The 261,558-nt window shown below is 41.2% G+C and overlaps 2 protein-coding genes and 1 long non-coding RNA gene across 6 annotated transcripts; 2 read left to right on the top strand and 1 right to left on the bottom strand.

Moving 5' to 3' along the window:
• Positions 1-7,181: 7,181 nt before the first annotated feature.
• Positions 7,182-10,184, top strand: TLR10 (toll like receptor 10; the record flags this gene model as incomplete). Its single annotated transcript, XM_081149514.1, has 1 exon — positions 7,182-10,184. The coding sequence occupies one exon, from the start codon at positions 7,182-7,184 to the stop codon at positions 9,612-9,614; it is 2,433 nt and encodes an 810-aa protein (XP_081005640.1). The 3' UTR covers positions 9,615-10,184.
• A 34,300-nt stretch (positions 10,185-44,484) lies between these two features.
• Positions 44,485-79,091, bottom strand: KLF3 (KLF transcription factor 3). 4 transcript variants are annotated; one of them, XM_081158029.1, is made up of 6 exons: positions 78,604-79,091; positions 64,255-64,350; positions 56,187-56,673; positions 55,345-55,495; positions 50,347-50,507; positions 44,485-48,332 (listed from the first exon to the last, which is right to left on the bottom strand). In XM_081158029.1, the coding sequence occupies exons 2-6, from the start codon at positions 64,309-64,311 to the stop codon at positions 48,151-48,153; spliced, it is 1,038 nt and encodes a 345-aa protein (XP_081014155.1). In that variant the 5' UTR covers positions 64,312-64,350; positions 78,604-79,091; the 3' UTR covers positions 44,485-48,150. The 4 variants fall into 4 exon arrangements, with proteins under 4 accessions (XP_081014155.1, XP_081014154.1, XP_081014157.1 ...); XM_081158028.1 differs by lacking the exon at positions 78,604-79,091 and adding an exon at positions 77,619-78,069; XM_081158031.1 differs by lacking the exon at positions 78,604-79,091 and adding an exon at positions 76,427-77,569.
• Positions 78,844-258,511, top strand: LOC308566976. Its single transcript, XR_014000250.1, has 4 exons — positions 78,844-78,911; positions 102,918-103,023; positions 256,851-256,906; positions 258,415-258,511. It is a non-coding gene; the product is annotated as an uncharacterized lncRNA (long non-coding RNA).
• Positions 258,512-261,558: the final 3,047 nt, after the last annotated feature.

Genomic DNA, 261,558 nt, shown 5'->3' with positions numbered 1-261,558 from the left:
GTAAATGAATGATAAACTGCTTGAATTTCCTAACCACGTGAGAATTTTGTTACCTTTGAACAAAAGTCAAAGGCGAGACCTAAAACAGGCCAGCAGACTGTCAGGTAGCCATGGGGCCTGTGCCCAACAGAGATGCTGCATTCTGGATGGTGAGACAGGGACCCAATCCGCTTTCTTATCTTGGGGGAGATGCCCTCCGGAGGCGGCTCTGCCCTGCCCATGAGCCATGAGACCCTGAGAGTAGAAAGAGCAGCAGATGGCGGGAGGGGAAGAGTCGAAGAGAAGTCGAGTCATACCCAGAATAGAGAATAGCCTTTGCTCACTTTGGGGACACAGTAAGATGGCCTTTGGGATCATCACTGTCCCAGGCGCCATGAGGCCTGGCAGTGAGCTGCTGTGCTGCCCCCTGACTTCCCGTAGGATCTTTAAAATGAGTCTTCATCGAGGGAACCCAAGGCTCTCTGTTCATTGCAACGTACATCTGACGGAAGAAATGTGGCAGGCAGAGTTCAGAAATCAGGGCAAGGCCTACGGGGGGACGGGGTGTGTGTGCGTGAGAGAAGGGGGGCGGCCACATGGTAGATATCTCTAAAGCTCAGAGCAAGAAGAGAGGAAGAAAAAAAAAAGGAACAGAAAAAGGGGAAGGAGCAAAGATTTTTGAAGGGAATAAAAAAGATTACATCTCAAAAATATCCACACAGATGGTTCTGAGCTTGCTGTTCTTATTGTTAATTGCAAATAAGGATTTAAAATTTTAGAAATTGCACATGAAGACAGAGGGAATAATAGTATGTAAGCTCTTGGGCACCCAGGATAGTGAAAACACTGTGGGCTTTGGAACCAGACAGACTAGGTTTGAACCTAACTCCACCTCTTACTGATGACCTTGGGCAAGTTTCTTGTTCCCTCTGAACTAGTTTCACTATCTGTCAAACCGGAGTTAGGTGTGACTTCTGTGTAGTCTGTGGTGAGGATTAGCCAATGCCTTGTTTGTCAGGCTCCCTGTACTTAAGAAGGAAGTGAATGCAAAAAAAAAAAAAAAAGCAAGCTATGGTGCGATGATATTAATAATAGAATACTACTTTCTAACTTGGTCAAGGGGTTTTTGGCAAATAAATTTAAAAAGAGGTAAAGAAAATGTTTCCACTCACTGACAGTGTAAAGTGGTTAAAATGCTGGGCTCTGGGAAAAGGAAGATTAGTTTCTGGACACCAAAAACCCCCAAGTGATTTTTTTTCTTGAGAGGGCAATATTGAATGTGAGTGTGCTGATCGTATTTGTTTGAGAATTTCTGAGATGAAAGAGATTTTAGAGCTTCGTTCATCCAACAAGCTAGGATTACCCTTTCCAGCCTTCCTGATGGGTGTGCATCCAGCTCCTGTTTTAATGTTTATGTAGACATGTTTATATGTGATTAGGTGGGCAGTAGACTGTTTTAGTTATTGTTTTTCTTTAAATAGTTATTTATGACATGGTTTTCCCCTAAAATATATGTAGAAATACACACATCACATTTTTACTTAAAAATATTATTGTAGCCTGGCCGGGCATGGCTCAGTGGTTGAGCATCGAACTAGGATCCAGGCGATCAGGGTTTGGTTCCCGGTCAGGGCACATGCCCAGGTTGTGGGCTCGATCAATGACTCTCTCATCATTGATGTTTCTATCTCTCTCTCTCCCTCTCCTTTCCTCTCTCTAAAATCAATAAAGATATAAAAAAAAATTATATAAAAAAATATTATTGTAAAAAAATTATTGTTTTAAGAATGCAACTCCTCCCCAGTTTTGCATTTACATAAACCAATTTTATCATTCATTTAAAAATTGACCATTCCTCCTACAGACACATTTGGAAATTTTCATTTTTATTAGTAACTTCCAGTAGTGTCACCCAAATCTCAAGTAAAGTATAAATAAAACCTCAAGAAGTGTTGCTTTGAAAAAATTGATCTGTACTCTGCAATCTACATAAATAATGCCATGCTTGTTTTACCACTTTAAGACAAGGCCTCTATCTAATAACCCCTTCCCACTCTCTTCCAGCCACATTTCTAAAATTAAGGAGCCACCATTCCCATTTTTTCTCAGCACCAAGTGGTCATCCCACCCAATTTGATGGGCAGGATAACTGATCTGAACCTTAAAGTAAGACACCATCAAAATACTCTAAGATGCTCTGGGAAACATATGGCAGGTCTGAAAAAAATTAAACATAGAATTGCTATGTGACCCAGCAATTCCACTTGTAAGTATATACCCAAAAGAATTGAAAGCAGAAACTTGAACAGATATTCATATGCCCATGTTCACAGCGGCATTATTCACAACAGCCAAAAAGTAAAAACAATCCAGATGTCCATTGATGGATGGGTGAGTGGATAAACAACAGGAGGTCTATACACACAACGGAATATTACTCCGCCTTAAAAAGGAAGAAAATCCTGATTTCCTTCATGCTATGACGTGGAAGAACCTTAAAAACATTATGCTAAATAACACAAGCCAGTTAAGAAAGGACACATATTGTATGTTTCTGCTTATATGAGATAGCTAGAGATGTCAAATTTATAGAGACAGAAAGTAGAATATTGCTCACCAGGGGCTGAGAGGAGGGGTAAATGGGGAGTTCTTGTTTAATGGGCATGGAGTCCCAGTTTGGGGTGGTGAAAACGATCTGGAGAAGGATGGTGGTGGTGGTCACACAACAATGTAACGTACTTGATGGCACTACACTTAAACATGGTTAAAATGCTAAGTTTTATGTATCTGTAATTTACTGCAATTTTTAAAAAAGTGCTTGAAGAGCTGCAGCCGGTTTGGCTCAGTGGTTAGAGTGTCAGCCCTCTGACTGAAGGGTCTGGGGTTCGATTCCAGCCAAGGGCACGTACCTTGGTAGCAGGCTCCATCCGGGGTCCCCAGTCCCTGTCGGGCACATGTGGGAGGCAACCAATCAATGTGTCTCTCTCACATCGATGTTCCTCCCTCCTTCCCTCCCTCCCTCCCTCCCTCCCTCCCTCCCTCCCTCTCCCCCCTCCTCTCTCCCCCTTTCACTCTCTCTGAAAAAGCAATGGAAAAAATATCCTCCGTGAGGATTAAAAAAAAAAAAGTGCTCGAAGATTATAAGGAATTTATACAACATGTAATACCATGAGCACGCGGTAGAGGGCAAAGGAGCTTCAGCTTCCCAGAAGAGCTTGATTCAGTCACTCCTCCAGCCAGCTCAGGCCCTGCCGGTGATGGATCCACACCTGCAGCTCCGAGGGAGCCCCTGCAAGCCTGGGGGTAAGAGCTGCTGGCTTTGTTTGTTGGAACACCCATGAAAAGGAAATGAGGGTTGCATGGGTCTTTCCTAAAGAAGATTTCATTTGAACTCATGTACACGGGAGAAAAGCAGCCTTGTTCAGATTTTTAGTATTTCTTATTTTGTCTACATTAATCTGAATATTAATGATTAGTGAATGACCTTGGGGCCATTGATCTAAGGAATTTTCTTGAAGATGCTTGGGGGTTTGAGTTTCCTTTCAGTGGTTGCTGATTAAACCTGTTCAGCCCTTCTACCTAGAGTGGATGGTCCCAGGCGTTGTGGTGAGTTTTCTCCAGCTTTAATTTTCCTGTAATGCTTGTTAATGACATCTGCTCGTTGGCTATTTAAAGCGTATTTGTTGCTCCTTTACAGTTCTGCATTTGTGTTATACGTATTAAAGTAGGGGCACAACTGATGGGCTTTGAACAACGTAGATCTCGCCCAGGTTCCTTCAGAAGTCCACCGTGCCTGGAGATGGCCCTGTGGCTGCTGCAGAGGACAATTATAACATCTGGGCATTTGATTTCTAGGAGAGCTCTCTCGCATCCCACCTACACTAAGCCACGCGTGAGGGTTCTGTGCACTTTCTGATTTTTAATTCTTGTGAATTTATAATGCTTAATGCATGTAGCCAAAGTCTTTTAATGTGGTAACAGTCAGCAGACTATCCCATAGCAGCTGCCTCCCACTTTTGAGAGAGGCACGTGGGCTGGGAAGGGGGGAGGAGCCCCCCGGGAGCAGGCCTTGCCGATGCCGGCAACCTTGGCAATCACATCCCAAATGACTTCGTTTCAGGCTTCAAAATGCCTTCAGCTTGGGTTCTGCAGGGGACTAGACAGGTGTGGGTTCGAATCCGAGCTCTATCACTTATTCACTGGGCCACGGTGGGCAAGTTACTTGACCTCTGGGCTTTAGCTACTTCATTTGTAAAATAGGGATAAAAATAGCCACCATTCTGTTGGGTTGTTGAGAGGACTGCACAAGATACTGCATGGAAACAGTTAGCGCCATGCCAGACAGATAAGAAACACTCTACAAATGTCAGTCATTCTTACTCTTATGTTGCAAAGATCATTCAACATTCAATGAGTTTTTAATCTGATCTCCAATTTTTGGTGCACCATTGGGAATAGAGAAATTAGATGATGAAGTTTTCTTTGGCAAACCACCAGTAGTCATTTCATGGTGTCTTTTGACTTGGATTTTTAAATCATAAACTATTAAGAAAAGTCATTCTGTTTCTCACCTGCTTTCAGCACAGTGGTAATAGTGGCAGGCACATGATAATAATAAATAATACTTATTGGATGTATATTTCATGAAAAGTTTACGTCCTACTTTTTCAAATATTTTAATGAAATGCCATAATGCATATACATTGCCTACAATAGGACCTTTTTATGTTATTAAGAGAAGTTGAAAAACAATTAATTCCTCTCCCTCCTTTGGAATAAGTTCTAGATGCAGTTGTGGTATTGGGAAGGGAGAAGAGGTGGGTAAAAGACGGGAACTATGACATCTCAACTCAGGGGATTCCAGAGAAAGCAACTGGGTTAGGTTCTGCTGCACTTTTTAAGGCCATAGCTCCTCGACCTAGGGGCTTAAAGTAAGGTACCGCAGATTGAAGTATTCTGTGAGATGATAAGGTTAAAAACACCTTGGTCAGCTTAATGACTATAGCTATCAGTGTCTTGCCATGCCTGAGACCAAAGGAAAATCAGTAATATGGATTCTCTATGAAAAATTTTGATATTTTGTTCATCATGAATTTCTGCATTAATTTTAATTTTAAAAAAGATTTCATGAAAACATGATTTATCTTGATTAATGAGTTTGTCCCTTAAAATTTATGCCCAAAATCACCCTAGTCTTGGGCCTGATAACTGCTGTCCAACTCAGGCTAGCCGTTCCTCACATTTTCCAAGCATTCTCCCACGCCAGGTCTTTGAACTTGTACTTGCTGTTTTCTCTCTGCAAAATATCCTTTCCCCAGACTACGAGTGGCCTGCACCTCACTCCCTTTAGCTCTCTGCAGGCGGGCACCACATCAGAGGGACTTTTTTCGCCTGCCCGATACAAAATATCACTCCCCAGTGGCTCTCCATCCCTCTTATCTTAAAGTTATTTTTCTTATCACCACCTCAGATATCAATTTATTGCTTTGTTTATAGTTTCTCTTTTCTTACCCCTTTCTAGAATTTAAGTCGTGTAGGAACATAAATTCTATCTGTTCTATTCACTGCTATATCCCCAGTGTCTGGAAAAGTTTCTGGCAGAGTAGGTACCTAATAAATATTTTGAATAATGAATACTATGAAAATCTTAGTTCTCCAACCACCTCTGCTCTGTGTCTAATCAAAAACCTTGAAGCCTGACTCTTCTCAAAGTCCTCAGAACTCTGCATCCATGAGTTTCTTCTTCTGTAAAATGCAAGAAATAGTACTTCCCTCATAGAGTTTTGTGGTGAGATAATATATATGAAGGGTTCAGTATATCCTAGCACATAGAAAGTCTCTAAGAAATGGAAAATTTTTTTTTCATTATTATTATTGTTTGGCAGTGATCCAGATTGCTTTTGCACCAACCTGAAGACATACAGAGGCATAAGGACAGGAACCATTCTGTTTATTTCTATGCTTTGGACTTTCCATGTATATTGGTAAGTGTTGTTGAAAGTCAGATATTAGCTCCAGGGACTATCTATGTCCACACATACAAAAATTGAGGAACACCTCATAACATTAATTCAGAGGCCCACAGTATTGGGTGATAAAATATTACTTCCATAGAGAATTTATGTCCACACAAAAACCTGCACACGGATGTTTATAGCAGCTTTATTCATAAGTGCCATAACTTTGAAGCAATCAAGATGTTCTTTAGTAGGTGAATGAATAAATAAACTGTTACATCCTGACAATGGAATACTAGTTAGCACTAAAAAGAAATGAGCTATCAAGCCATGCAAAGACATGGAGGAGACTTAAATGCATGTAACTAAGTGAAAGAAGCCAATCTGAAAAAGATACATGCTATATGATTCCAACTATATGATATTCTGAAAACAGCAAAACTGTGGAGACAATAAAAACATCAGTGGTTGTCAGGGGTGTGTGTATGTGTAGATAAAATGACATAGCACAGAGAACTTTTCGGGTGGTAAAAATACCCTTTATCATACTATGACGATGGATACATGTCATTATACATTTGTCTAAACACATAGAATGTACAAAACCAAGAATGAATCATAATGTCATCTCTGGACTTTGACTGATTGTGATGTGTCACTGTAGGTCTATCTATTGTAATAAATGTATCACTCTGATGGAGGATGTAGACCATGGGGGAGGTTATGCATGTGTTGGGTAGGGGGATATGGGGAAAAAAATCTCTGTACCTTCCCCTCAATTTTGCTGTGACTCTTAAGCTGCTCTAAAAAAAGAAAGCCTTTAAAAAATTACTTTCAATTTTTGTAAAGCCTTCAGGTTATCAAAAGGGAATGTGAGAGAGGGTGTTGAGAATGTCCTGGCAGTAAAGTTCATGAGCTGAACTAAGAGAGAGGCACTTCTGCCAGCTATTATATTTCTTCCTTTTAGGAATCCTGATTTGCCTCAGTGAAGGAGATATGGCACAATATGGCTTGGAAATCTCTGAGCCAAGCTCTGAGATCAAGTTCAAATACTCAGTATACATGTTGGGACCATAGTCCACACTCTTAGCTAATATAGTCATGTGCTGGAATTTTAAAAAAATCCTGCAGTATTTAACAAACCACATAACCACTTAACATTATTTGCTGTCTTTCTAGGATTTTGAACTTATCTTCATTCATCACTCATGTGAGGGAACCAGTGATAAAATCCTTGAAATTACAATGAAACATATAAGACATATTTATGTACTTTGTAGTATTGTCATGTCAGTGCATGGCTGGGCTCCAGAGCTTCCAGAAGAAAGGGAATTCACTACCAACTGCTCCAACATGTTTCTAAGAAAGGTTCCTAAAGACTTGGCCCCAACCACAACCACACTGGACTTGTCCCACAACCTCCTTTTTCAACTCCAGAGTTCAGATTTTCATTCTGTCTCTAAACTGAACGTTTTGATTCTGTGCCATAACAGAATCCAAGAGCTGGATATCAAGGCCTTTGAATTTAACAAGGAGTTAAAATATTTAGATTTGTCTTACAACAGACTGAAGACTGTAACGTGGTATTCTCTGGCAGCTCTCAGACATTTAGATCTTTCTTTCAATGACTTCGACACCATGCCTGTCTGTGAGGAGACTGGCAAAATGTCTCACCTGGAAAGCCTAGGTTTGAGTGGGGCAAAAATACAAAAATCAGATTTCCAGAAAATCGCTTATTTGCACCTAAATACTGTTTTTTTAGGACTGAGGACTCTTTCTTATTACGAAGAAGGCAGCCTGCCCATCTTAAATACAACAAAGCTTCACATAGTTTTACCAATGGACACAAATTTCTGGGTTCTTTTGTGTGATGGAATCAAGACTTCAAAAATATTAGAAATGACAAACATAGGCATCAAAAGCCAATTTGCAAATTATGAAACTAAAAAAAATCTTACTTTAGAGAACTCCAAGACATCTATTCTGTTACTTAATAAAGTTGATTTACTCTGGGATGACCTTCTCCTCATCTTCCAATTTGTTTGGCATACATCTGTAGAGTATTTCCAAATTCAACATGTGACTTTTGGAGGTACAGTTTCTCTTAACCACAATTCATTTGACTACTCAAATACTGTAATGAGAACTATAAAGTTGGAGCATGTACATTTTAGAATTAATTATATTCCACAGGAGAGCATCTACTTGCTTTTTACCAAAATGGATATAGAAAACCTGACAATATCAGATGCACAAATGCCACACATGCTATTCCCTATTTATCCTACAAGATTCCAATATTTAAATTTTGCTAATAATATCTTAACAGACGAACTATTTAAAACACCTATCCAGTTGCCTCATTTGAAAACTCTCATTTTAAAGGGCAATAAATTGGAGACACTTTCCTTAGTGAGCTACTTTGCTAACACCACATCCTTACAGCTTTTAGATCTAAGTCAAAATCTGTTGGAACACGAAAATGATGAAAATTGCCTTTGGCCAGAAACTTTGATCACCATGAACCTGTCATCCAATAAATTTGCTGATTCTGTTTTCAGGTGCTTGCCCACAAGTATTCAAATACTTGACCTGAATAATAACAGAATTCAAACTGTCCCTAAAGAAATTGCTCATCTGAAGTCTTTGCAAAAGCTAAACCTTGCATTTAATTTCCTAACTGATCTTCCTGGGTGCAGTCATTTCCCAAAACTCTCACTTCTGAACACTGAAATGAACTTAATTCTCAGCCCATCTCTGGATTTTTTTCAGAGCTGCCAGGAAGTTAAGACTCTAAATGCAGGAAGAAATCCATTCCGGTGTACTTGTGAATTAAGAGATTTCATTCAGCTTGAAAAACATTCAAAGGGCATGATGGTTGGATGGTCAGACTCATACCTCTGTGAATACCCTTTGAATCTAAAGGGGACTCCGTTAAAGGATGTTTACCTTTCTGAATTATCCTGCAACACCGCTCTTTTGATTGTCACTCTTGTGGTTATCATGCTAGTTCTGGGGATGGCCGTGGCCTTCTGCTGCCGCCACTTTGATCTGCCCTGGTACCTCAGGGTGCTGGGTCAGTGGACGCAGACGTGGCGCAGGGTTAGGAAGACAACCCAGCCACGCAAGAGAAATGTCCAGTTCCGTCTGTTTATTTCATACAGTGAACATGACTCTGCCTGGGTGAAGCATGAATTGATCCCCAACCTAGAGAAAGCAGATGGTTCCGACTTCATTTGCCTTCATGAGAACAACTTTGACCCTGGCAAGACAGTTACTGAAAATATCCAAAACTGCCTTGAGAAAAGCCATAAGTCCATCTTTGTTTTGTCCCCCAACTTTGTCCAGAGTGAGTGGTGCCACTACGAACCCTGCTTTGCCCATCACCGTCTCTTCCATGAGACTTCTCATCACGTAATTCTTATCTTACTGGAACCCATTCCACTCTACTGCGTTCCTACTAAGTATCCAAAGCTGAAAGCTCTCCTGGAAAAGAAAGCATACTTGGAATGGCCCAAGGACAGGCGAAAATGTGGACTCTTCTGGGCAAATCTTCAAGCTGCTATTAATGTTAATTTATTAGAAACCAGAGACATGTGTGAACTGCAGACATTCACAGAGTTGAATAAAGAGTCTCAAGGTTCTGAAATCTCCCTGATAAGAACAGACTGCCTATAAAATGCCACCCCCCCTTAGGGAAATTAGGGCCCGCATATGCTGTTGGGATATAAGTCGATACAACCTTTATGATGGCAATTTGGCAATATCTAATAAAATGAAAAATAATCATTTCTTCATGTCAATTCCTTAAGGGTTTTCTAAGAATGTATCATACAGAAACACAGGTTTGCCAAGGTTTATGTAAAAAGGTGTTTGCCCCAGCCCTATTTATAATCATGAAAAATAGAAAACAGCTCAAATGTCCACAATATCAGGATTGATTCCATAAATTATAGTACATTAATGCAATAGAATATTACACAGCCATTAAAACAAATGAAGTAGCTCTATATTTACTGGAATGGTGAAAACTATATTAATATGTTGGCTTATACATTGAAATAAAAGTCCAAAGGAATCTGTACCAGTACTTTAATATATAACAGTGGATTGGGTCTGGGAGGTTGGATCACAGGGAGCATTTGGTTTTTATATTGTATATTTCTATAATGTTGGAGTTGCTTAGAATGACTCTGTATTTCTTTTATCAGTAGCAAAAAACAATAAAGATCATTTTTAAGGCCTACACATCCTACTTGTTTTGCTTAATTCTTCCCTTCTAGTCTCACAGATCATCGAAGGAAAACAAGCTTTCTTAAAGTTTGCAGAATTATATTTCAAAACATGTTACTTCCCTGGTTAGAAAAATTTCTATGGCTCACCCACATGATAAAGGAAGAAAATGCCGTGCTCCTTGAAGATCTAACGCCAATCTCCTTACCTCCTTGCATCCTGTCATTGAGCCCTTTCAAGGATGAACCTTGAGAGCATTTTGCTAAGTGAAACAAGTCAAAGACAAACCCATATGATCTTACTTATATGTAGAATCTAAAACAAAAACAAAAACAACCCTCAAAACCAAGCTCATAGGTACCGAGAACAGATTGGTGGTTGCCAAAGGTGGGGACTGAGTGTGTGTGTGTGTCAAGTGGGTAAAGGGGGTCAAAAGATACAAACTTCCAGTTATAAACTAAGTCAGTCCTGGGAGTGTAATGTACAGCAGGGTGACTATAATTAATAATACTGTATGGTATATTTGAAAGTTGTTAAGAGTAGAACTTCAAAGTTCTCATCACAAGAAAAATTTTTTGTAACTGTGTATGGTTGTTAAGTAGACTTATTGTGGATGTTAAGTAGACTTATTGTGATCATTTTGCTAGATATACAAATGTTGAGTCATTATGTTGTACATCTGAAACTAATATAATGTTATGTCAATTATGCCTCAATAAAAAAAAATTGGGCCTAGCCGGGTGTGGCTCAGCAGTTGAGCATCGACCTAGGATCCAGGCGATCAGGGTTTGATTCCCGGTCAGGGCACATGCCCGGGTTGCGGGCTCGATCAATGACTCTCTCATCATTGATGTTTCTATCTCTCTTTCTCCCTCTCCTTTCCTCTCTCTGAAATCAATAAAAATATATTAAAAAAAAAAATTGGGGGAAGTAAGACAATCCTACCAGTGCTTGGAGATTATTTTAAAATGACTAATAATTTGAAATCTAATGTCATATTAGGAAATAGAGAAATAAACCTTCAAAAACAAAACTGGAAATTATTATTTCATTGGATGCACATAAATATATATTATAAATGGCCAAATCTATAAAATATTGACCAATTAACTTTTTAAATAAAAAGTGACTGTGAGTATATACACGATCTTAGAAACCTTCATCATTAGAGGCACCAAGTAAAGCATGAAAACACTGCATATTCATTTTAATAAAAATAGTACCACAAGTGTGCATAATCTACCTAACAAGCTGGTGAAAGTTTTCTATAACTTATAACATGAAAATTAAAAATTTTGTTCATTTTAAAAACATTGTCCAAGATTGATTTAGGCTCTTTTCTATAATATCTTGTCTGAAAAGTAAAAGTGAAGAAAATCACTAAATCTTGTGATGCTTAACAATAAATTTCTGAGGATGAAATTGTGAACAATTAGCCAATTGGGCAAAACTAAATTTTGGTCGTTTGCTGTTTCCTTTTCCAGTGTTTCACAGTGTTGTTCCAGGATTCATAATTATGCAAAGACCATAAAGTTATGTCATATTTCTTAGCCTTTACAATTTATACAGTAAATTTCAATTAAAATTTCAAAACATTGTAGTCTTTAAAAAGTTCAGAAAATCAGCTCCCCCAAGCCAAGTATACGGTTTATATAATCAAAACAAATAGTTGAACCATATGTGTTATGTAAGATTTAAAACAAACAAACAAAACAACTAACCCTTCTCCTCAAAACGGGGTGTCAACATCTCAGCATTCTAAAACTGCAAGCAACATTGGGACCCAAACTGCACTTCAAGGGAGCTCTAAACCAGTCCTGGGGGCAAGGATAGGAAACAGCTCCTCGTCCCTCCCATTGTTCTCATTCCTTCCCACCTCTTTTTGTAGCCCTGAAAGTCCTTCCCTCCTCTCCTCCCTAAGAAAATCAATTTATGCATCTAAATGGAGGGGAGAGAACTTCACCCAAACAGTGAAGCTTTTATTCCAAGCTTGGGTTCAGCTAGGATGCCCTGCTCCACATTTTATGCAAATTCGATGGGGAGGTTTGCCCCCTAAGGGGGCCCAGGAGAAGACGGAGGTGGGAAATTAACTCCACTGCAAGACCTTAGAGTCAATACCTTCTTACCCTTACCAAGCAGGGAGCTGGGTAACCTTTACATTGAACTGATATAATAGATAAAAACTGAGTAGATATAATTTTGTTGTTAATTTAAAAATCTTTCTGACCTAAACGTAGCTTCAGGCCCAAGAATAAAAAGAACAAAAGTGATACATGGAGATCATTAAAAAGGAAAACACCAAACTGAACAGAAAAAAAAGAGAAAGAAAATAAAGGACCGAGAGAAAAGCAGCACAGTGGGAGCCACCTGCACCGAAAGTTCTCATTTTGCATAATGCGTCCCACCTGAAAGCCAGGGCCCTGCACCAGTCAAATGCCCAGCAAAGGGGTTAGAAGCAGTTTCGTTTCATTGGCGTGTCGTCCCCCCCCCCCCCCCCCCCCCCCCCCCCCGGCCCTTCTGGCTGTGGAAAGCAGAAGTGCATGGTATTAAAATAGATGCCATTGTGCATGCACGAGTAATGCCACCAGCAAAGTGCCTCTTCCTGTTAGCCCACTTCTTCAATTCTCAGGGTGGCTCTCTGCGACCCATTTGTACGGACTCTCTCGGAAACACTGACTTGGCTTCTGGGGGAAGCTATGGAGCGTTTGCTGAAGCATTTGGTCACTTAGTATCTTGTAAATTCTGCAATAAATTCCTTAACGAATCCTTATGTCAGAGAAAGGAGGTACAGGGAGGAACCATCTGACCTTCCTCCTCCAGGGCTCACCTTGACCAGGGACACCCGCTACATCCCAGTCATTCCGAGGGCGGAACTGCCAGGGGCTCCTGGGACTGCAGTGCTAAGAGAAAGCTGCCCTGCTTTGTACTTTGTTGTTTCTCATTTTCCTTCTCTTTGCTCTTCACTAGCTCCAGAAGGTATAGGACGAGACCACTTTTTGGGTCTACTTAATTCTTACTTCTGCCCCAAATCAGGAACATTTGGAAAATACAGTTGGAAATGATGGGAAAATTGCTGGAAGCTAGAACCTTGCTGCAGCATAGGTACCACCTGAGAGTTTGTTAGAAATGCAGAATTTAGGCTCCATCCCAGATCTACCCAATTAGAATCTGCATTCTAATAAGACCCCCAGCTGATTTGTATGCACAGTAAAGTTTGAGAAGCACTGGGAAAGAACACGTTAAAAATAAACTGAGGCTAGCCTTAGGGAGTTTTGCTCAGTGGTGGGAGTGGCAGCCCATGGACTGAAGGGTCCCGGGTTTGATTCCAGCCAAGGGCATGTGCCTCGGTTGCAGGCTTGATCCCTGTGGGGGGAGGCAACCAACCTATGTGTCTCTTTCACACTGATGTTTCTCTCTCTCTTCAAAAATAAATAAATAAACTGAGGATGAAAAAGCTGTGGTACTTTTACACAGTGGAATACTATTTGGCCACGAAAAAGAAGGAACTCTTACATTTTAGGACAACATGGATGGATGGACTCAGAGAGCATTATGCTAAGTGAAATAAGCCAGTCAGAGAAAGACAAATGCCATATGATTTCACTTATATGTGGAATCTAATGAACAAAATAAACTAATAAACAAAATAGAATAGACTCATAGACACAGAGAACAGACTGACAGCAGTCGGGGGAAGGAGGGATAAAGATCTGGGTGAAAAAGGTGAAGGGATTAAGCCAAAAACAAACAAACAAACAAACAAACAAAACCCCCTCATAGACACAGACAACAGTGAGGTAATTATCAGAGGGAAAAGAGGGGGGTGGTGAAGAGGGTAAAGGGGGGATAAATGGTGACAGAAGGAGATTTGACTTTGGGTGGTGTAAACACAAAACAGTACACAGATGATGTATTATAGAATTATACACTTGAAACCTATATAATTTTATTAACCAATGTAACCCAAATGAATTCAATAATAAAATAAAATAAATAAAAATGAACTGAGGCCTAAAAAAAAATGAACTGAGAGGTCTTGTCCCCAGGGAGAAGGCCCTGGTGTGAAATTTTGGGTCGCAGCGACACCCTGTGGTAACTTTAGCAGTTGCTGTTGAGCTTTCCCTCCGGCAAGCTGAGTCAGGCTGCAGTTAGTTCATTCATCACTGAAGGAAACAGATGACCCCTGTATTAGTGCCCAGAGGTCTCTGAGTTCAGCTTTTCCCCACCATGCTGTCAATTGAGGAGATATGGGCCCTCTTCCAAGGACGCCTTCCACCCAAGCTTAGGACAGTTACTAGGCTGAGTCATTGTCTGCATTAGAAACAACAGGATCATCAGATCTCAAAGAATTTCTTTCCCCTTCACAAGATTTTTCTAAAAATCATAAGACCATTAAAACTTAGAGGCACAAGGATGATTTTAGAGATCATCTAGATGAGTGGTCCCCACCTTTCAAGGATGGGGGTCGTCTTATAATAATGGTTGATATTTATTGAACATTTACTTTGCTTTAAGCACTGTTTTAAGCACCTGTATGCATTTAGTCACTAAAACCTCACAACTATTCAGTGATACAGGTGTAATATTATCTCTATTTTGTAGACCCCCACCTGAGAGTATTTCATCTGTAGTATTTGTTGGTTGAGAAAAATTTATACTAACAAGAAACTATTATTTTCATGAATCAAGTAACCCTTGAAAAGAAATTAATGAAACCCAATCACTTCTGTAGATACTTAGGGAAGAGTAGTGCAGGTATATAAGATACATTATCTACCCCAGCCTCAGACTGTGGTTGGGGCAGATATAGACTTGGGGCTGCTTGCAACAGCTCCTAGGCTCTCCAAAGGATTCATAGTCCACAGTCTGGAAACTCCCCATGTAGAAGCACACCCCAAATGCTTTACTGATGCCATACTGTACAATTCTGAACACCCCTGATTTCATCTGGTCTCTGATGTTTAGCAGGAGCAGGCCTGTCTTGGCCTCGGATGGGGAGGAAACTTTGGGAGAATAAGAAACGGGCTTTAAAGAAGTTACCCATGGTTATACTTCTAGCTTGAAAAGCTATACTATAAAAACAAACAGACTTCATGGCCAACCAACCTATACACCCTAGGAAGAGTAATCTTCCTAAAACAGTTCTGTTTGGGTTATCCCCCAACCCCAAATCACCTCCAACTATGTCCAGCTGCCTATGTGAGATAAAGCCTATTCTGATTACCTAGGTTTTTCAAAGCAAAATCTGACACTGATCAAGCTGTTCGTTGCTACTCCATTCATGTTACCTGTGCTGTGTAGACTATTCCTCTTGTCCTCTGTGTTGCCAGTGGAGAATGATGGTCTCAGTGGCTAAGGTGACCCTCCCTGGGAAGGATTCCATTGGTTAAGTCACTTGGAATACAGAGTTGGTCCTACAGAGACACAGGAAAACAGTTCTGGCAAGCAACAGATGGCCTTCTCTCAAGACCAAACACAAGCTTACTGTGAAAAATATAATTAATGAGTTGGCCAAATAAATGCACATGCTGGTGGGTAGTAACTTCTATAGGTCCTCGTTGGAAGAACATAATCAGAAGTTTGCTTGGTCAGCATGAGTCTCAGCCATTTTTTTGTTTCTGTGTGCCCACCATCGATCTCCTCTTCCTAAAAGTGTATCATTTCCTTTTGAGACACTCTTTCTTCCCTCTGGATGTAGTCTGGGAGACAAGACTCCAGCACCTGCTAGTTAGTAGAGCGGTAGCTCAGGCTCCTAGAACAGCAGGCGGTTGCATGCTCTCTTCCTGGTATTTGAATCTTGACCAGAGGATCAAAGAAATAGAAAACAATTCTATTTTGTCCCAGAAGCGGTGCCCTAGTCTTTGACAGCCTACTTTTAGACTTCTTGGTGGTCTTTGAATCCTATCCTCCAGAAATAGTCTAGTTCCTGCCTGTTCCCAAGCCATGTTCACCTCTTATTGATTTTGTGAGCCCCCATATCCTTCAAAAAAACAACCTTTTTGCTAGAATATGCTGTATAAAAAAACAACCCTCAAAATCTCAGTGGTTAATACCAATAAAATTTTATTTTTCCTAACTCACGGGCCTGTTGCTCAGCTGGGCGGTTCTGTTTTAGACTACAGGTGTGGGTAGGTCTGCTCTAGGTACCGCTCATTGGAAGACAGCAGCAGCTATTCAGTGCATGCTCTTCTCACGATAGATGGTAGAGGGCAACGTAAATCACAAAAGCACATTTAAAATCTCTGGTTGAGTATCATGTATGTTATTCTGTTGGCCAAAGCAAGTCCCCCAGTCAAGCTCAAATTCAGTTGTATGGAGATACGTATTCTATCTACTCTACAAGCAGGCATTCAAAGTCACCATAGGAGGGCATTGCTGTGAGAATCAGGAATCCAATTTTGAGGTTTTGCTAATGGCTGACCAATTACCCCAGCATTTTTGTTTGTTTGTTTTTCGTATTGTTTTTGCATAATTCATCCTATTTCTGCTGATCTGTAATGCCACCTTTGTCATATATCAAGTTTCCATAAATGCAGAAGTGTCCTTCTGGACTCTCTAGTCTCATGAATACAGATTATTCCACTCATCAACTTTTGTGCTGGTACTGCACTTTGCAATTATTTGCTCTTTAATCTTCCTTTAGATTATCTTCAACTTGTCAACTTCCACATACACACACTAAAAATATCAATCAATATTTTGTTTGGCATTTCTTTGGATTAAAAATTAATATGGGGGAAAAATTAATATGGGGGGGAAAAAGTCAAGATAATGAATCTTCCTCTCCATGAACATGAAATATCTCTCCATCTATTTAGGTCATCTTTTATTACAGTCAATAAAAAATTTATGATTTTCTGCCCAGCCGGGCATGGCTCAGTGGTTGAGCGTTGACCTAGGATCCAGGCGATCAGGGTTCGATTCCCGGTCAGGGCACATGCCCCGGTTGCAGGCTGCAGCCGATCAATGACTCTCTCATCATTGATGTTTCTATCTCTCTCTCTCCCTCTCCTTTCCTCTCTCTGAAATGAAGATACATTTTTTTTAAAAAAATTATGATTTTCTTCTTAAAGGTTATATCATTTATTAGATTTATTCCTAGATACTTTATTTTATGCTGTTATAAATGTGATCTTTAAAAAAAATTCCATCTTTTAACTATTTTTGGCAGTGTATAAAATATAATCAATTGTTGTATATTGATCTCAAAACCAGAAACCTGTATGTATTACAAATAGTTAACATTTATATAATCCTCACCATGTGCCAGGCATTGTTCTAAGCATTTTATAGGAATGGAATGCATTCAATCTCACAATGACTCTATGAAGGAGGTACCTTTGTTATAACTATTTATAGATGAGGGAACTGAAGTCCAGAGTTCTGAGAGGTTAAGTAAATTGTCTAAGAGCATAAGTGGTGGAGCCAAGATCCAAACTCATTGTCTAATATCCAGGGCTATCACCACAACACTATATTGCCTCTTAACCTTTGTTAACCTCTTGCATGAATTCTAACGGTTTGCCTGTTTCTGCTCTTAGGTTTCCCATGAAAACAATGAAAATAATAAATACTTTAAAAATCAACTAGCAAACACATGGTTAAGCTCCTATTATAGCAGGGCAAAGCGTGTGTGTGTGTGTGTGTGTGTGTGTGTGTGTGTGTGTGTGTGTGTGTTGGAAACTTTATGAAGAGCAACTTTCTTAAAGCAGATGGAGTTCACAAACCCTTGGGATTGCTGGTATACTTCCCTAGGAGCAAGGAATTTCAGGCATTGCTGCACTAGCCAAGTCAGGGCATCCTCAGAGAGGCCCACAGGCTCCAGGGAGGCCTGAATAGGGAAAGAGGCCCAGGCTGAAGCCCAACAGAGAGTGTCAAATGACAGGCCTGCCCCTTCCCCACCCTCCACCCCCAGAGTTGAGCTGAATCAAAGGGCCATTGAGGCCCCTCCCTTTCACAGACTAAGGCCACTGGGACCATCCCCTGAGGCTGAAACGCCACAATCCCACAGGCTTCTGCTCCAAAACAGGCTTGTGTTTGAAACCACAATATACTTGGCTCTGGTTTTACACACATTACTTTCCTGGCGCTGGGGGGGGGGGGGGGGGGGGGGGGTTAGAAGAATGAAAGTGAGGGGTCTTGAGGGATGGGAATTCTTTTTCCAATCTAGTGAATGAGGTTACTAAGTGGAAAAATAAAACTACTCTCCGTGAAGGGTCTTTAGAAGGGTTACCAGGCCTAAATAATTAAAAGCGAATTAAAAGGCTATATAGTTCATTCAGCCTCAGTCGCCTCTCTCAGCCCTGACAGAACTGAGTACACTTCAGGGCAGCAGGGAAGGGGGGGGCTGTGTCTCCCGGTCCTGGGGTGGTAATGATTAAGAAGGAAGGGTACCTACCTGTGTTTCTCTCTGTGGCATCCCAAATGCTAATGAATGAATTAGGGAATTGATTTAGGGATAATATTCCAAAACCTCACTACAAATTGGACATTTGTTGACACATTTCAAAGGAATGTTTCCTAGTATTTTACGTAGTATAAAAACCAAACCAAACCAAAAAAAACAACAGCAACAACAAACCAACCTTGGGTTTGGGTCATCTTGAGTAAGTCCCTTAAATCTCTCTGGCTTTTTGTTTTCTGTGTAAAATGAAGGTGCAACCTAGATCGTTTTTTCCCCCCCCCAATACTTCCCTCCCGAGTCCTCTCTGAAGCCTGGAACAGTTAGAAGACAAAGAAATGGAAATATTTATGGAGAAATTTGGCTCCTCTCTGCTTCTGTCATCTTTGACCTCAGACCATTTTCAACACAACCTGGTTGAGCAGTTAATTTTAAGGAGCCTGTTTCTGGGACACGCTAACTCTGTCAACAATCCCAGTTGACTCCAGAGGTCAGAGCCACGGCCTCTGCACTGGTTTGGTCCATACCGTCACCTTGCAGCAGGTGTGAAAGGTGAAAGGTTCTTGCTAGCCTCATGTCTTTCTCAAGGAGCCCGAGGAAGACTTGTGATCACCCTCGGAGGACCCCCCGGTTCTGTGCTCAAGACTCAGGAGGGAGCCCTGCAGCCCGTGTTGCAGGGGGATCCCTCAGGCCCACACCTCTATTTTCACAAATGCAGGTGAGGTTTTGCATAAAATTCTGCAACAGTTTCCCTGTGAGTATTTCTTGAGCGCCCAAGTTCGGTGGTGATGCCATGGCTACCTCTTCCGAAGCGCCGTGGCGATTCACCACCGTGGAAGGAACCATGGGGAGCGCCGCCGCCGGCTCGCCCGGCCTTCGTGCACCTTCTCTCCTTGCGAGGTCAGAAACCAGGCTTCCCCTCCAGAATCCCCCAGGACCCGGCAAAGGCCCTGCCACACAAAGGTGACTGTATTTTCCAAAAGCGGCGACAGCAGTACTTCACTTTCCAGGGTTCTTCCACAAACTGTCCAGGCTCCATCACGAGGCCCCACCTGTTTCCCCGCGATCCAGGGTGGGGGCTGGGCAGGCGTCGTGACCGCTCCGATCAATACAGCGCTGGACTTCCGAGGCTAGATTGTAAAAAGCAACGAGGCTTCTGCCTGATGAGGGACCGTTGACCTTAAACAAACGGAGAGCCAGCTATTATTCCAGCAAAATAGGTTTATTCAGAAACAACGAATAATTTCAATTCGGGACAGAAAGTCTAAAGTCGCCGTTAGACTTTCACAGGAACGAGGGCCTGCTCTTTTATGGACGTGGGCGGGGCTACGGTAAAGAAAGAGCCCATTGGAGGACACTGGAAGCGGCAAGTAGTATAGTGACTTTTCATTGGCTGAGCTGTGGCAACCTCCCACTGGCTGAGCTGTTACTGGGCCAGGGGGCGAATCCTTCCTTCCTCCCTGTGCGGTCAAGTAGCGTCTCTTCCTGCGGCGAGGCGAGGGACACTCCTTCCTGTGGGGTCCGTAGCGGGCTGGGGGACCTCTGCGGCAGTTCAGCCGGCTCCGTCCCGAGTCCATTTTAAATGAGGCTTCCGTTTGTTGATTTCCGCTGGACGTTCACCCTCGACGTCAGCCACCAGGTTGGGAGGAAGCCTAAACTAAAGCGCGGAGAGCAAATGCGGCTGCGGCTGACGGCCGCCCCAGCCGCCGGGTGAGTGACGGCGCCTCCAGGCAATTCCTTCCTCCGGCCTTCGCGGCTAGCCCCCGAGGCCTCGGCCCTCGTAGGTGGAGACAAGGTACCCCAGACTCTGGGCCCACGGAATCTATGCAGGTTAAATAAATGTTCGTGCCGCACCGCCAAGTATTGGGGTTCTTTATGTCTCTACGCAGACGTCGCAGTTGGGACGGTGGTCAGGGATAGACACCAAATACGTTAGTGAACAGTCGGCCCTGGCTCGCTTCTCTCAGGTCCCTGGTCCCTCTGGAATATGGAAAAGAGAAGGGCTGGCTGCTCTAGGAAATGAGTAGAAGTGCGTTGCATTTCTCTAGAGTTTTAAAGTATAAAGATCTACCCTGCTATAGTGGATACGCTAAGACTCTTACAAAATCAGGTTTCTATCAAGCCATGAAAAGACATGGGAGAAACTTGTATGCGTATTACTAAATGAAAGCAGCCCATCTGAAAAGCTGACGGATTGTGTGATTACAGCTAAGAATGACGTTCTGGAAAAGGGGAAACTCTAGAGACAGTAAAATACAGCATATGTTGCCAGGGGGTGGGGGAGGGGATGAGTAGGCAGAGCCCAGGGGATTTTGAGGACACAGGCTATTCGATATGATGCTGTAATGGTGGGTACATGGTATCATACATTCGTCCAAATCCGTAGAATGTACGGCACTGAGACAGAAAGAGAATGTAAACTGCAGGCTTAGTGGGTGGTTGTCACGTTCCTACCACTCTGGTAATGATGGGGGGGAACCTGTGCTTGTGTGGGCACAGGGGCTATGTGGGAAATCTCTGTACTTTCTATTCAATTATTTTTCCTTTCCACTCAAATTTGCTGTGAACCCAAAACTGCTCTAAAAACTAAAGGCTATAAAACAAGGGTTCATCTAAATATGGTCGTATTTGTTTAGGAGCCCAGGGACGACTCCTTCCCTCTCCGCGACCTCCTCAGGAATCAACCCTGGGTGCGATGTTTAGTGTCTGCGTCTCTGCAGTGGGGCTTGAGGGTAAAGTTCCACCATGTGCATCAGGGGTTAATTTACCCCAGGAGCATTCTTTCCTTCCTTCCTTCCTTTGGTGGAAGCACGTTATCTGGGAGCTGATCTGTTTATAACATAATTTAAGGAATCTTCTGTTTTGCCTTGAGTGACAGTGAAAAAAAACCCCTCAGCCTTAAAAGGCAGAGAACTGAAAGAATGGTTTAGGATGAGATTAAAACAAGGACTCCAGGGCAGTTTGAATAATGAATTAAGCATTCATTATTCTTTGTTTCTCTCTCTAGCATTTATTAATTAGCACCTGTTTCCCATAAAAATATCAGTAGGATCATCATCCTTAGAACTGACCAAGATAAATGTGATGTTTAATTTTGTGTCTTAATTAAAACTAGATGTTGTAACTGGGTTTATTGTTATGTCTATTTGTTTAATAGATTTCTCCTTAGAAAATATAGCAGGAGACCACATAGTTCCTGGGGTGATTATTTGGATGGAAAGTGATTGCACAAGGCTTTCATCATTTTAAAAACAATTGTAATGATGATTATTGATGTTTTTGGTTTAAGTTGTCTTTAATCTGATTTATATGCCTGTGGGTGTTTGCGCACACTTGCTAAGCATCTTGGAAGAAGAGTGGCTGTCAGTCTATGCCACAGAACCCTCCAGCTTCCATGAAAGGGGGATTTGATGGCAGTTTTGTTGGGCTGGGAATATGCAGGGCAGGGAGATGTATTGCCAGAAGCCTAGGCTGGCAAGAGGAAAGTGTGAGTTTTTCCACATTGAAATGATTGTAACGGGTAGGTTCTCTTTATGAATTAAAATAATTTATGATGAATATGTATTTGTTAATTGTTTATTTTTAGTTTCATCAGCGTTCAGCATGTACAAAGGTTAACAAGTCAAACGGTTTTATAAGGTTTCTATGGAAATCCAGCAGTCTCCTACTCACCTTTTTCATTCCTGATTTCCTCCTCATAGGGGCAGTTACTTCTCTTTCTTAAAGCTGTTTCTTACGGAGTTTGTCTCCATGTTTCTAAATTATATACTTATATTGCTATTTTTCATATCCTTATCTGTAAAGTGAATTAAAAACCTCAAAGTTTGGTATGAACATTAAAGGAAATTAATTCAGAAAAAGCACTTTTAACAGTGCCTAGCATGGTTGTTGTTATATTAAGTGAAAGGTTAAGGTCTGTGGTGTGAGGTCAGGCTAAATAGCCATCTCAGATGGTGAATAAAGAAAAACTGATCCCTAGCCGGTTTTGCTCAGTGGTTTAGAGAATCTTGTTGGCCCACGGACTGAAGGGTCCCAGGTTTGATTCCAGCCAAGGGCACGTACCTTGGTTGCAGGCACAGCCCCAGTAGGGGCAAGTGTGGGAGGCAACCAATTGATGTGTCTCTCTCACATCGATGTCTCTCTTCCTCTCTCTCTCTCAATCTTTTCCACTCTCTTTGAAAAGCAATGGAAAAAATATCCTCAGGTGAGAATTAAAAAAAAAAAAAGAAAAAGAAAAAGAAAAATTGAATTTATTTAAGGAAAAGGGGGTGGGGGATGGGGATATCCAAATGGGAGGGCTACAATATCACCCAATCAAAGGGTATTGGGTCCAGGATGGCAGCAAAAATATACTTAGGACGGTGAAACAAGGAAGGTGCATAGAAGAAGCAACAGGAGAGCCTAGGCTGGGCTGCTTTGGCTCACTGGGAAGTCAGAGAAAAGGGGGCCTTGGAGACAGGTTTAGGGGGTAAGCCCGGGACGAGCTGCTGCTGCCCATTGCTCCCCTGGTAGCAAGTCTCATGGAGCCCCCTTGGAGGGAAGAAGGGGGAAGGAGAAGGCACTGGCCTTCTTACCTGCTGGGGAGCATATGCTGGGTCCTTTGTCCTGAGCATCTTTACCTCTTTCTTGCACATGGAAATCTCAGGGGAGGTCTCAGGGGAGGGTGTCAGTAGAATATTCATCAGTTTTCCATATGTGCTCTTTCAGGATCATGGTCTCCACTGATTGGTTAGTGCTAGGGCAAGGGGTCCTTAGTCAATGTACCTGAGGTAGCCACAGAGCCACTTGTATGGTTTTGCTGCTTTTCTGGGCCTGGAGCTGGAATACAACTGAGGCCTAGATGTTATCTTTAGAGAGTAAACACTCAGGGGTTCTAATCCGCGTGACCAGTGATATGCTAGGGGAGGATAGGTTACCCTGGGGATAAGGTTCTTGTTTTCACAGTTTTGCTCCTTGCTAGGCATCCGGGGCTTTCTGCCCTGGTGAGTTTCTGTACCTGGACCATTGTCCTTGCTCTGTTCATATCTGTCTAACATTAACTTTTCAGTTTTAGTTATTATCTTTTAGTTATTCTCTATAGTCCTTAGTTATAATCTATAGTCTTCCTACTGTAAAAAATTATGTTACAATACCTCCTTTACACACACTGGTACTCACAGTTTCCCCTCCTGTCTGACCAATATTTTTCTGTCATAAATTTTTAAGGTCAAAATTTAGTGTTTACATTATTTTAACCTTGAAAACCTATAGCTGAGCCATATGAAATATTATGATTACATTTCTTCCTCACTGGAGTTCACCATTATCTCCTTTTTTCCCCTTCTTTGTTTGCTTAGTATGATTCTGACCATTTCTAATGTGTGTGTTTTTTCTGACACCACCAAGCAATTCTCTGGCACCAGCTGACTATCTTACAATTCAACTCTATTCTGATACTGTCTACCTGGAGGTAGCATCAGATTACACAGGGTTTGGTCCCACAATACTGTTTCCTACCCACCCCACTTCTGACACCAGTTACAAGCCCAGGTTGTCACCTGTTCTTTTGAATGACGGGCTATAAATCAGAGGTTCCCATGACCCCTTCCTTGGGTTAAATTAACTTGCTAGCGCAGCTCATAGAACTCAGAAGCATTTTACTTACTAGATTGCCAGTTTATTATAAAATGATATAACTCAGGAACAGCCAGATGGAAGAGAATGTTTTAGGACAAGGTATAGGGAAGGTATAGTTTCCGTGCTCTATTGAGTGGCCATTCTCCCTAGATCTCCATGTGTCAACCAATCTGGAAGCTCTCTGGACCCTGTCTTTTTGTTTTGTGTGGAGGCTTCATTACATAGTCATAATTCATTAAATCACTGACAATTGGCAGTTAATTCAACCTCTAGCCCCTCTCCCTTCCTCAGAGGTTGGGGTGGTACTGGAAGTTCCAACCCCTTAATGACGAGGTTGGTTCCTGGCAACCAGCCTCAATCCTTAAGTGGCTTAGAGGCTTCCCAGAAGTAACCTCATTAACATAACAAAAGACATCTTTGTCACTCTCATCACTTAGGAAATTCCAAGGAATGGGGATAAAGACCACATATAGTATATGTCTTATTATAAATCACAATATCGTACGTAGCTTTCTATGTACCCCGCTACTTAAATCATTCCCAAATTCTCCACCACAAATGTAAATTTCCTCTTAATATGTTTTAAGTGTAAACTTTTTGGGAGAAGCTATCCTTGCTGGAGCTCTCTCTCTTCCTGCTGCAATCTGGACTGGTGGTTCTGCTGCACAGCTGTCAATCTATAATTTCCTTTTACTATCAGTCTCAGAATTCCTTAATGTTCTCTTCTACATTGAATCATTTTTTTCTCCCACAAAATCCTCTTTCTTGCTTTCCATTTTCATTTTGAGTGAGTTAATCCTTCAGTAGCTTCCAGATCATGAATGTCTAAAAAATTATTTCACTTTTATACATGATTGGTAGTTGGGCTAGGTATAGAATTCTAAGTTAAATATATTTTTCTCTTAGAAATTTGAAGGTATTGCCCGGCCGGACGTGGCTCAGCGGTTGAGCGTTGACCTGGGATCCAGGCGATCGGGGTTCGATTCCTGGTCAGGGCACATGCCCGGGTTGCGGGCTCGATCAAGGACTCTCTCATCATTGATGTTTCTATCTCTCTCTCTCCCTCTCCTTTCCTCTCTCTGAAATCAATAAAGATATATTAAAAAAAAAAAAATAAGAAATTTGAAGGTATTGCTCTTCTAGCTTCCAGGGTAGTTATTGAGAAGTCTGCTATTTTATCTTTTGAAGGCTTATTTTTTTTTCTGGATGTGTTTAGAATCTTCTCTTTGTCCTTGGAATGCCAAAATTTTATGATGATGTGTCTTGGCGTGAGATATTTTAAACCCATTATGCAGGGGACTCAGTGAAACCTCGCAGTACGAAAACTCATCTCCTTCAGTTCTGAGGAATTCATATTCTCTGTTCCCTTTTTCTGGAACTCTTATTTTATTTGAACATTATAATTGTTGGTCTGGTCTCCAAAATTTCTTACCTTTTTTCTATTTTTCATCTTTGATATTTCTTCTGCTTTCCAACCTTTCTATTGTATTTTGCATGTCTGCTGTCATAGCTTTAATTTCCAAGAGCTCAGGTTTTGGTCTTTCAGTGAGCTTTTATATAATTTCCTAAATTCCTTCTCCTTTTTCCTCTAAGCATATTAATTATAGCTTTTTGAAGTTTTCTTCTGCTCCTTATTTATCTTTTTTATCAAACTCTTTTAAAAAGTATCGTTTTGATCTCAATTTTTTGTTTTTGTTTAATTAAAATTTATTTTTAGATGTTTGGTCTTCCTTTGCAACCATCTTATATTTAAGAGTGAAGCATTAAAAAATGAATTGGAAGCTGTGGTGTATGTGAATGCACATACCAGACTGTGGATTCTTCATTAGAATGGGCTGCCTAAGCTGTTTCTTAACCAAAGTAATACATATATTACTCTGTATATATGGAAGTATTTAGAAGTCAGTTGTAGACATTGAAACAACCATCTCTGCCACATTCTAATTAATGACCTGAAAAAATTATTCAACACATGGATTGTTGGGTAAATAAAATGAAATAATGTATATAAAGTACTTAAGATTGTGGCTTACATACCAAAAGCAACTAATAAATGGAAGCTACTATTATAAGCTAAATACTGTATGCCACTGTACATCTTTCATTTGCCTCTCAGAAAGCTCTGGCGCTCTGTCCACACTGTGGTAAAAATGGAGAGATGGAATTGAGATCTATCTGGGTATACTGGATGCTGTCACATAACAGGGACTCCATTGCCACAGTAAAATGGTAGGCCCTCAGCTTACAAACAAGGAAAATGATTTTTCTCAGTATATCTAGAGGTGACTTATGATAATCAAGCTCAGTAAAGACTGATGTATTAATCAAACCTTCAATGATAAATCATAATGAAAATTATAGCTACCAAGTACACTGGATATTTAACTTCCTGGGAACAAGAGATGATTTCTTTAGTGTGGGTTAATTTTTTGCACTGGATGCATTCCTGAAGACTTTTCATTATTCAAGACTCAAGAAATTCAAAGCAAATTTTCCCACATTAATAAATTTCATGTATGATGGAGTATGTTCCCAGAGCACATAAATCTATACCCGTTGGCTTGTAACTTCCTTTTAATGAAGCTTTTCATTTCCTCGGCATGGTCTCTGATATTTTGCAGAAATGAATCTGCTAAACTTCAAGCATATTATATCATAATGGCCATTATGATATCATAATGAACCTTTTTAATGACACTTAAAGTCTGGAATAAATGCATTGCTTTTGGTGCTTTTCTGTACTACCACATTATCAGTGCTCAGATGACATGGTCACCAGACACTTAAAAAAGAATTTTGAATGATAATAACTGCAATTGTCACCAGAATCACTTGATGAAGTTCTGAGCCACATGGATAGCAGCATAGTTCATGAGATACTGACACAAAAAAAAAGAATTTGTTTTAGTTTTTCTTTCTTTTTATCCTCACCTGAAGATATATTTTAATTGGCTTTTTACAGCGAGAGAGGAGGGGGAGAGAGAGAAACATTGATATGATAGAGAAATATTAATCGGTTGCCTCCTGTATGCGTCCTGACTGGGGATTGAACCCACATCCTAGGTATGTGCCCTGACTGGGAATCAAACCTGCCACCTTTTGGTGTGTGGGACGATGCTACAACCAACTGAGCTACCCAGCTAGGGCAGAATTTCTGTTTTAGAACCAAAGTGATACAGTTTGCAGTTTACTTGTCTGATCAGTTTTGGAATTGAGCAATTCTTGATTTTTTTTAATTTTGGGAGACTTGCATGATTTCTCATTTTGAGCACAAAATGAGAGCTTGTGAACATTTTGTATTGCACACTTGAACTAGATTAAGCAAAGAATGTTTTGGTTTATATAAACAAGCTACTGAAATGGCAGGGAAGGAATAGCCTTAAGAATCCAGGGACTTCTAAAGCTGTCAAATCTCTTTCTCTTCCTCTGCTTTTTTCTGCATGCTGTCTTCATTCTTCTGGCTGTTTCCATGAGGCTGCAGGCATGATGTTAGACCATGCTTTCATGCTTACAGCCGTGCAACTGGAGAAGAACCTTCTTAGTTGGTTAGAGAAGGATGCTAATAGGATCTTCCTGGATCACATGACCTTCCCATACCCAACCCCTGAGTCTGAGGAGAGGAGGAAATATGATTTGACCCACCTGGGGCCTGTGCCCATGTCTAGCCAGTGGGTCTGGGGGTATTGGGACGGACAAGGCTGAAATTGAAGAGGAGCAGTTCCCCAAAGAAGGGGACAGAACAACCAAGGCTTATCACAGAGGGCTTTGGGCATGTTTGCAGCTTGAGGTGCAGCTGAAAGTTTGGCTTCCTACAAGCACACCTGGAGGCTAATGTCCCCAGTGGAGGTATGACATGAGCTTTTTATCTATCCTGGAATCTCATGTTCCTAGTTGTTGAAAATGGTTTGTGGGAGGGACTATCCAGCTCTACCAAACTCATTTCCTTTTTTTCCTGAGCATAGAGCTAAACTACATTTTGCAGCTTCCCTTGCAGTATTGATGAAGCAACTGAGCTCTAGCCAAAGGAATGTGATTGGAAGGGATATGTGCCACTTCCAAGCCTGACCCACAAGACCTCCCATCCTCCATGCTCTTTCCCTTACTGCCAGCTTGATGCAGATGGGCATGGCAGCTGGAGGTTAATCACTGAAGGTGGTGGAACCACAAGATGGAAGGAACATAGGCTCCTAAATCCCTGCTTGGAGGACGGCCATCTGTTCATCAGGAAATCCATTTTAAACTTTACATGAGGGAGAAATGAACTTCTGTTGTTAGGGTGATGATCAATTTCAGAATTTGTTACAGCAATGAGTGCTACCCTAGCCAACAAATAGACTCCTTCACTTTCTTCATCTCCATCATTCCTATTTTCCCAAATAGCTGCAGGTGAATACTGGAACCAACGGTGCTGGGGTTGAGTCCTGGGTCAGCTACTTACCAGCAATGCCACTTCAGGCAGGTCACCCAACCTCTTTGAGGTGCAATTTTCTTATCTGTAGAATAATCATGCCTACTTTACAAGGCTCATGTGAAGTTTCAACTATACAGAATATCTAAAAATGCTCTAACTGCAGATTCTAGGTGTTAGTATTGTTTTTTTCCAAACTTCCACAAGGTAGCTTCATCCAAAATGACTTCCCACCTGGTTCTGGGTGCTTTGGAAAATATCTTGTCAGCTAGAAGATTCTTCAGTCTCAGAAAAAAGCTTTCCTGACCCAGAACACAAAATTATGTCCTTTGGTTGTGGCAAACCGCTGTTGCCATTGATCTGTCTTTCTATCAGGGGGCAAACGCCGGCAGATATTAGACCCCAGGCGCTCACTTTGTCTCTCTGGAACTCTTCAGGTAGGAATAATTCTCAGTTCCAGGCCCACAACCCTCTGTTCTCTTATTCACACACTCACTCACTCACTCACTCACTCATTCATTCATTCATTCATTCATTCATCTATTGATACATGTGTCCACCTGCTTATCCACTCATCCATACAACAGATATGTATTGCATGCCAACTCTGTGCTGGAGTTACAGAAGTGAAAAGGAAAGGCATACCCTTGCTTCCATGAAGCTCCCATTCTAAGGAGAGGTCAGAGAAGGGAGTGACAAATGCAGGGGCCAGTACAGGGTGCTGTGGAGGCTTGGGAAAGGCATTCCCCAAGTAGTGATATCAAGCACAAGTTTTTCCAGGCAAAAAGATGACAAAGCTCTTTTTACCACAACCAACAGCTACTGAAATCAAGCTGTTAGGGTCTTCCACTCGTTGACTGCATCATTTAGGTACATCATCACTAGCACCACCACCACCAGCACCTCCCTGTCTGAGACCCTCCCTGTTCAACTTCCAAACTTCTGTTAACCCCAAAGCTATCAAAACCTCTTTCATGCCTAGCTCCCTCCCCCTACAACCACCAATGTTGCACTCAAAGGGTATAAACATCTTTAAGGCATTCTGGACACATGTATTATGTATGGTTTTAAAAATGTTCAGTGTGTATATGCAAATACCTTAAAATGTAATATATAAGCATATATGTTTGCATACCTACATACACAAGGCATATATAGATATACATGTGTATAATTTCCAAATTTCCAAGAAATTTAATCATTCAGTTGGTGGCTACCTTTTGCTACTTCAGAAACCAAACTTTATTAAAACTTCCCACAAACAGAAATAAAAGGCAGCCTATAGCTGCTTACTTTGCTATCATAGAAAACCAACAGACCCAGCAAACTTTGGAGGTGCCTGGCTCATACAAAATTATTCCACCTTTTTCCTTTGAGAAAGCTTTATTATTGAAATACTGTTAATGATTTCCTTCTTTCCTTTGGTGCCTAGAATAATGTGTCCTTGTGATACATGCCAATGACTGACAGTAACTGAATATTTACTGAAGGGTGGGATGGAGGATATATTTTTTATACATCATTATTTTCACCCTACCACCTCCTGGTGGTATCTGCCCATTAATGACTCCAAATTGTTAGGATTTTTGATGGCCATGAGTGACCCTTAAAGTTGAGAGGGAGGAAGGAAGCTGTTTCTTAGAAATTATTAATAATACAAATGAGAATAATGATGCTGGCATTAATAATAGCAGTAATCAACACCCATATAATTATGTAATATATAATTAACAATTATAATACTTATTTGGACATACTCATTTATGTCTCAGTGCTTGACATATTGCCTCATTTATGTCTCATAACTGCTTTATGAGATAGGTTCTAATATTATCATTCTGATATTACAGATGAGAAAGGTGATGCACAGAGAGGTTTAATGACTTATCTAAAGTCACACAGATGTAGCAGCGACAGAATTTGAACCCAGGCAGTCTGGCTCTAGAGTTTACCTTCTTTACCACTAAGCTATGTTGCTTTGAACTACTATTATGCGACTCATTCCTGGAAGAGCCAACTAAGAGGAACAGGAGATGTTCTAAGGACCCTCAAAAGACCCCTGGGTCTGAACTCAGGGCCCCAAGTTTCTGGGTCCCTCTCTCAGCAGGGGGCGCCCATAGTCCATATTTTCTGGGCTCCCTCTTAACCACAGATGTCTTCTGATACTTAGATCCAGAATGCCCTACCTTCGTTAGGAAAAGCCCTGATCTTAAAACTTTAGCTATCATTCTTTTTTTAAAAAAATATTTTATTGTTGATAGTATTACAGGTGTCCCCCATTTCCCTTTCTTTGTCCCACTCCATCATTCTCGAAGTATTTATAGTGTACTAATCAAAGGATTTACCCAATACATGGAAATAATCAAGGGAATGATCCAGTACATTTCTTGGATCTGCAATCGGTATTGATAACCATGAGCCCAATAAACTTGCACAGGCCCCACGCTTATTAGCAGCGCTTCCTGACTCCAGATAAACCACAAAGACATCAGATGCAGGGAATTTTCTTACCGCACTCAGAAAATATGCTATTCAGACTAGCCCCAGCTTTGAGGCAGCCTGGAACACATTAGTCCTCCCACCTGGCTTACAAGGTTACGGGGCCTGTGCTGCCTGTACTCACTGCGTTGCCCCTTTGGAACTTGTGCTGAGGTGTTTTCTCTCTAGAGACCTTTGTCACATTCTTTGCAGAAAATTAACTTAGAGGAGCAATCTAGAAGGCCAAACTTCAACCTTCACCATAGACAGAAATATAGGAAACCAAGGAGAGTTTGTACCTTTCGCAGTGGTGGGAGGAGGGGAACAACTCCATGAGGGGTCTCCAGGTCCTCCCTCCACACTTGTAATACTCTGCAATAAAGATTGGGTGAAGGGCCTAACTTTTTATGGGGCCTCTTACACTGGGAGCAGCAACAGAGTTGACTGCCCTCGCAGTGCAAGTTTCTCCGACATACTGTCCATTCCCCAGCTGCCCTGCAGGCTCAGGGCAACCTCATTAGCCTATCCCAGTGATCCCCTTTCTTACTACAAGAAATGTGATTCAAAATTAAATGAGAGGGAAACAGACAGGGAGGGACTAAAGAAGATTGTCTGAGTTCAGATTCTAGTCCTGCCTCATGTGGGCTGAGCAGCACCCAGAGCATGTTCTCATGTGTAACAGAAGGTAGTAAAACCCACCTCATAAATTTAAGCAGCGCAGCTAGTGACTTAACTTAGTAAAGCTTTCAGCACAGCACTTGGCACTCAGGGAGCCCTCAGTGAATCTTGGCCATTGTGATTAAACTTATTCATGCAGGCCAGCATGTGGAGAGGGAATCCTTCACTCTCTCACTATTGCAATCTTTATTGGTACCACGGCAGATGATTCCGCTCTGGATGACGCTGGTCAACTTCTGTCTTCCCCTGGAGAACAGGATGCCCCTCTCAACTCACCCATACAAACAAAAACTCCCTCCTTCAAGTAGTTAACTAGATGCCATGCAGAAGTTTCCTCTCCTGGCAACAGGTCCCTGGGCATTTATCCTCGTGACGAACTGGCTTGGAGTTGAGGTCAGTGGGAGTTCAAGAGTGCCTCAGTTCTGACTTTTGCTGTTCATTGATTTGTGGCATTTATAAGCCAAAGCACTTGGCCTCCAGGGCCAAGACCGCAGGCCCAACAATGCGGCCCTTCTCCGGTGGCCCTGTTTACCTTCCGGGAGCAGGCAGGGTGTGGCCAGAACTTCTGGGTGGCAGGAGCACCAGGGTGTGATGGGAACACTGGGTGTGGCTGCCCAGGACAGGCCTTGGAGAAGGCAGCTGAGAAAGAAGCCACGGTGGCCTCAGTCTGCATGCTGAGGCCACCTATGGTTCTTGCTCTGTTGTGGAGCAGCTGTGGGAACTCAGGTTCTCTGCTCCTCAAACACGATTATAACAGCAATAATAATAGCCTGCCTTTACTGGGTACTTACTAGCCACATGTGGCTCTCCACAGCTCTCCCTTAATCGTCAAGACCTCAGGCTGTGTGTGTCCTGCACCACCACTCACAAGCTGTGTGAACTCTGAGACTTGACTTATCTCTCTATTCTTCAACATCATCTGTAAGTGGGTGGTTAAAAGCACCTTATTAAAGGAAGGGCTGGAGGTACCCACTTGACCCAACAGCAGGCAAAGGTAGAAATAGATTATGTGATGTCGGAGTAGAGAGATTTATCTTGGTGACTTTAGGATGCTGGTTTTGTGTAGGTATAAGTATGCAAAGCTAAGAATCTGGGAAAGAATTACTAGATAAGGAATTAAAAATAAGATTTTATGTGAAAGTACCCACCTTGATCCTGAAAGAAAAGAAGCCAATTGGCAACAGCAGTAATTGAGCAGTCTTGAGCACAGAAAACCCAAATATGACTCATTGAAGTCAAAGTAAACAAAGCCAAGATCAGCTACGCAAAACATTTTATCTACCAGGGCTTTCAATCAAGTAAATAAAATATGGTATGTGTGAGTTGCAAAACAAACAAACAGAAACCCAAAAAAGAAAACACACCTTCCTCTTCAGGTTGTGAGAAAGCCCCAGAATACTTTCTGGTCCAAGGTAATGCTGAGTATATTAGCAGTTTCTAATGCAGACTTCACATACAGGACTTCATGCCATTCTTATAATAATCCTGTGAAGTGGGTCCTCTGCAGAGGAGAGGCTTCGGGCATGCTGAAAGAAGAAAGCAAAGCTGGGATTTGACTCAGGATTATCTGATTCTGAATTCCAAATTCTGGGCCGCAGGTCCTTGTGCCTGCTGCCTTTCATTTCCCAACTCACTTGAAGAGACATTGATTGAGCACCTTTCTATGAGTGAAACTTTATTTAATTCATTGGAAGTTCTGATTTAACTCAATTCATAAGCAATTTAGAGCTCCTCCAACTGGGCACTGGGCTGGGTCCTGGATCAGTGGAGTAGGATGATGTTGGTCTTGCCCACAAGGAGCTCAAAGGCTCACAGGCCAATGTGCCAACAAAGAAAAGCTCCTGTGCTGGGATTGAGCACCTTTACAAGTCTAATGATTCTGCTTACGACTCCACTGGGACAATTTCTTGAGCTTCATCACCTTTTTTGAGGGGTTTACCCCATTTTGCTTGAAATTTTCATTTCTAGATTGAGGCTTAAAGTAGACTATTAAATAAAAAGAAAAGAAGGAAGAGACTTTTATCAGTAATCAGTTTACCCTTGAAAAACTAGAAGGATTTGATAAAGGTTTGAGGATAGGAAAGACCCTCCCCCTAGGGTATGCACCCCTCTAGGCAAGGGCCTTCTCTAAGTAGTGGGCTTTGGAAAAATTGGTTCCAGATTCTAGAAAGAGGTCGGGAAAATATCAGTCACTGAGAAACTAGGAAGAAAGTAGTTGATGAGATGGGGTATCTGCAGATGTAACCCACCCCCAAAATGTGCTGTAGATTGTTGTCCAGGGAAACTTGGAACACCAAAATGAAACCCATGCATTTATGAAACATATTTATGGAATACCCTATAGGCACTATGCTAAACAGTGGGGATTTAAGATAAAACAAACCCCAGCCCCTGCCCCCCCAGGTGCCTCAGGGTATAACAAAGAAAAGTGTTTCCTAATCAATTGAATTAATCTGGGTGTTCAAAGCCTTGATATGACAATAGAAGTGTGTGGCCAACATGGAGTCCTGGAAAGGGGGCAGTGGAGCCCACTCATTGGAGGAACCAGTTCCAATCAGAAGTGTGAGCTGTCTGGGCCAGAGAAAGTTTTTTTGAACTCACTGTACCTGGGAATTTTGTCACTTTAGTACTCATAGAGAAGCTTCCTCTATGCCCAAGGTTGTTCTAAGCACTTGACATCTGACGGCCCATTTAATCCTCACAATAAACCCATGGCATAGTGTACTGTCCCCACAACTTCAAAATTTGAGGCCTTGAGAGGTTAAGTCATTTATTCAAGGTCAGTATCTCATACAGCTAGTTAGGTGGCAGAGAAGGATGATCTGGAGCCTGGCCCCTGCCCTTACCACACAGCACTAGTTCTTCTACAGGCACCAAATAGCCTTCTCATGAGTGGTTTGGGTTCCTTGGTTGCTTGATCCTGGGTGGGTAGGACCCAATTCAGACAATCCTCTCATTGCAACTTAACTATGTAGCATCGCGTTTACACCCTAGTCTCATATAAGTGTGGGCCTCATGTTTCGGTTTCTGTGAGCCTGACAGCCTCAGGGTGCTTGAGGGAAATAAAATTCCCTACTAGGAACCTCAAAGGACCCAACCGTCCAGTGAGTCAGGGTCCAATCAGAAAACAGAGGGTCCAAGATCACACAGCAGCAGGACTGGGACTAGAACTCAGTTACTTTGACTTCAGTAATGGTTCTTTATACTTGGAAAGGAAAAGAAAGGGGGACTTAAAATGCACAAGAATAAAGTTTTGAGAATATCAAGCCTCATGTACAAACGTATTTCTACTTTTTTGGCCATTTAATCATTTTTTATTTTTCAATTACAGTTGACATACAATATTATATTAGTTTCAGGTGTACAACATAGTGATTAGACATTATATAACTTACTAAGTGATCATCCCAATAAATCTTGTACCCATCTGACACCATACATGGTTATTGAATGTTACTGACTATATTTCCTATGCTGTGCTTTACATCCCCTTGACTATTCTGTGACAACCAATTTGTACTTCTTAATCCTTTCACCTTTTTCACCCATACCCTTAACCCCCCTCCCATCTGGCAACCATCAAAATGTTCTCTGTATCTATGAGTCTTTCTGTTCTGCTTATTAGTTAATAGTTTTTAGATTTGATTGTTGATAGATATGTATTTATTGCCATTTAATTGTTCATATTTTTTATCTTCTTTTCTTCTTCTTCTTCTTAAAGGAGACCCTTTAACATTTTATGTAATACTGGTTTGGTGATAATGAATTCCATTAGCTTTTTCTTGTCTGGGAAGCTTTTTATCTGTCCTTGGATTCTAAATGATAGCTTTGCTGGGTAGAGTAATCTTGGTTGTAGGTCCTTGCTTCTCATCACTTTGAATATTTCTTGCCACTCCCTTCTGGTCTACAGAGTTTCTGTTGAGAAATCAGCTGACAATCTTATGGGACCTCCTTTGTAGGTAACTAACTGCTTTTCTCTTCCAGCTTTTAAGATTCTCTTTTTGTCTTCAACTTTTGGCAATTTAATTATGATATGTCTTGGTGCAGGCCTTTTTGGGTTCTTCTTATTTGGGACTCTCTGGGCTTCCTGGACTTGTATGTCTATTTCCTTCACTAGGTTAGAGAAGTTTTCTGTCATTTTTTTCAAACAGGTTTTCAAACATATTTCTAAAGTACCTTAAAATTGAGGACTTATATAGGTATCATAGTTTCTTTCTTTCACTTGTGAGTCATAGGCTTCCTCAGAGTGGGGACTTTTTGGAACCCCTAGATGAGATGGAAGCCCAGGGCCCAGTGAGACTGGGGGAGGTAGAGCCCAGAGACCAGGCAATGGGACAAGTCTCGTTTTAGAATTTTGAGGTAGGCAGGTGGACTTGAGGAGCCTACAGGGCTTTGGAGAGATTGTGAAATGGGTTGAGCTAAACAGAAACTGGGTGCCTGACAGAGTCTCAGAGTAGGAATTCCTAGACTTTTTTTCGTTAGAGCCTCAGGATTTTCTGTGGTTAGGAAGAGAAGCCTAGGGATGTTGGCTTGGGTGTGGCCTGAGAGTTTAGGGGGTTGAAGATAAGGCTCCCAACCCCACCCACTTCTAAGTCCTAGAGGTAGTAGAGCCTGATTCAGAGAATGGAGCTTGGCTTTCATGCTATTGAGAAAGTCTTATGGAAACAGCCTGGAGGGGAGGTGAGTGGAAGGTGCCTCTGGAATCCAGGAAGTCTGAAAGAGCCAGAAAGCAGTCATTGTTTCAATTCAATTCAATTCAATTTAACTCAACAAATTCAACTCAACACTACTTTGTACCAGGCATAGTGATGGAAGTCAAGAATACAGCAATGAAGAAGTTAAACTCTTCCTGCCTGCAAAAAGTTTATAATCTAAAGGTAGAGACAGGTAAAAAACACAATTAAACCAACATTTAATTACAGGTTGAGTGCATGCCATGAGACAGTGTGACAGAGAATAAAGGAGGAGGAGAGCTACTTTAGATAGGGTCCTCCAGGGAAGTGACTGTTCCTCTGCAGCTTGCAGGATAAGGACCCCCACCTTCCCCCAGGAGGAAAGTGTCCACCAATGAGCAGCTGAACTCTCTGCATTTCTCCCTTTTCCAGATTCAGGTCCCTTCTAACTCCATTGCTTCATTGAGCCCTCTGAAGCCTTTTTAAAAATTTAAAAAATTATTGTATCTTCTGCTATAAACTCTTCCATGGTACATAGAAGTGGAACTCACATGACTTACTCCATGCATTTTTTTCCTTTCTTTTATAACTATGTAACGTGCACAAATACAGTATCTTTATAAAAATTAATTTAAAACACTGGGCCCAGATAGCTAGGACTTGATTAATAACTGACAACTTCCATAATTTTGTTCCCACTTCCAGCTTAGGACCAACTAGTTTTGAAGTCCAACCTAGGTCCAACTTAGGACTAAGCCAAATATGCACCCCTAACCAATCATACAGGATGCCCTGCATCTAGTTAGCCTACTTATAGCTTCGCCATGCCAACAGACTTCAATCAGGGCATACTTGAAGCTTTTCCTTTTTTTCCACTAGAAAGTTTTCCCTCTCTGCCTGCTGTTGAGTCTCTACCAGAACTCAAGTGATGGTGGCTGATTGTCTTGCTCTAGGAGGCTCTGAATAAATAAATAGCCTTTGCCTGTTCACATTTAGTTGGTCTTTATTTTTTTCCACACAGTGTGGGGAGCTAGTGAAATCTCGCTCAGGCAATTATAAGCTCATTTCACTTATTGTTATAGATACAAAATCCTAAATACAACATCAGCTACACAAATTTTATATTTCTTTTTTCTTTTTAATCCTCACCTGAGGCTATTTTTCCATTGCTTTTCAGAAAGAGTGGGGAGAGAGAGAGAGAGAAACATTGATGTGAGAGAGACACATCGATTGGCTGCCTCCTGCACATGCCCCCAACCCGGGCAGGGGATTGAGCCTGCAACTGAAGTATGTGCTGTTGGCTGGAATTGAACCTGGGACCCTTTAGTCCGTGGGCCAACACTCTAACCACTGAACCAAACTGTCTAGGGCTACATTTCATTAATATATACATAATTATATATCCCTGCACAAGCAGACTCTATATAAGAGATGGTTCCACATTTTAAAGATCTATCATTATAATTTATCATATTAATGGTCTAAGGAAGAAAAACTGTAAGAGTATCTGAATAGATAAAGGTTTGTTAAGACTTAACACCTGGCCCGGCCGGGTATGGCTCAGTGGTTGAGCATTGACCCAGGATCCAGGCAATCAGGGTTCAATTCCCAGTCAGGGCACATGCCCGGATTGTGGGCTCGATCTCCAGTAGCGGGCGTGCAGGAGGCAGCCGATCAATGACTCTCTCATCATTGATGTTTCTATCTCTCTCTCTCCCTCTCCTCTCCTCTATATGAAATAAAGGTATATTTAAAAAAAAAAAAAAAAAGACTTAACACCTATTTACAATAACAACACTCAGGAACTAGAAAAAGAAAGGAATCTCTTTTACCAAAAAAAAAAAAAAAAAAAAAAAGGCTATTTACCAAAAATTCTATAACAGGAATCATACTTATTAAATAAATTTTGGATACATTTCCAGAAGATCCTAATAAGGCAAGGATGCCCCTAATGCTTAACATGATACTATAGAATTTAGCCATCCTATAAACAGGAGAAAAGCTTAAGAGACATGAAGATTGAAGGGAAAAATAAAATAGTTATTATTGCAGGAATTATAATTATCCTCATTAAAAAATACACACACAACTCAATAGCATCATCAGGCAAAATAATAGAACCTAATTAAAGGAGTTCAACCTGTTTGCCAGGTACAAGATCATCTTACAAAACCAATAGTGTTCCTGTATCACAGAGACTATAATGGAAATAAAGAGGGAAGAGCAGGCAGCAGGCCCACTCCAAACATTTGTGGCACCAGGAGCAAGAATACAAATGAAGACCATCTCATATATTTAAATATCTATAATTAAAAATCAAAGCTACTTACATTAAGGTATAAAATGAGAGTACATTTACAATATCTTCCAGCAAGCTCACCACTTGCTGGTCTCACCATACCACCATCTGAGAGGACACAGAGGGCCAATGCTGCTTTTTGCCATTACGCCAGTTGGCACAGGTCTAGGTCAGGCTCCTTGGGAATACACTCCAAGACAGAGTCGCATGCAGGCGGTTTAAGGGGGAACACCACCTGTAACATAGAAGGAGTCCTACGTGAGCGAGAGAAACAGGATTGTGCAGAAGGAGAAGCTGAGGTTTTAATTTTTGGAGATATTAAATGTTTTTGTAAAATATGAAATATCTAAAATTAATATTATGTAATATTATGTAAAATATAAAACATCATTAAATGTTTTCATAAAAATAAAACCATTTACAATTCTAATAGTTAATATCCATAGAATTGCCAATGTAAAAAACTCCGAATCATGCTTCATGTACGTTATGTCTAACCCTACATTTTTTTCTTTGTCTTTCATTTTTAGCAGTTTGATTATGATGTGTCTGGGTGGGGATTTCTTTCAGTTTATCATTTTGGGATTCAGTTACTTGAATCTGTAGGGTTTTTTTGTTTGTTTGTTTTGTTTTTCAACAAATTAGGTGTGTTTTCAGATACTATTTATTCAAATATTTCTTAAGACCTGCACCTTTTTCTCTTTTTTAGGACTTAAGTGACCTGAGTGTTAGATCTTTAATTTTTCTCACAAGGCCCTGAGGCTGTGTTCATTTTTTCGATCTATTTTCTTTCTCTTGCTCAGATGGGATAATTTGTACTGATCTATCTTCAAGTTTACTGACTCTTTCCTCTGCAATCTCTACTTATTGACTCATTCAGTGAGTATATTTTGAATATTGTATTTTTCAGTTCTAAATATCCATTTGATTCCTTTTTTAATATCTTTTATTTCTTTGCTGAGATATTCTAGTTTCCCATTTGTTTCAAGAATGTTCATAATTGCTTTTAGAATTTTTATGATAGTTCCTTTAAAATCTTTGTCAGATAGTTCCAACACTTCTGTCTTTGGATATTAATATCTGTTGCTTTATTTTCTCATGCAAGATGAGATTTTTCCTGGTTCTTGCTATGCCAAGTAATTTTGGATTATATCTTAGAAATTCTGTGTGGTATGTTATGAGACTTTGGTTCCTCTTTAAGTCTTCTATTTTAGCAGGCAGTCAACCCATTTAGATTTAGAACACACATCCTGGCCCACTTTTGTGGGCTGTGGTTTGAATGTTAATTTACCTTCTGAACTGTTGCAGTGCTGGCCTGGACTGCCCTACCGTGCACGTCCAAGAGGCCAGTCTGAAACCTGGGTGGTATTCCACACTGCAGCTCAGTTCTCAAAGCTTGTGCTGTGTTGATTCTGGTCAGTTTTAATGCTTGGTTCCACTCAGAGATGAGCCCGGGACTTCATACTTAGATATAAAAGTCTCTTTCTTCTCCCTCGTCTTCATAATCCTCTCCCAACTCTGTTTGGAAGGGCGAGAGGATGCTGCCTCTTTGCGGTTAGTGCTGGGCCAGCACCGAATGCAGGGCTCCACCCCACACTCTCTCGCCACTGTGCTTGGTGGTGAGAAGGAGAAGCAATGCCTTTGCTTACATTTATTTTACGTGGAAAAGGGACAGACAGCAAGTCTAAATATAAAACCTAAAACTATAAAACTTCTAGAAGAAGAAATAGGAGAAAATCTGGTGATCTTGGGTTAGGTAAAGATTTTTTAACTAGAACACAAAAAGCACGATCCATTAAAAAAGTTGATAAATTGAACTTCATCAAAATTAAAAATATCTCTCATTCAAAAGATACTGTTAAGAGAATGAAAAGACAAGCCACAGTGTTTGGGGAGAAAATATTAGCAAAACAGGGCCTACATCTAGAATATATACAGATTTCTCTAAACTCTATATATGAAAACAATAATATGAAAACAAACAACCTAATAAAAAATGGGCAAAAGACTTGACCAGACACTCCACCAGAGATGTATGGATAGCAAATAAGCACATGAAAAGATGTTCATCATAAGTCCTGAGGGAAATACAAATGAAACCATAGTGAGATACTGCTCCACTTATTAGTATGAGTAAAACAAAACAAAACACTCGACAGTACCAGGTGCTGGTTAGGTTGTGGAGTACCTTGGATTGCTCACACATCGCTGCTGGTGGAAATGCAGAATGGTACAGGCACTCTGAAAAACAGCTTGGCAGTTTGTTATAGCACTAACATTCACTTACCACACAATCCAGCACCCACTTTCTCAAGCCGTTGTCCAAAAGAAATGAAAATTTGTGTTAACATGAAAACGTGTGTGTGAATATTTGTAGCAGCTTTATTCATAGTGGTCTCAAACTGGAAGCAATCCACATATTCTTCAACTGGAGAATGTATAAGCGCATTGGGGCACATCTGTATTAAATAATTAAGAGGAACAAGCTACTGATACATATAAACAACATGGATAAATACATAATGCCAAGTGATAGAAGCCATACTCAGAAGGCTACATCTGTTCCAAAAAAGGCTGAAGCACAGGGAGATAAAACAGGCCTGGATGTGGGGGTTGACCACCAAGAGGCGCGAGGGAACTTTAGGGGGAATCAAATTGTCCCAGGTCTTGATGCGGCAGCTAGCTACATGAGTGTATGTGTTTTTAAAACTCATTGGAAAGTACACTAAAAAGTTATTTTACCTTATGTAAAGTATACCTCAATATACCTGACATACCTGACATTTAAAAAATCCATTGAGCTTCATTTATGGAAATCAGCACATTTTCCACTCCCTCACCCCTTGGAGAGTTCTGGCCGTGCAATTATTGAAGAATTAGTAGTAGTTTTCTAGCTAAGGAATGGTTGAGGGGGGCCTGGGATAGTGGGAAGGGCATCTCAGAAGACGGCCCCTTATGAGCAAAGGCAAGCACATGTGGGCTGAATTTTGAGAGAAGGCACCAAAATAACCTGGAGGTCACTCAGACCAGAAATCTGTTTAATAGTTAAGAGAGCAGGCTCTGGAGTTACACAGCCTGAATTTGAACCTTCTACTTCTTATCTTTGTGACTGTCAACATAAGAAACATTCAAACCTGTAGATAATTTTTGTGAGTTTATTTGAGCCAAACTGATGACAACTGTCAGGAAGTAAAACCTCAACTCATTGAGAAAATGTTCTGGAAAAATGGCAGTTTGTACCTTTATTTTATACATTGCAATCAAAAGAGAAGACAGAAAGTTGTTACATGAAATCCATTGGTGATAGATTAGGGAGTCCAGAGAAAACAAACTGGGGAAATTTCTGAGATTGGATAAAAAGCAAACCAGATAGACACATCTTCTTTTACATAGGTGAGTACAGGATAGTTAAGGGTAAAAAATTAAGATGATAACCATAACAATGAGGGGATCTGTGGTCTTTGCTCTGGTGCAGTGCTTGTGCTTTGAAGAGTCCAGAAAAAGGGAAATTAATTTGACAATTCTGTTATCGGAGATGCAAAATGGCAATAAACAGGCTAAATTAAGGTAAAGATTGACTTTCGTCAGGGAATATTCTGGCCTAGGACATGACTACCTGTCATAAACTGCTTTTTGTTAAAAAGTTTTAATTTCAGATCATCCTATGTGGTTACTTTAGATCTCTGAGTTTGTAAGGCTGCCCACAGGTCTGCCCTGAGCTTGTCAGGGTTAGTGTGTGGCCCTTTTTTATCCACATGACCTTGAGCAAGTTACTTAACCTGTCTGTGCCTCAATTTCCATCTGCATAAAGAGAATGATAATAGTTACATGTCTTAAAGTGTTGAGAATTAAACTAATTAATACCCTCAAGTGCTTAGAATAGTGCTGAACATACCGTAAATCCTGAATTAATAACATGAGATAAGGCTTTAGTAGGGCAGGGCTGAATTAAGAACCAGTTCAGGTGCCAGTGAGCTCCATGGAAGGATTTGAAAAGTGGGGCAGCAACATGATGAGATCTTTTTTGGAAGGATGGAGGCTGCCTGCTGTGTTGGAGGATGAATGGAGTAAGATAGTGAGGGGACTTCTGTGATAGTCGTCCCAGAGGCCTGAGCTGGGGCAGGGGATATTGGCTCTGGGTCTCTGGTCGTGTTTTCTGGGTCCCTGGAGAATGCTAATACGCTGAGTCTTGAGAGAAGGAAGAAATGTGTTCAGTGTGAAAGAGATACGATCCAGGAGCCGAGCCTGAAGGTCCAGCTTCTGTCTCCTGTCCTTAACCCAGGCCATTCAGGATGCTGATAGGAAATGCAAAAGCAGGGACATAATGAGCAGTAGCGCTCAAAGCAGTCAACATGTCTATCTAGACTTGGTGAGAACTGCCTCCCACCAAGTAATAAGTTTAAAAATATCGCTCTGATTTGGGAGTCACTCTCTATATATACTGCACCATTACTAGCCACCTCAGATAACAGGAAATGGTGACAGATTCAGTTTACACATGAAATGAATGTACCCTTGAAGGGCGATTCATTGCTGAGTTTTGTGCACACACACAGGCCACTCTAGTCTTTAATAGTTTAACTTATACATCTATGTTTTTACTGTCATCTCAGTCTGTTCTCCCCTGAACTTCTTTCCTTTAATGTACGCTAGAATAGAGAACTTGCCCCCAGCAAGGCTCCCAATCCCTTTTTCTTCAACCCAACAGCATTTAAAATATTGGGCAATGATTATGAATGTGTGTGTGTGTGCACTGAACGCACCCTTATTTTGTTTGACCATTCCTCAAAGAATTTAGTTTCTCACAAAATCTACATTTGTCACCATCCTCATCACTCACCCGAGCAGAATCCAGCTTTAACACACTATCTTGGAGGTCGGGTCTCATTTTGAACTCAGCCAGTGTCATCTCACGCATATGTGAAGTATAATGGGAGCATACCAGCCAATATTCCATTAGGATGTAAGTTACATACAATGCCTTTTTGAGCTTGCAGTCATGTGTCTCAGTATAAAAGCAGTTTCCTGGAGAAGGCTGAATTCAACCTTCTCCTAACCTCCTTCCACTCTCCACAGTCTGTGAAGGTGAATCATGTGATAAGTGCCAGCCAGGCATTATTTCATGTTTTCTAAGATGAAGTTGGGCTGGAGGAAGCTGCTTGAGATCTAACAAGCCAGCATCTTAGTTTCAACTGCGTTTAGGGGAGTGTGGGGATATGGGGAAGGTAATTACATTTTGCTTTAAATAAAAGAACTCTAAATCCTCATCAAAACTGCTTGTTGTTCCTCTGATGCTGTGGACACGGCTTACTAAAAAATATTTATCCAGAATTATTTGCTTTAATGCACTTACTGTCTCATGCCTGATTCCCCAACTCATCAAGTTATGAATCCTGATCTTTATCCTATTTAAAGCATAAAGTATTTACATGCCTTTTAACATACACATGCCTTTTAATACAAGGCACTGCAATTTATTTGGAAGCAGGTAAGGGTCATAAACAACTGACTGTTCCAGGAATGCATTAGGTGAGTTTGTAGATTAATGCTGGGTTGTTTGCATAGAGTTTCTGTTGGCCATTATCAGAAAATCAGGGACATGGCTTTAGGGCTGAGTTAATTTTTTTAGTGCATCTTTCAGTTAGATCCGTTTTTCTTTCCCTCCATCAACGATTACCTATCAGAGTGATTTACTTGGAAATTTTCATTGCTAAGTTCTGTTCTTTGTGATCGCTGCATATATAGTAATCACATGATCACACTTAATATTCTGATGGTTTTATTAACAAGTATATAATACATATATTGCATACTGTATATAGTATATGAGGACTGTACAGTACAAATTTATGTTCACAGTTTGACATGACAAAATGTCATTACTGAATTCCCATTGGACTACAGAGTAGAAACAGAGAAGGTACATTAAACATTCACATCTTTAGTAAGAAAGATTACCAAAATGTTTCAGTATTTGCAAGTATACTAATGCATGCTAAAAACCTTTACCCATTCAGTCTTATTAGCTTATAAAATATATTACACTTTATTAAAAATTTCTGCATAGTTTATACAAGTATTAAAGTATTGTAAATGTAATAATCCTGCTATACTTGCAGGTATGGTTTAAGAGATGCTAAGCAGAAAGATTATTTTGACCCTCTAACACTAAGTATATAACAGCAAAAAAAAAAGTGCTAGTATTTGTAAAACATAACATTGTAGCCCTCGTTTAATGCATGGAAAATGGCTTTGTAAATGTATTATTTCTTAAGTGAATTTGCAATCATCTAGAAATTGTTAACCTTGACCAAGAAGAGAATAAATATCACTCTGAGCAACTTCATGTATGACAGCAATTCCTTCAAGATGACTGTATTTTCAAACCAATTGATTTATTTTAAAACTTGAGATCTTCGAGATTGTCTTTAAAACAATCTTACCAGGAATGATGTGCAGATATACAGTATCAGCAATATAGTCTTTCAAATTCCACATTAGTGCAACACTGATAGTGCAGATGGGTGTTTAATAAAATATACATATACATATATAGCTCCCCTATAAATCTGTTCCAAGGCTCTTAAAACTTCTGCACATTTAGCATTTCCTTAGATGTACATAACTATGCTGCTAACATATTCTCCAAACCAGGCAATTCAGAATGTTAATGCCCATTTACATTGTAGCTTCACATTTTAAAACTCTAAAATATGATGGATTTAGATTTAATTTTTCTGACACTTGGATAATAACGGAAGAAATTCTATAACAACTTATACAACACTAGCTCCATGTCTACAAATCACTCTCATCAACTTGAATATTGCAATTAAAATCACCATTGATAGTAACATGGCACATCATTAAAACCACACACTCAAGGGAATCTTATTGTTTGAGGTCTCCCACAGTAATAGCTAAAAATGACTAAGACTAAATTTCTCAACTATCATAGTAAGATACAAATATATATAAAAAAGGAAAATTTGTAAAGAGCCAATTGGTAACTAAAGTAATATAGACCAGCATGGGAACAGAGAATGGCTTCTCTGGGTGGTTCTTTCAGAGTTAAAATGGAACTTTGTTGACGAATTGTTAACATAATCGAAGCAAGCTACATGTACTGTAGTCGTCTCTGCAGGGTCTTGCTTGCACTTTCCAACAGAATTTTGACATCCATAGCAAACATTAAATTCATTAGAACCCATGAAGCTTTCTATTCATTGGACTCAGACTCAAAGCTAATTATATAAAGATCAACTCTACCCTTTCTTACCCCCCTTTCCATCTTTTATTGTTGGAACACATATAAACTGGCTTTCTCTATCAAAACAAAAAAGTTCCTTGCATTCAAACTTAATTCTTCGGTGTGTTGTGGAACAACCATTTCAAGAAATAAACACTTTGGCATGAATGTGACTAAGTATTTACAACACAGACAATACCTACTTTTCCCAGAGCCATTTTTATCCCTCAATTCATACCTTAGTTGCAAACAAACGACAACAAAAAGAAAAAGCCCAATTAGGATGTTTTAATATTCTAAACAAATTTTGCAGTGCTTAAAAAAACAAAATAAAAACCAAGTGCCAGATAACAAATTATTTTCTATTTCTCTACATTTCCTTTCAGTCGGTTCAGAGAGCTGTTGAGTGGGATCTGTTAGGTGTGCAGTCCTTACAGCTAACTTTTATTAACATAGCTCCAAAGTAAGCTCCCCACACAATTCGCAGGCCTCCAGAATCACTTATTCACCGATGCTTTAAAAACAGTGTATTCCTCCCAGTTAAGGTTGTGTTGGATCCTGAGCTGTGGCTGGGATGAATCTCCAGGATTCCATTCTTCCCTCTCCTCCATCCTTTATGAGGGGCATGTGGTTATACGCGCCCACTTTCGACCACCGGTGCCACTTCCTTCAAATTTAGGACCAGTGACATTTCTACACATGAATTATTTTTATTGGCAGTTAGACTATAGTGCTCAAAAGCCTACTTCTGAAAAACTTCCCCCATATAATGGTGTAATTCAACATAAACACGAGTCACTTTCAGTTTATTCTTCTGACAGGATACTTGATAGTGAGAGTGCCAGCTCCAACAGTGAATGTCTGGGAATTGTTGAGCTACATATATGAATCCCTGAACTGTGACTTTCTCTATTTCTTCAGAAATCTGTCCCCCAAATAAAGGTTTGTGTGCTTCACAACTATTTACAAATAGTGTCACTCAGGTCTTAATGAATCTACTAAAGCATTAGCAGATGCTTATTTATGATATGTGTCATGAACACAAATGACAGCCAATTTGGCACCTTATAGCTCACATGGAAGAGTTTCTGTATGAAAGCCATATGAATAATTTGATATGGGAATATAATTGCCACTCAATGCTTCCGTTTGCAGAAAACGTCTCAATAGGTTGGGTAAAAGGTCATTCAGACCCTTATCCAAATGATTTTTTACCATTACTGGGCAAATATTTTTGTGGCATCCCTACTATCAATGCTTGATGATCTATATTAAGGACATTGTAGGAACGGAGATCGGTGCATGGGTAACCCCATCAGTATTTGGCTTTGCTGGAAGGTTCTGCACAGCTGAATATGCATAGAGACCGAAGCTCTAAGAATGCACTGCACAGCTAACCAAATGATGAAATCTCACTGAAAACCCCTGGCTGGCTTCCTCCTTTGCCTCCTTACTCAATGCCCCTTTGCTCCAATGCCATGTGATGCAAATACAGCATCCATTCCTTGAACCTGACAGACATCACCTACCTAAGTCAACAGCTCTAGCCCATCTTCCAATGGTGGCAAAGACCTCCTTATTAGCTGCAGGCACAAAGGAGGGTAAAGGACTTAATTTAGATGAAGTGATAAACCCAAGTTGACAAGCAAGATTGGTGAAGGACAATGGAAGAGCTGACTGTTCTAGCCTGGAATCTTGCTGCCCTTCTAGCTGACCTGTGAAGGGGTCCACCCGTCTTTTCGCTGTGCAGCACAAAATGCGATCACAGGGCTCAGAGGTATGAATGTCTCTGGCAAGGACTAGCAGGCTGGATACTGTATTTCTAATACATTTACTTTGATATTCTTTTGAGGAATACATGGACAAACCGACAATTGGTTCTGTTAGTTTACATGTTCCCTTGTTGTCATTACATTAAACTTATCTGTAAGAAGGGTTTGCTTAGCATCCCCGGAAAAAAAAGTGTTCACATTCTTTAGGTCTGACCCGTGGTAAGGAGAGGGAGGATTAGAGAATATTTACTACTGACCATATGGAAGTTTGAATGATATAAATTCTGAGATTCAGACCAGCTGAATCAAAATTAAAATGTACATGTAAAAAATGAGTTAGACGATGGGAGGGAGGACAGAGAGCTGGGCGAGTGGGGAGCCGCGTGCTGAGGCGGAGATGGAGACATTCAAACTAGCATGTGGCGTTTCCTATGTAGGGCAAGGTGGTCAGAACGAGAGAAGCTGCGGTCACAGTCTGGACACTGGAAAGGTTTGATTCCAGTATGTTTTCGGAAATGTCTTGTTAGTTCATCAGACCGAGCAAACTTCCATGTGCATCCTTCCCATGTACATTTGTAGGGTTTTTCTCCTGCAAAAAGAAACAGGGAAAAGAGCTTATTTTTTCTGATAGCAAAAGGCTATTATTAATTAGTATACAGTAAAGTAAAATTTTTGACATATATTATTTCCAAGGTATGTTTATTCATTTGTCCCCCAATAACAGTATCTTATAAACCATTACAAGACAAGCAAGAAAAATTAATTCTCTTTAATATTTAACTGGTTTGCTGCCCCTACCCCCCAAAAGTGGGGAGATAATTTTAAGAGTTCTTAACATGAAGGCATTGAAATCCATTCTGAAGGGCTAAACAGTTTTGGTTTTGTCCTCAGTACTAGGGATTAATAACTTAAGCACCTGGTGATCTGTATTTGTATATCATCAAGTCTTAAACCTACTTAGGAGCTTAGTTATATGCAGTGCTTGCTATCCCTTCAATAAGTCCAAATTGAGAATTTGTGGGATTTTCATATTCTTTCTGATTATTTTCAAGCAATCTGAAGTCTCTATCAACCAAAATATCTGTGGGGATTTTAATATCTTTTGTTTCATTAATAATAACTATACCTAAGTATAATGCTTTAATTAGGAAGTACTAAAACTATAATGATTCCCCCCCGCCCTGTCAGAAGCCAGGCTTCTCCATCTCCTCCTTTGGGATAATGGTAACCTGCAGGTGAGGACAGATGACCCTGTGGGAAAATGCTAGGGAGAACCATTATGAAGGCCCTTACAAATAATAAGGCTGTTAATGGCTACTTTACATGTTTAAATTAGTAAAAATCGGTAATGGGCATCACAAATTAATTCCCATCTCTTGTTCTCTAGAAACTTGGTAGGACTGCCATTCCTTGGCATTTCAATGAGATATTCAAAATTTGTATTATTTGCTCTGCAGCACAGAATATAAATGCTAAGAGGTATTTTTCCGACATCTGAATTGTTATGCAAATATTCAATTTGGTCTTTTTAATCTTAGGCTGGAATTTAGTAGCATCCACCTCTCGGGTCCGTCCTAGGGATGCTTTCATGAATCTATTTGACACAGTTTGGGTGATTGGGTGTTCCTCTAAATGCAAGGCTATCACCCTCAGCTCTCCCCATGGACAAAGAATAGTTGTAGGTAGGTTAATTTCCCCTGGCTTCCTCTCCACAGAATTCACTGAGAAACTCCACTTCCACTCTGCCGGACACTTTCCCCCCCTTTTCTCTTCCAAATCCCAGATTCTTCTCTTTTTAAATAATCCTAATAAGAGTAACTCGTAAGAATAAAAAAAAAATCTACATTCTGAGTTAAGAACAATGTACACAGAGGGAAATCTCTATTACACTAGAATTCCACACTAGAGTCTGAGGTCAGGTCAGATGAGGCCTACAGTAAACAATCACCAATACTCACTGCAACTGATCAAACTGTTTAAAACATTTTTATACAAATTTCTTTTGCTACAAAACGTTTAAGGGCCCATAGAACAATTTTGTCTTCTTCACCTACACAATGGTTTTCCTAAGATCTGGCTCTACATGCTATATCCAAGACTGGGTAAGATGGAAAATATTCTAGAACAAATATAGCAGGCAATCACATAGAGGAAGATTTACCCAAATTCCATTTCTATGAACTGCTGCATTTGTTCTGCATAAAGAGCTAATTTTTGCTATTGTGAATTTGATCACATACACTTACTAAATGACAGCCCATATGAAAACCACATCCTGATGAAATAGATGCATTGTTAATAGCACCTTCCCCTCTGGTACAATGGAGGTTCCATCCCTCTCTCTCTCCTTCACTGCAGAATATACAGAACTACAAGTGATTGACCTTGCTTCAGAGATAACCTTGAATCCATTCTACTTATTACAAAAGTAAACCATTACAAAAACTTCATTTTTCATGACAGAGACATCTGTAAATGACTTTGGTAACTTTCAGATGCCTGAAAAAACTTCATCATAATAACCTCTGAAAGTCGGAACATTTGACTTAACATTTTATTCTAATTCTTAAGAAGAAAGCTTGTCTTATATTTCTGATACCTACCTGTGTGTGTTCTTCTGTGTGCTTTCAAGTGAGAGCTCTTAGTGTACACTTTGTTGCATCCGTCATAATCACATCTGTGTATCCTTCGCTTCCTTTGGGTGTCTGGAGATTCCACAGGTAAAGGTCTCTTCCCGGGCTGTACTATGACTGAAGGGTGATTCCTGTGAAAGCCAATGTTAAATGCAAAATGTTAAGTGAAAGGCTCTTCCCTTCCTTCAGTCTACCAAAAGCATTAACAACACTGGGCAAAAACAAACAAACAAAAAACCCAACAAATAAACAAAAAGAAATTAGCTGATCAACCCAAGAAGCACTGCTATATATTCATTCAACAAACATTGAGTGAGCACCTACCATAAGCCAGGCACTGTGCTTGGCACCGGGACACAAAGATGAATAAAAACAGGGTTCCTGCCCTCGAGGAGCTCACACTCTAGGGGGAGACAGACATGTAGATAAGTAATGACAGTAAGAAGGGTTAGGCACTATGCTGCAGGGAGGTGCAAAGTGATAGGAGTCTCTTTGCCTCAATAAAAATTGCCTGTTTATAGAATTTTGTGGCACTAGGTAATGCTGGATACTCTACCATGTTTTCATAGGCCATCCTTATTTTCATTTATTGTTCTTTAGTGAAAGATCAAATACCTAAGTCTCAGGCAAACACACTATAGGATGTATCTACACTTTATCTTTTACATAACTGGCATTTAGTCAGAGTCTTTTAAAAATCGACAATTCATATTTGATTTTCAAATGCTGGCTGTTCCAAAAAACAACAAAAAAAATGTTGGTACTGCTGTTTTCAGAAATTCAGATCTTTCCTGTTCCTATGATTCCTGTTAGAGGGAGAACTTCAGGGCAGTGCTAGCAGTCAGGTGAGGAAGCCCCTTGCCCATGACATTGTGGCACAGCCAGCTCCCTCGGGAACCCCTGACATTCTCCCTACCTCCCTGATTGCTCTCACCCAGACTCTCATTCCTGCATCTGCACAAATCAAACTGTATCAAACATCATTACTATGGACCTTTTCTTTTTTCAGAAAGGTAGTTGGAGAGAAAAGGCAGATGGAGAAGAGCTGGGAAAGGTCTATAGTTTTCCCAGACTTCCTCTGCCGATTGTAATAATTAAAATTCCTAATCCATCCATTAATTCCAGTCCGTTAATTTGCTTTCCTAATGACTAATTACTTGATACATTACATGCTTATGTAGTTGGCCTCCAACTATAACAAAAGACTTTTCTTTTAAATTTGAACTTAAAGTTTTAAGATGTTCCAAATAACATATGAATGTTTTATACAAGTGTGTGAAGGGAGAAAAAAGATTGGTGAGAAGGAAAAAGAGAATGAGATAAAAAAAAGGATAATAAATTTAGTCATAAAAATCAAAAGAGAGTCCCTGAAATGAAACTTGATTTTTTTTTAATGTTGGTAAAAATTTAAATACATGTTCTTTATCAGTAACTTTTTCAGGCATGCTAGGAAGTGTCTAAAAGAATAAAAGGTGTGTTTAAGTGACGTCACTTATTTCTCACTTTTATTATTAGCAAAGAAAACTGTTAGCTTTGCCCTAGCTTTGAGTGTCACTTTACCTTCCTACCCCTGTGATTGAGGGGCGATACAGAAAAATAAAATGGCCCAGTTTAGATACATGGAAAAGTGACAATGAACTAGTGAGGGGGAAAAAGACAAGAACATAACTCTTATAAATGTACAAACAGAGAAAACAGGGAAGTGAGAAGTTTATGTACAGATACAGGTTTTATTAAGCTAAATTATCAATTAAAAATTCTTCAATTAAAAAAGTTATCAGTTTATTTTTAACTTTCAGCTTCAGTGCCACTGATTGAAAATGTTTCATCTTCATTAGGAGAACTTCAGGAAATAAAATGCTGAGGGACAAAATGATTAAATGTATCTCATGTGCTCTGGGATACTGAGAGTATTCCAGATGACTTTAGAAGTCTCTCCCAATTATTAGATTTTATGGGTTGGGAATCAGCCTAATAGTTTCTGTGCAGTAGTTAACTGTTTTCCAGTTGCTGATCTTGTATATAAAGGTATGCTAAGAAGCTGTGTGCTCTAGCTTTAAATTGCAGCTCTGATGGTCCCTGTGACCCTGGGGGCAAGGTGTTTATCCTCTCAGTGAAATGGGGATGATATGATCTCAGAAGGTGGTTTTGAGTAATGTACACAAAGCATTTAAGAACAGTACCTGGCCTGGCGAGAATGGCTCAGTTGTCCTGTGCACTGAAAGACTGCCGGTTCAATCCCCTGTTGGGGCACCTACAGAAGGCAACTGACTGATGTTTCTCTCTCTCTCTCTTTAATTTGAGGTTCTAAAATCTATTTGCAAACTTTTCCCCTACATTAATTTCATGAGTCATTTTTTTGTAACGTCCCCACACCATATCAGGAAATCTCTGTATCAGCTAACATCTACCTCAAAAAACAACATCATTCTGAGAGTGGTTAGCAGCCCTATCTCTAAAGAGCCAGATGTTAGTATAGGCTGAGGCTAGAGATCTGGATCTTGGGATCTTACCCTTCTCGGTCTCCTTACTGCTCATTATTGGAGAGGTTGTTTGGGATCATTACAACCAAGAAGTTAGAATAGCTATTAAATATTATAGACCGGGTCATTGTTTTGAGTTAAGCTCACCTCTCTTAAATTTGCTACTATTCATATACACAATTAAATGGGGCAATCTGATCCTTAAGCTATTTGTTATAAATACATTTTCACACATGCAAATATATATAGCAAAAGCAATTCGATATACATTTGAGTGATTTTACAAATAATTCTAGAGCAGTAGCTGCATGATCAAGCAAATGGATTTCAAAGCTGTATTTTGAAGTCTGCCTCTAAAAGAAGGGTTTTTAAGGCAAATATTGGGGCTGCCTCATTGTTACTAGGCGCTTGGTTTTAAATGATTCTTTCCTGGCTAGCTAGTTTCCTATGTGGGCTGCTACTGGTCACACTCCAAGACATTACTCAATTGCATCTGTGAGAAAATTACTTTAAGAGTACATGTCCCGGTTGTGGCTAATCTGTTGAATTTTTTGAGACACAAAATGCATTCTTAGGTCTACATTAGACTAAGCATATTGCTCATTAATCATTAAAAGCCATCCAGCTTGAGATCATCATAAGAACATTATTCAAAATGAGAAAGAAAAAAGTATTTTCTCTTCAGCAGCAGCAGAGCACAGCATATTGCCTTCAAATATTCTTCTTCCCAGTTTTACATTGTAATTAATAAATAACCTAGACTTTGGAATAACCCCATTCAGTCAATGGAACCCTCCCTGTGTGGGCAGTTGGCTTTATAGCATCTTTTCCATCACCTGTACAGGAACAATTACAAGTCCAAGTCATGTTGCCAGTTACCTTGCCAGAGACACCCGTCATCATAAAAAAAAAAAAAAAAGAGGTAATACAGCCTACATGATGGTGTCCACTTTGGATAGTCTTTCTATTTTTCCTTTCACTTGAGTGCATGAGCAGATGCAGTAGGCTAGATATAGGTTAAAAACAGCAGGAAGTGCCCTCATCTGGAAGCAGGAGATCAAGCCCAGGCCCCCTCTGCTGTTAACAGTGTGATTGCAGGAGAGTTATCTGATGTCTTGGCTCCTAAGTTCCCTGTTTGCTCTGACTCCCACATAATGGTTATGGGACAATAAAATAACTCCTTTGAGAACCCTTGGAAAAGTTTCTTTGGGGGCTGAAAGGGATGCTATGCAGTAATGTACAAGTCCATCAGACACCCTACTGCTGATGTGGCTAAGAAAATTCATTCTCCATTTATCAGCGAGTATACGACAACAGCAAAAATTGACTATGATTTGGTACAATGGGCAGTTAATATGTGAGCTACTACGAAGGCACCTACTTGAGTTGAATGTGGATACAACCAGAATACTTGGGAGTTCCAGAAAATAGCTGTTCTAAAACCAAAGAATTCATATTCTGTTGCAAAATTAACTGTTTAAGGGAGAGGGGTTGAGAAGATAAAGTAGAAAGATGGGCAGAACATTTGTTTAATTGTTGTCTCAGTAGTAGGAGGCTTGCCACTAAATCCAATGTTGAAAGCACCATAACACAAGACAATTACAACAAGAAAAATAATTACAACCAATAATGAAAATAAAGAGGAAACAGAGGCAGCAAGATTAAATGATTAGCCCAAGGTCACACATATGGAAGAGAGCAGAGCTGGGATCCAAGATGTCAGACTTTCTTAACTACTTCAAACACAGCTTCCAGTGTAATCACCAGTAAACTTCAAGGTTATCTACAGTGGCAAATACCATTAATGGTTATTTAACCTGTGTGTGGCACTGTCATATTAAAGCAAGTTAGACCTAAAATAAACCACCATTCAGATGTTTGAATGCTGACCAAAGAGTTCTTTCATTGCTGAGCTTCTCTGAGCTACATGGTCAATTTCTGTTGCCACCACTTATTTATAGGACTTGTTTTGGAGTGTCTTTCTTGGACTTACGGTTGGCCTGAAGATTTTAGTTAAAGACATTCCTCATCATAGAGACAGTATACTCTATTAGAAGTGACAACTAGAAGTACAACATGGGTTCATGAAATTTTCATGATCCAACCTTGTGGAATATTTATAACATCAAATTCAATCCATGGTAGGATTAAGATTATTCCATGGTAGGATTAAGATTGTAAAAAAACTATGTGTGCATAGTCTGGAAGAGTGAAGAAAAAAAAAAAAAGATAAAAACAATGTATGTGGTAAGGTGGCAAAATCATTGGTGACCAACTCACTGGTAACTTGAGGTCACTGTCATAATGCTGTCCGTGTAACAGAGCATTGTTTTTGGAGAAATTCTCTCATCTTGCCCCGTGGCTGCCACATGCTACAAGGCGTTCCTGGCAATCCACATATCACATGTTGGAAGCTTGTGCTTCCATTCCAGGTCCCAAGATGCATGCTGCTACACAAATGTTGGGTAGACCTAAATATACTTACTCTTGCAACAATGCTTGCGGGGGGGACACTGAGTTCATTAAAGGGGGTGACATTTCTTCAGGATAATAATCTGTCCTCTGTGGTTCGATCCCAGGTTCTATTTTAATTTTTTTCTGTAATATAGGCTTCTCATATGATTCAATTACAGGTACTAAAAAATAAAAATAGAAAAGTCACTCTATGTACAATTTACCAATTTCAGCTTTTAAAAGCTTATTGCACAGGCCCTATCTATAACACTGATGTGTGACTATTTATCTGCCTTTGGCAAAATTATAGCAGCAATGAATCTGTGGGGGATTCTTGTTTCCTTGTTTCTCTGGACCATTATTTTGCCAGTAAGCAGTGTACAAAGGAAACTGGACTTGTAAGACATCAGCCCCCAAATGATTCTCCCTTATAATTTTTGATTGTCTTCTTTTAACCCCAGCCTTCTGCCCAGTAAATAAACAAGGCGCTTTTAATAGCCATTAGTAATCACCATCATCTGAAGGGATTTAGTAAATGCCTCTTTGCACCTAGAACTACTTTGGCATTCCATGAAGCAAAACATAAAGTCCAGATTCTTACAATCCCAAAGTTGACAATTATATAGTGAAAGTAATCATTTCAAAGCTTTAAACAGACAGCCTGACTCTTGGGAGCTCTTCCAGTATCAACACTTTTAAGAAAACAAAAACAAACAAAAAACACACACAAAAGGAAATGCCTTAGGCAGACTCCGAGTGGAATATTCCCTTTGAAGAGCTCTGGCTCTGCTTCCTTCGATCTCTCACCAGGCTGTCTGGTGAAGACGCTGAGACACTAGTGGGAGCAGCAGCGTGGATCAGCGGTGGATTTACCTTGCATGCTACTGTTTGAGTTTTCCATCTCCTCAGACAAGGACACCATGAGCGGCTGCTGGAGGTGACTGGTGTACATGAAGGGGACAGGCTGCACCACGACTGGCTGGATGACCGGCAGTATCCCCGGGCTCCGAATGCCGTGCCGGGACAGGGCAGCGGCCATCACCGGAGGCATGGACAGAGGCACGCTGAAGGGCTGCACGCCCGGGGGAGGGGGCGAGTACTTCTTCATGGGCGGGCTGGGAGACGGCATGCTCAGCCCGGGCGAGGCTCTCCTGTGCGAGGCCTGGAACTTCAGCGAGGAGGGAGAATTCCCTGCCGAGGGCGGGGAGCTCCGCTTGTTCACGGTGAGGTCCACTGGCTCCATCTGCATCCCGTGCGACAGGACCTCTGGGGTCTGGAAGAACTTATCGGATAATGGTGTGGAGTAGATGACTCCATACTTGCTGGGCTTTATGGACTCCATGTAATTAGACGGGTATGACTATTGGAAAGGAAAAACAGAAGTGGAAACAGCCAAATAAGTACATTTGCTTTAAACACGAATTAAGATGAAAACATACAACAAGGCACTTTTGATTACATGGGCTTTAATAAGTGGTTTGGATTCAGATATATGCTCAATGCTAAAAAAATGCTATTAGAGAGCTGGTCTAATAAACATAAGAACTAAGGTTAATGTGGTAACCACATCACAAGAAAAAGCTCAAATTTAATTCTAAGATGACACCCATGTGAAATGTTAAGGTTAAGGTTGCTACCTGGCAAAATTCTAAAACAGGTTATGGGCTTTTATCATTAGCAGTCAGTATTGGGGTTCACCAAGAAGCAGCCAAACCAAGTAACTTCATTGCTTTTCTGATGGGGTTTCTTAATTGGCAGGAAATGCTCGCTCTGGCTTTAGTGTTTTACCTCAGCGGCAGGGCACTGAACATTTCTCATGATATACTTTGTAAAATATGAAGAAACAGAGCTGCATGGTAGTACCTTTGGGTGGGCTTGAGCCGCTGACGAACCCATCCTAGGATGTCCAACAGTCCTGATTTGCTCAGGACCATCTTAGCTTTAGCACTAAAAGTCCTACAACCTAGGAAATGCCACGGTCTCAGGCAAACCAGGATGGTCAGTCACCCTACATGCCTATACACTGAAGGCCACCCACAGTAGGGTAATTATGTCCTTGGACCCAACTTGTTCAATGGTCTTATTCACAGTTTGAATGAAGCTGTAGAAGATGACTTGATTTCCACATTTGTGGATGAGACAGAACTGTAAGAAAAAGCTAATATAATATGACTCAAATCAGGCCACCTGATGCTTGAAATGACTTGCACACAAGCTGAAGCCCAGTGTTCTCTCCTCTACATCTTGCTATCCCACCCTCCCAAAAGCTAAGCTAAGAAGATATAGGAAGAGAGAGAAAATGGTTTGTTTCCTCCTAAATCTAAGATCCGTTCTACAGCTGACTTAATTTATCTTCAAATACCCTTCTCTCTTCTAATATATCAGGATAACCTAACTCTCATCTGCCAGCTTTAAATATAAATCAATCATAATAATTGCACATTCTAGTTAATGTTCCTGGCCATGAATTCACTAAAATTATTCTATTCCTTAACTATAATTTTAAACAAATCCTTGTTGTAATGCTTTTAAAAAAATTAAACGAGGGGGACATCTGTAATACTTTCAACAACAGTAAAGATAAATTTAAAAAAAAATTAAACATAAGCTGTTTTCTTTACCTGTTTTAGGGAAATTTTTAGTGATAACATGTCAAGTCCTCCTGTAGAAAACTACTCATATTTGAATGTTTTACAGTGAAAGTGATAAGCAACATACTGTGCCTCTCTTCCAGCTCTTAAATTTTTTTTTTTTTAATTTATTTATTGAGCTTTAGAGAGAGAGAGGAAGGGAAGAAGGGAAAGTGGGGAGAGAGAGACATCGATTTTTGATGTTCACTTATTTATGCATTTATTGGCCAATTCTTATATGTGCCCTGACCCGAGACTGAACCTGCAGTCTTGTGTATCAGGTCTTCCAGCTCTTAAATCCCTGTGTGTTTATGATTCTGAGGCAATAGTAGCTCATGATGCAATTGAGAAAACCCACCAACAGGACCTTGTAATTAAATTACTTAAATGCACTTAATTTCTGAGCCTCCCCGGACCCTTCAGAGGCCACTATTATAAGTTATAAATCATTGTGGGGTAGTAGTGGTTTTGACTGGGCTTACAACTGAGATCACACCCTTTCCTCTCTGGGCCTTGCTTGGTGACTCTCCACCCGCCTATGCATCAGAATAACTTGTACTGTTTTTAAAATTCAGATGCCTGGCCTCTGCTGCAGGCCTGCTGAGCATCAGGGTATCAGGGAACAGGGAGACAGGTGGTATTTATGTTCATCTGTCCTTTCTTTATCCATATCATCACAATCTGTATGGTTTCCTAGAACAGTGAGGCCTTTAGTCTGGTGCACACCTCTCTGGGGTACTGAAGATACTTATAGATGGCACATGGTGAACATACAGCACTTTAAAATAGATGTTTATTTAAACGGGTAAGAAAAAACTATTTTTTTCAGTAGTGATATAATATTACCTATTCAAATAAAAGAGGGCAAAAAAATTACTAAATATTAGAAGTACTGGTGCCTTTAGGATATGGCAAAGCTCTTCCTAGAAGGCTGTGAAGTTAAAATTAAAATTGGATTCAATACGGTAACCTGTGCAATGAGCTTAATACACACTGTGGTGCTAGGACTCCCTTCTCTTCTCACACACGAGGTGTGCACTGTAACGGGCTTTGAGCCTCCTGTTGGGGCTCCTTAGCAGCACTGCGTGTGAATTCACCTGGGGAGCTCGCTAAACTAGATTCTCAATGACGGGGTGGGCTGGGGGTGGCCCACGGTGCACAGACCACCCTTTGAATGGCACAGCTCTCAAGGACAGAGATGTAGAATAAAAATACTCATTTTTATATTAAAATCTGGTAAACCACTTAAATACAATTTAAAGGGGGGGGGATTTTCATTAATAATACTGCTTAAAAACAAGGACACGAAGGATATATCAGGAAATATAAAATACATAAATTGTTGCTTTAAAAACAGCTTTGAGTTATGTATGGAGAATTAAATGAAGACTATTTCTAACTTTCTTTAGAACCAGGCACACACAGGTACATCACAAGGTGTGAGGGCCCCAAACATACAGCAATATTAATATTCAATATATTTAAATTGAAATGTTAAAAGAGGCAGAAGGCTCACTAACCAAAAAAATTATAAATCATGTACAATGAGGGTTTAAGGAAGTAATTAAATACAGAGGAAAAAATTTCCCCTGGTTCTCAAGTTTAACCTGCTTTATATATAATTCTCTAAAGTGCAAAAGTTCTGATACTAGAAACAAAACTCCAGGAAATGGGAGGCAGTATTAGTTGTCTCTACTCACCGACATGTAGCTTCTCCCTTATTTTCAGCCCTATTCTTCAAAGAGCTCCCTATGACCTAGATTTAATGCCAAGTTATTGGCAGCTCAATAGGAAGCAAAATGAGGATATACTTTTATTGCTGTCATTGCTGGATTTTTCTATCTGTGGGTGAGTTTGAGGAAAATAGGAATTTAGAACCTGGGAGATTTGCAAATTTAGTAACATTCCAGGTTTCTCAAGCCATAAAGGAAGAGACAGCCACACAGAAAGCCAAGTTTTCTAACCATTATGCACAGTTTTGCTGACAGTTTGCTCTCCAGTGAATGACCCCTGTGCCCTAGACTGACAGTGGTGTTTGTAAGGCTACAGGGCTAAAAGTAAGGAAACACCTTTGGGCACAGCTGAGTACACAATTAACTATTTCTAGTCGACTGCCTAACAAAAGGGTGAAGAAATGTGGTTCCTCAAACTGTCTCACTAGCAGATTTCCTAGCAATGTTTATCAGAACCTTCTATAAGACACGTTTAATTATTTGGGTGGAGCACACAAGCTACTGCATTCAGCTTGCAACAATCTCGTTCCCCACAGTGTAAGGACTGATACAGGGTTTCCTCCTGGTGTGTGCCTGGGGTGGGTACAGCCTGGTAAATAGTTGCTTCCTTTCTGTTCCATACCATTCCTATCTTCTAACTAAGCAATGCAAATAAGCATGGCCACACTGGCTCCTAATCCAAATCAGAGGCAAGTACCAAATGTTAATGAAGCTGAGGAAGTGCCTCTGGCCACTGATGGACATCCCAATGCCACTGCCCCTTCCGAGGAGGCTGTGTGTGCTAGAGCAGAGCAGCCTGAAGATAAGGTTCAAGCAAGGGCCCCCCAACCCCCCAGCTAGGGGTGGTACTGGATTTACTTTTCAAAAAGATTTGGTTTGGATAATTTTCCAAAGCTATCATTTATACTCAAGTGAGAATTTCAATAGTTTCTTATTTTATTGGGAATATTTTTGGTGAGTTTTCCATTACAAGACAGTTTAAGTGGATAAAGACTCTATTTCACTATTCATTAATATGGAAAAAAAGTGAACATCCGTGACAGGGCGATGGCAAGTCAAAAGAATCTTCACACTAAGGGTGGGGTTCCCAATGCAGGAAGGTGTGGTACATTTATAAACAAGCACTCTGGAAACAGCAAATGTCATGCTTCTCTATGCAAACAAAAGTAGAAAGCTCTCTTTCTACCAGGCTCATTAGAGTTCTGAAAAGTGTCTGCTGGAACCAAGCAGAGGAACTGTTAAGTGCTTCTCAATCTGTCAGGTTTCTGTTAGATAATAATTTTCATTAAAAAAAAAAAAAAAAAAAAGGAATGTGCTTTCTTCAAGAGTAATCTTCCTATAGGAATAGAATAAGAAAGAATACTTTTTAAAAATCTGTTTTCTTTTTCACTTCCTGAGTTAAATTCTTCAACTTTCTTTGGAAATGTATGGGTAAAGATAATTCCTTTACGTGTACATTTTATATTCACATGATGTCTATGGTTTACAAATTATAATCTCCAATTTTACAAATTAAAAAATGATAAAAAGGAAGGCTCACGGAGCTGCTGGTGGTTTTGCCAACACTGCACTGAGAATATATAGCAGAGATCCAGGCATAGACCTGAGCAGGCAGGGTCTCCTCTGCTCCCTAATTCTTGCAAATTCTAACTTTAAAGGTGATATAAAGCCTTACCATTTGCCTCAAAGCACAGGATGGTATGAAGGCTTATATCTGGGTAAGTGAGAAATGACATTTCCTCACTTTCTCTAAAGTATAGCAAAATACCAAATAGGCAGATTGTTTCTGCTGTGCTCTCATTTTAAGAAAAAGGGGGGTGGGAAGGGAAGATAAGTCATGTGTGGAATTAAAACAAAAATCCTCTTACAAATTATTCTTACTGCCTTAATGTTTAAAACGTAGACTTAAATAACCAAAGACTTCAACCTTCAGATCAAATATGGAATTAAGAAGAAAAAGGAATAAAAAAAATAAGAAATTAGGTTTAATACACTCCATCTATGAAGGCAGGAAAGATGAAATTCAAAAAAGATTTAAGAGTGAAAACAGAAGCTTACTTAATTTTGTTGAGAAAATAATCACAACACCCTACTCTCCAAACTTTTCAGTTAACTGAGATTTCACTGAATTAAAAAGGAACTTCATTATATGGAATGACACTAAATTTGGTGAAACAATCTAAATTTCTGTGTTAGGTGAAGTTGCACACTCAAGCATGAAGGAGAAAAAGGCCATTAATTGCAAAAGTACTTCTATATATTCTAAGTTCATATATTAATATAAGTTACAGCATTACAAGCATAACTGCTATTTCAAATGCATTTTATTTCCTTGTTTTCAGCTAAGTGTGTTTCCTTGCATTCAATTATATCATAACTAACTTAGCAACGTGAATCTTCATTTTCAGCTTTAGAATAGGCTCTTGAGCCCTCCTATTTCCATGCTCGATGAAAAGCCCTGGAAGTATACTGAATAGTAAAGTGCGTCATTGATGGTTCTGCTTCATTTATAAAACTAATCACACTCTCTGGTACTGAAAACCTATTCATATTTCAAGGATATAATTAACAGAGAAATTTTTACACCTTATTTTCCTGCAACGTGAACACACAGTAGCTGGGGGAAGGGTGAGGAATACCATGATAGTGCTGAATAACATTAGTAGTCAATTCACTGTTTTGACTAATAAAATTCTTATTGCTCAGTTATATTCAGACACTCAGTTATCCGTTCTATGCTGAAATGTAAATGCTATTTCCTTAAAGCCACTCTGACTTAACTTTTCATTGCACACAGTGATAAACACTTCACTGGGTTAGTAATATCCATGGCAACTCAGTTCCAAGGGCCTCTGAGTGACCCCCGTGTTGTATAAACATTTTTGGCAGGAACCTCCACAGCCAATGCATAAAGATGATCTAATTTTGCAAGCGTGTCATTATCAACCTTCTCATATACATCTCAGGCCAAGTTTTCCCCCTTGTGAATATTTTCCAAGCCCTTGGAAGGAAAGAGCAAGACAGAGTGCGAGTGTTGCCTTGTTATTTCCTATTCACTAACCCAGATCCCCTTAAGTCTGAACTACTCCCTGCTCTGAAGTGGAGACACCTTTCTGTTGTCACCCATGTCCCACCTCCACAGCACTAGTGCTGGATCTATAGAAACACCTGGACTAATTACCAGTCTCCTGGTGGCTGAGGAGCATCTGGAGGGGCCTGGCTCACAGAGGGGCCAGTTTAGCACTAGGTGTTGAAAAAGACAATGAACATAATTCCCACCCACCCAGACTCTTCCAAGTGAAGTGAAAATTCCTCCTCACTGCCAAGTTCGTTCTTTCACTAGCTTCTCCTCAGTCATCTCTCATACAGTCGTAGCTCTATACAGCTGTTGTCATTATTTCTTAAGCAAATTATTTTATTCTTAATATATTTATTTTTACATGTAAAAGGACTGAAGAGTTGTTATATATATATATTTTTGGGTTTCATCTTTTTAATCAGCTCCGTGAAACACATCCTAAACACTATATGAGATTTTAATGGAATATCTTTTTCTTCCAGTATTTTTTTTAAAAAAAAGGGCAACTTCATTTTTGAGAAACTCTTCTATATAGTCAGGGAGGTGAGCTTGAATAAACAAAACACTTCTAAGTCACCTGTATCATGTTTTTAATACAGATTTCTTATAGATACATTCAGATACTGCTTCCTAACCATGATAAACACTGCCCACAGGTTTTTAAAAAAATGTCCCTGAGCAGGGGTGTGGGTGGTGCTGGCCCTGGAGGGAGGCCATGACTTGACTGTCATCTGTGATGCTTTTTAGGCCTGTGCCTCAGCTCTGCACAGCCCTTGGACGAGAGAGTCTTACAGCAAAAGCCCAACATTGACTCAGCGGCCACACTAGAGAAAGTCATTGAGATCCAGAGCAAACACTGGAGTTGTGTGCAGAGGTTTGCCGATGGTCTGGATCAGTCTCTGCAGGAGGCCCAGGTGAGAGGGAGGAGGCCCTGGCTGCTGCAGCCAGGGAGCACAGCCCCAGGCCGGCAGAGGAGCCTAAGAAGCAGGATGCACTGTGACAACCCCACCTCCATCCATCTGGGCTTCATCATTATAATTTTGTTCATTTTTTCTATTAAAAACAAAAAGTCACACATTCAAAAAAATTAATTAAAAAAATGTCCCTGGATGCACATTAATGTTTAAAAACAATCAGTTTAGCCAAATGTTTTTTTTTGCCAAGACCAATAATCTTGAGAGCTCCAACTAAAAAACTGGAAACTGAGGAGTTTTTTTTTTAACCTACTTTTGTGGTGAGAAGATTTGCCTGTGGCCCAAGTTCTGTGCTGATAGTATTTTGAGGGGTGTGGGGCACAGGCCTGAAGGAAGCATGGATCCCATTTATTAGAGGATGCATAGTTGCTAGTAGGGTATTAACTTCGATTACTGGGGTCTTTGAAAAATATACCTGCCAAATGCCTGTTAAGTAATGGAGTAATTTTAAGGAATTACACAACACATGATGATGGCATTACTACTTGGAATAAATAAGAAGATGTTCAATTTTGGATAACTTACCACTGAGACAGGGTCCATGGCCTCTTGCTTGACAGGAACTGGGTCAAACATGAGCATTCTTTTAGTGAAGCTTTCTAGGGTGTTCTGGTGTTTGGCCTAGAAAACAAAACAAGGTGTCCATCTAAATCCCAAGGTTACTTTAAATATAAACTAGTAAAAATAAAATATAATATTCCTCACCCCCCCTTCTCTGCTCCTTCCTCTCCCCTGCCCCCGGAATGGCTGGAATTTGTTTCCCTTACCTATGAAAGATGCCATTTTGTATAATTAAAACCAGGCTCCATGGTCATAACCAGTTGAGCGCCAACTGGCATTCCTAACTCAAATACATAAACCCGGACATTTCTGGAACAATATGTACAGCCTCTTCCAAGCAGCAAAGCTTCCTTAAGACTGTGGTGTAACTTAGTGGAAGTTCACATTATACACAAGTGTTACATACTTTTCCTTTTCCTTACAGAAAAATCAGGAAGAAAAGAAGACAAGCATAAAGAAAACTAGAACTAACCATAATTAACACCTTTGTTTTTGTCCATCCAAATTTTTGCAACGAGTACCTTCATACTTACATCCTCCTGTATATCCTTAATTCTTAAAATAAGTTTTAGCCTTGGTGACAAACATGTACATTTTCCAAAGCATCTGATGTATCATCCAGCAAAGATGCTCTATTATTTCCATCAATAAAACAGAACCTGTTTCCCAACATTTCTACCAGCACTGTTTATCATCACTTAAAAAACCCCCCAAACTTTGCCTATTTGTTAGTATCAAAATGGAAAATTATTTTTATTCTAAATTGATTTAATTACAGAATTAAAATTTTGACCTCTATTTGTCATTTACATTTCTTTTTTTAAGAAATGCCTATTCAGGTCTTGAGTTCCCCCCACCCCCACCTTTTCTAAGCACTTTTTATATATGAAGAATATTAGCTTGTATTCACTCCCATTCTTGCAAATTTCTCATTAGGAAATCAGCCAATCTTTAGCTGGATGCATCTTGATCTTGTCAGTCTTTCTTTTCTCTGCTTCTATTGTTCTGTTCATGTTCTCCATGTATTTTCTTCTTTGTTCTATACTGGTCCACTTCTAGCACTAGTCTACATAAAGCCAACTGCTTCCTCACGGGACAAAACATTCAGTCTGCTCAATATTCAACTGCATTTCACAGGTGATGGAATTACGGCCCAGATACTACTCAGATATTCAACAACCTCTTTAGGGTACTTACTATCCAAATTTGGTTTACCTGTTCAGGACTTTGGTTAGAGGTAAAGTCTTTGATTTGGGTGGAAAAGCGAGTAAGTTCTAGATTGAGTTCTACCTGAAATAGCTGTACAAGTCCCTGGTTCTAGATTACTTCCTATATTTCAGTATTAAAACACCCATCCCCACACCACCTCCATGATAGTAATCCTGTAGCTTGTTGTGTCCATGCTCTATGGGTTATACTAAGATATCTTCACATACAATTATAAAAGTAGTACTGTATAGTTCTTGTGTTTTGTTGCTTCATTGAAGAAAGCCTGTTCTGGGTCTCATGACAACATATGAATACCATTATTAACTCAACATAAGGCCCTGACTTCAAAATTCCATTTTCCTACATCACAGGATGTACTATAATCTGGGAACACAATCTGATACCAGGGTGCGCAAATCAGTGGTGCTACCACCCTCTTATGTCTTCCAGCAAGAACAAACCCCACCAACCAGTGAAAAATGGATGATTTCATAATGAAGGATGAAAACCTCTTTTGTGCCTTGACATCTATTATTAACCATTTTCCAGCCTAGCAGCTGTACTGATGGATATGGTTCTAAAAATTGTCCAGTGCCCCATACTGGACCATAAACAAAAGATGTGGCAGCCGTGATCCAGTTGGCCAACCCTCCCCCAGCCTTTTAAATAGAATTAACCCTTATAGATCCACCCACTCCACTGGCAGTATCTTGATGCAATTCCTTCTAAATAAAAGCACTCATATTCTAAGGTGTGTAAGGGAAGAGCCCAGCTCTGGAGACTCATGAATTGCATCCTGGCCCTCCTCCTTTCACATGTAAAATAAACACCCACAAAGTTTTAGGAAGAGAAAATTAGAATTAAAACACAAAATAAAAAAGCTCTTTTGCCCTCTAAATAGTTTATATCAACAGATATGTTCTCAATTTTAAGATATACATCCTGTATACACAACACTAAATTTGTTGGTTCTAACTTCTGGAGCAATAGCAGGTATTTGCCTCTTTGCTAACATACTAAGCCTTAGAGGTCAGCCCTTCCACCCTAAGAAAAACTCCTTCAGATTAAAAGTTCATTTAAGAGTTAATAGCTGCCTATGTCCTCTCTGAGATCTCATAGGGCCTGATCACTTTACAACGGTACCACCAAAAGCTGCCCAGCATCTCCACACCTCACCAGTGAGAGCAGCACAGTGGAATTAAGATGATGGGCTCTGGAGTTCATTTTGGTTCAAATGCTAACTCCACCATTTAGCCCATAAAGCCTTCTATCTATTTTCATAATGACCACTGAATCCATTTAGGAATGAATTACACATTAACCTGCTATTTCTTGTATCATTTTAAGACATTATTTAAGTTACTTTCATTCTTTAATTATGTTTATCTAAATTTAAGGAAATTAGTGCTCTGTAAGACTTGTAATCCTAAAATAAAAAGGTCTACTATAAAGCATCTGTTTAACTAAACCTGATTTAATTTTACTTTTTAAAAAAGTTGTAAATGTATGTTTACATTTGTTTAGACTGTACCTCAGAGTAACTCAGTAGTGATGAAAGAATATTTCTCGTTAGAGAAGTATTTCAGCTAATAAATGAAGGAATGACAGGATTAGAATACCTCATTTTGAAACTCCTAAATAATGCATCACTGGACAATAAAAAAAGTCTGTGCAAAAGTCAAATATCACTATGAACAGAATCAAATTAACACGTCTAACAGCATACTGTTCCCAGCTCGGTAGCTTCTAAAATGACTGGTTGTACTTTTAGTGACAGCCACAGGATATGGAACAAGATAAAGGACATGTGAAGAAAATGATGTACCCTAATCTGTTAACAAGGGCTTCTTGGAAGTGGGGGTAGGAATGGGAAAGCTCTATACACACCTGTGTGCTAATTTTTAAATGAATTCTACAATGAAAACTTTCAATAAAAACATGAGAGGGAAGCTAAGCTAAAGGAACAAAATTTAGGAAGATAATCAGACATATTATCACAAATCAGGATTTTGTTTATTTGCAAAAAGCTTGTATACTCTGTCCTTGCTGTGCTTATCTCTGAATAGACCACTTTGCCACTGGTATGGACTATCTTTGGGTCAGAGAAGAGTGACTTCAATGTCTCCAAAGTGCCTTTCATATAACTGAGAAGAAACTGAAGCACTGGAAGAACTGGAGTCTCTTAACTTAGTGCCTTTAGTTCCCCACAAGCAACTCAGTGCTCTGGGGATGTTACCATCATTTTTAAAGAATGCTAAAAACTACAAATGCTGTAGAAAATCTGTTACACAACACTGACAGCAATCTTAACTACAACCAGTAGGTGGCGCGCTAAAACAGGTATTATAGACTAGGACTGGAAGTAAATTGAGTTTGCCAACATCAGGGACTTTAAACCTAGTGGGTTTTAAGCAGGCTCAGGAATTCTGTTAACCATTTTATGTAGGTATCACAGACAGGAGGAGGCCCCAAATGTGGTTCTGTTTTTTCTTACAACTATTTCCCAATCATAAACACATTTACATCTTAGTTGTATTTAGCCTAACAGAGATAAATTCTAAACTAAGCAATCCCAAGATAACAAAACTGCTTTAAAAGAGACAAAAAGGGCAAAACTGGTTTTAAAACACTGAGATATCAAGGTGCTTAAAAGCGAAAATAGAGAAACATCATCACCAAAATAATCTTCCACAACTGGATCAAATGTCATCTTTCCCAACTATGTTCTTCTGCTGGGAAGGGCCAAGACAGCTGAATTTTCCTCCAAAAGGGAGAAACACATTTCCCTTCACACTCTCTCCACTTTTACTCTGACTTTTCAGATGTTGAAATAAGGGTCAGATTTTTGCCAAAATGGAAAACTGCATGATTATGGATTAAGAAGCTTCAGTGAATCATTTACATGAAGTTTCAGAAGTAATACAGTTGCATGTCACCGTCCTTTCAGTCCTCTATGTCTTATCGGGTGCAAATGTCCTACAGAGCTGCAAAATACAGCCCTAACGTAAGGAGGTTATGATTTACCAAATCTCCTTTGAAAGTTGCTTGTCAGGAAGCTAGAGCACATTTATTACAAAAATAACTTTATAAATGACTGCCCCTTCCTTAGAAGCATGGGGGAGGGGGGAGAAGGAGATAATATGGAGAATATGTGAACAGAATGTGTATCTGAAGCAAAGTTTCTTGGTGACACAGCAGAATTTGCCTCTGACACTCTCTCTTCTCATCTCCTTTTTAATGCTGTTTCTTCCAAATCTTTCTTTCTTTATATCCTCGAAGGGCCCCTGTATTATCCTTCCCCAACCCAGCCTGACCTGACCCTAAGGCTCCAAATTACCTGCCTCCCTCAGAGCAAGTCTGTTTCCTAGCTGACCTCAGCCAGGTGTAAGGAGAAAAACAGTAGAACCAAACCAACACACCATCTGTAAGTGTCCCCTACCCTGCTCCATAGCTTTTAACACTCCCAAGCTTAAAGGAGGAAGCATGTTCCCCCCCCACCACCCCTTTATTCCCCAAAGGAACTTCAGGGAAAAAAGAAAAAAAACAGAAAAGAAACCCAACAAAGTGAGTGAGTGAGTGAGTGAGTGTGTGTGTGTGTGTGTGTGTGTGTGTGAGATTCTTGGCCAGGAAGAGGACCAGGGTAGGCAGGCAACATCCCTGTAGCTAAACTTCCTTTCCAAAGAAACTTTTCTTTCTTCACTTCTGTACCCAAACTCTTTATGTTCCCAAGAAGTTGAATATTTAATGGCAGTTGCTCTGGCCAGAAATACAAGGGGCCAGGCAAGAGATGTAAGCAGGCATTTTGAAGTTGGAGGCTCTTTTCAGAATAGCCAAAGGCTGGCACCTACCTGGAAATGCGTCCCGTTTTCATATCACTTGATGATTTCCACCTACCTCAGTCTTCTCTAGTTGATTTGAAAGAAAAAAAAAACACACCCATGGAGTATTTCTAAATCTTTGCCCCTCATAAATTAGTTATTTTGCATCAAAATGTTTTGTAAATGGGAAAGAAGTTAATTATTTAGTTTCAGATTAAATATAATGATCCAGTGAGCAAACAATCCGCCCTCTCTCCTCTCTCGGCTAACAAGCCACCCAATTTTACTTTCCTGCCTCCACCCATCTGCTCCACCCTATGGAGAGTTGCCAAGGCGAGTCCAACTTGTCCAAACAGGACATGGCTTCAGATAAGATTCTGCCCACACCCTGTACTTCGGAAAGACCAAGTGAAGCAATTGATTTTGCATGTAAATAAGGACAGGTGCAAAGGTAACAACCAAGCAAAATCCCTACACTTTGGCAGAAGGAGGCCCAGAAAAGCAGGGGTGGGGGTGGAAACCCAACCCATACCCTGTAGGTAAACTCTCAAGTTCACAGCCACCTGGTTAGTAGCATTCCACACCTTTCTTAAAGAAATTAGCAAACCCTAACATTTTCCCTACTAAGGTTACACACTTGTTTTCCTTCTTTAGGCTGACAATTTTGTATTTTAAAAGCAAGATCAATTCAAAAATTCCCATGATGCATAATCCTGCTGTGTACATATCTCATAAGGTCCGCCTAAGCCCTTGCAGTTCTCTTCTGTGGAGTGTTATATAATCAAATCCAGAAGGGCTGTGTGAGGCCAGGCTGCCTCTCTGCTGGTGCCCTATCACTGGAGACCCACCCCACTCCACCCTAAGGGGCCTCCACCCATGGGGCCCCACCCTGGAGGGAGTGGGAGGCTGGGAGGGACCAATTGGCTCCAGCCAGCAGCTAGTTCCTGGAAACTCTAGCCTCAACAGTGATGGCTGGAACCTTAAAAATAACCAGAACCGTCAGGATGGTGGTAACTCCCTGGGCTCCTGAGGATTTTCCATTAAAAGTATATCTCATAGCACCCCAGAACCTTTGGACATGAACCATGAGCTAATACTGCCCTCTCCCTTCAAAAGTAAACAAAGAAGAAACAAAAGCATTTGAACCACTGCTATGTAAGAGAATTAATTCAATATGTCCCAAATCCAAATCCTCTTCCTTGCTCCTGCCTCAAAAGGCTGCCAGGCTGCCCCCCCCCCCCATCTTCTGGTCATTCAGCATGGAAGCCTTTTAAGCCTTCTTCATCAACCTTTCTCTGCTTTCCTGCTGTTGCCTTTGAAGGCCAGGCCCTCAGTGCCTCAGGACTCTGCTACTGGGGTTTTCCTCCACTGGCCTTCCACCCTCCAATCCATCCCAGTCCCCTAGCCACCTGCATTTCTCAAAGCTCTCATCTCTTCTTTCCTAAGCTCACAAACCTCCCTCCCTCCAACAGGATTCCCAGGGCTTGGGGAGTGGGTCCAAGCACCAATGCTAACCAGCTGCCCCCAGCTCCAACTAGTGCCCTTCACGCTGGCTGCCCTGCCCCCCACCGCCTTTGTTCATTTTTGGCCCTGATGCTGGGCAACCACAGTGGAATGCCCGTCCCCTTCCGGCCAATCTAAAGCCTCCTAATTCTTCAAAGACCAGCTCAAGGCCCTCCGCACTCTGCGAAGCCTGCTGACTGCACCCGGTAGATCTGAAGCTGCCTTCTTACCTACGTAGGCTGGGCCTTTTAACTTGCCAAAGGCATGTCTCCCACCAGCACTGAGCACCTAAGGGACAGGAGTGCGTTATACTTCCTTAGAGGGCTCCCTCCCCACTCCCCACAGGCGATCAGGCTTGTTCACGAAATGACATTTTTTTGGCCAGGCATAAGGAGCCAATGTAATAGAACTTAGCCCGGGGTAGGAGTTCCAGTCATTTCCTCTTCCCTTTGAATGCACTTAAAATCTCCCTTATATAATTAGATAATGGGGATGAGGGGCACCTAACCCTAAAAGAAACCAAACTTCTTAAAAAAAAAAAAAAAAAGCTTTTGCTCTTAACCTTAACCTTGCCTGTTAGGAGTCCTCCAGAAACCTCATCAGTTTCACCCTCACAGAATTTTTTATTATTCACCCAGAGAAATCTTCTAAAAAGCCTAGCGTCAAGGTCTCTACTGTTTTAGAGCCTAAAATAGGAGAAGGGGGGGGGGGGGAGAGAGAAAGAGAGAGGGGAAGAAGAGGCAATTGCCTGAGGAGGAAGGGAGTATAATAATAAACACTAGGTTGTTGTTGTTTTTGAAAAGATACTTCCCTTGACCAAGGAAAGCCAGGAGTTTCCTGTTGATTCTTACCACTTTTATGATTGTCAATTTCCAGGTGCTGTTCTTTACATAGACTGTGTTCATTTAAAGTCCATGAGGTTGGTATTACCTTCCCATTTTACTGATGAGAACACCAGAACAGAGAGGCAAAGTAATCTGTCCAAGATCACACAGCTGCTAAATTGTAGAGCTGGGATTTGAACCCAAAGTAGTCTGACTTCAAGGCTGGTGGACTTGGCACCCCACCTCTACTACCTCCTGGGGCAGAGGACAACATCACACCAGAAAAGCATATGGCATTCAGGGACAGTGTATTTACAGTAGCTGCGATTTCAGCCCCTCCCAACCGGTCCCTGATGCCTGCCCTCTCTCGTAGAGTGCATGCTTGGACACAAGATCAAAAGACACATTCTGAAGGCCCCAAATTAGGCTATTTGTCTCCCTAGCCAACGCACCTGCAACTGGTCCATAAAACTGCTGAGAAAAATTGGCAGCTTTACTCAAGTAAATACGGAAATCTTTATAACAACTGTACAAAGGTGGAAGGGTCAGGTCCTCATCCCCATTTTAGAAATGAGGAAATGGAGGAACAGAGGTGAAATGACTTGCCCAAATTCGCAGAGCTGGTTGGAGCTGCAGCCAAGAACTAAAGTGTGTCTGCTTGCAGACCAGGACTCTTTCTGTTCTGCTCCATTCTGTGCTGTGGGGCCGACTTCTAAGTAAAACCATCTCACAGTAGGGTCACTCCCTGGCACGGAGGGTGTGGGACGCGTGCAGTGCCACACAGGCCCATGCTAGGCAGGGCAATGGGGAGGTTCCAGAGGGCAATTAAGATTTCAAAACGCCTTTCTGGTTAGAGCACTCTAGATCGACTCCATCCTATGGCATAACTAAGAAGAATGACTGCACATAATTTGAGATTAGCTGTAATGAGTAGGTGTTCAATGAATACCTGTGAGATGAAAAAATGAATGGATGTCAATCTACACTCCTCACATGCTAGGATAAAATGAAGGACAAGGGCCTCAGAATGACCTTCTACCAGGTTCCACACACACAGAATTTGCCCAAAGGGGTGAGGGGGGGCTGTGTGTGCAGTGAAACTAGCCTGAAAAATCATCTTCTAAAACCTAAAACACAATGTAAATGTGAAAACTTCTGGAGGCTCACGAGAGAAAAACCCCCTTGTTTGGAGAACTAAGTGGAACAGGAACTTGAACTGACTAATGAAAGTAGTTTCGGGGAGCAGTGCTTTGGAAGGTGTCAGGTGTAAAGTGCAGGAACAGATAAAGGAGTGATTTCAGTGATTAGACTCAAAGAACAGTAGTTAGTAGAAAGAAGAGCATATAGGCCAAAGGAGAAAAAACCCACACCTGATTCACAGGTCGCTCTCCAGGGTAGATGCACTGACCTCCATGTCCACTTGATCGTGTCTGTCTGGATTTGGCCACACTCCACTGATCTAGGTTGAGACTAGCTCCAGGCCATCCCTGGAGATCCTCAAGCCTGCCAGAGATTGGTAACCATCTCTAGCATGTCCCAAACTAATGTGGGCTCTTCAGGGTCCTCCTGGAAGGGAGTTGCCGCAGGAAACACCCCCTTCATGGAAATCAGGGTAAGAGCCAGACCCAGGGTTACAAGGAATGCAAGGGCTGAAGGGTCACTTAACTTGCTACATTCTGTCTCCCCTAATAGATGGGGAAAATAATGTATCTGGCCTACCAACACAATGGAGTGAGTTTCAAAAAGCTCCAGGAACCTGTTTTGCTAGAGAAAGAACTTTACTATTAAACACTGACAGAGGAATACAAAATATACTGATAATTTTTAAAAATGTTCCGTTGAACTATGGTGGCATTCCAGAAAAAGCCCACAGCCAGTTTAGAGGATTTTTTTTTTTTTTAATTTGGGAGAAAACAGTCCTAGTTCTGGCTTAGAAACTGTGCCTCTAGCATTGTGTCTCTTTTATTATTGCTAAATTTCAAGGAAGGAGGCGGGGTTTTGGGGGTGGGGGTAGGGGGAAGCAAGGCTACCTCCTTTGGACAATGCTCTCCCCTATCAGGGTAGACTGCTGTCTGGTTTCCTGTCTCTAGCTCTGCTTCAGATGAAAAACTGGGTCTAAGAAAGGGATAGATTCAGCTGGAAAATGAGAATGCTAAAAACCATCATAATCCTTTCCTTCCACCTCACTCCAAGATGAATTCTGACTAGAGTATTACATATTAACAAAGCAGGTAATTATTTTATGACACTAGGGATTTTTTTTTTTTTTAAAGCTAGAACCAATGATAAATGAAGCACTTTAGAAAGAAACCCAGTTTCTAGAATAATGTAATTCCTAGTATTCAAAGGTTGAGGTTGTTTATATTTATTTATTTTTCCTTAAACACAACTGAGTGTGAAAACAAAGAGTAAGAAATACCACCTAAGAATGCTGTTCATTTTACAGCAAAAATGTTGACTTGGAATATTAGGATGGCAAATATCTAAAGGGGCAGTGGAGATAAAATGGAATTGAATTAGGAATGACAACTTACATGGTCAAGAGATAGAACTATTGCCCCCCCCCTTTTTTAAATAATTATAGTAACTTTCAGACTGTTATCATTTCCCCCTATTGTTTCGCTTAGCATTAAGAAGCTTGCAGAATTTTTTTCTGATAGAATATATTAGATCCTAATCATCTCTATTAACCACCTCTCTCCCCCCACAAATGAGAAGGAAGAATGATTTGGGGTAAGCCAAATAAAAAAACTCATTCTACCAAACCTATTTGGATTGTTGTTAACTTTGGAACTAAAATAAAACAAAAAACTTGCTTCAATTTGGGTTACTTATGAATTTTAGTTTAAAGGTCTCTTGTCCTACAAGTCAGCTAGTATTTCAAGTTCACTTACTTCTTCCAAAGAAGGAAAAAAATCTTATTGAAACTTTCCAAAACTCCCATCTTTTTTCAAGGAAGGTCATCAGTAGTCTACTATTTGATCCTAGTAGTTTTCTTAATATCATCTTGTATATTTATCCGTAAGGGAAAAATGTGGTGGAACAAGACATTAAAACCAAAATACTATTATCATCAGTTTTTGGAAGGATAGGGCCTGACTTGCTGCCTCAGCAACTCTTTCAATTAATTCCATTAAAGAACATGGTAATAATTCTTTTAGATTTTAAAGAAAATCCAAAAGTAAAAACTTCAAAAAAGAAACTTGCCAAGTTTTCTTTTCCAACCATTTCTTTAAAACTTAGTATCTGGAGAGCCAAGAGAAAAATAATTTGTTAAAGTAGGTTTAAAATAGTTAACACAGAAATTTATTAACCTACAACTGACAGGATATACCAAATAAACAAACGAATAAATAAATAAATAAAATGGGGTTATAAAAGTTATTGTAAAACAGTAAGAGTATTCCCGTTTTCAAAATATAAGATTAAAATTTTCTGAACTGCTATTAAATGAATTTTTATTTCCAGTTCTCCTTTTCTTTGACCTTTTTATTCTTAGAATAGTTTGGAAATCAGATGTAGAAGACAGTCAAATCTTTGTCCTTAAAAAAATTATCATAGTACTCAAGTGTCTGTCTTTAAAAAGACATGAACCTGGGATTTTCCCCCAATATATCTTGCTTTGCTTTAATACTTTTTCTAAAGATTTCTTCCTTAACATAGCAAGACTCAGGTCAGCCCAGGCTGCCAAGACTGCTAAATTCTCCATCCAATGAAGCTTCTGATGCCTTGAGCGTCCCTTGTTAAATGCAAGGATGGGCCACATCTTTCAGATAAGGACGTCTTCTAAACTGTAAAGTGGTAATCCGGATCCAAAATTGACAGCTTCAGGGCAAAATGCCTATCTCAAAACAAACACCCTACGCACCTCAAAACAAGAATAGAAACCAACCAACCAAACAAAAACAGCCTCCTTCAGACTTCTAGCCAATATGCACACACATTTCTCAAATCACAATCGGCAATAATAAAGTTAAAAAGGTAAAAGTCTTTATTCACCCAACTAACACACTGGAGGCAAAGGGTGTATGTAAAAAGGTTAACTGACTTCTCATTATGACATAACACGGGCATCTTAAGCAATAGCAAGTGTGTAGAGACATGATAACTCCCTGGGTGGGGACAGGGAGTTTAGGGGCAGGGACCAAGGCCTGGTCTGGGCTACTGATCTACCAGAAAACAGCCTGAAACAGGAAAGAGCACACATATGCCACTTGGAATGTATGACGCAAACCCCAGCCTTGAAACAAAGAACAGGAAACAGCTCTGCTGGCTGTGCTGGAGAGAAAGCACAGAGAAACATTTAGCCGGCCCTCCCTGACCCTATATTCATGAGCAGCTGGAGTTTTTAAAGACAACAACAGGGGGGTGGAGGTGTTTGTTCTATGGGTGTGAATAATAACACCAGCTTTATACAAGGGACCTGCCCTATTTACAAATAGGAGCTTCCACATACAGTAAACATCATACATGAACGTGGGATTTTATCATATTCAAGCAGCAGAGACCTTCCTAATTAACACCAGCCTCCCTACCAATTTCTTTTGTCTCTACATCCCCCATCCCAATGGCTGGTCTCTAGCCATGATCTGATTCTGGATTAGGGTAATAATTATTGTTCAGCCTCAGAGTATCAGTGGGAAAATGAAGATAAAACACTGCTGTTAAGAATTCAGATTACAATTGGGTTATCCCACACCACTGAAAATTGGACCATTTTTAAGCGTCCCTTAGCCACAGAACTAAATTCTAAGACACAAACTGAGGAACAGCTAGAGTCACCTCAAATTTTCACTGTCCTTTTCAACTGCATAATTATAAACATATTTGCACACAGCTGCACATCTGTACACACATCTTCAGAAATTCGCCTTTTAAGAATATGATTCTGTTCCAGACATTTCACTTAATCCAAAATTGTTACACAATCTGTAGAAGAGTATCGATTTTTGTAAGATAGGCTAAAATATTTCCGTTAGGTATTTTTAAGGTAGTAAAATCCATTCATATTCCTTTTTCCATTATTTCTTTGTCAGCACTGTTTAACTTAGGTTTCCATTATCAGAGATTTAAGAATCTGTGTGTAGACAACTCCAGGTTAAAAAATAAATAAAAAGAAATAAAAAGAAAAAGGCATCACTGTCCTTATAGCATCTAGAAGGTTTGGTTTTTAGAAATTTTGCAGTGAAAAAAACACACCCTTTCTCCAAAGCTATGTTGCTGTGTTTTATATCTGACAAGGTTCTGTGGTCTAAGCAGCAACTTTTCTTTTTTATTATCAAATTAGAATTTTTATACTTGCATTCTCCTTCATGCAAGCCAAATGTTCCTTACAGTGTATCTTCATTGAACTTACTAATAGTACATTAGGTTTCTTCCTTCTAATAGTTATGCAGCAAACTCCACTGAATGTAGAAATTGAGATGTTTCTCAAGGGAGTTTAAATTAATCAAACATCTCATTTTAGGTTTCTGTTAACAGCCTAAGGTCAACTAACATACTCCACATTTCAAGCCAGAAGAAACTTATTCCTCCACTCTTTCTTTAAAAAATAGTCACAAAATTTTGGAGATGGTTAATGCTATCAGACTGTTTTTTCCCTGAAGTCTTCCCTCCGGTTAGGCAGATTATCATCGAGATGTATTTCTCTTATAAATAAAATGCCCCTCAGATTCATACATAAAGCACTCAAAACAGAGCATCACAAAATTGCTGTGGAAAAACCTATAATGAACAACCGCCCTATGCCTCACTTGATTTTGCTTATAATTACAGGTACTAAAGCTAAATAAATAATTACAGACTCTTTTCCCCATGTACCAGACTCTTGTGAGAATGTAATCAATATATCTCTAAAGTGTCTTGGTGATCTTAGAGAAAAAATACATTCTGAGTTAGTAAAAAATTCAGTGCCAAATATTTATTTTAGTAAAATACAAATAGGTGAGCAATTTCCAATTTCCGTTTAACCTGCCTTATTAAAAATAAGTCCCATTCGCATGTTTTTCTCCTATGCTGCTGTAAAATGTAAAGCGAAAAAGATTCTCCCTGTTATCTGCCAAAGAAGTGGCTATGACAATTCCAGGTATTATCTGCCATCTCCAGGAAAGCCACTCGGGAACAATCCTTAGGTCGCCGGCTCTGGTCCCTAACTGCAGGCAGCTGCCTAAGGCGGTCGCCGCCTCCAGCCACGCTGCAATCTTTGCTCCAGGCACTGCGGCAGGTTCTCTCCATGCCCCGGAGCAGGACGCTCCAAACGCGGCCAGCCCCCGGGGATCCAGATGCCCGGGCAGCTCCTGGGCTCCGGGAACGGGAACGGGAACGGGAACGGGATGCTGCCTCCAGTCCCAATTGCCCCAAGTTTCTTCTCAGAGGGACCGGGAGGCTGTTCCAAGTTTGCTCCGGCGGGCGAGCCGCCGCGCGCCCGGTGCGAGAAGGGGGGCGGCGGGGTGCGCGGGCGGAGGGCGGGGAGGGGGAGGGCAAGCGAGGGGGGGGGTGGGGGACCCGGAGGGGGAGGAGCAGGAGCGCGGCCTCAGCGCTACCTTTCTCCAAACAACGTTGCCACACGCGGAGTGCACTGAGATTTGGGGGGCTTTGGAGGGAATCGCGAACGAGCGGGCGGGTGGCGGCCGGGGGACCACACAGGTGAGCCCCCGCCCTCGCCCTCGCCGGGGCCGCGGTGGGCGCTGCTGGCCTCGCTCACCCGCACCCCCGGATCCTCACGGTGGCTCCCCCCAATCCCACACTTTCTACCACTGGACCAGAGGGCTTCCTCTCCCTTAGCCTCCCTCTCCACCCCGACCCCTGGCTGTGAGGAGCTGTTGCACTTTCCCAAGACCATAGCCGCCTGCACCCCCAACCCATTCACTGAGCACCCCCATGAAGAAAAAAAAGAAACCGGGCGAGCAAAAAAGGGGGGCAGCCGGAGGCGGGCGAAAAGGAAAGGTGAGGGGACTTACTTTTCGAGGCGCTGTGCTGAGCGCTGCAGACAAGAAATAAAGGCCCGGCTCAGGGCTGCCTTGAACCCCACGAATGCAGTAATGTCAGCGCCCTAGTCCAGGCGGCGGCTGCAGCGGTCGCAGGGGACGGCGACTGGCGCGCGTGCGGCGGGCGCTGCTCTGCTCGGCGGGCGCTCGCGCTGCGCTCAGGCTCGGGCCCCGGCTCCGCGCGGCTCCGCTCCTGGCTCCCCTCTGGCTCCTGGCACCGACTCCGGGCAGTCACATGACGCCGGCGCCGCTCGCTCTGCGAGCCTCCCGGGGCTGGCGGGGTAAGTAGAGGCTGGGACCCGGGGTGGGAGGGTCAGGGAGGGGAGAGGGAGCCGCCACGGCCGCCCGGGCTGGGCGGGTCCCCACCCACTTGGGTGGAGGCAGCCGCCGGAGGGGTCGACCGAGTCACTCGCGCAAACACGCACCCCGCCCTGCGCCCTTCCCCCGCCACCCCCGCCTCCCGCGCCGCCTCCGCCCCGCCCCGCCCAGTCACCCGGGGACGGCCTGACAGACACTCATTATTCCCCGGAGCCGGGCGCCGCCCCGCCGGCCGAACCTGTCCCGCGAGGCGCGGCGCGGCCGTGGGGCTGGGCGTGCTCGGCGCGGCCCCCGCCCTCCGGCCCCCGCCCGGTCCGGCGCGCCCGGCCCCGCGCCCCCTCCCTGCTGCCTCCGCCCCGGAGCCCGGGCCCCGCCCGCCCTGGACCCGCCGCGCCACCGCCCCAGCCCGGGGGGAAGGAAGGGCGGCGCTGCCCGCTCCGGGCGTCACTGGGCTGCAGCCCGCTGCGCTGCTTCCAAAACACACAGCCCGGCTCGCGGGCGAGCCGAGGCGGGGGACCCCGGCCGGCCGGGGCCATCAATCAGCCGGCACCGGCGGGAAGGGCGGCCCCCGGGCGCGGCGGGAAGGGTTGGGCCCCCGCGGCCGGCGCGGCCCCTCCTGGGCCGAGTGCATACAAGTCTCTTAAAGAAAAAGCAGAAAAAGGCACCGGTGTTGAAGGAGCGGGCGGACCGGGGCGGGTTCGGGAGAGGAGTGGCTGGGAGAGGGGGGCGGTTGGAGTCACTGAAACCCTAAAGTGGTCCTCGAGTTTCCAAGGTCATTCCGCATTCTGTTAGCGCGCTCTTTCTTTGTGCCCGGGGCGCCGGGTCCCCCTCGTCGCCCACCCCACAGAGGGAGGGCCCGGGTGGCGCACCCCGCCTCCCAGGACTTTTCTCTGAAGGCCCGGAGACCCCCGAAGCGAACTTCCCACGGGCCTGGCCTGGCACTGGAGAGAAAAGGCGACCGGTAGCAGCGGCATTTGCTCAGCAGGGCCTGTCTGAAAACTTGGCAAACTTTGGTCCGGAGCCGCCCTCCGGGAGGGGGAACTCGGGCCGGCGGAGGGCCCTGCCCCGCAGCCTTGCGCTTCCCGTCGCCTCCCGGCCCCGAGCGCGAGCGTGCTCGCGGCCTGCGCAGCGCTGGAGCCGCCGGGCGCCGCGCGCGCTCCGCCGAGCCAGGCCCCTCGGAGGACTTTGTATGGTGGTACCCGAGTTCAGTGCTTTTGGAGTTTCTTTTTAAACAGTATTAATGTAATAAAGAATGCAATAAAAAAGAACAAAGGACAAATTGGTTCAATTGTTTTAGTCCTGTGTAATGTTTAAAAACGCCCCTGCTTCAGTCAATGGCTTGTTATTGCTTCAAGATGTTTTAAAGGCCCTTTAAGCTCCCCATTCTCACTTTGATGCTTCATCCAGGCACGGTTCCACTTAAAACGTGGAGATAGAGTATACTCCGAGCCTCATCATTTCGCGATACAGTAATATAAAATTAGTACTGGGAACCTCAAGTAGTAAAATTACATATTGTAAAAAATGCACGTAAAAGACCACATGGACAACACCCAGAGCTGACACTGGTCCATGTGCCATCAGGCTGTCTCACAAGATTAATCTCTAAAGTGTAAAGAGATGAGGATTTTTTTTAATGAGTAAAAGACAAATGCAAGAAAGAAAAGTTGAATTTGTGTCAATTACTAATTGCGATTTACTGATCACTGACATCATGAAATGTCTGATTGGTTGCCTTAGATTTGTATTAGCTGAAAAACTTTATTAGTGATGACCGATGGAATTGTTTTGTATTTTGGTGCCTGGCTCATGGTAGGGGCTCAAAAAATAGAGGCTTCGCTCAAGGTACAAAGTGATGAAAGCCCAAAGCGCAAAAATCATGTTTTTTACATTGTTCATGTGGGCGTGGGCCCAAAGGAGAAGTGTGAAATAGGTCTATCTGAGAAAAGTGGGACTGGCTTTGACATGATGGGGGAGGAAGGAGAAAGGTCATCAAAAGGGTTAATTAATGAACACATTATGTGCAGTGCCCTGTGGGAGGCAGCTCAAACTTGTACAAAAAAGAATCCATCCCGGGAAGGACACCGCCATCCATCCCCCAGGTGCCCAAACCAGAACTGTGATCCTTGACTCCTCCCCTCCCAGCCAGTCACTGCCCTGTCATTCACCTAAGCCTGGGCCTCCACAACCACTACCCACTCCTTGGCTACTATCCTGGTCCAGCCTATTGCCACAGTGTCTTGTCGGTCATCCTGTTTGTACTGTGGCTGAAGCGTGGGAGAGGGAGCAAAGGAATAAGGATGCCTTTTCCAGAATACAAACCTAAAAACGTCGATCCCTTTAATGACTTTCCTCCAGATAAAGCCCAAGAGGTTACCACTGTGCTGACCTGGCCGCCGCCACCTGTCGTCACAGGCCCATCTCCCCCTGCTCTCTCCCCTCCCACTCTTCTTCAGCAACACCGGGCTTTCCTTTCCTTTTACCAACTCCTCCCTTTGCACGTGCTCGTTTTTCTAGGCGGGGAGACTCCTTACCTTCTCCCCCAACTCCTGGCCTCCACGCCCATTTCCCTTTAAATAGTCTTCCTTCGAATATTGTCTTAAATGACATTTTTAACAAAATGTATCTTCTCTCACTTCCATCCCTCACCCCACCTTCGGAAGAGTAGAGGCTTTCCTTGGTGCTCTGATAGCTCCCATGCCTCAACACTCGTAATATTTTTTATTCTTTCTTGCAATTGGCTATAACTCTCTTATGACACTGAAATAGATACTCTGTGAGGACATGGGCCTTGTCTTTTTAGCAAAATTGTATTCCCATGGCCTAGATGTTTAACGAATATTTGTAAAATAAATAAATATGAGCTATGAATTGAGAAGAAGTCATTCACAGCTAAAAAGAGGAGAGGCTTCAGGGTAGCAAGTGACCATGAACTGTACTCTTGAATCGGTGAAGAAAAGAAGAAGGAGTTCCCCTTGCTGAATGTTTTTAAGGGGTAGAATGCTATGGTGAAAGTGGTACCGAGGTCTTTTGATCCCTGACACTAGCACAGTACCTGACACATGCATAGGTGTTCAGTAAATCCTGGATAAATGAAATATCTCAAGCTTGGTCCTTGTAACTGCTTTATTCCTGTTCTTTGAGGACAGGAGGCCAGTCTGGTGTAGGTTTGGGGCAGCACATGCTCAAGGAAGGCACGGTGCCCCTTGCGGGCCCCAGCATCACTGTCGCCAGCCAATCACTGCAATCCCAGTCTCTGCCGTGACTGGGTGGGAAGTAGATATGTGACCTAGTTCTGGCCAGGGGGACACGAAGGGAGGTGTGCTGGGACTTATGGGAAATGTTTTTCTTCCTGATAGAAGGAAACTCTTAGCAAGGGTAAACCCCCAGACCTGCTTTAGAAGTAATGTTAGGATGTGAGGCTTGAAGCTATGGCAGCCATCTTTTTTTTTTTTTTTTTTTTTTTAAGATTTTTTTTTATTGATTTTTAGATAGAGAGGAAGGGGGAGAGAGAGAGAAAGAGAGAGGGAAATATCAATGTGAGAGGAAACATCAATCGATCAGCTGCTTTCTGCACGCTGCCTACCGGAGATAGAGTCAGAAACCCGAGCATGTGCCCTGACTGGGAATTGAACCAACAACCTTTCAGGGCACCGGACGACACCCAACCAACTGAGCCACACCAGCAGCCGTCTTGCAACCACGAGAGGAAAGCAAGGTTTCAAATTTTCATATGGGTAGCTCTTTTTTCATTAGTTTTCAGCTGAACTATTACCTCTTCAGGGATGACTTCCTTGAGCACCCAATCTGAAATATCCCTCCTCATGCAGCACCCCCAGTGGTCCCCCAGATCTGTCTCACTTCAACAGTGTTTAGGCAGAACAGACCCAGGGACCTGCCTTCTTCCAGCCTCCGACCACCTTCCAACCTCTTTCCCAGTCACCACCTTCAGAGCCATCTCAGCCATCCTCAGCCTCCAAGACCAGCCAGCACCATTTTTGAGCTTAACTCGTTATTGCTGAGCAACCGTGAGCTCCCAAATTCATCAGAATTATTCCTTTAAGGTGGAAGCCACTGTCAACTGCCTGGTTAGCCTACAGCTGAGGGGCTCCTACACCTACCACTCTCTGGGCTTCTATTTACTCCATGATAGTGTGGCCATGGAGGGTGTGGGCCACTTCTTTCTCGAGCTGGCCAAGGAGAAGTTCGAGGGCATTGAGCCTCTCTCTCCATCCATCCATCATCCACCCATCTATCCATCCATCCAGTTTAGGATTGCCAGGTAATATTAAGGCTGAGTTAGGTGACCAAGAGTTATAATAAAGGTCAAACTGGTTGTATGATCACCTCCCCACCTCCCCCACCCATGAGGAGTTCTTAGCATTTCTAGTGCAGATGAACAATTGTAATTGTCCTGGATTATGTCTGACAGAACAGTGCAGTTTAAGGACAGTAGCACAAAAATAGTTGAAATGTTGGATCTTGGAATTTGAGTTGAAGAATGGAAATAGGAAACTCTAGAGATCTAGCCAGGAACAGTGAACTGGACATTTCAAATAGGTAGAAGAGCTGGCATGTTGGGAATATATAATGTAGTAAATGACCTGGAAGTTTAGGAGGTGAGCAGTTAGAGAGTGGGGACATGTGAGTTTAACCTTTAAAGGTGATGAAGTCCTGAGGATAGCATGGTTCAGGGTGTGCCTATGGGAGTGTGAAACTAGAGGGGCGTGGAGAAGATCCTTGAAGACAAGGAGATGAAGGAAAAGAAGGACTTAGAGCATTGGACGTGTTTCCGTGTGGATCCTGAAATTACTCAGAACCATGGCCAGACTTGGGATCAAGAATGAGATCTAAGCCCTCAGGCCACATCTCCATTTCATGAGAGAAAGTCTCCAAGAAAAAGGTGAATGATAGCAACCAGGAGAGAATCATTAGACCTACCCTCCTTTTTCTATAGTTAAATCTGCTTGAATCATGATTATTCAAGGTAAAAATAATCACTTGTATTTGGTGGTTTATTGGTTACTTCACTAAGAAAATATGTCAGTTGTTTTGTTTTCTACTTTTTATTGCAAATATACTATTTCTGCTTTATTGAGAGTTCAGATTAGCTTTTGGAGACTTCTCAGGGATCTTAAACATTATTTATAATATTATTTCAAAGGGAAATGAATTGTAATTTTTAAATCAATGACCTATACACATAAAGATGTAGAATGCAACTTATTTTTAAGTTAAGGATGACCTAGATTTCTCCTCTGCTGGGAGGCAGAGTAGAGAATGGGAAACCCACAAAGTAAGATGAACTACTTCCCATTTTTCAGTTTGTTTTAGAATGAGGCTGACTCTTTATTATTCCAGCCCTCTCCTCTGTGTTATGGAAATATTATTGGCACTTAAATCCTGGATTTAAGTTAGTTCAGTAAGTATTGATTAAACATTTACCATAGGTCTGGGGTAGGTGTAGGAGTGCAAGAAATATGTATTATATGATCCTTGTATTCAAAGAATTTGAGACAATATATACTATATTATAATTGCTTAATTAATTGCACAATGCAGAATATAATGAGTAAAATTTAGAAAAGGACCATGATATAGGAGTTAAAGGGATTAAAAAGGTAAGTTGAGTCATTCAAAAACTATGGGTATTCTTGTGCAGCTTGGTCCTGGTCTTCAAGGAGCTTACTGTCTTGTAAAAGAAATCACATCGGGTCAGGAAATACCCCAAAATCTTCATGGAGGAGGTGATATCAGTGCTAGAACTTCACTCTTAGAGGGAGAGGGAGCTCTATACCACATCTTGGGGTCTGGAAAGAGCACGGAACAAAGGGCCTGGCGGGGGCATGAACTTTTCAGGAGTGGTGTGAGGTGAGGAAGGAAAGGTCGGCTGAGGCTGTGCTGTGGAGTTGCTGATGCGTTGCAAATTTTTTCAGCAGACGTTGGGAAACCATGGAAGGTTTCTGAACAAGTAAGTTGCATGGCAGCATATGAAATGACATTCATTATCATTCTAATGTAAAGTTTCAGCAGTACAGTACAGGAGGAGGTAACTGTGGTACATGTAAAGACATATATAGATGTATACATACATAGACCAGCTCTCACTCTGTACACACACACACACACACACACACACACGCACACACACACGCACTTCCATGCTTCACCTACTCCCTCTCAGTGACTGAGCCAGCAAAGAGATAGTGTGTGACTTAGGCCCTAGGGAAGTGGCCTTGCCCCCTTCCCTTTTCTGCTCATTCCAAGTGTGTCTCATGCCTGCAACCCAAACCCTGAAGTTTGAAGAGCCTCCCTCCGTGTCAAAGCGCAGTTCCATAGGTTTCCCTGGTCCTTGCCTGAGAAGAGAACTTCAATCTTTCAGTCCTTAGCTCCCCAACCTGTCAAGCCAGTCCACACTCACAAACGCTTTAGAATTTTTGCTAATATGTCATAGAAAATAAAAAAGCATATGGTTGGATCACATGAACAGTACAGAGTTCTTTATCACTCTTGTCTTTGGAAAAGATTTGCTAACAGCAGACAATATTAAAATCACAGTAATGGTATCAAAGAGAGGAGCGAAGGTGATATTTTTTCTTTGCCTTTCAATATGCTTCTGTTTTGTATTACTTTTGTAATAAGAAGGAAGCTTGCTTTTAAAAAACAGCTAAGAAAGAAATGTACACATTGTGTATAATTAAATAGGGGACCTCAAGCACAATTTTGCAAGGTGGCCCTTTTTGAAAGCACCCTGGACTTAGAGGCTTAGTTCTCTGCTTGTGAGGTTTGAAGGGGGGGGATGGGCGGGGCTCTGGGAGGTGGGGGGGGAAGGGGGAACATCCTTCTACACTGACTCTTTGGCTTCCCAACTGCTGCTTTAGTAGCTGGACCTGTGCGGGTTCTTGGAACTGGAATTCTCCCTCAAAATAATATATATTTGCTTTACTTTAAAAACCACTTCAAGGGGAGAAAGGTTAAAAAACACACACAACACAATAAAAAAACAACAGCAAACTGGACTGACTAGAGCCGAAGTTCCTATTTCTCAAGAGATAGAAATATACTTCCTGGAGCACAAGGTCCACTCACCCTCTCCCCATGATCTTTTGCCAGGATCTGTTGATTTGATGGGAAACAGAAACGTCAGCACTTGTACTGGACACGACTATACTGGGAGATTACCTTCTGCCTCCTGAAAGCACCACTAATACAGGCGGGACCCAACGTCTCAGCTAGTGGGGTTCCAGCTTCTCTCACGTTTCTTTCTAAGCTACATTTGTTTGTCTGTTATTGTTCTTAAAGTTTTCTGGGTTACTATAAGCAACAGACCTTGTTAGTTCCTCTTGAGATTGCCCACTACTCCCCACCCTTATTTCTCACCTCCCAGCATCCTGTTTGTCTCCCTGACTCTGGCCCCCACCCCATCTCCACCCCATCCCCACCCCCACTCAGCTACCAGTTTTTTTAGCCATGTTTTTCTTCCCTCAGTTGGTTGATTTTAAATTTCTATTTTTTATGTGTTCTCACACCAAAGGAGGCGTGCCGCATAGTCAGTATTTTATGCAATGACTTATGCTTTCTTCTATTGTAAATACTTCCAAATTATGTCTCCGTATATATTCCAATGTTTGCCCCCACCTCCCCTTTCTTTTTCTTTCTTTCTTTTCTATTTATTGATTTTTAGAGAGAGAGAAGAAGGCAAGGAAAGGGGAAGAGAGAGTGAGAGAGTGAGAGAGGTTGATTCTTGTATGTGCCCTGACTGGGGACTGAACCCACAACCGTGGCCTATTGGGTAGGCGCTCTAACTAACTGAGCTACCCAGCCAGGATTGCCCCTTCCCTTTTCTTAAAGACACTGTATTTCCAGGAGCTGGTAAAAGAAAATGTGGGAAACTTTGGTCTATGTACAGGACTTTTTTGGTGATTTTTGCCTGTCTAACATTTCTCTGTTATGATAGGAACAAAATCTACAGTGTATACTGTTTATGCTCACATCAGTATAATCTTTAGTTTATTAAATTTTAAAGAATATTTTAACCCGTCAATAATTCTATATGAACTATTTCGGCTTACAGTTCAATTTTGTTCATTATTGTTGCAAATGAATCTACTGGTTATTAAGCACTATGGAATCTCTTTAAGTTTAAGAGATTTTTTACCTCTTAAGTTTTGCAGGTTTATGAGAAATATTTTTTAAAACTTTGGAACACCATAATAAAAGAAACCATTATACCGCTGAATACGTAATTCTGCCTAGTAGTCACAGTATCTTCACAGGAGAGAAAATTTATTTTCTAAAAGAAGGTGGGAAACACTTTCAAAATGCATTGAACATATTCATTCATCTAATTAGTTTCCTTTTCTGTGCTGAAGATAGGAAAAATGAAATTCAAAAGAAGCAGAATCCTAAACTCATTTCTCTTACTAATTCGTGTAGGTCTAAAAAGTGGAAGTTCCTCTCCTTTACCAGCTGATAGCTCAATTGATGTTTCTTTCTTTTCAGATTTAACCCATTGGAATTAATAATTATTCAAAGTGTGTATACATTTTTGGGGGACACCCTGTATAAGCTTTACTCAAAATAGTGTTATTAGAGCCTAATTTCCCAAGGGAAATAGTATAATTAAATATTGTATTTAAAATATTATAATTAAAGTTTCCATTCAAAATGTCCTCTTACATATATAAAAATAAAAAGCTAGACTGGGGATTAAATGAGGAATTCTTACTAAAATAGTCAAAGATGGGGACATCCACGCTTATGTGTGAAGTTAGAACCCTCCCTCTCTAATTACCTTTATCCTTATTGAAAGCAACTTGAGGAATATCACACTTATTTTTCCTAAAGGTTTTGCATTAAAACAAGAGAAAGGACTTTTCCTTACACTGGCTCATAGTTCATATCAAGGGAATCAGAAAAATCACCGACAATTAAAAAAGTAATTAATTATGTACAGTATTGTTTTTTTTTTTTAAAACCTACGATTGCATAAACACACTCAGCTGTTTGCCAAGGCCCAAGGAGGTGGAGATCAAATATATTTCCGCATCTTGCTGCTGATATGGTTGAGATAAATGGCTACTGGATCAAAAAACAGCCAGAATAAAGAATAGTAAGAATTATTGAAAGTAAGCTCCCAGGATTAATCAAATAGGCATTATTAAAATAGGGCATGAGAGAGATTCCAAATAGTGGCAGACTGAGTGGAAGCCACACTGACACTCTCCCAGGACCAAACTGAAATTACAACTAAAATATAGAAAAACCATCCTGAGTAATCAACTGAAGACTAGCTGAAGAGCACCCTCATAATCAAGGAGGAGAAGTGGAGACCACATAGAGACTGATAGGAAGTGTGGAGGCGAGAGGGCTGGCTGGGCTCCCACAGGCAGCAGCTGAAATTCTGTGGAGGCATATCTCAGCTGTGGGGGCTTCCCACTGAGAACTCTGGAGCCTAAACCCCAAGCTGGGCTCCCCAGCCCAGAGCACCAGAACTGAGAAAAGTGCCCACATATCATCTGGCTGTGAAAAGCAGCGGGGTTCCTGTCTTCCAGGGAGAGATGGCTGGAAATGCAGGCACCCTCTTAAAGGGCCAATACACAAAGTTCTGTGGGCTCCAGACTAGAGTTGTATGGGGAGAATCCACTGGTGCTGGCTTGGGGGATGTAACTCAAAGGACAGCTATCTGGATTCCTGTGCTGAGTCATTCCCCCATATGGCAGAGGACATCTTTCTTGTGCAGACATTTACAGTTCAAGCAGCTTTTCCCTGAGGTGGAAGCAATTGCCCCACCCATCGAAAACCTCTCACCCACCCTGTGGAGTTTCTACAGCCTGAGGCTTATTAAGAGACTGAATAACCCATCAGACTTTGGGTGCTTTGAGTCTTTGACTGATTTGCTTCTGGACCCAGGACTTGGAAAAGCAGACCTTGGTGGGCGTCTTGGTCCTTTCCAAATGCACCCAACCCCAGCAGAGGGAACCACAAGATGTGGAGTGGGGAAAGCTTCAAACCAGGGTACTAAAGGCCAGTAACAAACAGCATCTGACATTGGCCTGCACCAGAGACCATCCAAAAGACTAAGAGTCCTAGCAGATCTACATAATAAATAGGAACAAATCCAAACAGACAGCCAAAATGGGGAGACACATAAACAAGCCCCAAGTGAAATAACAAAATAATTCTCCAGAAGAAGAGCTAAATGAAATGGAGATAAGCAATCTATCAGATATAGAGTTCAGAATACTGATTGTAAGGGTGCTCAACAGCATGATAAAAGATATGGAAACTATGAAGGAAACTAAGAATGACATAGTAGAAATAAAAAATACATTGGAATGAATAATCAGCAGATTAGAGGAAGCTGAGAGTCAGGTAAGTGAATTAGAAGACAGAGTAGAAAAAAATCACTCAATCAGAGAACCAAAAGAAAATACAATTAAAAAACAGGACAGTTTAAGGGAGCTGTGGGACAACATGAAATGTAACAATATTCACATCATAGAAATGCCAGAAGAGGTCAAAAGTAAGCAAGGGCTAGAGAACCTGTTTGAAGAAATAATGGCAGAAAGCTTCCCTGGCCTGGTCAAGGAAAAAGTCACACAAGTTCAGGAGGCATAGAGAGTCCCAAGCAAGAAGAACCAAAGAGGCCCACGCCCAGACACATCATAATTAAAATGCCAAAATTCAAGTCAAAGAGAGAATCTTAAAGGCAGCAAGAGAAAGGCAATCTGTTACCTACAAAGGAGCTTCTATAAGGCTATCATCTGATTTCTCATCAGAAACTCTACAGGCCAGAAGGAAATGGCATGAAGTGTTGAAGGTAATGAAAAGTAAGGATCTGAAACCAAGAATATTCTATCCATCAAGGCTATCATTCAAAATAGATGGTGAAATAGCTTACCAGACAAAAAAAGACTAAAGGAATTTATCACCACCAAAACAGCATTGCAAGAAATGTTAAAGGGACTGCTGTAATAAGAAGTTGAAATAGAGAGAAAGAGAAACATAGGCATAAAGAAAGAAAATGGCAATACATAAGTACCTATCAATAATAGCCTTAAATATAAATGGATTAAATGCTCCAATCAAAACATAGGGTAGCCCGGCCGGGCGTGGCTCAGCGGTTGAGTGTCGACCTAGGATCCAGGCAATCGGGGTTCGACTCCCGGTCAGGGCACATGCCCGGGTTGCGGGCTCGATCAATGACTCTCATCATTGATGTTTCTATCTCTCTCTCTCTCCCTCTCCTTTCCTCTCTCTGAAATCAATAAAGATATATTTAAAAAAAAAACAAACTGTCAAAAAAAACCCAAAACATAGGGTAGCTGAATGGATAAGAAAACATGACCCAACTATATGCTGTCTATAAGAGACCCACCCCAGAACAAAAGACTCACACAGGCTGGAAAAACTAACTAACTAACTAACTAACTAACTAACTAACTAACTAACTTCTGGAGGACTTTAAAGGAGAGATTGACAGCAATACAGTCATAGTAGGGGACTTTAACATCCTACTAACTTTACTGGATAAATCTTCCATACCAAAAAAAAAAAAAATCAACAAGGAAACAGTGACTCTAAATGACACACTAGATCTGATGGGTTTAATTGGCATTTACAGAACATTTCACCCCAAAACGGCACAACATACATTCTCCTCAAGTGCACATGGGATATTCTCAAAGATAGACCACATGTTAGGACACAAAACAAGTCTACAAGTTCAAGAAGACTGAAATCATATCAAACATCTTCTTGGACATTTACATCATGGAATACTATGTAGCTGTAAAGAAGAAGGATCCCTTACTCTTTGAGACAGCATGGTGGTACCTGGAGAGTATTATGCTAAGTGAAATAAGCCAGTCAGAGAAAGACAAGTATAACATGATCTTACTCACATGTGGAGTCTAATGAACAAAATAAACTGATGAACAAAATAGATCCAGAGACATAGAAGCATGGAACACACTGGCGAATCTCAGAGGGAAGGTGGGGTGGGGAGAATAACCTAAGAACTTAGATGTATATATGCATAACCCATGGACACAGACAATAGTGTGGTGAAGGGCCTTTGGGGGCGTGGTTCAGGGTGGAGGAGATTAATGAGGGAAAAAGGGGGACATTTGTAAGACTTTCAACAATAAAAATAAATTAAAAAAATAAAAAATAGAAAGTAGGGTGTGATCTATGTTTATTAGGCTGATGTTAATGGTGGTGCTATACTTTTGGATGCCACATCACACTGCAAAGTATGTTAATTACAATTCTCCATTTCCCACTCTTGGTAGGACTTGTGCCTAAGTTGTTAAAGAGACTCAGATTGGCCAGTACCTTCTTTGGCTCTTTGTACTGTCGGGGCTGGGGTTGGGTGTTAATGCTTACTATGCTATTTTCCAAGGATTTAATTAAAAATATATAATATTTGCTGGACCCCCTACTTAGATAAGGATAGACTTAAGTAACTTTGAAAGTCCCTGTCCTTAGCCCTGGCCAGGTGGCTGGGTTGGTTGGAGCGTCATCCCATACACAAAAAAGGTTGTGGGTTGGGTTCCCAAACAAGGCACATACCTAGGTTAAGGGTTCTTTCCTTGGACTGGGTGTGTATGGGAGGCAACTGATTGCTGATGTTTTTCTCTCTTTCTCCTTCCCTCTCTCTCTAAAATCAATGAACATATCCTCATATGAGGATGAAACATAAAAGAAAAAAAAAAGTCCCTGTCCTTAGAGAACTTTCAATCTAAAATGGAAACCAGACAGGTATCTTCACACAAAGATAAGTAATAGTATAAGGAAGTAAGTGATATGCATATTTTTAAAAGTACTCCAGATTAAGAGTGGTATCACTTTGGCTTCAAAAGGTCAGGAAAAGCTTCATGTGGGAGGAGAGACTTGAACTGTACCTAGAAGGATGGTGTGTCTGGAAGTGATGCAAAGACCACTGTGGTTCCAGCAAAGGGGTCTTGTGGAGGACCTGGGTAGACGAGGTTGGAAAGACGAGTGAGAGCTACGTGGCACAGTGCTTGCATTTAGGTCAAGGAGCAGGGACATCAAACAAATGGCAACTTACTCTACCAAAGTTGAATTTTCCAAGGCCAGCTTGAATTTCAGGGCATTTTGTCTTTTTCAGTTAAGGTGATTCATTGAGTGTAATTTAATATTTAAAATCTTACATTGCTATTTACATAACTTTTTTTTTCCAGATTATGTCTTGATTTGGTATTTGGAAAATAGAATCATTTATTCAGTCCTCAAATATTTGCTAAATATATTGTGCCAAGTATAGGACTGGACATTTCTTAAGAGCTGAACAGTTATTTATTAGGTACTTACTATGTGTCAAGCTCTGTTCTAAGACCTTAGGGTTCGTCACTGAACAAAAAGAAAATCTCTGCCCTCAGCTCCTGGCTGCAGTGTGCCAGGAACTACACCAGACACTCTCATGTGCATCATTGCAATTAATGCTGTGACCGGTCCATGAGGCAAGTATTGTTATCCCTACTTCACAATGAGGAAACTGAGGGCAGAACACATTAGTGTGTAGGGGGTTTGCTTTAGTGATTCTGTGTTTAATGTTTTCACTGGGTTGAAACCTCAGAAATTGAAATGTGTAGGGCATACATTTATGGTTAATTCACAAACAGAACTGACCAATTTCTGGATGTTAATATAGTGAATGGAAGGTTTTTTGTGTTTTTGTTTTTTACATTAGGTTCTAAGAACAAAACTAAAGATAGGAGTTATCTTTGATAATTAAGTACCTTGTGTTCTCTGTAGATAGTCCAATAATTACATTAGTCATAACGTATATAAGGACACATTATTATAAATAACTATAATTATTTATAAGATATCATTATTATGTAAATCCTACATTTTATATAGCAATGATTATTTCCTTTTGATTATCTAGATTCAAATAAAGCTATAGGTTATTCTCACCTGTACTCTCCCTCTGTCTCCAGACTAGCAAGCCTGCCTCACCACTGCTCCTATGGAAGGACTCCTCCTCGTATTATCTGTTTTGCCTCTTGATTCAGTCATGCTGCTCCTCTGGCGGACAGATTCGGATTCAGCAAACAGTATGGAGAACCTACTGTCACATGGCAGGCCATTTCACATAAATCCCTGTTTCTCATCAATATGGAACACCAAAGGATAAACTGGTGCATTTTTTATGAGCATCAGTTGTATTCAATTATTTTACGGAAAAAAGTTAAGTACATTACCAGTGAATAATTTAAAACATAATTTAAATATTGAAACAATGTAGGTATATATTATGGTAAAAATGCAAAATTTGTTTGAACTTTCAAGATGAAATCTATTTCAAAGACGTTGCTTTTGTTTTGAGTGTGTCTTCAGTTCAATGTGAACCACACCCCCCTCCTTCCTGAGGGGTTCTCGGGAGAAAAACCTTTGAGACATTCTGAGCACTTTTTAATTCAAGCTTCATAACAACCATGTGAGGTGTACTCATTTAAGAGATCAGAAAATGGAAGCTTGGGTAAATTATGTTTCCCTAGTTAACACAAGTAAATAGCAGAGATAGGTGTTAAACTCAGACTTTCTGACTCCAATTCCAGGGCATTTTATATTTCAGCACAGCCACTCCTTGGATGAATAGGCTTTAATCTTTATGAGGCTGGATAGAACCCACTCACAGGTCTAGAGTTCCACAGGTCCCAATTTCATTCAGTCATGGATTCATGCACTTACTTGTGCATTAAATAAACAGCAAAAAATTAAATTAAATTTTATTTGTTTAACAAATATTTATCAGGACCTTAATATGTGCTAGGCTTTATGCCAGGCCCTGAAGACACAGTGGTTAGCAAAGAAAAAAAACCACATAATTCTTTCCCTCATGGAGCCTATAGTTTAGTGAGAAAACAGATATTAAACAAATACTTACCAAAAATATTTGTTTACAGACTGTGATAAGTATTATAAAGCAAAAATATAGGGCCATGAAAAGGAAAAAAACAGATGAATTAATTTACATTAATGGTCAGAAAAAGACCTCTTTAAGGAAGTGAGTTGGCTAGGAAAGCTTATTTGCAGTTAAAATAGTTACAAATTGTCATCCTACAAAACCCAACACTACAATCCCCTCTATTTCTATTATTTCTTCTTTGTCTACAGTAAGGTTGAATTCTTACCCTCAGCCATCAGTTATCCTTTTCTATTATATTCTTCCAATTGTCCATCCATCCATCCATCCATCCATCCATCCATCCATCCATCCATCCATCCTTCCATCCATCCATCCATCCATCCATCCATCCATCCATCCATCCATCCATCCATCCTCCATTTATCATTTATCCAACCTTCATTAAGCATCTACTATGAACCTGGCACTATTGTACCCCAAATCCTTTACTTTTCCATTTTTTCTCTCTTCTCCTTTTGTTGCTTTTGCCTTTTTTTTTTTTTTTTTTTGCCCCTTTATTTGATTCTGGAATCTCCTATTTTTGACTCATGCTCTTCCTAGCCCTTTCTGTCACTTCCCTCACCTTTGGCTAAGCTATCATTCCTCATCCTATTTTTAACAAATGGGTTCTTTCCCCACATTTTTCTGAAATTTTTCTAATCAGGCACAAGAAAATGATTTTTTTTTGTCAATGACTTGGAGTTTCATCCCTTAATAAAGAAATGCCACTAATATAAACCTTTTTATATCTATATCTATATCATCTATATCTATATCTATATCTATATCTATATCTATATCTATATCTATATCTATATCTATATCTATATCTATATCTATATCTATCTATCTATCATCTATCTATCATCTATCTATCATCTATCTATCTATCTATCTATCTATCTATCTATCATCTATCTCTATCATCTATCTATCTATATTTATCTATCACCTATCTCTATCTATCTATCTATCTATCTATCTATCTATCTATCTATCTATCTATCTATCTATCTATCTATCATCTATCATCTATCTATTATCTATCTATCTATCTATCTATCTATCTATCTATCTATCTATCTATCTATCTATCTATCACCTATCATCTATCTATCTCTATCATCTATCTATCAATCATCCATCTATCTGGTCTGTTACCTATCTATATTTTGATTGGTTCTTTCTTAATTATTAAACTCCTGGAGGGAAACAGTTCTCTGTATCTGGAGCTGATGCTAATCACTTCATAAACTTTTTACATGTTTTTAAAAGAGGCACACGCTTTCTGGGCTTACTAGTATCTTATTTACTTCTGATATAAATGCACAAATGAATTCAGAAGTGCACAGGCCAAGATTAACCTGCTTTTAGATTCTCCTATAAAGTCATCTCTGTCCTTCCTGTCATAACCTGGACACAAGAAGTCCAGGTCCACAGTAATATAGTGTATCATCAACTACTTAGGCAAACTCACCAGGAAAGGTTTTACACTTACAGTCAGAATTAACAAATCTCTTTCGGAAAGTCTAAAGAGCCAGAATGTACAATCCAGAAAATTTCACCTATCAAGAGGTTAGTAGAGGGGATTTCCCCTTCAAGGCATGATGGAGTAACAAGGGCTAGCCTTAACCACCCATGAAAAATATTTAGAAAGCTGGATAAAATATGAAACAACAGTCTGCATAGGACTGAGATATGAGAAACAAAATGAGTTTCACAATTGCCCTGCCTTTCTGGAAGCGATTTCTAGACTGCAGACCCAGAAAGGGGGAACCCAAACTGAGTTGATGAGATGGAGGTCAGAATTTGGTGATTCTGAGGTGGCTAGAAGTAGTGGAGATAAAATGGAATAGTAAAAAGTACCAATTAATTTAAAAGAAACAGGAAGAGAATAAAAAAGTAACAAGAAAGGATGAGATAAATAGAAAGCCAATAGTAAATGGTAGATTTAACTCAACCATATTGATAATTATATTAAATATAAATGGTCTAGAGGATCCAATTAAAATTCAGATATTGTCAGACTAGATAAAAAAGTAAGATTCTAGTACATGCTCTGTAGAAGAAAACTACTTTAAATATATAGACCAGATAAGTTAAAGCAAGAAGAATGGAAACAATGTACTTATCTGACCATTCCAATATTCCTGGGAGCCAGAAGTGGAAGATTATCATACATTAATATGGAGAATTTCTGGAGAACTTAGGTGTCAAGGCAGGATGCAGTCATAGCAACATTCATTCCAACTCTGTTCATTCATTTATTATCCATTCTTTCATTCATATACTTTGAGCACTTTCTATATTACCAAGTGCTGGAAATCATCAGATGCTGGGCGTTGAGATGGTCCCTGTCCTTGAAGAGTTTGTGTGTTCTAGTGGGGCTGATGCATACAAAGACAAAGCATGTCAGCACAGGGAGAAGAACGATATAGTACAGAGATCACTGAAAGGTCCTAGGAACGTGGAAGAAAGATCCATTAACTTTGCCAGGGAGGAGGAGAGGGTTCAGAGGAAAAGAGTAACATTTAAATGTATGAGGTTTTTGAGGAAGATGTTGAAGCACTTAGAGTGGGAGGAGCTACTGCAAACCCACTGTGGACTGTTCAGTGCAGCTCACTCACAGGTCTACCCAGTACCAAGGCTGGTATGTAGCAGTATCTATGTATTTCTCAAATTTATTTTAAACTTCATGAGTGTACTCACCCCCCCTCTATTTTGGTCTCCCCAACCTAATTTTTTAGCATACAATGAATGGAACTACCTCCCTCTTCTCCTCTCTTCCCATCCAACTTGCCCTGCTTTATTTCTCCATAGCACTTTTCACCTTGTATACTACATACTTTATATACTGCATAATTTACTCATTTATTGTGTTTACTATGTGTTTCCTCCTAGGAAGGATAGGATTTGTCTACTTTGTCTTCTGTGATGTCCCCCTTAGCTCTTGGAAAAGTGCCTAGTACATACACAATAGGTTCCTGATAAATAATTGGAATGACCTGAATAAGTTAGCAAATCTTCTGTATCCAGGACATAATTAGTATCTACTCATATTTGAAGGAAAGTGTAGAGGAAAATAAAGGCCTACAGGGGACCATTTATAGTAGCACCTTTTTCCTCCTTCCCTGCAACAGTATTTATTGATTACCTGCTCTGTGTCAGCCCTGGTCTGGACACTGGAATTTCAGAGAACAGAACAGATCCTATTTCTGCCTTCACGGAGCTCATCTGCCAGAGTGGATGCAGATGTTAATGAACTATGTAATTGTAATTGGGATAACTGCTAAGAAAAAAAAGTGGAGGGTGCCAGGAAAGTGTAAAAGAGCAGCACATGACTTGGCCTGGGAGGTTAGAGAAATTATTTTTAAGCTGAGTAGAAGTTAACTCAAAGAAACAGAGTGGGATAGAGTGCATTCAAGCAGAAGAAAAAGAATTACAAAGGTCTCAGAGTGGGAGAGAGAATGCCTGAGTGTTCCAGGTGTGGCTGGAGCCTGGTTGACGGAAGAGGTGCTTAGCATAACAGAAGAGGTAGGTGGAGAGCAGGTGGGCAGCTCGGGTCAGGGAGCTCCAGGTGGGCCCACACGTGAAAGGGTTGGCTCTTTAGCCCCAGAGCAGAGGGGAGCTACGAGAGGGTTGTAAACTGGGGGATGTTGAAATGAAAAGATAGCTTAGGCTAAAGTGTGAACAGTGAATTAGGGAGTGTGGCAGAGAGGTACGGGAGGTAAGTGAGGAGAGTGCTGCGGTGGTCAAAGCAAGATGTGTTTGGAGTGGAGGCGAAGAGACGTGGGTAAGTTAGAGAAATATTTAGGAGATAAAATTGAAGTTAATGGCTTTTCTGTGCTTTCAAATAAATAGGTTATAGCTTGTTTGTATAAGGTTTTTGAATGTTTCTATGAGGCAAAATATAAATAAAGAAGTGTCTTGAGTTGTTTGTCAGCATTCTCTGTGATACGTTTACAAATATTAGTAAGAAGTGAGCTCAGTCTATAATGACCTGGTAGCCCCTATGTGGCTGGGGGCCTTCTGGGGGGAGGGAAATGAGGGAGTGCTACTGGAAGGGCCTTGTGTAGATGAAGGTAAATGATAAAAGTGTGTGTGTGTTGTATGTGTTGTGTGTGTTGTGTGTTGTGTGTGCATGTTGTGTGTGTGTTGTGTGTGTGTGTCACAGAACTCTGACCTCGTTCTTTTTACTCCTCCCCTCTAGCTCTGCTTCTTTCTTTCCACATGCTTCTCTCAGCTGCAGAGTTTAAGACAAGTGGCGCTTGATGTTCCTTGGTTCTTACCCTGAGAATGAATACACATTTAATACACACATTTAATTTCATGTCATATATCAAGGGCCCTGGGGCCCCAGATTAAGAATCTCTGACCTGTAGAGTTTGTAAAGAGGCAATTCATAGACAAAAACAGATATCTTTAGCCAATAAATATATGAAAGATGGTCAAGCTCAATAGCTGAGGCAACTCTGAGGCATGGTCTTCCATCTGTCAGACGGCGAAGATCCAGAAGCTTGCTAACACCCGCCGGGCGGGGGGGGGGGGGGGGGGGGGAGGGGGGAGCGGGGGAGAGACTTGCTTGCAGACCCGATGAGGATGAAACGGAAGCCTTTAGAGAGAGACTGAGGAGTAGCTTTCAACCCTCAAATGCCTCGGTCCTTTAACCGCCTGATTCCAATCTAAGAAATGACCCTTCAGGAAAATAAACAGGTGTGTAAATGGCCAAGGACTTACACTGCAGCGATGACTGGAAAATTGGGAACTGCCTAAACGACTGCCGACAGGGAAATGGTTAATGCGTTTGAAGCATACCTGCATCATACAGTGGAATACTATGTAGTCTAGAAAAATGAGATTCTTCTGTACTGACAATAAACTAAGTGAAAGGGGCAAGTTGCAGACCAACATATGTAGCACAATATATTCTCTATTAGAGATTTCACAAAAATATTTGTTATATATAAATGCTTTTGTATATATTTAGAAAATATATACATGGATTTACATGAAACTCATAATAGTGATTAACCCTGGAGAATGGAACTTATTTTTTTTAAATTTTTAATTTAGCCCAGCCTGCATGGCTCAGAGGTTGAGCATCGACCTATGATCCAAGATATCGAGGTTCTATTCCCGGTCAGGGCACATGCCTGGGTTGTGGGCTCCATCCCCAGTGGGGGGCATGCAGGAGGCAACCGATCAATGACTCTCTCATCATTGATGTTTCTATCTATCTCTCTCCCTTCCTCTCTCTAAAATCAAAGACATATTTTTAAAAATTTGTAATTTAATTTAATTTAATTTTCCATATTGAGTTGAAAGCTTACAAAAAGTCCACGGGCCCCTCCCCTCCCATTCTCCAGTGCAAACCCCTGAACATCCACACATGCTTCTGTGTCACTGGTGTTCCCCAGCAAGGCACGAAAGGGTGGATGCTTTCAAAGGATCCCTTGTTCATAGCAGCAGGACTGTTAGTGCTGGGTGTCTTGTGCAATTGGTGGCTGAAAGCAGGACTGTTGGTTCACTCAGACAGTGGGATCTTCCTGTTCATTTAACAAAACAGGTTGTTACGGTTCGCCACCAACCCTGTGGACAGCTACAGAAATACTAAGGGAAGCCACCATAGAGGCAGCCCTGGTAGCACCCCACCCAGGCTCTGGTCTGGACAGGCACGCAGCTTCCGGCCCAGGGACAGGCTAGAACAACCATGGATTTAGTGGTCTGGGGACTCCTTGGGCTGATGCAGTGTGATCCCTAGGCTCTGCTGTGGTGTGTCCAGCTCTAGCACAAGCAAACTGAGGGACATGGGGCAGTGCCCCATGGAGGCAGTTTGGCTTGTCCCCCTGATTATGTGGGGGAACCAAGGTGGATGAGTATATGCCACCTTAAGAGCAGAGAAGCCCACCAGCCAGCAGGGAAAAGGAGCCTTGGGCTAAATAGAGGCTGCCACCCAGCAATGCAAACCCCGCAGCTGTCCTATTACAAGCTGGACCAGACGGTGGCCCAGAAGGCTAACTGGATGGTGTCTGCACATTTCTTTTTTATCTGATTTTCAATTTGTCCTTCAGGTTTGTGGAGCTCAGACCTGCCTCCCACCCTTCTCCCACTCCTTCAGGTCAAAGGCTACTTCCTTCTCCAAGTCCTGGCCACAAAGTCCTCTGTGAAGGTGATGTGGCATTTCTCCTGTGTTGGCCCCTCGCTCTTTACTTGGGAATAGGGACCTAGAACTTCATGTACCTCTCTATGCTCAAGATTGTCAAGGGGGAGTGGAGGGGAGACAAGCTCAGCCCTCTTTCTAGAACTTTCTCTTGTGGCTGCCAACAATGGACTTCCTTCTGGTCATTCTCCCAGGAAATGCTGGCAGTGAGAGGACTGACTGGTGACAGGGCAGAGGAGGTGGCCTCCCCTGAGACACCAGTCTTGATGTCCTGAGATATAGTCCAGGTGCGAACCCCACTGTGGTCAAAATCATGACTTCCTGGGGCAAAGCCGAGGAGCAGAACTTAATTGAGGGGATTTGCCATGATTTCTGATACATATTAGCTTTACACAGGATGCTCATTTTCCCAGAAGGCATCCAGATATCCTCAGCTCCTAACACTGGTGCTGTCCTTTAAGACTCACCTCCAGAATATCTGGCCCAGGAGCCATCTCCACCCCAGTCTGGGAAGGGTGCTGCTCCAAGTGCTCCATGCTCCAGGCATACCTCCCATGTTATATAACCTTTTGTACCCTTCTGCCATGTTATTTTAGTATCTCAGTGAGAACCTCCTGAGGGCAGAAGCTGTGTTTTGAGTCTCTGTGTCCCTATTGCATAGCCTAGGCCTGGCCATAGGAGGCCCTCACCAGTGGCTTTTGGACTGTAAAATGCCCACACCCTCTTTCTGGGATCCACTTGTTAGCAGCCTCAAAAAAGTATGAGAGACTGAATTTTAAAATTCCTCACAAATCACTTTTTAAAAACAAAACATAGAACATAAAATTTAGAATCACAAAAATCATAGCACTTTAGAACTAGAAAAGACTTAAGAGTTATCAAGAGAGGTTGTTTTCAGTCAAGTCTGTGAATTAGTGCAATTTTTCACAGACCAATGCAAAATAAGAAAAATATGAGCAATGGAGCAGACTTTTTAAAAAATCAGGTTAAATGCACTTGGTTTATTGGTGCTTTCTACTTCAGAGATTGTGTCTCCCTCCCATTTTACGGTTACTTATGAATGATGTGCTAGTACAATTTTGTTTTGTTTTTTAATTTTTAATCAGTCTATTAAATTAAAAAAATCTGGAAACCCTAGCTCTTGTGTGTTTTTCCTCAGAACTAAGGACCCGAGAGATTATGCTTTGCTAATGGACAAAGAAAACATTTTTCAGTCCAGTATCCTCCTGTTGTGTGTAATGCAATTGTGTAGAGATAAAAATATTGTATATGTTTGGTGTGATTGGTTTTCTTTTCAGCATTTTTAAATTCAGAAATGAAACAATCAGTTACCATATTTCTTGTATTTAATCATCAAAAAAAGACTTGCTCTCTGAGAAGTGTCTATAACTATATGGTATTGCTGTCAGTATTTGGTGAGGTTTTAAGACATGTTAGAGTCTAGAAATGATATTTATGTAATATTATTATTGACTTTCATATAGAAATAAAGACTGTTTTCTTTCCATTTCTGTATGCTTCCTGAGTTCAAAGGTGTTGTCAGCACTTAAAAAAAAAAGTAACGTGACTTTGAAATTTAGTATTTGCTTTAATTCTAATTTTAACCATCTGAGTACCATCCAACTAAGAAATTCCACTTCTAAGAGTTTTTCACAAGAAAACAATGAGAGATATGTGCAGAGATATATGTATAAAGGTGTTCACTAAAATGTTTGTGTTAATAAAGATTAGAAAAAACATAAATGCCCAACACTAGAGAAATGGCTAAATGCATTTTGAAACAGCCATCCCATGGAAGGTGCTTTGGTGCTTTGGAAGGTTATTTAAAATGGCTATATTTTTACCTTCTTTTATGTACTTGTCTATAATTTTTAATTTTTATCTACCACAAACATATTGTGCTTATGTAACTAAACAGTTTTAAAATCTGCCTAGCTCAATGTTTTGTCTAAAATAATGTTCCTTGGTTTTTAATGCTTTCTTCCAATTTGACATTATTGATGAATATAATTAGATAGCCAAAGTTCAGCATATGCAGACTCTGTGTTTTAATTTTTCAATTTTAGCCTTTACATCTGCTATTATGTAGTTAAGCTTAACTTCGATACTTGACACTGAGCGGCTATAGGTAAGCACACAGTCCAATGGAAAGCTGTCATTTCATTTTGGATACTGCGCTCTCTGCTAAGTTCATATTTGAGGTCTGTACGTGCTAATTCAGTACATATAGGACAAGCACAACCATAAACTTGAAGATCTAGAAGACATTTGAAGATGTAACCAATCTAGGTACCCGTTTTTCCTCTAGACCCGGCTTCATCTTAGCTCACAGTAGGGATGATGGCAGAGGGACTTACCAGGGTTGCAGCCTTTTGGCCTAAAAACCAGAAGGAAAAGCATCCTTAGCATTTCCAGCCCCAAAGTAGTCTCTCTGAAAGAGGGAGACCAGAGGTGCCTGATTACATCATAGCTGTGTAAGCCTGTGTGTGTGTGTGTGTGTGTGTGTGTGTGTGTGTGCTCGCATGTGTCTGAGAGAGGAGCGATTGAGAGAGAGGTGAGTGGGATTATGTTAAAAGGGTTTCTGGCATCTTCGACACTATAGCCTCCAATAGTTCTTTCTAGTCATTCTAATTTTAATTAGTTAATTACTTGTTCAATGTCTGACTCTCTAGAATGTAAAAGATATGAGACAGGACCCCCCGCCCCCCAGCTCCCACTCCCTGTGCCCAGTTTCTCTAGTACCTTGCGTAATGCTTTTGCGTAGGTAGTGAAGATTTAATAAATATTGGTTGAATAAATGCCTGTATGCATCTTAAAAACCCCTCTTTACTTTTGTCTAACAGCTTTTTCTATGCTGTTCTTTTCTAGCTTTTCTTTTCTTCTTCCAGCTGCTTCTTAAGGCCATTTCTGGAACAGAAGAGGACCACTGTGTGAAACCAAAGACTGCGCTCTCTAGCTACTTCTGCAGCAGAAGGTAGGTCCACTCTCTGTTCCTTATGAACTTAAAAAGGTGAGAACCCGGCCTCAGCCCTGTTCTGTGGCCCTGAGGATTGGTGTCTGCTCCTCCCTTTCCTAGCTGCTCCTGTGCTCTAGATAGTTTTGTGACAAAAGCCAAGCATCTGTTTCAAGGTCTATAGTAACACAGGGCTGTAGACACTTTAGGAGGACTGACTTAGCATACAGTCTGGCAGTAAGAACTCCAGCTCTCTCACAAGCAGTGTACACATCCGTCTTTAATCTGTGCAACATACTGTGCTTTGCCCCAAGAGAGCTTGGTGAAGGCAGGGGTATTTGTCTGTTTTGGTCACCGCTCTGTCTCCATCCCTAAGGACAGTGCATAGATGTCTACTCTGTGGACACTCAGCAGCAGTTTGTTGAAGTGAATGAATAAATGATGAAGTGTCCTCATAGCCGTTAAATGTCATCTTGTGTTTGGTGTACCATTTTGGCTATAGTTCACCCAGTTAAGAACTTAAATGTGTACTGTTTATGAAGAGAGCAACTCTTTGCTCACCCTCTCCTCAAAATTACAGTTCCCGTGCTCTGCTGCACAACCCTTCTCACTGGATGCTGATTCTCCCATTTTCCTTTATAGAACATGCCAAACCATTGACATTGTCACTATGTGCTAGACAGTATTGTTGACCTCTCACAAATAGCCAGATATTTCTTCAGCAAAATGATTTGTTTTTGAAACAGTAAAGAACTGCAATTCGGGACATGCGGTTTAATGGCAAACCACATGCAAGTCCAGAGAAACAAAGGAGGTGAAAGCTCTTTTATGGACTTGGGCGGGGCTTTGGTAAATAGAGAGTCCATTGGAGGAAACTGAAAGTTCGAAGTAGTATATTGACTTTTCATTGGCTGAGCTATGGCAGTCTCTCTCCCATTGGCTGGGCTGGTACTGGGGGAGGGAGAATTCTTTCTTCCTCCTTCTGAAGTAGAAAAATACCACTTACTGTGAAGATGCAAAGTACCCCTCCTCTTCTTGGGGTCAGTAGTGTGTGTTGAGTGATGTGTGTGTGTGTGTGTGTGTGTGTTTTCTCTTCTAGCCTCCTGACTCCACGACTCCATTTTAAATGAAGTTTTTGTTTATTAATTTTCACAGTGGGTTATACATTTCCAAGTCTTCTGAGCAACCACAGAGTTTACAGATACAACAAATCAGCTTTTATCTTTATAAAATGCTGTACTTTCAAATCGATGTTTTCCATAAGAATACTGATTTTCACCCTGGCTGGTGTGGTTCAGTTGGTTGAGTGTCATCCCATGCATGGAAAGATTGAGGGTTCCATTCTTTTTTTTTTTTAAACTTTTTTTTTTTTTTTTAATATATCTTTTATTGATTTCAGAGAGAGGAAAGGAGAGGGAGAGAGAGAGATAGAAACATCAATGATGAGAGAGTCATTGATTGAGCCCGCAACCTGGGCATGTGCCCTGACCGGGAATCGAACCCCAATCGCCTGGATCCCAGGTCGATGCTCAACCGCTGAGCCACGCCCGGCCGGGCGAGGGTTCGATTCTATAAGGGCACATGCCCCAGTTTCTGGTCTCAATCCCTGGTAGGGGACATATGGGAGGCAGCTGATTTATGTTTCTCTCTCTCCCCCTCTTCCTTCCTCTCTCTCTAAAAATCAATAAAATCGTCAATAAAAAAGCATACCAATTTTTCTATGTGATTCAGAAATTAGAGACCAAATGGTGATGATATATGCTAAACTTAAAATTAGTATGCCTCTTTTTATAAATAACAAGAACCTGGTCACTTCCCAGTTTGCCTGGCCTCTCAGGAAGCTCAGAGCTAAGATTTGTTCCCATCTGAACCTCGATTTTCTGAAACAGGGTTTTCATCTGTTTCCCTTCATTATCTTGTTCTTTTAACCTTTTAAAAAATATGGCATTATGGCTTGTTGAAAGTGGCATCAAATTCTCTTTTGTAGCTGGAAAATTATAATTAATGAGAAGAAAAATATTTCCCTAACCATTTACAGGTGCTTTTCAAAGCCTTTATTCCATGATGCTACCAATGCCTCATTCCATCTCACTGGCTAAGGGCCTTTTCAATGAGTGTGATTTCTCCCGTATCACAGACGCGGGGAAACAGTGTCATGCTAGAACATTGCATGTGGCAGAATGGGCCCTGGGTTGGGTCAGCAGAACTCGATTCTTGTTACAAATCTACTCACTAGTGGAGTGATCTTGTGCAAGACACTTAACCTCTCAGTTTCTCTTCTATACCTTGGGTATAAAAAATCATGTGAAAATACATAGCCATGCGTTTTGTAAACAGGACAGTAGTCTGTATTTCTGTGCCCCCACAAGTATGTACGTGTCTCAAGATCAGGGACTATATCCTATTCATATTTGTGTCCCCAGGGCCTCGTTTGTTGACTTGAACTGAAGACGGGGGTAGAGGGTACTCAGTGTGGGTGACACTAAGTTACTCATAATTTTCTTTCAGAAAAATGTCTTGTTCATTAACAAACCTTCGTCTGTGAGCTGTTTTTTTTTTTTGTTTTTTTTTAACCCTCACCCGAGGATATTTTTTCCATTGATTTCTAGAGAGAGAGGATGAGGGGAGAGAGAGAGTAAAACATTGATAGAGACACATCGATTGGTTGCCTCCCACATGCACCCCAACCAGGGAGGGGGAACCTGCAACCAAGGCTGTGCCCTTGACCAGGAATCAAGCCTGTGACCCTCTGGTCCAGGGGCCGATGCTCTAACCACTAGGATGTTCTACTGAGGAAGAAGTAAAGAGGATAAACACAGAAAAATGGAAGCACACACACTATTATAGGTTCATAAATGTCAGAGATCACAAAATAGTGATTTAAGGGATAAATCTGCCTCTAGACATGCTTTCTTTGGCTCAAACATTAATTTTTAAGTGTAAACCAATAGTTTAAAATCCAGAGATGTGGATTTGCCTTCTCTTGAAATTGTGCACAGCTGGTTACACTAGGCCAGGTCCCTTCACTGGCCAATGCAGCTGCAGCAATTTCAGGCATGCACTCGGCAGTTTGCCAAAGACACAGCACCCGTCACTCCCTGTTGTCACCTGAATGCCAAGGCAGATAGAAGCTGCCACTTATTATCACACTTATTATGCGTGTATTTATGTAGCATTCGCTGCACCCCAGGCACTAGCTAAGTTCTTTAGTTATTCTATCTATCCTATCATCTATCTATCTATCTATCTATCTATCTATCTATCTATCTATCTATCATCTATCTATCTATCTATCTATCATCATCTATCTCTATCTATCTATCATCTATCTATCTATCTATCTATCTATCTATCTATCTATCATCTATCATCATCATCTATCTATCATCTATCTATCTATCTATCTATCTATCTATCTATCTATCTATCATCTATCTATTATCTATCTATCTATCTATCTATCTATCTATCTATCTATCTATCTATCTATCTATCATCTATCTATCTATCTATCTATCTATCTATCTATCTATCTATCTATCATCTATCTATCTATCTAATCTATCTATCTATCATCTATCTATCTATCTATCATCATCTATCTATCATCTATCATCTATCAATCATCTTACAGGTAAGGAAACTGAAGCATAGTGTGTAGTGGATTCAAACCCTGACCATGTGGCTCCCAAATTCTTGCCCTTAATCACTCAGCTGTGTCGCACCTTGGTGGGGAGGGGAGGGTATAAATGTCATGCCCAACCACAATGCAAAATTGTGCCCCAGCCTCTTGTCCAGGACACTGTGTTCTGTCTAATTAGAGAGGACTTCACAAGAGAAGTGACTTTGTAGAGTTTTAAAGATAAAAAGAGTTATTAGTCCAGGCATGTCAAATGCCTGTGCAAAGGACTTGTTGGAGATCTGAGAGCTGTGCAAATGGACAATGGGCGAGGCTACCTTAGCTGAATGAGGAGGCGGTCAGAAGACAAGCAGGAGGTGAGGTGTGGCAGCTGAGACCCACAGCTCGGAGCTTAGATCTGATACCTGAGGAGAGTAGACAGACCTGGGTGGGTTGGGTAGTGAGGCGATAAGGTCGAAGTCCTATTTGACCAACCGTGCTGTGGGATGAATCGGCATTCTTACAGGAGTCCTGCTGAACTTCATTCATTGCTTTCACAATATAAGAAAGTCGATTTTGTAACACAGGTGTCCCTATAATACTGGCCTGGCTGTTTACTTCTGCTTCAGTCTCTGAGCATATGAACAAATACTCCAGGCACTATAACGAGCAGAAACTTGAGACAGAGCTTATCTTGTAATGCTGGGTTTTGCATCATAACCAGGGTGTGGTGTTACTTTAGAAGGCAAGTTAAATAATTATGTGTTTACAGATTGAGCAAACAGAGCACATGCCCTGAAAGGGCTCAGGATTTATAGTTTGAGAGCCAATGAACTAACTTATTCAGCTGGACAGCAGGCATAGTACCTGGATGTATCAAGTAATCACAATACATTCAAATATATATGTATGTACATATACACATATGCACTATATATGTATGTACATATTCAATACATGTGTGTATATATACATACTTACATTGAACATTTATTTAGCACCTTGTATTTAATCATACTTATTTACAAAATAGCCCAGGTAGGCTGAATTAAAATTAATTCAGACAAGCCTAGGTCATTGACCCAATCAGCGTGTTTTCTCTTTTTCACATGAGATCTATTAAATACAGTGCTTTGTGTTTTTGATGTTCCCTAACAACATAATGAACTGACAAAACTTAATGTTAAAAGCATTAGGATCACATTAGGGTCACCTAAACTTCCTTCTTTAGAAAATAAAGTGCCAATTAAACAGTTACATTCTTTATTCTCTTGCTCTATTATTATTTCTCTGTCCTGGAGAGAGACTGGAATTGTGTTTACTTCTCTGTTCTTAACAGGGCTTGTCAACTATTGTCATACAGTAAGTGTTTATAGAATCAGTAATAATCATCCTCGGCCCACACCACCGCCTGGTCTCTCTTTCCCTGGTTTACTGCCCTTAGATAATTTCTTCCTTTTCTATTTTTGCATTTTTGAGGACAATGCAACACATAGTAGTTATCTGATTTAATGCTTTTTAAACACATTTGTTATTCTAGCTTGATAACCCAAAGGCAAGCTTTCAAGCACTGACTTGTCCTTTCACTCCTCATTCCAGTTTATACCGTCTTAAAGTGAAGGGCTTTGAAATTATCTGCTTTTTGGAGCTGCTCATCGCTGCTATCTGTAGAAGTGGCTTTAGGATGCAGGTGTTGGTTTCTTGGGCCTGCTTTGCTGTGATTTTATATGCCTTGTTTTCACTGCTACGCTAACTTTGCAGACCAGGCGACATCCTTGGTTTCCTTTAGGGGGAGTGGGAAGAGATATACCTTGAGCTGTTCTGTTCTTTTTGAAGTAGATGCCATCTGAATTTGGCCCTCCTTTGCTCTGGTCATTCAGGTGTCCTGGACTTAAGTTTCTGCTAAGACTTTTGGTGTACCTAGAGCTATGCTAAGGGAGGCATGAAATTACTTCCTAAAGGATGTGGTTCCTGCCCTCTCAGAACCAGAAAAGGGAAGGCCATGGTTGGAGCAGCAACCCAACCTAGTTGAATGTCAGTTTCCTTATTTGTAAAGTGTGAGGGTCAGACAAGTTTGCTTCTACCATCCTTTTCTGCTTGAATATTCTGTGAGCCAAAGAAGACTAAGAATACATGTAAAGTGCAAATTCTGTAATTTTCAGAATCATCTGGAAAGATGGGATTCTGGCACCAGCCAATAGGACTGAGATAGAATTGGAATTAAGGTTGAACCCAGTTCTGCCAATTCCTTGCTCTGTTACCTTCAGTAAATTAGTTCTCTCTGAGCCTTAGTTTTCTTATCTTTAAAATGAAAATACTACATCTATGCAACAGGGTTGTTGTAAGGATTTAATACATATACATAGCATATCTTAAATGCTACATGCATAGCTGACACAGTGGTCACCCTGCAAATAGTGAAAGTTAGTATGATGACAGTAATCTTATGAGCTCAGTAAATCTTCACTTAGCCTTAGTGATATAGGTTCTGCAACTTTAAGCAAAATGATGTATGACAAAATCAATTTTATCGTCGACTAATTGATATAAACAATAGCTAACTTCCTATAGCGTCTCATCAATGTTGTAACAAAACAATTTCAATGAAAAATGATGTTTCTTAAAAAAAAAAAGATGTTACTGGAGGACCTGCTATGTATGTTTTTGGAATAGCTAAGGGTTTGGAATAGATTACATCTAAAGAAGACAACATATGAAGAAGTCTTTGAAGCTGAAGAACTAAGAATGACTTCGAGTATATAGTACCGATTGAAAGAAATGATGCAACGGATGTAATAAGAAATTGATGGGATGGGTTCTGATGGGCTAGATCATTTATTCACTTATTTCTAGCACTAGTTACAGGTATAGTATTTTTTATGAGAAAATCTCCTCCTTATCAGTATAGTCTTGTGCCTTGTCCAGTATTTTATCTTCCAGACACAGAGTCATTCTTAGTATTCAAAGACGCTGGTATATTGATGACATATTGTTACTCTTTTTATCCATAATAGATAAAGGTGTGCCTGAAAAGACCGACTCAGCATTAGTAGTTTTTTCTCCAATACTCAAATATGGAGATTGGCTTTATTTTGCAGCAATTGTCAATGCTTACAGTGCCTGCCGCTTTTACTGTTTCTGCAAACATCTGGATTCTTGGCAACCTCACCTCAGTTTAGATCCTCTTACTTGGGGCTCTGCTAGGTCTCAGGGGATTTTAAAGTCCTTGGAATTCTTTGCAGAATTGCATGTATATGAGCATATGTGCATTTTGAGGGGATGCAGAGCAAAGTGATCAGACTCAAAAAAGCCAAAAACTGCTGCTGAAGGGGCCTTGGGCTAGGAAAGAATTACAATGACTTCATGAGAGGAAAAGATGGCATAACACAAACGCAGAGAGGTCCCTCAATACCGATTTGCTTCTGCAGCTTTAATGTTCCCACACCTTCCCCTTTCCTCTAACAAACAATGTAATGGCCGAGTTTCATGGTTTCAGACTAGCTCTCTATGACATAACCTGGGGTCTGGCTGAATGGTCTGGAGAATCTCTGGTTAGTGGATGTGGAGACTTTGCACTTCGCACTTTTTTCATTCCCTAGAAAGGGCATTAAATTAAAAAAAATTTTTTTTTTTTTTTGGTAAGGAAGGCTAAAGTGTTAAGAATAAGGTTTCCAGGGAAAGAAATAAAACTGATTTTGATACCAGCAACTTCAGAGTGTGAAGTAAAGGTGGCAGGATGAGATTTTTAAAAGAAAAGAAGGAAAAATGCTTGTTTTCCAGATTTCATTTGCAAAAAGAATCAATCCTTTGTATCTGGCTTTGCCTCCAGGACAGAAGGACCCACAGGGCCACAACTCAAGGTGGGGTTTTAGCTTCATTCACTCTCTTTCTCTTTGTTTCCTCTCTCTCTCTGTCTCTGTCTCTCTGTCTGCCTGTCTCTCTGTCTCTCTATCTCTCTCTCTCTCTCTCTCTCTCTCTCTCTCACACACACACACACACACACACACACACACACTCACCTTTAAAAGGCATAACCTTTGTTGTATCACCAGTGTTAGGATTTAGACCAACTTTAGGAGATGTTGGCCACCATAAATCTAGGATGGAAAAGGAAGTGAATTTTACTTGAACCTGATTTGAAAATCTAAAACTTCTCTTTTAAGAAAGGGAAGGAAATAAATAAATAGAATTTGTTGAGCCTGTGAGTTCAAAGCTGCTATTAAACTTTCTAAGGGAGTGAAAAGCCCAAAGGTCATCCATCTACCAAATTATTATCTAATGCATATTAGATGCTGCACATAGAGGATGCTCTATAGAAGTTTACCTCCTAGTCTGGGAAACAAACCTCACATACAACTAAGGAAACAACTAAGGAGAATAAAGTGCAGCCAGACTACTGAGAAAGGCAAGATCAAGTAGGCTGGAGAATGCATCAGATCATCAACTGACAAATATGAGTGGCCTTCCATAGGGGGTTAAATAAAAGTGGTGGTTTCAAATGAGGTAGTATCATTCAGCAGCCAAAAGTAATGGGGAAAAATCTACATGGGTAAGTCTCAAAATATTGTTAAATGAATAAAGCATTTTTAGAATATGTATGGCCTTAGGTCAAATAACTTCATTTATTCTGTTTGTGTTTGTATTTGTGGGTGTGTGGGTGTTTCTTTTTAAAAAACTAGAAGGAAACACATTGCACTCATAATCAGGGTTATCTTAGGGAGGGAAGGGAGATCAGGATAAGGGTGCCAGTCATAGATATCTTAAGTTTCATCTATTTTGTGCTGGTTTTGCTTTTGATGATTTGCTCTGGTAACTGGGAGTCTAGAGGCCCAGCTTCTACTGCAGAAAACAGCCTTCTCCTAATAGACCACATGACCTCCTGGTAGCTAGGGCCTCTCAGAGGTCCGGAGAGCTCCTGCTCTTCCATTGTTTTCAAAGGCTTCCGGCACAGTGTGAATGAAGAAATGCCAAAAGAATGTTACAACCAGCACAGGACATGTTAAATGTTTATATTTAACCATTCAAGTTGTGCGATGAGTCCTTTCTCTTTAATCCTGTTGGTGCGTCTCTGTGATACCATCAGAAGTCTACATTTTAAGTCTCGAGGCCCAGGGAACCAGAAAAAGCCCTGCACAAAACAAGCTGAGGGACTGGTGACGGAAGAAGGGCCCATGGAGGCAAGTTTAGTGCCTTCAGTCCTTCCCCAGGGTTTAAGTTCTCTGCCAGGCATGGTGTTTGGATTTACAGTGTCTCTTTTGCAAAGTGAGTTTGGTTTCAGCACCATGCAGTTGTTCTACAACATTAAATAGGGGAAATTTTACCTTTACAACCACCCTCCCCTCCCTCATTTCAGGGCATTTAAGGTCAAGGAGTCTCTCAGTACACACCCTGTGCCAGCCCAGCCCAACCCTGCCTCCCCCTGCCCAGAGAGAGAGAACTGGGGCCAAAAGTATCACAGCCATTTCATAGACCAGTAACATGTCCAACCATTGTCTTTTTCAAGTGGGAAATGTTCATCCTAAGAAAAAGTTGCACAAAATATTAAAATGTGCATCTATTTAACTTTATAGAAGGGAAGTGGATTTCATTTTAAAGTCTTTACTTTTGTGCCTGGCGAAATTCTTGCGTGAATATCTGGAGAAGTTAATAGCTCTAGCCAATTATGAACCCAATTTTGAAATGTTTTGAAGAGGTTTGGCCCTCCAGTCTCCCTCTTTTAAATATTAAGAGTTTGTGTATCATCTAAAGCATCCTCATTACAATGGCACTACTAGTCATTTGAAAGAATACACTCATCGAAACAAATACACTCCAAAGTGAACCAAATGCTAATGCACATTTTATTGGATGAAAAGACAAACAATATAATTATACTTGAATTTCAGGGAATCAAAGGTAGTAAAAAGAAGTTTACACCAGAGCCCAGGGCAGGGTTTGTAAGTTAGCCATACACGCGTTCATTTTCCAAGCGTGGAAAGTTTGCTAAAAGGAGCTGAGGGCTCCTTTGCCAGACTAACAAAAAGGAAAATGTCTATCGGTTTTTCTTTTGTTCTCCCCAGATCCTGTTCAAGTGCGCACTGAGCAGCGGGTTCACCAGAAAGCCATCGAGCTTTCGCTGGAACCCATTGCAGGGCGGATTTCTTCGGGCGTGTTGCCAAGGGTTTTTTGTGCTTCTGTGGTAGGCATTTCTTGAGCACCGTCATTTAGCCAAGCACAGAACATTTGCTTAAAGGATAGAAAATGTTTAAAAATTATTGTTTGTTTTAAAGCAGGTTAAATAGCAATATGATCTTAGGGTAGGGCGGAGAAAAGTATTTATTTCCCTAAGTGATCTGATTAGGTTATTTAACTTTTTTTTTTGCTTTAAATGGAGTCATAGTTTTTACTAGAATAATTACATATTAATGTTGTCTTCTAGACGCTATCCTTCAGTGCCCACTTTTCTTCAATGTGATTAGCTGTTTTTTTTTCAAAACTGAATTTTCACTTTAGAGATTTCTCACATTTGTTTTTATAGGAGCTACTAATAATTGCTAAGAAACTTTGGAGGTGCAGACATTGTGCTAAAATAGTTCTGTTTTCATTTTCAATTCCAGAGCTGTGTCATAATATATAAAAAAAGAAAAACATGAAAATGTCTTTAAATTAGAGCAGATAGTATTTTCATGTATTGCAAATTTCATTCCAAGTTCAAATTCTGACACATAAAAAATACAATACATAAACATCTCCCCAGAAATTATTCTCTAGTAAATAGTAAAATTTGATCCAAACCACCTTCCTTTAACAAGGTTTCCATTAGTACCAAATTCTCATATTCTCTGTAATACCCAGTGGTGTACAAGGGCTCTCTCTAAATGTGTCAAGGAAAAATCCTAATTATAAGTATTTGAATCTTGCCTCTGCCATCCACCAGCTGTGTGATCTTGGGGAAATTACTTTGCTTCTCTGAGCTTCAGTGTCCTCATCTGTAAAATAGGAATAATAATACTGAACTCACAGGGTTGCTGTGAAGGTTAGACATGTCTGTAAAGAACCTCAACAGTGCCTGGCATACTATAAAGCATATGAAATATTCCTTCCACATCTTCCCCAGTCCATTCCATCAATACAAGCCAACCTGGAGATTCAAATAGGCAAAACTGTGATGTAAGTTAGGATTGTGCTGTTTTAATGTTAAGATATTTCTGGCTGCTTCATTTTATACTTGGACTTTAAGTATACATATCACTACAAACATTCTTTAAACAAAATTAATTATTTTATTTTGATGAAGATAGGACTGATTCTGATATGTTTGGAGAACTAAATGATATGCAAAATAATTTTGTTTCTAAAGAGCTAAATCTAATCAGGAAAATGTATTCAGTGAAAAAGAAAATATAATGCTACCTTTTCCTACTCAATATTTAACTCATAGGAAAAAAATATGGCAATTCTCCTTTTATACCTAAATCCTATGGAATTTGTTGCCTCCTCTGTTCAAGTTTGGGCTCTGGTCTTACACTTGGCTTCCTTCAGCTGAGTTTTGTTATGTACTTGGCACACTCCCACATCCGAACCTCCCATCTGTAAACTGCACCTGCCCTTCGCAGGCATCAGTGCAGATAGCCCTGTACTTCTGGGCCACTCAGGCCCCTGGAAGCACAGGCTGTAGGCCCTCATGCCAGTTTCTTGGCCAGTTTAGATACTGCAAACATTTGGGCCTCCCAGTTTCTGCAATTTTTTCTGGTTCTTTAAAAACAGCTCTGCCCCCACCCCTGGCACACCACCATTTCTCCAAAGCACTCACTGTGCGATGGGAAGGCTGGTGCCTGTCATTTGCATTCCAGATGGAAACAAACAGAATCTAGATCCCCCCACCCCATTTTTTTGTGTGCCTTGAAAAATAAAAGAGGATATGAAATGTATTTATTCTTTTGCAAAAATGCCGAACTGTCCATTCTAGAAGGTGTTGAGTTTTCCTCATTTACTCTGAGTTGTTTATTTAGCCCGTATTTTTAGTAGCTGTGTAGAACGTATGAATTTGGTAGAGCTGGTGGGAGAAGGAGGTTGTGACGTGGTAAAGCTACTTCTTTCTCATTTGCCGTGAGGCATTTAACTCCTGGAAAGAGCATATATAAAGGCAAATAAAATGTCCTGGTGTTGGGGCCAAGAATTTGTGTGGTGTTTGTGTGATAAGACTTGCAGCTGCTGAATTCAGGCTTATACATATGTGGCTCTCAGCACTGGCTTCTGTGGTTCTTTCCCCTTCACAGTCTGCTCTTGCTGAGGACCAGGATCTATGGGTAAAGAAGACTAGATCTGATAAACAAATTCATAGCTGTTTACAATTTAATTTCTTTAAAAAAAACCTTTCAAGAAGAGAATGTCAGGAAAGGGTGTGGCTAAAGCAACACCCTTCCTCAAACGGAAAGACCCTTAAAAGCAGAGGTGGGGATGAAAACCCTACCCTGGGCTCTGTGACTTATCCATGGACAGTGCAGACACGTCCCTTAGCTGGCCTTACAACCTCTGCATCTGTGAAAATGAAGAAAAGAACCCGCCCTCCCAGACAACCTCAAGGGTTTTTTGTGTCATCAGTGAGGTGCTGTACATAAACACGCTTTAAGAACTCCGAAGTTCTTTACAACACACGGGAGGCAAGAAGGGAACAGTGGAGGGGCCTGAGCCCAGCAAGGGGCCGAGGCTGCTGGGGAGCAGAGCTGGGAGCACTTTAGGTGGAACAAGGGGGAAGCTGCCGAGATGCGCCTGTGGGTTGGGCCTGGTTGGAAACCCTGAAAGAAATACCCCCTCCCCCAGAAAGATTCTAAAGGTAGGACAAGAGAGAGAAACCGGAGGAGAAAAAGTCTGAGGGGAGTAGGTAAGGAGGCTGGCTCCCGTGGAGGAGCCTGGTGTGGGTCTGTGAGTCAGGAATTCCTGCCCCCCTGACCCTGACAGTTCTTTGACCTTTCGCACATGGCCTCCACTCTCTGGCTCTGTCTTCTCTTTTGCAAAAAGGATGCAGTTGGTTGACATAGATGAACCCAACAGCCCAAGCTGGGAATGACAAGTATTGCTACATCTTATCCCATTTCCAGGGCTGCATGGAATGTGCCGTTGAGAAGGGTGGTGAGGCCAAGAGAACAGATCACAGCGCGAATAAATGAAATCTGCTGTTGGTGTGCGGTGGGAAGGTGCTTCATCCAGGCCCTGCGTTTGTCTCCTCTGACCCAGGCCCAGAAAAACAGGAGACCTACACTCCAGGAAACTTCCAAGGGTCTAAGGAAAGCCTGTCTGGAATTCTGGGGACAAAGTGATCTCTTGTGAGGTGCTGGCCATGTGGCCTTGCCTCTTCAGGGCAGACCTGGGCCCTTGGAAAAGTCTGCTTTGTGCGGAGCCTGACAGAGAACATGCTGGGAGTGGCCAGGTCCTTCTGAAAGGTGACTCCTGAGGCCTGAGCCAAGAAAGGGGTTTGGACAGGAAAGGGGATTCACAACAGGGAATGCTTGAGAGAAATTGTTTAAGGCTTTAAACTCTCCCCAAGGCAAGTAACATGAGACCGAACTTTAAGTTACTTTAGCTATATATAGTGTGTAACCTGCAAATGCCTCCCCGGCAGCAGCATTTGTGTTTTTGACCTCACAGTGTGTGCCTTGTGTGGAGGATGGGTGGGGGAAGGGATTCTGCTGGGGTCAGACAAAAGTGGGGACACACTGGCTTTGAAGACTGAATTTCCTCCTTTTTATGCTTGGGGTGTAACCAGAGACCAGTGTCAACAAGGAATCTGGCTTAGAAACGCTTTTGTTTGCAGCTCTCCTTGGGGCGTGACTTGCTTTTTTCAGAGGTCAGTGAATTCTAAATTGTGTAATTTCAGGTTCTGCTGAACCAGGGTAGGGGAGACTTCTGAGGGAGTTGGCGTGAGAGGGATGAATGTGTCACTCAGGCATCTAGAGACTCTTGCTGTCTCTCTGTAAAACCAGACCTGACTTGTAGAAGTCTCCCATTTCACAGAGAACAGAAAATATAGGTGGGTTTGGGTGATACTGTCTGAATTTGCAATAGCAATGGACCCATGTTAAGTCTTTGAAATAAGGTAGTATCCCAAGTTCTAAAACAATAGCAATAGGAAGAAGCAGGAGCAATAACACCAGTTATTTGGTATTTGGATTGTACTTCTCTGGTTATAATTATTTCTTGTTGCCTATGAAGGTATGTACCCTCTGCTGTGGGGAAGTATAGCAAACTGGGAGCTTCTAAAGGCCTGTACTATTTTATCTATATTTCCTCTCCTGTACTCTAGGTTTAACAAAGGACCTGATATTTATGCATGCTCTCAACAAAAATCTTTTGAGCATTTAATTATTCCAGCCACTATTGTGAAGTCTGGAGCTAGAGAAATTAAACAAGCTCTTGCTCTCTCAGAACTTACAATCTACTGGGTTGGGGCAGACAATAAAATTAGTACATTGAATAATACATGAAGTGGGGAGACATACTATGAAGAAAAATAAAGAGGGGTACAAGTGATAGAGAGGAGGCAATATTGCTGGGGAAGTGGAGTTTGGAGCTGAAGTGAGGGAGTAAGCCATGAGGCTAACTGAAGGATCATTCCCAAGACAGAAGCATATCCAGAGAGGGTGCAGGGAAAGTGGGGAGGTGAAAGCAGAGGGAAGTCAGAGGCAGAGGTAGAGCAGATCTTGTGGGACATTGTGGGTCGCTGCAAGGACTTTGAATGTGAATGGGAAGCCTGTAGAGGGTTTTCAGCTGAGGTGAGACGGGGTCATTCTGGCTGCTGTTCTGAAAATGAATCGAAGACGCAGAGATGGAATCATGGAAACAGGGTAAAACAATCTAGTCAGGAGATGATAGTAGACTGAACTAAGGATTTATCAGATTCTAAATATTTTGAAGAAATAGCTGGCAAGAAATAGCTGATGAATGGAATGTAAGTTTGGAATGAAAGAAGCAAAGGTGATGCTGTGGCCGGTTTTGCTCAGTGGTTAGAAGGGCAGCCTGCAGACTGGAGGGTCTTGGGTTTGATTCCTGGTTAAGGGCACATACCTCAGTTGCCCCAGTCAGGGTGCATGTGAGAGGCAACCAATCGATGTGTCTCTCTCACGTCAGCGTTTCTCTCTCTCTCTCCCCCAGAAATCAATGGGAAAAATACCCTGGGGTGAGGATTTAAAAAAAAGGAAAAGAAGTGAAGATGAGTCAGGGTCTTGGGTCTGAGAAGCTGGAGAAATGGAACTGTTGCTTATGAAGGCTGGTGGAGGAATAGGTGTGGAGATGGGGGATCCATAATCTGGTTTTGGAATTGTTAAGTCTAAGAGAGACAACTGGTAGAGAGGTTCATAGACTGTTGGACAGATGAGCCTGATGTTCAGAAGAGAGAATGAGGCTGGAGGTATAGATTCAGGAGTGGGAAGCACATAAAAAAGAAAGTTATAGATGGAGTGAAGTCACCTAGGAAGAGTATGTTATAGGTGGAGAGGAAAAGCAATCCATGGCTGAGCCTTGGAGGCTCCAACATTAATGGTTAGGATAGGAGAAGAACCAGGCAAGGTGATGAGGAGGAACCAGTGAGACAGGAAGAGAGAGTGATGTCCTAGGGAAAAAGGGGAGAAACTGTTTCAAGAAGGGAGTGTCCAACTGGGTCAGATGCTGTCAATAGATCAAGTGTGAAGAGGACTTAAACTGAGCCATTGGATCTGGAACATGGAGATCATTGGTGAGTTTCACAAAATCAGTTTTAGTGAAATTGGGGGGGGGGGGGGATGAAAGCCTGTTTTAAAACAGAATGGGAAAAAAAAGTAGAGAGAGTGAATATGTTGACAATTCTTTCAAGGAATTTTATTATAAAAGGAAGCAAAACAAATTGAGACAGTTGCTGGTGGGAGAAATGTCAGTATCTAATAGGGCTCAATAGCATACCAGGAACTGCATTTCAAACAACAGGTCATTCTCCTCTGAAGAAGGCAGCTCCAGAAAAACCCTAGGAGACTAACCTATGGCTGTCCTACTGGGGCTTGCCAAGGACTCTACACAGCATATCTCTATTTGTCACAGGTTCCTCTAGCATCATGGGATCTGCCATTTCATAGGAGCTAAGGGCACTTGCATGGCAGCCTGGATCTACTGCAGAGCCCTCTCAAAACCATGAATGTCTTAAATCACACAGTACGTAGGTTTGGGCAGCATTCCCTATCAAGTTTATGTTTCTTCAAAACCCAACGGGGCTCAAGTGTTGGATTTTTTCCCTTGTAGTAGAAGCCCAGGGTACAATAACTTGTTCTTTATCTTTCAGGGGATGTTCTGACATACCTTCGATCACTGAACCCTAAAAACATCATTAGTGTGGGAGGCACTGAGGGATCCTCTCTCAAGGGGACCCAGGCCTTGGGGCTGAGAACTGGTTCAGATCTGGAAATTGTGGGCACATCGGCCGTTTTGATAGCTCTTGATTTTTTGTTCTTGTTATTCAAGTCATATGATATTCTTATTGCCTACTCGCCTGTCTCACTCCCAGGACCACCATGCTCTACTAGCATCATCAAAACCTCTGTGGTTTGAGGCACTCTGGTTGTGTTTCTGGCATTGTTGTCTGTGGTGGTTTATGTCCATTTTGACTCTGATGGTTAAGCACCAACATCTGGCCCTTGCTTTTCTGGCATCCCATTATTCCCATTGAGACTAGGGACCCCAGCGATATTGCAGAATCACCTATTCTCACTGTGGCCTACAGTGGACAGTCATCGCTAAGCTTCTCAGAGATGTTGTTGCCTCTCACTGATATATTCCTTATTGCCTAGTGAAAGAACTGTCCTCTGAACCCTCCTAGTAATCATAAATCTCACATGATAAATTCGTTCTGACATTCCTGTCTCCATGAACATTCTGACCCCTTTTCTCAATTTTTTGCTACGGTACTGCAGCTCCTCCCTGTAATTTACTATAAGGCAGCATCATGTCCAAGCTTCAAGGAGCCATTTGGAAACACACTAATAATACTTCTGAGGGGGGTTCCCAAGTTAGTAACCCTTCCTTCACCTTTGTATTCTGCTCCCCTCCTCCCACTCCTGTTTATCATCACATGTGTTCCCCTCTGTTCATGCTAATACATCTAAGCCAAGTCCTGTGGCTCTTTCTGAGGATGTTTTCTTCTCAACCAGGCACTGTATGTCTCTATTGGGCTACCTTGAGACCTAACCCCAGTTTGGTTCAGAAGCAGTGAATGGAGGCAGAGGCAGATCTTGAAGAGAGCAACATAATTTTGTCATAGTCTAGAATCTTGCTTCATCCAGATGTGGAGCAGAAAACAGAAGAAACATATTCTAATTAATATCAGTCAACTGATGGAATATTTTGGATGAAGTAAGAGAAGCCAAAGAATGTATCCTCAGGCTCCAGGCTTCTCCCTGTAGGACTGGGAGAAAGTTGGTTGTGGCAAAGTATGGATGATATTGATATCATTTTATCTTTGGGAATTCTTATGTTTTAGGTTTATCTTTTATAAGTAGCACATGCAACTTAATGTAATTCAGCATGACAATCTTTGTCCTTTAATTGGTGAATTTAAATATTTACACCTAATCTAATTTCTGATACTTTTTGGTTGAAATCTACCATCTTAACATTTCAATTTGTACCGCTTCTCTATATTTCATTTCTTGCTTTTGTTTGCATTGATTAAGATTTTAAAAATGTTATTTCAATCTTTTAAATTCTTGTAGTAGATATTGCAATATGCATACTTGATTTATAAAAAATACTATATTAATTGGTTCTTCTCCTTCTTCCTGGACAATGCATGGGCCTTAAAACACATAGCTCTATTTCACTCCTGACTTAATTCTTTTGCAATGCATTATAATTTTCTATGTAATTTTTCACAAGACATTATTTTTATTGTTTTACATAGTCAGTATTTATTTATATTTATCATTTCTTCTTGTATCTCTGGCCTTCTACCTAGAATCATTTCCTTTTGCTGAAGGCTATACTATATGAGTTCAGATATGTTAAAGGTGAATTCTCCCTGTTTTAGTTTGTCTGAAAATTTCATATATCTTTTAGGAATAGAATTTAGAGTTGGTGGTTATTTTCTTTCAGCATTTTGAAGCTGTTATTCCATCGTCTTTTGGCTTCCAGTATTCCTGTTGAAAAAGTAGCTGTCAGTCTAATGATTGCTCCTTTGATGGCAATCTATGTATTTTCCTTTGACTACTTTTAAGATATTTTCTTTGTTAATGGTCTTTAACAGATTTAATATAAAGTACATAAGTTTTCCTTTGTTTAACCAGTTTTTGGTTTCTTGAATGTGTTGATTGACATGTTTAATTATTTTTAGAATATTCTTAGCTATTAACTCTATCAATTTGCAATTCTCTTCCATTGTCTCCCGCCTTACCTTCTGGGACTTCAATTAAACACACATTAATTCTTTTTATGGTTCTTTTAAAAGTATATATATTTATTGATTTCAGAGAGGAAGGGAGAGGGAAAGAGAGAGATAGACACATTAATGATGAGAGAGCATTGATCGGCTGCCTCCTGCATGCCCCCTACTGGGGATCGAGCCTGCAACCTGGGCATGTGCCCTGACTCGGTATTGAATCATGATCTCCTGGATCATAGGTTGATGTTCAGCTGCTGAGCCATGTTTTCTGAGCTTTATGGTTCTTTTATATCAGTACCATGGTCTAAAAAAAGGTAAATACAAAAACTGAGAGTAAGCATTTTAAAGTCTTATAGCAATTGGCAGAGTAATTTTATGTTATGGATCTAACAAAATTTTGGTTTTATATTTGGTATGTCTTTTCCTTATTTCATTGTTTCAATTTATTTAAAGTACATTTTATAAAAGTATCATTTTATGACATTTAAATTTTAAAAATTCACCCTGGACAGGTGGTTCAATTGGTTGGAGCATCATCTCATACACCAAAATTTTACAAGCCCGATTCCCATTTAGGGCACATACCTAGGTTGAGGGTTTGATCCCTGGTTGGTGTGCATACAGGAGGCAACCAATTAATGTTTTTTTCTCTCTCTCTCTCTCCCTCTCCCTCCCCCCCCCCCTTTTCCTATCTCTCTAAAATCAATAAAAGCGTGTCCTTGAGTGAGGATTAACAAAAATTCATTAAGGAACTGCTTTTCTATGTCTTTTATATTCTCTTCTAATTTTTCCTGTAGTTTTTATCTCCATACTTCATTCTGGATACTTGCTTCCATATGACAAATCTCTCTTCAGTCATGTGCAATTGACTGTTAAATCCATACGTGTATTTAACATATGTCTTGTGTCTTAATTGGCTGTTATTATTACTTTTTCTTCTAGCATTTTTATTGGCTCTTTTTAAAAACTAGTTTTCATTTCTCAGTAAAAATTTTCAAGGTTGACTTTCATTTCTTTCAACAAATCCAGTATAATTTTCTAAAGTAAGTAACCAAAAACTCTAATATCTGAAAGTCTGTACTCTGTGGCTGTGTTTTCTTGATTCTTATTTACACAGTCTTGTCTGTGTGTGTATGTGTCCAGACATTTGTGGTGTGAAGGAAAGAGGTTTGCATTCTTCCCTGCTCTCTGTGGTGTCTGATTGCCTCACAATGTGATGTAATAAACATTTGTTGTCTTAAGCTACTTAGTTTGGAGTTATTTGTTACTCAGCAATAGATAATGAATACACTTGTGTTTGAATACTAAAATTGCCCTTTACTAGCCTTGTGTCCTTGGACATATTACTTCACCTTTTGGAGCCTATTTTTTTTTTTTTTTTTTTGATGGTAATAAAATCTACCTACAGTGCTGTTGAAGTACAGTCAATGGTATATAGTAAGTTTTTAATAAGCCTCTATTTTTATTTTTATTACTTTTATTAAGTTAAGTATTCTTAAGAACAAAGAATACAATGAATCAGCTTTGAAAAGCAAGTACAGAATCTCAAAGAATAGCTGCCTTGAGCCATTAGTGTAGGGACCAGTAGCTGTACTGCTTCCCTAGACCCTTAGAAGGTCATTGTGTCATAGCTTACATAATGAGGATCATGAGTTGTCCAGAAAACATGTCAGAATTTATATACTGTTTTTATTTCCATTTTTAAAAGATAGAAATCATACTAAAATTTATAGAACACATTTTCTTGTCTTATTTAACAATGTGTTTGTACCTAAAGAAGTTTCAGCAATCTAGGAAGTCTCTTCTCTGGAGCAGTGGTTCTCAAACTACTGTGCATCGTATTCACCCGGAGGGCCTGCCAAACACAAGATTGGTGTGTGTCTCTCTCTGCATTCTTCCCTACTCTTTGCAGTATCTTCTATACTCTGGACCCCACCCCAGAGTTTTCGATTCAGCAGGTTTGTGGTGAGGCCTAAGACTTTGCATTTTTAACAAATTCCCAGAGTGATACAAATGTGCTTAGACTGGAGACCAAATTTTGAGGACCTCTGCTTTGGAATACCCTCGTCTCTGATAAGTGAAGCATTAGAGTGCTAAAGAACCAGAAGTAGTAATATTTAAGCAAAATATAGAGTAAAGTAAAACCCAGTGCTTTGCTATGACACGCAAGGCCCACTGTGATGTAGCCCTATCTATCTCACATTGTGTTCTTATTTTTACATTGGCCTTCATTCTCTTCCTCAAAGACACTAAGCCCATTTCTGTTTCAAGGCTGCCCTTGTTGTTCCCCCTGCCTGGGGCTCTTCTCTCCCAGATGATGGCTCTCTGTGTGTCATCTCTGTGCCCAGCTCCAAATGTCACCTTTCCAGAGAGGTGTTCTCTAAGTAAAGAAGCCATTCTCTATCACAGTTCCCACTCTTCTCATTTATTCTTTTCATGTTACTTATCATGACCTGAAGTTGCCTTTGCATTTGCTTGTTGGCAGATTCCAATCTAGCAGACACCTTGTCTCTTTGGTTCTTTGCCTGGATCTCCAGCCTGGAACAGGGCCTGGTATGTCATAGATTCTCACTAGATATCTGTTAGTTGGAAACATTAGATGTTTGACATGGGTCTCTTTATAATCTAGCTTCTGAGGGGAAATGAACACTGAAAAAGAACCAGAGTAGGTTGGGGAATATGGAATATGTCCCCTCCCCCATCTGTCTTCCCTCATGGTACAGCTGCCAGAATTCTGCCCAGCTTATAATGGGAAGGAAAGAGGTTTCTATTTTTCCTGCCCCTGCAGGGTCTTCTATAGTCTTGATTGCCTCATAAGAAGAAAAGATGGTGACTTGGGCAATATTTTTCACTCTCAGGGATTTCAGAGAGTTGCTAAATGAGTCACCTTTTCGTGGATCCAGAACACTCCTAAATTGTATAAGTGATTCTCTTTGGGATGGCTAGCATCCAAGTTGTCCTCAGCTACAATGAGGGAAGGAAAACTGATTATTATTTCTGTTGCATCCCAGGTGGGCTCTGTCTATAGTAGTTCCCCCCAGGTACCTCCAGCTGTGTGGGATCCCAGGCTAGGAGTGGACCCGATCCATCTCATTGGCGAGGACATTGGCCACTAAGATGAACAAAGAAGCAAACCTGCTTACTGAGATATTTTCAAGTTGTATTTGTTTTTCTCCTAATGGTTTGCTCATTAAAAATTGAGTGCCTGTGCCAGTACTGGCTGTAGACAAGACCTGGACATTCTCTCCACAGACAACTGCTGGTGGTCTGAGCTGACTCACCCCCATACCCTCACCTCCCCATGGCTCTGCCCTGGCATCTGGTCTTGGGAGGTTGGCATTCTTGCAGAAATCTCAGGCTGCTGCCATGAGCCGTGGGCGACAACAACAGGGGTTTTTCTAGGGAGTTCAGGAGTGAGATTCATGGTCTAGCCACTGGCTTTTATTGCTGTTTGCATGAGGTTTGGGGGAAGTTTTTTCCAAATAAGGAGATTTGAGAGTCCTCTTGGGTGAGGATGCTCTGGAGCCTCATAGCACTAGGACTGGAAATGTTTACACAGATCCATTTCATATTTTATCTGTTTTTTAGATAGGCATGTAGAACATTCCAACTACACTAACTTTTTTCACGTCTGCCCTTTATCCATATTAAAGCCAGTTGGAGACACTGGCACTTGATTAGTGACTTTGGCATTGCTTGCACACCTGTTGTGCCAGGAATGAACTGAAGATGCATTTGACAAAAAGCAGAGGCTGTGGTGGGAGGCTTTGGCAGCTCCCGAGGAGGAGCAGACCTCCAGGGTTTTGTTAGGCTGGCCAGAGCCTTTAGAGCTTTGCCGTGTTTGTGTTGGAGTTCGGTTCACAACAACTTGTTAGGCACCTACTCTACACCAGGCACTCTTCCCAATGAGGTGCTGGGGATGCGAAGACTAATAAAATTCTCTTCCTGCCTTCCAGGAGGTCTGAATATTATTGGGAGAAGGACCTGCGGTGGTGATTTCAAGATGGTTATACATTATTTTTATTCCTTCCCTTGAATTTGGGCTTGCCCTACCACTCACTAGCTTTGACCAATAGGATGGGGTGGAAGCCAGGTTACATAACTTTTGAGACTGGGTCGTGAGAGATCTATAGCTTTGGCTTTTGTCACTCTTAGAATAGTTCTTATTGAAAGCCAGCCATCATGTAAGGAGCCTCACTGCTCTAGGACCGCCATGCTGTGAAGGAAGCCCAAGCTAGCCACATGAAGTGAGAATGTAAGAGGGGCACTGAAGCAACACAGGAGAGTGAAACCTTCATGGGCCTTCTCTTTTGCTGAGCGGCTAGCTGAATGAGCTGAGTGAATAATCTCAGCTGATGCCACGTTGAGCAGAAGCACTGCCCAACCAAGCCTTGCCTAAATTGTTGAACCGTAGAATTATTAACAAATAAAATGGCTGTTGTTTTAGCCCATTAAGTTTTGGAGCAGGTTGTTATACAGTTATAGATAATCAAAACACACACATAGCCTTGGCCAGGTGGCTCAGTTGGTTGGAGCATTGTCCTGTACACCAAAAGGTTGTGGGTTTGATTCCTGGTCAGGGCACACATCTAGGTTGTGGATTTGATCCCCTGTTAGGGCATGTATGGGAGGCAACTGATTGTTGTTTCTCTCTCATTGATCTTTCTCTCTTTCTCTTTCTCTCTCTTTCTCTCTCTCTCTCAAATCAGTGGAAACATATCTTCAGGTGAGAATTGAACACACATACACACATATATTAATGATGGATTAATGCATAGGGTGCTATAGGCACAGAAGACTGGACCTGAGTCAGCCTATACTGGTGAGCAGATGGCCATGGAATGCTTCCCAAAGGAGGTTTGCTTGAGTAAAATCTTCTCTAAAGACCTGGATGTGAGCCAGGCTTGGGGGAAGGTGAAAGCCGTCTAGGTAGAGGGGAATAGGGCAAAATAGCATGGAGGTAATTAGCAGTGTGGTATGTTTGCGAGGGCTCTGCAAGCAAGTGGAAGACAGGGAGTAACGGATAATGTAGTAGAGTTGTTCATAATAATAATGATGATAGCACTAATAGTAGTAGTAGGTAACATTTATTGAACACTTATTATGTGCCAGATACTGATCTAAGTTTTCTATGTATTAACTCATTTCATTCTCATACAACCTTTTACATTGGAAGAAAATGAGGCACAAAGAGACAAGTAACTTGTTCAAGAGCACATAGCTAGCAAATGCAGAGAAGGGATTTGAACCCAGGCAAGAGCTTGAACTTTGCGTGCCTCCTTATAGAGCTCGGGATTTGTTCTGTAGGTGATGTGAAGTGACCCAAAAGTTTTAAATACGGGAGTTACAGGGTCACATTGAAAGATTCTATAGTCTTGGTCACTTCCCTGAATTTGGTTATTTTTTTTGCCTGTTATTTATTTCTCTAGTGACTGGTAGTGAATTCTTTATAACAAGCAAGGCCTGTGAGTTTATTTTTGAGGGCTACAAGGAAAAAGGGAAGTACAGGGACATTGCTACTCCACAGCTGGTCATGGGGGTAGGACAGAACAGAAAGTGGGTGTGTGGCCACCAAGAGAGGAAAGTGGCCGCATCCCTGACCCTGAGGAAGGAGAACAGCAGAATATGGGAAGCCAGCCTGTTTTAAGAACATCTCTTAGGCTGAGGCACAGAGACTCATGGGCTTTGCACACAATCTGCCTTTCTCTCTTTCCGTATCCCCATGGCCTTTCAGGTGATTAACATCAAAATATCAAAAACAGCTGTTGGGTTCCCAGCAGGAATTAGCAAAGAAGAGAGCATTTCCCATAAATTTGGAAATGCTCATCTGGCTATAACCACTGCTTTCTAAAGGGTTGTCATGGGAAAGCCATGGAATAGCTTCACTCGAACATACCGCACTGTCCCAGCTCTGTCTATCAAGGGCAATCGAGCAGATTCAGTAGTCTTAATTTGTGGGCAGACTGGCCATGTCCTCACTCCCATAAATTCTGTGCAAGGAGGGAAGAGAGAGAGCATATAAGAAGAAAGGTTTGGCTTAAGTTCTAGTAGAACCTAGGAGATCTGGCTCTCAGACTTGTTTGGGCAACACTTGCTTTATGTAATATGGGCAAATGTCTGAAATTCTCTAGATCCCTCTGTAATATGAGGGTGCTGGATGAAGACTAATTTCATCACAAATAATAAAAATAAGCATAACTATTATTTACTGAGCATGCACTAAAAGCCTGACCCTGGGCCAAGCACTTTGTTTATTTAATCTTCACAATAACGTAAACTCAGTGAAGCTCCTCAACGCCTTTACTGATCATCTTATCTACAGCTCCCTGTATCAGTTATCTATCGCAGTGTGACAAATGACTTCAAATCATACTAGCTTAAAATAACAGTAAAAATGTAGTCTCATGGTTTCTGTGGGTCTGGAATTCCAGAGAATCTTGGCTGACAGGCTATGACTTGGGGTCTTTTATGAACGTGCTGGGGCTGCGGTCATCACTTTCAATGTGGCAGGTCAGCACTGGCTACTGGCAAGGTTGGTTCTGACCATTGATGAGACTTCTTTCATCACCACCTCACCGTGGTACTGTCCATGAGACAGCCAGCTTCCCCCAGAGTGAATGATCCAAGAGAGAATGATGTGGAAGCTGCAGTGTCTGCTATGACCTATTGTTGGGAGTCACACACCATTATTTCCACAATGTCCTATTGGTCACCTTGGTCACTGTGGTGAGTACTAGATAAGGGCAGGGATACTAGGAGGCAAGGATCATCAGTGGCTATCTTTGAGTCTAGATCAGGGCCAAATTCGGTAGCTTTTCCTTTCACATCTTCGCTCTAAATTTCTATCACATGACTGTATTTTACTTTTAATAGCACTTGCCTAAAATTACCTTTTTTGTTTGCCTGAGACCTGCATCTTCCCCATGAAAATGTAAGCTTCCTGAGAGCAGGGATTTCACCTTTTTTATTGCTGTATCCTCAGTGCCTAGAACAGTGCCAGGTGCATAGTTGATGGTCAATATTGAGCATGTGTTAGGTACTATTATTATGCCAGTTTCATATGCAGAAACAGCAGCTCAGAGAAGTGAAATAATTTGCCCCAAGTCACAAGGATAGTAAGTGTTACAGCTGGGGTACCACCGTAAGCATAGGGACTGATATCAACAGTCTACACAATAGCATTCAGTGATTCCAGTGCTGCCATATGGAAGTGGAATTATAGGTTTAAGTGGAGAGCAGGGCAACATACAGGAGAAGGGCTGGGAGAATTCCTGGGTAATTGGGAAATACTAGGTGGAAGTATGAAAATGTTTATAGAAATGGCCGTGTGTATATCATTGAGATGAGAGAGAGAGAGAATGAGAATGAGTGCATGGGTGTGCAGCTGGGTCATTAAAGGGGAGATAATGTACTCTGACCAGCTGTTATGACACAGACCTAGAGATAATACTTTGACCTTAGTTTTATTTTCCTCAAAATTCTTTGAAAAATTTGTCTCCTAGAAACATCCTTATTAACATGACTAAGTACTTTTTCTTTTTAAAAATCCCACGAGTGGTTTAAGTCATTATTGGACCAGCAAGCACATTGCTAAATCACACATGGATTGCAAACTCAATTATGTTTCTGGGAATTATCCATTTTCTGGATTATTTGCCAGAAAAACAAAAGTGCTGCCTGTTGGCCACTCACTCTCCATTCACCTTTGCAGCCTCCTGAGGGAGGGGCCCTGGTAATCCTCATACAATGGAGTTCTCTTAGAACAATGCCTCACCCACCCTCTCTCTTGACCTGGGAGATGGATACTTGGAGGCGTAGAGAGACATGGTTATAAAAGGTTCTCACTTCCTCCTCTGATGCATTCTGGGTATTGAGTTTGGGGGAAAGGGTGTTGTCTGTGTGGAGGGGGTCTTTGTTTTTTGAGCAAGATCAAGAAAAAAGCTACAGACATTGGCTGCTAAGGTTGGCTCTGATCTAGCCTTGAAGCAAAAGTGGTGGCAGTCCCTGAGTTTCTTCAAGGCCCAGCCCAATTCACCAGAGTAGGAAAGCAAAGAGAGATGCAATGCAGGAGGCCTACTCAAGACAAAAGGGTTTGCATTTAGCTTGAAAGCATCCTCAGGAACCTGTGGGGAGCTGTGGTTATTGGACCCAAAGCAGACCTCCCTGAAAGACTGAAATAAAATTCCCCCTCAAATTAGTGAATTTGTAGACAGACGGTATCTAGACAGACGCTGAACAGCCATGTGCTGCAGTGAATGGCATTCTCCCTGTGCTTACCAGCTAGGCCAAAGTTTATTCAAGTAGGGCCCCACCTTTCCTTTTCTATGTCTCCCTTAGGAGGGGGTCAGAGCACAGTGGTTAAGAGCACTGGCCTTTGTGTTCGCTTCAGCTTATGCCCTGGCCTCTGACACTTACTATGTGACCTTAGGCAAGTTACTTAACTTCTATGTGCTCCCATTTTCTCAAATATCAAATGGGGATAATAATTGTTCTTATTTCATAGAGTAGTTGTGTAAATGAAATTGAGATTGCACCTGTAAAGTTCTTAGAACAGTATGCTGCACTTGAGAATTCATTTAAGAACCATATATGGAGCAATATATATTGCTATGTGTCAAGTGGTGATGAAGACCTGGTTCTGGTCCCCCATAAAACTTATATTCTAGTATATTTGGGGTGGGAGGCAGGATAATGCCCTCCCCCCCCCCAAAGATGTCTATTTTCTAATTCCTGGAAACTGTGAATATGCTATGTTATATGGGAAAGGGGAATGAAGGTTGTGGGTGGAATTACAGTTGCCAATCCACTGACTTTAAAATAGGGAGAGTTCCCTGGATTATCAGGTGGGCCCAATGTAATCACAAGGGCCCTTAAAATATGGAAGAGGGAGGCATTCGAGTGAGTGTCAGAGTGATACCAGTTGAGAAGGACTTGCCCAGCTGTTGTTGACCTTGAAGACAGAAGGGGATACGTGCCAAGGAATGCAGGTGGCCTCGACAAGATGGAAAAGGCAAGGAAATGAATTCTCCCCCAGAGCCTCCAGAAGGAACACAGCCTCACTGATACCTTGAGTTAGCCCAGTGAGACCCATTTCAGACTTTTGGCCCCTAGAACTGTAAGATAAATTTGTGCAGTTTAAGCCACAAAGTTTGTAACAGTTTGTTACAACAGTAATAGGAAACTAATACTAATACAGATAAAAAATAGCTCAACAAATGAATATATAATTCTAGGTAATAAGTACTAGGAAGAAAGTGAAACAGGATAAAGGGATAGAGATGATGGAGGTGGGGGATCTTTTAGATGGTCAGCGAAGCCATCTCCGGGGAGATGACATTTGAGAAGAGGTTTGAATGGAACGAGAAGACAAGCCTTGGATCTGAATTCCAGGCAGGGGGAATAGAGCCTACAAAGGCCTTAAGGAAAGAAAAACTTTGAAGAGCTGAAGAAGGGTCCACATGGCTAAGGGATATGGGCAAATGGGAAAGGAGTAGATGAAATCCGACGGGACGGATGTCAGATCTTACAAGCCCTTGGAGTCTGAACGTTATGGCAAGAAGTTTGGGTTTTATTCGTGATGTGATAGGAAACCACTGAAGAACTGTTGAAGACGGGTGATATGAACTGATTTACCTTTTACAAAGCTCACCCAGACTTCTCCGTGGGGAATAAACCAGAAAGAGTTAAAGAGTGGAAGAAACAAGCCAAATGTAGGAGGGTAGGATCACAAAAGACGGACTAGACGTAGCTGGTGGTGGCAGAGGTGGCGAGAAGGAGTTAGGTTCCAGACACATCGTGGTGGTTAGAGCTGACGGCTTTGTGATGATTTGGATATGGGGGTTGAGGGAAGGACACAAATCAAGGATATCTCCTAGGTTTGGGCTGGAGCAGCTGGGTGAGTGGACACGCCACTTACTCACATGAAGGAGAGAGGAGTGGGACAGGTTTGGAAGATAATAATCCAGACTGTCCACCTAATAAATGCTTAAAGGTTATTATCAGTATCTGCTGCTCCTGACACACTGGTCCATTGTCATGTCTCATCTCTCTATCTATGCTAATATCCTCCATCTGGGACTTCCTCCTCCCACTCGATTGAGACGGGGTCAGTTAATATCTCTCCTTCAAGGCCCATCTCCAATGCTCCCTCTTTTCTACTTATGCTATAGAAGAAATCTCTCTTCCCTTTGACTCCACAGAGGCTACAGTTTGAGTCTCTTTAACAGTTCGCTTTTGGACTTCATTTATGTAAGTGCCTTATCTTCCCTGCCTGATGGTAATTTCCCTGAAGGCAGGGATGTGTATTCCTATTTTTGAATTCTCTGATGCACAGTGACTTGTATATAGGAAGTGCCTAGCAAATGATTGATGAATGAAACTGAGTATTTCAGAGAAGACTGCATTGAGTGGGGGAGTTGAGCTAGGTATTCTCTAAGGCTAGTTTCTATTCTGAGTTTTCATGATTTTTTTTGATTGCAGGTTAGTTGTCTCCACCACTCTAAGTGGCCTGGTTCTGCGCTTGATTAGGGAATGCATGGAGAATGCAATCTACCTTCCATGCCAGCCCAAGGAACACTTTAATTAGAAAGGAAACATTGGGTTTGTAGATGCATACAGAGATGGTTTTCTGATGCCAAATATAAATGGTTTCAGATTGTATGCAGTTTTATACTACCCATCCTTTCTTTCTACCCCATCCCCTCTCCATTTAATAGGGACAACCTTACAATAGGTCAATAAGAGGAAATGATGGTAGAATACCAATATGCAGTATTGCCTTCAATTATTCTATTTCCACAACTGTGCAAGAGTCTCATGTGTATTATATATTTACTGACTTAACTTTGGCAGCACACATACGTATCTATTTCCAATGCCAAGAGAGATACATATTCAAAGGCTGCTTAATGAAACATGCAGTTAAGGGAAGTTGTTGTTCTAGCAACAATCTATATTTTAACTTTTATTCATGTATCAGTTTTTGCTACATGATGACTAATCTTACAACAAAGTGGCCTAAAAATAACAATCACTAATTTAATTCTTAATTCTGAAGTTGGGCACTTTGGGCTAGAAGAGCTGGGAAGGTCTGGGCTGGGCTGGCTTGGCTGATCTTGGCTGAGTTTACTTATGTATCTGTGATCAACTGGTGGGTTGATTGGGGCCTAGATGGTTTGATGGCTCAGTAGAGGTGATTGGGAAAACTCAGTCACTCTCCTCAGGGTTTCTCCTCCCCCTTAGGCTAGCCTGGGTTTCTATATGGTGGTAGCAGAATTCCACAAGTACGAAAGTAATTATGCAGAGCCTTTTGAGGCCCAGGCTCTAAACTTTTCAAAATTGCTTCTGCCACATTCAATTGCCTAAAGCTAGTCATAATGTCAGCTAATATTCAAGGGATGGGGAAACTGCCTCTTGGTGGAAAGAGGCAAAGTTGCATTGCATAAACTGTAGATACAAGGAAGGGTGAAAAATCGTGGCCATTTTGCAACATGTCGTCATCAGTTAGGGTGCTTTTGGCTTAAGTGACAGAAAATTCAACTCTAAGCTGCTTAAACAATAAAAACACATTATTTCATAAAATAAGAATTGTGGAGGAAAAGTGATTACAGGGTTATCTCAACTGCTTAGCAATGCCATCATGGTCCTAGGTTTTCTCTTATTCAACTTTCCACTCTGTCATTCCCGGCATATTCCTTTTGTTCACATTTTAACAAGATGCCCATGACAGTTTCAGGCTTTATTTATAGATGACAAAGTCCAGAGGAGAAAAATGGAATATCTCTGTCCTGTGTCATCTTTTAGAAATGAGGGAAATGTACCCAGAAGCCCTTGCAGTCTTCCTATTGGGTCTCATTAGCTCTTATGGCTGTGCTTGAGGCTAAATAGATTGAAAAGCTCTGCTTGCCAACTTCATACTATGAGCTTTTGAGGTAAGAAGATGGGAATTAGAGGTGGTAATCTAAGTATACATTTCCCTCAAGAAATATAGCAGTTTAGGAATGTTGAATGTAGGGTGAGTAGTTCTACCCAGACAGAAGCTTTGGGTATATCCTTCTGGGTATTTCTACCATTTGCAGTAATGCCTTTAATAATAATAACAATAAGAACAACAATAAATGATAGATATCTATGCAAACATAAAAGAAATTCAATGGGTAGGTGGTGATGTCTTTGGGTCAAGGAATTTCAACTAAATTAGAACAAATAATTTTTTAAAATCTCCTATTATGTGATTCTTATTTTGACTACTTCTATTTGCTTCTTGAGCCATGTAATAAAAAAATATATTTCTTTAAACCTTAAAGGCCACTAGAGATGTCTGAGTTTAACAGTCTTAAACAGTTAAATAAAGAGTTAAAGGGATGAAAAACCAGCCACCAGCTAGGAAACTTTAAGCTTTTGTTTTCAGAGTGTATTTGTCCTTAATTTAATTGTCTCACATGATCTATTAGTTTTCCCCTCTTCAAAATTTGGCCTAGAGTGGCATATATGGCCAAGGAAGTATTGTTTTTCTAGAAAGTCTCAAGTAAAATGTGCTTTTCCTTGGACTATTCTCCATAAATAAAATGTCTTGTAAAAAGGCCGTTACCTTAGCAACTGTCAACTGAATCAGCTCTTCTAAGACAAAGTAAAACTGCAAGTAGACCTGCGATAGGGCCTGAGTAACTTTTTTCCATTAAAGAAAGTGACATTTTTTAAAATAAGTGACTTCTGACCATGACTTAGAGAGATTAAACTATGTAAACGTAAAGTAAACACAGTTTAAGTTAAAAAAAGAAGAAGTTACCCTGAAAGGCAAGCTTGGGCAGTGCATTGTTCTAGTTTCCTTCCACTTATGATTTGTTTGAATATCTATTTTCTCTCCTTGTTAAACTGCTTACACCTCAAAAGCTTTTCCTCTTTCTCTAAGTATCACAGTTAAAGTGAAATCAGCCAGTACACAGTGAATTCCACACTCTGGATTTCTTTCACAGTGTTTTTGATCCTTCAGTAAGACTTTGTCATCAGCATGCTCCATGGGTATAGGGGATTTTGGGCTGTAAATCTTCTTGTCTACAACTTACAGACCTGTGACAGGACTTTCAATGGCAAATCACACGATTTTAGAAAAAATTAACAATGTGGGTAATTGGTCAGTGCTCAAATGATAGTAATAAATGTATAAATTTTAAATATGATTGACTTAAAATGTACTATTTTCTGGAGTCACATATTGCAGAGGTGATATAGTTCAGACATCAAGGTATGATGCTGGTTAGTAAGGAATTTGGGATAAATTTCACTTTTGAATACTGGATGTTTTCTAAGAACAAAGAACTACTAAGAAATAAAAAATCATTTTTTTTTGCACCCACCCCAGTACATATGCATAGAAGGAGGCCTGGAGGAACTGCTTCCAAATTGTGTTAACTTAGTATCTCTGAGGTGGTTCCTACTGGGAGGCAATTCCCCATTGTGTTTAGTTTTGGTACAGTGCCTGCCCCAGTTGTCTTCGTAAGCTGAAAGGGGAGTCCCTCCTGGGCTCACCCTAGTAACTAGGGTGCCATCATATGAAGAAGGCTTGGACACTGAGGCTTCCACCTACAACTCCAAAACTTGGGTGCGTGACTCAGGTGAGGCATCTGGACTAAGGTGAAGCATCTAGGGTGCTAGGGTGTAAAATATCAGGAGGCACTCATTCTTAGAGTCATGCAAGCGCCCATCTGCATTTGTAGGATCCTGAGAGTAAGTGCCCCCTTAAATTTTGTGCCTTAGGCTCCTGACTTGTCTCCCCAACTCCCAGCCATGGTAAGACACTTGAACAGTCAATAAGCAGGTCTTCACAGTGGGGTGGAGGTGATGCCAGTGGAAGGATGGTAAAACTAGTGCTAACGACAGCAGAAACAGCGGTGATGGTGACAGTGGCTGTAGAGCTGCTGATTGCAATAGTGGCATCTTGTCCATTGCTTCTGGTTCCAGTGGAAAACCTTCTCCTCCTGCCTTTGGTTTTTGTCAGCTCATTTCTCTGATAATCCTCCCAATACAGTAAAACCTCGACATAGCAGACTAATTCAGGCAAGGGGGTGTCCGTCAAAGCCGAAAGTCCGTTATATAATAAAGTAGGTTTCTGAATGCATATGTTGAAAAATTGACGAATTAGCTTATCTCTTTTTACTTATGTAGACACTTTTGTGTAATTAAAATGAAGTAGGTATGAAAGTTTAATTTCACAAAAAAGTTTTCTATATGAATTACTGTAATTTTAAATTTAGACTTAATAGGTCTAGTAAATGCGAGCTCACTGTCACCGAGAGGCTGTGAGCCTTTCACACCCTTGGCAGCATCAGCACAATTGATGGCCTCTTTTGTTTTAAAGTACTGCTAATCATCCATTTCTCCAGCAACAAAAGCAGAAACCGATGAAAATATCCACAGCACTATTTCCTGAGATGTTAACAACTCAAGGTTTAATGCGTGAGGCTTAGTGGTAAACTAACTTAGGTTTTCTCCTTTGTTTGTGGCCTGAGAGGTGCTTTTTGTCATGCTGATGTGTCAGCATGAAGAGGTTGTCAGGTTGAGAACTGAAGTTTTGTTCGAAACTGAAAATGGAGACATTTTTTCCATGAACAACTTGGTCTAGAACCAAAATGTTTGAGATGGGAGATATTTGAGAACTGAGGTTTGACTGTAATTTAATTATAAGCAAATCTTGGTTAAAAGCACTTTATAATGAACAGGGTGTTAATTTTCACATATGACATATGGACCAAGAATTTTGTCCATTGTATCCGAAGTCCATTAAATCGGGGTCTGCAAGATTGAGGGTTTACTGTACATTCCTTTTCAGCAGAGCTGGTTACTGTTGCTTACAATCAAGAGCTCTGACTAACAGAGTGGGATTGAGAGCAATTTGTATTTCTTCTTTCTGATCCTTTTCTGTGTTTTCATTTTTCACGTATTTACAAGCAGGTTGTGTTTTCTTGGAAAGCCAAATATTTTATCAATTGTCATTGAGTAGACCAAAGTTTTAAGGGTAGGCTCAGACTGAGCTTATTCAGTAATTCAGTGACATTAACATCAAGGACCTAGATTCCTCCCTCTTTCCATAGTTTCATGGTTGATGTTTATCCTCAAGCTAGTGGCAGCCTGGCTACACAATTCCAAGAGTTACATGCTGAAATGACAATGTCTAGAGGAAAAAGAGAGTCTCTTCCTATGATCCTTTCTTAAAGATAAGGAAGGATTACCAGGAGCCCACTATAGATTTCACTCTCATTTTATTGGCCAAAATTGGGTCACATGCCTAAGCATCGTCTAGCCCTGACAAGGGCAAATTTTTCCTTAGACCAATCAGACCCATTCCCAGAGCTTAGGTCAATTTCCCCTGAGGTACATGACACTATACAAGAGAGGAGAGTATATGAATTAAATTGGAATTCTCTTAGAAAAGAGGAAAGGTTGGAATGGAGGCTGGCTAGTCAACCTATATATTCATAATTTATTTTGGTTGCTTGCCAAGTGCTTTTGTTTACTTTTAGGTATGCAGCTACAGTTTGAATATTAATGTATATAATGTGTTTTCTTAGGTGACTGTTAATCCCATCTTCTAATGCCAGTTTTAAAATGCTAACTAGAGCATAGTAAAACTGTGTAGCCAATGTGGAAAACAGTATGACATCCTCAAAAAATTAAGTAGAATTACCATGTGATTCAGGAATTCCACTGGTAGGTATATACCCCAAAGAATTGAAAGCAGAGATTTGAACAAATAGTTGCATACTCATGTTCATAGCAGCATTATTCACAAAAGCCAAAAGGTAGAAGCAACCCAAATGTTTATTGACAGATGAATGGAAGAACAAAATGTGTCATATATGTACAGTGGAATATTATTCAGCCTTGAAAAAGAAATTCTGATACATGCTACAACATGGATGAACCTTGAAGACACATTGAAGTGAAATAAGCCAGTCACAAAAGGACAAATCACATATGATTTCACTCATATGAGTTACTTAGAGTAGTCAAATTCACAGAGACAGAAAGTGGAAAGTAGACAGAAAGTAAAACATTATATGGTGGTTGCCAGGGGTTAGAGTGAGGGAAAATTTGGAGTTATTGTTTAACAAGTACAGAGTTTCAGTTTTGCAAGATGAAAAAAAGCTCTCCACAACAATATGAATGTATTTAATGTCATTAAACGATACACTTAAAAATGGTTAAAATGGTAAATTTTATGTCATGTGTATTTCACCACAATTTTAAAAACCATAACTTTTTTTTTTTTTAAAAGAAGAAAAAAGCCCATCATGAGGGTTAATTTTATGTCGACTTGACTATGGTACCAATGGTTTGGTCAAATATCCATCTAGTGGTTGCTGTGAAGGTCTTTTTTGGATCTAATTAACATTTAAATTAGTAGCCTTTGGTTCTACTTCTCTAGAGAACCCTGACTAATATACCTATTTTTTTCATAAAGATTATATGACATTTCCAGAAATTTTGTAATTAAAAAAAAATCTTATCTTCGTAAGCAGAGGATATGGGAAGCCTCTTAGAGACACAAAGTTGTAAATCAGAGCAGCCCTGGACCAACCCTCTGTGGAATGGGTGAAAGTTGCACAGGATGGAGGAGGAAGTGCGGGGGTCAGGAAAACCCCACAGAGCTTCCCCCCCTTTCTGGAATTCCCTTCCCATACATCCCCGACTGTATTCTTTATGAACCCACTCAAAACAACAGCTGGTGTGACAAGCACTCAAAAAGTATTAGCAGCTTTTATTGTATTTTTAGGGGAAGATGTATCTTCCCCGTTTGTAATGTTCCCTTTTCTGTGGAGGAAGCTCCACAGGGGGAGTAATCTGGCCTTTCCCTCCTCTCTCTATTAACAGATGGCTGAGTTTGGAAGAAGAGACAGTGTGTATTAGTCTCTCAGGGTTGCTGTAACAAATTAGCATACACTGGGTGACTAAAACCATAGAAATATATTCTGTCACAGTTCTGGAGGCCAGAAGTCTAAAATTGAGGTTTGGATGGGGTTGGTTCCTTTTGGGGTCTCTGAGGAAGAATCCGTCCCATGCCTCTCTCCTAGCTTCTGGTGGTTGACTATAACTGGAATCCATGGTGGTCCTTGGTTTGTAGCTGCGTCACTCTAACCTCTCCACCTCTGCCCACACCTTCGCATGGCTTTTTCCTCTCTGTCTTCTGCCCTTTCCTTCTAAGAACACTTGCCATTTGATTTAGGGCTACCCTAACCCAGGATGATCTTATCTCAATATCCTTAACTTAATTACATCTGCAAAGAAACCATTTTTCTCAAATAGTATCCCAGCCACAGATGCTGGGTGGGCATATCTTTTGGGGGGCTACCATTCAATTCACTGCACCAAGTGTGTGTTTTCCAGGCTCTTCCTCTCCGTTTTCTTCTTGTGAGCCTGCCTCCTGAGAATATGAGTTCTGCTCTGATTGTTCTGTTGTAGGTTTTACAGGAGTCTTGCCCTCTGTCTGAAACCCTGCCCCAGCCATGCAATCTTTGTGAGAACACGTATAAATAAGTCTGTGGAATTCTGGGTTCAGAACTGGAAGCCACTTACTTGCAGCCATAAAGCCTTATTCTTTAATATTGATGATAGTTTGGTCTCCCATCTGCCCTATTCTATCTCATTTCTCAATTAGTTTAGAATTCAGGAATGGAAGGAAGGTGCCCTTTCCCCGGCTCCCTTGAAAATTCAATTAATATTACTTAAGGCTCAGCTCAGATGTCAGCAAGTTTCTAAGTTCCTCCCTGGCTCTCCCAGGCAGAATTAGCTTTCTCTTCCTAGGCCTCCCTACTCCTTCATTTTCTATTGTGAATACTTTTTTTGTGGGGACAACAGTTGTTCACAGACTGCTTGCATTTTGTATTCCCTGAATCCCATCCCATTTGGTCTATGAGTAAATGGCTGGGACAAGCAGGAACTATAATTTGACAACCGAGATATAAGTAAGATTATACAGTGCAGGCCACACGGCCAGCCACCGTGCATCCCATTATTCTGTCATGCTTTTGATTTCACTGTCATCTTTGCTTTCTTTACTGTTTTACTGGAAGCAGGATCCAAAGTATCTTGTATTTTTGTCAAATCAAATTTATGGGCTTTGCCTACTAAAAAAGGGTGGTCTTTTATACTACTTTATATATCTCATAATCTATCATTTTTTAACCTTTGAAAGGTTGTTAAATACAAAGAAAAGAAAAAAAAGACATGAGAAAGAGTCCCTGTCAACTTCTCTTTCCAGTTTTTATTCTCTCTCTCCATTCCATAGATGAGTGTATAATTCATTCACTAATAAGACTATATAACTTGTGTCTGATTTTTATTTAACGTTGCATTAGTGAGCATTTTCCCTTGTCATGATATATTCTCCAAACCATGATTCTTTCGGAAGGCTCTATAATATTCCTTCTTATAAATACAATTTATTCAACTATTTTCCTCTTATAGGGGTATTCGAGTTGTTCTGAATTTTATTTATTAAAATAGCTTTTAAAAATGTATTTAAAAAAATCTGTCAAAACTCTGATATTATCTGTAGCAAAGCAGAACAGTTGACACAGTCACACTCAAGGCGGCAAACAATACAGTGGGACACTGGACTGGAGCACAGGCGGGTGATGCGATCGCCGGCCGACCCACGGCCCTGTCGCGACGCCAGCAGCTGCACACAGCCCCTGTGCACGAGCCCACGTGGTGGAAACGGGAGCCCTGCCTCCCTGGCCCCGCGCACTGAGCCGAAAGCTGATGCCTGACCCGAAGGCCGCCACACAGGGCATGTCCAGTAGCCAATGAAGCGGGCTGGTGCAGGAGCTTCACCCAGCATGGTCTCTGTGCCCCAGACGACGCCTGGCCAATCAAACAGAGCCTCTTTCACATAATCCCAGACGTGTCAGGGGGTCTAAAAGGTTGAGCAGAAATGGACAGATGCCCTGAGAGAAGTCAGGAAGCCCTGTCCACGTGGCCACAAAAATGCAGGAGCAATGACGCCGAGAAAACTCAGAGAGGACTTGGCAGCGTGAGCAAGGAGAGCAGGGTCACACGTAGCCGCGTCACCCACCCTGGCAGAGCACTAGAGAGGGAGCAACAGATGCCTCCTGCTGAAGCAATGTCAAGAGAAACAGGTGGCTGGAGGTGTCCTGTGTCCTGAATGACATTCCCGGCTCCGCCAGGCAGCTGCTTCCTGCTTCTGCCTCCTTCCTCGGGTATCCTTACAGCAAACCACATGAACCCAAGTAACCAGAGCGCATCTCTTTCCTGGCCACCAAAAGAGCCTAATCAACACCATGTAATATTCATCTCTCTATTCTGGCACGTATCAGGTGATATTAAGATGATTTGTTTTTATGATTCTCCCTCACTGGACTCCTTGAGGTCAAGGACTCTGCTCAATGCCTTTTTAAAACACCCTCAACAACTGGGACAGTGCATTAATGCATAATAGGTGCTCAATAATTGTTTGATGAATGACTGATTGGTGAGCAGCAGGATCATGCATGTGGCCCAAACAGTCATCGAAACACAGGGAGCTCAATTAGAGAGCTTTTCTCTAAAGGTGGTAACTTTTTGATTTTTTGTTTTGTTTGCTATGAATAAAGGGTATAAAACCTTTTAATCTCACAATTTTTAAAAAAGATTTTTAAAATTGAGTTTTAGAGAGAAAGGAAGGGAGAGGGAGAGAGAGAGACAGAGAAACATCTATGTGAGAGTGGAACATCCATCCGTTGCCTCCTGCACGCCCCCTACTGGAGATGGAGCTCACAACCCAGGCACGTGCCCTTAACCAGGAATTGAATCAGCAACCTTTTGGGACACAAGATGACAACCAACCAACTGAGCAACACCGGCCAGGGTATAATCTCATAACTTTTATTTGAAACAATGGCTAGGCAAAAATTCCCCTTTAATTTTGTTGTATATAACACATTAAAATATATACATTTATTCACCAAACATTGATTGAGCCCTGCCTCATATCAAACATTACACTAAAGCTCTTGGTATACATTATACTAAGCTGTATGGGGAGAAAGCACCTGATGAGACAAATTCCTAACCTTAATGGGGCTTTCAGTCTAGGAAAGGAAGTGTGTCATTCATTCCAAGAAAAATAAAACAATGCAGAATGGCTACAGTGGTGCAAAGTGCAGAGGAACTTGGTTGCTGAAATGTGATTTCAGAAAAGACACTGACAAGTTGCATAGAAAAGCACTAGCTCTTAAGGAGATAGCAGCATCTTTTAAAACAGTGGGTAATAATACTCTACATTGTCAGTTTAATAGGGCATGATCTTTAAACTTCAGACTTTCCCAAGTTATTTGGAATGTAATAGGTTTTGAGCTCCAGGATTTACTTTTTCCTGGTATCATTTATCCACTGTCTGAAGGCAAAGTGTTATTATTACTATTTCAATTGAGACAAGAAATCACTCATTATTTTTTCCAAAAGGATACTTAGCAAAATAGTACTTGGATATAACAAGAGTTATATTAGTATTAGCTGGCTGATGTTTTATTTGTTTTTATTTTAATCTTCACCCAAGGTTATTTTTCCCATTGCTTTTCAGAGAGAGTGGGAGAGAGAGAGAGAGAGAGAAAGAGAAAGAGAGAGATTGGGAGGGAGAGAAACATGGATGTAAGAGAGACATGCACCCTGACTGGGACTGAGCCTGCAACCAAGGTACATGCCCTTGGTCTGAATTGAACCTGGAACCCTTCAGTCCGCAGGCTGACGCTCTAACCACTGAGCAACCGGCTAGGGTTGGCTGATGTTTTTTAATGAACTGGATGAGTTCAGTTTGCCAATGTGAGTTTGCAACATCATATGCTTATACTTGATAATATGTTAGCAGTTAAGTTGATATTTAAAATTGTGACTCAAAGTGTAAAATAGCATTTATTTTATGATATTCTAATTTTGAGCCATAGTCACTGAGACTATGAGACTAGGATCACTAATCCTGATTTGTGAATCAGAATTTTCTCAATACTATGCAAATAAAGTAAAATACAGAAGCAAACTGGATGCTGAGACTAATATAAGCCTGCAATTGCTATTCTTTATCCCAAATTTAAAAATTTTCACATTATATTTGCAAAATAGAGTAGGCTATTGTTTTTTTGTTTTTAAAGGCTTTTTAAAATTGATTTTTAGAGAGAGAGGAAGGGAGAGGGAGAGAGAAACATCAATGCGAGAGAGCTAAACATCCATCAGCTGCCTCCTGCACGTCCCCTACCTGGGATTGAGCCTGAAACCTGGGCATGTGCCCTGACTGGGAATTGAATTAGCAACCTTTCTGTGCACAGAACGATGCCCTGCCAACTGAGCCACACCGGTCATGGCAGACTATTGTTTTTACCTACCCAGCATCTTTCCTTTTCCTTTTGGCAGTAGTGCCTCTGTTTTCCTCTGAGACACCATCTGCCTCCCCAGTCAGACCATGGAGACTGGGTGTGTGCATGACCATTCAGTTTGCACCATTGCCCAGACCAGTCACGGGCCCAGGATTGGCTTGTGAGCCGGGTCAGGCCAGGCCACTGAGGCTTAGTTCTGGGACATCATTGGGCTCTGCTAGGAAGGAGATTGCAACTGGTAAGGATGGTTATAAACCCAGAGCTGCTGGGGACCACCACAGGGAGTAAGGCCATCTTGAGAATGGAGCAGCCAATATAGAGAAAAAGAGCTTAGAAATGGATAGAAAGCTTTGATGATATTCTTTCCACCCCTCAATCAATCAACTGATTCCTGAATCCCAGGACCACTTCTAGATTTACATGAACTAATAAATCTTTTTTCCTCCCTTCCTTTTTTCTTTTCTGAGTTAGTTTGAATCAGGTTTTCTATCACTGTACAGCCCCTCCCCCAATCTTGACTAATGCCCAAATGATTATAATTTTTCTCATTGGTTGATTTAAGAGTAAGCAAATGTAATCATAAAGGTAAGATTATAAAGCAAGTTTTTACTAGTAAAGCATCACTTCTCTTTGTTATGTACATTAAAGTTCCCTGTAAGAGTTACTTGAAAAGAGTACTGTTGAAATATAAAACTTAAAAAATAAGTGTAAAATATAAAATGCACACACACACACACACACACACACACCCCCCTACAAAATAAGGTCGAGTGCATGCGTTCGTAGCAAGTCATCACAGACCGTTTGCAGTCTGCCCTGCCCTACCCTTCCAGCCTCGGTCTTGCACGCCCTCCCTGCCAGAATCCACCCCTCCTCCCAGCTGCCTCTGCCCCTCACCTCTCCTGAGCGTTGCTTAGCTTGTATCATCTGTTCTGAACACCACCCTTTTCTAGCTGTTGGTTTTTTCACTAGTTCTTTCTGGTTCAGCTCAATAGCACTTCCTCTGTAAAGCCTTCCAGAATCTCCCTGTGTAGAATTCATTGCTCTTCCTTCTGCTTAACCTTCCTCACAGTCTGACCCAGATCACTGCTGGGGTACACGGCTACATGACTGCCTTCTTTGTAGCCTGGAGTCTCACAGACGGGACCGGGCTTATTCATATGTGTACACTTCCTGCTTAAACTCTGTCTGGCCCCTAGTGAACCCTCAATGAATATTTGTCAAGTGAAATTTCAGTGCCAGAGCTTGGGGTATCTTTTGCTCTTGTTTTACTCTCCTGGGTGCTACAGGCCTTCCTCATCTAGGGTATCAAGTAGTAGAACTGTCAGCATTCGCAGTCACCAAACACCATAAATGACCCCTGTTCCACCCATTCAAAGAGTCCCAGTCCAAGGGTGACTTTTATTAACTCTATTTATTGGCCCAAACATAATAAACTCCTTGGTTTTAATGAGGCCTTGAGCCAAATATCGAAAAGCACCGATCAAAGAGCCCCCAAGGCCATTCAGCACTGTGGATGTTACCATTCATCATCAATTTGTATTTTGGCTTGGTGGTTTAGTATATTTTTCTCTGGTAGTTTCCATTTATCGCACACATGAGAGATGCTTACCCAAGGAGTTTACAAGTATTTCAAAACATGCTCAGCTATAGGAGGCTTGCTTTGGATCTAGCCATACTGGGTGTGTCACCTTCTTTGGGCATCACTCATGCCTTGTGTCACCTTCATTGGCTGGCTTAATTGACTTGCGTGCTTTGAGCCATCTGACCTGGTACTTTCCACGTTGCTTTCCTGAATAACTAATGATAGATATTATACTTATGACTATTGACTACTCCTGGTTTAAAGTGGACTTGTTAGACAGCATTAAATGCTTTTAGGCTCTTTAAATTGGCCTTTTTCTGGCGGAGTTTCTTGGGGACCAAGCACCCCACCCCACTACCTCCCTGTTGAGGAAGAATATTACTGTGGCCACTTTGCCCTGCGTCACAGTCCAGCCATCCTCACACCTGGGAGAGAATGCTTGTCTAGCTGAGTTCATGCCTTTAACTGGTGGGTAATTAGTTGTGATGACCCAGTTTCTACCGAATGATTAGGAATGTTTTTTTGTGAACAGAGCCATGTGGAGAGGAGTGCTGAGACAAATGCCAGGGTGGTTGGGATGGCCCAGGGCTAGTCCAGAGGGATCAGGACTGAAATCCTATCTTTGGGACTGAATTCTGTTGGATTGTCAGTGGGAGTAGGGAGGGGGGTCAGCAAGAGAGGTGGCCAGGTCCTGCTTTCTGGCATTCCTACTTAGTTGAACGATGCAAATTATAGGCTGGAGAACACTATTTGGGACATGTGCTGACATGTTAAAAAAAGATGGCTACTCTAATTTTCCAGTGGTCAATCTCATCTTAACCCATTTTATTTTCAAATTGATCTTTCCTGTTGATTTTGTTGTCTGTTAGCTATCTCTGGGTTTATTCAGTTGCCCCTTCCTAGCAGTAGGGCCCATGGAAACATTATAGGAGTCAAAAAAATCAAAGAGGGAGGGTGGTGCTTGGAGTGGATGTGTTACTTTTCATGATTAAAACTTGAAAAATCAGAAAATATATTTTCTCCCATTCTTTTTAGATCTCTTTGTGTTGTTTCCTTGAAAATGTTGAATTATACATATTTTAGAATGTAAAATAAAATAATTGAGAAAACTTGATCATAAATGGCTCCTCTCTGACCCCTAGAATCCATTCAGGGGCAGTTAGTTGTGGAGGAAAGGGCAGGAGCATTGAGGTTTGCTGGACTTGGATTCAAATCCTGTCACTGGCTACTACTAATGTGGAGAGAAGCATTCATATGAGGTTCAGAGAGACAATATGCATCAAAGTGCTTGATTTCTGATAGTGTAGTTTATTGTGCAATAAGAACATTTTAAAAAGTAAAACTAAGTAAAAGCCATTATTCTTGAAACTTTCATAAGTATATATACCATGTAGGAATAAAGTGCTTACTATCCCCAGAGATTCTGCCATTTCTGTACGAGAAAGCTGTGGTGGGCAGCCCCTTCTCGCTTGCAGGCTTCCTCCTGTTGCATTTTGATCTTGAGATTGGTGGATGTCTTCCTGTATCCTCAAAGGACTCAAGGTTCAGTGGACACTGAGAGCAGCATCCACTTGTTCCCGCAGAGATTGGAAACAAGGGGCTTATTGCCCATCTCGTTCAAAAGGCCCCTGAGAGAGGAGAAAGGGGAAGTCAAGAGATTTGGGAGCTGGAAGGCGATGAGTGCTCTCTGTATCTGCCCGGCAGAGTAAAAGCTAAGTGCAGAAAACATAATGCCTGCCTTTGTTTGCTACAAGGTTGCTGGCATCTTTGGTTTTCAAGTTTTTGCCTGCGTCATAGAAGCAGGCAGAAAGCAAGAGATGCTAGGGGGTTCCCTTGAGTCCAGCCATTTGTAGTGTCATGCTATTAAAAAAACACATTTTAATTAGTTGGAATGAAAATTCAAGAGGAAAATGTGGAATCGTTCCATAAATACAAGGGATTTTTAAGCCTAATAAGTCAAGAGCATTGTAACTTTGTAAGAAAATCACAAAATGTGAAAGATTTTTAATACTGTTAACCTAGGAAAGTCATCTTAATCATATAATGTGCACTAAAAATATTGCAGACATTAATTTTCCCCCACTTCCACATTTCCTGTGGAGGAATGCTTAATTGAAAAAAAAAAATTCCCCCCTTTAGGCATTAAACATTTTTAGTAGCTACCTTTGTAGGATTGATTACGGTATTGGGGATAAATGCATGGTTTCTCCCTGGGTTTGAATGCCAGCTCCACCTTCTATTAACAAGTCTCTTAACCTCTCAATGATTTAGTTTCTTGTAAAATGAAGTTATTGTGAGAATTAAATGAATAAATATATGTGAAGTGCTTGGTAATTAAGCATTATCTAAGTGTAATGCATTCTTCCTTCTGTTATATACTGTCACTTTATTCTCACAAAAAAAATGTGGGGAAAATAGAGCAGGAGTTATTAATGTCCTGCGGGGAATATAAAATTCAGAATGACAGAGTACCTTGCCTGGAATCAAATATATATACTAAGCTACAAAAGTGGGATTAAATTCAAGTGTTCTGGTTTTCCACTAAATCTCCCCTAATTTCAGGAAATTTTACACTTTTAGTCATCTCCGTAGTGTTCAGGGAGTGAATTAAGCACAACTATTCACTGAACAGGACTTCTTCAAATATGTGTTTGTTGATTGACTAGAACAACTAAGAAGTAGGTATCCCATAAAGTAATATTTGGTCAACATTCCCTCATATAATGTCACAGACATTCAAGCATTGTATAGGGGTATTTTTCCCCCTTAGAGTAACCAAATGTTTTAGCATTATTTTTTAAGGTTACATTGAATAAAGACAGCTGGTGCCTGAACCATTTTCATGCCAAATTCAACAACTAAGAGTGAACAGGTCCTCATGCAGGATGATATGACACGAAAACCACATGACAAATGACACAGTCATTGAAAATGAAGCATTTGCACAATCCGAAAGTATGATTAATCTCCCAAGAGATCTATTTCCATATCTTTTGTCCACAACACGGCTATCATACTTTTAATCAAAACACTGAATCCTGAATCACCTTGACAGGGCCTGAACAACAAGGCCTGACAGGGAACGAAAGCTAGGAAGAACTTCCTCCACTGTGTTCAGGCGTCTGCTTGGATGCTCCAGGAGCCACACAATCGGGAAGAGAGAAGGAGGTAAAATTGAAGATAACCTGCAAGGGCAAAGATGAGGGACAAGAGCTTCTTAGGGCAAAGTGCTTGTTAGGAGTACATAAAGTTGCTGTAAGAAGTTTGTTATACTTTTTAAAGTTTTGTTTTATTTCATTATTATTATCATTATTATTTAGTTTTTAGAAAATATTTCTAACTTGATTTCAGAGAATATTATTACAGAAGAACTTTATAACTTATTGGCCATAACCATTTTAGCTTTTTGATCAAAAAACCAATTGAGACTCATACGGGTCAGCAGTTCCTCCGATGTCACCAGACAAGTTAAGCATAACCAAGTGAAGACTAGCTTTTGACTCCCTTTTTCATTCAGCGGTAGCTCCCTGGGGAATCTTGTGCCTGATACATCGCTGGCACTCCGCAAATACTGATGAATGATGTCTCTGTCTCTTGTACCTTTTCTTTGCGCACCATTTTTGTCCCCCAAATTAATAAAAAGGTGAAAAATTATGGTGTGCCTTGGAGTTGGGCACTGAGATTGAGGAAACAGAGTTTCTAGTTTTGGCCCAAATTCAGAGACATCTCAAAAATGACCTCACTTAAAAAATTTTTTTCCATTTGCCAAGGGACAATCCTTCAGCAGATGCGCCTGATGAGAGGGCTAGGTTCTAAATCAGATGCAAGATGAAGATCACAGATAATCAAAACTGCTCTTGAGGTTCTGTTAGGGAGATGCCACACCAGAGACTGGTATACTGTTTCTCATCATTGGAGCACATGGCTGTTTTCTTGTTTGAATACCAGTGATGCAGCTAGCTTGAATTTTGGGGTTGTATATATGAAAATGTGTATTTTAAGTGAAAGATTGCACAGTGGAGGGTCGGTGGGCCATGGAGAGAAACCTAGGGCAGAATAGAACCATTGTTCATGTCTCATGCTCCCTTTGGGGCACGCGCTTTGTAAGACCAATATCCATTCTCTCTCTCATAACTGAACTTACAGAAGTTAAACGCATGTTGGATTTGACTTCTCTATTCCCCTAGTCTCTGGTGGATACTGAACTAAGTACTAATAAAGTATTCTAAAATCAAAATTCATATGAAAGGCATTTATTTTATTTTGTGGAGCTTTTTAGATAAAGATGAGATGGCTAAACTTTAAACTCTAGAATTAGAAGAATTTCCTGGCAGTGCTATGAATTCTTTTTGCTGTGGAGGCTTAAAAAAGAGGAAGTTTTGGTATGGATATGCTTGGGAAAAGGAGTATGAGTTATATGACTACTGACTCTAGAGAAACTTAAATGCAAAAGGAAACCTGCCTTGGGCACTACTACCCTCTTCTCCTCCTTCCTTAAAAAACAAAAATAAAATCCCTGGTTTACTCAAACTTCCTCTTTAAGACTTGGTTTAGGCATCAAAGCCTTCTATGTCTACCAGTTTCCTCAACAGGCTGTTTGTTGCTCTTTCTACATCTCTCTCCCACTTCCTTCCTTTCCCTCCTACCCATTTCTACTTCTTAGTCTCCATTCCCAGTCTTGTATATGTGGTAGCCTCACAGTGGACACACACCGTGGTCTCATGGATGCCTTTGTAGGAATTTACTAAATATTAAAATTAATCTTGTAGACATTATGAAGGAGGATGTTGGACAGAGACACCTAGCTGATTTCCTGGAGCAATACCTGGGGAATTATTTTTTTGGCTCCAAGAGGATGATATTTTAAGTTGTTATATATTTGCTGATCTCGGGGAGATTGTTGGAACCATCTAGCATGCACAGGAAGCTTGGGCTCTGGGCCCAGTAGGCTCAGAGTCTAAATATTTGGAGGATGAATACTTGGAAATGCATTTGAACATTTAAAGCATTTTATTTCTTTCCCCCCGCAGTAAGTTTCATTGTTAGTGTGATACAATTCTGCAGCAAGACTCTATCTGCTGAAGGCATGAACTTCCTGGACAAGTCCAGGCCCAGGCTCCACCTCAGGTCTTGGTGTGAAGCCAGAGGTGCATGTCTATTGGCTAATGTCCACACCCCTGAAGTGGGTTATTATTACAATCACTCACCTTCAACACCCACATTCTAAAGTCAGGCTAAGACTCTGACCCAACTCTGCACTGAAACCAGGAATGTAACTCACACACACACACACACACACACACACACACACACACACACACACACACTTTTCCAAACCAAATGCTACAATGCTCTTTTTCTTTTGTCAGTGCTGGGTCTTTATTATTATTGCCAACTTTCAATTCTACCCTGATGATCATCTGTGGTCAGTTGTCCTCTCTGGCCTACCAGGCAACATACCTTTGGGTTGGTATATGCTTAAAGAATACAAACTAAATGCATTAGATTATGTAAAACATAATTAGGGAAGCAAATTTGTTGTAAAAGCAGCCTATGTGTTTATAGAACTCAGACGCAATTATAAGCAATTGAAGTATTTTCCATGCTCCTGAGACCCACAGATATACTCTAGTACTCAATTATATGAACTCTTTGCCTCTCCCAATCAAATTATCTAGATACTAGCCAACTAGACACTTTGCTATGCTATAGAGTCACAAACTCTTGTTGTCTCAATGGCATGGGAGGTAGCATCAGCTCCTTTCTGAAATTTGAAGTAGAAAGGGGTGGGGAGAGGTGGGTGGGGTAAGGTGAGCATGGGTGTGCACCTGGCCTGCTAATTGTCATGGTAAGGTGTCTTAGACAACATGATAATAGCCTTCTTGATAGAATGGGGATGCGATAGCAACAGCAAAAATTATGTTAAACTGGGCCTGATGCCCAGATTATCAGACTTAAATAAACAAAGTACAAGGGATACTTTCAGGATGGACCAACTTGTAAATCAAGGAAGCTAAACAGGCCAGAGAGGTGCTCCCTTGAGGAGATAATGCTTTTACCTCTTTGAAAAAACTTTGCCCAACCTAATTAAAATGTTTAATTGAATTAAAAATCTAATCGACTTCTGGTCAAGATGGTGATGGAGGTAAATGTGATACTTGAATCCTCCCACAACCACATCAAAACTACAACTAAACTACAGAACTACCATCATCCAGAGCCACCTGAAATCTAGCTGAATAGAAGTCCTATAATTAGAGATTTAAAGAAGAAGCCACATTGAGACTGGTAGGAGGGGTGGAGATGTGGAACGTATTGGGCCCACACCCATGTGTGGTGGTTTAAAATTGGGAGGGATATCTCAGCTGTGGAGGTTCTCCCTGAGGAGTAAGGGGTCCCAGCCTCATACCAGACCCCCTAGCCCAGGGTTGCAGGAAGATAAGTCCCCATAACTACTGGCTGTAAAACCCAGCAGGGACTGTGACTGAGTGAGACAGAGGGCTGCTGGAGTCCCAGGCAATTTCTCTTAAAGGGCTCACACAAGAATTTATTTGGACTCATTCTCTCTGAGCTCCAGCACTGAGGCAGTAGCTTGAAAGGAACCAGGGACATGTGGGGAGGAATTAAATAGTCTGACAACAGGGCAAGAGCTGGGGGGGGGGGAAGTGGTCAGCTTTCTGCCAGACAGAAGTGCCGGCAGAGGTCATTATTCCTGAGATCCCTTCCCTCCAACAGAACCAAGTCTCCATCAACCTGGCTCACACTGTTTGCCCCATCCTGTTGATTCCCTGAGAACCCATCCCACCCAATTTGCGGGTCCACCCAAGCCATTTCCAGTGGCTTTTCCATACAACTGGCCTCTCTTGCCACATGCTTCAGACTTTCTTAAAATCTCCCAAATAAGCAGCATCTGGCCTCTGCATACCCCCTACCTCGCTAAGTGGCTCCAGGCCTGGCACTAGCAGGAGCCCACCTTGGTTCATAGCTTGGCCTCTCCTGGGAACCTCCAAGACCAACACAAGTAACAACCATCAGCAGATTGCTCTGTAGCTTGTGCCAGGCCCTGGGCAGGGTACAGGCGGTGGCTGACTTTGCACCTCCTGGATGGCCCCAGAGCCAGTGCACCTGGTGAACAGCTTCAGACCATGCTGTATTACAACCCTACCATTTCCATGAGTGACACACTCAAGGGGTGAACTCAGTGAGCACCAAAGCCCCACTGAAGCGAGTCCTGCTCCATAGGGTCTTCTCCTGTACAGCAGCTCCTCTGCTGTAGTTGCAGCAGGTGGCCACTGCTGATTGGCCTGGGGGATGGGAATCAATTCCTCTCAGTGATGCCAACAGCAATCAAGGCTCAATTACAATAGGACAGTGCACACAGCCCACACAGAGGTGCATCTGAGTGACTGGGTGACTGGGAAAGTTGTACCACTGGGCCCTACAGACACCTACTACACAAGGCCGCTCTAGCAAGTCTGGGAGACTCTACCTAATACATAGACACAAACAGGGAACCAACTAGAACATGGAGATAAAGAGAAAGAACAGGAGAAATTTCCAGAAAAAGAACTAAGTGAAATGGAGGCAAACAAACTACCAGATACAGAGTTCAAAATAGTGGTTATAAGGATGCTCAGGAAACTTAGTGAGAGCTTTAATAGCATGAAAAATGATATAGAAACCATAAAAAAGAAATGAAGGATACACTAACTGAAATGAAGAATAATTTACAGGGAATCAACAGTAGAATAGATGACGCTGAGATGAGAATCAAATCAGCAGTTTAGAAAATAAAGAAGCAAAAACCACCCAATCAGAACAGCAAAAAGAAAAAAGAATTAAAAAATATGAAGATAATGTAAGGAGCCTCTGGGACAACTTCAAGCATTCCAACATTCATGTCATGGGTGTGCCAGAAGGAGAAGAGTAAGAGCAAAAAATTGAAAACCTATTTGGAAAAATAATAACAGAAAACTTCTCTAATCTGGTGAAGGAAATAGACATACAAGTCCAGGAAGCATAGAGAGTCATAAATAAGATGAACCTAAAGAGGTCAACACCAAGACACATCATAATTAAAATGCAAAATGTTAAAGATAAAGAGAGAATCTTAAATGCAGCAAAAGAAAAGCAATTAGTTACCTGCAAAGGAGGTCCCATAAGATTGTCAGCTGATTTCTCAACAGGCCTGAAGGGAGTGGCAACAAATATTCAGTGATAAAAAGCAAGGACCTACAACCAAGATTACTCTACCTAGCAAAGCTATCATTTAGAATCCAAGGACAGATAAAAAGCTTCCCAGACAAGAAAAAGCTAATGGAATTCATCACCACCAAACCAGTATTACATAAAATGTTGAAGGATCTTTAAGAAAAAGATAAAAAATATGAACAATAAAGTGACAACAAATACATATCTCTCAACAACTGAATCTAAAAATCAAAAACGAACAAGAACAGAAACAGACTCATAGATACAGAGAACATTTTGCCAGATGGGAGGAGGACTGGGGGTATTGTTAAAAAAGTGAAGAGATTTAGAAGTACAAATTGGTAGTTACAGAATAGTCATGGGGATGTAAAGTACAGCCTAGGAAATGTAGTCAATAATATTCTAATAGCTATGTATGGTGTCAAATGGGTATGAGATTTATCAGAAAGATCACTTGGTAAGTTATATAATGCTTAATCCTGGGGTGTACACCTGAAATTAATATAATATGTATGTCAACTGCAATTGAAAAATAAAAAGTGCTTCAAAAGATGCAAAAAAAAACCCCTAACCATAATCCCTCTGATGGCCCCTTGCTTCTCTCCTTTCCATTGTTAAGAGCTCTATAGGGCCCCTTTAACTGAAAAATTATTGAACCAGAATCTATTTGAGCAGACTTGCATAATTCTAAGCCTCCTGAGTTGGAGTAAAGCCACTAGTGATTTGTATGGTGCCTGGTGGTATCTCACTCAGCAATGATGTATGACATGGATTAGTGCAGAGTGCCCATCTGCTGTTGAGCAGGGCGATAGACAGAATCTGTTCCACTGTGGCAGATGACTCCCCCAGCTCTGGCCAGCTGGCTTAGAGTGGGTGAAGCTGGACAGGGCAAGTGACGCCCTAGCAACCCTCTAGGAAAATAACTTGAGGACTTCTCCCTTATGTGCCTATATTTACCCCTGTCTTTTTCACACATACATGTACATCATAGAGCTGATATGATACAATACAATTTTGAATATGGAGAAAGGAGAAAGAAGCACATGCCCACCATTAGAGTTAATAGAGAGTTGGCCTGTTTGAGTATGAGAGGTAACTTTGAGTTTCCTGGTAGCTTGGGCAAAAAGAAGAAGCCTGATAAATCATATGATTTGTGTTATCTAGGAAAAGAAGCAAATAAGTTTCTTCGAAGGAGTCAAGTTTATTAACAACAATTGTAAAATCTATTTTTTGACTTGATTGAGAGAAAAAGCTGAATTTCTCAGGGTGCATATAAGAAAATATCACTGTTAAACCTGTCGACAGGGAAAGGACCAGAATATGGATCCCTCCATGACTAATGAGAAACAAGTAGCTCTCAGTGGTTCTTTAGGACTGGCTTATTTAACTTTACTACTTAAAAACTAATAGGATCATAATTTTACCTTTTTCTCTTTGTATATCTGTGTTTTTAAAAATTTCCACAATGAATATGTATGACATTGTCAGGTAAATGTGCTGTTTCTGGGTCTGTTTGACCTGAGATCCATTCCTTACCCTTCCTTCCCCAGCTCTCGATTCAGAGGACTGGGCCCCTCCAGGCTGACATTCTCAGGCCCCATGTCAGGCAACTTCCAATGAGAGGCTCTGGGGGGAGTTTGGAGAGCAGGAGAGAGGGAGAAGTCAGGCTATGTCTCCCTCCCCCTCTGCACAGGGATGGTATCTCTGGTAGTTGCTAGTTCTCTTCATTGGCGGCAGTTCTCACCGGAAGCCTGTGTAGTTTCAGCTTCCTCTGGGTAATCCCAGGCTCTGAGCTTCTGGAGCATCACCTCCTCCCTTTGTCCCTCCAGCCTAGGAGTGGCTGCGACTTCCTGCTCTGGCTAGTCTAGTCTCTGGATTGCCTCACAATCCTTGCTTGGCTTCTAAATTTCTTTCATCTTGTTGCATTAAGTTTCCTCTGTTATAAATATTCAGAATCCTTTCTGTGTTCCTGGTTGGGCCCTGACACAAAGAAATAAAAATGTATTTGAAATAAAAAGGAATGGGGCAAAAGAATTTAGATGAATGTGAGTTGAAGAAGTTTCTGAAAAAGCAAAAGACTCCACAGATAATGGCGGCACACAGAAAGGAATGTCCAACCTTGGTGCATACTAGTTGGAAAGGACTTCTGGTCACCTAATGAATTTATGAGGCACATTCACACACAAAAATAGCAATTTTCCTCATGGTTGTCAGCTCCAGAAGTACAAGGTAATAATATGTAACATATCAAAACAAAAACAAACAAAAAAACAAACAAAAAACCACACATGCAAACAAAACACCAATAGGATTTAGAGTCCTAAGTCAAGAATTCATGTCCTGGCAGGTGATGAAGATTGTGGTTGACTCTATAGCATAACAGCCATGGGGTTTGGAGGGGATGGATCTGATCCTCAGCTTCTGGTTTATAGCCTCAATTGATACATGGCCATTGGCTCATACATGGGTCTGTACCCCAGGCCTGAGCCCGTCAGTACATGGTATTCTCCTGACCACTGGTGCCACAAAAGTGAAGCCTAAGACTCATGTTTGATGATTGAAAAAAGGAAAGTCTTTTATCCCAGATAGTGTGATGGGTTCTGAAACTGCTTCAGCATTTTACTACTAAATGAAAAATAATCCTCAGTATCAAGCTGACACAAAAAGAAGGGTAAATCCAAGACAATCAAGATAAAACAGCTGGGTTTGTGATCAAACTGTGTGTGAAGCCCATCATGCCACTGGGCTCTTTCTGTTACATGACTTTATACACTCCATATTTCTATTTGGGTTTTCTGTGGCTTGCACCCAGAAGCCGGCTGGCTGATACAGACATGTTGCTTTATTGGCAGTGAGTCCTTGAGCCAGTCACTTGTTTTTTCTGATCCTGTTTCCTCATTTATAAAATGGAACTATTAAGACAATTAATCTTAGGAAGAGAAACAAGATGGCGGCGTTGGTAATAGCTGTACCCGCCGCCTTCCGCAACCACATCAGAATTACAACTAAAATACAGAACCACCATCACTCAGAACCTCCTGAAACTTAGCTGCACAAAAGCCCTACACCCAGAGAACTGAAGAAGCACTGAAACCGGTAGGAGGGGTGGAGATGTGGGTGGATCCAGGCTGAATCTCAGAGACGCAGCCTTGGGCCCACACCAGGTGCCGCAGGTTAAACCTGAGAGGGCATCTCAGCAGTGGAGATTTCCCTGAGGAGTGAGGGTCCCAGCCCCACATCAGGCCCCCAGCTCAGGGTCCCAGGGCCAGGAAGAGAAGTCCACCCAGCTTCAGGCTGTGAAAACCAGCGGGGACTGTTGCTGAGGGACCTGGAGGGTGCAGGAGTCCCAGGCTTTCCTCTTAAAGGGCCTGAACATGAACCGACTCAGACGTGCTCCCTCTGAGGCCCAGTACCAGGCAGCATCTTGAAAGGAATGTAGGACATTCAGGGAGGAACAAACTTGCCTGAAATCAGGGCGAGAGCTGGAGGGGCGGCTTTCTCCCAGTCAGAAGAGCTGGCAGAGGCCATTGCTCCTTTGGTGAGCCCTCTTCCACATAGCAGGCAGGCAGGTGCCATATTTGAATCTCCAGCACCTGACCCACACCTTTGGCCCTGTCCCGGTGATTCCTGAAGGCCCTGCCCCTCCCTACCTGCAAGCTCATCCAAGCCATTTCCAGTGGCTTTTCTGTGCAAGTGGCCTCTCGAGCCTCATGCTTAGGACTTTCCTAAAATCTCTCAAACAAGGAGCAGCATGCCCCATATGGCTTGACAAGTGGCCCCAGGCCTGGCAGTGGCAGCCTGCATTGGTTGTTACCTTGGCCTCTCCTGGGCACCTCCTAGCCCGGCACAAGTAGCAGCCAACTACAGTTTGCTGTGTAGTTCATGCTGGGTGGCCCTGGGCAAGGCACTGGAAGAGGCTGACTTTGCACCTCCTGGGAGGCCCCAGAAACAGTGCACCTGGTGGTGAGACTCGACCATGCTGGATTACAACCCTACCACATCTACAGGTGACACACTCAAGGGGCGCACTTGGTGAACACCAAAGCTCCACTGAAGTAAATCCTGCTCCATAGGGGTGTCTCTAGCATAGCAGCTCTTTGGCTGTAGTTGCAGCTGGTCTTCACAGTCAGTTGGGCTGGGGGTCAATTCCTCCCAGGGACGCCAACAGCAACTAAGGCTCAACTACAACAGGACAGAGCACACAGCCCACACAGGGGAGCACCTAGCAGGCCCACCTCAGGTGATTGGAGGGGCTGAGCCACTGGACCCTACAGGACACCTACTACACAAAGCCACTCTACAAATTCCAGGAGACATAGCAGCTCTACCTAATACATAGAAACAAACACCTAGAAGCAGCCAAAATGTGGAGGCAAAGAAACATGTCACAAAGGAAAGAACAGAGGAAATCTCTAGAAAAGTAACTAAATGAAATAGAACCCAGCAAGCTACTAGATACAGAGTTCAGAATTATGGTTATAAGGATGCTCAAGGATATTAATAAGACTCTTACAAAATCAACTGAGACCATCGATGACTTAATAAAGTACCAATCAGAAATGAAGGCTACACAAACTGAAATGAGGAATAATTTACAGGGAACCAACAGTAGAGCAGAGGATGCTGAGAATCAAATCAGCAATTTGGAACATGAGGAAACAAAAAACACCCAACCAGAAGAGCAAAAAGAAAAAAGAATCCAGGAATATGAAGATAATATAAGGAGTCTCTGGGACAACTTCGAGCTGCCCAACATTCATATTATTGGGGTAACAGAAGGAGAAGAAAGAGAGCAAGAAATTGAAAACCTATTTGAAAAAATAATTACAGAAAACTTCCCCTACCTGGGGAAAGAAATAGACTTACAAGTCCAGGAATCACAGAGAGTGCCAAACAAGAAGAACCCAGAGGCCCACAGCAAGACACATCATCATTAAAATGCCAAAGGTTAAAGACAAAGAGAGAATCTTAAAAGCAGCAAGAGAAAAGCAATTAGTTACCTACAAGGGAGCACCCATATGACTGTCAGCTGATTTCTCAACAGAAATTTTGCAGGCCAGAAGGGAGTGGCAAGAAATATTCAAAGTGATGAAAAACATGGAACTACAACCAAGATTGCTCTACCCAGCAAAGCTATCATTTAGAACTGAAGGTCAGTTAAAGAGCTTCACAGATAAGAAAAAACTAACGGGGTTCATCACCACCAGACCAGCACTACAGGAAAAGTTGAAGGGTCTTCTCTAAGAAGAAGCTAATGAACAAAAGAATCTGACAAACTAAATAGACCCAGAGACATTGATGAATGCAACAGACGATGATATTTCAGAGGAAAGGGGGAAGGGAGGTGGAGGGTGAAAAGAGATTAACCAAAGAAGTTACATGCATATATGCATAGCCCATGAACACAGACAATAAGGGAGTGAAGGCCTGGGGAGAGTGTGGGAGCGAGGTGGAGGGGGTCAACTGGGGGGAAAAATGGGACACCTGTAATAAAGTTGTCCCATTTTCAACAATAAAGATAAATTTAAAAAAAAATTTATCTTAAATTTTCATAAGGATCAAATGAGGTAATAAGTGAGAAGGTGCTTTGTAAATTATAAGAAATTATTTGAATCTTCTTATCACACATAATTTATTTCCACTGTTAATGCAGTTTTATATCTCCTATATATAAAGAATTTATTTTATCAAGCATACAGTCCTATCATACCTACTGCACTGCTGTATTGTGAGTGTTTATCAAGATTAATCAGCAATACCATTATTTCACCCTGTGCAGCTCTAAATAATTTACCTTTGAAGTCCCAGGTGACCTGTGTAAGCTTGAAAGGGTTTACCTCACAACTCCCAGCCAAGTGGGAATGAATTGAGTAACCCTTTCTGTGACCGCTCATAACTCACTTGTAAAACGTGTGGTTTTCATTGCCATCTGGAGAAGCCTGTGTAGGTGGGTGTGTGACATTCCTCCAAAAAGGACCAGCTGGTCAGCTCTGCCCTTGCCTTTTCTTGGAGTTGCTGCCCTGAGGTTGTTTGGTAACCCGAGAGAGAGCAGTTTAGGCGTGAACCTTTAAAAGGGCTGTAAAACTCAAGAACCCCCAGGGAAACATAGTGTTTAGATTTTTGTAATAACAAAATATTAAAGGTAATTAATTTATCAAGCTTAATTAGGTAAGGTGTCTAACAATTAGGGCAATGAAAATAAAAGTAAAAAAAGTATGCTTTGTATATGTTTTTCCCCAATAATTGGCATATCTTAGGACAGGACCGGGTATGGCCTTGCTAACCGTGGTAGGTCAGGGCAAACACAGAATGACTGGGACTGCAAACTTGACTCTCCCATGGGGCTTGGGGGAAGCCCAGGGGACAGAAGCTGCAAGTCCAGCCTTGATCCTTTCCCCCAAGGCTGTTGTTTTTCCTCCCAACCAGACCTCCCATCTCCCCCTTCTCTGTCTGCCCCACCACTGAGCCAGGTCAGGACCCCATCATGTTCCATTTGGCTAGTCTCTGCCCCCAGACATAGCCCCCTTACTTTCCCACCAGCCCACCTCTATTCATCCTCTCCCTAGCTGTAGGAATAATCTTTTTATTATTTTTAAATTTTTTATGTATTTTATTATTTTTTTTTTTGGAATTTTTGTTCAAAATATTACAGATGTCCCTTTTTCTCCCCATTGATCCCTTCCACCCTCCCCTCTCCTCTCTCCAGTCCCTCACCACACCATTGTCCATGTCCTTGGGTTGTGCTTATATGCATATAAATTTTTTGGTTAATCTCTCCCCCTCCAACTTCCCCTTCCATCCCTTTGAGATTCATCAGTCTGGTCCATGCTTTCATGTCATTGAATCTATTCTGTACATCAGTTTATTAAGTTCTTTAGATTCCACATATAAGCGAGATCATGTGATGTTTGTCTTTCTCTGCCTGGCTTATTTCACTTAGCATAATATTCTCCAGGTCCATCCATACTGTCCCAAAGGGTACAAGATCCTTCTTTTTTTACAGCTGCGTAGTATTCCATGGTGTAAATGTCCCACAGCTTTTTATCCCCTCACCTACTGATGGGAACTGGAGCTATTTCCAGATCTTAGCTATTGTAAACTGTGCTGCTGTGAACATAGGGGTGCATATATTCTTTCTGATTAGTGTTTCAGGATTCTTAGGGTATATTCCTAGAAGTGGGATCACTGGTTCAAAAGGCAGCTCCATTTTTAATTTTTTGAGGAACCTCCATACTGTTTTCCATAGTGGCTGCACCAGTCTGCATTCCCACCAGCAGTGCACTAGGGCTCCCCTTTCTCCACACCCTCGCCAACAGGAGTCGTTCGTTGATTTGTTGATGGAGCCATTCTGACAGGTGTGAAGTGATGATACTATACTGCCCCTGCCCCCTCCCTCCCTTATAGCTCATCTTATAAAGCCCAGACTCCTTAGCATGGCAAGATATTAAGAGGACCTGACTCCTCTTAATCAAGTCAGCTTCTCTCACTCCCCAAGTCCCTTCCAAATCAAATCAGAGACCTCAGACCTGGACATAGCTCTTTAAGGCCAGTGGATACCACATTTTTATGGTCATAAAAATTACCTGAGCATAAAATACAGATTCCTGGGCCACATCCTTACAAGATGATTGTTCAGAGGGCTGGGTCTGAGAATCTGAAATGTCATAGTAACTTTGGCAAAGTCAGGTGCAGGTGGTCCTTGGACTGTCTTTGGAGAAACACTGTATGCAATACTTGTCACATTGTTGCCCATTGTTTTCCATTCACATCTGCCTGAACCTAGAACACCTTGAGGGCAAGCCAAGCATCAGGTGTTTTTCAGCTTTGTTTCCCCAGGACCTAGCACAGTGCACTGCACACAATGACCCCTCACACACATTTGTTAAGTGAATAAAGGAGTCACAGCAAAGCCCGTATCTTGAGGCTATGACAGGGATAGGAGCAGTCAGGGACCAGGGCACTCAGTGCAGGGGCTGGTGGGCCAAAGAGCAGCAGTTCAGGGCCAGGAAATGTTGGAGATGCCTGGGTACATAGGAGGAGTTGTCAACTAAACGCTGATCACTGAGCACAAGGTCAGAGGAGAATGCTTTTCTGTGGTGGTGGCAGGGAGGGGTGTTAACAATGGCTCATCAAGGCAGTGACTCCTACACAAGGGAAGGAGATTAGGACTGTTAGCATAAGAAGGGTCTGGAAGGACTGGGCTATATACCATCAGCACCAGACTAGGAAAGAGTGGCATGATATGAAGTTCTAGATTACTGCTCTAGAAAGCAGAAGTTGCTCATTTTTTAGATTCACCTGGAGCAGTGTGTTTGAAACCACATGAAACAAAAGTCAGATTTCCAAGTTCCACGCAGAGTCACTGAATGAGACTCTGGGTAGGCATAAAGGGATTTTAGAATCTTTGTACCAAGCGTTCTCAAACTTTATCATCATGTGTCTATGTATGAGGTCCCCCACCATTCATTCTGGCTGTTACCTAGTGAGCCGTATCTATTTAAAGAATCACATTTTTTTTTTTTTAGTTTGGAGAAAATATTTTCCATTACTATTTCTTTGCTTATCTCTTCACCCCCATCTCTGTCTAACTTCTAATAGATGGAGAGTGGAATTTTCTGGGCCTAACTTCTATGTCTCCAAACTTTTATTTTAGCATTTACATTTCTTTTTCTTTTAGTATAGTGTTCTGGAACAATTTCTCAGCATACTGTGCTACAAAAATACTGCTCTCTGATGTGTCCTGTGTTATTCAGCACCTCTACTGAGATTTTTATTTTGATGGTCTTATTATTTATTTTTAAGGTCTCTAAAGACTTATCATTACAACAGCCTTTTCTTGCTTAAAGAATATAATATCATATCTTAATTCTCTAGAATATTCCACATGAAGTACTACTTTTTAAAAATGTTATTGATTGATTTTTAGAGACAGAGAGAGAAGGTAGAAGAGAGAGAGAGAAACAGAGAGAAAAACATTGATTTGGTGTTCCACCTATTTGTGCATTCATTGGTTGATTCTTATATGTGCCCTGACTGGGTATTGAACCTGCAACCTTGGCGATTCAGAACGACATTCTAACCAACTGAGTTACCTGGCCAGGGTGAGTGGTACTACTTCTAAAGTTTTCTTCTGTTTGTTTTATTTACAGATGTTGGTTTTTAGATTTGTTTAGTTTAGTTTTCCTTGCACGATTTTGGTTTTTCTTAAGTAGTTGGTGATTCTAGATTGCACACTCATCTTTGTATTTTATAATCTTTGTTTCTTCTAAACCATGGACGGGCTAAATCTGGCTACCGCCTGTTTTGAACATAAAGTTGTCTTGAAACACAGATATGCTCATTCATTTCCATATCATCTGTGGGTGCTTTTGTGCCATGATGGCAGTGTTGAGTAGCCTATAAAGCCTGGAATACTGATTTTCAAGCTCCTTACAGAAAAAGTTTACCAACCCTGCTAGATCTAACCATCACTTTGTGGGAAATACAGCTCGTAGAGGAACATGGTAATCAACGTTAGGCTGATTGATACATCAACCAAAGCAGAATGTGAGAAATTCTATAAGACAAGTTACTCAGTTTCTTCACAAATAAATGACATAAAAATGAAAAAGAGAAAAAGAAGAAATTCGTGGGGATTAATAGAACTTAATAGAAATGTCAGCCACAAGCAATGTGTGATCCTTGCTTGGACCCTGATTTAAACAGCAATCATAAAGCAAACTTTTGAAACAGTGGGAGAAACTGAACACAAACCAGTGTTTCCAGTTTTTACTGATGTGAAACAAACCACCCTACCCCTTAGTGGCATAAAATCTCCACCATGTTTTTATGATCACTGGTTCTGTGGGTCAGGGAGTGGACAGGGCACAGTGGAGATGTCTTCTCTGCTCCATGACATCTGGAGCCTCAGCTGGGAAGACTCGAACTCCTGGGCTCAGCTGGGCATGTTGACTAGACCCCTCCATGTGGCCCCTCATGGATTCTGAGAGGAACCATCCTGAGAGGGAGCTTCTGAAGAGTAAACAATGTACCCTGGCCAGTGTGGTGCAGTTGGCTGAGCATAGTCCCATGCACCGAAAAGCTCGTTCAATTCCCAGTCAGGGCATATTCCTGGTTTCAGGCTCAATCCCTGATAGGGGGCAAGCAGGAGGCAGCTGATCGGTATTTTGCTCTCACATCAATGTTCCTCTCCCTCTCCCTCTCCCTTCCTCTCTTCCTCTCTTTCTCTAAAAAAAAAAAGAGTAAGCACTGCAAGAGTACCAGGCAGAAGTTAGGAGACCTTCCTGACTTCACCTTCAGAGTGGGGCAGCTTCTTTACTCTCATATTCTACTGTTTGTGAATGACTAAGGCTGGCCCAGGCTCCAAAGGAGGCGATTGAGACGTCACCGCTTGAGGGTGGTGTGGCAAGCTCACCTTGCAGAAGATGGATGATATTGCTGCAACCATTTTTTGAAAGAAATACAATCTGTTGTAACTGGCTATTGAATAATATTAATAAATTCTTTTCTTTGGGTGTGGTAATATTTTCATGGATTAAAATAAATCCTTTATGTGTTAGAGAGTCACACTAAGTATTTATGAGTGAAATGATATGATATTTGGGATTTGCTTTAAAACACTCCAGAAAGAAAGAAAAAAAGATCGTGGGAATGGTAGCATAGGTAACATGGATAAAAGAATGACAGAATGCGGGGAGTTGTTGAAGGAGAGCAATGAGTACTAGTTGTTAGGAATATTCTCTTTAATTTGTATATTTTGAAATTTTCCTCTGTGAAACAAAAAGATAAAGGAAAATCTGGTTTTGCCTGTTTTTGGATGCACCTCCAGTGGTTGTGGGTGAGTCAGAGCCTCAGTGCTGAGTGGGGAACGAATGTCACTCATCCTCTGGGTTTAAGGCTCCATGTGCCTTCTGAGTGTTGCCAACTCCCTGGAGCGGGTTTCCTGCCTCTTCCACCTAAGTGCTTTCACTCACTATTCTAGCCTGAGGCAAACAACGTATTTCTTGGCACTATTTGGTGGAGGGGAGGGACCTACTGGTTGGGTGACCAGGATTGGGTTATGATAATCTCCCCAAGGCTGCCCCACAGCTCCCTCCTTCCCTTGTATCTGTGCCTTGGGTGTTTGGAGCACACCTGCGGCCACTTCTGCATGTGCACCAGCCTCCAGCAAATGTGGGTTTGTGCATGCTTTGCTTTGTCAATTTAGTCTTCTATACTTTCTCTATTTCAAGGAGTAGTTAAAATTTCTAATCTGATGATAGCATACTTTTTATAGTTTTATTATGGATTTGACCTTATCTCCCTCCCCAACCCACTTTTCTGTCATTTTTAGAGATGTTGGTTGGAATGCAGTAATACTCATGCGCACTCAGTTGGCCATTTTGATTCAATACCCCTAAGTTTTTCGATGCATTATAACCAAATAATATACAATTTTGCATCTTGTGGGATATTGAAAACCTACATTAGAACTTAAATATTTTCCATTTTATTAAAAACTACTTGCAATAATAATTACTCATGGTTACATAAAACCATACCCTAAATGTACACTGTAACTTATAATTTCTCAACATTTACATTTAGAACATTTTCAACTTTTTGATATTAAGCATATTGACTGGGATAAATATCTCTTTCAATATTTAGTCTCCATGTTAATTATATTTTCTTAGGATAGGTTCTAAAACACAGAATTACAATGAAAGAACATGGTCTTTAAAATGACTATTGATATGTATTGCCAAATTTATTTTCAAAGAATTTCTGTCCACTTATGGTTTTCCTCCCTATCCCCAGTAACGTAGGAATATCCATTTCATCTGTCATTTATTATTAGAATTGTTTTAGTCTTTGGTAACTGGGTAAGTTCATTAAATGACATCCCATTCTCTCATGCTCTTCTATTATTTTTCCAAATAAACTTTAGAATAATTTAATTTTACTGAAGAGAGGGAGGGGGAGAGAGAGACAGAGAGAGAGAGAAGAAAACTAAAGAATTCCCATTAGAATTTTTATTGGGTTAAAAACGTCCTATGGTGCTTAAAATTACATACACCATACGTGAATACACAATTATTTAAGAAATCAAACAAATCAGAAATATATGAAAGGGTAAATATTTAAAATCTCTCTTGTCCCCATTCCCTCCTCTCTCAATTTTCCTCCCCTCTCCAGAGATAAAATTTTTAGTGGATATCTTATCAGGTTAAAAAATTCTTATGATTTATATTTTTATTGTAGACATACATAATTTTTGCGGATCAATTTTTTTTATTTCTTTGTTCTATTCTTGCTTTGGAAAGCACAATGCTATCTCTATTCCTCCAATAGTTCTCTTAAGAATTCTTACACATATTATTCACTCAATGGTTAGAGTTAAACCATAGCTGTATCCTTCCCAAAAATAAGACAAAAGTCTTGGGAAGTTTTTTACTTCTCCCTTCTTTCCATGTCCTACCACAAGGAAATCATCTGGGGTTTTAATTCTAGATTTTCATTAATTTTTTACACTGTGTACATAACTATGTGGACTGAAGTGCTCATCTGTCTACACAAGGCTTTTTGTGCCCATTAATCTTCCTTCTGTTTTATGTTTTCTGAAATATGTCCTCAAATAGTTCTTTCAGAAAGCAGCTGAGGATGATAAACTTTCTGAGCCCTTTTACGTTCAGGAAAGTATTTTGCTTTCCCATTTGAGTGCTGACTGGTGGGGCAAATAATTTCAGATTCAAAGTTTTTTGTCTGAGAATTTTGAAGATTTGCTCTGTTATCTGTCATCATCCAGTGTTGATAGGAAGGCGATTGGCAATCAGATTTCCTGGTCCTTTGTTTGTTTGTTTTTTAAGTACATGACTTTTCCCTGTCTGTAATATTTTAAGCTTTATTCTCATGATGCAATACATGACTCTGACAGTGTTTTTTGTTTTGTTTTGTTTTTACATCTCCACCCTGGGCCCAGCCCTGAGCCAGGCACTGTATATTCTCTAGAAATAACAGTAACCAAGGTGGACACAATCTCTGCCTGCAGGGAGATTACATTTGAGGGTAGGGACTGAGAGAGATGAGGCCATAAGCAAATGAATAAACAAGGTAATCAGTGTGAAAAGAAGGAAAGGAACACTTTTCTGTAACGGTGAAGAATGGATTGGGCGTGTAGCTCCTTAAGATGAGGTGGCATTTAGGAATATAGAGAAATTTTTAAAAAATTGTGATTGATGAGCCTTGTTATTTGAAGACTTGAGGCTGTCATCAGCTCTGGGAATTTTCATTTTGTGTTTAAAATAATTCCAGTCTCACTGTGATATGCCTTTATTCTGTTAAGAACTTGTTGGTAGTCCTTTTGTGACTGTAATTGAGTATGTATTAGAACTTTTCACTGCATCCTCTGTGTCTTATCTTCTTTCTCTTTTCAACCTTTTGTTTCTCCACACTGCATTCGGTACATTTTCTTTTTATATATATCTTTTGGTTCACTAATTCTTTGCTGCTTTGTTTAATCTGCTGTTAAACCTGTCCTGAGTTAAGAACCTGAGTTCTTGATATTGGCATTGGTTTTTCAGTCTTATAATTTCTATATGATTGCTTTTCAATCTTCAGTGTCACTTCTATAGTTTACAGATCCTTGCCAAAATTTTAAAGCTTATCTCTTTGAACACAGTAAACATCGTTGTTTTATAGTCTGTGTCATATTTATTTAAATCTGGAGAATCTCTGGGTTGTTTCTGTTGTCTGTTATTTCTACTGGTTCTTACTCATGGTGTCTTGTCATTTTCATGCGCCTAGTTATTCTTGATTGTGTCCTAAACATCTTATTTTTAAAACTTAAGGAAATAATTTGAGGCTTAGGATAATGTTGTCTTTATCATGAGAAAAGTTTTGTTTGTTCCTGCATCATATGAATGGATTAACAATCTGGCAACCACTTAATCCAAGTATGCATTGAGTGAAATTTTTGAGTGCCCAGATAATATAACACTGGGCTGCAGTCTGTGTGGGGGATGATTTACTTCCAGTTTATCCCTACACCCAGGCTGCCCTTCAGGGTCCTGACTCAAAGTAGGGGTGAAGAATCTATTTTATTGAACTTGTTCTTTTTAATTTTTAAAATTTATTTATTTTTTACCTCTCATCCCTGAGAGGCTGTCAGTAGCAAATGCATCCTCTCAGCCTCTCCTCCAGATTGGCAAATGTTCCCTCCACAAAAGTAGTGTGAGTTCCAAGCTCATGTCTTCTGAATCTTGGTCCTTCAAGTCGAAGTCTCTCTCTGTCTGGTAAATTGAAACATGAAAGAGCTGCTGTCCAGGGGTCAATCCCATGGAACAGAACTTGCTTCAGCCAGGCTCTTGTGTCCTCTGAGTTCGGCCCTGGAGTGTGTCCCTGGTGGAGGTAGTTGTGCGGTGCTCTGGTGTGGTCTGAAGCTGGTCCCTGTGTGCTCTGGCTCCTGGGAGGTGTAGGCCAAAGTAAGCCAATGCCTGTGCCTTGCCAAGGGACACTGGCATGAGCTTCCAGGCAGGAAGATAAAAGAAGAATAAAGGGCCAAAAAACCTTCCTCTTTTAGACAGGCTCTGCTCTTTAGATTGGGAATGGCACCCTCCCCAGGAACTTCCACCTACTCACTATTCAAAACCAAAAATGTCACATGGTCACCTCCCACTGAGAGGTGGTTGTGGAGGACCATGGAAGAAGGGGTCAGATGACCACAGAAACAGCCTCAGAGCTGCTGCACCTGAAGGCAAAAGAGTGCACTTTAGCTTCTAGGAAGCCTCTCCCTCCATCAAAGGAGCTGGAAGATAGTGAAAGAAAAAGCTGGAGCCAGGGGACAGTTCTCCAGGAAATCATGGGGTGTTTCCCCTGTGGTTTTAGGTTGATCTCTGTGGGGGCAGAGGCAGATGGGGGAACTGTATTGCTTACTCCTGACATCCCTTCATGGGGAGACACACTCTTTGGTAACTTCAGCCTTCCTCCAGGGGGTAGAGCAAGTCTGTCTCAGTCCAGTCCACCAGCTGGTTCCTTCATCACATAGGTTTTATGGGGGCAGGCCCCACATTCACTGCCTGTGGTCATTAGCATTGCCTGAGACTGAGTGTGAACCTGCCAAGCTTGAGGGCCCAGTATTAGGAAGCCCACCGCCGCCTCACACCTAAGCCACATCCTAAACATCCTTTATCAGTAATAAAGATGATATTGTCATCTTCATTTGCCCTACTCCTTTATTTTATCTCTGAATTGGTGCTGGACTCAGGCAGTGAAAAGAGATATTTATTAAATCTCCTCTCTACATGTCTAACCAGTGCCTAGAAAAAAGTGAGAGCTTAATAAATACTTTGTCAAATGAAATAATGCCAGGTCATTCCTCCAGGACTTTTGTCATTGTGTAAATTCACATTCCCAGAAATGAGAATCAAAGCCGGTGGCAGGCATGTAAAACCTCTGACAAGTAAGAAGAGAGTAGAATTATATTAGTGTTAGTGTTACTAATGAGACACCCAGCACTGTACCTAGAATTTTTTACTGAATGAGTGAATTTTCAGTTATACACACTCCAGCTCAGATTTTGGCACAGTATAAAAGGAGAGTCAGCAGCTAGGAAACTTGTCCTCTTGGGGTTTCTAGTCAACGGTTAAACAGGAAAGTAATTACCAAGACAGCATACAAGCATGCCTGTTAGAATATTCCTTAGTAGCAGAACCCACCTCTCATGTTAGTGTTAAAGGCAAGACCAAACCCTGTGTGGTAGACAAATTATAATGTCAAGCTTTTACTTTATGCCCCGTTAGATTTGGGGCTTTAATTTGTTTTGTGAAATTTCTGACCATAGGCAACATTTTAATGGAATTCTTCTGAGTTGATTTCTTAAAATGATATGAATATCATTGGATACAAAAATATAAAATTCTGGTATTCACACAAATTATGGAAAAGCAGTTAAAATATGACATCAGCAGAAATTGTTATTTGAGATTTCCCATATTTATTCTCCCCTCTTCCTGAGCACATGCCTGGAACAGAGCTGCCCAGAATAAAGACTACATTTCTTAGCCTTCCTTGAAGCCAGGTGTGACCTTGTGACTAGCTTCACACTAAAGGCCTGAAATAGAACTGGTGTGTGAATTCCTCCTTCCTAGAATGCACATGCGATGACTGGTGCTCCAGCAGCCACAATGAGCCGTAAGGTGATTTCAGATGTAGAAGTCACACATTGGCACAGCAACAAGGTAACTGAAACCCGAGTCCCTAGCACCATGGACTGTCATACCGGCTCTGGACTGACTTTCTCCAGACCCCTTAAACACAAGGGAAAGGGGTAAACTAACCCACTATAAGTTTTAGTTTTTCTGTTATTTGTATCTGATTCTAATGAATAAATAGGCAAATCTTTATGTCATATTTCATCAAAACAGGCTCTGGACTCATATAAATCAAATGCAGGCTTTACATCAGTTAATTAATTGTTATAATACTGGGTAAGTTACCCATTCTCTGCACATCTCAAGTACCTCATTTGTAAAATAGGGAGAACAAAAGTACATACTTTTTATGCTAGGATTAAATAAAATAAAGCAAGTTGAGCACTTGGTACAGTGTCTGGCACCAATGTATGTTAAGTAAACATTAGCAATTAGAACTGAGGTTGAGGATGAATAATAGTAACTACTAAAATTAGCCAAAGTGAATGTACTTTCAACTCTATCATTAGATATTTTATGATGATCTTTCTGATATATCATTTTTAAAAGCATTAGATGATTTTTATATTTTTTCCTAAGACATTGTAAATTTAATCTACGGGCCAGTTAAAATCCTGAGACAAAATAGCCACTCTTTCTACAATAACACAGTTGACGTTCCTTGTATAATATGTAATGGATTGTAAGAAGGATGGGAAATAGGTGGAGTTTTAAAGGATATTTGGGTGTCCTGACAGATTGCTAAAGCCCATGGAACTCTGTGTTACAGGTTCTTTAGCAATTGCACTCGAATCACTTGCATATGACATCTGTTTGCTTGGTTATGGGGAAATGGTTGAACTTCAGCTTAAAAGGTTAAATAAAAATCCACACAACAGACTGTTATCATTGATTCTCAGATTGATAAGAGCAGGAAATTAAGGTTAGCAAAAGGAAGCAGTGTGCCACTGCAGGAAGAAAATCTGTAACTGCCAAGTGACATGCCAGGTGCCAGCTTCAAGATCTCCTGAATTTTCTCTATAAATGACAGCTCCAAAAGCAGCAGTGCTTGTCAATGCTCAGAGACAACTAAAAGTATCATTACTCTGGAACAACTCAGAGAAACAAAGATACCAGTGGAAGGATATGGATTCAGGAACCAGATTTACAGTTACATGTAGACTATTTAAGATGTATAAAAAGAAAGCTCAATAATTTACCATTATTCATATTCACAGTATTTTTAGTAGTAATATATTGACTAGGCAATACTCTGAAAATATCCACAAGGAAGAAATCCCATGTAAAATTGGGTCAACCTCTAAATTCAACCCTGGTTCCCAGACAAATGCATCTCAGCCTTCAGACATTAAATCCTGGATGGGAAACACACACAAATTCAAATCAATGATAGTGGCTGCCTGGAGCTCTATGTTAATAAGAGTAAGGTTGCAATGGCTTGTCTTGACTCCGTAAGAAAGAATTCTGTGATCAATTAGTTATGTCTTAACAAGTTCAGAGATGGCTGGTCTGTGTGCTGACTGTATTTTATGGGGTCCCAGTCCAGTACTGTGCTTCTGGTCCTACCAGACCAGATGTCCCAGGTATTACACAGCTAAATATCTGCCTTCTTCTCCTGGGCCTGAGTTATTGTCTTGGCAATCTGCTTAGTCGCACCAGTCTCTCTAGGATGGAGAGACAGAGTATTCATTGCTTGCCAGAGATACAAACCCAATTCAAACCAGCTGATGTATTGGCTCACCTAACTATAAAGTCCAAGGGTACAACTGGTATCCTGCACAAGAGTCAGAAGCTTCATCATATGAGCTACAAAGCAATCTGCAGATGCCTGCTTCGTGTGCTTGGCTTCGAGGTGCCTGGGAGAGGCCAAGTTGTGAAGTGAGTCCGGCTGCCACTAGTACTGGGCCTTGGGCCATTTAGCAAGAAGTATGGGACATGCTGAGGGCAGATGCTGCTTATTTTGGGTTTGTGAATCTTGGAGAGATTTTAGGAAAGTTTACAGGGTGAGCTAAGACAGACTGTTTGTATGGAAAAGCACTGGAAGTGGCTTGAGTGGACCCAAGATTGGGGGCAGGGAGGTATCTCAGGGAATCATGAGAGCAGGGTGAACAGTGTTAGCCAGACTGATGAAGACTCAGATATGGCTCTGGCCTGTGCCTGCAGGGGAGGGCTCGGCAAAGGAACAATAGTTTCTACCAGCAATTCGAATTGGGAGAAAGCTGCTCTTCCAACCGTTGCCCCAAAGTCAGAGAATTCTGTTTCTTCCTATGTGTCCCTGGTGCCTCTGGGGGAACCTCAGAAGTTGAGATATCCCTTCCAATTTTAACCACCACACATGGGTGTGGGACCAGCCAGTTCTGGGTTTCCTTCCCTCCTACCAGTTTCTATGTGGCTTCTTCTGTATATCCTTAGTTATAGGACTTCCATTCAGCCAGATTTCAGGTGGTTCTCAGTGATGATTGTTCTGTAGTTTAGCTGTACTTTTGATATGGTCGTGGGGCCACATTTATCTACTCTGCCGTCTTGACGAGTCTGTATTAATAGAGCTTAAATGTTAAATGGAAGTGGGGCAGTGCAGAAGCTGGAAGACTGAGAACAATTGGAAGAAAGGACGTTTATATTCAGCACCTCACCATTCTTAATGTCCAAGCTAGAAGGAAATTCAGATGCTTCTAATCCAAAGGTTCTCAGACTGTGTTACCAGGATTCCCTGGGGGTGTTGCCAGGGCTGCCTTGTGGGGATGTAGAGAAGCTGAGTCAGTGGGCTCCAGCCTCCACCCTGGTTTAGCTAGAATACCTCCCCATTTATCTGTGGTTTCCACTGGGATTCCTCATAACAATTAATTCATGCTGTCAAGTGAAATTTAAAATAACTTGTTCCGTCAAAATTAAGTTTAAAAACTACTTATCTTTCCAACATCCTTATTTCATAAATAAGGAAGCTGACACCCAGCAAAGTTCAAATGACTTGATCAAGTGGCAAATTACAACTGAGTTCCCCAATACCCTCCCCTGCTGTTCCTAGTATATTGTTATGCCTGAATTAATGCTCAATTTCCACAAGTTACGGAAGAGGGAATTTCCTCTAAATGTTTAATTCTGCAAGAGTTCATTTCTTTGGAACAGCTCCCCACCTAGGAGTCTCACAATAAGAATGCTACAGGGCCGTAAACTCCAGTCAGAGGACATGATACAACTGAAATTTATGGACTTCAGAAGCATGTGGACTTCAGGTTTGGTTTGATCAGGGCTCTCATTCTGTAAACTCTGCTCTCTTCCATGGGCTAACTCAGTCTGGTGTCCCACATGATAATCATCTAAGGGGACCAGCCTGAGAATCCCACAGTCATGAAATAATCCTGACCTTTGCTCTGACTGGCCCATCTCTGAACCAGTACCTGCAGCAAGCTGCTTCTAAAGGCAACTGCCTGTGTTTTGAGGTCTGCCTAATATTCTGTTTATCATATCTGTGCTTTTAAAAGCACCTCTGTAACTTATTTATCTTATATGATCTAGCGGTAAATTTCCTGACTTCTCCCATTCCTCGTTTTTTTGGTGAAGCATTGCCTGAGGTGTTTTCTTTCTAGTGCCTCATGATTCTGTGGTTCCGTATTATGTCTCTTTAGTGCTGGTTTCATTTTTGACATTGTCGAACCTGAAAATCTGGGTGGAATTGCTCAGGTTTTGCAGCTTTCACTGTCAAAGCGATCTGGAGAGTGGTCTGTTCATCTTTCCTGCTTGGCGGAACATTTCTCCAGCACCCTCTGCAACATTTCTCCAGCACCCTCTCTGTGGAAATGATTGTGCAGTGAGGCTGAGAGGTCTGGGAAAATACGGTAAGTGCCATAGTGAGTCAAGGTTGCTCAGAGAAACTAATGTCACCAGACCTTTCTGGCTTCAAACCCTGCATTGGGAGCCCCTCTACTTCCACAGATAGGATGGGGAATTGGGACTGGAGCTGTGGGATATGTCCCAGACTCTGAACTTTTAGAACATCCCTGTGTTTTCTATTTTGTCTGCATTAGCAGCAAATCCCTTAAATCAAAATGACCTGTGTCTTTGCTCCTGAGGATAATAAAAATGATAAAGCTGGCTTGGGAGAAAGACTCCTTAAAGCATGAGTGGGGGCGACAGGGGGCAGGGAAAAGGGATGAGAGTGAGGCCCCATCAGGATTTAGGAACGGAAGGCCTGGATTCTTGAAAGAGTTCTTGCTCCCAAGGGTACGTAATGGGAAGAGAAAGGAGACAGTAGGGAACTCTGGGAATTCTGAAGACTATCTCAGTCAAAACACCGTCCAGTTGAAATTTCATTTGCAGAAGGTTTAACTAAACAAATGAATCAAATGAAGAAAAATGCCATATGAGCAACAAGTTTTATGGTGGTGTATTTATAACTGTACATAATATTGTATTTACTGTGATAGCAAAAAATAAAAAGCATTTCCACTGTCCAAGGACCGAGAAACAGTAAACTAAGCCAAGGTATCAAGACAATGAAATATTATGTATCCTCTGAAAGAAACACATGATGACTCTAGAACTGTGTTGGCCAATGCTGGAGTTAGGAGCCACAGGTGGCTGTTTAAATTTGCATTTGCATTTTTTTCTAAAGTATATCTTTATTGATTTCAGAGAGAGGAAAGGAGATGGAGAGAGAGAGATAGAAACATCAATGATGAGAGAGTCATTGATTGGCTGCCCCCTACACGCCCCCGACTGGGGATCGAGCCCGCAACCCGGGCATGTGCCCTGACCGGGAATTGAACCCTGATCGCCTGGATCCTCGGTCGATGCTCAACCGCTGAGCCACCCCCAGCTGGGCTGCATTTGCATTTGCATGAATTAAAACTAAATGAATACATGATTCAGTTCCTCAGTTACAGTAGCACTTCAAGTGCTCAAGAGCCACATGTGGCTAATGTGGGCCACCCAAACGCAGGTATGGAACATTTTAATTATCACTAAAAGTCCTATGGGACAGTGCTGCTCTAAAAAGCTGGGAAAGTGTTTACATGGGATTGTTCAAATGAAACAAAAGTAGCACCAGAAGCACACACACTGACTAAAGCAATATAAAAATCATATACATGCATGGATAAAGAGTAGTCAAGACAAGGAAGCATTAAAATTCTTTCCGCCAGGGAAATAAATGAGCTAGGTGGACTTAAAAGTACCTTTTGGGCCCTGCTGGGCGTGGCTTAGCGGTTGAGCATCGACCTAGGATCCAGGCGATCGGGGTTCGATTCCCAGTCAGGGCACATGCCAGGGTTGTGGGCTTCATCAATGACTCTCTCATCATTGGTGTTTCTCTCTCTCTCTCTCCTTCTCCTTTCCTCTCTCTGAAATCAATAAAGATATATTAAAAAAAAAAAAAAAGTACCTTTTGGAGTGAATACTCTAGAGTTCAATCACGAATACATGACATCTTTGAAACTCTCTTTAGGAAGCCAATTGTACCCGCTGTTCCTGGGCTAGACATAGGGAAGCTGTCCAGGAGGTGGGAGCAGAAGGTTCCGATGGTGTCTTTGCAACTGGAACTGCTCCGTGATGTCACGGGAGCCTGTGCAAGTCTCCTGGGTTGTTCTTTCAGATGGTGTGTGAGGTGCCGTCCAGCCTGAAGGAATAGTTGTGTTTGTTTCCCAGTGGAGGGCAGGTGTTCAAGGGGCCCATCAGGCTGGTCCCCGGGAGGCTGTAGGAATGGAGAGACGGGGGTAAGTTATTAGGTTGGGGGGAGAGTCTGGTGATAACTCTGGATTCTGGGGATAGAAAAGAGCAGTAGAGGGGAATCCCTAGGATGGAGAGGCCAGTCAGCGACAAGATGGGGGACTATATTCCAGACATGAAAGAGTATAAGAAATATTGCATCTGTTTTTATTAAATGTTAGAACTGACTTTGAACAGAACCTAAGTGAAACTTCAAACACAGCTGAGAAAATCCTAACTCTGTCTGGTTCCTCAGCCACTCCACCTCCTCTTTTTCTGGCAGGCTCCCTATGCACAAGTGGTTCACCAACCACCCTCCCATTGGGTCATTAATAACACTCCAGAATAGGGCTATTCTTCCATTTGTTCAACTATTTCTCTGGTGTCAGACCATAAAACCATACTTCTTGAAAATCACTTATTCTTGAACATGTCCTCTCTGAATCGATTTTACAGTTATAACATTTTATCTAAATCATTTCACACTTCTTTTTAAAGTTTGAAGATATGTAGCATTTCATCCCATGTCCCTCTTTATATATTTTTCTATTAAACATCACATGGAGAAGTGCTTCTACTAAATAATTGATTTATCATACACCTTTATGATTTCTAATGTATAAGAACTACACATTTGCATGCCTTTGATATGTATTATGTATCCTATGGTGTGCTTTTCTGTGTATACTTTTATTGTACATTTAAACAAAGCAACCTACCTGAATCTGTTCCTGTTAAACCCTTTAATCGTGCAAAAAATATGCATGTATGTGTGTGCATGATCTACACCTTCATTGAATAATGGGCCATGCCCTGTGGGAGATCAAACACATAGTCCTGTCTGCCAAGGAGCTTATAACCAAACGGACATGTGCTTTGACTATTTCTGGACAGCCTAAAAATTAGAAAAACATCAGGTCCCAAATGTGTATTTTAAAGCCAAGGACTCAGAAACCAAGTTTTTTTTCCTTATAAAAATTATTTATTTGCCCTAAACAGTTTGGCTCAGTAGAGAGTAGGCCTGCGGACTGAAGGGTCCTGGGTTCGATTCCGGCCAAGGGCACATACCTCGGTTGCAGGCTTGATTCCTGGCCCAGGTCGGGGTGCATGAGGGAGGCAACCAATTGATGTGTTTCTCTCACATTGATGTTTCTCTCTCTCTCTCTCTCTCTCTCCCCCACCCACCTCCAGTCTCCCAGAAATGACTGAATGTGTAGTATACTCTGGGCATAACTATATTTAGTGTAATTTAATTCAATTTACCAATACATTTATTGCTTACCCTGTGAGAAACTAGACTGTAAAGATGAGTAAGACGTAGTTCTTGTTTTCAAGCAGCTCATAGTGTGGGAGGGAAGGCAAACCAGTAAACACCCACCTGCCCATAGGCGCAATGGGTACTAAATGGGCCCGGGGAGCCTTCCCGGAGAACACCGGTTACCAGCATACCAAGTATAAGAGCACTGATGCTAAGGGACAAACCATGACGCCTGGAAAACATTTTCCACTGACAGAGCTCTGGTGATAGAAGAGGAAATATCTGCTTCTCCTAAACTTCTGATCTGCTGATCAGACTGCAGAGAAGCAACAGCTCCAGGGCAGTAAGAGCGCGGCCCCGAGCTAAGCTGAAGGACTTGTCAAACCAGGACTTCCTGCCGGCGCAGCTCTGCGGGCCCGCTTCCTGCTTCGTCCCTGCGCCTGGTCAGGATCTAGGACGGACGGCCTGCTTTTCTCCCGCTGACACCACCACCGACTCCTCTCCTTTCCCGGCCCTCTGTGCAGCTAAGAGGAGCCTAAGAAACCCAGTATGAGCTTTTTACTGCCTTTAGGATAAAAGCTAACCTCCCTTTGGCCTGGTTCTCATCTTCTCCATCTCGCCCTCACCCCCTCCAGTCCTTTCTCCAGACTCTCATTTACACCCTTCCTTTGGCCTTCTGTTCTTGGGCTGGCTGGAGCCCAGTTATGAACCCATCCTCAGCTTTCACGTCACTTCCTTAGGGAGTTCTTCACTGAGGGAGCTCCTAGACGCCCCAGTACTTCCCTTATTTTAATCCCCACCAAACTTCATCGGATTATCCCCCTCACTCCTTTCTTCTGTAAGCTCCAGAGGGAGGGCACAGACCACATCTGTCTGGCTCACCACCGTATGCCGGGCCCTGGCCCATAATTTGGTGGACGCAGGACAGGCTTTACGGATGTGCAACTTGTATGGCAGCACAGGGCCTCATCTAAGAAAGGCGAGTTTAATGCTTGGTTTAATGGTTTGCTGTCACTGTCCTTGGACAGTCTTAGTAACTTTGAACAAGGGGCCCCACAGCGTCATTTTGCACTGGGCAAAATGTGGATGAATACATTAATTAATGAATATATAGTAATCTTCACAATTTGTTGAACCAAGGAAACTAAGGCTTCTGAAGTCCAAATTTCAAACAAGAAAAGGTGTTTTAGGAAGAAATGGTAATGTATAATGCAGACATCTTTATGATCTATTTTGCTATTTTTTACATATTGTTTGTTCCTCTGAGAACAGAAAGGCAATGCCTGAGGGATATGCACTTTCTGTTCTGTGAGATGTATTTTCACTTAAAATTACTTTTTATTCAACCACATGTTTATAAATTTTTGCAAAGAGGGCTCCAACTTCTTAAAAAAAGAGAGAGAAAAAGCAGAAAAAATTCTTCAAATAGTGAGTGCTACCTAGATTTCTACCTCTTTAGGGTGCATGAACAGCAGCAGGAGTATCTGTTTGGATAGTAAAAGCTATATTAGAAAAGAATGACTCTCAAAGGAAAAAGATGAAAAGCGTGGACTTTCAATTCATAAACTCAAGGACACCATTCAAGAGAGACCATGTCTGGGCTTCTAACTTTCAAGGTCTGCAAAGGACTTCCAGGTAAGCTCCGTGAGGGCAGTTAGGGAGTCCTCCAGTTCTTTTATTAAGGGTCTTTCTGAGCCTTCACTACCACCTCTAGCAGGGGCCACTGACTGTCCTCACTGTCTTTGATCAATCGTGGAGAATTGATCAGAGCGGGGCCTGGAGCTCTATACCCTTTTGAGAAACCAATTTCTTCTCACTTTTATAGGTCCAGGGGGCCAGATTCAGGTCTGGCTATGTCAGTCACTTGCTGTGTGACCTTAAGGATTTCTAGACCTCAGCTTCCTTGCCTATAAAGGCAGAGGAACAGAACACTATAGTGGAATGATAATTACATAACCTTTTCTTCCCTGATCAGGATGGAAACAACTAAATAAGCCCAAATCCCTGCTTTTGTGGAAGTGCAACTATCAAGGTGAGATTAGGAAATTTTATTTTATTTTATTATTTTATTTAAACATATCTTTATTGATTTCAGAGAGAGGAAAGGAGAGGGAGAGAGAGAGAGAAACATTGATGATGAGAGAGTCATTGATCAAGCCCGCAACGGGGGCATGTGCCCTGACTGGGAATCGAACCCCGATCGCCTGGATCCTAGGTCGATGCTCAACCGCTGAGCCACACCCGGCCGGGCGAGATTAGGAAATTTTAAATAATCAAGTCCTCTTATATACATGATCCTCACAGAAACTTCATGAGTTAGATTTAATGGTTCTCTTGAGATAAGAAAACTGAGGCTTAGAGAAGTTAGGCATAATTTGCTTGAAGTCACTCATTTTCAGGGATGTGTTGGGATCAGTACCATTTAAATCATTCTCCTAACCCCTGGGTTTCTATCTTCCAGGCGCCCTGGTACTCACTCAGGAAGTAGTGCTGAAGGCTCTCTAAGATCCCAAAGTGCCTTTGAAATGGTTGAAAAGATATTAGACTCTATATATTTGTCATGAGGGTGTTTTTCATTCTTTGAGAATTAGACGTCCATGGAGGGCATGGGACATACAGGAGCAGGTCTGGACATGAGGGTGGAAAGCTACAGCCTTGGTGAAGGGGTTGGTTGAGAGGGAGGTGAGACAAGATATGGAGCTTCTCTAGGTATAGGGAAGGACCTGGGGTATACTCTAGCTGCAGAGGCCAAGCTGGGGAAGGAGCTGGGTGGCCCAAGGCATAGCAGTCAAAGGACAGTGCATACTCAGGCCAAGTCTAGACCAGTGTTGGCACCAACCGCATCCATGAGTGTATTCCAGCAATTGGGAGTCAGCAGGGACACAAGACTGTGTCCCACAGCATTGCAGCCAGTGTGGCCAAGGCCAAGGCCAAATCTCCACACAGACCTGCTTGACCCTCTTGCCCCAGCACAGGGTGGACAGTAGTACTCCAGTGGGCTCCAGGACACCCAAGTCACACCCCATCTGACTCTGGTTGACTTTACAACTGAAGCCCTGCCCACCATGGTGTATCTGAGGTCAGTGACCTCTTGCCCCAACCAGAAACTGAGGCATGTCTGGGCTTGCAAGTGGATGCAGCCAGTAGGAGATCTAGCCCAGGCGAGTCAAAGCCGGCGAATGGAGGAAGGGCCTGATAGTAAATCTGGTAACTGGCAATAAAGTGGAAGAATAAGTTACTCAGAATACCACATTCCTCAACCATTCTGAAATGAGTTTACTGTAATTCCAGATTAAAAACAAAACTTTCAGAGCTGATACTTAGAGACTTGGGGCAAGATAGGTTTATTTTTTCCTTTCTAGTTTCGATATAATTCAGCACTTTCACTTTGTGAAGATAGACCTGACCTTAATGTGATCTGCAGCATGCTGACTCAACGTCAGGGTAACCAATGGAGTAATCATGACATGAAACGAGGCTGCTGGTTGCCAGGGTTTTTAAATCCCCTTACTTAGGCTATCCCACAATCTCTGAAAACTCTGCCTTTATCAGAAATTAGAGCCCTGTTAAAACAGAGACCTGGATATGTACACATTCATTTGAAACCTTTTTTTAAAAGGACCCCCCCCCCCCACACACACAGTTTATAAGTAGTAGAAGAGTGCTGGTTTAGCTTAGGTCTCCCCCTCCCCCCCACCCCCCACCCCCCCACACATTAGTACAAATGGCAACTGAAAGGCTGATGATAAAAGAAAAGGGGAAGGAAGAGGGGACAAAAGAGGAAGAGGTTATGGGGGAAGAGGGAAGGCCAGCATGGAAGACTCACTTTTACTTCCTTGGAAATATTTTGTTCATTTCCAAAACCCTAACTGAGGTGCTCCCGGAAAACAAAAAAGCTTGGGCTCTTCCAAATGTGTTTGTATGATTCTTCTCTGGCTTTCATCTGGAATTAAACTGTGAGTTAATTATTCCTCCCGTGAAAAACATAGATAAAGGTTCTACCCTCTTCTCCCAAACACAATGCCGCACCCACCCCCTTACCCCCACCACACTTCAAAGCACCACACTGACGTTGTCAATGTACTTATCGTAAATCAAATCTGCTGTGCGCACCAGTAAATAGTGCTAGTAAGTCAGGTGGAACCGAATCAGATTTTTCGGCCTTGACTTCCAATGGTGAGAACAAGTATATGCTGACAAATAGGAAAAACGATCAGGCCTGGGTGCTGCGCACCTACCCTTTCAGAAGATGGAGAATGCTGGGTCTGAGGGAAGGAACTGATGATGATACAGTTCTCTTCAGGGACAGGCGCAGGAGAAGCCACACGGAGTCATACTTTCAGATTGCGCATGGCCTCAGGGTGCGCCTAGCAGGTTCTCTGCGTTTTCTCTGCAAGAGTGGATGTGAAAGCTGGTTCAGAGAAAGGGAAGATCTGAGAAACGACCTATATTCTGGCTGGGGAGACTTAAGCCCTGGCTGAATCCTCAAGCGACAGCTCTGATTAAGGTCCTCTAACTTATCCTGACACCATCCCCTTGGTCTTGTTCTAGAAACTTGACTCTGGCCTTTGTTCTTTTTTCTTGACTTTACTGGTGTGACATTGGTTAATAAAATTATATAGGTTTCAGGTGTATAATTCTATAACATATCGTCTATATATTGCATTGTGTGTTCATCGTTGCCTTTGTCCTATTTCATTTCTAGGGTCAAGGAATATCCCACCTACAGACCACTGATACCCTTCCTTGAGGTTGACCACAGCTGCTTTTATCTTTCAAGCATTGCCTCTTCTCTATTCCCCATTTCTATGCTGTCTTCCAGCTCCTCGCATTCCCCGTAGCCAACCTCGGATCTCCCTCCAGCTGAGCCTCTTTAGGGGCAAGCAGAGGTTTATCACCACCAGATCCCCTAAAAATTACCCCTCCCCCAAAGGTTCATTTTATTTTCTCCCTAAGGAAACTCTTCCGTCTCCATAACCAGCATTTCCCATGGCATGTTCCATAATACGAACGGGGAAAACAGAGCTCTAAAGTCAAATCATGGGATCCTCATCGCTTTTTGCTTCTTAATTCATATTAATGTATTACAGACATGTTGTCAGTAAAGAAGCCAGCTTTGCTCTGTCAACCTGACCTGTAGAGTTGTTTCTGCCATCCTTGTGGCATTGTGTCTGGTTCTCCACATTGCCCACTTTGGGGAATATCGCCCTTACGGCTGAAAGGCAGTTCAGAACAGTGGCCTTGATATGGAACCACTCTGCCTCTTACTAGACATGTGGCCTTGGGTGAGTTACTTAGTCTCATCTTCATCTGTAAAATCAGGCTGATCATAACATATTGCTTTCTAAGTACAAAATGAGCTCACTGAAGCAAGGTGCTTAGAATAGCAACCAGAACGTTATGCCCCACTCAGTAAGTTACGTTTGTTACTATTATTTTTCTTATGCTCTTTTGGGTCACCTCCAGTTCTGTAGTCTGCATTGTCTTCAAGGTACTCTTTCTGACCAAAGTCTGGCCATCCTGTGCAAGCATTTTAGATAACTTTCCTATAATTTATGTATATACATTACATGTATATACCATAAACACCCTTTGCCATATTTTTGTTCACTTCTGCAACCTCAGGAGGATTTGCTGCACTTTATTTAGTCACTTAAATAGTGCCCCAAAGAAAACAAAATCTCCACAATGGTTGTGGGGAAATCTGCTTTTATCTCTCCCACAAAACAGATGGGAAATGATTCAGAAAAAAAACAGTCTCTAGAGATACACATTGTGCCCTTTCTTTCGGGAAAAAGAATGACTTCTTTTCTGTGCCTATGCCAAAGTCTGGGATAAATTTAATTACTCTTTGTTTGATTCCTCTTTCCTATGTTATCTTCTACTGTCAGAGGATTCTGCCCACTCTGAGTGCAGCATTCTTTCTCCACCCAGAGGTTGGAGCTCAAAGGAATAAAAAACACCTCTCTTAGAAACAAACAAGAACAAACAAAAAACAAAAACAAAAAACCTCCAGCTTCCAAATCAATAGATTAAAAAACGCACTTTATTCTTAATTACTAAGTAACACATCAATGTATTCTCTTACAGACAAGGGAAAGTCTCCATTGACTATCAACTCAATCTCAGAACACTTATCAGTTTACATGTATACACAAATGCTCACACATACACACACACACATGAGTGCATACACACACCATTGTCTTGTGTTTGCTTTTATGTAAATTGCATACCATTTTATTTTTTCAGCCTATGGCCTTTAATTAAAAAACTTCTTACTTCTTATATATTGATTTATGTGATTCATGTGTTAGCTTTTTTCATTCACAGCTGTAACTTCATTCAGTAAAAATACACTCCAAGTGCTAATAATACCAGAGGCACATTTTTCTTATTTGATTGCTTAGGTTAGTGTCTCAAACTTTGTTACATATTAGACTCACTTGGAAAGCTTCTAAAAATCTTAATGCTCAGGCTTCAGCCCTGGGAGCAATGAAATCAGAATTTTTTAGGATGGACCCAGGCATCAGTAGCTCTAAAAAATGAACAGGAATTTCAATGAGCAGCCAACTTTGAGAACCGGAGGTTTAGAAGGTGTCTGGGTCCTGTCTCCTCTAGCCTGACTCCTGGAGACTTCTCATTCGAATCCATGTTTATAAATTTCTGACTATTTCATTCATTCAGGTCCCCAGGGATGAAACTTGGTCTGCCCAGGCAGATCAGGGGAACCTGCTTTTCACTCATGGCCAAAGCCAAAAAGAAAAGTGAAGAAATCACTTTTTATTATCATTTCTTCTATGAGAATTTAGAAATACGATAACAGGTTTCTTCTGAGCTATCAATAAAACTTTACAGAATAATCAGGGATATGCTTGGAGGTTTTTTGCCCCTTTTCAAATTTACATGTCAAAAGAGATGGTTTTCCAAAATTCAGGGGTAAGTCCATAGAGCTATTAATTTAGATGCTGCATTAGTGACAATCCCAAAAATCACGCATAGCACTAAAGTATGGTATTACAGAGGCCCAGCTCATATAGGAGCTAAAGGGGCAATCATTTAAAATGTTATAGAAAGCAGAATAGTGCAGAGCAAGAGCAAGGGCTCATTAGACAAACTCATGTTCAAATTGTCACTGCCACTTGATCTGTAACCTTGGTCAGAATGCTTCATCTTTCCAAGATTGTTCTCTCACCTGTAAGCAGAGCATAATATTGCCTACTCCATATATTTGTTCTGATGATGGCTGAAAATCTTACTGAAGTATCTAACAGTTATTGGCACCTAGAAGCATTAAGCAAATGTTACCTGACATTTTCATTTCAAAAGCTGAAAACAGCCCGGCCAGCGTGGCTTAGCGGTTGAGCATTGACCTATGATCCAGGAGACTGCAGTTTGATTCCCAGTCAGGGCACATGCCAGAGTTGCGGGCTTCATCCCCAGTGGGAAGGCATGCAGGAGGCAGCCCACCAATGACTCTCTCATCATTGATGCTTCTATCTCTCTCTCTCCCTTCCTCTCTCTGAAATCAATAAAGACATATATATACTTTTTTAAAAAGCTGAAAATAATTTATTATCCAGTTTTTTTTGGTGGACTAAATAGAATTTAAATATTGAAACACCCCCCCCCCCCCAATCCACACTTGCATTCCACAATTTTAAGAGAGGTGAAGTGATCCACAGGGACAGGAAATAGATTCTTGGAAACTTAACAGTCAAGACAGAGGCAAAATATTTTGGTATTACCAGTCTGTACTTACCTGGTTGTAATATGCACAAACTTCAGTTTACCATCATTTAGTTAAATAGCACAAGATCACAACAACACAATTTAGATTTTAGTTACAAGATAGATTAACAGTGAGCAATTGTTTAAACACAATAAACAGCTCTTCAGTTCACAATTCCCCACACAAATAATGCATGCAACATGATCATGAGCAATCCCATCACTTCTTTCAAAGTCTTTGGTGATTGGTCACTGGGCATCTACAAAGACAGCAAAGCCTGTAGTTGTGTTGTTTCCTTGTCTCCCAGTGATAAACTCGTGTGACAGTCTACAAAAATGGATAATCAAAAGAGGGAATTGGCCACAGCAAAGGAAAGTGAAGCAGGAAAACAAAAAGGGAGTGCTAGAAGGCCGCAGGTGAACTCTGAGCATAAATAGAAGAAATAGGTGAATGGGGGAGGTTCTAGGTTTCTAGCCAGAAAAATGTAGTTAAGGTAAATTACTGACATAAATCAGGAAAGTGGTTGTGATGAAAAAGACGAATGAAAATATCCCAGAGGAAGTGATACTGGCAAGACACTTTGCAGTAAAGAAATTTTCTTTCCAACATTGAAAGGGCAAAGAGAAAGTTTCAGAAACTGATCCAGCCCTAGAAAGGAGGGTAACAATTTGCCAAGGCATAGGAAAAAAATGCTCCACACCATAAGTTATGTGATGAGAAGACAAGTATTGTTCACACTGCAAGTTTTTGATAAAGAACTAAAACACTTCCATTCTCAATGTCTCTAATGTTTTGAATTACCATCTACTAAAGAAATATTAGTTTTTACTTTTTTCATTTCCCTATACATTTAAAGTTGACAGTAAAAACCATTAAATATCACAAAACCCATGTAATTTACCCACTGGTTATTAAGATTGCTGAGCACAGCTTCAGCTTGCATGGTCATTCTTACGGCCCATGCTACCACACAAAGCCTGCACCTCCAAGATGTATGAAAGAGAACTTGTAGTTGAGTATGTGAGATTAAATGCAATCAACAGGAAACCCTGCTCCTCCCTCTTCCACTTCTGTGGAAAGCAAATACGAACACCTGTGTACCTCCAAAAGCCACATGTGAGAGGAACCCTATTTGGGAAAACACACACCCCCTAAATGGAAAATTATTTAGATTCTGTCTGAAACGTAATCCTTTCCTCAGAATTTCTTCAAGGTCTGTGCTGTGACAATTACATCTGCTTCTGCAGAACCATTTAACTTGCAGAGTTGCAGGCCGGATTTGGTGAGAGTAGACGCATAAAGCACTTGCATTGTGCCTGATATGTAGTAAGTGTTCAATAAATTATCATCATCATCATTATCATGAATCTTGTGTGACTTTAGGGTGACCAACTCTCCTGGTTTGCCCAGAATGAGAGGTTTCCTGAAATGCAGGATTTTCAGCACTAAAGCTGGGACAGACTGGGGCAAAACAAGATAGTTGGTCACTCTGCTTGACACTCCAGCTCTGGGACAGACAAAACACTGAAGCTATTATAAAAGATCCTTGTGGGATTTAGGGAGTAATTAGAAGAGAAAAAATTCCCCTGGTATAGTTTCTAGATTAGAACATTAGGGATAGAAAAGATGTCATGGTCCATGCTTCACCACTACACAGGATGGTCTATAATCTGTCCCAGGTGGATTTTTCTTTAAAGTTTAAAAGGGAAGAAAATAAATGACATATTCAATTGATAAATATCATGCTTCAATCGCTCTGCCAGAGGCTGAGGGGAATACTACATAAATAAGACTAATTTCCTACCCTATAGAAGCTTACACTCTAGAAAGGGGGATCACCAGTTAAATGCACCCTGAATTACCAAGGCACCAAACTTTACAGAGAGTTGACACTACTCAAGATACTTTAGACACGTAATCTCACTTAATCCTCATGATATCCTAACAGATATTATTATTCTATTTTACAGGTAAAAAGATTGAGGTTCAGAGGGACTGAGTTGTGCAAAGTCACAAAGCCAGTAGGTGTTACAATTGCTCCCAGGAACTAGGGCTGTGGTGGCTGAGAGCACGGGCTCTGGAGTCAGCAAATCTGTGTTTGAATCCTGATTTCTATTCGCTTTGCTATGTCACAAATGCCCATGAGCTGCTGTTTCCTCCTCTGTAAGATGGGACTAATAATAATATCCACTTCTGAGAGTTGTGGAGATTAAATGAGAAATGCACTTAGCAAGTGCTTGACCCATAGATAATGCTCAACAAATATTTATCATTTTTACTATTGTACCAAAGCCCATGTATTTCCCTGATAGCAGGTGGCCTCTTTCATTTCTAGGCAAATTCTTAGGGGAAGGAGGAATCGATGAAATGCTTCAAGAGTTCAGAGGTGAGGAAGACTGTTTCAATCTGTGGTGATCAATAAAGACCTCTTGCAATACTGGAACTTGATCTTCACGAATGGGTAGACTTTCAAGAGGTTCAGGTTGGGACAGGGAGACTATTCCAGGCAGAGGGGAGGATTTCTGCTGAGACAAAGACTCAGGAAAGCACAATGAGTTGGGGAAGGATAACTGCTGGTGGTTAGAGTGTAGGTTTCCTGTAAGGAGATTGGTGGAGATAAGGCAGGAAAGAACGAAATCCTCACAACTCAGGCTGTTTCTAGGAAGTGTTAGGTGAACCTTTTCTTCATAGGCATAGCTCTGTCTTCTCAAGTCTGAGCTCCCAAATGGGCTTAGATAAAAAAATTGTTTCACCTGTGCCAGCTCCTTCCTGAGCTGCTCCCCTTGACCCTGAGAATTGCTGTCTTGTCTCCATCCCCCATAAACAGTGTGTTGGGACCACGGTGTTGTGTACTAACTCTTCCAGGGTGTCTTGGTTAAGTTCCCAAACCCTTGCTGACAGGCTGGAATTAGGGGTGGGACAGAGACTGAAAGAGAGTCACAATGGATTAGACAATCTGGAGAAAGACAGGAGTCGGCATTTGTTCCCCAGGATGGACAAGTTTCAGGTTTCTTGGCTTTTTCTAAGGGATTAAATAAACTCAGAACAAAACAAAACAGCCTGTGGCATGTATTGGAGGCATGTATTTCTCAGAAGGTCTGTTTCTGAAAAGATGGTCCTGAGCGGTCATAGGAAACTTAGAAGAATGAGCTTTTGTTTCTAGAAAGAGGCTTATGTAGGGGAAATCTCTGAGAAGGATAGAAGAAAAGGAACACAAACAGTGTTATGACCTAGAAAATAATAGCTACCTTTTCCAATAAGATAGGCGGAAAGAGGTTGCTCTGTGTAGAGGGTGTTATGGGCTGACTTGTGTCCTGCTAATATTCCTATGTTGAAATGTGACTGTACTTGGAGATAGGGTCTTTAAAAGAGGAATTAAGGTTAAGTGAGGTCATTTGGGTAGACCCTAATTCAATATGACTATTATTCAATAAGAGAGGATTAGGATACAGACATACACAGAGAAAAGGCCATGTAAAGATGAAGTGAGTGGATGGCTCTCCACAAGCCAAGGAGAGAGGTCTCAGAAGACACTGACCTTGATGACACCTTGATCTTGGACTTCCAGCCTCCAGAATTTAAAGAAAATAAATTTCTGTTGTTTAAGCCACACGGTCTGTGGTATGTTAGGACAGCCCTAGCAAACTAACACAGAGGGTGAATGAGTGTTGTTAGCTTGGTTTCTGATAGCATTTGGTATATTTCATTTGTTGATTCTATTTCATCTGTCTGTAATGTGCTCCCAAAAGCACATACTTCAAAAATTCACATATTTACTTTTTAGGATTCCGTCAATGATAAAAATGAAGAAAATAAATTTCTTCCCCCAAGATGGATCCCAGTGACCTGTGTAAGTTGCATGTGGCTCAGCTTTCCATCCCTTCCTGCAGCATAAGCGACCACTTAGATTTCACTGAAGATTATTAGGGGAGATAGCAGAGGGTGGTTCTATCACACATAGAGCAATAAACAACTTAATTCCCCTTTACTATTTTTGTCTCCTTTAAGGCTTCTCCCCCTCAGTCTTCCTCTCAACCCCTTCCTCAAGCAGCCCCTGGAACTCCCTTTGTTTTTGTAATGTAATTTAGCTATTTAGCTTTGCCAATCCTAGGGCCCGCTGACCCACAGTCCCTGGAGGCTCAGCCTCTCCAAGGCTTACCGAAGCCTTGGCTCAACAAAAGTAGGTCTTTCCTAGGAACTTATTCTGTTGCTAAGGAAACCATGATCCTTTTCTGTATATTTATATATTCTACTGGGCAAATAATTGCCTCCTTTGACTGATCCATCAGACTTTTCTCTGTAAGAAGTGTAGGAAGAGAAAACAGAGAAGACACAGCTCTACCTTGACATAGAGGGTTCCGGCCCAGCCAGGCTGGGGTGGGAGGTGCTCAGATGGAGAGGAATATGAACAACTGGGCTGAGCATAGCAGCAGGATCCAAGAAGAGTCCACCTAAGAGAAGAAGATGGGAGATTGGCTATGAATCAGAGGAGGGAAGAGGGAGTATAAAGATCCTGGGGTGGGAATAAGCTGGTGTGTGTAAGGTTGGCAAGAAGACCAGGGAGTGAGGAACTGAAGGCAGAAAGGTAGGCAGGGGGTAGCCCACAGAGGGCTCCACTCCAAGTGTCAGAATCGAACTTCATCATCTCCAGCTCCCAAATCCACATAGGTACATCTGAACAATATTGCTCAGCTGTGTCCCCTGAAAACATCCCTTTCCACCATCCCTCACTTCCTCTGGGGACCTCCCTGTTCCTTGGTAAAGTCTAAGTTATTTTTTCCCCCTGCTATCTTTCTATAAACATACCCTAAGACCTGATTTTCATAACTGTGTTTACACAGCTAGGAGTAGCTGCAAAGTCTTTAGAGTGTGTTACAGAGGTCTTTGACCTTTCCATTGATATAGGATCAGAAACTTGCCATGTGGATCCCAGCAGCTCACCACACCACCATATGCTGTTTGAGGGCCAGCAGGCATTCTACCACAGAGATGCTTTGTGGCTTTGAGGCCTCATATAATTACTAATAGCAGAACCTTGCAAACTTTTCACTAAGTTGTTGCTTCTCCACCTCTGGGGTTGGCCAGGTCTGCAGCATTTCTGCTGCATAGTCAATCCACATCTCAATGTCTCCTCTGCAGTCCATGGCCTTATACTCTTCTCAAACGTCCACAGCTTTGGGCAGTGCTTGCTGGACAGTCAGTCCCACAAGAGGACTCCAGGCTCCAGGTAAACCCACAGCAGCAGTTGAGGCTGGGGCCAGGGTGTAGAATTCATCTCTACAGTGGATCTCCTTTCATCTTCCAGGACAGAAACTAGTTTCTCAAGGACTTGGGTACCTTCATCAAGGCCAGCCTAAACACCACCCATCAGCCTGAGATTTCATGAGGGAGTTTCTTGGAGAAACTGCACCTAACATCACATGCATTGGCACTTCTCATATACTTGCACTTGCATATGATCTTCAAAGGCAGTCATACCAAAGTCAGGGTCATTTTATAGCTTCTCTTTGCTGGTGTGGTAAATCCGAGGACCTTCAGGATGGTGGCAACCTGGCCTACTCTCTCTCTGGAAGCCAGGTTGAAGGGATTCACTTGGCTCTCTTCTTGGAGGACAGTTTAATCTAAGCTGAAGCTGGCTCCTCTGCCTTAAAGATCTTGGGTGGGATTGAGAACCATAGCCCAAGCATGGTTGATTTCTCACAGGGAGCCCTGGTTTCACTCCCAGACAATCACAAATTTTGTCAATACATTTTCCTATCTCCAAAATGATATACAGAGTAATGTATAAAGCATATAGAGTGATATAGATTATATTGAGAATTTAATAAGGAGAAAAGGGCTTATGTTGCATGCCATGTGGCAAACAACTTAGCAAAACTTTCTGTAAACCACTTTGGTTTTCCCCACTTCCAGTCAATTAATTTCCTCTTCAGCCATCAGCTGCTTGGTCTCTCCACCGACTCTCCAACCTGAGCCTTTTTTTCACATGTGTGTTCTACAGTTGTTTGATATAATAGTGTTCCATAAATGTTAATGAGGTCAAGTTGGTGGGTAGTGCTCTTCAAATCTGTTTTTTAAAATTAAATTTATTGGGGTGACATTGGTTCGCAAAACCATACAGATTTCAGGTATACAACTCAATAAAACATCTGTGCACTGCACTGTGCACCCATTCCTCAAGCAAAGTCTCTTTCTGTTCCCATTCCTCCCTCCCCTTTGCCCACCTCCACCTACCTCCCACCCCTGTTTCCCTCTGACTATCACCACACTATTGTCTGCATCTATGTGTTATGTATATATGTTTTTTGGCTCATCTCTTCACCTTTTTCATCCAGCCCCCCAACCACCCTCCCCTCTGAGGGTGTATCTATGCCTCTATTTCTGTTTTGTTCATCAGTTTATTTTGTTCATTAGATTCCAAAAATAAGTGAAATCATTTGGTATTTGTCTTTCTCTGAATGGCTTATTTCATTTAGCATAATACTCTCCGGGTCCATTCATGCTATCACAAAAGGTAAAAATTTCCTTCTTTTTTACAGCTGCATAGTATTCCACTGTGTAAATGTACCACAGCTTTTTTAATCTACTCATCTACTAATAGGCACTTGGGCTGTTTCCAGATCTTGGCTATTGCAAATAATGCTGCAATGAACATAGAAGTCCATATATTCTTTTGAATAAGTGATTTGGGTTTCTTAGGATACATTCCCAGAAGTGGAATCGTTAGGTCATAAGGCAGTTCAATTTTTAATTTTTTGAGGCAAGTCCATACTGCTTTCCACAGTGGCTGCAACAATCTGCATTCCCACCAACAGTGCACGGGGGTTCCCTTTTCTCCACATCCTAGTCAGCACTTGTTGTTTGTTGATTTATTGATGGTAGCCATTCTGGCAGGTGTGAGGTGATATCTCATTGTGGTTTTAATTTGCATCTCTTCGATGATTAGTGACATTGAGCATTTTTTCATATGTTTATTGTCCATCTCTATATATTCTCTTTGGAGAAGTGCCTGTTCAGGTCCCTTGCCCATTTTTCAATTGGATTGTTTTTCTTCCTGGTGTTGAGCTGTATAAGTTCTTTATATATTTTGAAAATTAACCACTTATCAGATGTATTACAGGCAAATATGTTCTCCTGTTCAGTGGGTTCCCTTTTTATTTTGTTGATGGTTTCTTTTATTTTTTTTATCTTCACCTGAGGATATGTTTATTAATATGTACGTGTGTGTGTGTGTGTGTGTGAGAGAGAGAGAGAGAGAGAGAGAGAGAGAGAGAGAGAGAGAGAGAGAGAGAGGAGAAACATTGATGTGAGAGAGAAACATGGACTGGTTGCCTCCTGTATGCACTCCAACTGGGGATTGAACCTGCACCCAAGGTATGTGCCCTGACCAGGAATTGAACCCGCAACCCGTTAGCCTATGAGAAGACACTCCAATCAACTGAGCACTGAGCCAGGGTGATGGTTTCTTTTGCTGTGCAGAAGATATTTAATTTGATGTAGTCCCATTTGTTTATTTTTCCCTTTATTTCTCTTGCCCTAGGAGACATATCAGCAATAATATTGCTATGAGGAATGTCTGAGATTTTATTGCCCATGCTTTCTTCTATGATTTTTGTGGTTTTGCAACTTTCATTTAAGTCTTTTATCCATTTTGAGTTTATTCTTGTCTATGGTGTAAGTTGGAGGTCTAGTTTCACTTTTTTGCATCTACCCATCCAATTCTTCCAACACCATTTATTGAAGAGACTGTCTTTACTCTTGCCTCCTTTGTCAAATATTAACTGACCATAAAGGCATGGGTTTATTTCTGGGCTTTCTGTTCTGTTCCATTGATCTATACAGTTGTACTTATGCTAGTACCAGGCTGTTTTGATTACAATGGCTCTCCAGCACAATTTGATATAAGGTATTGTGATACCTCCAACTTTGTTCTTCTTTCTCAAGATTGCTGAGGCTATTTGGGGTATTTTTTAGTTCCATAAAAGTTTTTAGAATATTTTTTCTAGATCTGTGAAATATGCCATTGGCATTTTAATAGGAATTGTATTGAATCTATAGGTTTGTTTGGGTATTATGAACATTTTAATGCTGCTAAGTCTTCCAATCCATGAACAAGGTATATTCTTCCACTTATTTGTATCTTCCTCAATTTCTTTCTTCAATGTCCTATTATTTTCTGAGTATAGGTCTTTTACCTCCTTGGTTCAATTTATTCATAGGTACTTTATTTTTGTTGTTGTTGCAATAGTAAATGAGATTGTTTTCTTAATTTCTCTTTCTGATAGTTCATTATTGGCATATAAAATGCCACCAATTTCTGAATATTAATTCTGTATACTACTACTTTGCTGAATTCATTTATTAGACCTAGTAGGTTTTGGATAGAGTCTTTAGAGTTTCTATGTACAATAACATGTCATATGAAAATGACAGTTTTACTTCCTCCTTCCAATTTTGATGACTTTATTTCTTCTTCTTGTCTGATTGCTGTGGCTAGGATTTCTAGTACTATGTTAAATAAAGGTGGTGAAATGAACATCCCTGTCTTGTTCCTGATCTTAGAGGAAACGCTTTTAGTTTTTTCCCATTGAGTATGATGTTGGCTGTAGGTTTGTCATATATGGGCTTTATTATGTTGAGGTACGATCTGTCTATTCCCACTTTGCAGAGAGTTTTTATCATAAATGGGTGCTGAATTTTACCAAATGATTTTTCTTCATCTATTGATATGATTATGTAATTTTTATCTTTCATTTTATTTATGTGATGTATTATGTTTACTGATTTGTGAATATTGTACCAACCTGGCATCCCAGGAATAAACCCCACTTGATCATGGTGTTTGATTTTTTTTTTTTAAATCTTCACCCAAGGGCATGTTTTTATTGCTGTATGTGTGTGCATGAGAGAGAAAGAGAGAAAGGGAGAGAGAGAAAAACATTGATGTGTGAGAGAAACATCAATCAGTTGCTTCCCATAGAGGCCCCTACCAGGGATAGAACCTGCAACCTAAGCGTGTGCCTTGACAGGAAACCAAACCCACAGCCTTTTGGTGTACAGGACGATGCTCCAACCAACTGAGCCTCCTGGCCTGGGCATGATTTTTAAAATGTATTGTTGTATCCAGTTTGCTAATATTTTGTTGAGGATTTTAGCATCTATGTTCATCAGGGATATTTGGCCTATACTTTTCTTTCTTTGTAGTGCCTTTATATGGTTTTGGAATTAGGATAATGCTGGCCTCATAAAAAAGAGCTTGAGAGTCTTCCCTCCTCTTGAACTTTTTAGAATAGTTTGAGAAGGGTAGGTCTTACTCCTTTGAATGTTTGATAAAATTTGCCTGTGAAGCCGTCAGGTCGAGGACTTTTGTTTGCTGGGAGTTTTTTGATTACTGCTTCAGTTTTCTTAGTTGTAATCAGTCTATTCAGGTTCCATGATTCTTCCTGATTCAGTTTTGGAAGGTTGTATATTTCTAGGAATTTATTCATTTTGCCCAGATTGTCCAATTTGTTGGTACATAGTTGTTCATAGTATTTTCTTGTAATTCTTTTTATTTCTGTGATGTCAGTTGTTACTTCTCCTCTTTCATTTCTGATTTTATTTATTTGGGTTCTCTCTCTTTTCTTCTTGATGTATCTGGTTAAATATTTGTCAACCTTGTTTATCTTTTCAAAGAACCAACTCTTGGTGTCATTGATCTTTTGTATTTTTTTTTTCTTTCTTGTCTCTATGTCATTTATTTACACTCTGATCTTTATTACTTCTACTTAATTTGGCTTTGTTGTTCTTTTTCTAGTTTTTAGATATAGGGTTAGATTGGTTTTTTGAAAATTTTCTTGCTTCTTGAGGTAGGCCTGTAATGCTATGAACTTTTCTCTCAAGACTGCTTTTGCTTTATTCTATAGATTTGGGGTTGTTGTGTGTTCATTTTCATTTGTTTCCAGGTAATTTTTAATTTCTTTTTTGAACTAATTGTTACTCCATTCAATGTTTAATAACATGCTATTTAGCAATGTGTTTGAATGTTTTTCATTTTTTAATTGTATTTGATTTCTAGTTTATACCGTTGTGGTCAGAGAAGATGCTTGATATGATTTCAATCTTCTTGAATTTGTTAAGACTTCTTTTGTTTCTTAACATGTGTGGTCTATCTTTGAAAATGTTTCATGTGTTAAAGTCTTCTATAGTCCTGTTAGAGCTTTTTTCAAGTTGTCTGTTGCTCCCTCTACCCTCACTATCTCTATTTCTTCTAAGTTCCTTTTCATTTGTTTGTTTGTTTGGTTGGTTTTTGGTCTCTGTATTTTGTGGTAATTTTCCTCAAATGTCTGATGATCCTTGGCTGTCCTTTCATAGTTAAGAGTGGGGCACTAAAAAGTTGATGAAAGCTCTGTGTGTCTGCACAGAATTTGTTGATTTATGGGCCATACCAAAAGGTGATTAGGTGGGACCCAAATTGGGGGGGGGGGCGCTGATAAATGCCCATTTCTAAGACCTTTTATTGAAAGTTCTATTTCTCTGGAGAAGAATTCTCTGGAGTCAAGAGTTAGGGTTCAGCTTTGTTCACTTTTTTCACATTATTTTTTTAATTGGATGTCTAGAAAAATAGATTCACCAGTGGATAATGGAGAGGGGGAGAAGAGGGATTTGGAAACGGCTTACTAAGGAATAGGCATTTTGACTGGGTCTTGAAAAATTAGTTGGATTTTGACTATTGTAAGATTGGCTGGATTATTAGAATGTAGGGAAGAAAATTCTAGGTCAGAGGAACCACATGATCAAATGGGAGCAAAGTGATTTAGGTTAAGTGATTTTCTGTAACGTCAGTGTAGGGTGCCAGTGGTGGAGGAAAAGGCTGCAAAGGTAGGCAGATTATGAAGGCCCTGCCTGGGAAGATATGAAATGTGGATCTTATCCTGCAGATACATCTTTGCTCTATTTATCTGGAGAAGAATTCTCTGAGGCCAAAGGAGTTAGGGTTCAGCTTTTCTCACTTTTATATTTTCTTCACATTCACCTTCATCTCCAGAGAAACAGATCACATCTTTGATTTTGAACAATAACTCTAACTTTATAAAGTGAGGCCTGAGTTCTAGATCAGTTAGGTGTCTACTGCAATAAGCAAGGATCACAAGGCCTGAATAGGGCCCTAGGAATAGATCCTTTAATTAATTAAAATTAGTTAATCCTTTAATTAATTAAAAGGAACTGAAGGGGAGCCACAGGATGAGCAGTGGTTAATGAAGCTCTCCGACATATATTTTTGCATATTAAAAGAAAAACTGTGTTTTCACTCAAGGAAAGTACCTGACCGGTGGGAATTTCAGAGGGTGGATACCCTTATGACCACACCCATGAAACAACAACCTACTTTATTGTGCATTGTCAGCCCAGGGTCCAATTATAGTAATGGTCTCTAACAAATGGCAATGATGCTTAAGGTTAAAAAGGGAACTAATACTTCCTAATGAAGACCTTTTAAATTTGCATTTGAAGGCAGGGTGGTCTACAGAAGAGCTGAGATGCCTTTAGAAGGAACATCACTGCTGTCTCCCATGATACCTCAGGTCCTAATCTTAGTAAGAGAAAGGAAACTACACTCTCACTTCAGGTATGCTTGGAAGATCAGCCAATTCAACTTTTTGACAGCTACTGCTTTCTTTTAAAGGTAATTGTAGAAACTGTCTTTGAATCATTTTGTTTTACAAGGAGCAAATTCATTAAAAGCAAAGAAGAGAGTGAGAAAGGTAGTAATTGTTCAGAGATCTTGGAATTTGGGGTGTTAAAGAGCAAGTATTTATATAGTTAGATATAGAGTTCCTAGAGGTAAAATTGCAAATGAATGACCGAGGCAGCAGCCGCCCTTCCAGGGAACAGGTGTGGAGCCCGACACAGTACCCCAGCCTTCTTCTCCCCACTTCCAGTTTCTTCTTACCCCATCCTTCTCATTAGTGAAAAGATGGGGAAGTTTCAGTGTAAAGTACATACTTCCTGATTTGAGTAAAATGAGAAAAAAGTACGGAAAGGAGATATGGTTTTGAGAGCAAAGGGAAACTGACTAAATGTGAAATCTTTGCTGACCGCATCAACAGAGGCATCTCCATGTTGAACTTTGTGCTGCCGAAGGTTCTTGGGGACACAGGTGTGGAGATCCTCACACCCAGCAATAGAGGGAGGAGTCAGGCCTGACTAAAGTGTCTCCATGGGACACCTTCATCTTAGGTTTTATTTTCAGGTTTGGCTTCCCACTGGACAGTATGTCACCCAGTGGACTGCTCTGGGATTATAAATTTTTTCTGCCAATAGGGAAAATGAGAGTGGTGTTTGAAGGTCCTGGAGGTATAAATAATGCTAGCCATGACTTGCTGCTGGAGAAGATAAAATGTGAGCTAGTGGACAATATGTGTTCATTTAATTTCATATTATGTCCTCTGAATTAAACAGAATGAAACCAGATACTTTTTTTTTTAATCCTCACCTGAGGATATTTTTTCCATTGTTTTTCAGAGAGAGTGGAAGGGGGGGAGAGAGAGAGAGAGAGAGAGAAACATTGATGTGAAAGAGACACATCAATTGGTTGCCTCCCAAACATGCCCCAACCGGGGCCAGGGATCTGCCCTGGATCCAGCCTGCAACCAAGGTATGTGCCCTTGACCGAAATCAAACCCAAGACCCTTCAGGCCGATGCTCTAACCACAGAACCTAATTGGCTAGGGTGAAACCAGATACATTTTAACAAATGATTCTCCATCCAAGCCAGTTCTCCTTTCACACGAAATATCCAAGACAATTGTAAAAACAAACAAATAAACAAAAAAACACCCCAGGTAATTTTCTGCAATGTCTATCTTAGTCTGAAAAGTTCATTTTTTTTCCTTTCAACTCAGCAAAAGTTTTTATTGAGGTGCACTGTGCCACAGTAATGGTATCATGCCCTGCTGGTGCAGGTGGGTGTAGATATAGCAGCATACACAGTGTACACCTGTAAATTGCCCAAAAGTAAATTGATTACCAGTAGAATAAGGGATTATGCCATTGCAATAATAGTTTGCCTCTTGAGAAGGGTACTGTGTTCTGAAAGCTATTAACGAAAAGGTAAACCTTATAAAAACTAAACTCAGGAAGAATAGAACAATTGTTGGTAAACTTTGTCACAATCAACAGATGCTATTTTAATGTTCTTCCAGTTGCTCAGAAGGAGGGAAGTCATTGATTAAACAAATAAGCCATAGGATGAAAACCCATGGATTCAATCTATAATTTGTTAATCATTGCTAGCTTTACCTGGGTCAAGGACATGGGTGCCTTTGATACATACATTGAGCAGAGTGGTATGGCTAAATGGCCAATTTCTCCTTTTGTTCTTTGATAATTCTCTAAGTGTTAATTATTCACTAACATCAGCCTCTTGAACTGTTTTTTATTCTTATGATCTATGTAGTGGGGTTCCTAATGGGGACTAGATCTTGACTTCTCGAAACCTGGAAAACTGCCATTTGGAAGACTGGGAGCACCAAATGCCTGTATGATGGAGCCTGCCATCTGTCTTTGGTACAGGTTGGTTTGGGAAGAGGCTACATTGTGGGACAATTAGGCAGGCCCTATACCAATAATAATGACAGCTAGCATTCATGCAGTGCTCACTATGTGCCAGGTACCCTTGTAAGTGCCTTACATCAGTTAATTCACTTCACCCTCCAATGGCCCTTTGACGTGATAGCCCCATCTTACAGATGAGGAGACTGAGGAATGGGGATATTCAATACATTGACTGCGGTGTGCAGTAGAGCCAGAGTTCAAAGCCAGGCTGTCTGATACCAAAGAGCTCCTAAGGTCAGGCTTCCTCTTGAGATTATGATGTCAGGGCAGACAGGGATGTGTCCAATCAAAGGGACAGGTACCAACCAGGACAGGCTTGTGGAATATGGACTCCCAAGTAGTCTCAGAAATAAGTGGACCAGAGTGGGGCATGGGGCGGAGAATCTGGAACTTTCTATGTTTAAGCAAGATGGCAATTCAGACTAATCTCGGGGCCATTAAAGACTGGAGGATTTAAGAGTATCTGAGCTGCATACATGTTTATAGTCCAAAATCTAAACAATGCCGCTTATATTTAAGCTGTGGTGATGGGGGTGATGGTGATCAATGTAAGAAAAGGGTACAGCTTATTATTTAACTCATCCACTTATTCAACAAATATCTGTTGAGTGTCTACTGTCCTATCCTCACCGGATAGCCACGCAAAGCAGAAAACAATGCAGAATTTTTCTGAAGGAACAAACATCTCAGATCTTCAGGTCTAGAAACTCTGGCTTCCTGTGACCTGCTCGGTGAGAGCCAGCAATTCAAGTGTGGCCCACCTCTCTCTCCCCTCTGCTGGGACTTGTGTTCCAGGGAGCATTCTCAGGAATTCTAGGCATGGCCATCAGCACAGTGGCTGTGGTCTAGGGTAGGACAGGAAGAGGCAGAGGGAACACACAAAGCTGAGGGGACCCTGCCCATGGGCGTGCAGGGGGAGGGAGTGACTCTGGAAACACTTACCATAAAGCCTCCCCTGTCCCAGTACAGGTCTCCTTTATTTTACCTACACCTCTGATGGGTTTGGGAAGCTCACCTCTATTTGGCAACAGTACCCGATGTCATAAGAGGCCATTTACTGTTTATTTCACACAGTGTAAATTTCACGTTTGACTACATATGCAATGTCAGATGCCTTAATGTGTTTGATCATGTGGACTCTGCCCGATCCCACCAGGTGTGGAAATGTATGCTCTGTACCCTAGAGTCCTGTGCTGGATGCCTTTTGTTTGCCCAGATCTGCTCTCCACCCTTCTTTACCTTGCTCTGGCCCTGGGAAGCGAGCTGTGTGGATTCCTCAGGGGGTGCCACTTGCTCTCCAGCTTCTGGTTGGGATGAGCCAATGGGATCAGAGGTGGGAGGAGAGAGAGATGGGGTTATTTATTCCCCTGGCTGCTCTGCCGCTGGGCCATGTGTGCAGTGGCTCAGTTCTTCCATTAAAGGCCTCAGCTCTTGTGAGACGGCCTCTCCCAGAGCTACAGTTACAGTCCTGTCTGGGTCCTGTAACCACTACCTTCCCCTATCCTTTCAGGCCTATGAATTACTAATGTGCTGGGATACTTAAAATATAAGATACAATTACAGGACATAAGGCATCATCTAAAAACTATCTAGGTTGTTGAAAATGGCAGAATAAGAGGAATTGTGGCTTGGAATGTGACGATGATATTTTATTATGCTCAGAAGAAGGGAAGGAAAGAGGGGAGAGCCAATTAAGTTCAGAGAATGATCATCTATTGAGCATCTAATAGGAGCCCGGTTCATTCACATATATCACCGTCCTTAATTTAACCAAGTAGAGATTAGGGACTAGGCTGTGGTTATGTAGCTAGTAACCATTGCTAGCTAAATGGCAGAGCCTGCATTGTCTGCATGCTCCTAAAGGGGATAAAAATTTGTGCTTCTGTCCTAGGCATTTCCTAGGATGCCCCTTCCTGGCATTTTTTGGGCTAGGAAAAATGGGTACAAGAAAAGGGAGGCTAGAATGCTGCCCACAGTGGTAGATTCCAGATATCAGATCCTTTCCTATTTGGGCAAAGGGTGAGCCAGCAGGAAAGACCCCAGGGAACCAGGGTTGGGGAAGAAATCACCCTGGGAGGGATGAAAAGGTATAAAAAGTGGTCAAGTACTGAAAGATAACCTCAAGTACAGCTGTGTAAGGCTTTCTCTGAACTCACCCTGCTCATTTTCAACTGTATCAGAAAAATAAGAGGGAAGCTCTTCAGGTTACTCTGTTTAATAAAAACCATGGATGTGAGTAGCTCAGGGAGATTATTGGCCCTATTGATACCTGGGAATGCCATGTAAACTTTATTTGATAGAAGCTTTATACTGAGAGAGTCCTTTAATTGGGACACCATTATCTTTTAGATCAGGGGTGGGGAACATCCAACCCTGGGTTCTACACGGCCTGTGAAATTATTTGGTCTGGCCCTGCCAAGGCAACTACATGGGGGGCTTGAAATTCAATAAACCTGGGAGCTTTTTTTTAAGCTAATTTTTAAGTTGATAATTTTTTAGGGCCTGTGAATGATGTTATAAATATCCAAGTGGCCCTTGGCAGAAAAAAGGTTCCCCACCCCTGCTTTAGATCAAGTGTCAAAGAGTGGTGAAGAAAGAATTATAAATGCTTTTTCCATTTAGAATTCATAAGGTTCTGTTTCATTTTGTTTGAAACTAATATGATATTCTATGTCAACTATAATTAAAAATAAAATTAAAAAAATATTACATTCCTAAGTAATAAAAATAATTAATTACCACCACCCCTCTCCCTGAAAAATAAGGAACTCATACTATTTCTTGCTGCTTGATGATAAGATCTAACTGTGAAGATAAGAGCATGGCTTTAGAATTAGGCAAAATAGGGCTCAAATTTCATCTCAGCTATAAAATAAGTTATATAGATTGGCTATATAAAAGAAATTCACAATAATTAAGGTTTCAACAAGGGAGAAGGCTATTTTTTTTTCTTACTTAATAGTCTGAGGTATATGGCCCAGGAATGGTTCAACTGCTCTACTCTATGAGGCTGTCAGGAACCAGGCTCCTTCAACCTTGTTCATCTTCCATAGGATGAGATGTGTGACTTTGGGCTAGTTAATTAATTTGTGTCTCAGTTGCTGCATCTGTAAAATGGGGATATGAAAAGTACTTCATAGAGATGAGTAAAGAGGAATGTGTTTAAGCACTCATGAGGACAGCTGTGATTATTATTGATTTACTGAAGCTGGGAGACGTTATGGCAGCACCCACCTAGCTTGCCAGGATCCTGACCTTGCCATCCCTTTTCACCGTAAGTTCATGTCTGAATCCTCTCAAGGCCTTTCTGGTTAGGGTTCAGTGGCCAAAAAATTACCTACCAACAATGAACAGCGAAAGGGGCCTTCCACGTTTTTCCTAGGAGAAAGGAGTTGACAGTCACTATGATTTCTTTTTCCATTCAAGAGGTCCTGGAGGACCATGGACTGGGGGCAGGCGATGGAGGTGAGAAGCAGAGTTTGGCTACCTCTTCTGCTGCCCCGCCATGCCCAAGGCTTACCGTCCATCTCCAAAACCCAGCAACCCAGTTTCAGGCTGAAGTATGCCAACTCCCCACACAGTGCTTTTTGCTTCCATTCTCCACAGCCTGGTCCCTGTCCAGCCCACTGCAGAGCCAGCCACATTTAACTTGAAGTTAGCAATAAATTAATATTAGAAAATCATTTTTACAGTCTCCCAGTTTGCCTTTTGCTGACTTTGTTTTCCAAGGCCGGGTCCCAGTGCAGGTGCTGAATCAGATGGGAGGGAGGAGGTTCTTCCTTCCTGAAGAGGTATGACTTAGAACCCTTTTGCGAGTGTATTTGCACTATGATGTCTAATCCATTTTAAAAGACCCCGTAAAATATCTAGAGTTAAGAGAGGCTACCTGAGCCTCTCTGAGAGGTAATTAGTGCCATGGCTTATAAAATACCAGCTCTTCCATACGTGTGTCCTAAAAGACACTCTTGTTTCCAGGTAGCCACTGCTTTGCTGAACATCCCAGTTCAAAGTCAGCAATCATTTGTAGCAGCCTCCTGGGTGTCAAACTCTTCAATAGCCCGTGGGTCTCCCACCTCCCTGGGGTGGCATTGCCAGCCTGCTTTTGTAGATGAGCAACCTGCCCACGTGGCACAGTTCAACCTCAGAGTTCGGCCTTGATTCTCCCAGTTTCCCAGGACGTGGTTTCCTTGCCCCATTTCTGCTCATGGAAAGAATTATCTCCTCAACTTCATCACCCCATCTGGCAACAAAGACTGAGAGCCCAGGGCAGTTGAAAACATGCATATATTTTATCGACAAGGGCTCGAAGTTCTTGGCTGTAAATCATCAAAGAATTCCTCAGCTGCAAGGACTCCGTTGTTAACACGCAGAGATACCGATGAAAGATGTTATAAGTCCAGAGCTTTCCTTATTGCCTTCTCGCTTGCCTTCCTTCCCTTTTTTGCTCTTCCTTCTTTTTCTTCCATTTCCCTACTTTTTTCTTTGCTTTCTTTCTTCCTTTGGGTGTCTGGAAATTGCTGTGATTGCAGTAAACAGCCTAAAGTTTCTGGGGTTTCAGTGAACTAAGGTTTAGGGATCATAGGTAATCACTGGTTTGTCCTGACTACAGTAAACTTACTTTCTGCCCTCTGCACAGTTAAGGGAACCAAAATGAATTCAACTCCACACTCTGGTTATCCACAACGAGGACCTAGCCCTTGATATGCATCACTTACAGTAAAAACTGCGGTTTCTCAAATTGATTCAGTGTCCCTCAGTTCCATCTGGATAATAGAAGCTGTAATGTAAAACAAAGGCAACTCTGGTTTCTGCACAGAATGAGGGCCAAATGTGGAATTGAAACCATTCCTTTTCAACATAGTTTATTTTCCAACAACAGTTTTGGGAATCTCCATTTGTGATAGCAAGGGAAGCTAGCACAGGGCAGCAAAGATTTCCCCCTCAAATCCTTTAATCTTTTTATATTGATTCTCTGCTACTTAAGCCTAAGGAAATAACTTGGCTTAAATATAATAGCTGTGTATTACCATAACCTGTTGCTTGGTGTGGTTTCAAACAGTTTTTATTTCCAATATATGTCCTTTGGTAATAAAATAACATGACCCTTCTAGTAATTAGTAATGCTTCTCAACAATTACTCTCACAGAAGGGGTTGGCATAGCTTCACAAGCAGACTTATGTTTCATATCAGTAGTTGTACATAGATACAGGGAAGACATTATAGACATGCAGAAATATTATACTTAATAACATATAATAAAACTGTACTTGGAAAGCCTCTCATTCTCTTGTTAGATTCAAAACCAAAAGCCTAGAGCAGCAATTTTCAACCATTTTCATCTCATGGCACACATAAACTAATTGCTAAAATTCTGTGGCACACCAAAAAATATATTTTTTGCTACTCTGACAAAAGAATAGGTATAATTTTGATTCATTTACCCAGGCAGCTATTGTGTTGGCTGTTGTCATTTTTTTTATTTGACAATCTAAGGGAGAAGAGGTTAGTGTCCCTGACTCAATAGTCAGGTATTGCATGTTTTAAAAATTCTTGCAGCACACCAGCTGAAAATTGTTGGCCTAGAGAAGGATAATCTGTATTTTTAATGGTTTGCTGATTAAAGAAAAATGTCTTATTTCTTCAAGGAAATATAAAATAGAACATAAAGATTCTGGTAACTTGAAAGAACTACAAGACTGCTCTTCTAAACTCATTGAAATTGGCTTCAACTCTTTTTTCTTTATTCTAGAAAGCAAGAAGTGCATTTTCTATGATGTGATAAAATAGCCCATAAGGCATTGTTCAAGGAATGGGGAAAAACATTTCATTTTAGTTTATTTTAATATTGAAAACTTTGTAGGAAGTGTTCATAATTTTAATTTAAGTGGAAAGAAAGCAAAATGCAAAATATCATGAGCCCAATTTTGTAAAACCTGGGAAAATTCATATTTAAAAACTTAAAAGAATACATACCAAAAATGTTAGCATTTGTTTTCTCTGGATTTTGAGATTATTTATTGGTGATGTTTACCTTCTTGATTCTTTTGTACCACTGTCCATTTTTACAGTGATTAGATTATAGTCTTTAAGGGTAAATATGATTTTAAGAAAACAAATTAAAATAATGCAATGTCTTCTCCACCAATAGAAATAAAACAGGGAAAATAAAAAAAAAAAAGTGTTGCTTTGGGAAAGTGGAACTTAGCGGGGTTTTTTTCTTTCTTTATTCCAGGACTTGGCAAACTTTTCTGTAAAAGGCCAGATAGTAAATATTTTATTCTTTGCGGACCATATAGTCTCTGTTGCACCAATTCTGCCCTACATTATAGCACAAAATCAGTCATAGACAATACATGAATGAACAGACATAGCTGAGTTCCAATAAAACTTTATGTATTGACACTGGAATTTGAATTTCATATATTATGAAATATTTTTCTTCTTTTGATTCCCCCCACAACCATTTAAAAACAGAAAAACCATTTGTAGCTTGTGTGTTACATAAAAACACGTGGCAGGCCAGATTTGGCTTCAGGCCATGCTTGCCAACTATTGCTCTATTCTATTATTCCATGTTTAAAAAAAAAAAAAAAAAATTAAAAGAAAGATGCATTAAGTTTTTTCCAGTTTTCTTATTTTAACAATTTTAATGACATCCAAAAGTTTTTTTTAAATGACTGCTTATACTCAGGCAACTCATGTCACAAAAGTTATTCCTGGTGTAGGAACCAAGCTGGATTCTCCACTCCAAACAGAAATCCTATGTCTCAGAGGTCAAAGTTAAAATCGAAGTCACAGCTGGTGTGGCTTCACCACAATGACAAAAGGAAATCCTTTCAATCCTACAACCTCTATATTCACATCCATTTTTATTATAATGATGTTGTAAATGAAACTTTAATGTTCTGCTTTTCTACGTGTCACTGTGCTTTCAGTGGCAGCATCGACAGTCTCTCGGCTTGCTGCATCCTAATTTATGATGATTTAAATTGAACCACCATTCATTACACTAACCACCACCTATCATTCTATACATTGCATTGTTTGGTGAATTAGTATTATGAATAATATCCAGTGCTAAGTCAATTATGCACAAGTTTGAATCGGTGTTTGCTTTTCTGAAATAGATTGTGTGACTTTATTTCCTCCATAGCTTTATTGAGGTGTAATTGACAAATGAAGTGGTAAGAGATTGTTTTTTATAAAAAGTTTTTTTCCCAACAAGCGTGGCCATGTCAGAACCATCAGAAGCCACACCATTCAAATTATCTCGCAACAGTTTCAGTGACGTTTCCTGAGGCTTCATCAGGACCTCAGTGTGGAGGAAACAGTAATTCTCTTGTGGTCACCACAAGGCTCAACTGGGGGCACTTTCCCCACTGGTATGACTCAGAAGTAACCCCACACTGGTACCTCACTGGTTCAGAGAGGATGTTGTTGATAGGAGATAGGGGTATATGAAGCCAGAGGCCAGAGCGGTTCAACGTCAGTAATTTTGTGGTCCTTCTAAGTGACTGTAGCTGTAAGCTGTGGTGATTTGGGGGTGGGAGGGAGTAGAGTTAGACACTGGTTATTTTTTTCAAGTAGTAACAGACTGTTTTGTTGAAGGCTTATTTTATTTATTTTGCTGCTTTTGTGGTTTTTTAAGACACCCTCCTTTAATGTCTTCATTATCTAATTCAGTATAGAACAGACTCATCTCCGCAAGATCACAGTAACTGAGGAGAGAGGGACGATGGGTGTCCAGGAGGGCCACGACTGTGGGACTCTAAATGCCATCAACTGAATAGAAAGGATGGATCACAGACCACAGAACATGTTCTTCAAGTCATCTATCAATAAATCTATCACAAAACACTCATTAAATACCTATTGTGCTCCAGATCTCTGTGGTTGCTGGTACATTCTGTTTGCTATCTATGCTTATGATCAGACAGAGACCATATGCTTCCATGGCTGATGGGAGGTCAGTGGAAAAGTACAAGGAACATTTTTTAAAAAAATACAACTTTATAATTTACTGAGACTCAATATTTTGCTTATTAGAAGGGGGCTTTAATCAAGTGACATTATAATACTAATTATTACCTTTATTCATGTAAGGACGTGTTTGTCCGTGTTAAAAAAATAAAAGCAGGCCTATAGGTTCCCTATTTAATTTGGTGGAGAAAGGGTGTACAAAGGCATGCCTTATAAGGATTCCAACAGAAGAACGAATGAGTCCAGTTCATTTGCTGTGGGAGGAGTCCTGGACCTCACAACTCTCGACTCCTGGGAGGGGTTTGTATTAGAGCTTCTCATCAGAATGATCTGCATGTTCCAGAAGGATATCAAGACACCACCCTGGCAGGAGATCTGAACTGGAGTTGACCCTGACGGCCTGAAGAACTGTCCTCCCTCTTTGATAGATCTGCTCTTTCATTTAACATTAAACTTGCAAGAGGCCTAGGTAATCACTTTAAGGAAAGAAACAAACTTAGGTGATCACACACACACACACACAGTACAACCTTTATCAGATTCTACTGGGGAGTAAAGAGTGCCTCAAAATTACATTTTTTCAATGGCTGAATTTTACTTTTAACGCCCCAGAATGATGGTTCTCAACTCTATTAGCATTCGAGAATCATTTGATTTGAGGAGCTTTATAGAAATGCTAATACCTGGGCCCAAACTCACAACAATTGACTGGAATTTGGCAAAGCTCCCTCAGTGATCCTCCTGCACATCCAGGTTTGAGAACCACTGCGCCCGAAATATTTTAAATTGAACTTATTTTTAATGAGCTGATGACCGCTTACACTGAACAGTCAGAGCTTCTAATGCTTTTATTTGCTATTTAAATGTTTGCTGTCTCTGCTGTTGCTGTCAGCCATCGTATCTCTTTCCCCCTCCTCTCCCGTGTTCTAATTTGGATTTTCTGAGGATGTTTATATGAATAAGGGAAACTGCTAACCAAACTTGTTAGAATTGTGGCCCACAATCATTCTACCCATTTGGCTAGTGGCTTTTGGTCTCCTGAACTTCTAGTTTCAAGGTCTCCAATTATTAAAGTGTCTGTGGTTCCTAGGTCATGGGTTTTGAGAACTGGGAGCCCAGAAATGTTAATCATGGAGAAGGGGGTAAGCCATTTGCTACACTGCAGCCTCATGATTCTTAAATTACGGAATTTGAGCAAGAGCCCCAGGAAGTCTGCTAGTTATCAAAGGCAGAACAGAAACAACTGGAGCACTGGGAACCTGTGTTTTAATACCTTTTCTCCCATTGGACATGTGATCTGGGGCCAGCTATTTTATTTCTCTGGACCTCTATTTCTTTAACTCTAAAATAAGGAAGATGGACTAGACGGTTTACAAAACTAAGACATTTAAACAGAAATTCATATAAGATAATACAAGTATGTATGTACTTACTACCTCCTCTAATAACTCCTATCATTTTGCCATATTTGCTTCCTTATATGTTTTTAAGATACCTTGAAAGCCTCTTCTGAACCCCTCTTCCCTAGTCCTATTCTCCTCTCTTCATCCCCAGAAAGCATCATTATTTCATTCTTGGGTTTATCATTCCCATGCATAGTTATCACACCATAACTACACCTGCCCGCGAACCATGTAGTGCATCATTTTGCTTATTTTTCAACTTGAAATGTATGGTTTGACTATCCTCAGCCTTCTTCAATTTTCTTTTAAAAATTTTTGTCTCATATTATGAGGTTAATCCATTTTGATGTCTGTGGCTGTGGTTTGTTCTATGTAGTGTCCTATTAAATGAATATACCATTTATAGCCATTCTTCTAATGATGAATCTAAAGTTGTTCTGCATAGAGAAACTTAAAAGTGTCTTCCAGTTTGAGTCTTCCAGAATTTGGCATAAAAGTGTGATTTTTCTGAAGAAGTTTTGTAGCAATACCGTTGGCTTTTCCCATTGTTCTCAGGTGTCCGCTCTTGCAAATCATACTTTGTGGGTGTGGGTGAGACAGCCAGAAGCCTGACCTAGGGCCAGTGGGGTCATTCCTATCTTTAGTGAGCACCGGAGAGGCCGTATCACCCAGGGGATAAAAGCACAGACTTTGGAAGCAGTTAGACTTTGTTTTGCATCTTAACTTTGCCATCTGTGAGTTGAAGATCTTGGGCAAATTATGTAACATCTGTGATCCTGAATTTCCTTGACTAGAAAATGAGGAAAGCAATTTCTGCTGTGTATGGTAGGTAATGAGGATTCAAAAGGATACTGCATGGAAAGTACTGGGAAGCATGACTGCCACCTAGAAGATGCTGGATAAAGTGATATATGGTGTGTGTGTGTGTGTGTGTGTGTGTGTGTGTGAGAGAGAGAGAGAGAGAGAGAGAGAGAGAGAGAGAGAACATGCACACACACTGTGCCAGGACCCATGCTCATATTTACTGTACTCTCTCTCAACATAATGCCTAGCACACAGTTTATACTTACTAAATACTTGCTAAAAAAAAAAAAAGAATGAGTTTCTCACAAAATGAAACATTCTCTATATGATCCAGCAATTGTACTACTTAGTATTTATGCAAAGGAGTTGCATATGTTCACACCAAAACCTGTACACAGATGTTTATATCAGCTGTGTTCACAATTGCCAACACTTGGTAGCAACCAAGGTGAATGGGTAAACTTGGTACATCCAGACAGTGGAATATTATTCAGTGCTAAAGGGATATGGGCTATCAAACCATGAAAAGACTTGGAAGAACCTTAAGTGCATGTTACTAAGTGAAATAAGCAAATCTGAAAAGGCTACATACTATATGATTTTAACTATATGACACTCTGGAAAACCTATGGAGACAGTAAAAAGATCAGTGGTTGCCAGGGGTGAGAGGGAGGTGGTAGAGATGACCAGGCAGAGCACAGAAGATTTTGGGGACCCTGAAAATACTGTGTATGATACTATAATGATGCATACATATCACCATACATTTCTCCAAACCCATAGAATGTATGAGACCAAGAGTGAACTCTAATGTAAACTGGGGCCCTTGGATAATTGTCATGTGTCAGTGCAGGTTTGTCAAATGTACCACTCTGATGGGGGATGCTGGTAACGAAGGAGGGAGGCTGTGCATGTGTGGAGGCAGGAGGTATATGGGTAATCTCTTCCCTTCAATTTTGTTATAAACCTTAAACTACTCTAAGATGTAGTTTAATTTTAAAAAAGAATAACTAAGTATGTAAATATATAAGTTAGACTATTGGAAAACGCATCTACCAGTGGGATTGAAGGAATTGCAGTCTTTTTTGGGAGTTCTTTAGTAAACTGTGACTCAGAGAATTTGAGAGAATTTTCCCTGAAGATCGAATATTTTGTCATACAAATCAGTCACTTTTTTAGTCCCCCAAAACAATCTTGCTGAAGTTTTAGCCAAATAATTGTCCCAGAAGCAGCCTAGTGCTCAGATATTACCTCCAGTTTCCTATCTGTCACTGTTGGAGTCCCCGGCCCTAATTGCCCCGTCTTGTGTGATCAGAGTTCACTCTCTAGACAGCCCGACTTCTTAAGTGAACGTCCACGTTTACACTAGAGCAGCAGGCACTTCCTGGCTGGCTTCTTCCAGACAAGGAGCCTCTGTTCGCCTTGGGACTGGGGAGGAAACAGCCTCCGACTGTCCCAGCTGGTGAGCGACAGATGAGCCCCAGCCCTGGGACAGCAGACTTTACAGACATATTTTTGAGTAGTGGCTGAGAAGCAAACCAGTAGGTTATGCTCGTGCCAGCCTTTTAAATAACAGCACTCAGCAATGGCCTTTACCAGGCCGGTGTTTAGGAAAACAAAAGTGCCGATCTACCAGGAATTCCTTTTAAGTGGTTTGCAAAGGTGTGTCATTTCTAAATAAAGAGCTTTTGACAGCAGCTCCTGCTCAATAATGGTGGAGGATTGTTATGGTTCTGTTTTACTTTGGAGGTTGTGTTTATATCCTGCTTCAAGCCTTTAAAAATACTGTATATACATTTGAGACTGTACTAGTTTACTTGGCTCCCATTTAAAAGAAAAAAAAGAAAAAGAAAGGAGAAAGATGAAGAAAACTGGTGTTTCTGCTTGACTTAGAGGTTAATAAATTGAGTGTGGTGGGTTTGTGGTCGTTGGTTTGCTCAGTTTCAATGGATTCAAATCCCTGCTTTGAATCAGCTCTGGGCTGCCTTGGGGGTCAAATTGGAGCCTTTTGTTAGGGGCTGTCCAGAGTGGCGGGAGGGCCAGGGAGGTGGAGGAATGACAAGTATTATAGGATTGTAGGTTGCTATTGTCTCACAAGCAAGCTTACACAACCTCGAGATTTTCTTCTGTAGCAGAAGCTGGATAAAGAGAGAGAGAGCTCTGGGGACAGGGCGGAGGGAGGGGACAAGAGGAGAGGCCAGAGGGACTATTTCTCACTGCTCCCAGCCCCCGCCCCACTAAGCCATCGCCTTCTTGCTGACCCAGAGAGAGAATATAAATGACATGCTTTGCCCGTGCAGAACACTAACTGGCAGAAGCCTGCTTGAGCCGAGGCCATTTTCTAAGCAACTCACTAATCAGAAGTGGCTGAGGCTCTGGAGAGAATTCAGTGCAGCCTGGGTTCCACCCTCCATGCTAATGAAGGAGGCAGCGAGGTGGATAATTAAGGGCAGTGATGTGAATAATTCCACACTGATAATCCAAAGGTAATGAAATGCATTATGAGTTTGGGGGACAGCAGATTTCCTTTAGCGGCCAAGGCTGTTGTATGATAGAATGAGCCCGCCTCTTCTAAACACTGGCCAGCTGACTCCTGGAGGAGCCGGCCTGGGGGTTGTAGGAGGACCCACTGGAGATTAAGCATTTATGCAGCCATTTTAAAAACCTTGAGGAACCTGAATACCCACACAGGGAGACACTCATGATATGATTTTAAGGGGAAAAAATTAAGAAGCCATGCCAAGTGAATGTTTTGACCAAACAAAACTAATACCAAACACAACTTTATCTCTGTAGAAGAAAGACTGGAAGGAAATACATCAGAATGTTAGGTTATCTGAGCAGTGGGACTGTAGGTGATTTCTTTTATTCTTCCTTCTACTATTATTTTCTTATATCAATATGAATTATTTTCATAATGAAAAAAGTGAGCACACTAGAAAAATAAATAAATAAAAGGAGTTTGGCTTGGCAGGATTCTTCCCGGAACAGACTGGGGAACTGACTGTAATGCTAACTTCTGACCAATGTGGATGGGCAGGGAGTCCAGGAAGAATAGATGTTACTGCAGAAGCTGTTAGTGGTCCAGTAGCCCTCCTCTGGCTGGGAATATTTCCTCTGTAAATTCAGACTGTATTTGAGTCTCCCTGGGCCTGCTTCTTGGAGAGCTTAAGAGATGCTTTGGAGGCAGAAGCTATTTGGCTAGGAGTAAGGTTACACCTTACACCTTAAGGTGTAACCAATTTCTACCATTTTTAGTAGCTCCTGTAAACAACTCCTGATGTCTCTTTCCCAAGTGTTGTAGTTTTTGAACTAGTTATGAAAATAACACTATCAAATTAAAGGGACTCCTTACTTCGCTATGTCATGGGGCTGGCCAGTGGGTTTTATAGATGATATGTGGGAGGAAATGACTAATGACTTCTCACTCTTACTAATGAGACTAACATGAGAGACTTGATAGCAAATTCTTTATTTCATAAAGATTTTTAATTAATGGAGGTGATCTGCCAACCCAGAATAGAATCCATACTTCTTTCTACAGATGTTTGGGTTTTAAAACATAAAATCCTTAGGAACTCTTTGACTCTTCATTCTCATAATGCTGCTTTTGGTACCGGATCTGCCATATGTTGGTGCTGCAGTTGGCCATGGCCTTCTTTAAGGTTGGGTGGGTGATTAATTGTGCATTGCTGGAAGGTTAAGTTCCCTCTGTTGTATTGAGTTGAGGTTTTTGCAGCACTTATTGCAATCTTATGATATCATCCAGATTTTTAAGTCTTGTCCTAATGGTTTAACATACATATTTGTGCTCAGAGAATGAAACGAGATGTGTGTGATGTGATCAGTAGCTAACTTCTGTATTGGACCCATCAAGCAGGTGCATGCAGTTCCAATGCTCACTCAGAGGAAGTGAGAAGCTGTCTACAGTACCCACTGACCCCCCTGAGCACTTCCTTATGAAGTACATTATAAACTTCATTTCCTTAGGAAGTATACCAAGACTGTTTCACAGGGCTGTTTATCTTTCTTAAAAAAAAAAAATATATCTTTATCGATTTCAGAGAGAGGAAAGGAGAGGGAGAGAGAGAGATAGAAACATCAATGATGTGAGAGCCATCGATCGGCTGCCACCTGCACGCCCCCAAGTGGGGATCGAGCCCGCAACCCGGGCATGTGCCCTGACCGGGAATTGAACCCCAATCGCCTGGATCCTAGGTCGACGCTCAACCACTTAGCCACGCTTGCCAGGCTGTTTATCTTCTTTTGGTTTTGAGGGATGATTGTCCAAAAACTTCTTTGTCAGGGACATGTATAAAATGTTGGGTATGTAGAATACAAAATTGGAAACTCATAAAACAAAAATTCCAAAATAGAAACTTAAAGGACTTTACTATTTCTTCTTTGGAAGCATGTGACTGGATCCCCTGTGTTCGATGAGAATTCTGTTTTTGGCGCCCTATTACATTTCTTTAGGACAGACTGAGGAGAACTGAGCGCCAGGCTCCAGTTTTTCCAGTATGCTTTTTTCTACTATAAAATTATATATTAATTCATACTAGTTAAATGAATGGACTGATATTTGCTTTTAAGCAATTGTTGTTGTTTTTAATCCATACCCCAGGATATGTTTTTATTGATTTTTTTTTTTTGGAGAGAGAGAAGGGGAAAACATCCATGTGGGAGAGAAACATCCATTGGTTACCACCCATTGGTGCCTCAACCAAGGATCAAACCCACATCCTGGGTATGAGCCCTGACCAGCAATCGAACCTGCAAACTTTTGGTGTACAAGAAGATGCTCCAACCAACTGAACCACCCAGCCAGGGCTTAAGCAATTATTTAAAAATATTGTAACCTTTTATTCTAGTGTCCCTAAAATTGACTGTAGAAGTAAAAAGTTTCTGCATTAACGAAGTTTATAGGTGGACACACATACAATATACAGATGATGTGTTATAGAATTGTACACCTGAGACCATATTTTATTAGCTAATGTCACACAAATAAATTCAATAAATAAAAAATTTAAAAACCAAAGTTTATAGAAATTACACAAATTTCAGTTTTCATAAAAGTTAAAATGAAATGTTCTGTGTATACCTAAGATATACCTAAACAACATATCATATTTACACAAGGTCATTGAACATCATGAATATTAGTAACAAATTAAAAAGCTTGTCTGTGGCAAACTGAGCAGAGATTTCAGTTTGGGGTATTCTATGGGCTCCAGATTGTAAACTACCTTTACTATAAAAAAACTCTAATATCATAGAGAGTTTTGTGTGGGAATTCTTGTGCTTCTGGTTGGTACATCACCTACTTTTTATACATGAAATTAATACAGACATTTGTGAGAGGTTGTGCAAAACTATTGTATTTACACAAAAGGCACAACAATGAATCCAGCACTCAATGCACATGCACACTTAGTCCACACTTTCAACAACAAAAGGTAGTCTAACACGACAGAACTGAGTAAGAATACTGACTTCATGGCAGCTGTTGGTACCAGAGTTGTATACATTACATCAGAATGGGCACACAGTGCCCAGAAAAATTTTGTTGTTAAAGCTGAGACCAGTAACGGTATAGCCAAGTCTGCACTCCAGGGCCATGTCCCTTTGGCCACTGCAGGTTGGGCTGGAGAGGGCACTGGACCCGAGGCCAGTCATCCTATAGGCTGCTTAATAGCTTATGAAGTCATAGCCGCCTCTGCCTGTCTGGAGTGATGGCCGGGCCGCTCCCTTTCCCAGTCACTCGCTCACTGAGCTGAAACTCATGATGTACTGGGAGAGTCCGCAGTAGTAGAGACCCAGACAGAAGGTAAGCTGAATTGCTGAAGGGGTGATAGCTTTTGCCTGCCCAGCTTTTTTTATTCCCCTCTACCCATTTTCTTCTGGAAATAGACCTCAACCTTCTAGCCCAAGCTATCCAAGCCAGGTAAGAGGCCTTCCTCAGCTTTTGCTAATTAGGCTCTTTCTATGGACCTGGCTCTGTAAACACAGGCCTACAGGGATCAGACAGGTTACTTTAGTGAGAAGTGGCCAGATTTAAAATAAATAAATAAAATAAAATAAATGGAGCTGGGGAGGGCCTGTCTGCCAAAGGCAATCAAAATTAAGGAGAATTGACAGCTGTCCTGGTTAATAAAATGAAAAAGTTCTTTTAAAAAAAATCAGTTTATTGAGATATAATTGACATACAGCACTGTGTACACTTAAGATGTATGGCATATGACTTGACTTACATATATAGTAAATAAATGAGGTGTAAGGTGGCCTTTGCTGGGGGTTTGCTGCCCCCAGATAATGTCAGCTCAGAAGCCTGGGCCTCATTCACGCACCCATTTTATAGTGTCACTTCTACCATTCTGTGTGAGTCACCGGCTAGTTACAGGAGAACCCAGATTCAAGAGGCAGGGAAATTGATCACACCTTGATGGGAAGAGTAACAAAGAATGTGTTGCCATCTTTACTGCACCACCACCATCCAGGTGATCTTGAAGAGCAGAAGAAGAACCACATTAAAGGCCGAAGGTGCTAAGTAGAGGGACGGCTTTTCCTTTCCACTGTGCTCAGCTTTAGGGCTTCCAGTTGCGTCAGTAAATGGAGAGGGAGATGAGAAACTTGGAGACGTTTCAGAGGGAAGAGGGCCCCACAGAGACGATTCAAGTGCTGGGAAGTGAGGTCTGTACGAGGAGATTAAAAGAAGTAGAACTGATCTGGCCTGAAGCAGGGAAGGAGGAGCTAAATAATCATCTTCAAATACATGAGGGTTATTATGAAAAAAATGCATGACCATCAAAAGCTGAGGATAAAACTGGCCTGGAAATGCTAAAGAATTTCCCACCAAGAAATGGGCATTTCTGTGACCTAAAAAAATTACTTTTCTGAAGCTGTTTGAAAGAGAACACATTGCCCTGGCCAGCGTGGCTCAGTTAGTTGGTTGCACCAAAAGGTTGTCAGTTCGATTCCCAGTCAGGGAACATGCCTCGGTGTGGGTTCAACCCTCAGTTGAGACACAAGTGGGAGGCAACCGATGGGTGTTTCTCTCTCACATGGATGTTTCTCTCTCTCCTTCTTTCTAAAGCCTGTTTCTCTCTTTCTAAAAATCAATTTAAAAATCTTAAAAGAAGAAAGAGAACACATTTTATTTTTTATTTAAAAATTTTTATTTTTAAATCACAGTTTACGTTCAATGTTATTTTGTATTAGGTTCAGCTATACAGTATAGTGGTTAGACAATCATATACTTTACAAAGTGTTTCCCCTGATATTTTCAGTACCCACCTGGCATCATACATAGTTATTACAATATTATTGACTACATTTCCTATGCTGTATTTTATATTCTGATGTCAATTTTGTTGCTACCAACTTGTTCTTAATCCCTTCACCTTTTTCACTCAGTCCCCTAACCTCCCTCCCCTCTGGCAACCATCAGTCTGTTCTCTGTGTCTATGAGTTTGTTTCAGTTTTGTTTGCTTATTTATTTTGTTCTTTAGATTCCACATATAAGTGAAATCATATAGTATTTGTCTTTCTCTGACTGATTTATTTCACTGAGCATTATTCTCTCTAGGTCCATTCATGCTGTTGCAAATGGTAAGATTTTATTCTTATTTATGGCTGAGTAACATTCCATTGTATATATGTAGCACAACTTTTTTTATCCACTTGTCTATTGATGGGCACTTGGGTTGCTTTCATATCTTGGCTATTGTAAAAAATGTTGCAATAAACATAGGGGTACATATATTTTTTTCAAATTAGTGTTTTGGGTTAGAGAACACATTTTATGTGCCCCAAAAGGATTTAGGATTAGTTTTACGGAAGATAGATATGGTAGACCATATGATCTTTTGTTTTTATCAGAATAATTTTTTAAGACATACCTTATATAAAACAGGTGAAAAGTGATGTTTGTGTTGAAGTGAAGGCATGGTCAAATCCATACTTGTTCTCCTCCCGTCCTTATGTCCTCTGGTGGCCCCAAAGTTTCCATGTGTTTTACGCATGGAACCTGCTAAAGATAGTTTGAAAATAATTAAAATCAATAAAGAGTGTCTTAACTGTTCTGTAAAAGCTATGGGTACTTGGAGTTTGTTTTTTTTCAAATGGAAGTTTTACCTTGAGGGTGTTGTGAAGTCGCTAAATTCTATTCATGGTTGAAATTTGTGAAATGATGTTATTTCTGAACTAAAGTTCTGTCTTGCGTGCATGTGTGTATTGTCAAATGACACTTTTATATTTATTCTTTTTTAAAATTTAAATTTTATTTTTTAATTATAGTCTACATTCAACATTTTTTAAATTGTATCTTTATTGTTGAAACTATTACAGATGTCCTCCTTTTTCCCCCCATTGATTCTCTCCACCCTGCAAATACCCCCTCCAATTATGCATATGTGCTTATAAGATCTTTGATTAATTTCTCCCCACCCCCACCCCCATTCCTACCCCCACCCCTGCCTTCCTTCTGAGATCCCTCAGTCTATTCTATGCTTCTATGTCTCTGGATCCGTTTTGTTCATTGGTTTATTTTGTTCATTAGATTACACATATAAGTGAGATCATGTAAAATGGAATCAGGCAGAATCAAAAAACCTGAATGGGTCAACAACAGCTGATGAAATCGAAGCAGCAACAAAAACTCCCAACAAACAAAAGCCCTGGTCTGGATGGCCTCATAGGGGAGCCCAACCAACCATTCAACTTCTAATTACAGCTGTCCCTTTAACGTTTCTTGCAATGCTGGTTTGGTGGTGATAAACTCCTTTAGCCTTTTTTTTTTGTCTGGGAAGCTCTTTATTTCACCATCTATTTGGAATGATAGCTTTGCTGGAGAGAGTAGTATTGGTTTCAGATCCTTGCCTTTCATTTCCTTGAATACTTCATGCCATTCCCTTCTAGCCTGCAGAGTTTCTGATGCGATATCAGCTGACAGCCTTATGGGAGCTCCTTTGTAGGTTAAATATTGCTTTTTTCTTGCTGCCATTAAGATTCTCTCTTTGTCTTGAATTTTTGGGATTTTAATTTTGATGTGTCTGGGTGTGGGCCTCATTGGATTCTTCTTATTTGGGACAATCTGTGCCTCCTGAACTTGTATGACTTTTTCTTTGACCAGGTTAGGAAAGTTTTCTGTCATTATTTCTTCAAACAGATTCTCTATCCCTTGCTCGCTTTCTTCACTTTCTGGTTCTATGACATGAATATTGTTACATTTCATATTGTCCCACAGTTCCCTTAAACTGTCCTGTTTTTGTTTTTTCTTTTTGGCTCTCGGATTGAGTGCTTTTTTTCTACCCTGTCTTCTAATTCACTGATCTGATCCTCAGCTTCCTCTAATCTGCTGTTTATTCCTTCCAATGTATTCTTTATTTCTGCTTTGTCATTCTTAATTTTCTTCATAGTTTCCATATTTTTTCTCATGCTCTTGAGCATCCTTATGATCAGTATTCTGAACTCTATATCTGATAGGTTGCTTATCTTCATTCATTTAGCTCTTCTACTGGAGACTTCTCTTGTTCTTTCATTTGGGGTTTGTTTCTTTGTCTCCCCATTTTGGCTGCCTGTTTGGGTTTGTTTCTATGTATTAGGTGGATCTGCTAGGACTCTCAGTCTTTTGGGAGGGTCTCTGGTGCAGTCCAATGTCAGACGCTGTTTGTGACTGGCCTTGGGTACCTTGTTTGGAGCTAGCAACAATCCACGGCTTGTGGCTCCCTCTGCTAGGGCTGGGTGCATTTGGATAGGACCAAGATATACACCAAGGTCTGCTTTTCCAAGGCCTGGGTCCAGAAGCAAATCAGGCAAAGACTCAAAGCACCCAGAGGTCCACCTCTGCCTGCAGGCTGATTGTTATTCTTAGTCCCTTAATAAGCCTCAGGCTGTAAACTCCACAGGGCAGGGCAAGAGGTTTTCCAATGGGTGGGGCAATTGCTTCCCCCCTAGGCAAAAGCTGTCCAGATGGTAAAGGTCTGCCTGAGAAATATGTCCTCTGTAGTATGTGGGAATGACTCATCACAGGAATCCAGATGGCTGCCCTCCGAACTCTATCCCCAGAGCCAGCATCCCTAGATTTTCCTCACACAGCTCTAGTCCACTCTTCCCTCCCTCCGGTGACTGCATATGAAATTTTGTGCATTGGCCCTTTAAGAAGGTACCTATATTACTAGCCATCTCTTCCTGGCAGACAGAAACCCTGCTGCATTTCACAGCCAGTTGTTATGTGGGTACCTTTCTCAGTTATAGTGCTCTGGGCTGGGGAGTCCAGTTTGGGGTTTAGACCCCAGAGTTCTCAGTGGGAACCTCCCATAGCTGAGATATCCCTCTGGAACTTCAGCTGCTGCCTGTGGTATGCCACCAGCCCTCCTGGGCCTCCACATTTCCTACCAGTCTCTATATGGTCTCCACTTTATATCCTTGGTTATGAGGGTTCTCTCCAGCTCGTCTGCAGTTGATTATTCAGGATGATTTTTCTATCTTTCAGTTGTAATTCCAGTTTGATCCTGGGAGAGTGTCAGTGTAGCTTTTACTTAATCTGCCACCATCTTGGTGTCTCTACATTCAATATTATATTTACTATTTATTAGCACATTTGTTACTAAGTGTACCAAAGTATAAGGAAAACAATGCTGAAAATTTTTATCTTTTGGTAATATTATTTCATTTGTTTGAATGAAGTTCCACTAAATGAAATAAATAGTTTTACTTCATTAATAGTCAATACAATTAAGAATTTAATTTTATTAAACCCTTTCCTAACTCTTAAATAAAATCTTTGCAAAAATGAGAAAATTTTATAACCATCAAAGCTGTCATCCCAATGTTACTATCCTTATAAGTTCACTAATAATCCATTTACCTTGGAATTCTTTCTACACAAAAGGATAAAATGTATTCTAGCACCATTTTAATATGCACATATTATTATAACTTTTAATACTTGATAAAGTTTACATAAAAAATTTAAATATATAAAAATTTTATGGTTGACACAATTTCTAGTTTCAAGAGGGTAAATTGATCACCTGCTGCTTCTCTCCCTGTCATACTAAAGCCATGTAATTGGTAGAAAATATACTGAAAAAGTACACAACTACACTAAAAATCAAGTACAGTCAGATTAGATTTTTAAAAATATAGCTATGGCCTGACTGGCGTGGCTCAGCAGTTGAGCATCGACCTGTGATCCAGGAGATCATGGTCCCATTCCTGGTCAGGGCACATGCCTGGGTTGCAGGCTCGATCCTCAGTAGGGAGACGTGCAGGAGGCAGCCAGTCAATGACTGTCTCATCATTGATGTTTCTCTCTCTCCCTCTCCTTTCCATTCTCTGAAATCAATAAAGATATATTTTTAAAAATACAGCTATGTTTTTTTAAAGATGTGTCTTAAAGCAAGATAACAGAAAAATGAAAAATAAGGGATGGAATAAAACTTACTTAGCAAATGCTAACAAAAAGAGACTATGGCAATATTAATATCAGAAAAATAGAATCAAATTGAAAGGACTATCACACAAAAAAGAATTCAAGTATCAAAGAGGGTCTTTGTATTCATAAAACTAACATTTCACTAAAAATATATGGCATCATGAGCTTGTATGCTACATCTTTCTCACTGAATACAGCTTAAGCATTATTAGTATTTAATGTCTCTAATTATTCAGAATTCTCCTAGTTTTGCTCTTGTTATTTCCAGTTATTCCCTTCTTTCTTCAAATTTCTCTGCCTTCTATTGTACAGACTTGCATCTCAAGTCTGTACAATAGAAGGATCAGCCAGAATCCATCTGATCTCTCCTCCAGTGCTTCAGTAAAAATTCTTCTTTTTCTTAGAGTTTTCATATAGGGATCAACTACTTTTATGCATCTTAAAACTTTTAAACTTTGCAAGATGTGGACAGACATTAAAAAATACACATTATTTGATTAATTAAATAAGACCTTAGAAATGCATACAACTGTTAGAAACACTTTAATATACTATATTACGTTCAAAGCAGGTAAACTATACTTAACATTATGAGTTATAAAACGTGTCAGCTTAATTTTAAAAAGATTAAGTAAATAAATGCTCAGAAACACAACAATTCTTGAGAAACAATCATTGTGCCTTTCAACTGTCACTGTTAATGTTTAAAAATTAACCAACAAGATTTTCATGTGATCCCGGCATGATTAAGTAAAAACCACACCCAGCTGAAACTTGGGGAAGTATCCTTGAACATTTCAGAGATATTGATATTATTTTTTTCCATTGTTGTCCTTACCATCAAGATCAACAAAGTGCTCAGGGACACATTAAGCCACAGCTGTTGCAATTAATTGTACCCATATAGCCGCAAGAGACAAGCCCCAGCAGTGGTGGCCAGCTTAGTCCTAAGGAGTGACAGGTCCTAACAAGGATGCCTTGGCAGGAGTGCTCTTTAGGTCCCTCCCCAAAGACAATCAGTAGCTTGATTAGTTGGGACTAGGGCCAAGCCTACCCTGAGGCAGGGCTGGGGCTGGGGCTGGGGCTGGGGCAGGGCTGGGGCAGGGCTGGGACTGGCACTGAGTTGGGTGGTGGCAGTCTGGGTGGTGCAGGACTTTCATTGGCTTGGCTGCACCCCACTCAATTACTCTAGCTAGGTGACTCGACTTTAAGTGAAGTGAAGCAGCCTGGGAAACACAAACAGGGCAACTGATAATTAGCTGCCATTTTATAGGAGTGGGTCTTAGGGTCATCACTTAGCATTTTACCAGACAGGGTGGCTGGCTCACTCTCAGTGAAGGCCATGAGCAGACCAAGAAATGTCATGTTTGATTTTGCTGGAAATCATGACCTTAGTCTGTCTGAAATTTGATCAACATTTTACTACTCACATCATGTCATACAAATAGTGTGTAATAGCTTAGTTTTTTTAAAAAAAGGTGTTTAAATGACCTGTTGTATGGTTTGTCCAAAGCTAGAATTAGACGTAAGTGCTGTATGAAAATAATTCTAGGCAGAATTCAATCGAATGCAGCCATTTGACTATCTGCTGGGTCTAAGTACATCTTCCCGATTGTGTTCTTGCCTCAGTGGGATAATTAGTGAGTACTTCCATGAGGTGTTTGTGGAAAACAAGGTTTGGGGGTGATCCCATGCCAAGCAAATCCCAAAAGGAAAGAGTTTGATCATTTTATGATCTGCCTCTTGGTAAATGTAAACTTTGTTTTAATGTAGCCAAGGACCTGGGGCAAAGTAGGGAATGTGGGGAATCAGATGGAGATGTTAGCAAAGAGTTCAGCGATGTGTGCCAAGCCCTGGGGAGGGGGGAGAGGGTCAGGAAGTACCCTCGTGTACTGGGGGTTATTCTTAAACAGGGTTTCTTTGTGCCCTTTCTTTCTGAATGGAGTCTGTCTGCTCTGACTCTTGATACGATGTAGTCATTCAGCAACCATTAAACAGGTCACTGCTACAAATGAGCAAAAAATAGAAATTACTCTAGGTTGAAGAGGGAGAGAGGAATAGAAAAATTTGGGCTGGTCTTACAGAGCTTCAGCTACTCCCAATGTTTTCTATGCCAACTTAGAAAGTGCCTTTAAGCAAAACGCTGTGAATATGAACCTAAGTCAAGAATGGCCACAGGACCACACATCTGGCTTTCAAGGTGCTCAGTACACATGATCCAACCTGGTAGAACAACATGCAGCGAAGGAGGAGATGCACCAACAGATTAAGTGATTGAGTGGGATATGGAGGAGCTAGAGCTGAGCTCAGCAAGAAAATTTTCTGACTATTTTTCTTTTGGGGACAGTGGGGTGGAGCTGGATGGAGGAAGGGTGTCACAAATCAGGATTTGGCTGGGGAGGCTCTGAGTCACTTATCTTCTGTAGATAGTGCCCTAGGTGCTCCTAGAACAGGGGAGCTACATCTCCCAAATTTCCAGCTCTCAGCATCAGAGTGTTAACTGGTTGTTTTTCCTTTAACACCAATTAAATGTTCCCTGGGATGTTTTAATTTGGGAATCTTTGAAACCTCTTCTGTTTTCATGTCATCAAGGTGGTAGTTAGCAGTTTAGGTGTTATAAGGAACTGGCTACATTTATGCCTAAAATGCTTTACAGTGCCTTTTAAAACGTTCTCACCAAATCACTCGAGATTGTATCAGCACTAAACATGTCATCCGCATGAATATCCTTGGAGTCTCAACGTGAATAATGTGATTAACAAGCATTATGTGTGGCCTCCTGGCACATGAGGAGCTTCATCAGTCTGACTCCTCAGGTAACTTCCTGGGAGGGACTGGCACAAACATCCTCCAAGACGGCCTCAGTCTTGCCTAAGGCTTTTCATTGGCCAGGAAGATGAGACTGAGAGCATGTCAAACCTTAAGTCCTACTGTGAGGGAGAATTTAAAATATTATTTTGCATAGATCTTTTATTTCCATAATGGACTAAGGTAGATTTATCCCTTGAGAGGAAACCTCAGGAGTGGACCGGGTCAGTCTTTCCGGGGAGCCTATGCCTCTCTCCCCCCAGCCACAGAGGAGGAGGTGGTTGGTAGGGGAGGTAGGGCTCACTCCGGCCTCCAAGCCATCTTGCTACACGAGAAGTCAAATCTCTACCCCTGTAAAAATCTGTCAAAAGAGACTTTACTAAGCAAATGAAGATAAGCACTCCAACCTCTTTCCAACTATTCAGAACAGGAAGAAAACGTCAACTATAAAGATGAGCACAGTTACAGGGGCCAGATCCTAGATGCTGACACAACATCTGGACAGAGCTTAGCTCACCCGCCCCTGTGCAGAGCTTTTCCCCAAAGCCTTACCCACCCCATCCCTTCCTTCTCTCCATCTTCTTTCCCTTCTTCCCATCTTCTTTCCCTTCTTCCATCCTTTCTCTCCTCTTCACCCCCCTTTCTTTATCCCTGCCTCCACCCCCTCATTCCATTGATTCATTCACCAAATAATTATTGAATTCCTATTCTATGCTGGTCTGTGTCAGGTGCTGGGGATACAGTGGCAGATGGGGCAGACACAAAATCCCCTCTCTGATGGAGCCTGTAGTGCAGAAAACACTGAACAATTATTACAAGGCGGACGTGTGCAATGACAGGCAAGCAACCTGGTGCTGGCATGGGGATGTAGCAAAGGGATTCAACCAGGCTGAGGGATAATGGGGAAGGCATGTGTTTTCTTATTGCCCTCTACTTTAAACTGTGAGAATTAGAGATAATGTATGTAAAATGTATAGCACCATGGTTGGTCCATCGTGATACTGTGACTACTCAAACCAGCTTTGGGATTCTTCTTCAGGAACTGTCATCAGAGCCAGTTTCAAGCTCTATTGGTGGTCATTTCTTTATTATTCTGCCTTAATTTTGCTTGTGCTAATTATCTTTTCACCCTGGTGAATCTTTTTTTCTTTTTTAAACTTTTTATTTTTGAAAGTATTACAGATGTCTCCCTTTTTCCCCCATTGATCCCCTCCACCCTGCATCTATCCCCCCACCAGGCCTTCCCCACATTTTTGTCTGTGTCCATAGGTTATGCATATATGCATATAAATTCTTTGATTAATCTCTTCCCACCCATTCCCCCACCCCTGCCTTCCCACTGAGATTCATCAATCTGTTCCATGCTTCTATGCCTTTGGATCTATTTTGTTCCTCAGTCTGTGTTGTTTATTAGATTCCACATATGAGTGAGATCATATAAAACTGAATCAGGAAGAATCAGAAAACCTGAACAGGCCAATAACAACTGATGAAATCGAAGCAGTAATAAAAAAACTCCCAGCAAACAAAAGCCCTGGTCTGGATGGCTTCACAGGGGAGCTTTCTAATTCTTTAAGTTATTGGGTTAGTTTGCTAAACATTTTCTTGCTTTTTGCGATAGGCCTGTAGTGCTATGAATTTCCCTCTTAGGATGGCTTTCGCTCTGTCCCATAGATTTTGGGTTGTTGTGTATTTATTTTCATTTGTTTTCAGGAAGTTTTTGATTTCTTTCTTGATCTTATTGGTAACCCATTCATTGTTATTAATAACATGCTATTTAGCCTCCATGTGTTTGAATATTTTTGAGAGATTTTTACTATAGTTGATTTCTAATTTCATGCCATTGTGATCTGAGATGCTTGGTATGATTTTAATTTTCTTGAACTTGTAGAGACTTGTTTTATGTCCTAACATGTGGTCTATCTTTGAGAATGACCCATGTGCACTTGAGAGGAATGTATATTCTGTAGCTTTGAGTTGAAATGTTCTGTAAATATCAATTAAATCCATCTGATCTAGTGTGCCATTTAGAGTCACTGTTTCTGTGTTGACTTTTTGTCTGGAAGTTCTATCCAGTGAAGTCAGCAGGTTGTTAAAGTCCACGACTATGACTGTATTGCTGTTGATCTCTCCCTTAAAGTCCTTAAAGTTATTATTGATAGGTCCTTATTTATTGCCCTTTTAATTCCTTATGCCTATGTTTCTCTCTCTATTTCTTATTATTACAGCAGTCCCTTTAACATTTCTTGCAATGCTTCTACTTCTACTTCTAATTACAGTAGTCCCTTTAACATTTCCTGCAATGCTGATTTGGTGATGAAAAACTCATTTAGCCTCTTTTTTTTGTCTGGGAAGCTCTTTATTTCACCATCTATTTGGAATGATAGCCTTGCTGGAGAGAGTAGTCTTGGTTTCAGATCCTTGTTTTGCATTATCTTGAATACTTCATGCCATTCCCTTCTGGCCTGTAGAGTTTCTGATGAGCAGTCAGCAGACAAACTTATGGAAGCTCCTTTCTAGGTAACAGATTGCTTTTCTCTAGCTGCCTTTAAAACTGTCTCTTTGTCTTGAATTTTTGTTATTTTAATTAAGATGTGTCTGAGAGTGGGCCTCTTTGGATTCTTCTTGCTTGGGACTCTGTGCCTCATGAACTTGTGTTACTTTTTCCTTCACTAGGTTAGGGAAGTTTTCTACTATTTCTTCAAACAGATCCTCCAACGCTTGCTTAATTTTGGCCTCTTCTGTTACTCCTATGATGTGAATATTGTTACATTTCATGTTGTCCCACAGCTCCCTTAGACTGTCCTCCTGTTTTTTAATTGTGTTTTCTTTTTAGATATCTGATTGATTTTTTTCTAACCTGTCTTCTAATTTGCCCATCTGATCCTCAGCTTCCTCTAATCTGCTGTTTATTCCTTCCAATGTATTCTTTATTTCTGCTGTGTGATTCTTCATTTCTGACTGGTCATTTTTCATAGTTTCCATATCTTTTTCATGGTGTTGAGCATCTCTAAAATCAATATTCTGAACTCTATATCTGATAGCTTGTTTATCTCCATTTCATTTAGCTCTTCTTTTGGAGTCTTCTCTTGTTCTTTTATTTGGGGCTTTTTTTGGTCTCCCCACTTTGGCTGCCTATTTAGGTTTGTTTCTATGTAATAGGTAGGCCTGCTAGGACTCTCAGTCTTTTTGGAGGGTCCGTGGTTTAGTCCAATGTCAGATGCTATTTGTGACTGGCTTTGAGTACCTTGTTTGGAGCTATCAACAACTCATGGCTTGAGGTCCCCTCTGTTGGGACTGAGTGCATTTGGATAGGACCAAGATGCACACCAAAGTCTGCTTTTACCCTGGTGAGTCTTTCTGCCCTTAAGACTGGGGTTCGCAGTAGGGCAGGGGCTGAAGTTACCCTCTTGGAGTCTCCAGAGCATGTACAACAATGCCCAATACATATAATAACTTCTCAATAAATATTGGTGGATCAAAATGAGTTAAATAATGAAAATGAATCACAGTAAAGGACACCAAGCAGTAAGAGAATGAGAAAGTTTTATGGGAAGGAATTGGAGCTTATTCAGCTGTTCTGATATTATCTTTATGACCTTTTGGGAGAATAAAAACCAACACATGCATACACTCCTTGTCTCATCTTTTCCCCTGGTGTCAGGCAGAGAGGATTAATAAAAGAAAGAATATTTAGTTGGGGTTTTACTCCAAGGAATACTTCTTAATTAAGTGGTAAGGCATTAATTAAAAACCTAATTAATCATAATAAGCTGTTGATGTTGAGCTCTGCAGTAAGGTGCAAGATTTCTGAGAAAATGAAGCTATAGGAGCTCTGAGCTACAAGTAACAGAAATATCCCCCAACCCTCCAAACAGGTGGTGAATCTCTAAGCAGGGAATCCTCCTGGTGGGCCAGTTAGAGATGACCCATTATAGGGTAATATACAGAGATGGTTTACCATGGAGCTAAGGAAGCTTAAACTTTGGTCTGCTCATTTGCATAGGCCCTTTTAAGGTCATGATAGGGGACCTCAGAGTATGTTTGGAATATATAATAGTATATTTGGCTATATATTTATTATTATAAAATATATAATTTATTATATATTATATATATTTATAGTATTTTCTTATATAGTATTTATATATTATACATTTAATTATAATATACTATAAATACAAATTGTAAACTCTGCAATGGTATGCTCTTCCTTAAAGAGGAATCCTTTAAGCTTTGAGTCAATAAAGCTCGGATTTCCTGTACTAAGAACATGTCCCCTAGGTCTAGGGTGTAAGATGGGACCCAGTGGAATGACATTAATGAGGATAATGTTGATGTTGACAGCATAGATATGACTGTACGGAGAGAGATTAGAAAGGAGAGCTGCCCGCAGCCTGATGGAAAATTGTTTTGGATCAAAACTGAACAGACAAGGCCTGGCATATGTGTCTAAGAGACAATTTACAGAGATATGAAAGCACATACTAATCCTAGGGCCAGGGTCTTGGCCCAGGGTTCATGGAGGGGCTTCAGGGGCTCCATGGGTACTCTGAAATTGTATGCATTATATATATGTGCTTTTTTCTGGAAAAAAAAATCCTACTCATAATGATGGGAAACTCTGAAATGGACTTGATACAGAATGGATTCTGTATATTCTAGGGAGTAGAACATACAATGGTAGGAAAAAATATTACTTATAAGCAAAAATATTAATGTAGAATAGTCTTTGTTCTGTTTTCACCATGTCTTGTTTGAGACCATGTCATGAGTCAAGTGCAATAAGACAGACTGGAGGTAACCTCCAAATGGGTGGAGGGCATGGGATGGGGGAGGGAGTTCTGGAACCAACCTGGAAGTCAGAAGAAAGGCAGCTTAGAGCAGCCCTCAGGCTCTCTACATTTGGTGGTCAACAGGTTCACAATTCACCAGAGATGAGGCCAGAGAGGGGCAGGGGGACAAAGAGAAATATGTCCCCGGGGATGTTTTGTTATGATATGAGCTCAATGGGGGTTCTGAGATTTGGGATCCTGGCCAAATCTCCATATCATGATTTCTTCCTGTGCATAAAGGCCAGAATCAGGATTGAAAGAATGAACTGGGAGAAAGATATTAAAAAACAAATAGGAACATTGGTAACAAGATAGTACCTACTGCTGAGATTCATTTTAACTAGACTTTGAAAACAGTCTAGGTCTAGGGCCCAAAGAGGAAAGAACTCCTCTAAGGTCATTATCAGCACTATCAGGAACAGGAATAGAACTGACCTTAGACACAGATGGCGAAGGTAGGACCAATCCAGGAAGTATGGCTGAGCTGAAATCACAAGGTAAAGGCCAGACTGAGAAATGGGCTATGGAGAGGGCTCCTTGGACTCCAAGGCAGGAGTTAGAAAGTTCATTGTTCATGGATGGGGTCAGGGAGTGGTGTTGGATCAAAACCAGATCTGTAGTCAGAAGCCAGGTGCCTGTCTGTAGTTTCCACCTACATACCCACCTGAGCCAGGTGCAGCTATTTCCCTGCCAGGTGCAGCCACTTCCCTGCCTGCAAGACCCAGGCTGGCTGGGCTCAGAGTTGGAAAGGTGTAAGGAACTTCCGGCCTAGGGCAAACATTTGGCTCTGAATCACATTCTTGCTATTTCTCCTTGTTTATTATGCCTGGCCAGCACGACCAGCTCTTTGACCCTTTGCTGCTCAGTCTCTCAGCCCCTGGTGTTAGAACTCCCCCAGCCCAGCCCAATCCAAGCTCTAATGCTTTATACTGGCTTTTCCAGTCCCAGCCTCTTGCAAGCTTGTTGTGATCCCTCAATTCCATCCTAGTACCTACATCAGGAAATATGGCCAGCCCCTAGTGCTTCACTCCAGATAAGGGGTGGGGGTATCTAAGGTAAAAGAGAATGGGGTAAAGGCTGTGACTCAGGTAATGTTGGAAAGAAAAATGCCCCTTCCTTTATTTCCAGTAGTGTCACTAACAGGTTAATTCAAAATCCAAGAAGCCAAAGAGGTGGGGGAGCCTATAAGCAGGATGCATTGTGTCACTCTTGGCCCCTGAGCAAAGAATAGGGAATAGTCATAAAGTTTCTATAATGTTCTGAGAGCACCTATCAGCTTATCTACCCAGATCAAGTATGTTCTGAAGATAGAGTTATAGCATATAAGTACAGTCTATCTTCTTTCTCCAGTACAGGGCATATGTGCTCAATCTGGGCAAGGGTTAACCATTTCAGGAGATTATATCAAGCTTGGGTTTACCTTTTAAAGAAGATGCTAGAGGGCATGTCTTAACTGTCACAGTGCATTGTGAATTTAGAGTTTGGGTGTGGAAGCTCTGCCTGCTTTCTTTATAATCTACACAGGTGTGCAGAGAACTTCAAAGCCAGTTCTAGAAGGTTTGTGAGAATTACCTCTGGGGGGAAAAAAGAAAGAAAGCAATCCCACAGGACAGATGCTGAGAGAAGCGAACGAAGTCCTCTTTGAGCAACTGCCTTCACGTTAATTTTAAAAGTCTAAAAATCTCTTGTGCTTGTGCTCAAGAACGGGGGTTTTCCCATTTCCCAAAGAACGATTTCAGCTTTGATAACCTCTATTCTTTTCTGAAAGCGATTCTAATAGGAAGTTTACCCAGGGAAATTTTAGCATCATATTAGGCTGTTGAGCTGGACCCACAGCAGCTCTGTCTTCCAGCCTAGTTCTCTATGTGGTCTCAGATGCTGTTTCTTGCTATTGTACTAACCGTCACCTATAATTTCAGAATGGAGAATGTAAAATGTGGTCACTTCAGAGTTTGCTTCTCATCTATAGAAGCAATTAAATTCATAATCATAGCATCCTTTTTTTATGAGCCCACGAGCCTGCCTAAATCACCAATGTTCAAGAAGGTATAGACACTTGGAGTTGTATTTTTTTCAAAAGTAATTTTGAGGCTTGATTGTCAATTACCATATGGGGAAAACTTTCCACCTTCTAAATGTCAGTATTTGAGTCCTGCTAAAAGCTGAGGGGGATTTATGCATTTAGCCTAAAGCATATTTTGCTTGTTGGTATTTTCAATGATTTGTGGCCACTCATGAAAACGAAATCTTTAAACCCCAAGAAACCGCCAGAAATCAAGCTAGGCATTTAGCATATTTTACAGTAATTATTTCCACCCCACTCCAAAATGAAAATGTTTGTTTTCCCCAATTTGTTTGCATTTTTCACTTATTGACATTTTGGGAATTTCCAGATTAAATTGTCTGTTCAGTGGAGGGTAAGATAACTAAAATTGGAGTTTGGAAAGTACTATTTAGTTTAGTCAATCTCGCTCTTTCTCAGAGAAAGGGAAAGATAATATTTTTTCTCATTTCATGCTGGTTTCTCACTTTTTTTCTAGGAAAGATGATTTCTACTAGGCCGTTTCAAAACTGTAATACACAGGGCTTAAAACTTTTAAAACTTCTAACAACTTTCTGGTTAAAGGATCTACCAAGTTTAGTCATTCATTTTCCAGGCAACAACAACAATTCAATCTATTTAGCCACTTGTCATGTTATCTGCCAGCTTGCCCACATAGCAGAGCTATAGATAGCCTGTTTATTATTTCCCCCACTTCTTCTTGCAATTTTTACTTATTCTTGATAGTCATTCTTTTAAAAAAAAAAAATTGATTGATTTTTTAGAGAGAAAGAGGAAGTCAGAGACATACACACACATACACAGAGGGAGAGAGAGAGAGCGAGAGAGAGAGAGACTGAGAGAGAGAGGCATCGATTCGTTGTTCACTGGTTACTTCTTGTATGTGCCCTGACTGGAGATCAAACCCACAACCTTGGCGTAGTAGGACAATGCTCTAACCAAGTGAGCTACCTGGCCAGGGCTGGCTAGTTATTCTTAATTCCTTTTAAATTTGGGACTTTCAGGTTTTCCTGGTTTCTCATGGCAGTGACTCTTAGTTTTCTTTCTGAGTCCATTCTCCCCTTGGTCCTAATAGAACCCACTTCCAGTTTAGCAAAGTATAGTCTTCCACCCTCTTCCCCTCACCCCCAATGTACAGGGTATATTTCCTAGTCATCCTAACAGCTGGTGGCCATGTGACTAACCTCTCACCGATGGAATGGAGCAGAGGCGATGAGCCCAGCTTGTGTTCACTTCCATATAAGAACATTGCTCATCCTCCACTTCCTCTTCATCTTCTTCTCTGTAGAATGGAATTTGGATGTGGCATCGTGAGCCAGCTGTGACCATACAGACATGGGCAACACCCTAGGGGACAGAAAGAGCTTTAAAGTAAATGAAATTTTTTTGCCTGAACAAATCACATGCCTGCTCTGGACCACCTGCCCTGCTTTAGATTGCTACATGAGAGAAAAGTAGATTGCTCTCTTATTTGAACAATTGTATTTTGAAGTCTTTTTGTTACAGCAGCATAACTGATACCCTAACTCTGACTAAAACATTTATTAAACAAAAGAGAGGAAGTTACTACTGTACTCTATGCTAGTCAAATATTACTTGGAGTGTATTCCTATCTGTGGGTCACATTTTAAGAGACATAAAAACATAGCAGAGGTTGTCAGAGGAGAGCAACAAGAATAGTGAGAGATTCAAAGTTGAAGAAACAGAAAGAGCAGTCTCAAGGTAGGAGTGTTATTTTCAAATTTTGAAGAACTGGCATGTGAAAGCATGATTCACCTAATTCTGTGTGGTTTTAGTAGACAGAAGTAGGACTCAAGGTGAAAAGGAATTTTGTTTAATAAGTCGAAGAACATTTCTGGCTGTCAACTCTGCAGAGAAGTGGGAAAGGCTACTCTGGAAGCATTGAGGTACCTGTCCACGGAGATGGCTTAACAGAGCCTAGACAACCATCTGGCTGGATTTAATAATGATTATATGTCACGCATGTATATTTCATAAATTGTCTCAAGTTCTTAGAATTATTCTAAAGGAAAGGGAATCTATAATCTAAGTCTCAGACAAGTTAAAACTTAACCAAAGATCACAGAGCTAGTTAGTAGCAGAGTCCATGTTCTTTCTACTGAGCACCGTTAAAGTTGATTTATAAAATGGCTTAAAATTTTTTCCCAAATCTAGAATTCCATGAATCCCCTGAAAAACTGTCCTTCCCAAGGTACCAGTCAGAGGTATCTCCTAAAGGTTGATGTGCCTCATCTCCTAAGAAATCTTACTTTGAGCCTTCCTCTATGTGTCAGAGGTTGCCAGCTGGTCACCAATCTATTTCCTCTTTGTTCTTGGAACATAATAATACAGCTTCCCTTGCAGTGGAATGTGAGCAAAAATGATGGAGGCCACGCCCAGACCTGGCCTGGAGAAACCTTCCATATGCTCTCTTCTGCTGCCGCTGGATATCGGCACACGAAGTGACCTTGAAAATTGACTGTTGAAGATGGCAGAACTTTTCCTCCAGAGTTGGTCTTGAACAATGTGTTGAGCAGAGCCCCGGGGCAACCCAAGGCTGCCTTGGACTGTGTAAGTGAGGGAGGCATCAACTTTGACTGTGTTTGAGCCATTTTATATTTTACACCCTCTCTAATACTCTTGATCCTTGGCCTCTAAATATCAGAATTGTCTAAATGGATCATAAGACTGTGTGCAGGGCAGGGTCACTGTATTTGCTGATGACTCCATTAGGCTGAATTTCTCAAAACTGCAGCTATTCGGCCCTTTTTGGCAACAAAAACAACAAAAAAAGCAGAACCTTAACACAACTCAACCTAAAATAGTTCTTGACCACCTCTCCCCATCCCAGCACAACACTGCCCAGTTGATAAAGAGGAATCACTTGTTTTATATACAACAATATCAGAGAAGTTTTGAAAATAGATTCCCCTGGGTAAAAGTTTGCCAAAAGTTTGTCAAACGGTGGCCTGTGGTGCTGTCCACTGGTTTAAGCTGTTAGATTCTTCATTACTTTTCTTTCTTTCTTTCTTTCTTTCTTTCTTTTCTTTCTTTCTTTCTTTCTTTCTTTCTTTCTTTCTTTCTTTCTTTCTTTCTTTCTTTCTTTCTCTTTCTTCCTTCCTTCCTTCCTTCCTTCCTTCCTTCCTTCCTTCCTTCCTTCCTTCCTTCCTTCCTTCCTTTCTTTCTTTCTTTCTTTCTTTCTTTCTTTCTTTCTTTCTTTTTTTTACTTTAATATCAGAAAATTTCTCATGGAAGAAAATCTAGATTTCTAGATTATTTTACAAATCAAGAGATTTAGCAACACTCATATCACAGTCAGCTGGCACTCAGGATGTGCTTTTAGACTGGTGAGCGCTTCTCTACCTCTCCACAGGCCCAGCACTCCCCTCTTATCCCTAAAACTACTGTGCATATTGATTGGTTTGACTCCACCAAAGAGTTAAGTATTTTCTGCTCTCTAAAGATGCAATGGAATAAGCTATTTCATGAAATATGGAGATTTCCTTCCAGTGACCCTTCAGCATGGACTAAATGAACACTTGACAGGGCTATATACTAGCATCATATGAACTGTTGGGGCAAATCAGTGGGACTTTTTTAAACCATAAAACTCTTTCTACAAATGATTGAAATCGTAAGTGGAAGACAAATATTTAGAGAAGACAATGAGTTATTTCTTTGAAAAAGTTGGGGACTCAGAGTGCTGCCTACTTGGCCCCATGTTTTACTTACTATTGTTGCCCTTCAGTATCTCCTTGGGTAGATGACTCTTGTTTGTTCCAACTCTGAAATTCTATAAATGTTTAATTGTAGTGGGAGTAGTTGAGGGTCATGAATGAGAAGTTTTTGCCCCAACCAGCCCAGTTAGAGCAGGGGTTTGAGGTGAAGGTCTGACCACATCTTAGTTATCTGAGAAAAAGGAGACCCATTTGTAATAGAAAAGGAGGTACAAACTTCGAGTTTTAGAATAACTAAGTCACAGGGGTATATTGTACAGCATAGGGAATATAGTCAATAATATTGTAGTAACACTGTATGATGACAGATAGGTTACTAGACTTACCATGGTGATCACATTGAAAGGCATACAAATGTCAAATCACTATATTGTACCCCTGAAACTAACATGATATTGTGTCAACTATATTTCAATAATAAAAAAGGCAGCTACATTCTTGTCCAAACAGATCCTGTAATTATAATATTGATAATCTTTTTATCCAGAGGGAGGGTAAAACGGCTACTAGAGGGTGTCCCAAAGAAATATATACACACACTTTGAATAATTATAAAGGTAGTGTTTATTAAAATACATTTCATTTTCAAAATTGAGCTCTCAGCTGATAAAGTGTGTATCCATTTTTGGGGACACCCTGTATTTATCCAGATGGGCCAGCCCCTTTCCTTCTTCACTTTCTGAGAAGGAAAGGGTTTGGTTTAATAGCAGTTTGCTCAATTCTATTTCTCTTTAGACCACACATTTTTATTCTTCCGTTAACCCTAAACATGCCAGTTGTGTTTGACCACAATTGAGGGGAGGCAGGTGGGGCAGGGTGGAATGGGTGATTGTGGAGAAAAAGGGACATCTGTAATATTTTGAACAAAGAAACAAACAAAGAGACATATTGGCAAAAAAAAAAAAAAAAAAAAGAGAGAGAGAGGAGAAAGGATGCTCTTTTTCATATTAATAAGAATGATGAAAGTAATCATAGTGAGCATTTACTAAATGCCAAGTACTGCATAATGGTTATTTTTTACATGTCACCTTGGCTAGGTACCCAGATGTTTGGTCACATTTAATCCTGGGTGTTTCTGTGAGCGTGTTTTTGGATGAGATTTACATGAAAATGGTGGACTTTGAGTGAACCAGATTAATCTTCATAATGTGGGTGGGCCTTATCCAATCAGTTGAGGGCCTAAATAGAACAAAAGGCAGACCTCCTCCCAGCAAGAGGGATTCTCTGGGAGATGGCCTTTGACTTCATCTCCAACACTGCTCTTGTATTGACTGCCTTTGGACTTGCACTGTAACTATTTCCTGAATCTCCAGCCTGCCAGCTTCCCCTATGAGATTTTGAATTTGGCAAGCCTCCACACTCACATGGGCCAATTCCTTAAAAAAATCTCTCCCAATAGATTCCCATTCTATTAGTTCTGCTTTTCTGAAGAACCCTGATGAATACACATTGTGATAAGTATTTTAAATGTATTAATTCTTCTAATTTTGTCAATAATCCTACGATGTTTGAACATAATACTTTAAGAGGCATTACTATTTCACAGCTAAGAGATGAGGCTTAGTGAGATAGAGTGATTTGCCCAAGATCTTCCAGCTAGTAGGTGGCAGAGCCGTGATTATGACCCAGTCTGTGGCCTGAGTCACTTGGCTTCACCACACTAGCCAGACCTTGACATTTTTCGGTGTTAGTGATATTGAACAGGCCTCAGCGCCAGCCCATCTGGAATTTGTCTTTGATGCAGACCTTACCTCCTGTCAGGGGGCTCCTGGGAGTCTGCTTGGTGTCTGCGGGGAGCCTGACACACCTGACCCTCTCTGGTAAACTCAGACATGATTCTTCACTTGCTAAGCCTCAGCTTCCTCTTCTACAAACGGGAAGTACGTCGCTTTACTCACTTGCTGTGAGGATGAAATGTGAGCACATCGAGCGTCTATGTCATGGCCTGCACACCGTGGGCGCTCCGATGCAGATACCCTCCCCTTCCCTTCACACGCTCAGATGGCTAGAAAGGACACCAGTCACCACAACTGGATCTCGGACACTCCCGCTCCTTATAGAGTGAGCCCGTCTGTATGCCACCTGCGTCAGTTTGCCAGGGCTACACAACAGAATAAACGCAGGCTGGCGGCTTAAACCACAGACATTTATTTCTCACAGTTCCAGAGGTTGGAATTCCGAGATCAAGGTGTCAGCAAGTTTGGTTTCTTCTGAGACCTCTCTCTCCTTGGTCTGAAGACGGCCACCTTCTTGCTGGGTCTTCACATGGTCTTTCTTCTATGTGCACATCCTGTTCTCTCTGTGTGTGTTCAAATTTCATCTTCCTATGAAGATGCCAGTCAGATTGGATTGGGGCTCACCCTAATGGCCTCATTTTAACTTGGCTGCCTCTTTAAAAGGCCCCGTCTCTAAATAGACTCACATTCTGAGATACTGGGGGTTGGGGCTTTAACATATAGATTTGGAATGGGGGTGTGATTCAGCCCTTAATCCCATCTTACTCCCCATTTGTCAAGGCCCTGCTGCCCAGGACCACCCATGTATACCTCTCACTATTGAGATTATGCACAGGACCTTTTCTGCCTGGCTGTCCCCTCAAACTTGCTGCCAGTTTGGCACTAATTCTTTAGGATTGTACTAAGAGAGCAGCTTAGCTGGTCAGAAATTAAAGGTGAGAAGCTCACTCAAGTTCTAGGAACTGGTCTTTATCTAATGGTTATAGAAAGCCAATCAGAGCAAGTGTCAGGCACACTGATACCGCTTCATATTCTTAATGTGTAACCTGCATCACCACACCCGTACTTCAGGAGCAGGGAGGCATTCTGAAGGATGCTTCACACAACAATTATGTGTGTGTGTGTGTATATATGTATATGTGTGTACATGCATATATGTATGTGTGTGTATGCATATGTGCATGTGTGCGTATGCATGTATATATGCATATGTGTGTGTGTATATGTGTATGTGTATGTGTATATGTGTATGTGTATATCATGTCATGACAGCCACTGCTCTTGATTCTAGTCACTTTTGCTTTCTTTAAATTGGCTCCTATTTGTTTCAGTTACTCTCTGAGAGGGCTGTTCCTGTTCATCCCATGGATCTGTCTCTATGTTTATTGTGCCTCAGGTACCTTCCCCCCCCCCCCCCCAACATCATAAAACTCCAACAGAGAGGCTCTGGTTGGGTTGGTTACCATCCAGTATGGAACATCCCTACTGGTAAGAGTTTTCTGGTCAGAATACCTTCATAGGCCACAAATTTTCTTGATGTCTAACCTACTTCTGGTTGCCTTTGGCTGAGGCACTAATACTGGGTCCAATATGGGATGCTTAGGGAAGTAGAGTTTCGTGGTACAAATGGAGAGAGTTTCTTAGAAGGAACCCAAGTGACCCATGTCCTAGGAAGAAGGTGTAGGAAGGCACGTATCAGACTCTGGATCCCTCTGGGGTTCTCAGAGGCCCATTGTGAAGACTCACATCATGTTAGCACAGTAGTCACCATATTGAGAAATTTTACTTCCCTTGGCTGGTTGCCTGTCCCCAAATATTTATGATACACTTTAGAGAACAAATGGATTTTCCAACTCCAAGAATTAAATTTTACAAAACTAGATAAAATACAGACCTCTGTTTTATGTCATTTGAAATCACTTAATGAAGATATAAAACCAAGTTATTAAAGTGTAAAGTGCAAAGAGAATAATTTGATATTTTGGAGCAAAAAAGAAAACCTGTAGGAAAAAGGCACTCAGAGTCTGAGTAGTTGTCTCCACCCCCCCACCCCACCCCCGCCTTTTTCTTTTTGTCTTTTAAGCAGCATTTAGATAGAGTGCAGACTTCTACAGTTGAACTTAAACAAAGAATAAAGGGAACAGAAAATCAATGGGAATCATGTCTTAATGAAAGCTTTTCTAAAATAGTCCAAGAATCCAGAAGGGACTCATTCTGTATTGGATTTCTGAAAGCCGGCAGAAAGGCCCCAGCTCGTAAGCAGTGATTGATGCCTGCCATCAGCAGCACATCCATTCCTTCCCTCCCTGGAAGGCTTAGGCAAATCCTGCCTCCTTCAACAAGCTCTCAATCACATTCATGAAGTCAGGGCTCCAAATGGGGCAGGATTCTAACTTTAATAGCTATTCCAGGTAGAACTGATTCTCATGATGTAGGATCTTGGCAGCTGTTTAATTACATTAGAGTAATGATGCAAATCTCAGTGAGGGGCCGGTTTTGGCACCGCTGGCTATTATGTGCAATAATTAATATGATTAAGTGTGCTGTTTTGCAAACTCTTTTATTCCCCTCTCTGTACTAATATTTGGGGCTTGTCTTCTGAAACTATTGTTTGAACAAAATTCCCTTCCCCTCATTTTCCTCTGTAGGGCAAGATATATTTTTGAGAACACAAGTATCTTTATTTATTGGTCAAAAATATTTCCTGGAAATTTTTGCAGAGATAAAGCAGAGGAGGGACTTCTTTGCATCCTTTGTCATCCTCTTGTCCCCTCCCTTCCTTGCTTGTTTGTTGTTTGCTTTTGCTGCCTTTCCCACTTTGTGAAATTTAATGGCTCTTCAAAATGAATTCAAGCTTCTGAGCATGGATGCAAGGAGTTTAGCCAATAATAATAACGACTTATGTTGTTGATTGTTTGCTGTGTGTCAGAAATTGCTGTAAATGCTTTACTCATTCCATCTCATCAAAATAACTGTATGATTTCCATTTTACAGATAAAAATATGAAGTTTTATACATATTAGGCATCTTGTCCATTGTAGTAAAGCTTGAATAAAGTCGAGGTAGTCTCTGACCCCACAGTGGGAGCTCTTCCATACTAACTTCTATGAAACCTGGTAGTTGTGAAAATAACTTCTCTCTCTCAAAATAATAGTCATTCATGCAGCTGACCTCCTGCAATATGCATATATGTTGAGGGCTTATTTTGTGCCCAGACCATGTTGGAAGCTCAGGACACAAAACACAGCTCCTGCCCTGAAGAAGTCATGTCCTTCTGGAGGTAATTACAGTAGAATGAGGTAACTGCTATGGTGGGATATCACAGAAAATATCTCTTAAAACAATGTTAATATGGTCAGTCAGTCATAGGGATTTGATGTGTGCCTGAAAAATCCCAGTTAATTTCAGCCACTGAATTACTTCTGGCAAAATTCTGAAGACAAGCTAAGGGATATCACATAGACGACACCTTCACTATCATCGAACATCAGCAGTTCCCTGGGGGATACAGTGAAAAGCCACTAGACTGGCTTCAAGTTTTTACTGGGTTCCTTGTTAGCTCTGACCTTCAGCACTTTACTCAAATTCTCTGAACCTCTGTTTCCTCACCTATAAAAACAGATGATAACAGATGTTACTTCCTCTGGCTGTTTAGACCAGGAGTCAACAAAGTTTGCTAAAGAGAAAGATAGTAAGTGTTTAGCTTTTGCTGGCTCTGCAGTGTCTGTCATGAGTCCTCGACTCTGCCACTATAGCACCAAAGCAGCCATGGACAATATGTAAATGGACAGATGTGGCGCTGTTCCAATGACATTTCATTTATAAAAACAGATGGCTTAGAACATTAGGTGAGAAGTTAAAGGAAAACCCCAGCCCTGGCCGAGTGGCTCAGTGGGTTGGAACGTTGTCCCATACACCAAAAGGTTTGATCCCTGGTCGGGGGCTTGTGTGAGAAGCAACCAATCGATGTTTCTCTCTCACATCGATTTCTCCCTCTCTCTCTTTCTTTTTCTCTCCCTCCCTCTCTCCCTCCCTTCCTCTGAAAAATCAATGAAAACATATCCTCAGGTAAGGATTAAAAAAAAGAAAAGAAGACCCCAATATATAAGGGCCTTTGGTTAACTGTAGAGACTCAGTCATTGTTCATTTCCCTCCTTCTTGCAATTTATTCCATTAGGCTGATGGGCCACAGAGATGCACGCAAACACTGTATCTCTCTTGAGAGGCTCACAGTCCAGTTGTGGTGACAAGACATAGAAAATACAGAAAGCAGTACAATTTTGCAAGTGTCAATGATAATAAAAACAGAGTAAACCATAAAGTTACAGGAATTGAGTGAAGGGGACACCTGCCACGGAGAGATGGTTATGGTTAAGTGAGGAAAGAAGGAAGGATTTCCAGGTAGGTGAGTCAAGGAATGGGGCTGCTCTCCATATTTTCAGAGGCAGCTGAGCAGAACTGTTTGTGTGAAGAAGAGGGGATGCATATGAAGGGTGAATGGAGGCCAAGCTGAGGGGGGAGGTAGAGGCTCAAGAGTTTACTTTTTATTCTGTAGATGCCAATCAATGTGCTAGGGAGGGTTTTGAAGATAACAGGGGAGGCACTCCACAGACATTTGTTGAATGAATTAATGCATCTGAAGGGATTTGCATCATGTCTGGAGAGAAAATGGCAGTCAAAAGGTCAGAGGATAAGTGTTCAGACCAGGGTGACTGCAGTTAGAATAGGCCAGGAAGGACATCTGGAAAAGACACCGTGAAGGAAGAAAGGACATGACCTGATGACCGACTACAGGTAACAAAGGGGTTAGTTAGAGAGGAGGCTGACGTTTAAGTCTGGAGAACAGTGTTGCTGCTGATAAAATAAAGGATGTCAGGGAAGCAACTTTTTTGGAGGATGCACCCTAAATAAAGTCTTAAGTACTTGGATCTAGAGTCCCTGAAGGACCTCCAAGTGGACATAGTACAATAAGATGGGCTCAAGAAAGAAATGGAATCTGCAAGCAGATATTCAGAGATAAGCCTCATAAAAGCGATGGCTCATGAGAATGGATGAAGTCTTAATTCTGGATGAGATCTGAAGACCAAAATTAGGACCTGGTGTAGGGACACAGTCAGAGACAGGGCTCTTCTTGGAAACGCAAAAGCATCTCTCTTGTTCAGCCCAAATATTATGCAATAAAAGCTCTGAGAGACTGGGAAGTTTCCACAGCATTTTTAAAAAATCTAAAAACAAAGATCAGTAAAATAATTAAATAAATCCTGGGTTTCTGATGTTGGAAACTTCTCCCATACAATCATGAAGAAAAGACACCAAGCGTGAACTCCTGAACTATTTAAGTTCTGATATGTAAACTACTATGGTGTATTCTCATGGAGTTCATTTAATACAAGACATAGAAATGTGTTACCAATAATAATGATGAGACAACTCTAAGACATTCTCAGAGCTTTTCTAAATGGGGTTAATTCAGTTATTACTTAGCTATGCTGCTTTTAGATATAGATACCAATTTGATGCTTTGTTAAATAAATACAAGTTTATGGAAAATCCAGAACAATTCTCAGTAGGTCTCAAGTTGGCCTGATTTTCTTGTCTCGCTCCTGCCTCGCTTTTCTTCTTACTACTCCTGTGAGGAAGGGAATTCCCCTTGACTAGGAAGAGAAGTGGTCCATGGAACAAGAGCAAGAGAAATGGATCCTTCTAAAATAGCATTGTCATTATAGTCTCTCTAAGTAAAATCAGAAAAGTGTTACTCAGAGGTATTACAATCTGGCCCTGTGACACACCACCCCCTATTAAATTGGTGAGTTGTGGAGAACGTGTTGCCATCTGAAATAGTTTTGGAAGGGGTTGTTCATTTTCCACTTGCCATTTACCTATTTTTTAAAAAATTATTATTATTATTTTTTATATATCTTTATTGATTTCAGAGAGAGGGCAGCAGAGGGAGAGAGAGATAGAAACACCAATGATGAGAGTCATTGGGGATCAAACCCGCAATCCAGGCATGTGCCCTGACCGGGAATCGAACCTTGATCTCCTGGATCCTAGGTCGATGCTCAACCACTGAGCCACGCCCGGCCGGGTGCCATTTACCTATTTCTTGAATCCAATGAAATGCATGGTATTTATGTCATTGCAGGGTCAACATTCTTTCTTGGGAATATATATATCAGTGAAAAAAAACATAGGAATTGTAAATCTAGCTCCAGAGCTTGCCATGCTCATATTTCTAATTTGTTTAAAAGAGAAAACTCAGACTCAGAGAGGGTAAATGGCTAAAACTGACTCAGCAAGTAAGCTGGAGAATTAGTCCTGGCTCCCACTCCAGGATGCTAAGGACATCTTTGCTAGAGATTCACTCTGGCCATAGGAGGATTCTCATTTCACTGTGGGAATTTGTAAAGGACATTGAAGCCACAACCCCCGAAACACTAAAGATGGAGCATTTATGTTGAGCATGCATCCACCATGCCCACCTCCTAACCACATATTTTAAAGATTGGAACAGTGTCAGAAAGCTATGTTAGGGAGCTGGTGGCAGGGGGCAAAAGCAGAAATCCTAAGAGAGCCAGACATAATCCCTTTCACTGGGAACACCAAGGGGACCCAAGAGGCAGCCCTGAAACCTTGGTTTTTAAAGCAGTTGTCTGCAGACATAATGCCCTTAGTTTGATCAAAGGGCCGGGCCACACAATCCCCGGGAACAGGAAGGCTGACAAGGGGGGAAGGGCCCTTTGTCCTGGATGCCTGGAGGCCTGGAATCCGGATGCCTTTGGGGGCGGGGCTGGTGGCCATTCGGGAGGGACGGAGGCCCCGCCTGTCCCCTGCATTCTTCCACCCCTGTCTGCTGGTCCCCACACCAAGAGTGGGTCAAAGCCTTGCCCATTCCCCACCCTCAGTCTCCTATCAGTTTTCTTCAGCACGTTAATAAAAAGAATTTCCCTGCCCCATCAGCTTTGCTTGAACTTTTGTTGTTTAATTCTGCAACCAGCAAAGGTAAGCACCCCAATTTAACTCTTTGAGTCTTCCTCCCACCACGTGGTTTCCTAAACAAATACTTAATGTATTGTTCAGGTCACATTCTTGACCTTGTTGATTCAGGTGCCAGATAATTTGGGGCTAATGACAGCCCAGCAATCACACTGGTCACTGCTCCCCCATCCCGTAGGTTCCCCCTTTCCTCCTGTCCCCCAGCATCTTTCCCTGGGCTCATTTCTGTCCAGGCCTCTTCTCCATTAATTGCTTTCTCCCTGCAGCCTTTCTTTATCAAAGTGTCTACTCTGAAGGCTTACATTTCAGATTCCTGCCCCTGCTGCCCTTGGCCTGTTCATTATTTAATTTTTTTTAGTCCCCTGCCTGTCAGGCAACGTCTGCACACTGTGATTGTTTTCATTTTTGAAAGTCTCTAAACCCAGATTGCAGCCTTGTAGATAAGCTTTAAAAAAATTATAATGATCTCCGGTGTGCACACGCATACACACACACACACACACACACACACAGAGGAGTTACAAAAATGTGCTTTGGACCCACCCACATTCTTAGAAGCACAGAATTTCAATGATGAAAGGGCTTTATGCACTGCCCTTTGGCCCTGACAGCAACAGGACTGCAAATGCCCGAATGCCCGCTCCCTTGACTGACAGGTTGTTGGGAAGGGTATCCAGTCAGTCAAACAAATATAGAGAGAGTGCTTTCTAGAGGCTTTTCAGCATTGAACTAAGCTGGCTGAAGGCATCTGAGAGATCCAGTCTAGCTGAGGGGATTGAATTATTACAGAAGGAGCTAACACTCTCTGATAGTAGCTAAAATGGTCGTGAAGTAAAGCATTCAGAACAGTCAGAAAAGAAGAGAACAGACTGGGCCTCCAAGGATGAGTGACGTTTGGATTTAGGAAAATTCTTCTTCTGATCTATTTTATTTTTAACCCCTACACTTCAGATATATTCAACATTGTTATGGGCCAAGTTGTGTCCCCCCAAATTTATATGTGAAGTCCTAACCCCTAGTACCTCAGCATGTGGCTATATTTGGAGATAGGGTGTTTAAAGAGGTAACTAAGTTAAAATTAGGTATTTGGGGTGGTCCCTTATCCACTATGACTGGTATCCTTATAAGAAGAGGAAATATGGCCCGGCCGGGCGTGGCTCAGAGGTTGAGCGTCGACCTAGGATCCAGGTGATCAGGGTTCGATTCCCAGTCAGGGCACATGCCCGGGTTGTGGGCGCAATCCCTAGTCGGGGGCATGCAGGAGGCAGCCAATCAATGACTCTCTCATCATTGATGTTTCTATCTTTCTCTCTCTCCCTCTCCTTTCCTCTCTCTCAAATCAATAAAGATATATTTTTAAAAAAAAGAAAAAAGAAGAGGAAATATGGACCCAGACACACAGAGGGAAAACCATGTGTGGACACTGGGAGAAGACAGCCATCTGCAAGCCAAGGAGAGAGGTCTCAGATTAAATCAATCCTGCCAACACCTTGATCTCACACTTTCGGCCTCCAGAACTGTGCGAAAGTAAACTTCTGATGTTTAAGCCACCAGTATGTGGTTCTTTGTTATGGCAGCCCTAGCAGACTAATGCAAACACTGATATTTCAAGATGGAATTAGTTCTAGATGGACAATGAAATTAATCAGAGACCAATTTCTGGGTAGGGAGTTCTTCTGTCCCTGGTTCTTCTGTCCCTGTGTGGGTTTCCAGCACTTAATTCTTATTTGTTGACAAGCAGTAGATATTTAGCATGTGTTCACTGGGCACCTACTTCATGACAGTCACTGTGCTAGGCCAATAAACAGAGACTCAGAAGCCCATGACTGTGTCTAGGTTGTAGATGAGATTAGCACCTCTAACAGGCTACTGAAGCATGTTGACGAGGGGTTCCCAAATCAGTCTCCTCCCTAGGACCTAATGGCTTCATTGTAATAAGACTTTTTTCTTTGGTTACTAGACTTATTCCTAAAGTATTAGGTTTATGTAGGTCAAAAAAATTGAACTAAATGTAATGTGGCATGCTGGATTGCATCCTGGAACAGAAAAAGGGCATTAGAGAAAAAACTGAGGGAATCCAAATTACTATTCAGTTAATAGTAATGAACCAATATTAATTTCTTAGTTTGCCAAATGTACCATGACTACGTAACATTAACATTACGGGAAACTGGATAAAAATAAATAGAAACCCTTTATACAAACTTTGCAACTTTTCTGTAAATCTGAAACCATTCCAAAATAGTTTATTTTTAAAAAATGTATGACTATTGGCAGTTTTATGAATTGATTAAAGCCCAGAAGCTGATTCAACCTTTTAATTATACAGTAGAAAGATTTATGTTTGAAATTTGTGTTTTAGCTATAGATGTTTTAAAATGATTGGTTAACTATTTGTACCTCAGCAGTCCAGACCTGGATGCCTGGACAGCCTAGGTAAGAGTCGGAACTAACTGAGCTGACCTTCAGAAAGGGAAACCCCAAAGGCCATTACTGAGCAACAGCCTCACAGTCTCAGTCTCGAGTGAGGCCTGCTGAGGCACTTTATTTCTCTCCTCTGACTGAACAAGGGTAAACTCGGTTTCCTGAGGACTCTATACTGTTGGAATGACTGACTCCCTCAGCCCTTCCTGGCAGTCAGTGGACACCCGCACCGTCTCATTCCAGGAGCAATGATCACTTTCACACCCTTCTTCCCCTGAGGATTCCTCATTTCTTTCCCACCAGGTTATGAGAAGACAGAATGATTGTGCTGTATCTGTTTTGGAGGAGTCTGGATCCTCATTTTAGAGGAAGCTTCCAATTCTACCCCTGGAACTAGTAAATTAATCCTTAATCAGACTAACACTACATGGGAAACTTGTTCTGTTTAGCTGACAAGCATTTAAACATTTTAAGATTATTTGCAACACTTTTGAATTGGGAAGCTTCACAAAGATATCTGGGTCCTTGGATACTTTTGAGCAACCACAAGTTCCTACGTGGAAAAGCTGGTTGGAACTGAGTAGCCACTGTGCCTTTTCAAGGGGCCATGTGCTCCCCATCTCCCATGGTTCCCACACAGCCCTTCCATCTGTTTATGTCACTTGCCCAACAACTTTGAGCATTTGAGTTTGCAGCCCTGGTCTAGATCATTGCCTTTCAAACTCCAGGTGGTGAGCTCCTGAAATTGGCGTAGTGGATAACCCGCCCTAAAGAAGGGAGGGGAAGAGGAGGGATAGAAAGAGGGGAACACAGAAACTATTAGGACGCATCGCCTGCAGTAAGGGCTAGTATTGCTTTGTGAAGCCTTTGTTTCCATTGTGCTTGTGCGTGCTTGCCCTAGGCCCTTACAACGCAAGACACATTTTCAAGACACATTTTCTCCTCTGGGTCGCAATAAAAATGTTTGAAAGCCAAGACTGATGAGAAGTTAAATAATCCAACCTTTTGGTTAACCACTTAGTTTGTCATATTTGCTTGCTGTTTTCATTTTATTTTCCTTCAAATTTCCTGGAGGGTGGGAGGGATATTTGTTATATAAGCATAAGCACAGAATTTTTGCAAACATGGTAATATGGATCCCTGTGAATGCTGTAGGACAACGCAGGAGATGTGATGACCGAAGCAGAATGTCGGAGTGATGCACCTGAGTCAGAGTGATGCGCTTGAAGGTGGAGGGGCCCCCAAGCTACGGAAAGCAAGCAGCATGGCGCCTGGCACCACCAGTGTATAATGAAGGAAACACAGAAGTCAGGAGAATTCTTTGCACACTTCCAAGGATTAAAAGTGGTTGTGAAAGAGACTTCAAGCTCAACCACTGAGTGGCCCCTTCTCCTCCTAAATAGTCATCCACCGGTTTCCCCCAGAATGCGCAGCACCAATGAAATTGTGGGCTGGAACTGTTGCCTTCACCAGTGTTTGTGATCCTGAGGCTCCGCAGACCCTGCATTTGGGAGAGGGTGAGCAGCATCTGGGCAGGAGCCTGAATGAGAAGAGAGATAGGGACTGGGAGGGGAGAGGAACTGAAGGGGGCGTGTGCACAGACAGGCCTGAGAGGCCAAGGAAGAGGGGACTACGAAAAAGGACTGTAAAAATGAAAAGAGGTGTTCCCAGAAAAGAGGAAGGGAGGGAGGGAGGGAGGGAGAGAGGGAGGGAGGGAGGGAGGGAGGAAGGAAGGAAGGAAGGAAGGAAGGAAGGAAGGAAGGAAGGAAGGAAGGAAGGAAGGAAGGAGGGAGGTTGGGGGGAAGGGAGGGGAGGGGAGGGGACCGAAGGATGGGTCTGGGATTTGAAGGGATTCAGAAGGAAAGGTAGGAAAGGAAGAAAGACAAAAAGCAAAACCCATAGTGGGCCTAAAAGTAAACTTCCTTTTTTTCTACTACTGATACTGAGTATGGAGCCAAACTTTACAGGCCAGAGGCCACCTGCAGCCATCAATCCTGGCCTCACCCTGCTTGCTGCGGTCAGTGGGAGTAGCAAGCAGGGGACAATGGCAGACTGCAGCCTGAGAAATAAAGGGGCTCCCATATGGTCAGAGGCTGCATTTTCTTTGCTATTTTTACACAAAGCTGCTATTGACATCTGAGGGGCTCCCTATGACCCGTGATGGTCACTGCCTGAGCTCAGAGGCCCCCATTTCAGTCTCAGGCCATTTTTTGCAATTATTTGAACTAGTTACTTTAAGGAAAGTAGACCCTATGCCCAAATTTGTATGTAATTTCTACATTTTCTAGGGCATGGATTATCTTTTAGCTCAATGCCCTTAGCCAATTGGTTCTAGGTGAACTTTTCACCTCTTAATGTCACATCATAAAGAATTTAAAAGAGAAAAAAGGGAGAAATTTCTTTAAAAAAGATTTAGAAACATATTGAATATGAATATATTGAATATTGAAGCATTTTGTGGGTATATGCACACGTATGTATACGTATTTATATGCCCACGTAATGCTTCCATATTCAATATGCAAGAAATCAAGCAGGAAAGCATTGCAAGGTGTTTTTCAATTATCCAAATTCCCCCTTTCATTTCTATTTCAAACAGCACACCTAACAGTAAGATGTATTTCAATCCCTTCTTAGATGATTAACTGGGACTACATTTAAATGGGCCCCTCTTGTGATTTTTAATTTTACCTCTTTCAGTTGACTTTTGCCCATATAATCATTCATATCTAAAAAGCTTTACCCAGAGAATTTTTTAAAACCAGTTTTTCCCATGTGGCTTTTAATTGTCTTCCCCAAACTGTGTTTGGTATGTTGATACCCCCCAGGGTTTGGGTTTTCAGCTTACTCAGTTCTTTCTTCCTCAGGTAATGCTGGGTGGTCTCTCAGCAATGTCTGGCCTTTAGGTATCACAAACAGCTCTGTTTTACGTTTTTCACACAGTTCACTTTCCCACCTTGGCTTAGGGACTGAGATATTATTCCTCTCTCCGTCTCCCCCTCCTCCAATTCCTCCCCCTCCTTCTAAATGGCCGGTTATTTTTCATAGAGGATGGCATTTAAGCTTTGTCATCTTAGGTGTTAAATCTGTGCATAGGTGAGCAAACAGTACAGCAATTTACGGGACTTCTCCATACTTACTGCTTAAATGTATTTGTGTTTCTCCTGCCCTGAAGTAAGAGGACAGAGAGTCGATATGTTTTAATTTTCTCTTAGACACTTTATCTAACAAGAGCTGATATTGCACTTACCATATACAAGGCACCAGTGCTCCCTGCTTTCCAAACTGTAATTAATTCAATCCCAGGACAACCTTATGAGGATGGTGCTGGTCTTCATATTTTGTGGTTGAGGAGATGGCGACACAGAGTTGAGTCACTTGCATGAAGTCACACCTCTGGTAAGCAGGAGGGTTGGATTCAAATCCAGACAGGTCCTGTATCCAATCTGTTAACCTCAACATTAGAGGAAAAAAGTGGGACGTGGTTTCCCGCTTTAAGATGTCTCTGATGAGTCAGTTCAGTTTCTAGGACTAAGACCAATTTCGCCTCTGTTTATGAGACCCAAGTGCTTTCCCCCCCCAAAGTAGTTTATAAAAAATATTACAACTCATAGCAAATGCAGAGTCCTAGAATCCTGCTCAGGTATTTTATTTGCATCTTTTCCCCTTCTAGGCCAAGTCAGATGGGCTGAGTTCATCGTTCTGGGAAGTCTGATGGCGTTTGTGTCTATTTTCATCACGTTACTCCCATCACCTCTGTGTGGTCACTTTTCATGAGTTCTTTCAACATGTAAGGCCTGATTTATGTTTTGAGAGCCACACCCTATTCAAGAAAACACACACAGATGCCATACATAAATGAAAGGTGACCTTTACCCGTGACAAGAATTTTGATGAATTGCAGGAAGTAATATACTGTGCAGGGAAAATAGTCTTTGATGTTTTTTTGTGTGGTTTTTTTTCAATGTAAATCACTTCCCATGAAGAACAATCTGAGTCTAATGAGGTTCTTTCAGTGGAGACTACAAAGACCCCTGGAGTATCAGGGAATAATTCCACTGCGCTGGTCTCTGATTTCCTCCTACTAATGGGGTGTGTGTACTGGGGAGGCAGGAGGGGGCTCAGAGGCAGGCGATGGCTAGAAGCATTTAGATTAGTCAACGAGTACTTCCGAGTTACAGAACGTGAGCTGGAGTCTCTATGGCAATGTTTTCAAACTCTGCACTAGGACTCCTTGGTGGACTCTGAGATCAGTGTTGAAGGAATTAGAAAAATGAAGTGGTCGGAGAGTGGAAGGCGTCAGAACGCATGAGGCAGAGTAAGGGTGGACAGTGCTCCGTGGAACTTTCCCGGGTGTGCGTGTACACAGAAGGTGTAGACTCGGTTGCCACGTAAAATGTGTCTCTTACTAGGTATTCTAGTCAAAAACATTTTTGAAAAACTCTGGTCTGTAGAATAGAACCAACCACAGCATTTTCTCTACCTTCCGAGAACTTCAACTACAAGCCAGAGAGGACAATTGTCAATGTTCTAAAAATCTTGGGGGGAGTTTTGTGCCGGTGATGTTACAGGGAGCGAGTGCTAAGAGGGGTCCTTTGCAGTAAGAGCGACCACTCTTCTGGTCGATGGGAGCGCGTCTCTGAGGCGAAGCCAAACATTTCCCATGAGGGAGGCTGACGCCCAGCAGATGCGAGGCCCGCTTGTTCCCGCCTCACGGGCCGGGGGACTAACCGCACGTTGCAAAGGGCCGACAAGGCAAAGCATGAAAACGTTTTTCTGGTGGGAGTGAAGGAACAGGCACAGGTGTCCCCTGCTTTTCGGAAGTTCACGTTATGTCACTTCGCTTTTACAAAAGACCTGCATTCGTACCCATTTTCTCTAACTGAAAGAAGTCGGAAGAAGATGTTCGCTTCTATGAAAAAATGTGGAAAGGGAATATAGTGTTGTGTTTGGCGGCAGGCCTTACAGAGGCAGGGACACTCAGCTGTGACAGTGGCCCTGCCGCGCTCCTTCTGGAGCTACACTCAGCATCTCAGCCCTGAGCCACCGGGGCTGTGAACTGGGTCTGTGAGCTCCTGGCCTTTATCTCGGTTTATTGTGAGCATCCCTCAGCAGGATGCGTCCTAAGGTATCAGAAAAGCCCAAGAGCTCATAGGGTGTTAGGCTTAGCATAAAACTGGGTGGAATTAAGCGTTTTGATCTTGATGAAGGAAATAAAGACTCTGTGTGTGTGTGTGTTGAACTTGCCCATGTCCACCACTCATACTATCTACAGGAAGAGAGAAATCTTGAAAGCTGCCAGTTACTCTCGGTTCTGCTAGCAGCCAAGTGGTGTTTCCAGTAATGGATCAAATGGAAAGTCTGCTGCTAGGGGACTGATGCATGTACAAAGTGTGGTGTGTATTTATCATGTCATTCCTACTTTTGCTATATGTTAGGGTTATTTTAGGCTTTATGTGTTATTTGGTATGACTTGGTAGGTTATTTTGGGGGATCTGGAAAATGCTCAGAAATTTTTAATATCAATTATATAAATTAATGGTAATTGCTTCTTCCCTTTATGGCATGTTGGCTTATGAAAGGTTTCACAGGAATGCTCTACTTTCGAATAGCGGGGGACACCTGTATAACAGGAGAGAACAGGGTGAGGAGAAGGGGCCTAGAGTAGCAAACTGATGCCTATTGGCCAAAACTGAACCATACATGTGTTTGCTGGCCTGGTATTTTAAATACTAAGATGTTCCCATTAAAGTTGGGATTTCCAGTTTCTCTAGAAAAATCAGAAGACCTGGCACCTCTAAGTCTGTCCTCATGCTCAGTAGCAATCAGTGGGAGTGAGCAGTGAGCAGGAACTCCCTCCCGGGCTGTCCCATGGGATAGCCAGCTTTTTACATTAAAATTAAATTAAAAATTCAGTTCCTCAGTTACAGTAGCCACATTTCAAGCAGTTGATAGCTACATGTAGCAGGTGTCTGCCATGTGGGATGGCACAGGTATAGGCCATTCTCATTATCACAAGAAAGTTCAGACCCTGTGTTCACACTGCTTTCTCCCCTGGGCCAGTCCATTTCTTTTTGTTACCTGTCTCATTCTTTGGGCATTTTTATTTGCAACTCCCATAACACAATATTTACATTAGGTTGGCTGAAAACCTCTGTGACTTAATCTTAGGAAACAAAACAGGTAGCAATAAATCACAGACTCACTGAAGTACTTGAACTGTGTGTGTGTGTGTGTGTGTGTGTTCTTTGCAAAGTAAGAAGGACATAAGAATTAGAGACTGTATGTGTATAAATGGTGTCTTATAGAATTATTAGAATAGAAGAAGAGTGAGTTCAGTTAGAGTTCTGAAAAACTATAGAAAAATAACCCTTGTTTCCTGTTGTCTACAACTATAGATAACCAATAGAGTGGGTGGAGCACAACCCGAAGGACCAAATCTGATGAGAGTAACTTACAGCAGAGCAACGAGTAACTTCCCTATCGGGGAGAAAGTTAGTATTCTGTTAGGATATATGTGGACAGGGAAACTTCTGGCTCTGCCCATACATCACAGAACACAAAGGAGAACTGTCAGTGATTGGGTTTATTTTATTAATGTAGGAAAACAATTAGGGCAAATCAGATCTGAGAGAATCATTTGGCTTAAGTTGTCTGACAATTCTATATTAATCATGTATTCATAAATATCCCTATCATTTGTGCAGGCACTGTCATTTAATATTTATCTTTAAGCTCAGTAAAATATTACACACACACACACACACACACACACACACACACACACACCCCTTTAATTTCCAAGAGCATAATGCAGTTCTCAGGAGCCTAAGAGAGAAGCATAGTTCTCTTAGGAGTTATTACATGTCAACAAATTTGGGATCCACGTTGAAATTTTGCAAACTTCAAATTTTATTTCTTCTGATTTGGTTAACTTACCTTGTCTTAAACTCTCTTGCTGGGGAAATGCATGGAAAAAAATGAGAAGATCCTGAAACAATTCTTTTGGCAGCAAGAACATTTTGTTTTTGAACTTGCGTTTGTTCATTGTCGTCACCTACATTTTTCCAGGTTCACGTATAAAAATAATTATTCCTTGCTTCAGGAAGTCCTTTTTTAAAAAGTCAGTTTGGCTTCAAAAGATCCAACAGGGTCAGCCCAGCCTAGGAGACAGCTGGGCAGCAGCCCTGGCTGGGGGTTAATCTGTACTTTCTTGGTTTGTTACCTCTCAGAACTTGTGCTGGAGTCCTGGGACTAGGAGATGTGTCCCACCCAAAGGGGACATTCTGTCTCTAAGACCTGAGAATTGGCTCACAAATAGAGGAGCAAAATCCCCCGGCAAAGCTTTATCAGTCTTTCCTGGAGTCAAGACCAGACTCTCCAACCACAGTGTCTTTTACAGGGGCCCAGCACAGGCTCAGAGCAGCTACTTTCTTGCCCCCGATGTGCGACCTTACGCAAGTCTTTTAGCATCTGTGTCTGTTCACTCAGGTGCATGGAGGGCTTCAACTGAACCACTCTCCCTTTTGATCAATTTAAAAATCAAATGTTCTCCTTATTGGATCTCCATCACGGCCACTGCAAAACCAATCTTTATCCTAATGCATCATTAGAATTAGGACCAATGTTCTGCTTTGGTGAATAAAACAGAGGACATTCACATTTGCATACATGAGAGGAGTTAAGTCTGCTGAGAGCCAACACCAGTGCTTCTCAAATTGTACTGGGCAGAAGAATCATTTGGAGAGCAGATTTCCGGGTCTCTTCCTCAGGAGATCCTTTAGCTGGGAACCTGCGCTAACAAACACACCAGGTGATTCAATGTCCAGAGGGGATATTTTGAGAAATCCTGACTTTGGCTCTAAGTTTTGAGATGGACAGCAAACACATCCGTCTTGATCAGCGTATCTCCCCAGGGTTCCAGGTGCATAGTAGGGCACTCAACATTGGTCAAATGCCTTTAATCCCTCCAAATGCTTTCTCGTCACATCCAAGAAGGATGTCTAGCTTTCTTTTGGTAGCAAATATTTTATCTGATGTATTCACTGTTATCTATTCAGCAGTGAAGATGTGCCTGGCACATGGTAGCTGCTCAGTAAATATTTGTTTAAAGAATGGATGGATATATATTACACCATAATTAGAATTTCTTTTCATTTTCTAAATATGAAATTGTAAATTCTAAAATGCCTGCTGCCTAGGGAGAGCAAATGTGGTCTCCATCCTCACGCCAATGGTGAGAATGCCGGACCACATTTTTTCTCTAAGCTGTCTCCCCATCGAAGCTGAAGGTGTCTCAGGGATTGAGGAGCAGCATCTTAATGAGGTTCCTGTAGCGATGGCTCAGCCGTCTCCCTATGAGAGGGCACAGCATGGGAACAAAGCGCAACCCTCTCTGCCTGCTCCCCTCCATTACCACCACCCCTCCAGCGGCCTTCCCCAAATCACACCTGTCCTTACACACCATGATACTTGTTAACAATGAAAGTCAAAAACTGTTCACGGGCCGACGCCCAGCGTAAATAACGGTCCCTCTGCTGCTGCTCCTTTATGGTCCCACTGCACGCTCTATTGCCAATGCCTGGTGACCTGCCTGCCCACTCCACCCTCCAGGGAAGTGGTCATTTCAGTGTCTGGTAGGATCCACTTTCTGGTTAATAGACAACTGTCTTTTTCTATGTCTTCAAGCGGGGAAGGAGTGAGGGAGCTCTCGGGCTCTCTTTTGTAAGGGCACCAATTCTATTCATAAGGGCTCCACTCTTATGACCTCCCAAAGGCCTTATCTCTAAATACTATCAGATTGGGAATTAGATTTCAATATATTAATGGGGGGGGGTGCACAAACTTTCAGTCTATAGAATATTCCTTCTCAATAATTTCACTTTTAAATATTTCTTCCAAAAATTCATTTTTCAGGTTGAGTATCTTATCCTTCTGCTCCAATATTTCTTTGTGATTTCAGAGGGAACTCAAACTGTGCAAGAGAAACAGCAGGAAAAGCAGACCACCCAGACTGTTCGCTCAAGCTATCCCTGCACACCTCAGAGCTTAGCGAGTTCACTGATGTTTCCCCTAAAGGACAGGCAATCAGTCAGTGAGATTTCTGGCTAAATCTGGAAGTAAGGGACCACCTGACCTTTAATTAGTACTAGCAAGGGAGATGGTGAGGGGAATAATTATTAATAATGTCTATTTTACAACACATTCGTACAAGTTTACATGAACACTAACAAAATCATAGCACCTCATGTTTGAGGAAAAGATGTTATAATAAATCTTATTTCCATAATTCTAACATGCTGTAATTTCTATCTGATGAAATGCAGCTATGAAACTAAAAGTGTCATTTTATGTGTAAAAGTTCTCAACCTAGATAAAAAGTGGAGAATTATATTTTTTAGGGTGTTAAAAAAAGGGTAGAAATATGGTGAAAATATGAAACATTCTCTTGAAATTTATCAACAATTTAGGAGATGCAGTAAAAAAAGCAGCCAAAATTTTGCATGATCACTATGAGAAAAAATGCTTTAGAGATGTTGCCATATCTCCAGCCCCCTAGAACAGTGCTTGTCACACAGTAGGGCCACAGTACATATTTACTGAATGAATTGTTTTAAGCACAAGTTGGAGAGAAGGCAAGAGGGAAAGAACAGAGCAGTCTAACAACTAGTTTTCATGAGAACCGAAAAGGTAGGCCATTTGGGGAGCTAAGAGAATGATAGTTGGATCTCAAAGGTAAGGGGGCTATAGTAGCTTCCTAGAGTTGTCATCACAAAGTATGACACACTGGATAACTAAAAACAAAGAAATTGATTGAAAAGGATCTAGAGTAGCCAAAACTATCTTGGAAAAGAAAAACAACAGGTTAGATGACTTACACCACATGATTTTGAAGAAGGGAGCCCCTTAAATGGGAAAGAAATGCAAATGAGAGGAGTTGAATATTCACGCCGCATTGGGTCTTACACTGCCTTGGACAACTTCCCCTTTTCCATATGTCTTTTCTTTAAGGCAAGACTTTGAACTCCTCAAGGGTAGAAATGTGTCTTATGAGCCTGTGCACTTTCCAGAGCTCACAGCACTATCTTATGCAGACAGATAGAGTTTGTTAAATATATAGAGAGAGCTGTGATTTAGAATATTTTTCAATGGGCTTTACATGTCTTTCCTGGAAAGGCTGACTACAAATTGCATGAGAACCAACACTATTCTATATTTTCCAGAGTCTAGCGCAGTATTTGGCACACAGAAGAATAGATTTTCATTGATTAACTAAAGTGTACACTGCAGAGCAAAATAAAGGATCTCCTCCTCTCAAAGCCCTATTGTCTCTCCTCTTCCCCCTCCACCCTCCCCCTCAATCTCCCAGCAGTGGAAATCTTTAAATATGCTTTTTGTTGTTTTACAGCCGTTTGCATTTAAATTGGGTGTGTCACTATCACATTTTATTAGCTATTCCTCATACCAGCCCTGTGAGGTTAGCGCTGTTATCTGCATTTTACAGGCGAGGGCATTGAGAGGTGAAGCAACGTGCCCAGGTCAGGATCACACAATGAGCTGCTGGGAGAAGTGGGATTGGAGCTGGCGCAGCTTCCGCCCTTCCAGCCCACTCCGCTAGTGCACAGAGCTGTGTGGCCTGGAGCCTGGTAATCACATGTGAATTTTCTATATTAGACTTTGAAGATCATTTTAAAGGCATTGATTCCAGAAGAACTAGTTTGGATGGTAATTCTTTGGTCTGATTATTTTTCCTGAGGAGATCTTTTAGATACTTAACTGGGCTTCCCAGACTTTGAAAGGATTCACTCCATCCAGAGAATTGGGCCCCATTGTTTTCGGTTGAAATACCTTGCCTCTCAGAAGTCCCTCTCCCTTTAGCAGCCTCCCAGTAGAGCCCATCCATATAGCATAACCTCTAAACAATATTTTAATTGCAGCAAAATAATTTTATAAAGTTCAAAGGGGATTTAGGGCTTACATAATTGAGAAAAATGTAATGTGGCTCATGAACTTCCCTAAAAGTAAGATGTATATGAGATTGTGGGTATGGTGGGTATGGCTTTATTCTTTTTCCCAAGAAGGTCAAGCTTTCAGATAGTCATCCTTAAAAGGGAGTATATCCCTAACAGATTGGGAAATTGAAGCTCAGTGGATTTAAGGAACTCACCCAAAATTGAAGTTCAGAGAGTCTAAGGAACTCGCCTTAAGTGTCAGGCAACAAACAGTCCTGGCTCTGGAATCTCGGTCCTCCATTAAGACTGCAGCACTGACTATTACCTTGGTTCCTAGAATGTGAATTTAGTTCAAATAATTAGGCCCACAGGCTCTTTAACTCATATACTTCGTTCTAAAGAATTGGTTTCCCCCAAATGGTAGCCTTTCTCAAGATAAAACCACCAGTCTGGCCCTTTCTTCATCTTCATAAATTGGCTTCCCTGGAAGACACGCCCCTGAGAGAGCCTGCCCTTCCATTGTCCATTTCCTTCATGGCAGAGAGAGGTCAGCAGTTCCCAGAATCCCCAGTTCTGATAACTCGCCCAGTGTGATTGGCAATACACTCATTGCATCACCCACCAGCTCCCTATGTGATACTGGATGATTCAATTAAGACAAGTGGTTCTCAACCTTAGCTGCACTTTAGATTTACCCGGGGGAGCTTTTAAAAATCCCCATGCTCATGGCCAGGCCATACCCTGGACCGATTAAATGCAAATCTCAGGAGGAAGAACTCAGTCAAGAGTATTTTTTAAAGCTCCTCAAGTAACTGCAATGTGCAGCCAAAGTTGAAAGGCACTAATAGAAGCAAAAGAAAAAAATTCATACTGATTGGGCACCTGTTATGTACTGGTGTTTTACATGCATGTGCTAGCCCATGTACTCCTCCCTGACTCAGAGGGGCTGTGTAACTTTTCTAACATCACATAGCTGGAAGTGACAATCTAGCCCTAAATCCAGGGCATTGCAATTCCTGAGGCATGCTTTCATCACAGGGACAGATGCTTTCCTGAGACATGTCTGTAAGACATAGATTAAGGAACAATTAAATGAGGTCATTTTCATGAAGCACCTGGCACATAGTAGGTGGGCCTAAATAACCTCTGTCTCCATTTCTCAACCTGTTCTTTTATCTGGAGTGTTCCTCCTGGCCCATGCTATGACACGACCCCAAGACTTCAGGTCAGGGAACTGTGTGTTCACCCCAGCAGCCTTGCAGCTCTGATGCTTTCTTAATACACTAACCATGTTGTATCATCATTTCACTGTATGGAAATGTTAGGTTTTAGGGACTTAAATTGATGGAATATATAACTGAAAATATGTCCTACCTATTATATGCACTTTATAGATACTCTTAGCTTAATATATAAATATATTTTTAATTAAAAAAATTATTGATTGATTTGAGAGAGAGAGGGAGGGAGGCAGAGAGAGAGAAAGAAAGAGAGACTTTGCTGTTCCATGTAGTTCATTGGTTGTTTCTTGTATGTGCCCTGACCAGAGATCAGACCTGCACCTTGGTATATCAGGATGATGCTCTAACCAACTGAGCTATCTGACCAGGGCAGCTTTATATGTTTTATGTTCTGTAGCCATTACTTTTCTCTTGTCATTATGGGATGAATGATTTCCCATTTACCGATGGGAAAGTTGACATTGGCAGCATTACCCTGCATGCAGTTGAAACCTGATGCAATCAGATCATCCATCAGGTCATCATTCTCTTCACAGGACTAAAGCTGGGGGCTGTGCCTTGCTGATTCTGAAGGTTTCCCTCTCTTCTGGTCTATTTTTGAGGCTCACAAATCATTAACAATTTTTTTTCTGAATTGGTTGGCATTTGGTTAAATAGGACATGGATGGGGGCAGTGGTTTCAAGACAAGGTGCCTCCTCAGGGTAGGACCAGTGCTGGCATCTGCCAAGAAGGGAAGGCAACAACCTTGTCCAGAGGCATCTATACCCTGACAGGTACTGAAGGGTTTGACCAAAGCAATGACAGTAGAAATCGGTAATGTTCATAGCAGACACTTAGGCCAGGCATTATCCTTGGTGCTTGTAGTTAGTGAGGTAGTCAGGATTAAAACCCAGGAGTCAAAGGTAGCCCTGGTGGAAGGGCAGAGAGGGGAGGGACCAGACATCTATCTCTTCTCATTTTATGCTCTTGTCCATCAAGTCTGCACTGAGTGCCACCTAAGTGTTTGACAGTTTTCAGTTATTTGTACATATTGAGTCAAAGAAGTTGAGTCACATGCCCAAGGTCCACGGCTCTAGAGCAGTGAGGCTGGATGTGAAGCCAAACCTTACCAGACTGATGACATGCAGTGCCATGCCTCTCACTTTTGGTACTTTCTACTCATTGTAAGGGATTTTCAACAGAGATTCCAGGTAGAGCATAGTAAGTCAAGTAAAACAAAATTAAAATCTCCTCAGGGAAAGGAAGGCCAGGGGCCTTAGAACTGGGAGGCTTCTTTCTGAGAAGCCTCACTGTATGTTTATTTGTTTCCGTCAGTGTTGATTCCTTGTCTGAATATTGCACTAATGTGTTTGGTCTTTGTCTTAATGGTGGCACCAGTAAATGTTACTGCACAGAAGCTCTGATATATCGATAGCTCAACACCATCAACTTTTTTTTTGCATTTCCATAAAGAGCCAAGGCCATTCCAGGTTAGGAGGGGGTGGGAGCTCTGCTTAAACACAGACTGACAGGGGTTGTGCCTTTCTCAGCACAGGGCTCTGAGGACATCCTGTCCATTGACACTGGGCTGGTGAAAGAGGAAATGGTATGGAGGAATGCATGTGAGAGGTTTTTCTGGGTCAAGCCTGGAAGCTGTGCTCACCACTTCTGCTTGCATTCCATTAGCTGGGATTCAGTCATATAGCCATACCTTAGGGCAAGGGGTTTTGAGAAGAAATGTGCCCAAGAAAAAGGTTTGTTGTTTTGTTATGTTTTTTACTTTCCTTTTCTGTCTTTTGTTTTGTTTCTATAGTTTGTTGCTGTTTTACAGCCGGTGGTTTGAGGGCTGAGTTGTCAATGGAATAAAAGGTAAGATGAACATTCTGGAGTGGTCCATGTACATTAATGGAGTGTTGATTCTAAGCGTGGAAACAATAACTCCTTTTTTATTGAATACCTATGAGGTACCAAACTGCATTAAGCCCTTTTCTGACCTGGTTGCATTTAACCCTATAGCAGCGTTTCACATGGGTTTTAAAGTGGATCAACAGTTAGTTGCAGGATGATACAGTTCTGCTCTTCTGAAGGCAATAAAGAGCAAATATGCCCCTGCAGGTCTATTCTCTGTCCTTCTATCCCCGTGTGTGTCCCTGAGGTTGGTTTTCCTTGGATAACTCATCCAGGCTTTCTTGTCCTCTGGCTTTGGGTTGGATTTGGACAATGGGGCTCCCCAACAGGAGATCAGAGTTGGGTGTACTATTGTGTCCCAGCTGCTCTGTGTTTGAGCAGTGGCTGTGCTTCTCTATTGATGGCCACAGCTCCTGTTGGGCAGCTGCTCTCTCATGGCTACAGGTTCCCATAAGAGGTTCCTCTTTCTGCCCCTTCAGGCCTGGATGACAATGGCTCCCTGCCATCGATGGTCTCTTGGTGCTTCACCAGCCCTTGACTGGTCCCTTAACCTTCCCCACACCTTCCATAATAGTTCCTTCCATAGCCCTCGCCAGTTTGGCTCAGTGGTTAGAGAGTCGGCCCGTGGACTGAAGGGACCTCAGTTCAGTTACAGCCAAGGGCATGTACTTCTGTTGCAGGCTCAATCCCCAACCCCAGTTGGTGCGTGTGCTAGAGGCAACCAATTGGTGTGTCTCTATCACATTAATGTTTCTCTCTCTCTCCCCCTTCCACTCTCTCTGAAAAGCAATGGAAAAAATATCCTTGGGGGAGGATTTAAAAAAAAAAAAAAAAAAAGTTCCATAAACCCTCCTGCCTACTAGTTCCTATAGGACTTGAGGACTTACACAGTGCCCCATGCCCCCTTTTAAACCTTTATCTGTTATAGTGTTTACTTTGGAGTCAGGGAGACCTAGTTATGAAGCCCAGTTTGATCACTTACTGTGTGATCTTAAGCAAGTTACTTAACCTCTCTGAGCTGTAGTTTATCCATCCATGAAAAAGATAATGGGCTTGTGAGGATTAAAAGAAATAACATTTACAAACTACCGAGCCCAATGTTTGGCACATAATAGGTGATGAATAGAATTAAAAATGGCAAACTATCATTGAAATATGTCAAACTCAAAAATTAAATTATTAAATTAATCTATATATTGCCTATTAAAGCAACAGACATTTTTAAAAAGGTGATAATTCCCAGTGTTGACAATGATGTGAGGGAGAGACACATGAAGTAAAAGTGTAATATTTGGTAAAGCTTCTCTGAAAGATATATTATCTATAGGTATATAAGGCCTTTAAAATGTTCATTCTCTTTGATCCAGCAGTTCACATCAATTTTAGGAATTTATCCTTAGAAAATAATCCTAAGGAGATAATCAAAGATGCATCTACAAACATGTTCACACTATCATTGTTCACAACAGATAAAAATTGGAAATAACAATGTTCAGCAACAGGGAATTGGTTAAATACACTTTGGAACATCCATGCAACAAAGCGATGCATATGACTGCTATTGAAAGATGACTGTAGCACATTGGTAAGTAAAAAAAAAAAAAAAAAATCAGTTACAAAAGACCTTTGATAGCACATTATTTCATATTTTTGTAAAACTATAAAGAGGAAAAATTGAAGAGATATACATTGAAATACTAATTTTGGTTATTTCTGGATGGTAGGGTTATGGGTGATATTCTCCCTCCTCCTTCTCTTCCTGCTGTATTTTCTAACTTTTCTACATGAACGTCGTTTGGATAAGACTGTCCTTGGCTACAGGTCATGAAAACCCAACCCGCTGGGTGCAGCCACTGCGAGGCCAGGCCCAAGGCCTGAAATTTGCATGGCTTTTCCTCCGTGGCCTTAAGGCGGCTGGGGCACCCCCAGTCATCACATGCACGCTCAGAGAAGAAAGGGGGGGCGCGAGCATTCCCAGGGACCCTGAAACAGACTCAGGCTTGATTGGCCTGATTTGTGTCACGAGACCACCCCTCATTGGAAGCTGGGAGGAGGGGTTTGGAAAACGGGGTTGGGTCAGCCCTTTTGCAATGTTTGCCACAAACACATATTCCTGTTGTAATTAAAAAAAACACACCACCAATAATAAACGTACTGAAATTTTAAAACAAGTTATTTCTGCTTTTCTTGATTACTTGCATGCCTTCCTCCCTCTGCTACCTCCCCTCCACGTGCAGGTTGCCAGGGCCTGCAAATTCGCAGCAAATTCGCAGCAAATTCACAGCAAATTCGCACTCACGCACAGGGTGTGAGGAAGGGGAAGAAACCCGAGAGGAGGCTGCACCCTCCAGGCGGTGGGAGCAGAGAGATGGGCCGAGGGCCAGAGGCCTGGGAAACCTGCCTACTGCTTGTCCAGCCAGCCTCATCAAGGCCCCTCTGGTCTGAGGTTGTGGCTACACAAATCTTATCAGCAGAGACTTTTACAACTTCAATACTTCTAGCTCTGCTGTTTCTTTATAGAGTGTGCAGAACCCGCCCCGGTACTTCATCCGGCTTGCTTTGTTCGCAGCAGGGCTTCCCAAATAAAGAACATGCTCAAGATATACCCATGAGGGAATGGACTAGAAGGCCTGGGTTCAAATCCCAGATGCACCACTTAGCTCTTATATGACCTTGGACCAGGTACTTAAGCTCTCTGTGTTTCTGCTTCTGTAGCTGTACAATGGGAATAATAATAGTATACATTTCATAGTGTTGTTATAAAAGACTAGATGTGTCAGTATTTGTCAAGTGCTTAGAATGTGCCTGTCACAGGATAAGTGCTATATAAGTATTATTTTAAAATAAATAAATATGAGAAAGGTGGAAACAGTCATAGCTGTCTGGGCTCTACTTGTTTAGGTCACATCTTACTTGATATAAATCTAAAACATCTAAAGCTACAAAGAAGGGCTGAATTTTTTGGTTCCCTGCTGGCTGCCCCACATGGTCTCAGTGGCGGGAAAAGAGAACCCACAGGAAGCTGGGAGCCATGAAACACCTCCCCGGCAGCAGGGACTCCCCAAGCGCTTTATGTGTAGTGAACAGCTCATTTAAACCTTGTGAGGGACGTGCTATCACTGCTCTCATTTTACAGGTGGGAAAACTAAGGCCCAGAGGAGTAAAGTAACTTGACCATAGTCACATGCCTATGAGAGGTGGAGCTGGAATTCAAATCTAGGGACATGAGGCCCCAAAGCCTACATATTCCATATTAAAAATGATGCTTATATTGGGGACCTTCTCTGTACATGATCCTAAAGGTTAACATATACATCAATCCTAATTTAAAGATACTTAAGGAGTTTTTATTTAAAATGCCCTATAACATCCTTCCGAAAAATGCTTTATTTCTCCATATTTAACTTGGCAAGTTGGAGTTTGCACATTCTGTGTTTTCTTACAACATAGTGCATCTCTAGTGTTCAAAAATACATTCTATGCCTGAAAGTTAGCTAAATTTGGGGGGGTGGGAGGTGCTGTTTTTGTTTGTTTGGTTGGTTTTTTCGTATTAAGTACAGGATCTAAAGATCTCTGTGTGTCCTAAGAGAGCCAAAGTTTAGTAGCCCTTCCTAGCAATAAATGATTGTCTTTGTTGCCAATTCTGGGCATATTATCTTGAAGCTCCAAGCTTAGGCCAGCTGAAATAATCAATCATTAACATCTTGACTGCCTCACAGGTCCAAATTCCCCCTTGAGTAGCAGCAGAACCCCCTCTCTGATTGGTCCATGCCGTCCAAAGCGATACTGCCTGGCGTTGCTCAGTGGTTTCATTCACGACTACCATCAAGCTCAAACAAAGTGTGAATGTCCCAGGAAACTGCCCTGTGCTTTCCCTTTAAGAAAAAAAGTCACTCAGCCCCGCCCAACCCCACCCTGAGCTTCTAAAGTTCTGGAGTTAGTGGTGCAAGAGATAGAGCCAAGATAAAAAGAATTGAAAACAAAATGGGCTCTTTTTTAAAAAAAGACAACACTTTTGTTCCCAGCTCTTATACCCCCCCACCCTAAATTGCAGCTTTGTGGGATCTGACCTAATGCCACCACCAGCCCCACTGGTACCTCTCCCTGGCCCCGGGGCTGGTCCTAGGAAAGACCGGGAGAGAGATTAGGTGAAACATTAGCCATGGCCTCTTGGATTCAATCCAGTGTCTTTCAATTATTTCTTTATGTGTGTTTGGTCCTGGGTTTACTTGGCATGGGACAGGCATCCATTAGAAGATTTCACAATGATTTGCCATGTTACAGTTCTAAACAGATGTGAACTCGTCACCAAAGGAAATTTATGTTTTACCATCTTTCCTCCACCTCTCCCTGGGGAGCCGAAGGGAAAAGCACTCCAAGCGAATTAATCAAAATGACTAGGTAATGCTCTAAAAATAATAAACGTTGTTATAAGTCTGGATCTCTTTCAAGTTTGAGCTCATTTTGTGAGCTTGAAGATCCATACGTCAAATCCCATGTATATATTTTTTATTAGAGAGAAGTGGACTGTTGCATAGGGACAGATAAGTTATTAAGACACATAAGTACAATTGCTCTTGTAACACTGGACTGCATTTTAACTAAGTTAATTA

Source organism: Miniopterus schreibersii, assembly GCF_964146895.1.
Source record: "Miniopterus schreibersii genome assembly, chromosome: 1".
Classification (NCBI taxonomy): domain Eukaryota; kingdom Metazoa; phylum Chordata; class Mammalia; order Chiroptera; family Miniopteridae; genus Miniopterus; species Miniopterus schreibersii.
The sequence above is the reverse complement of the archived record's forward strand: the minus strand, read 5'-3'. Positions and strand labels throughout refer to the sequence as shown.

What these genes read in the sequence shown, in the direction of transcription:
- KLF3 (XM_081158028.1), bottom strand. Translation starts at nt 77,645, where the DNA reads ATGCGAATGGGACTTATTTTTAATAAG. An exon ending in CCGCAAGCATTGTTGCAAGA is followed by an intron (nt 50,508 to 55,344) that starts GTAAGTATATTT and finishes TGGCTTTCACAG; the next exon opens with GAATCACCCTTCAGTCATAG. An exon ending in ACACAGAAGAACACACACAG is followed by an intron (nt 48,333 to 50,346) that starts GTAGGTATCAGA and finishes TTCTTTTTGCAG; the next exon opens with GAGAAAAACCCTACAAATGT.